Source organism: Prinia subflava, chromosome Z, assembly GCF_021018805.1.
Source record: "Prinia subflava isolate CZ2003 ecotype Zambia chromosome Z, Cam_Psub_1.2, whole genome shotgun sequence".
Lineage (NCBI taxonomy): Eukaryota > Metazoa > Chordata > Aves > Passeriformes > Cisticolidae > Prinia > Prinia subflava.
In genome coordinates this window covers 88287913-88576270 of record NC_086283.1, presented here as the reverse complement: position 1 = coordinate 88576270, position 288358 = coordinate 88287913, and the positions used below count along the sequence as shown (strand labels likewise).

Below are 288358 nucleotides of genomic sequence, written 5' to 3'. Positions count from 1 at the left end.
CACACAAAAATTGTTCAGTATTTAAAATATTGTCTTCATAAAATGTGTTTTCAAAAGCTGTGATTTAATTAAGGTATTCTATATTTATTAGATCCTTTCTAAAACCACGTAGCCTTCATCTGCTATTCATTTATATGGAGGAGAAGCAAGGACCTCATAGAAATTCTGAAGAAAACTTGTTGATGGTTGGAAGCTTGGCTGAAAAAGATTAATTCCAGAACTTTAACATGTACATCCTGCTTAAAAAACTCCTCTTCATTTGCACTTTCATGCACGTACTCCAAAATTTAGTAGGGAAGTGTTTGAGTCACCACTCCTAATGGTATTTAAATGTAAATCTGGCATGGAAATATGGCATTAGGAATGAGATTTAGTGCTGGGCTTGGCAGTCTTAAATTAAGAGTTGGAGTTGATATCTTAAAGGTCTTTTCCAGCCTATGATTCAGTGAATCCATGATAAACTACCTGAAGGAACAGTTCACTAATATAATGCATTAGAGAAAATCCTGAGAGTTGGCAGGATCAAAACTTGCTCTCTGGTGCATTTTGTTTCTTTATGCACAATTTGCAATTGTGTGCATAAAGAGGCACTGAGTCTTTAAAGGTACTTCACTCCTTCATCCCAGAAGTCTGATTTATTATGTACCATGCAAGAGCACAGAAAGGCAAGCAACAGGAAAGCAAACATTAGCCAAAATGTGGAGCCAGACAACCCCAGTGGCTTCCAGCTGTTCACATCCTGCAGAGCCTTCATGGAACCACAAATGTGATAATTATCTCCATCCCTGTGTTTGTTTTGTGCACCAACACATACTACCAAAAATAGTAATGTATATTCTCATGATTTATGATAGCACTTCGGTGACTAATAATGCTGTTTCCTCATTATTTATTTCAATAAAATTTATTTCAATAAATACCTACTTTATTCTCTAGCTCTGTCCAGTCTCTGTTTCAGGTCAGCCTTCTAAGGCATCAGGATATAAAATACTTCCTACAAGGTCCTTTGAAATTTCCAAGGTCTTTTATGAGGATGGCCTGAAAGCATGGCAAACTATTGCTGTGATGACAATGTCCATTAGCAACATTGGTTGCTGCAGTAATTTTTCAGCCTAAAACCCTGTTTGTGATATAGCAAGAGACACTTTATATCAAAAATCAAATCAAAACATTACAATTGCAAAAATTGAAAAAAAAAATTGCTAATCTCAGAGCCATTTGCAAGATGAATCTCTTTCTGAATTTGCCATTTACAACAGTAGGATGCAGAACTCGTGGACACAATGGGGAAAAAAAAGAAGAAAAAGTAGATTAAAATGACAGTTGTCAAAAATCTTTCTGTTCAGCCCCCCAAAATGGAGGGAAAACTAAGGTATTTGTATCATTTGGCTGTAGTGAGAGAAATTACCACCATGACATTTTTTCATGTGCTTACTGGTTTCCTAATTTGGGAGTTGTTCAGTTACTACAGGAGCTGCAGCACAAATCAAAACTGAGCTGGCAGGATTCACACAGCTCTACTCCAGCCTATCTGTAGCAGATGGGGGAATCAGCTATTTTGGGCAACCATGCAGTATTGATGTTTTTTCATTTTCTTTTCTGTTTTTTAAAGTTACAAAGCAGTGATACAGAATGTTTTATTCATGATACATTGAAGATGTGAACAAAGCTTAATTTCAGGGGTTGAAATACTCACTGTTTGTGCAGAATGTCTGTAGGACAGTCCTGTCTCTTAATATGATGTAACATATCCCCTGGGGATTTCCCTAACATCATAAAGTGTGATCAATGACTCTCAAATTTCTTTTGATACAGGAAAATTAATTCAGTGTGTGTACACTGTGGAGAAACTGAAGGTAAGCATTCCCAGTAACCATCTAAAAAAGCCTTTCACAGAAGCTTGAATGTAGATGTCTTTTACAGAGTACTTCATCTTGTTTTTAACAGGGACCCAGGAGAATTTTGTGAAAAATATGTAAATGAAAAACTGGATTCCCAAGAGATATGCTGGAGTCAAGAATAATTGTATCCAAACTGTAACTAATGAACAAATGATTCAGTGAAATACATTCTGTATTTCCATTCACCACCATCTGTTATTGGCAAGATACCATGTTCCCAGCTACCAAGTCTGAGCAAGCACATGAGCACCAAATTAAGGGACAATAGTGAATGTTCTGAATGCTGCAAGGAAGATGTATGACTGTTTTACATGGAAGCATGTGTATTGGCTCTTCAATGGCAAGCAGAAATTAACATTTACCAGAAACAGGAATGAGGTATTGGTATCTCGAAAAAAAATTCCAAGACAAGCAGATTTGCACTTTTTTTGGCATGAAATGCAGAGAGCAGGTTGTGCTATATGACCAAGCAGCTACATGTTGCAGCTACAGGTTGTGCTTGCATGACCACTTGTTGTCTAGACCATCTACACCTTCCAGCTGAAATCCTGTTTATTTCCATGCAGTGAAAGTCAAATGGGAACAATACTTCACTACAGTAAAAGGTGTTGCTGTGTTGGTAGCTAGCATCCTTCCCTTAAGGGTACCTCCAGTGTATTAACATGAGTCTGTACTCCCACATAATTCCTTTTGGACACATGTAGAGAAGAGATCTTGACTAGATTATGGCAACAGACACCAAGACGCTTAGTGGTGGACTTAAAAAGAGATATAGAGTTTCTTGTCAGTTTCATATAACTTCCTTTGAGGGGTACATTAAAACTATTTATACTAGTTAAGCAAAAGTATGGAAAAAATTCCAAAAAGTCACAGACTTGTTAAGATACATGGAAAAAGGGGAGGAAGACATGTGATTCACAATTTTGTGTTCAAAAACCTTTAATTCTACTGTGTAAACAATGACCATGGTTGCTTCAATATTAGCATCTATAAAGCTGATTTTACAAGCATACTTACTAAAGCAGGAAAATTACACGGTTAAATGCAGCCAGTCTTCAACTACTTTCATCCACTTAGTGAGCTGCAGCTCTACCTAGAGATATTAACATTTTATATATTTCCTAACAGCAGTGACTGCATATCTGGCTATTGTGGCAGTGTGAGAAATCAGACAAGTCCAGATGATTATATTTCATAGCAGAATTAAAGATTTTTTTGACCTTTCTGTCATTTAATGGAGACACCACGTAAGAATCAGAAAACCAATATTATTTAAAACATGACAGTTCCTGCAAGAAGTCGAACTTGAAAATGCTTCTTGAACCTGCCTCTATTAGGCTCAATAATTTAAAGCCTGCCTACCAGAGCCAGCATTGCATTTATGAGCAGTTTAAAATGCATACAAATAAGTACTGACTAGTTAAACCCTGCATTTATTAACTATCATATGCACTGTATTCTTTATGAACTGTACTCAAAGATAATATATTTTAATTTTTTTTTTTCTTAGAGTGCATGCAGGTTAACAGACCATATAATGTATATGGTGTAATACAGATGCAACAGTAAATGTCAGCTATATGTGCAATATCTGGAAATCAGTCAGGAAATGTTTCTACACCGTTAGGAATTAAATATTTTACAACTCAGTTTTGCCTTATGTTTATTTGACCTGAATCTCTCCTTTGTTTTCCTGTTACATTCTAGTATTTCATAACAATCTACAGAACTGAATGTTTAAGAACCTAGTTTAAAAATCTCATTAAAGATTTCTATTCTTTGAGAGGAATGAACTTTCTGAACCAGACTATAATTTAGATGGTGCCTTTAATAGGACACTAAAATCAAGGTCAACATTGCAGTTGTCTTTTCATTTAGTTTAATAAAGAAAAAGTACTGCATCCATAACTATTACTTTCTACTATAATTTTCCATGTGTGGAAACTGAGCTTTAACGAGAATATTCAATCTGACTGCAAAACCACAAAAGCATTTAGAATATCAATTATATTCCATCAAATTTCCAATGAGTTCAGTGTTTTATGGCTGATAATCAAACCTCATGTTCTTTTTTTTTATTTGCTAACATTTTGCACAGCAGTGCAAGGTCACACAGAAGCTCCATCTAGCTCAATATTTCATGTCTGACAGCAGGAAACATTTATGAAAAAAAATTAGAAAGAGGACAAGCACAGAGTGATACTGCCCAAAATACAGTCCATGTGAGATTCAATTTTTTTTATTAGTAGTCTACCTTCAGGAAAGAAGATCAAATCTTATCTAGATATAGAAGGCAAGTTTTATTAAGCTTGTATACACATTACTATTTTCAAAACTGAAAACCCAAACCATATGGGAATAAGCTCAGTTCTATGGAAGAAAAGTGGGGGTATTCCAGTTTTCTGGGACATCCAGAAAATATGGATGCATCTGGTATATCCAGATATGGATGCATCCATATCACAGCTATGATCCTAGCCTGGGGCTGGCAGGGAAGTCATCTGCTACTTCAGCCTTCAGGCCAGCAGCCATAGCAAACATGGTTAATTGGGGCTGCTGTTGACACTAGCAACTTGTGGGATGTCCTAACAAAGTGACTATAAAAAAATCATGTGTCTGCTTCTCTCTGAAGTCCCCCTGGAGCACGAGTAAGGTGACTGTATATCACAATCAGCTAGAGAATGGTAACAGCTCCAGCAACTACGTGAGAAAACTGGCAAGCAGACTTGCTGCTAACTGTTCCCACTCTTCTAATGAGACAAGTAACTTGTCCTCTTGACAGCCACTACTCCCAGGAAAATGGTGAGTAGAGCAACAAACTGTGAGCCAAGAGCCCCCATCTCCTCCGCTCCATATTCCACCCCAGTTCCTTAAGGATGGTAAGGGCAGGAGAGAGGGTTTGCTCTTATCTCTACTGTTAAGAAGCCTAGAAACACTTTGCATATCTAGTTTCCAGTATTTGCAGTAAGAGAGGTGGGGGAGAATGATTCCTGCCCAGCTCCAGTTAGGAGTTACATGGCAGAATTAGGAGTAGTTTGTCAGCGAGTCCGAGGGGTTTTACACAAAAAGCAAGTATCAATAGGACCAGAGACTCCTGAAGGTTGTTCCTTCTTGAAACATCTCTCATGGGTACTGCCAAGATTTCCAGCAGTAGGATTAGGGCCCTTCTTTTAGGAAAGCCACAGACAGTTTTAGTTCATTGCATTCTAATCTGTTGAAATAGCATTTGGCATTAAACTCATTCTAACACAGCAGGAAATCTAGCGAATTCTAATGGTCAGAATGACTTGATTCAGAACTAAGTTTATCTCCTTTATATTTCTTCTCTCAGTATTTGTCCATCTGTTTGGTAGAACTCTCTAAATATAGTAAGGAGACAGATTAAAAAAAACAAACAAACAAAAAACAAAACAAAACAAAACAAAACAAAACCCCTTTGAGTTTTCACTTAATATGGGAGTGATATTTGATCCACATTTTGTATTTTCACACCTTCCTTTATGAAAGCCAAAGGACTGAAAAAGTGAAAGATTTGTTTTGAAGCCCTGAATTGTTCCACAAACTAGTGTGACATTTGCGACTGGATATTTAGATAAATCAGCCCTAAAGAAGGCTAGCAAGCTTTTAATACATCACAGCATTTTTAAAGCATGTCATCCAAAGTGGCAATAATCCACAATTCTTCTCTCTAGGAATCAAGAGACAATACCTAAAAATAGAAGATAACACTACTTAAAACCTTTGGGATGATAGCCATAGGGCAAGGAAGAGGAATATTCCAATTTACTTTTCTTAGAGGGACCTGCAACCCCACTTGAAAAGATCTCAGCTTTTTGGTCTTGCCTCAGATACACTTAATGGAGTCATTAGGAGTACCTAATAATGATATCAACACCCTGTAGAGCAGATCAAATAATAGTCACAACCACAGTAGATATCAAAAAGCCTTAATATAATTCAAAACAGAACAGGACAAGTAATTCGGGCATTAGAAGGAAAAAGTCATAATCAGGAACCCATGTAAAGAATTTTTAAATTTGTCAACAAACCAAAATGGAAGGATCAGTCCCTCAGAGCAGATAAGGCAAGGGAAATGAGTAAAAACATATGCAGTTTTAAATGTCATTAGGCTCAGAAACAAAACAGCTCAAGAAGGTGTTCAGAAAACATTTAATACATAGACCACTTTCAGAGGCAGCACTCTGGCTACTTGACAGGGCTGTATGTCAGAGCAGGTTAAATGTAACTGGTTGAGGCAGCCTGAGAAGAAGTATAAGGATTTGATATTGGAAAGAATGTGTAACCAAAACCAGAAAACAACAGAATCCTGCTGGGATACCTGGAGAATTCAGCCTAATCTTAGAGAAACATGGGTAGAGGTCTACCTGGGAAAATAAGATTTTTCATGCACCTTGATCAAATGGAATTCTTTCTCCAGGTGCAAAATTGCATCTAGAAAAAGAACCAGGGGTAGATTAATACACCCTGCCATGATGTTGGCTACACATTGTTCTCTTTGCTAGCAGTACCCAGTTCCCCCCAGATGGAACAGGTTACATCTATCCTGTTGACTCATACTTTCAAACACAAAAGCCATGTACCCTTGAGAGAGCACAGATTTAGACTCAATCCCTACTCCATACGCATCAGAGTGTCATAGGTGGGTTTGCTCTAAAGGTTAGACACACACCCTCTCCCCAAACATCCCCCCAAAATTGATAACTATTTGCATGGAAAAAGGACTAACCAAAATAAGAATGTTAAATTTTTCAATAACTGTTCAAAGGGTGAGTATAACAATATTGAACAGAAAGTCAGTCTGGAAACATCAAATGAGGTGATGAATTTATTAAATTGAGGAATACATGGCTGACATATGGGTACAGCACTTCACAATTAAGGCATCTTGTGCTGCTGGCCAGACCATTTTCAGCATTTTTTCAGGTGGTGTAACTTAAAGGGTCTGCAGGTAATCAGCAGTGTGGAGAAGGCCTCTTATAAGTGTCTGAGTTTTTGATTATGACTTTTTTTTACCTGTTCAACTGTAACAGTTCACTGTTCCACAGCAATAATCCAGCAAACATTTTGCAGGTGACTGGCCCAAAGTCATGAGGCCTTTTAGCAATGAATTTTTATCTGAAAATATATTAAAGTGAGTTCTAGTGCTATTAATACCCTGAGAGTCTGAAATTGTGTTGCCAATAAAATAGTAATGCAACCTTGGTACCAGGGGACAAACTCAGTGATGGAAATGTAAATTCGCTGTAACTCACATTCAAGTCTCAGTCTGCTGAGTCAAGTAGTGGTGCTAAATTTTACATTAAAAATGTTCTGATTGGAAGTATCTGCTTTTTTCACAGTTGGCAATTTATCACTGTTCACATGAACTGAATGTGAATCAGTGTCACACAAGCAAGGGGAACTATATCCCCTTATTTTTTAATTGGATTGCTATAAACAAATCTGAACTTGTCCCTAGGTATGGGAGAAAGTACATAAAATTAAATAAATGCTAAGTTTATATCTATTCAATCCAAACAAGTATATAGCTCAGGCAATTAAAAAACATTAAAAAATAGATAAATAATGAAAGCAAGCACTAATATAGCCATTTATAGTCCACTTGAGGATGTGATGATAAAAAGAATTAAGTCAAGGAGTATTAAAAGAGAGAAACAAAACCAAATTAAACAAAGAAAATCCAAAAATAAAAAAGTACCACCACCAGAAAACACCAAACCTGACAAAACTCTAGATTTTTAACAGTACATTAAGCAACTTAGCTAGTAATATAAAATAAATCTGTAGTAGTAAGTGCTTAATATTGCATATAGCTATTTGTACTGCCAGTTTATATAAACTGGTATAAGAAGTCCTAAGTCTGACTTCTATCCTTCACAAAGAAAATCTCACAAGACCACTTTAAAGAATAAAACACATATTTACTTAAGAAACTCCTAGACTGTTTCAGGCTTCATGCCTCATTTCAGTTTCTCCCTTTGCTTGCAACAAAACCGGAAACCAAATCAAACCTAAAAATCTTGTGGCATGGTTACTTCTCACATTGTCTGGACTCACCCATTCCACTTTGCTGGATCTATTTTAATGTTTAATTGTTCTCACAGGGGAAAAAAAATCTTATATAGAGACAGAATTATCCCTGAAGCAACCCGTGCCTGCTGCCTCTTGTCCTGTCATGCTGTACTCTTGTGAAGAGAGTACCTCCATCTTCTCTGTCACCACCTTGTAGGTATTGTAAGACTGCAACTACATTCCACCCTTGTGGCCCTCCACTAGACTCACTCCAATTGTATCTCTACAGCTGGAAGGCACCAAAGCTGGACACAATTTTCTCTGGGGCATCCCAGGAAGGGCCAGGTGGAGGTGGAGCATCACATCCCTCGATCTCCTGCCTGTGCCCCTGCTGCTGAAGCACTGGATGGGAATGGCCCTTGCTGCTGCCAGCCTCAGGGTGGCTCTTGTGCATCGCACTGTCCCCAGGACCTTGGGGCTGCACAGCCCTTGCTGAGGCAGTCAGTGCCTACCTAGATCACAGCTCAGGATTATTTCATCCCCAGTAAATATACATCCTTACATTTATCTTTGTTAAACCTTATGCAAGTCCCGCGTTCAAAGTCTATGTCCTTTTTCTTAATACAAGATTAGATTTATTCATGTTAGAGATGTCCAAGCTGGTCATGAGAAATAAAGGTTGACATTATAGTAGAAGTGCTCCCTTGTTCCTCAAGTATCACAGAATTCTGTCTTTTCCCTGCTCTTCATGACAGGTCAGCCAAGTCACAGCAGGTTATGGGCAACACTTTCATGCCTCAGGCTGAGCACCTCTGAGGTGCAGCTTATTGAAACCTAGCATGTGGTAACAGAAAGCATTGCCCTTTGAAGGCATCCAGCACACACATGGTAGAGTTCAAACTTTCATCCATAGTCAGAAGCTAAGCAGGATTTTGCCTGAGAACAAAGGAACCTGGAGATTAACAAAAACAAGAATATTTTTTACTTTTTTCCCCTTTTATATTGTAAGAATAGAACAAGATGTCCTCCCTCCACACAATCCAAACATGAACCAGAACTATTGCTAAGTCTTCTTTTCTCACTTCTTCCTTGCAGATCAACTTTCCAACTTTCCATGAGTGATGAAATAAAACTAAAGCATCACAGCAGGGAACAGCTGCACTTTTCTGCCCATTTACTTCATGTCCCTTCCTGTCCCAGCCAAGTTTGAGATTGATTCCCTCAATTAGAGAAGCTACTGTCCTTGACAGAGTAAAAGTATTTTTACCAGTTTTCCATTTTTCCATTTGAAAGGCATAAGAAAGTAGTTTTCATAGAGTGTAGGTAAGTGGAGGAATTAGTTGTGGCAGGACACCATGGGTGCTGAAACTGCAGAAGAGAACTCTATAAAACACACAGACACTAAGCCTCTTGAAATGTTTTTATTTCAGGACTAGGAGACAAAGCAGTAAAACAAGTCCTTGTTCTTTTGTTCTGCTCTAGCAATTCTCATCTGTCCACTTTCAGAGATAAGGTTCTGAGCTGAATGATTGCTTGTCCTGGTTTATTGGTGGCCTCCCCTAAGTTTTTATAGTTTCATTTTGCTGACACAAAATTGAAACAGATAAGCTGCAGGTTACAAAGGTGTACCTACATACTTCCTGTAGTTGTATCTAAAAGGTTAAGGCCAGCTAGGGATTTCCTTCAATCAGGGTGTAAACCCTATAAGTGGAGGCCACATTTGCACAAATCCTCTATGTTTGCTCACTAAATTTAACAAAGTATTAAAATACAGGTTGAATTAAAATGTGGTTTTCAGGTTTGTAGTTTAGGACTTGGAAACAACATAATTAGTTATATTAATATCGTGCACTTTTGTTCAACTTCAGAAAGAGCTTGGTGTCAATATTATTGCCATTAAGGGCATCTTTTTCACTCTGACATGCTAGCCTTTGCAGTTTATACAGAATGCCAGAACTATACAACCCTAGTTCTTCAGCAAATTGCTAATTTCAGAATCAGGTCCTACAGAAATTGTGACAGTTAACTGATTATATTAACTCTTCCCAGATAAATTCTTTAGTCTGAATTGAAATGAGGCATTTGCATAAATTATCTAGGTACTTGGTGATTGTAGGACAGAATCCTAGCATTTTTATCTCTCCTGCTTGTAACAATTTGTTTTATGAATGCAACAATAGAGAAATTGAGACAATATCCCAAGTTCCTTTTATGATAGATGGAACTCCATAGAGATATTATTATTTTTTCAGTGTGATGTAAAATTAACAAAAGCCTCTCCCATTCAAGAAAAAAGTATAAAAGAATAGCATTGATTTGAAATTTTGCCTAGTGCAGATGGTGATCACACTGACATAACTGCTCCAGAGTTATGAAATAAATTGCAGTTTTAGGATATAAAGCTTGATCAAAATGAAATTGATCTTCAGAGACTAGATTTCACCGACAATTGTGACTCCCAAAATACTTTTTAGAATTTAAACATTATCTGAAAGACTTTCCTAACTGTTTTGAGACTTGTTTTGAACAAAGTAAAATCTCAAAAATATGAAACAGTCATAAATGCTTTTCATGGCAGGATACAAAACCTAGCATAATCTTCAATTGAACCTTGAAAAGTAGTTCAAATTCTAGAGAGTAAACTGACACATGACAGCATCTAGTTACTAAGTTTAAAAAATTAAATTTATCACATGATACTGCAACGTTAATTTATCATATTAAACACTTTGCAAATAAAAAGTCTAGGAGACTATACAAAGCACATGTGGAAAGTTTTGTGCTTTATTTTAGAATCTGTATTATCCTGTTCTAGATTTTAAAACTAGAAACACTGTTGATTCCCTCATTCAGTCAAAAGTCAAGAAGATGCAGAATTTTCCTTCAAATGATAGGATCATAGAACCATTTAGGTTGGAAAATACCTTTGGAGTCATCAAGTCTAACTATAAACTTAAAACTGCCAAGTCTACAACTAAATCATGTCCTTAGCACCACATCTTTATATCTTTTAAATATCCACAGGGATAGTAATCCACTACTTCCCTGGGCAGGCTGTTTCAGTGCTTGACGACCCTGTGCATGAAGGAAGTGTTCCTAATATAAACATTTCCTGGCATAACTTGAGGCCATTTCCTTTTGAAAGAGACTGACCTCAACATCAGTATAACCTCCTTCTGGTATTTCCAGAAAGCAATATGGTCCCTCCTGAGCCTCCTTTTCTCCAGGATGAACACCCCCAGCTCCCTCAGCTGCTGCTCCCAGCCCTGGTACTGCAGACCCTTCCCCACTGCCCTGCCCTTCTCTGGACTCACTGCAGCCCCTCAGGGTCTGTCCTGCACTGAGGGCCCAGCCCTGCACACAGCACTCGAGCTGTGGCCTCACCAGTGCCAGCACAGGGGACAATCCCTGCCCTGGCGCTGCTGGCCACACCACTGCTGATCCAGGCCACGATGCCCTTGGCCTTCTTGGCCCCCTGGGCACTGCTGCCTCATGTTCAGCTGCTGGCACAGCACCCCCAGGTCCTTTCCAGCCCCTCTGCCCCAGCCTGTGGCCCTGCCTGGGGCTGTTGTGAGCCAAGGGCAGGACCTGGCACTGGGCCGTGTTGAACCTCACCCCATTGGCCTCAGCCATGATCCAGCCTGTGCAGATCCCTCTGCAGAGCCTGCCTGACCCACAGCACATCAACACTCCCAGCAACTCAGTGTCATCTGCAAAGTGAGTGAGGGTGCACTTGATCCAGATGATTGAGATAAACATACAAGATTAAACATGACTGACTCCAATACTGAGCCATGAGTGGGAGCCCCACTCCTGCTGGCTGTAACTCCATTCCCTACCACTCCCTATGCCTGGCAATCCAGGCAGTAAAGACCACACCTGCCCAAGCCACAAGCAGCAGTTTTGTGTGGGTGAGTGCTGTGGGAGACAGCGTCAAAGGCTTTACTGAGGTTCAGGCAGACAACATCCTCTCCCTCACATGCTATAAGCCGGTCACCCTGTCATAGAGAGATCAGGTTGGCCAGGCAGGACCTGCCCCTCCTAAATCCATCTGTTCCCCTGCTTGCCCTGTACATGCCACGTGACAGCACTCAGGGTGATCTGCTACATACATTCTCATCCATTCAGCTTCTCCAGTAACATTATAGAAATGGGGTAACAGTGGAACAATTTCCTCTGCTATAATTCCCCTTTATTTTTTCCTCACCTCTGCTCATTCTATTTCCCCAGGAACCATATTTCTCCCTGTGAATAAGTTCTATTTCTTCAGTACAAAACAGCTATTTTAAAAATGATAATTGTTCAGCTATAAAAGATTCTACTTAATTCATATAAATTATATATGTAAATTTAAGCCTAAATAAAAGCCATATTCCTATGCTACATATATATTCTCTTTCTAAATACGATAATTGGTGTCATATATATAGGATAATAATAAAGTTTTATAGGTAATATACTTATTTAATATTTCATTCTAATCCTCATTACATAAAGGTTAAGGTAATTACAGGAATCCTTATTATCTCTCCTCCTTCCATCCTGATTTTCTTGTTTGCTTTCCTAGTGCACAACTATGTTTTAGGCAAGTAATTTCATGGACTTATGCACAGATCCTTTTTCCTGAAAGGTACAGCTAATTTAGAACATCTCCTCAAGGTATGTTTGTAGTTACAATTATCCCTTTTATTGTGCATTTGCTTGCACTGACAAAAGAGAGTCTCTTCTGTCATTCTGCCTCTCAGGCACCTAACTCTGTTATGCTCCTCCAGTTCTTCATAGCCTTCTCTCTCTAGTAATCACAAGTGATCATCTAATCAAATGAGCTTAATGTTATCAAAACATTCTGAGGAGGGGGAGAGAAACAGAGGTTTTTTGGGTTTTTTTCCAATTATAGAATTGGTTAGCATGAAGAAATATATTTTTTCCTATCACATGTTTGCATTGTAATGTAATACTACAGATAGCTGAATTAGTCTTTACAGTCCCATCTGATTTTGGATATTTTTCCCGAGTTCAGATATTAAAGATTAATGTTCATTTGAGTTTTAACAACAATGAAGTTTCCAGGCACCTTGGCTTTGTTCCACTGCCATCACCATCGTCTAGTTCTGAGCACCATAGGGTGTCAGGGATGAAACAGCTGCACCCCCTGTATACAGAAAAAGTATCAAGTAAAAATGACAATCAACTGCTTGTTTACTGTGATAGTTATCCACTCATAAATGGAGCCTGTCACTTTAGAAACATAGGGCAGAGTCACAAACAGTGAGCACCAATGAGAGAGAGAGCAGGCTGCACAAGGCTGGTGAAGGGAGCTTTGTTAGCAGTGACAGCTACAAGAACAACCACATGTCATTACTTCTCTTTCAGTTTGGTCTTTACAGCACAGGATTCAGGGACTGGTGTTACATTTCTGCAGTGAGTAACTTGTCAGACACACACTAACTTCTCAGAAGTAATTACTGATTTTGTTAAGCTGTGGGTATGTCTGTCCACAAAACAAGGGTAATGATTTGCTCAGATTGTCATGAACTGGTACAGAAAAATGGATCAGGTTATTAAAAAAAAAAATTTAAAAACTCAACAAAAATCCAACATTTTAAATAAATTCTAACAGATGAGAGAGACAACCAGGCTTATCTTTGTGCTACAACAAAAGAAACAACAGACACTCATTCCATGGTCCTGCTGGAAAACAGGGAAATTAGAACAAAAATTCATAGCTATCCAAAATGGTCATAAGCCTTAATGTACAAAAGACATAAGAAGCTTCCTGAATTTTTTAGGTGATTCTAACTTTTGTTGATATGGAACCCCTGATGAATGTCTATTTAGTCTTTATTCTTCATCTACTGTACTTTTGAGGATAATTGTATGAATTACAATAAAAGATGACTTCATATTAAAATCTTTACTTCTGCCACATTAACTACTAATACACAATTATGTTATCCTGAAAGCTCTACAACTGATGTTTTCAGCTTCCTTTTAAATTTTGAACATTTTATGAAATCTCATGTTTATCAGTTGCTAACAAGCAGCAGACAGTGGGCAGGACTTTCAGGCTTCATTTCAGGTGTCATTCTGCAAGTGAATCAGAATAAACTTTTTGGGCAATAAATCTTCTTCAACAGCTAAAATTCCATAGCTTGTTTTGCCATTAGGAATGCCTTCTTCTTCTTAAGACCTAATACAGTTCATGTACTCGGCACTGCTGAGGCCATACCTTGAGTGCTGTGTCCAGTTCTGGCCCCTCAGTTCAGGAAGGACATTGAGAAGCTTGAGCATTTCCAGAGGAGGCAACGAGGCTGGTGAGGGGCTGGGAACACAAACCCTGTAAGGAATGGCTGAGGGAGCTGGGGTTGTTTATCCTGGAGGAAAGGAGACTCAGAGGTGACCTCATTACTCTCTACAACCTCCTGAAAGGTGGCTGTGGTCAGGGGAGGTTTGGTCTCTCTCCAGGCAGCAACTGACAGAACGAGCAGTCTTAAGCTGCATCAGGGGAAGTTTAGGTTAGACATCAGGAAAAACTTCTTCACTGAAAGAGTGATTGGGTCGTCTGGAATCTGGAATTGTCTGCCCAGGGAGGTGGTGGAGTCATCATCCCTGGAAGTGTTTAAAAAAAGATTGGACATGACACTCAGTGCCATGGTTTAGTTGATGACTAGGTGTTAGGTCATAGGTTGGACTTAATGATCTCAAAGGTCTTTTCCAACTAGTTCATTCTGTGATGTGGTTTTTGTTGGTTGTTTTTCTCCTACTTACCATCTTCACAAATACTTGGTGTTTTACTTCATGTAAAAGAACATGGACTACATCCAGCATGAAAGATTTCTCTCTTCAGTCAAAAAGATATTATGCAAAAACTTCATCATTTCATTGGAGTCTGGTAGAGGGCAAATAAAACAAGTTTAGCAACACCGTAAATTACACTGGCTTATGCTGTAATACCATAAATATGGGTTGAATTACTCAGTCATGGGAAAGGATGTTTAATACAGATTCTCAAAAAGATCAAAGCACTTTTAGCCCATAAATCATAGCTTACTTAGAAGTTTCTTTGCAATGATTATAAAGATCTGCAAGGAAAGTCAACACAAAATTCCTAACTTTTACAGTAAGTAATTTACACGATTATATATATTTTTTAGAAGATTAATCCATTCATCACGCTGACTTCCAATTTATTGTATTTCTGGGACAGCTCTCTGCAGTAGGAGAGAAGATATATGGCTTAAATGTTTGGCAGCTAAAGTTACAGGAGAAAAGATGGCTCACTATCATTCACCAGTGCAGGAAAGCACAGACAGAGAGCAAGGAAGTGCACTATAAACCTACCGATTCCTACCCTGAATGCTGCATGCTGTATGGGCAATTAAATGTAAAAAATAGGCTTTGAAGTTTTCAATCTTTTTACCCTGAAGCATGGTGTTTTATCATAAAGAGCTGTTGCTGGAAAGCATGAGGGAGAGAAGAGCTGACTCAAAAAGATGCCCTCTTATCTACTGCTTGTCAACTGAGTGGATCTCATGAGTGGAGATTGCTGTCTGTCTTGACCTCAGTGACCACAACGTGATCAAGTTAAAGTCTCTTTGACAGGACAAAATGTGACAGCAAAACCTCAACTCTGGACATGAGGAGAACTGACTTCTCAGTTCAGGCTGCTCAGGAATTTAGTAAGTCCTTGGGAAAATGTTTTTGCAGGTGCTGGGGTCAATCAGGGCTGGTCAGTTTTTCAAAATCACCTCCTAAGGGCAGAGCAGCAGGCAATTCCCAAATGTTGGAAGCAAGGAGGGGAGGTAGAAGGCCAGAACAGGAATCTTGGAAAAAACGCAAGAAGGAGCATATCCAGTGGAAGCAAAGTTATGTGACATGAGAACAGCACAGAGATGCTGCTTTTCACTGTATGGAGAAAATTTGTGTGGCCAAAGCTGAACTGGAGTTGAAGCTGGCCAGAAATGCGGGGGAGAATAAAAAAAGAATAAAAAAAGTTTTAAAAAATATATTAATGGCAATAGGTAATGAAAAAATAACATCAGCAAATTAGAGGATAAGGACAGTCACCTCACAAACAGGGACATGAACAAGGCAGAGGTGTTTAACACACCTTTGTTTCTTTTCCTTTGTCTTCAGCACAGATGATGGAACAAATGGAACAAGGGGGTCTCAATGCCCTGAGCTGGAGGACCATGGCTGTGCAAAAACCATCAACTCCCATCAACCCTGAAACTGTGCAGTATCAGCTGCTGCAGCTGGATCCCTACAAATCTATGGGGTCTGATGGGATTCATCCAAGAATCCACAAAGAATTGGCTGATGTCATTGCAGAACCTCTCTCAATGATTTTTCAACAGTCTTGGAAATTCTGAGCAGTCACAGCTGACTGAATCCAGTGCTGGATTCTGCACCTGGGATAGGCAGCCCTGGATCTGCACACACAGACTGGGAAATGAGAGGCTGCAGAGCAGGGCCATGGAAAGGGCCCTGGGCTCCTGGTCCATGGCAAGTTGAACAGGAGCCAGCAGTGCCCTGGCAGCCAGGAGGGCCAAGTGTGTCCTGGGGACAGCAGGGACAGCATGGCTGGGCAAGGGAGGGGATTGTCCCCTCTGCTCTGAGCTGGGACAGCCTCACCTTGTTACCAGATATTCCAAATGTGAAATGTGCTATGAACACAGTGACTCCAGTTGTGATTCTGATGGTGACCAGAGTGGGGAAAATAGAAAAAAACTGTTGAAATTTCAAATGGGACTCTTCAAGTAATCAGATTTTGAAATGAAATGAAATAAAAAAAGACTAGTGCTTTTTGTAGACTATGTAAGACTATGTTTTCTGTAAGTTCTAGGAACTGAAGTTCTGTTGGCCAGACAATTCTACAGGGTGAGGTATTTCAGGAATAAGAAAGGTGATTAATCAATGATTAGATGATGACTAACATCACGTAACAGTAACATTATTTGCTGGAGAAGAAAAACCTAAAAAGTCCAGTCAACATAAGAAATGGCAACTTGATCTCAAATAGAGAAGACACTCCCATACAGTTGTTGGAATATACAGAAATAATATGCAAATTCTAAAGCTTATATAGAGTAGCAAAACCTAAGTCTTTTAGTTGTTCAATGACTTCTTCAGTATCTTATTTTTCCCTGCTGCATGACAACTGTAACATACACAACTCTAACATACACAAACTGAATATATTACAGGTTCATAAAATGAAAACAAGGCCAGACAAATTTTGTGGAAGTAACAGAATGTTAATATTTTCTGACATAATTTCTGATTTTATACATGTAGAGTCCTGGATGTTAAAGCTTAAAAAAAAAAAAAAGGTGCCTAATCTATTTAAAATTTTATCTAAGAGAGGACTTCACAAACGCAGAGCTTCTCAGAGGATTACGTATGCTTGTCAGAGAGCATCCTGAACTGTGCTGGAAGGAATCTGGGACAAACTGATTGCACTGCTCAGGCACTGCCTTACGGTTGAACTTAGAATTGCTGGAAGCCTTCATTCCTGTTAATGCAAGCTGCACCTAAGGGGTCATATTGAAGCACACTACACATATTTTGTATTTCTATATTAAGATAGCAATTTAAATTTATTTTTATTTAGGAAGAAAGCTGACATTTGTTCCAGAGGACTATTAATCAAATCAGATGATGTCTTAGCAAGCTATTCAAGTGGGATGCTTATGCTCTCCTTCAATTTAAACTACAGAATAGATTAAAACAAATTAATTACATCCTCAGAAAGTATTTTCCTTTTGCTAGCAGAAGATTTGTACATCAATATAAATAGCTCATAAAGAAGCTTAGAGTTAATTCAATCATATAAAAAGAACTGCCTCATAAACCCAATCTATTTTCTAACTGAAACAATATCCACTTACAGCCTAATTTTCAGAGACACCAATTAACCTAGTGCACCCCAGAAAACCTTGTGCTTATTTTCTCTTTCCTTCAGGAATGTCATCTTTTCCAGGACTAATCTTTGGGTTTCCTCTGGAGAGGGATTTGATACCACATATCTGATACTGGAAAACTGCTGAGGTGGAAGCAACACAAATAAACTAGAGGAAATGAAAAAGGATTTAAGGAAACACAACTTATATAGTTCTCATGATCAAGTTGTCCAGTAATTACAGGATGACTTAAGTTGCAGAGACAATACATAACGCTTGCATTTCTTGTGACATGGTCTCCATAAAACCCCTGAGAACCAAAATACTAAAAAAATCAGTAATAATGGCATAACCAAGACTTTATCATAAACATAATTTTCTTAACAAAATAAAGACATAAAACCACAAAGAAAGGGGGTTTTACATTTTTTATTTGAAATTATTATTTTACACCAGTCACATGTAATGATACATAATAATATATAAAATAGATTATATATATTAACTGTGCAATATATTACATATATAAATTCTATAATAATATATAAGAATAATATAATGCAATATACCTTGCACACTTATGTTATCTTCTTTAGCTGGACAAGTGTATTGGAATAAGTATATTATGCACACATACACACAAAAAAAAGACACACAGAATTTTCTCTTTTAATTTCTATGTAAAAATAAAATTACCAAAGTGAAAAGACCACAATCACTCTCTGAAATATACACAATATGTGCTTTACCCAGCAACAGTCAGACCTCCATTGTAATTTTCAAAAGTATAGATCAACTTTACAGAACAGCAGAAAAGTAGGAAGGGTGATCAGGGACCGATGCAGATCCTGCATCAAAGATTATTTCCTTCTTTATATGAGTTATCCCAGGCTATTCAAAGCTTACATCAGCCTCTTTTAGAATGTTTTTATGTATATAAAGACAGGAAGCAATCAGTTCATGATCACAGGACACAAAAAGTAATAATTGATTTTAGGTAAAAATTTTCAATCTAGATATTAGAAATGCTTCTTTCAAGATGGACTTCAGGCACAGACTGCCTGTGGATATCATGGAATATCCATAATAACTTAAATATTTCACATGTATTGACAGAGAATTATGAATTACTGCTGGCGTTGGGTATTGGAGTATTAGACAATTTTGTAGGATTCTTTTAGCCAATGATTGAAAATTAGGGTTTTTTTTATATTCTGATGGCATATTATATTTAAGTTCTGGAATAAATTTTAAGGTCTAAATAGTAATTTTTTGATATCACTTTGTTTAACATATTTGTCCCCTGTCAATGTCTGATTATACAATTAGCCAAATGAATAATGTTATAAACAACAATAAATACATAATAATGCAGTCTAATGAGTTAATTTATGCTAGTCAGATATGAGAATAAATGACCTTTAAAAGTTCATAGGCCATTTTGAAAGAAATTCTGCTTTGAACTGGATTATGAAAGATGCAATATCACCAAAGCCCTCAACCAATGGCACCAATCCCAGACTTCGTTAAATTATTTAGCAACACATTTTATTCAGAAGAAATAGAGAGCCACACTTTCTGGTTTTGGTGCACAGAGTAAGTTTAAGATGCAAAGTTAACTTGCCAAAGACCTTCTGAAAAAATTTGAAAGGTCACACAAAGCCCATTAGAAAAAAAAATAAATCAGTTTTTAAAGTTAGATTCATTTTATCATTCAATGTCAATTGAAAAATCTCCTTCTGAGAAGGCTGCTTTCTATAATTGATGAAGTTCTTAATGTGACAGATGTTGAGGACCATGATTGATTGTATGCCATATAATATATTGCAATATATTGGTGTCAATGATTGAATAAATCAGATTGCTAATCCAAGACACAATAAATAAATCTCCTTTACAAGGACACCACTGCTAACAGCTATTGAGAAGGCTCTGTCCAGTATCTAGCATTTTGGATTGAGATCCAAATGCAATGAGAAAAATGTTACATGTTCCACTCCGGTAACAAAAGAAGCGACTTCACTGTTGCAGAATTCCTTCTTTACCTTGGATTCTTCTGGAAAACTGGATTTTGATTAATGTTCTATATTTTTTTTCTTCATTCCTTTTTACTTGAAAGCTTGAAATGCAATAATTTGCTGTAGCTCTTTAAGTTTAGTGGAAATATTGATATATTTAATCCCTTCCAACACTCTCTGTATTGAACAACCATTTATCCAGCTTTTTTAGTTTCCTTTTTGTGTTTTAAGCTAGGTCATGCAAGAAACACAGAGAATATGAAGCATCAAATCAAGGCCTTATAACAAGGGACACACTCATTGAAAGAGGTGTGCTACTGCTGTTTATTCTGAAGACCTCAGTGCAGACACAACGTCTATTAGCAGGCAGACACATAGATCTTATGCCCAGACAAATCTGCTTCTGGAATAAGAGGGAAAACCCTTGCTGCAATAATGAGGCTGCAACTACTGGAGGTCTGTTATCTTCTGGAAGTACAGAGCCAGGTCTTGAGAGAATAGTCTGGATCAGGCTGCCCATCCAGATTACTCTTACCAAACATTTACTCTCCCCACCTTCTTGCATAAGGAGTAGAAAGGAGTCTGTGTAATAACTGATGCTGTTTGTGCCAGCTGAACCCTTAAAAAAGTATGACCACACAGCTGCTCTAAGTCATTGAGTTCCTTTGCTTTGGATGGTTTTGTGACGATTTATATCTGCTAAGAGTCTCCAAAATCATTTAAATCACAAAGTTGCATAGCTTTAAAGAGAAGATTGAGTAGGCAGTGATGATTATACTTATGGTTATTATTTTGTCACATGAAAATGCAAAAGCATTTCATGAATGAGTCATGGTGAATTATGTTTAAATTATAGATTGTGAGTCACTGATTTTCACATTGTTTTATCCTTCCAGCATTCTTCTATAAGAATCTAAGAGATAAGAAAGACCCTGGTCTGTCAGGCCTGGAACATAAGAAAAGGCCTATACATCTACACCCAGCTCATCAGAAAGGCTAAGAATAAGGAGCAGATCACCCTAACCAAGGAAAGAAATTGGCAAATATTTTTTTGCATCTTTGCATGTCACAGTTTGGGGGAGCTACATGCTGGAACATCTACACAAAGCCTTCTTGAGTAAGTGACAGAACAATCCTATATATGGCATCCCAACATCAGAAGTTGTATTTTTCTTGGTTGGTCTTGACTGCTTTCATCATTAGAATAAACCAATTGAAATCAATCCTCTCTTTGAAGGAAGAAACAAGAGTTTTGTTTAAATAAGATAAAATTTTCCTAACCATGGTATTTAACCCTTTATAAATTCCTGCCCTGTTTTTTCTCAAAGTCTTCAACTCTTTCCTTTGGACAACACAACTCATGCTGGTACTGGCTAGTGTCCCAGTAGCTCCATGTTAGCTTGTAGCTCTGAGACACTGAGAACATGCAGAAAGTAGACCTGCTGCAGAAAGCCCCAGTTAGAGCTAACACAGCTTTGGGCAGTGAATTCTCCCATTGCCTCCAGATGTCTGGTGATAAACATAGCTCATATGGCAGCATGTGTTTCTATGTGACACATTGTTAACTGAAAAGATCAATTTTATGGGGTCAAAAAAAAAATACACATGGAAAGCTATATACCTATTCATGTTTAGATAGTACTTTTATCTCTATATAGGTAAATATAAACAGAAAATACATAGATACATTGATACGTAAATATAGAGGTATCCACATATAAAGTTGATTATCAGTAGATATGTAGTAGAAATATAGGCAAATTAATATACTGGATATTTATTTTTCTAAATAAATATTTATAATTATATCTAGACATATCTATTTAAATATACATGTGTAATTTATATATACATTCACCTATGTAAAATATTTAAATATCTACACCTAAACATATGTAGAGAATATGTATCTATATCTATAAAATATATGTACCTATATATCTATAGATATACGATAGATTTAGAAAAATATATCTGAGACACATCATACTGATTTCAGAAAAAAAAAACTTCAATATGAGCTGTGACAAGTCAAAACACCTGTATTCAATAAAGAAAAACACATCGTATTTTGGATTTTAGTAGAACATTTCATCTCAATGGGAAGCTTGTTCCTAGTATTTAACAAGACATTCAGACTTTTAATTTAAAAATGAAGTATCTTTCAGATTACTAAACAACATATTGTATTTCTCTTTCAAGATCTGGTTTCACTGAGCATTCTGAAACCAACAGAATCATCTTGGGTTGATGCTAGTGTTTTTGATGTATATTCATCTAGTTATTGACAGTTATTGCACATTGATGAAAAAGAATCTGAGATATTTGATAAGCCAGAGGAAGGTTTCAACAGTAGATTTCAGATAGAGGCCAAGCCAACCACCACTAAAAAGCTTAAGGGATACAATACCTCAGTTCAGTACTAGAAAACTGGTAGGAATTCTCAGTGTTATACTTAATCTGTTATATCAGCCTGGAATTTCAGTTTACTGCCCACTGTGAACTTACAGAGATACTAAAAGTCTTTGTTTTAAAGAACATCTGTCATTTTATCACTTCTTTTCCTCAACTTCAATTCTCACTGTTTAAAAGACTAAAGGCTAGTAGTAGGCCACTATGGTATAAGGTACTTACTGGTTGAAGTTCTGCAGCTGCAGCAAATGTAACTGTGTAAAAAAAAAAAAAAACCAACAAAAAAACCCACACCAAAACAAAACAAAACAAAACAAAACAAAACAAAACAAAAAAAAAACCACAAAATTAAAAAATTAAAAAAAACCCCCACAAAACAAAACAAAACAAACAAACAAAACCAACCAAACAAAAAACAACAACAAAAAAACCACAAAAAACAACACGAGCAAGAGAGAGAGATAGAGAGAGAGAGAGAGAGAGAGAGAGAGAGAGAGAAAATCAACAGCAGGGGAACTTCAAGAAGCTTACCTAAAACACCCAGGAAGCCAGGTGGTTTTCCACAGGTGACCAAGAATCTGTTTGCTATGAAGTATCAGTCTGTTTCAGTTGTGTTTACTGTGCTCAAAACCATCACATGGCCTTGTGATCTGAAAGGGATGACCAGGCCCCAGGAACCAGGATGAAGAAACAGCTCTCTGAGGAGCATGCACACAAAATAAGGTATCCATGGCTACTCTTCTGGGAGGATAAGAGGTTTGGCTTACAGGGACTACCCTGCCTGCACAGGGCTGAAATCTAAGTTTTGCAGGATGCCAAGTATTCTCCCCACCTTTTATGCCCCTGCAGGCAGAACTTCCCTTTCAAGCTTTTCCAAGATTGACTCAGTAAGCATGTAGTAGGATACATTTCTCTGTCCTTTTCACACCTGGAGCATTCCTTCAGCCCTTTGCCTCTGAAGCCTGTCTGTTTGTTCCCTGCAGTCTCCCACCTCTGCACTGCAGTGACCTGCTAAGCTCCCTTACTCCATGAGTAAGCTTAGCTGTTCTCTGGACAGGAACACGTTCTCCTACTCACATTTCTTTGGGAAGACTTCCATTTATAGTCTATAATGCAACATCCATAAGCTTCACTTTAGGAATAAATTTAAGTACTGTTCTCAAAGAACAGAAAGGAAAAAACCCAACTAAACAAATGGGCTTTACAATATTAACTGCCTGACTGTGCCTACAGTAGCCATGAAGAAGACTGTAAGTAGTGAATGGGCAGAGGGATGAAGGTGTTGGGCAAATATGCAATGCTTTTATCAAAACCTAAATTTATATGGATCTAAGTCCTTAAATAGCTCTCGCTTAAGGCAACTAAGTCAAATTACCAACTTCTCGAGTCTTTCAAGACTTGAGGACTTTCTGAAAGGGTTGTTGCAATTCAGGAATTCACAGGCATAAGGTAGCATTTCACTACTGCCAAGCTGATATCCTGTCAGAGAGGCTCTGCCAGGATTACCTGCTCATTTCTAAATAGCATTAAAAAACCACAAAAGATAAATCCTGTTGATTTAACATCTCAAATCCTGTTGAGATAACAAACAAAAGGCATACCAAAAGTCTTAGAACCATTTGAAGCTTATAAGCAGCGGAAACAGTGACATGATATTTTCAGAAGCACCCTCCAGTTCATGTAAGACTGCTGTTGGGGGTTAGGACCTTAGGCTGAACAAAAATAGAACACACTTTTTCCAAAAGAATGCTGGTACTTAAGTTATATATATATATATCTCCTGGATCAATTCCCATACTTTCAGAGACTGTGCTGCCATCTTCAGCAGCTAAGGTTTAGAAAGATTTAAGACTTACTTTAATGTATTCAACAATCCTGGTCTAGAATTTGTCATTCTAAGCCTGAGTATTCTATAGAAATTGATGAATACATAAATAAAAATTATTAATTATAATTAAAAATGTTTCACATTACTCCTCTGCAAGAGATACAATTTGCTCTGGACATTTCAAGACCTGTACTGTATTTAATATATCAAGTTTCTCTGAAGTATTGAAGTAAAATTACCTCTTCTGTATGATAAAATAAGTGAGTGGCTATCATTCCTAATCAGAACAAAATATATAGGGGCAAAAAAAACAACAACAACAACAAAAAAATCTTAGAAGAGAAATATTTAAGCTCTCCATCTTCATGACAAAAAATAGAAAGACATTGAAATGTCTGAAATGAAGCATCATGTTTTATTACAGATACATTCAGCAAGGAAATTAATTATACAAAAAAGAAACAAAAGCGAAAAATGTATTTATTGTTCTGTATATGCATGTAGAGGGTTAGCAAGATAAGAGAACAAGACCTCTTCAGAAGGAAAAAAGTTACTCAAGATACATGATATGATTGTGAAAAAACAGATGACGTAAATGACAGTTAAGATCAGGTGTCTTAATTATCTGTATGGTTTATACTTGAATTTTGTGAGTAAAGTCAAATCATTATGCCCATGCTTCAAATTCTGTATATTAAACCAGCCTTTCCACAGAAAAATATTTTCAGAGAAAACATTTTTCTACCAGAAACCATGTAAGAAGTTTGAATAGAACACAGTTTATGTGCTTTTGTCTGCCAATAAAAGAAGATTTCTGCTTTTATCATGTACCGTCTTGATACTCAGTCACTTTAAACAAATAAAAAACCCCCAAGAACAGACCCACAAATGAAACAGCCCCACTGAATAAGAAAAAAATCAAACAACAATAAATATTTTTCCTAGCTATTAAGGTTCAATACTTCCAACTCTCATCAAATGAAAGAGGAAGCATAAGTGGGAATCTTCAGAGAATGGCTTCAAGAGAAAAGAATGTGTTCCATACAAAAAGGAGAACAGGCCTTTTCATTTTGCAAGAGGATGTGAAGGACAATGATAAAACTACATATAATCATGAAGAACTAGAAAGCACCAAACTGATTAGCTAGTTCATCAAGACACCCCGAGAGATTCCTTTTCACACAGATTTTATGTCATGAAATCAGCTAATGCAGTGTAGTTAGGATAACAGACTCAATATTAGATCATTGTATTTGCTTGAAAATGTTCAAATTGATGATTGGATAACCTACACAGCAGTTTTAATATCCCTCAAGAGAACAACTTGACTTTTTGCAAAACTGGATAATAACACAAACAGCAGCACTGTTGAAACCCCCATTTCATCCTGTGGGGCTTGTTACCCGGAATTGAGATGTACATATAACAGTTTATGGAAATACTTTTTTTAATAGAATTTGTACCAGCAGAAGAAAAATTTTATGAATCTAGATATACTTAAATTCTTCTCCATCAAATAGTTAAATTGACAAGGGAGGGTTTGCAACTATTCTAAGACAACAATTTGACATTAGGAAACATGAGATTTACTGATTAATAAAATGACAATTTCTTGTTTTTATTCTTATATTTGAATAGCCTTTCAAATACATCTGGGAAACATATTTTATCTCACTCCACACACCTCAAATACAATAAAATCATAGGCAATGGATCAAATTAAATAATTTCTCATAACTCCTAGGAACAATTTGCTCTGATCATACTGACAAAAGAAAAATGATCATTAGATCAATGTAGAGTCTCTTTATGTGAGATACTACAAGCTAAAAACTGAGATAACCAGAATTCAGAACAAAAAATACTACATTTTTTTCTCAAATGATTTAAAAGATGAGATGCTTCTATAACATTTACATAGATCAACTCCCATTTCAAAACAAGAACTTAAAAGCTGATCAGCTGGCCCGCAAATGTTCCACTCATCCTATTGTGGATATTCTTCTAACCATGTAAAGATTCTCATAACTGAAGCACTATGTGACAAGAAGTCTGAATTGATGTGGACTGGATGTCAAAAGTGTTTTGAATGTTTGCAGCCTGAATATTATAAAAGTATATAGAGAAACATAACATTTAATGTTCATAGACTTAGAGGAGGGTATCTTAGTCTATTATTCATTTCATGTGTTTACTTGGGACTAAAATATTTCTTTTAAATAGCCTTGAAGTATAATACATGAGCAAACAGAAATATCATGGATACAATGAACCTTTTTCTTGAGATTTTCGTTACCACTCAGTTTTGTCAAAATTACAATTAAGTTAACTACTTTACAGCTAAATACTGTTTTCTGTACATATGCAAAATCCTTGCGGTGGTGTGAGTTTTTACAAGTATTTTCATTGAGTATATGAAGTGAATGAGGACTGGGTGGTATTAAGAAACATCAAACAGTGATGGCAGTGTAAAGAGTCTAAAGAGATTTTCTCATCAAGTATTTTTTCAGGTTTTATCTGTGACCTCTTGCAGTGCACAGGCTGAAAGAGGACTGAACACACTGTTTAGGGAATTAACAGGCAAAACCTGACTTTTAGACATCTTAAATGCAAGACTATATTTGCAAACATCTATTCATAAAGGCAAAAAAGCTTCTGTGGAGTTTCACCACATTTGGCAAATACAAACATGAAGCAAGCACTACTAAGATTTACTCTGACAAGCGATAGAATATGGCCTCAAATCAACTTTGTAGGACAACTCCATGAAACTGCAGTGGTCTTTGAATCCACGGCAAAATCAAGTGTGACAGGAAACAACTGAGAAGGAAGCTTAGAAAGCAATTACATGATCTGATTTGACTCTGAAAAATGCAGAGAAGTTCAATTCAGATAATTCTGCTATTTTTGTGGCTACAAATATTTTCTGCTGCTACAGCAATCAATACAAGAATGAGAAAGACTAACAAGGTGAACCTTAGGAAAAAATATGAGGTTGAAGAAATGGCTTAACACAGTTGCTCATCTACATCTGCGTTTTCCAAATTTAAAATATGATTTAGGTGGACTGTTCAGGAAAGTACAGTCTTATCTGTAGCCAATATAAAATATATCAAAACACATATAAGTTAATGTTATTATGCTGACAAATGTGAAATTCAGACCTCACTTTTAATGCAGTTGGTAATTGATATTTAAATTATAGGAGCCGAATTTCAACATATTGCTTTCCTCCATAAAGTCTGTGTGTGTACTGAGATTTGTTAGACTGTTACGAGGAAAAAGTGTGTGGAAGGTGTTTTGAAAAAAAAAAAGTATTTGCTTCTACTGAGTGAAAGTAATTTCACTTAGAACTGCTAGAAAGTATTTTGGGTCAGGGATTTAAAGTTTGTTAGTCTGAAACTTTAGGTAACATTTTTTGAATGTATATGAAACAGGAAATACCAAAATTATGAAAAACATGAAGGTGAACATTAATATGAACATGAGTTAAGAATTTAAGAATTCAAACTCCTGCTTTAGTTTACAAGAGTTCTGGCTAGCTCTAGGCAATACTTTTAGTCAAGAATAGGAGTAGTGCATTGTAATGGCCTCTGGAATCACAATATTATTGAGTTGTTGATCGTTACTTGTAAGTTTCCGATCAGGGAGAGTCTGAGCCTATTATTTTTACAGGAGTGTTAAATCATTCATTCCTTCTTACAATCTAGCTTTTAGCATTTGACTGTATTGAACCACACAACTAGAGGCTGTGTCGTAAGCAAAATTCTCGAAATGACCTGAGACTGATTAATTCCAGACCTGCTTACATCCAAAGCCTCATGTATCTTGGTCTTGGTTTGAAAGACAGGTATCTGCTAGGGAGGGGCAGGACCTCCCTAGAGATGGAGAATTCAAATCCCTTCCCTCCAAATTATTATTATAATTTAGAAAATTAAAGGGGCTTTCAGGCAGAGATATGGGGATAGGAATAACAGTTCTTGACTGGTATGACAAAGCAAGCAAACAACAACAACTACAGCATTAATAATAAACAGAACCAGGAACCTCGAGGGCTTTCTTTCACAGAAAAGCCTGGGGCAGTTTGATCTCGGTGTCCCTGCAGGACTCCGAGAGCACCAAGCTGGAAGGGTGGAAAGTCCTGGGCTGGTGGATGAGATCAGATGCTTTGGGCTGGTAGCTGGAACGGCAGGGATGTCCCAGCAGGGCAGGGCAGGGCAGTGCCAGGGTAAGTAGCAGAAAGCCTCAACGCAGCGCCGAAGGAACAGCAGTGGGGCAGGGCCCGCCCAGCAGGGCAGGAGGAGGAGAGCTCAGAATTCCTGGGTACACGAGCAGATGATGGTAGATTTCCCAGGATGGGATGGGGTGGTGACAGTGAACTCTTCCGACAGCAAACAGCAGCCTGACCGTCCTCTCTCCACTGCTGAGAGCAAGAGAGATAACATGCCCCAAAACTAGCATTATCTCTCCCTCTGAGAGAAACTCCCAGAGATCCAAAAACAAAAGACGTAGCCTAGTTCTACCCTCTCCTTTGGCCCCTTCTTTGTTTTGGTCAAGCACTCACAAGTACCCAGTAGCCCGTCTCTTAGCAACTAATAGGGAAAAATTCTATATGTAAAAAAACCAACTCTAACCCCCAACAATCTTATGATCTTTTGGGTTTACCCAGTTATAATCTATAACTGATAAACTAGGAATCAACACACATTGAAAATCATTGGCACTCAAGTAATGTAAATAAATCTGAACCCCTAAAATTTACCTAAGTAAAATATTGTGGGATAAAACCTATTTTTACTGCTACAAGCTAATATTGAACCATTACTCATCTGAGAGCTTCATAATCATGCTACACACTCTACATTTCATTTATGTAGCTTTAGTTAAGTTTCTGAACTTAATGAAATTAAGTATGAGATTTGTGGAGAAAGTTAGGTCTGGCTGGAAGCATTAATATTCTGCATCATAACAAAGGAAGTTTCTCTGAGATGTACGACATGAAGGACCTCAAACACCAACTAAATCATTCTATTATGAGAAGAATATCCAAGCTACTAGAAAATGGTATGTTTTCATCTTATAAATTACTGACAGCCATAATTTAAATTACTCATTTTTAAAGCATCTCTTCTCAGAATGAAAATTACACACTTCATTCTGCATGGCATAAATTTTGTTTTGCAGGGTTTGTTTCAAATGATTGTTCTCAAGATTTGTGAACAAAATTTCACAGGTGCCAGATTAAATTGACTTCACAGCTCTCTTCTGGCCTGTCAGGCACATACTCCTCATGACTCAGGCTGAATCTGTAAAGCTGATCCAACTGCTTTATCTTCAAAGAGTCTTATCACATGAAAATGGACTTTCCCTTTTTCACAAAAAAGAAGTTCTCCCAACTCACAACTTTCTTCCTTGCAGGTGGCATGGCAGAAAGCCTGCACTTTACTGAGCAAATACCTGCAAGAAGTGAGGGACTTGTTGACCACAGGCCCACGGGAACCAACATATAATTCCCTTCTAAGAATCTTCCAACCTGAAATTAACATAGATAACAGGCTGCTGACTGTTTCTAGTCTACAGCTGATCTCAGAGATCCCCTAGAGATGCATACTCAGTTAACTGGGAATATATCCATCTTGAAACACGCTGTACTGTCCGTCGGTGTGCTCACAGAGAGCCAACGGGCTCTGTCGCTGCTGGCCCAGACACAGCGACAGGTGTCGTAGGGGGTCAGTCTGCGAGCAACGCAAGCTGTACTGACTCCTGTGGGTTCTTTGCCTGGTAGAGGCTTGTGCGAGCGATGGAGATTCGACAGGCAGTGGAAAGAAAGGAGGAAACAATTTCAGACGAACAGAGGGTTTATTGCAAACACCTCCTCAGCCCGAAACTGCTCGGGGGGAGAGGGGTGCGGGGGGGTTTTGTCCGAAGGATTTGGAGGGGGGGCAAAGGGGGTGGCCAGCCACTGCCAGCCAACTGGGGCAGGTTGCCAGGGGATACAGGTGTAATAGAACATCGCTTGGACTAATCAGGGGAAAAATAGGAGGGATTTACAAAGGCGGGAGAAATGACAGGCAGCTAACCGTGTGCCTCATGGCAGGTGCCGGAGTCATGTGAGTTAAACAAAGGAACAATCGAGGGGTGGGGAACAGAGAACCCAACAAGTACAAAAGTATACAAAGCATAACCGATTAAATTAACACACTGCCACAGTACTGAACTCTGAATATAAGCCTCCCATGTTATTTTTAACAAAACTGGAATGGGCAAAAATTATATGTTCTTGCATCTTGCTCTAGAGCCACCAATCTGGAAGGGAGAGGTATGGCATTTTAAGACTATTTTGTAATTTTAAGAGAAAACTAACAAAACTCCCCGTGCCACAGTTACATCTGTCATCTCCAGTGAATACAGGAAAACTGACCTGGATCTTCAAAGTTTAGCATTTCTTTCTGCAACTGACACCTTTTGGAGCACACTCACTGATGGTTTCAGTAGCAGCTCTGATGAACCCTTCTTCTGCATTTCAGCCACTTTTACATCCTGATCACATCCAGCATGCCTTGTGCCCCAGGTCAGTGCCCAGTCAGACCTGCTGCCTACAGAGGCAGCAAGTGTCAGAAGCTGTCCCCCATCAGCAAGTTTGAGATGTTGTCACATATAGGAGGATATTAAGCATTCACAGAAAAGGAATTACAGGCAGAAGCAGTTGCTGCTGAAGGAAACACAGCTTTTACTGTCTTTCCTTTGCCCTACCTTTGTGTTCTGTATCAGACATGACAAGTAATAAACCCTATCTTGTTATACAGAATACAGATCCTGAAGTGTTACATTTTCCAGCAGAATTTCTCAACATTGTCAAAGCCATATGAAGCAGGTTATTAATCTATGTAATCTGTAACAATATTTTAAAAGTCTGCAATTCAGTGCTTTTGAAGAAAAGACTTCAAAGCCCAGGCAAATTGAATACATCCAAATACCTTCTATGCTGATTTTGAACAGACACTGAAAAGCACTATGTATTTAAGGTGATCAAATGTGAGATGCCTCTCTCTTTCCTAGTCAACTATAGCAGACACTTGCAATAATCCAGAGGGAAATTGCAAGATACTCTTACCCAACTTGGCTGTACATTTTTACCTTCCTGTTCCTTAAACCTAGTCCTTTGTTGCTGCTTCATCTTTACCACTTTTGCAGTATAGGACTCCAACCATGTTAGCAGTAACAGTAAGGAGTGTCCCAGTGTGATTCAAATCTCTTTGTCCTTTTAGGTCCCAAGTTAAGAATACATAGACCACTTCTATTCAAAAAATCAAGATAAAGTTATCACAGCATTGTAATGATATTTGCTTATGTTTACTAAAATAACTCCCCAAATAATATCTAAAAAATAAAGATAAGCTTTTTTTTGCTATAGCAGTAACACTCTTAAGCTCACTCTTTGATCCCTCTTTTGCAATTAATTATTCCTTCTCATAGGCTAGAAGTTTGACTATGTTTCCCCATCTACCCCATTCTGGGATTAGCACAGGAATCAGCCTGTTTTACTCTTCTCAAATAATTAATTAGGTGCATGATTTGATTTGATTTAACAATTTCTCTCCTGTTAGAACTTTATTAGGAAAACCCCTGTACAATACATTTTTTTTCAGATTGCAGATATGGCACTAAACACCACTGATTTACTTTGGAAAACTGTCTTCAGGATAATTTAAGAGATTAAACCATTAAAGTAAATAAAATGACCACCATCACTACGAACCACCACCCAAGAACTCAAACAAATGAACCAAATAAAAAAACTCCAACCAACATGGAAGAACACATATGCAAGCCAACCCAATTCAGGTTCTAGTCAGACTTGCTGCCTAGACAGAAAAATTTGTTCATGAGCAATACCTATGACTAAAAGTTCTTGAATTGTTCTGTGTCAAACTGAGTTTTCCTAACACACAAAATCTGCTACAGTAATTGGAAACTACGCAGGTGGCATACTAAATCCACAACTGGGTTGTGAGATAACAAGATACTGCTACAGCTTGCATAGCAGCAGTATTCCAGCTTTAGAGTTACATGTTCGAGAAAAAGAACAGTGTCTTCTCATAGGGACCATTGAGATTTTCAATATATTAGCTCAACCGGATAGGACTAACTTAATTTCCTCCATGTGATCCTAAATCTCCAAGTTAAGATTTCTTATCATACCTAACCAAACAGGTCTTTATCTCATTAAAAACCAAACCACCTACTGTTCATCTCAGATGAATTCAGGCAGGTCCTGCTCCACTAAGACTATTCTCCAGCCCCAAGTTACAGTTCATCCTCTCATAGGCATTTATTCACCCTGAATGCAAGAGGATAATCTACTAAAATTCTGTTCTGTTTTGCTTTATATCTGTGTTTATGTGTGGTACACATAGTAAGAGCATCAGTTCTTTCCAGAAGGATTAGATTCCCTCTTGTTGCACTAAGAGGGTCCTCTGTGAGTCTGCAGGTGACAGAACTTTGAGCTTAAATGCTTTTGCAGGAGAAGGCAACAAGACAGGAGTGTTGTTTTCATTGTAGTTTTTACATCTTAAAGATGTGGCCTCATGTGTAGTGAGATATCTCATTACTTTGAGGTCACTTTTTCATTCTGTACTGCACTTACATACATTTAATTCCTTGGCTCTTGATACCTGGCTCTTGAAAATCAGTCAGTACAAAACGAACAAAATATAAACATTTTCAGTGGGTGATTTTGCTCTGATTTTCAGCTGGGCTTTCTTATAACTGGAAATGTAAGCTTTAAGCAACTTGTGCATTCTTTTCTATTTTCCCTCTTGTTTAAGCACTCTGCCTGAATGAGAGTTCTTGGATCTTATGACACCCAGTTTAAAGTATGCACAGATTTCATACTGTGATTTTAAGATAAATCATTGTAATGAAAGGAAGATGTAATCATAGCTGATAATTACTTTCATTATTGAAGCTGCAGATGTTACAGGACTGTAGGGCTTTTAGGAAAACATGGCATCTTATGTATCACTTTTAAGATTTGCAGCAGAGTACAAATGTAAATTCTAACTAAAATTTAAATAATTCCATTTGGGGGATTCAAATACATGGAAGATTGGCTCTACTAGCACTTTGTTGAAATATGTGCCAAAGGTAATACACAAAAAAAATCCCAATCAAAACCCAATAAAACAAATAATAACATTTTAGAGTTCAGGAAGTCCAAATTATTCATTCCATTCAAGCAAAACCTATAAAACAAAACTGTTTTAAAAAATCAAGTAAAGATCTTAGGCCTGGATGTATGTTCAAATGGCTTAATGCCATAATACTTTGTGGGTGTGTAGTCTGTGAATAGCAACAACCATTTTTTTAAACACTAATTTCTATGCTGTTATATATATTTAACTCACTGAGGTCATTCATCTGCCTTCCAAGGGCTGAGTATTTTTGTTCTTCATGAACAGCATTTACTTCATACTTTCCCTGAGGTGACTCTTCTCCATACATTCAGACAGTGAATTGCATACACAGCTGTACCCCACACCATTTAACAAGTATCTTTTCATTACAATTAGTATCAGCTGCCAAGAGTTTCACACCAATTCACTAGAGCACTCTAAAAATAGCATCCTCAGCACTCAGCAATCTGAAATGTTGAGCTGCCTTCATTTCTCTAAATTCCTTTAAATAGCATTCAGAGCAGTCACTTTCTTTTAACTTTGGCCTCAGATTTACACCTTAATCCCCTTTGCTCATGAACATGCCATTAGCTACAGTACACTCTGAAAATATTCCTTATGTTAGCTTTCATAATACAAGATTGCATGAATAAAATAAATACAATACCAACCTGCACTGAAAGCCAAAATTTAAGAAAAAACATTTCTCTATTTTAGCTGTAGTTATATAGCTCTAATTAGTTTTAATTCCATAAGACAAAGAGCTCTCTATATGCTGTTGCAGATACCGCTTTGAAAAAAATATTCATCAATGTAGTTATCTGTAAAAGTAATGGTGCATCTTTCCACACTCATCATTTGTCTTTTTTTCTTTCTCCAATTCTCTTTGGATGTGGAATTATATATAACTCCTTAGGATTTTGGCTTATTGTAAATGGTACATGTTCCTGAAACTATTTTAAAGATACTTTCAAAGATGTAAGAGACAATGTTTTTCTTGAAAATGCCAGATGAGATAAGGGGGAATGATGGGCACAAACTGTCCCTGGAAGGCTCAGTTTGGGTATCAGAAAAAAGTTTTTCACCAGGATGATAGCCTAGAATTTAGAAAAGTCTGCTCCAAGACTTCTGTATTTTCTGTCCCTTGGAGATTATTAAATCTCCCATGGACAAGGCTTTGAGCAAGGTGATCCAGCTCTGAAGATAGTCCTGCTTGGACAAGTAAGGTTCAATATCCCCCCTTGTAATTTTCAATCAAATTTTACATTGTTTTAGGGATCCCTATATAAACAAAAATGCTGCATCTTCAATTTTCACTAGCAAGTGTCAAACAGGCACAGTGGTCAGGTTAATACCTCAAAAAAATCCTTTTAGTTTAAATTGCAAGTGCTTCTCAGTGCATGGACCAGAAGGTTAAAAAAGCTGTGAAGAACATATTATCCATTACTGATATAATGTGAAATAAATTGAGATTTGTAATTCCAATGTGAAGAGTACGAAGGCCATGCCTGGAGGTCTGCAACCAAGACAGACAACCCGTTGGGAGTTGTATGGGGGGTATATGAGGTGTTTTTTATTCACTGTATATTCTATCTCAGTTGGCATGACTTTGACTTTTCCTCTGCCTGAAATCCGGGTCACCAGAAGTTACACTCACTGGATAAGTTGGGGATAAGGGGAAATCTCTCTGCTGATTATACTCTGGACCATGAGCAGCATTTATCTGCATAGTAGCAGAAGAAGAATTTATCTTGCTTTCTATAAGATGTGAATGGACTTCCTTGAAAGTACTTTAAAAAGCCTGTTGTCATAGTGTAAGAGGGAGAGACATGCAAAAGCTCTGCCAACTTTTGGTACTCAGTTTGACACTGTTTCTCATTTGAAAACAGCATCAAAAAGAAGTTGCAATAAAAAATGTGTTTTGCCAGAAGCCATGGAACAGTCAGTTACTTTAAACCACTGAATCCAGAAACAAATTTAGCAAAATTATTACTTCATTCTCTTATCTGTAGAGTGGTTGATGCTCCTTTAGTAACACCTCTGGTGATGTTCATCCTGGATTTCCCTTCAAATATGGTTCATATGCTAAAAAAAAAGTGAAAAGGAGATTTTTCTTATGTTTTTATTTTTTCATGGCATTTAAGTAATCTGAGGAGCTTTTAAACTCCCTCATTACAGCAAGAATTGTCTGCATCCACATATTCACTTTGGAAACAGAAGGTTTTACCTTTTTTTTCCCCTCATTGTTTCTCAAAGCTGGACACTGCATACATCAAATGAATAAAACATTCTCTCCCTCATTTCTTTTGTGCTGCTTAGAGGCTATCTAATACAGGAATCCAACAGGTTGATTTTATTTATACAGTATTTCTATAGCAGCTCATTTAAAGAACTTACTGTTACTGTGGAGCAGTTCCTTATCTACTGTTCATCTCTTTGAAATTGTTTTTCTATGAAAAAATTGTAATAAGAACATTAAACTGTATTAAGAATTTCAATTCTGCTTTTCATGGATTTATGAGTTTACAGTCCAGGCAGAGTTTGTACTCTATACTGGTGAGCAACTTGATGTAGTACTAAATATAATTTTGAAGCACTCCAGCATTTTGGAAATAAGAAAACCACCAGAGGCTATGCTATTCTCTTCTACAATAGCTGTGGGACAGCACCACAGGTCATTCAATAGGTCATATTAACTAAACATAGGTTTATGTGATAACTAGATATTGTGATTTTAGCTGAGGTGTTTTTTTATTTGCGTGATAACAGGTTTACATTGTAATTTATCTTCTTAGTAGAGGTGAGCCATTACAGTCTCATAGCAGCGCAAAAGCTGTTAAATTGTTTTGGGGTACTTCCAGCTGTGTCACTTATCTCACTCACATTGCAACAATGTCTGCAAGCCTTAGAAAAAGTCTTCAGAAATAGGTGGATTTGGAAGGAAGCTTTCATGTGGAATCTGAGTAATCACCAAGCAAAACAGACTATTATACCTCCTTGATATAAAAATCCAGAAAAGTAACACTGTGAACCAGTGGAGAGAGATGTTCAAAATCAAACTAATTATCCATTAGAAAGGAGATTTAGCTATAAATTTGAAGTGAGATTTAGCTATAAATTTGAAGTGAGGACTTCGTCTCCTTTCCTTTGCTGCCAACACAGTAGAGATGTAGAGTAAGCTTGTAACTTAGACTCTCTTCCTCTTTAGTCACTGGAAAAGGTAAATCCAGAGAGCAATTCTACCTGCTTTGGACTGTGAAGCATAACATCTCTAAGAGAGCCTAGACAAGCAAGAGATCCACTTCAGGGGTAAATGAAAGGAAGAAAAATTCCATGAAGTGAAAATAAAAAATAAAATGAGGAGGATTTGAGATGATGATAAAGATCATCATGTTGTGCTTTGCAGGTGCTCTCTTAAGAAGGTAAGCTGTAGCAGAGATTTCACAGGTGCATTGATTTGTTAAACTATGTGGACAGCTGGCAAGTATAACTCCATGAATAATCATGAATACAATAATTTGCAAATGCAACATAAGATCCCTGGAAAGAATTATTTTTTCAAGGTCAGACCTCTTAAGACAGCCTTGTACAACCTGCTGTGAGCAGAAGTGAACCAACCTCCACGAAGGGTGGTTAATGTGATGCCAAGCTAGAGAAAATATCTCTAGAGAAAATTTGGCAGAAGGTGAAAGTTGAAAAGTAAAATGAACCAAGTAGAAGTTGAATTAAGGACATTCTAACCACAGCCTTACTGACCTACATCCCAGCTACAGCTAAGCATAAAACTCTAGGGGAAAAATATCTTACTGAAAATGTGGAAAAAACCAACCAATCAGAGGTGAAGGGTTGGTTCAAAGCATCTTGAATAGGGACCTATTCAAGGACCCTAGGAGGCATATTTCAGCATCTGCTTTTATTTTTCTAGAAAGATGTAAAGATAATTCTAGATGCATCGAACTAGACCCATTGGTATTTATCCTTTTAGCAATACACAGTTACCATGTACATACAATATTTAAGTGATTTTTCCTTTTGGAATCTTCAGAAACTGTTCATTAACCCTTGATTATGTCTTTTATAGTGAGGTTTTAAGTACACAATTACTTTTCTAACAAAGCAGAAAAGATGCCTTTCTACCAATCACACACGCATGTCAAGGAGTTAAGTGCACCAAATAATCTGTCCATTTGGTTATTAATGAGAAACACTTTCAGCAAGCAAACAAACAAAAAAAATAGCTGTAAAGTTCATATTAGATTTTTGTTGGGTTTTTGTTTGTTTGTTTGTTTGTTTTTGTTTTTGGTTTTTTGGTGTTTTGTTGTTTGTTTGTTTTTTGTTTGTTGTTGTTGTTTGGTTTGCATTTGGTGGTGTTTTTTGGTTTGTTGTACTTTTAAGGTATTAGGTTATTATATTTGAGTCACTAGTAAATTCTTGGGACTTGGTATAATTTTCTAAATTCACAGAAAAATGAAGACTTTCTTACAAGTCAGTTAAGAAGTAGGAGTCTAATTCAGCTGCCTTGAAATAAAATTCAAAGATTTACTTTTAAGAAATTGAATTGCACTCCCAAGTATCAGTATAGAAACATAATAACATTACTTTTGAAAGTGTCTAGCAGCTGCTTTCAATATCCTTGGGATTGCCAGAATTTTTAATGATATTGCAAACAGCTGCTCTTCTAGTACACAGCATGCCTGTCATCTGTCTATCAAATGATTTAATTTCATCATAAACAAGGAACAGTTTGGTTTCAAAAATAGGACAACCAGCAGTCAGTAAGAGAGGATTCATGAAGCCTCTTCTCTGTAAAGAATGATTTGTTATTTCTGGCTCCTTTGTTTGTAAATTTCTTTCCTGCAATAACTGTGTTTTGTGTTTATATCTGGAGTTACCAATTCTCCATTGCAATTTGCAGCTGCAAATCATTGAGACCAAGCATTACATGTAAGGTGGGGCTTTGGGCTGGTGTGGGAGGAAATCTCCCCTCTCTAATCATGACTGACAGGCAGTTACCTGCTAAGGTATCATCACAGGGCAGTGCTGATTAAGGAAAGAGTTCTGAGCTTCTGCCACTGCCCCATCGATCAATACACAATTTACCATGATTGTACCACTTTCTTTGCCATTAATCTTTTTAGGGGTTGAGTTCTAACAGTCCCTCTTTTAGCAGCATGGCAAGGTAGTCCATCTAGTAAATACGCGTATCACCAGGGACATCATTTTTAAAAACTTATGTGTGTGCCATGGCAATGGCAATCTAGGGTATGACCCAGTGACAGGTTTATTAGATAGATAAAACCACTCACGAAAATAAATTCTTGAACAATTAAGGGCTTACTAAAGAAATCATTTAATGAAAAGTTCATAAAGAAATCAGTGTGCAGCTGAAGTAAAAAAGCAAATTAAATGTTATGACTAGTCAAGGAGGGAATAAAAAATAGAAGAGAAAACATTACGGTATGATATAAATCTGTATAGCACTTGCAAACAGTACCTGTGGGTTGGTTCTTCTGTCTGAAGAATATTACAGCAAAATAGAAAAACTAAGACAAAGAGGCAAAAAAGGATGATCAAAGACAAGAAAAAATCTACTATGTAAGGACTGACTAAATAAAAAAGGTCTCCATGACTTATACTAACAAGAAGAGGGAAAGATGACATGAGAAATCTATCAAATCTTCACTGGCAAAAGAGGAGGACAAAGCAAGATGGTTAGGAGAGTGAGCCTTTCTCTTAAAAGGAAAGACTGAGAGAGTTCAGGCTGTCCAGCCTTGAGGGGGCCTCACCAATGTCTATAAATAGGTAGTTCTGAGTAACAGGACAAGAGGCAACAGTCAGAGAGTGATGGACAGGAAGTTCCACCTGAATGTGATGAAGAACTTCTTTCTTGTGCAGTGGCCAAGCACTGGAACAGTTTGTCCAGTAAGGTTTGGAGTTTTCCTCATGGAAGATAGTCAAGAACTGTCTGGACACAATCCTGTGCCAAGTGCTCTGGGAGGAGCAAGGAGGTTGGACTGTGGTCCCTTCCAACCTGACCCATTCTGTGATTCTGTGAATTCAGCTTGACTCAGTGAGAGCACTGCATGGATGTCCCACCTGGCCACCATCATCACAGTGCTTGACTGGAAACCCTGAACAAGAATCCCAGTGAGCAGTCACCTAAGCGTAGAACTCCAACACACCAGAAAGGAAAATACAATAAAATACAAAAGAAGGATTGTGCTGGGGGCATGATCTGATTGTAGGCTGTATCTCTAAGCATAGTATAAATGCTTTACATCTTCTGCCAACTTCTGCGTCAGCAAAAAATAATCCCATCAGGTTTAATACCGTTCATCTTTATTGTTATGGTGTACTTCAGGGAAAGGTTGCCTCCAACTGTAATTTAATGCATTTCTTAAGAGATGTCTGCTGTTTGATACTATTCACTTTTACTTTTCAACACTTCAATATTTATTTTAGGTTCAAACAAAAATGTTTTCATTATTTAAAGATATGATGATCAATGTGATGGGAAGACATTGATATGAAACTTAAAAATTAAACACAATATATTACTTCAGGTAATTCATGTGTTTTTACCAGCTTTATGACTTGTATTTTCTTGTTTTTTCATTTATATTGTTGTGACCGTCAGCATGGTACATACACTAAAATAGAGATGAGAGTTTAATAAATATAAAGTAAATCCTTGTACATCATTCCCAATGTAAGGACAGCATGATAATAATCAATCACTTACGCCTTTTCCTTTACTCAAAAAGAAAAAAACAAAACAGGTAGAAAAGATTTGTATTTTTAACTTCACTTATTTTAACTAGTTTCATTATGCAAGAATGTTTGAGACAATTACACCACAGTATGAGGAATTTCTAGCCTTATATTTCAAGGCAGAAGAAAAATGGGGATATGTACTTGGGAAAATAGAAATGGCTTTAAAGTTATAGAAGTACTGAAGATACAACCCCCTTGCTCAACTTTTACAAAGTATAAGAATTTCAAACTTAGAATGATTTTACATAATTAGTAATTCAATTGAGTGGCAAAATATAGTACTAATAGTAAATGAATGAATCCTCTATTTAAATGCATGAATCCCAGCTGCATGTCTATACTCTGATTTAGAACTACAGAACTGAAAATCAATAGAAATACTTTTAAATTAAATTCCCAGCATCTAGAAGACAAAAAAAACCCTCTTAGGTTTTATCAAATATCCCAATTTGGACACTGACCTCTAAATCATATTTGCAGCTTTTTTTGGTATTTCATTTTGTTTTTTGTATTTTTTGGTATTTCACTGATTTTGACTTATGAGTTCCTCGTAAGGACCATGCCTGGCAACTTTGTTCTGATGGCACAATGAAATGTTAGAATGAAAGGCAGAACTTGTTTGTGTTTTCAGACGATAATGCACTCCCACAGACTGGCCCATGACTACACACGAGAGGACCATGGGAACTATTTACTGTCACAAACCTCTCAATTTCCTTTCCCAGCTGCAAAAATGTGCTCCCACAATCTGGCTTCCTATCAAATGGACTGACATATAGATCAATCATATTGATATCTCTATGCACATCAATAGTACATAAAAATACAGAAGACAGTTTCCAACTGCATGAGCTTCCCTCTCAGGGGAAAAAAAAATGAAAGGATAAGCATGTAAGAGATGGTAATCAATTTCCTTAATGCATTACTTGAAGGCACTCAAGCTTAAGTGATAAGAATAGCAAGAGTGCATGAAGTCTGTATTAACAGAGTAGGATATCAAAGCAAAAAATTTGTATGGATATTACTGTCTCACTAACACCTTCCCATAAGAATACTAATTTCTCTGAAACTGCCATTGTGTGCTCACGCAGTAAAAAATCTGTCCCTTGGTTTGTTCTTCAAGCATAAGTTGATTTGGATTTTTGTGCATTATTTTTCACTAATAGCATTTGCTTGATTAAGTGAAGTTTTGGATAACTGCTATACAAACAATTAAACATTCTCGTCAGTTCTAAGGTTCAGCGCTCTGGACCTTAATTTGCTTATTATTTTAGTCTACCATAATAGTTTCTGTGATTTGGATATGTTTTTATCCTCAAATTGTGAAATGTTGACGTGTCAGATACTCTTCCTGCATGTGTTTCAAGACTTTTTTCATTGTTAATTAACGATCTTTTAAGAATATTAATGTCATGCACAATGTGTTCCAAGCACAGAAGGCAGACAAGATTTTCCCTCTGGAAATTTGGATAAGCAAGTTCACAAATTATAAAAATCTGGGTGGTCGAAAGGGAAGAGGTATTATAACATAAATACTCAGCTCATGATATTATGTTGCATTTGAAGAATAATTATTTATTTAAAAGAGGCTGGCATTTACATATCTCACATACAGCTTCCAGCACAGAGAAAAGTGGCAGAAGTGAGCCAACCAAATGATTAATCCTCCGGTGTTTTCAAGAGTGCAGCTTGGGCCTCAAAAAAATAAGGAAATACTATGGTTTTTCTCTCATTTATGTAATGTTGTATTTTTTATGTTTATTCTTTTGAGTATAAGGCAGAGACCCACCACAAAATTATTGACTGCAAGCACTGTAACTATCATAGTCAGCACAAATAATTTGTTTTTTATTAGTTGTTAAGTTCCTTTTATTAATTGAGCCTGAAAAATAAAGAGTTAATTTTATTATTGAGCCTGAAAAACTATGTTCAGTTATCTTGCTTTTACAGAGGTAGCAAACTGAAGCTGCCTGTGACGGTTTTAAATTGTATCTTTTAATCTGAAACGCGTTTGTAGCTTTCTGGACAAAAAACTTCAGACAAATAAAATCCCCCAAAAACACAAAAAGAGGAAAAGAAAATACAACAAACTGGGGTGGCGGGTGGGGATGGGCAGGAAAACAAGCTCAAGTTGGGCCCAAACAGAACTCAACTAACCACAGTTAAATAGGCCCAAACCCTAACTCAAAACCACACTCAAAGTTGTCGTGTAGTCACTTTCTCATGCCAAAGGTGGAAATTAAAGGGACATTCAGAAGAAAGAATGGTACTAGAAGCAGTGCACAATAGAAGTAATTTATTGCTCCATCTCAAAGACTCATTTCAACTAAGCTAAATCCTGTATGTTTAGCATTCATAAAGTTGACAACAAAAGCAAAGTGGAATTTTGTTTATCCACAGTAACAACTGGTGCATTATTCCTTTGCTAAAATGATCAGCTGTGTGAAACAGGCTCATTTATGCAACATTACATGTTAATACTAGGAATTTACTTGATGCTAGGAAAACTTATTGAGCATCTAGCAATTGCATTTCAAGACCACTGAACACCTAAGTTTCAACAGCATCATGAAAATGTTGTTATGGCTATATCTGGATCTTTATGAGCTAAAAAAATTTACATTGAACATTTCTGTTTATTTATAAACCACTAACATTTTTTCATTCTGCATTTGGATACTCAGTTTCCACTGTGACAGTGTAAATGGCAAGCACACTTTGCTAAACATCCCAGTCCTCCTCTTAACATATTCTTTGTTTCTATCTTCAACGTGAATTATGGAACAAGGGCCTCTCAGTGCCCTGAGGTGGAGGATCGTGGCTGTGAGAGTGATCAACTCCCTGTTGACACTGAAATTGTGCAATATCAGCTGCTGCAGCTGGTTCCCTACAAATATATGGGGCCTGATGGGATTCATCCAAGAATCCTCAAAGTGCTGGCTGATGTAATTGCAAAACTTCTCTCATCTAATTTTTGAAAGGAACTGTTGACTCCCCCAAGGATAAGGAAGCCTTGCAGAGAAACCTCAACAAATCAGAGGAGTGGGCAATTGCCAGCTATGAAATTTGACAAGGGCAATGGCTGGATTCTGCACTTGGGATGGGGAAACCCTGAATGTACAGACTGGGGAATGAGAGGCTGCAGAGCAGGGCCATGGAAAGGGCCCTGGGCTCCTGGCCCAGGGCAAGTTGAACAGGAGCCAGCAGTGCCCTGGCAGCCAGGAGGGCCAAGCGTGTCCTGGGGACAGCAGGGACAGCATGGCTGGGCAAGGGAGGGGACTGTCCCCTCTGCTCTGAGCTGGGGCAGCCTCACCGCCAGGGCTGGGGGCTGGTTTGGGTGCCACAATATAAAAAAGGTATAAAACTGTTAGAGAGTGTTCAAAGGAGAGCAACAAAGAAGGTGAAGGGCATTGAAAGGAACCTGTATGAGAGTAACTGAGGTCACTTGGTCTGTTCAGCCTGTAGGACATTGAGAGGAGACCACACTGCAGGTACAATTTCCTTCTGAGGGAAAGAGGAGGGCCAGGCACTGATCTCTTCTCTGTGGTGACCACTGACAGCATTCAAGGAAATGGTCTGGAGTTGTGTCAGGGGAGGTTTAGGTGTTTAGGTTGTATAGCAGGAAAAGTTTCTTTCCCCAGAGGGTGGCTGGGCACTGGCACAGGATGCCCAGGGAAGTGGTCACAGCACCAAGCCTGAGAGAACCCAAGAAGTGTTTGTACAACAGTCAGGCACATGGTGTGACTCTTGGGGATGGTTCTTTGAAGGTCCAGGAGTTGGATTTGATTGTCCATGTGAGCCCCCACCAACTCAGCTTATTCTGTTATTCTTCAATTCAGTGAATACCTTCCAATCATTTTTGAGAAGAAAAAAAGAGAGGCGGGTGATCAAGCAGCTCCAAACCATTAAAAGAGCCACTGCTTTCAATACCTCTAGTTGCTTTCATGACCCTGGAGTCATTTGTGCCTTGAACTCTTCCATTTTTCATGAAAGGTTGAAGGGAAGGTGAGGACTGGAGACAGAGGGTAAAATATGATTGCTGAATTTGAAGGCATTTTCCATTAAGCAAGATAGATTGCCTTTAGATATTCGCATTTAAACAGACAGAAATATTAAATTTTTAGTGATATGTCTTGCAATAAAGAAGTATTCTCACCTCCATATCTTCAAGTCCTATTAACCACGGTAAAAATAAGAGTAGTGCTTTTATAAATATTATCAAGTTAGAATAATTTATTAGCCCTTGATTTTGAAACATACCTTCATGTCAATGCTTCATAAGTGAGACACTTCCCATTCCTAGCCACTGGGAGGTAGCAGATGTACTATGCATTCATTATTTAGTGGTCTCTAGAACAGTGCTTGGTACATCACCTAGTGTACTAATATATCCCTGTTGATTCATCCTGCTTAAGAATGTTTCTGTTCTCTGTATGTTTACTTAGTTTTGTTTGAAATGGTACATCAGATGCAGCACAATTTAAAAAAGACCCTCAAAAAAAAATCTTAGATGTGGTGGTCAATATTCCTACAATAAATCTTTGAACAGCTACTCTGAAAATGTTAGTAAACAGTTGCTTTTGAAATTTATTTACAATAACTTTTTTGCAAAATGATTCAATGGTTTGGATTCAACATAGGTTTATTTCTGCAATATAGTAGCTGCTCTCTTTTCTTGCTCTTGTTTTGTATGAACATCACTTTTCAGATGAGAAAGAACTCCTGGACAATACAGACTTTGTCATTTTCTTTAGTGGAATGTACACAAACAATTAAAAATAAACCCCGATTCAAATTGTATCCTGATAAGATATTTTTCATCATGTTTTGGTTTTCTAGACAACAAAAACCCAAGACTGCTGTAACATTAAATAGTTGTATTTACTGGGTGACTAAACACCTTAATCAGAGAAATCAGCCTAAACATATCACAAGAAAGGACTACTGTGCACATTTCAACACTTCTTTGTTGTTGTGCAAATGTCATGAGAATAGTTCTTTCTTTCATGTTGTTTATTAAAATGTAAAAAAGCCCACTTACACAAATGAATTATGGATAAGAATGGAAAAAATGTGTCATACCAAAAATGTAGCTGGATTTTGTTGTCCTTTGAATAAAGTCCTGTGAGCAGCTCCATTGATTTAATTCACTCTATTTGGTAAGCATGACAAGATGAACAAAAGATTGTACAACCAGAGAGTATTTTAGGGTTATACCTGAGATGGTAATGCCCAAGAGTGGAATTAACATTAATGTAAGGGAGTAAAGGAGAGTTACAAAAAAGAATGTGGAAGTGTCCCTCAGTATGCTAATTTTTAACAACTTAAAACAGCAACATATAAAACAGCAACTTATAAATTCTCCTTTCCCTTAAAAAATCTGTCATCAGTTTCCATACTCAGTGTGTTTATTAAATAAATCTATAGTTAATTGTAGATGTTACTATCCCTAATTAGTTCACAGTATGTATTGCTTCCTAAACAAAACAAAGCTAGGTAAAGTTAAAGTTTACAGTAAAATTTTAGAAGGACATTTCTTCCAGCTCAATTTTTATTCATATTCTGTATTTTCAAACTGAGCTTAAACCAAAGTGGGTTTTACTTTAAAAATATATTTTGAAGTTGTCCTCATTCTTCTAAGCTTTTAGTTTGCTTCACAATGCACTCTGAACTACCACTTACATTGTCAACAAGTAAGTGATATCACAATATGAAAGTAAGTGATATCACAATATTTTTATTGCCTGTAATTTTGACTTACAACAAAATAATTATTTTTAATTTAAATCTCTCTAGTTGTATGTTGATATTCAGTAATAAAGACTACAGTTCTCTGGACTCACTGCAGCCCCTCAGGGTCTGTCCTGCACTGAGGGCCCAGCCCTGCACACAGCACTCGAGCTGTGGCCTCACCAGTGCCAGCACAGGGGACAATCCCTGCCCTGGCCCTGCTGGCCACACCACTGCTGAGCCAGGCCAGGATGCCCTTGGCCTTCTTGGCCCCCTGGGCACTGCTGCCTCATGTTCAGCTGCTGGCACAGCACCCCCAGGTCCTTTCCAGCCCCTCTGCCCCAGCCTGTGGCCCTGCCTGGGGCTGTTGTGAGCCAAGGGCAGGACCTGGCACTGGGCCCTGTTGAACCTCACCCCATTGGCCTCAGCCATGATCCAGCCTGTGCAGATCCCTCTGCAGAGCCTGCCTGACCCACAGCACATCAACACTCCTGCCCAACTTGGAGGTCATTCATTAATTTGCTAATAGTAAACTCAATACTCATATCCAGATCATCAATAAAAATATTAAACAGGACTGGCCCCAGCACTGATCCCTGGCAGACACCACTGGTGACTGGCCACCAACTGGATGCAGCACCATTCACATCACTCTTTCAGCCTGGCCATCCAGCAGTTTTTAACCCAGCAAAGGGTGCATTTGTCCAAGCTTTGGGCTGACAGCTTTGCCAGGAGAATGCTGTGGGAGACAGTGTGAAAGGCTTTTCTGAAGTCCAGGTAGACAACATCCACAGCCTTCTCTGCATACACCAGGTGTGTTACCTGATCCCCCAGTTATCCTGCATGTGCTGTGTGGTTGCACTCAAGGTGATCTGTTTCATAATCTTCCCTAGCACTGAGGTCAAGCAGTTTCCTGGATCCTACTTCTGGCCCTTTTTGTGGATGGATGTCACACTGGGTAATCTCCAGTCAACTGGGGCCTCCTAGGTCAGCCAGGACTGATGACAAATTATGGAGGGTGTCTTGGCAAGTTATTGTGCTTATTGTGCCATTACCCTAGGATAATTCCTATCTGGTCCCACAGGCTTGTGAGCATCTAAGAAGTTCAGAAGGTCACTAGCTTCATTATGAAGTACAGGGTTCTGCTCCCTGTCCCTGTCTACCAGCTTGAGAGGCTAGTTGTCCTAAGGATCACCAGTCTTAAAATTGAAGACTAATGAAAGAAGGATTTAAATACCTCAGCCTTTTCCACCATCTTTGGTATATATTTCCCCCCACATCCAATGAAGAATGGAGATTTTCCTTGCCCCTCCTTTTGTTATTAATGTATTTATAAAAATACTTATAATCCTTTACAGATGTGGCCAGATTAAATTCTGAGCTTTTGCCTCTCCAATTTTCTTCCCACATGGCCAAATTACATCCTGAAAAACTTCCTGTTTTACCTGCCTCTTTTTCCAAAGGTGATACACCCTCTTTTTCTTACCTGTGTTCCTGTGTAGGGACTCTGTTCAGCCAGGCTGGTCTTCTCCCCTGGCTCATCTTTTGTCACTTAGGGACAGCCTGTTCCTGCACCATCAAGATTTCTTTCTTGAAATATGTCCAGCCTTCCTGACCCTTTTTGTTTTTAAAGGCTGCTTCCCAGGGTACTTTCTGAGTCAGTGTCCTGAATAGGCCTCTGACCCAGGTACCTTCCACACTAGCCTTCTCTCTTATCCTCGCCCATAAGCACTCAACCATATCATCACTATCTTCAAGCTCTATACTGCCAAAAGTTCTCCCCAATATATGGAACACTCACCACCTGTCCTTCCTTGCCTGTCTCTTCTGAGGAGCAAGCAGCCATCCATTGAAGCACTCCAGTGAAGTTATCCCACCATGTTTCTGTGATGGTGACTTGTCAGAGTCCAGGACATCCCTCTGGCCGCCCTGGAGGGTTTGGAGACTGGACAGGGGGGTCTGGGATCTGTACAAGGGGGTCAGCCAGCCTCACACAGAGCCCAGGAGGACACTGCCTCTGATCCCTGGCCATGGGAATGAATGCCCACATTGTATGAAGAATCACAAGCCGAGAGAATTCAAAATAAGTAGTAGTTAGTTAATCACAGAGTGTAAATGTAGAATCTATGACTTTTAGTATATGGGTTTGAAGAGGCAAGATGGAGGAACTGGGGAGTGGTCTGTCCTCTTTGTTCTTGTTCTCGTCCCCCATTTTCTGCTGAGTTGGATCACAAGGATTGGTTTATATATGTCATAACTCTCCTGCTCCCAATGGCTTCCAACTCCTCCTGTTTGTTTCCCACACTGCATGTTAATGTACATGCACTTTGGCTGGGCTGATGATTTCACCCCTGACTCTGGCATGCTACCCCTGAGCTTGGTCTCTTCTCCTTTCCCCTTCAAATACAATTTAAAAATCTCTCAAACAGCCCTGCCAACTCATGGGCTGGGATCCTTTTTCCTTTGTTAGATAAGTGAACCCCATCTTGATTCCAACAGGCCTGATAGCGTATAAACTGCCCCATGATCAGAATCCCCCAAATTCAATTTCTGGTACCAGCCTTTAAGCCACTTATTGATCACATGGATCTTCCTTCTCCCTTTGGGGTTTGTCCCTGCTATTGAAAGAATTGAGAATACCACCTGTACTCCTGTGCCTTTAACCAGGCAACCCAATGCCTTGAAGTCCTTTGTAATACCCTGATGCTTCTTTTATCAACCTGCTGACCTGGACAACCAGCCCTGAGAAGTAATCAGTGGGCCAGATTAGTCCAGGGAATCTGGTGGTAATATCCCTTACCCAGGACCCAGAAAGGCAGCAGACACCCCTGTGGGATGGGCCTGGTTGGCATATAAGGTCCTTTGTTCCCCTCAAAAGTCACCCACTAGAACTACCCTTCTTTCTATTTTAATACTTGAAATTATGTTCTGTCTGGTTGATGTGTTGATCTGGTGGACTCTACAGATATACCTCCTTCTTCACTGTCATCTGCCCGACCCTCAAGATACAGGGCTTCATACCTGTTCTGTAAGGGCACCTGGGAAGGAGAGAGAGGCTGGGAGGGAATTTTTCTACCTCCCTTAGCAGGGACCTGTTGCCATGAGGTTTTTTCCTGTGTGTCGAGTGCTCATATTGAAAGAGAATATGCAGAAAAAACCTCATGGCAACATCGACCCATTTCCATTCTCTGCCATCTTTCAGGTGTCCTTTTTCTGTCTGAGGGGTGGGATTCTTCCAGCTCCTGTTGATCTTCCATCCAATGAGGTTGTCTCAGGGATGGAAGAGTGTGACTCCAGCAGTTTACTTCCTTTTAGCACTCCATGATAGTCCTCAGCCTGTCCATCTCCTCTTTAAGCTCTGACACCAGACAGAGTAGATCATCAACCTGCTCACACTGCCCACAGGTGTCTTTTCTTCTGTCCTCTGGTACTAACATCAGGTTCAGGCACTCCACACAGCCAGAGACCAGAAAGCTGCACCCTTCCTAGAGAGCTTTGTCTGGGTCACCACGCTCCTACTAAAATGGCATTCAACTGTGGGCAGTTCAAGTTGGGCAAGTTAGGAAAAAACCAAACACCCCATTCAGGAGTTGGGAGGGTGCTTTTCCTGTTCCTCCTGCCTGTGTGAACTGCTGTGTACACTGGCATGTCATATTTTTCTGACACACCAAGTCCTATTTGCCAGCTCCTATTCCCCGTGCTCCCTGGAGCCATTTAGATATCCCATGCTGCTCCAGGCAATGCCCCCTCCACGCCTGATTGGCTGCAGAGGCCAGCCAGATTTTAAAAATCCAGATTTGTCAAATTGATTTTTAGAAGTTCTTCTTGAATTCTACTCAACTCAAGAGCTTCAACAGAATGTATTCATTCTTGAAAAACAATCACCTTTGATCTTTCATCAATTTTATTTCTAGGTATGACTGGTCAGCAAATGGGGCGATGTCCACTTTTTATAATATCATGAAATTTGAGTAAAAATATTTTATCAGTCTGATGAGGTGTTTAACTCTATTAGATCTACTCCCTGTCTACAAAGCTCCTATTTTCCAAAAAAGGTTTTTAAAGATTTATTAAGCTGGAGAGGAGGAAGCTGGCAGTCTCTGATTTGAGCTGTCATTCGTAAGGGAGAAAACTATATCTGTGTCCCACTATTAGTCACAGAATTAAGCCCTTATTTCATCCCCTGATATGACAGCTACAGCCAGTCTGAAGCTGCACAGATAGAGTTGGCCATAGCAGAACCCCAGTTGGGCTAGCCCAGTATGTTGAAGAATAGAAGTAAACAAGTCCCCCATGAGCCAGTGATGGGTTGGATTTGGACTCAAACCAGGGACCCCAGCCAATCCCGGTCAGCCCTGGATGTAGACATATCACTGCAGACAAGCTGGGCAGTCTTGGGACCCCAGGTGTGTAAGCAAGGGAATTTGGAACCCCTGTACAAGGGGGCATCCGTGAATAAATGTTGGCTGACCTTGGGTGTGTTCAGTCGTGTGCCTGTCTCCAAAACTGTGACAAAATGTAATACACTGACCTTCTAGTATTATACTTCCAAGAAGACATGGCTAATTTCCACTGAACTGAAGAAACTAAAGAATGGAAGCTCAAGCCTCTCTTTTAATTAATTTAATCTCCATATTCTCAATTGTTTTATTACTAGCTTTCCTGTGGATTTTTACAACTCAATTAATTTCATACCTAGGAAATCCAAAAAGCTTTCTTGACAGTAGTCCAAGATCTGCACAGAAATCACTTCTTCATCGAAGATCTCATCACAGAGTGGAGTCATCCTCAGTGAGATAGTTCTGAGGAAAAAAACTTACTTAGAGAATGATAAAGGAAGAGACTTTAATTTGAGAAAAAGGAAATCTTAGTTTTGTTGGTGAACATCTGTGATGGTGAATTCAACCCCTTATCAAGAGGCATTTCTGGTGGAATGCAGATGACACTGCAATTTTCTGATGTTTTAAAAATATTTTTTAATATTGCGATTTTTTAAAATTATGCAATCAATCTTGAATCTCTTGCCTTAAGAAGAGTGCACACATACTTCACTGAAAAATGGTATGTTATCTTTTTTTATACTTAGATTTTAGAAAGGTGCTGCTGTTCACTTCCTGTGAATTTTATAATTTGCATAGATTTAGAAAGTAGTTATGACAAAAAGCCTTTGAAAGCAACCATCAGCATTATTTCTTGATGGTAAAATTTTCAAGCAGGAGATACTGGCAAGGGAGGACAAAGCAAGTACATGAGTAATTACTGTTATGTGGTGGACATTTCTCACAGAGTTTTAGTGCTTAATTTGATTTATGATGTACTTTTTGTTTGGATCTGTGAGACACCAAACCCACTTACTTTGATCTATTGATTTTTCAAACAATATGTTATATTATTTAGCCTAATACACTGTGTTTGAGAGAATTTGTCTCTCAGTTGTCTATAGAATGTGACATGCTAATTTGAAATGTTTTCTGGCAGTTGATAAAACAGACTAGAAGATGTTAAAAAATGCCAGGTAGTGTTTTATTCATTTCAGAAACTCAATGCCAACTGGCACATCAGCTTCCATTTATCCTCCAGGAGACACTTTGCCAGAGAGGCCTGGGAAAAGCTAAATGATTTATTCAGGGTATAAGAGGCCTCAGCCACACAGTCCTGCTCAGTCCCTTCAGGAGTTCATTCTCAAGGCAATGCCCTCAGCTACATCCAGTTTCATTATATCGAAGAAAAAAAAAAGCTGTGAACGTACACACAGCTATGAACACTATACAACGAGCCCCTTACTGTTCCTGTAATAATGATACATATTCTGCTATCACTGATGTGAGGACAAGGCACCCACTGAACTGTGATTTGAGACTGATTGGATAAGACAGAAGAAAGATTTTAGGGGATTTTCTTCATATTTTGGCATAGCTTTACTCAAGTAGGATTGAAAGTTGTAGGCCTTTTTTTCAGAACAGAAGGCTTCTGTGTGGCACCCTTAAAAGGAAGATTTATTAATGCTACTACAACTGAATGCAATTGTTATTATTATCCATAACCCCGAAAATTCAGTGACACTTAAATAATCTTCTGTAAAACAAAGAAATAACAACACCAACAAAAAACCTCTTTCAATCTTATTAGTAAAGACTGAAACTTAAAGACTTCAGTATTTCTCCACAGAGTTTTTGAGAGGGTTATTCTGCCTAGATTGAATTCAATTTGCATGGAAGATTACTAGCTCAAATATTTTCATCCTCATAGTTTATTTATAGAATTTAGCACATAGAATTTATTAGCTATTTGAGTTTGACTCTCTTCTTTTCAAAATTTAAGTGAGATACAAACCTCAGAGAAAAAAATTTAAAAATGGAATTGAAATCACATGAAAATATCAGAATGAGATTCTGCTGCTACATGCATTAAAAATAGACATTAATTCTATTGATTTCAGTATAGTAATTCTTAATATATGTAGATATTTAAAAAAAAAAAATACTGCATGTTTAACTCTGACTCTGTTTCTAAGAGAAACTCTGGATTTGTGGTTGGTATCTTTAGCATAACCTTAAAATTGTACTATTTAGTACATAATCATATGAAGTTTTCAGATTAGCCACTTAGGTGCACCAAGTTAGTTGGGAAAAGTGAAAACATAAAATCTCAGCAGTGAATTCATCAATTGGTTGCTATCAGCAGCTTCGGCAGATTATTAGCTGCCTTTGATAAGGTTACATTAGACTAGATATGTAAACTACATGAGTAGCGCCATTCTGTAAAGGAAAATCCAGTCCTCATTTTCAAATATTTCCATCAATGCTCTTAAAAGTGGAATATTAATTTATATTAAAACTACAATTTAGCACACTCTGAATGAAATTTTGAAGGTTTTTTTAAGGAATTTTGGAAAATAGAAGATTGAAGAAAAGTCTACAGAATAGGTGTCAGGGTATACAGAGATGGGTTACTATGATGAGCAGGCAAAGCACTGTGTATTTATCTGAAACAACACTCGGACTAAACTCAGAAAAATGGCTCTTTTGTAGTACAAAGTAGCTCTGTGGAAAGTGGAATATTTTTCTGCCCATCACTGCATCTTTGAGGCTTTAGGAAAAATAATTTGGGAAACAGGAATGTCCAGGTGAAGCTTCTGAAAAAGAACTCACTAGCACTGAATGTCCTGCTTAAATTTCACTGTATATGGATGTGATTGTAATTTTCTGAAAAAAGGGTTCTTGGTTTGATTTTCTTTGTTTTGTTGAACAGAAATTCTTAAATTGCAACTTTTTGTCATATAAAGTTACCCTAGGACATCTTTCTAAGATTGATCCTGTGGGGAAAGCTATGCCAAGGTGTCTGTAACTCAAATCCAAGAGACATCGGCATGGGTGCAACCCAGTAAGACTAATATTTGGATCTCAGTTCCCCAAGGTAATGAGATGTGTATCAAGTCCTGAGAATGTGGATGATCACAGTGAAATCTACACAACTACATAAGCCTAACTATTTTGCTGAATCACACAGTAAAATACTGCAGGTAGGCAAAATTAAGTATGTGATAGTCACCTAAAAGTTTCAGGAAAGTGCCTACCAATGCAGATAGATTAGGCTTTAATCATTTATTAGGTTGCAAAAATTAGTTTTAAAATAACATGGTTAAAATGGGCTCTATTGCTTATTCTAAATGTTACAGAAATAATCCTGCAAGCTCTGCAGTGTTACATGCTCCTGCTAGACGCCAGTATAATATCTTTAAAAGTATGACCACAGGCAGTGACCTCCCTCTGAGGTTGGAATTGATTATCTTGTATAAGCAGGGTAAATAATCCTGAGCAGTATGAGATTTTTTTTTTTGTCACAGAATGCTTTGTTTGATTTATGACTGAAAGTGAAGTGACCTGCATGACTGCACTCTATTTCAGAGTTTCACCCCCAAAAAATCACTTTTTATCTCAATGACCTCGGATCAAGGCATCATATGATAAAAGCTGAAGAACATTTACAGTACAAAAAGCACTACCAAACAGGTCAGCAGTCAAACAGCTGCCTTGATGCCCCTCTCACCACATAAAGGTGATTTACTTCTGATGTTTCTGTTCTGTTAGACACTCGGGGGCAAGGAACCACACAGATTTTCTTAGGAAAGATTATCAGACCTATACAGAATTTAAATCTAGTCTATCCTATAGAACTGAACTAGTGGAATGTCACTTAAATACCAGAAATAAATGAAATTTATCAAAGCAGAATTCCTAAAGATGGTTTAAAATATTGCCATATTATTTTCTGCCCTCAGATGACATCCAAACCTGCTCCAGCTTTAGAGTCAACAATGTCTTTGCCTTGTTTCCAGGGATCACTGGATCATGTGAATAATACAGAACAATGTCATCTCTCAGTGCTTACACTACATTTTCTGCATGACTTCTAAATTAACCATGCATCCTTAAGGATTATCAACTGTATATCCATATTCACAACTTAAAATTATGAGTTTTTACTGTTTTCTGAGATACTATCTGCTCACTAAGCATTTCTATATATATAGTCTTAAATCACCGTCATATTTCAAAGTAAAAGCAGCATACGTGACTCCCAGTAAGCACAAATATTCAAGTTTCTATGCAAAGGGAATGAACCTACATTTTTAAAGACAGTCTGTTTTAAAGACAGGATTATATAAATCCTTCCGTAATTAAAAGTAGAATTTCTAATCTGTTAGATTGTTTCCATAAACTAAATTTAAAATTGTGTATATATCATTTGAACTCTAAAAGTCAGAGGAAAAGTGTAATGATTTTTTTTCCCCAGTGAAAGATTTATTTCCATAGTTCTATGGTCATTGCTGGAATTCCACCATTGCTATTTGTATATTCTCTTAGAGTCTCCATATAAAAGCATATGTTCCATGTGTTTCCTCCTGTTTCCGTGTGGTAGGCAAAGATATTCTATGACTCAAACAGCATTAGCAACTGAATAAGTCTTTGAGTGTACTGAGAAAAATGTAGAGATGTTAACAGCCACATTTCACAACAGTAGGAAAAATGCTTGAGTAGCATTCACTGTCATAGCCGAGCATATGCTCTCCATGGTTCTTTAATCATCTGCTTGGAGTGGGCTGCAGTGCTGAGGAAAAGACAATCTGTCTCTCTGTTAATGAAAAAGTATCTCCACAAAGTAGAGTTGATTAGTACAAAGGGGTAAACTCTTCAGTGACTTAGAAACTGAGAAACATGGGAAAAAATGCACGATCACTGTAAATAAATATTATTGTTTCTGCTTGCACAGCTCAGATATTTACGGCATATGAAACAAAAATACTGTAAAAATTTTAGCCCTTGAATACTTGAACACAGAAAGCAATAAATGCAAAATTTTTTTAAAAAAATCTGGAAAATTTAGTAAACTGTAAATTTAATTTGTCAGGTATAATAGCATCTCCTTTCAGTGTATGCCTGTAGTTTAGTACAGGAATGCACAAATCCCTTTTAAAAGAGATAGCAGAAACATTGGAAGACACCTAAAAGCATCAGTGCATAAGATAATCAACTCTCTTTTCTCATCTGAATACTTTGATTTATGTAGGGCTCCATGCTGCTGCTACCAGATTGCTGGATATAAACAAGCCCAACTGTAGATAGCTTGACAATCTCTGTACTTCTCTGCTGGCTGCAGGGCAGGTATATTCCTTATGTAGATCTGAAGTGGCACGTGGCTGAGCAAATAAAAGTGAAGGTCCAACTCAGCAATGTTGCTGTGTTCTTTTTTTCCTTTTCTCTCACCAGAAAACACGCTGATGGCCTTTTATCAGACGAGAGTAGTGACAACATAATCATGTTGTAAATGGGACTAAAACCTCTTTCTTTTAATAAGATTGTCTAACAGTGAAATTCACTTGAATTACTGAAAAATGGAGGAAGAAATTTTGCCAGCTGCACAAACCCACAGATTTTAAATTTTAAATTTTGCCTGTGCCAGAAATCTGCCTTAGGCTGAATTTTAACAGATGGACAAAACAGAAGAGATTTTTTTAAAAAGGGTTAGACAAAACAAAATATATTTCTCTTATATTCAGTTGGAGTAATTTTTAAAATAATTTCCAGAATAGCCAAGATTTTAAGAAAAAAAAAATCACACTTGCTGAAGTGCTCTTTGGCAAGAAAGAAGCCTGGGTCTTTCTTCCAAATGCACATGCAAAATCTTTTAGTTAAAGAGTCCAGAGTCAGGAATGGAATCCACTAGTTCTCCTGCCAGGAAATATTTTTTAAGTCCATCAACAAAATGCCTGTCCTCTTCGTCTAGCACCAGTTCTAAGGATAACATGGAGTTGGGTGGGAGTGTTGATGTGCTGTGGGGCAGGAGGGCTCTGCAGAGGGATCTGCACAGGCTGGATCATGGCTGAGGCCAATGGGGTGAGGTTCAACAAGGCCCAGTGCCAGGTCCTGCCCTTGGCTCACAACAGCCCCAGGCAGGGCCACAGGCTGGGGCAGAGGGGCTGGAAAGGACCTGGGGGTGCTGTGCCAGCAGCTGAACATGAGGCAGCAGTGCCCAGGGGGCCAAGAAGGCCAAGGGCATCCTGGCCTGGCTCAGCAGTGGTGTGGCCAGCAGGGCCAGGGCAGGGATTGTCCCCTGTGCTGGCACTGGTGAGGCCACAGCTCGAGTGCTGTGTGCAGGGCTGGGCCCTCAGTGCAGGACAGACCCTGAGGGGCTGCAGTGAGTCCAGAGAAGGGCAGGGCAGTGGGGAAGGGTCTGCAGCACCAGGGCTGGGAGCAGCAGCTGAGGGAGCTGGGGGTGTTCATCCTGGAGAAAAGGAGGCTCAGGGAGAGCTTGTCACTCCCTGCAGCTGCCTGAAAGGAACTCATGGCCAGGAGGGGGTGGGCTTCTTCTCCCAGGCAACCAGTGACAGAGCAAGAAGATGCATCCTAAAACAGTGCCATGAGGAGGCTTAGATTGGACATCAGGAAGTATTTCTTCAGTGTAGAAAGTGCTATCATGCACAGAAACAGGCTGCCTAGGAAAGTGTCAGAGTCATCATCTCTGGAGGTATTTAACAGATGTGTAGACACAGCACTTGGGAACATGGCCTAGTGGGACTTGCCAATGTAAGGTTAACAGCTGGAGTCAATGATCTTAAAGGACTTTTACAGTCTAAATGAGTCTTTGATTCCAAGTCTATGTGAGAGTTCCCTCCTTTCTGTTAGCTGAGGAGATTTGATGATTGACCAGGCCTTTTGGAGTTAGTTACAGATGTACAAAACTGGGAGACAAAAAAAGGAAAAGACATTTCACGGGAAATACTAGTGAAGAAAATGCACAACTACAAAATAAATGGCTTTATCATTCATTAATTTTAAAATTAAGGAGGCCTGATGCCTCCCATCATCCTGTGGTTTTTCTTAGCAGGATGTGTGCCACTGTTTTCAAAATACAGAGAAAAGGTCCAGAGAATATAACTCCATCACTCCCTAACAGATCCTCACTGACAAATCCCTAGTAGTAATTTACATGGTGTTAAGATATTATCTCATGTGTACTTTGATCACAGGCAATTTTTGAAACATATACATATGCATAACTCATGTCTACACTAACCACATCTCAAAATGCACAATGTTTAAAGATAACAAATCATGGAAAAGAATATTTTAAAGCATTTTAAACTGTTCATTGTGACTTTCAGAAGCCACAGTTCTGGCAAACTATGATGCTGTAGAAAGCCGCTCTCATGTAAGCATGGAAAAATATCTCAGTGACACATGGATTAGAAATTCAATTAACTTTATAATACATACAAGAATCAAACTCAGAACATAAAATATAAATTACCTCATGGTTTTCACTTCAGTGTTTCAATGCATAGGATTGATGAGGATTCATCTCAAACATCTAATAATTTTTAGACAGAGAACTTTTAGACGGGAGTAGCACTTTGGGGACACACATATTCCTGTTAAATAGGAAGTGCTCCAATACAGCAGTATTGGCAGTAGAGAACTAAAAGAATGAGTGAAGTTAGTGAATAGTCACTATAAATGAAAATAGATTATGAATCTATCCAGTATGGAAAAACAGGATTCAGGAATATAATCTATGAAAACACTAATTTACCAAACATTACATGGTAAGTGATTCTTCACAAAAGTGACATTCAGAGATTTTATTAAAAGATCATTTGTAAGATGGCAAAACTGGTTGGATTATAATTTGATTAGAAATATTTAACATTATCAGTTTTGTAATTCCACTAGAGTAAAAGCCTCTTACTTTTATGTATACAAAATAAGAACAGCAGAGGAATCTATTATAGTCTCTGCTCAGAGAGGCTGTACTTCTCAAAGACAAGAAAAATTGTGAGACAAAATCTTCTCAAGTTTAGAACATTACAGGTCATCACAAATCATTCATGCCCTTTGCAACTTTTCATCTAGTGTATAAAAAACATCATTCAAGCACTTCAGAAAAGCAAGTTTTAGATACAGAGCTTTCCTGATCTCTTTTCTATTGCTACCACTACCTGTTTCCAGTTGTATTACAGTCTTCTGCTCATCAGATTTGACTTTCTAGCTTGCCATATTACATTCTGAAATTCCAATCTTTCTTATGAAAGGAATTGAGATAACTTTCTAACATCTAATATCAACATCATCTACCACCTGTTGAGCATTACTGTCAGAGAAGGCTGTTGTGCTTTTGAATGCTGTTACAATCAAGTGAGATAGGAGAACTCCATTAATAAAATGCCAGATACCCATTTGCTCTGGTTATCAATGATTGGTCCACATGACATGTCTTTTCACACAACGTTTGAAAGTATTTGAGGATATTCTTTGCCTTCAATTCATGCTCCTTTTATATCAAGTAATATCTTGTTGTTAAAATTACTTTGAAAGCTTGCATTTTGTCCAGACTGCTATCTATTTTTCTGAAGACATTTACAATTTTTCATCCTTTCTATAATATCTTGCTTCCACTGATGCTTAAACGTATCTGTTTTTTAATTCCTAAGTAAGATCCAGAATTTTTCAGATAAGTTTTGGAGACAAATATGGATTCTTTCTTATTTTCTTTCTCTTGCATCACATTATTTTCAAATAGATATTGTTTGGTGCTGAAGACCCCTCATTTCCCTACAACCACTAAAAAAAAATATATATATCCTCTGAGTTTTGCTAAAATTAAATGCTTTAGAAAGACTGACCATATGCTGTGCTTTTTTTTCTGGTTAATCTTTTGAGTCCAGTTCTTCCATCAGTCAAAAAAATGAACAACAACCATCAGAAACGTACAATAATCTCCTGTTTTCTGTGTCAAACACCTTCTCCTGTCTCTGTGAAAACGTAGGTACAAAGATGAATGGTTGCATGTCAATTCCATCTGTGTTTGTGTTTATCCAGCTCCTATGCAAAGCAGTCTTTAGAAGTAATTGTAACTAAATTGAAAGTCACATGGAAGAATACAGTAATTTAAAGAAAATAATTCTTAAATAAAATAAAAATATATAAAAAGGCTATAGGAAATAAATCTTGAAAGTGCCATTGTTAACTGAAGTTTTAGGTATGCTTGCCTTACTTTACTGCTGAGGATACCTACTATGCATATACTTTCAAAAAAGTTAAAGCTTTTATGCATTTTTCCCCTTACTCTTGTTTTAAAATAACCAAGTCTTCGTATCTTTTTCTGCTATCAGTTAGAGGGAATGTTTGCAATTCTCTACAGTTGCCACTGCTAGTTCAGCAAACACTTTCATGAACATTGATAATTACTGCAAGCATTAAAGTTCAAACTCCTCTGAGGTGGCTTGGATGTTACTGGTGAAGGCCTCCTTATGCTTCATGTTCCTAATGCTTCCACTGTGACAGCCCCAGGCAGTGAATAACTTCAGTCAATAAAAGTTGGGTGTTTTCTAGTCAGTCTTACTTTTTCAGAAGACATAAACTTGCCACAGACACACAAGGTCCCTTACCGCATGTAAGGCTGTCACAGGCATGGAGCAGACATCTGACAATTCATTTACAGAGTTCTACAAAGACTATCCATGTCCCCTCTCCACTACATCTACCAGCCACACAGCCATCTCTTAGCACCTGCCATAGTCCAATTACCATCAGCAATCCAAATGTCTAATTTAAGGAAGTGTATCCAAGGTCATGTGTATTTGCATCCAGCAGTGGCCTAAAGAGAAAATCCATTTTTTATTTTCCATCCATTTTGCCAATGATTTTTTATTTTACATATTTCTCTTTAATAAAAGGACACTAAGCCTACAACAGGAATGTCTCCATTATGGCAGTTACCATTTCCTCAAGTATTGGTATCACAACTGGAAAGGGGAAAAATCATCTGAGAGGTCGAACTTCTTTATAATCACAAATTAATCTATAGTCTAAGTAAATGAAGGCAGACTCTGGGAACCTACTTTCAAACTTAAACAGCTAGTGTCTTGTCTTCTGTATCAGCTCTTGCCTCCAAGTATTCACGGCAATTTAGGATGCTACATTTGTTCAGCTGTGCATGTTGTACTGTTTGCCTCTGCCAGCTGTGATAGCTTATTCCCTTCCCCTAAAACAGAGATTTCTTTAGCTGCAAGAAATCTGCCCATGTGAACTGAAGAATGAAAGTCTGACAGCAAAAACTGGGACAATCCTTTTGGAGTCGTGTGTTCAATGTCACCACCTAGACATCATCTCTGAGGCAGTGCAATCAGCAGGGAATAGTGCTGTGTGTTCTTCTCATTATACATGCTAGTAATTGAAATGTGCCTGCTGCCAGCATGGCTAGATAGAAGTAATAAAAACTACCTTTGAACAATCAGAACACTTGTAGGTATCTTAAAGACATTAAGTGAGATACAGCTCTGGATTACTGATTGTACAATCTCTGGACTCCTCTGGGCCTCTTTTTATTTAGTGGTAAAACTGAATGTTTAGATAAACACTGAAAGGAGTTATACTTTCACACTGCTCTTCCAAAAGTACTTGTTAAAATACAAACACTTTTCCATATTTAGAATTTTAAAAAATTATTCAGGAAAGCTGCAAAAAGCTGTGTAGATTTAAAGAACTGTTTCAAAATCTTCAGTTTCAGTTTTTCTTCCTCATTGTTGGTTTAATGGGCGAAATTTCTTAATAATAGCTTTAAGATCTTTCTGTAATTTAGAAACAATTGGAACACTGAAGCAGTATACTCAATGAATGTTACATCAAAGACAGATATTAATCCTGCAAGACATGGCTCTGTATAAGGAACTGAATAGAAGACACAACTCAGGCATATTGCTTGTTGCTAGTATTTATATTCATTAAAATATGATTGTGAAGTAAGGGGTCTTAAGTATTTAAACTAAGTCAAGGAACACAGGAGAGCAGTTTGCTGGATTAAATCTGACAACTATTCAAACTTTAACTAATGAACTAAGTCGCCAATATGGCACTTTCCAGCTATCTCTAAAAGGATCCTACCAGTACGGATGACATCAGCAAAGCTGGGACGAGAAGATGAAAAAGATGGTTGAGCTATGGAAAATCAAGGCCATGGAAAGACAACAGTTTAAGAGGCAGTGTAGGATCTGTCAGAGAATCATACAATGGTTTGGGTTAAAAGGGATCTGGTTCCAATTTCCTTGACATGGGCAGGGACACCTTTCACTAGATCAGGCTGTTCAGAGCCCCATCCAAACTGTCCTTGAGCAATTCCCAGGGATGGGGTGTCCACAGCTTCTCTGGACAATCTGTTCCACTGCTTCACCACTCTCAAAGTAAAGAATTTTGTCCTAATATCTAATCTAAACCTACTTTCTTCCAGTTTGAAGCCATTTTCCCTCATCCTGTCACTCACTACATGCTCCTGTAAAAACTCCCTTTCCATCTCTCTTGTAGATTCCCTTTAGGTACTGGAAGGTAGCAATTAGGTCATTCAGTTCAATGTTGATATTCACACATTATTGAAACATAAAAGTTTTAAAGAGCACTTCTTTATTTGTTTCTGAAAGTTCCAGAACGGAGAGATTTTTAAATCACAAGTACTTGGTTTCGTGGATTGATTATGCAATTATGTAGGAACACTGTGTGCAACAGGAGAAAAAAAGCTGTTGTTAACACCAAGTTGCACTCCAGACCAACTAATGGTATTTCCATTTTTATAGAAACTATATTTTTCTTGTATTACAGAGAATGGATAGCAGCCTGAAAATACTTGAGCCCGGTACAGTATATAGCACTCTGATAATAGTAACATGTGACCTTTCACACGTCTATGCACTAATTTTAAGAATGTTAACAGGATTAGGCATTGTATGAAACAAGTATCTATCATATATCATACAAAAATTACTCATAAATGTTTACATCTTTGTAGTGTCAAATCATAGCTCTTTAAACCAACACAGTCATAAGATAGTTATTTTTAAGAAAACTGTTTTTTTAAAAAAAATTGTTGTACATTTGCATTTAAACTAAAAGAAAAAATATTTTAACATAGCAAAAATTTTAGGTGCCTTATCATAACCACTTATTCAGCTGAACATTTGTCAGAGAAAGCAATTTCTTAATAATTTCTAAAGCACTTCAGGTACCCAACAATGCAGACATTAGCAAAAAATAAAAAAAATAATACACATACAACAAAAAATATTAGAATTTGTTTTCATTTTTAACTTCTCTTTTGTGGCGATGGTATCTCGATAAGGATTAAAAAAAGATCTGGCAGGTTATTAAACAGATAATAAATACTGGCATTAAAATATTTTTCTTCAAGAAATATAGGCACTCAAAACACACAAATATTCCCTTAAATTTAGAAAACGATCTGCATAAATAAAAGACACTTCAGAGAGCAGGTAAAAACCAGTAGGAATATTCTGTGATTTAATTTTACCTTTCTGTTCCAGAACTGTACCCGTTCTGAAGAACTGCACTAAGATGTTGCAGTAGGACTTACAACACTCAGCACCAGGCCAGAACAGAAATCACCAAGATCATATTTACATATTTATCAGTACTCACTGAGAATATTTAGGCTGTACCACAGAGTAAAAAAACCCAAAATCAAATAACTGTATGGACAGCTGCCATGTAATATTCATACTTGAAGTTCCTATTGCTTTGTGATATATTTTCTTCAAAGGATGCTAATTATTGCAAAAGTAAGATTCTTCCTGCTACATAAACACTAGCTAATATAATATAAAATCTATTGGAAAACAGTTGTTTCCAGTAAATATGTGTGAGTAAATATGCAGGGAAAGTAACATAAGTAGGGTGGGATCAAATCAAAATTATTTTATTGCAAAATTCAAGCAAACAGGCATGAAAACCAGCACATATTATGAATCTGGATCAATCCTCAATTAAGCTGGCAGACATAGTTACATAATTGTAAATATAACTATTATTTTCTTTCCTTGCTAACCCTGGTTTGTCATTTGACTTGGTGGTGACCTTCAATTGAGAAATAATCTTAAAAATATCTCACAGGGCATGAAACTTTAACTTGAGAGACAACATCTTTGTTCTGCAGTCAGGTGTATCTTACTGGGTCGTCTCATAGAAGTCTTGTTACTTCTCTGTGCCCCAGTTTCTTCACTGAACAAATACATATGCCTCTATACACAGGCTGTTATTTTTTTTTTTATTTCTACATCTGAACTGTTCTGCATATGTTCAAGTTATATCAAAATGAAAAAAATAAAGATAAGGAGGTTTGTCTTTACTAAAGGTAAAAAAATTTACTCCGGCAAAGAAGAAAATTGATTTTCTTTACATTAATCTTAGTATACATTAGTATTACAGAGTCATATAAAGCACTGAAACTAATGATGTCACAGTACTTTGATGAAGTAGAGTGAATAATAAAAATAATGTCATACACTAATGTAAAACAGACTTCTAAATTTTAGTAGTGACTGAATAATCTAAGAGGTAGCAAAGAGATGCAAAATAATTTTTTGCTCCTTTTGTTCTGCTACTAAGCAATGATTTCTTAGAAATTTCATGTATAAATTTCATTTTTCTGTGTGTTTCTCCTAACATGGCCACAAAATCAAAATAAAACTTGACAGAGAACAAGCTATACCTTCAGCTAAAGTGAGTCCACAACTATTTTTAGCCCTGGTGCAGTCTTCAGGACTATTCAAACACACCATGTTCTATTATTTCTTCTTATGTGAACCAAAATTCTCTCTTATCTCATCTAAGCGAGCATGGTGGGCCTCAGGAGAGTTCAATTTCCTGGCTGAAAACATCAAGTTGTTTGGAAGAATCCATACTCCCAAAATAAAACTACGAATTTTGAAAATGCTTTCTTATCCTAACATATCAGGATTGCTACTAAAAAAATCAAGATGTTGAGTTGTTCAGATCAATTAGGCCATACAAATACTTAGGACAAATATCACTCAGACATGTAAAAACAAGTAAACCTTTCCTCTATGCAGATAAAAAAAACCTCACAAACCAGAAATCTAGTATTTCATCACAGGAAGCAGAAAATATCAAAATCTCAATTTTACCAACAGATATGTACCTGTGTCATTTATACATAAGCTGTGTTTGAAAAGCACTAGTAACATAAATTATATGTTACTAGTAATGCAGGATATTTTCTTTCATCAAGAACTTCTCCTAAGTTGTATGGCATTTTGATGGAATAAACTCCTGTCTTATCTATATAATGCCACCAAGGGAAATAGAATATTTCCAGATTCTTCTGTTGTAGAAGGAGGGGAATGTGGGCAGGGTCATTTTGGTAGGTCTGCAGTCCATGCTAAGTAAGAATAAATACTGGCAAATGAGACAATAAATGCAAGTGAAAGCAAGTTTAGTGGAAGAAGAATTGAAGGTTCTTGCTGTGCACGATTTTCCTCATCCATAAATGAAGGTCCATCACCATTAATCCAGTGCTCATTGCTTCTCCAATTAAAAAAATGTACATCAGAATCTGCTTACTGCAGCTGTAAATGTCTCCATTCCACTGTTCTGATTTACTCCACTACAAGCCTATTTTTGTCCTGTACATGACTAGTTGTTGCTTTCCTAGGTTATGCTGGGACAGAGCATTCAGGTCAAGGACTGAATGCAAAAGTCCTATGGAATAAGTTGTGAAGAAGTAGCAAAAATTCGAACCTTGCAATGTTTATTTGACTGACATGGAAATCATCATTTCCACTGCCCGTGGTACTGTTTGAGTGTGTGGAGAAGCACTGTGTTAGACTTTTCACCCTTTGCCTTTGCAGGATTCTGTCAAATACGATGCGAGTTAGTTCTTTTGGAAAGCTGCAAAACAGTAATAATTTCTTACTTTTTAATTATCATTTGGTGACAGACATTGGATGAGGGAAGGAGGCGGACATCATTTGGGGATAAAACACTAAGAGGTTTTTGTCTATCAGCAGCTGTGCATGAGCCATTAGCAGCTGTGCACACACTCTTCACTGTGTTAGGAAAAATCCTACAGAAAAGTCTCTCTCCAGATGGGGAAGGTTTATGTGTGTTTAGCCGTCAACCAATTGCTTTAAGAGCATATTCCTTCCTATGCTGGTCACTGCCCAGCCTTCAGCAATCCTTCCTGGTGCATCTGTACTCGCCATCTTCTTCCACTCTGGCATGATGTTAACATCTTCCACGCAAAAGACATTAACATCAATGGAACTGGGTGTGTTTGAGTGCACTAGGCATAAAAATTCTGTTAGAGCTGCAATTGCTGAGGAAAGCCCTCAGATCCCACTTTGAAATAGAGACCTCCAATGCACCAGACTGACAAACGGTGGTGAGCAGATTTGCACATCTGTTTCTCTCCTAGATGTAAGCATCTGTAGTGTAAAGGACAAAGTGTGTAAAAACGAAGTGGAAAATGCCATTGAAAATACCAGAGTTAAGCTTGTGAGGCTTTACTTTTTCTTACTCTACTTTTAATGTGCAAAATGAAAAATATGTTGAGAATGTATGAAAAACAAACCTATGTCAAACCTATTATTCTAAATGGAAGGCCGAGCCTTACATGTACATACTGTAATATGTTTTTGCACGCAGACATAATGCTACAGCTTCTGTAGTAGCATCTGCAGACATTGATTCTCCATCATTTTGCAACCCAGAAAAAACTCACTGCTTTTGGGACATGTATCAGGATCTTTCATATTCTGGAGCAGAGACCAAGGACCCCCTTCTTACTCACGGTTTGTAAACAGCTTCTTATCATTTGCTCTCTCAGCTCCTACCTCACGGCACAGATCCCCAGTTACAACCTGCAATGGCTAGGACAATGTGTGTATAGATACTGAAGGCAATATATACCCTATTTCCTTTGAGTGTATGTAGAGTACTAGGAGGTAGAAATACCCAGTTTCTCTTCTGTCAGAAAGCTTTTTCAGCTTTTTAGAGGCTTCTAAATTGTAATTTATGTACTTAAATGTCAAGTGGAGCAAATTAAATGTGGACTCCAGTTTCCTACTGACATGCAAACAAAGGCCAAATCATCCCGTGGCATATGTGAAAAGGTTGTCTACGCACTCGGGAACACCTGCTATTTCACCTCTTTCAGGGAGAAAAGGCAGGTGCCCGTGGCAGCGCAGCGCTCCCGATGGGAACGGCATCCCTGGGTGGTCCGGCCGTGCTCGCAGCACCTCTCACGTCGCATGCCCCTGCTCTCATGGGCTCGGCCCCGTTTTCAGTCCGCCGAAGGCTGAGGGACAAGGAAGAGCCGCTTGGCGGGAGTGTTCAACCGGACTGATGTGTTTCGTCTGTGAAAACGAATGCCACTTAACAGCTGGCCTTCCCTGCTCACCCACACACCACCGGTGTTACCCTGTGCCGGACACACACTGCACTCTGAGCAGGACGAGCCCAAAACCTCTCCGCGACTTCCAGTGCCGCCCCTCGACGGCACTGGAACGGCAGACCCCCGCGTCTTGCCGTTTCCCGGTCCGCCCGCTCCACGAGGAGCAACAGAGGCTTCCCGAGGGACGGGCGACCCCGTGGAAACGCCCCACTGCATCACTCCCAGCCACCGTTTCTCGCTGGGGCTGTGCAGGCACGCTACCACCCCACGGCTAGCCCCTTGCTCTGCCCGCGGTGACACCTCCACCCACGCGTGTCCTGCGCTCCAGCGGAGGCGCGGGCCCGGCGCCCGGGCCCCTCTCCCGCCGCTCCTCCCGCCCGCCGCGGCCCCTCAAGGACTCCGCGCTCAATGTCAGCGGAGCGGGGCCGCCGGCAGGGGGCGGGCGAGGGGCGGCGCTGCCCGCCCTGCGCGGAGCGCGCTCCGAGCCGGCGGCGCGGGTAATGCCGGGCGGCGCGGCGGCGCGGAGCTCAGCCCAGCCCAGCCTTGCCCAGCCCAGCCTTGCCCAGCCCAGCCCAGCCCAGGGCGGCACAGCCCAGCCGCGCCACTGAAGGGCACCGGCGGCGGCGAGGCTTCCCCGCGCTTTCCCGCGGCTGGGGTGCGCCCGCCCCGCAGCATGGAGGCTGGGAAGCGCAGCTCCTCCGCCGGCAGCCGGGACGATGGCAGCGCTAACTCCTTCCCAGCCAAGCCGGCGGCCTCGGCGGAGAAAGCCCAGAGCAGCCCCGGCAGCGGCGGCGTGAAGGAGCATGGCAACTCGGTGTGCTTCAAAGTGGACGGCGGCGGGGGCGAGGAGCCCGTGGTGGGCTTCGAGGATGCCGAGGGACCCCGGCGGCAGTACGGCTTCATGCAGCGGCAGTTCACCTCCATGCTGCAGCCGGGGGTCAACAAATTCTCCCTCCGCATGTTCGGCAGCCAGAAGGCGGTGGAGAAGGAGCAGGAAAGGGTTAAAACTGCGGGGTTCTGGATCATCCACCCCTACAGCGACTTCAGGTTAGCGCGGGGCTCGCGGCGGGCGGGAGAGGGGTGGCCCCGGCGCCTCGCACCTCGCCCGGCGCAAACTTCGGCGGGGCCGCGGCCGCCGCGGGCTCGGCCCGGCGCTCTCCAGCGTGCTGCACCCGGGACGGCCCCGCAGGCCCCGCGCCCGCCGGGGCGCCGCCCGCAGCCCCCGAGGCGGGATGCTGAGCTCCACGGCTCTCCATCCCGCCGTCCCGGGCTGTCTGCGCCGCGGGGCCGAGGGCCGTCGGGCACGACTGTGCGCCGGGGGGATGAGAGCTTGCCCGCGGGGTTACACAGCTGCATCAGCATCAGTCAGATCCCGGTGTCTGCACACGCCTGCCCTTCCCTGAGCACCCGGTGTAAACACTTGTTCCAGGCGTTGCGAGAAGGAAGTGCGTCTCTGTCAGAGTTACAGTAAAATAAGTTTATCCAGGTGATGTGTGCAAAACTCTGTTTTCGTAGAGAGACAGGTAAATGTGATGGCAAATTACCATTGCTTTCACAGTAAGCTGCGTGGATGCAGGTTTGGAATCTTCATACAGAAAGCAGTGCAAATAAATGCCCAAGTGGCTATAGTTTCCTTTAAAATCACATTTAAAGTGTAAGATTATTTCATTCCATACTCTGTGCCAGCTGGCTGTATGCCTTTATAAAGGCAACACTCTGTGATATTTTCTGAGGAACTGTCCATGTTGTTAAGCGTATTTAATCAACAGCTTGAATTGAACAACCTGCATCTATATGATAAATGAATTGCACCAGAGACGGTGTTTTAAAAAAAGAAAATCCAGAATGTTCAATTTTTAGATGAATCTTCTAAGAAAAAGCTTTCAGAAAATTCTTTCAGTGAGAACAGGAGGAAATACTTTCAAAGTCCAAGTTTCTGCGGGACTGTTTGGAGTGAGGTGTTTAACAATCAGCTGTGCTAGCACCTTGCAGCTGAGCCCGAGAGCAGTACAGCTAACAGGAGTGGAGGAGCTCAGCAGCAGCACTCAGTTATGACTTGAAATGATGCTTCAAATCCCTGTTTGTTTTCCTGGTTTCCTGAACTCAATAAACTGCACTCGTTCTTTTCCTGGAGTACCTTTTCGCCCCTTGCATGTCAGCTCAGCTGCATTAGCAAGTGTGTTAATGGGAAAGAAAGGTCCAAGCACCTACCCAGTCCTTTTCTATCAGCTAGAGAGGGACGTAGAGGGTCACATCCGATGCTGTGATAGCATGCATAAGGGATTGGGGGGGGTCAGATAGCCTCTTCCTTATCGGTGTGTGTGCATGAGTAACTTTATTCACGTGAGAATTCTCTTGAAATGAATGAGATTATTCTTGTGCGTAATTTTCCTTGTTTCTGTTTTAAGCTTGGTTTCTGGTAAGTGAGGGGCACTCAGAATGTTTTGGGCAATAGGAACTTATTTGTCATATTTTGCAGCATGTAACTTTTTAAGCAGTTCTGTGAAATAGGTGATGTGTTCCTTCTGTTTCATTACAGAAATATCTTCTAATTCTGTCCTAATTCTTCAAGTGGGAAGGTTTAGAGATTGTAGCGTGTTTCCCTTTCCTTTTCAATAGAAGTAAACAACACTGCATCCTTTTCAGGCCTATTGTCTGCATATTCTTAAATTAACTGGTATTTTCCGGTGGGTTTTTTAAAGTTTTTATTTTCTTAGAGTAAATGTTTCATTTTTAAATAAAGTTCATCATCTTTTATTAATATTGGCATGGTGTGGCCTGCTCCAGACCAAATTTTTTAGCCAGTAGGGACTGTTTCGGTGAGAAATGTGAGGTGTGTGTGTTGTTTTTCCCTAAACAATTGCAGCTGTGTAGTGGTACAACTCTTTTTGGGTGGCAGTGCAAACTGTGTGAAGAAGTTGTACTATACAGTATATTCACCTTATTTGGGAATTACAACAGCACTTTTAAGTGCCATCAAACAGTGTCTCTGTACCAGAATGAATTCATGTGTAAGGATGGAGTTGCCTTGATTTATTTTTGCATGTTATTTGTAACAATGTGATTCTTGTGTGTAGACAAGCCTTAAAGCATCCAAAGAGATATGGGTATTCCCAGCTGCTGTGTCGATGTTGACACCATCAGAGGAAAGAACTAAATTTTCTACCAAAATAACAAGAAAAAAAACCAAACCCGAGTATTTTATGGTATCCAAATGAGAAGATGTATAATGCGTTTGTAAATGCAGCTGTTATTAGGGCATTTGTGGCACATATGAAAATAGACATCTCAGTAAACTTTAAATGTAGACACAGCTAGGGAAGTATGTGGTTAACAGTGTAAAATGTGGGAAAATTCTGGTATAGGCTTCTGTGGGCTCTTTTATTTTTTTCCTAGGTCTGCATACCGGCATGCATTTCCTGGGATAGTTTGATGTATTTGGTTATATTTCTTGATTTCATTCTCATGTTTTTTTATAAAACAGTAAGCCAAATGGTATTTTGTTGGGACGTTTGGAGGAGTAGGCAGCATCCCAGTGCCCTCCTGCCTGTTGTTTTGGTATGAGAGAGTGGAAGCTGTGTCTCTGAACTCGGTGCTATGTAAATTGTTACTTGCAGCCTTTTGGGGCTTGGTCTTTGGTTTTGTGGCTCTCTATCCTGCGTGTGTTTCAGGGAAGAATTGTCTCTTCGTTGGGCAGATACACCCTTGGAGGATTAAATCCAATAAGTATTACATAATTTTTCCACAAGGGGACCATTTTGATCCTGGTTGTCTTTTCCAAGTCTTCTGAGGTTAATGTGTAATTTGGAAGCTGTTACATAAACCGAGCACCTAATGCACATCAAACCCAGCACAAGGCCTCTGTTTATCACTTTGCAGCTGTGATTACTGTATCTCTAAAGCTGGACAGCAAATTCTGTGTAATTGCATGAGTCACAAAAGTGAATTTATCAGTGAGTTTGCTGGAGTCCTGTGTGCATTCCGTGAGATACTGAGTGCCTCCAGCTGTCCATTCTCATATGTGGAAGAATGAGCCTTCAGGAGAGCATCACTGGTCCAGGCCTGTGGCCTTGCAGCCACTGGATAAGAGCAGGACAAAGCTGACAGGAGATGGGAGCAACTGCAGATGGTTCTGCTGCTGCCACACACATTTCATTTATTTCATAGGAGATTTTGTGGTGGATGCGGGCTTTGGATGACTCTTACATGTTTTGGCCTTCTAGTATTAATGGAAATGTACGTGACTGATTTTTAGATAATTAATTACTCCGTGTCCTTTGGCATATCAGAAGTTTCTTTTATGTTCAATAGGCTGGCTTGCATGTGCCTGGGCTGCTCATCCAACCCTGTAGCATCTCCCTCCCTTCCCACAAAGAAACTCAGGCTGTCAAGGAAGTCTTGCGTTTATTACCACATTGGCTAGGGCATCTGTAGTCAGCAATCTATAAAGAAAACAGAATTGCTACCGGAGCGGCATCTTTTGACCAGAAATAGCAATGTATGAGACAGACTGAGTGGAAATAATATGTGTATGCGTAAATGTAGCCTTCACACTCTGATGGTTACAGTCAGCTTGATGTTTGGGAGCAGCCTTTGTCTGAAGGTGGGGACAGGCATTTTAACTGGCTTCCAAATCAAGTAAGACTGTGATGTGGCATTGTCTGTGAGAGTAGCAGGTAAAGAGGTGCAGTGCAGGCAGTGCTGAGGGTCTTTTTCTCCTGTGTAAATAATACAAAGTATAAACTAATTTGCAACACTGGGGAAAAAAAATGACATTTTATCTCTCTGGGCAACTTCTCATTTATCCAAGAACTCAAAGCATTATTTTAATGATAACAGTAAAGTAAAAGCAGAACAACTTCTAATACTTGAACAGAAAATTTAAGAGTGTGGTGAATCCTAAAAGTTTGCCAGATTTTTTTTAGTTTGTATGCTGCTCCAGTTTCAAAACCTTTTTGTATACGCATTTAAGGTATTATGTGAATGCTTGAGATTCATCATAAAAATCTTTATAAATTATTGAATGCCCTATTGGTAGTACCTTGTAAGTAATTTAAAGCCACGTTTCAAAGGAGGAAATCAGGGTGAAAGACACAATATTTGCATGTGTATGTCTGGGTAGTTACAGAAGAATTTGCTTCTGTTGCTGTTAAAAAGCATTCTGTTATATTGTGCAGTTTTATGCAACCCATCCATGTTGTCATACACATGTACAGATTCAATTCAACTGTTTGCCAAACTGTAAGTCACAATTGCCATGGTTTAGCGTGCCTTATGTTTTTTTAATTATACTTTTTAACATTTGAACTTATATTTGCATTATGAATCAATTTTCTTTCTCATTTTCACCTATGTTTTGGACCTGTCTCTGACCACCAGCAGTCGCCTTAACATGATAGACTGTGCCTGTTGTATGTGGCTCACAATCACGTTTCTAAAATTCACGCATGCGTTGGTTTAAAACCTGCTTTTTGGAACCAGTCTTCACTCTATGTGTTATACCTATCTTAAGTTGTGTCTTAAGGAGCTTAGGGTAAGCACCTTGTGCTTCTCTTTTGTCACATGTTTTTAATGTCTCTCTTGAAGCTAATGAGATTTATGTTTTTGTGAGCTGTTACATACTTAGGTTTATATAGAGCAGTTGGAAGGTAAAGCTATATGCAATGAAGACAAAAGGTATCAGACTTACACGTAATTGATAGTAGTATATGTATTCAAAATGAAATACATAAACCATGTCTTTATTGGTCTATGTTAAATACTTCAGATACAAATTTGCATGGGTTTAATGAATACGTTATGGCACTGGTAGTGTAGGAATATGATATGGCCGTAGTTTAGTATCCTCAAGGTAGTAGTTTATTGTTGCTCAGGATTTGTCATGAGATTCTATTGCAGAATTGACACTTCTAAATTCACTAATAAAGTCATAATCATGGATTTATAATTGTATTATATAATGCACATTCCTTGTGCAAACAGTTTTTTAAAAATTATTTATGTTTTTATGAATGAAGCACAGATTCAGCTGGGGCTATCTTTCATATATAATTTTCAAATATTACTGTTGTCACTGTAATATTTAGTTCTAAAGAAAAACTTTGTACAGATAAACTAGTCCTATTGCTAATGTTCAGTCCTTACATTGGCTAAACATGGAGAACCATTAGTACCAGAAGATTATTAATAGTGCTTGGGTTTTTATTTGCTTCATTCCAACTGTTTTTGCCCTTTACTTCTGGAAATGCCCTAAAAAATAAAATGACAGAATTTTAGCATTAAAATAACACATTTATAATGTTTGAAAATTCTCTCTGACATCAAGTTATGTATTAGGCTTCATAATAGTTCCCCAGTTAAAATGCAACTCTCGTAAAGGCGGGCTGAAGAGAAATACAGTAATGGTCCTCAAATGCATAAACGGATGTTACAAAGAGGAAGGAAATTACATCGAAGTAATGGAGTGAAATTGCAGCAACAAATAGCTAAATTAGATGTTTAGGAGGCAGGACCAAAAATAAGCAACAAAATATTCTATTGGAAATGTTCTGATGTGAAATATAGGCCAGAAATACATTAGGTTGTTTTTCATTTCCAGTTCTTATTAGTTTTCATACTGAATAATGTCTCATCATTGGTTATCACAGATTCATTTGTTATGAAATCTAGCTGACTAAAGCTAGCTACTGACTTTTCCTTTTGTACCACTTGTAAGCAGGGATGCATGAGAGAAAACAGGTATAGAGGGTTGCATTTCGTGCTCTTGGACTCATGAGGGCCACGTACTCTTGTCTGCCTTGAGATTTTCTTCAAGACCTGCTGAGGTAAGGCTGTGGAGTCCACCCACAGGTTGGTGCAGCAGCCACCCGACTTCCAGGCCTCTAGGGCATATGGGAGGCTGGATGCCCTTGTTTGTTCAAGCAAAGTGATTCATTCTATTACTAAGACATCCTTCTGTCTCTGGACAGAGGAATGTAGAATACTAATGCATAGTTTGAGCTCACTTATGTGTTGAACATTTGCCAGTTTTCATTATGTTCATTCTGGTTTTGGAATAACAGTCTATTCACTGCCTTTTCTTTCACACTCTTGTCGTGTTACTTACTTGAACATTGAATACAGTTTAGGGGAGAGAAAGAGCTGAGCAAGTGTAGCTCAAATAATTCCTCAGATCTCTGAGTTACTTTTAATTTAACTTGGGACGTTTTGAAGATTGTTGGCAGCACCTATGAATAAGTACAAAAGTACGGTTTTTTTTCTGCGAGTTGCTTACTTTTACAATGTTCACTTTCTACTCAGTCTATGTAAATGTAAATATGTTCATCATGATTTTGAGGTAAAATTAGAAAGAAACCCTAACAAAACAAAACAAACCCCAAATGTTACAGAATTCCTGTGAGTAATTCTGTAGCATGTAAGTCAAACGACATTATAAGTGAGTCTTTAAAATTTAATCAGAGAAAGTCAGTATCACGAGACTTTATCTTCCGTTTTCTGATTTTTTTTGTTTTGACTGCAATGAGAAAAAAGTGCATGATAAATATGATCTATATCCATATCTTTGTATATACATATCAAATATTAGGTCTCATAAGATCGTCATTGTGCCTGGGCCTGTGGGGAAAATGCACTGATTCTGGTATTCGAGTTGATTGTTTTAGCACGTCTGCTCATTTTTAAATGTGTTCTGCACTTCATTCATTAGCACATCAAAATAAGCTATGCTTGTAATTGAGTCAATAAAAGTTTTTTCTTCATCTTGGGTTTCTCAGACTTGGGTAGATAAAGGGAACTGTGAATTGGAATGTTGTGTAAAAGCATCAAGTAATACACAAAGGTCTAGATTTATGATTTGATTGGGTGTTTGGGGACTACAACAGCTAATTGAAAGATGCATAGGATTTGATAAATTGCTTTAGGCTTTCTTGTGTGTGCAGGGGGAGGTTTATGTAATGAAGTCAAAGTTTGAGTGGCTCACTTTCTGATTGTTCAGCCTGGAGCAGCAGAAATAGAGATGTATGAATTCAGAGGTCACCTAAAAAGTATGAATCTAGTGCTGCATTTCTGCCTACCTATCTAAGATCAGTAGCACTGTAATATTTAATTAAACTTCATCAGCTTTTTTTGAGAGATTCAATTTCAGGCTATAACAAGGCAAAAAACTATTTTTAGAGATGAGTGTAGAATATGAAAAATTGAAAAAAATTTGCTTAGTTTGATCATAAATAAGAAGTAGCCTTTCTCACCTTTCCTTTCACTCAACAGCATGCCTGAGAACTGTTTTCTATGTCAATATACATTTTTTTGAGAGAGGAAACTTTTAACCTACTTTGCAACATTTAATTTTTAACCTGACAGTACAGTTCTTGTTAATTGCCTGAAAGTCCTTTAGCTGTCTATTTCCTGATTCTTTCCCAGAGGCATGATTTAATTTTAAAAATCATAGTGTATTCAGCTCTAATTATTGGAGAGCTTGTTCTAGACACATAGTAAGGTATGTTAATGACCAAAAACTGTATCAGCTGGAGTCAATGTCAGTACTACCTCAAGGACACTGTCATTTAGCTTCTATAAAATCTCTGCTAATATCTTTTAATCTGATGATAGTCAGATTCAGGCAAGCTGCATGGTATTTTTCAATAATCTTATCGCCTTGCAGTGTGATGCAACTGGAATAAGTCTGGAATAAACTTATGTTCAGAAAATGTTCATTTAATTACAAAAGAGCTGCATACTATTTCCATTACACATTTGAAAAAAAACCCCCAAACTACCCCAAAACCATTTGGATTTTTGCCAGTGAAGTACCTAAAACCTAAGTTACATTATATAGCTAAGAATAGGATTTTGTTTTTATCTGATTATCTTCAATGTGTATATATTATCTAATTAAGCATGTAATTTAATAAATATTTTGATACACTATTGGAATTTAGTGTGCTACTACCATTAAGTTTCTATATCTAGAAATGTTATATTTATTAAAAATTCATATTAAGATATGAATTAATGTGAATTAATATGAATTAAGATATTTTCAACTGGAAAAGCAGAGGTTGCATTATGCTCACAGTCAAAGCTATGTTGGTTCTGGTTTTTTTCAGGTTTTTTTGGGGGGTGAGTTTATTTTTTTAAAAATTACTTTAAAATAACCAATATACATAAAAATTGTTTTTTATACTGGTGTGTGTGTGTGTTAAGTGATACTACTCTTTTTCATCCAATTCTGTTTGAATGCCCCAATCTTACACTTGCACTAAAGCTCCAGTACATGAAGAGCCCCACAGAAATAAATTGTGCCCTCACAGTATCAGAACTTCTAATTCTATACATGTTGTACTCTGGTTGCCTCCAGTTTTTTTGTCCTCTTATATCCACAGACTAAGGAGTGGAAATATTGATGTTTTCTTAGTTGGTTCCATTGCATCTTACAGTAATTTATCAGATCCTCCAAGAAGCACCTCTCTTCATGGCATGACTGCAGCAATACACAGTGGGGTGATGAAATGATCTGGCCTTAATGCAAATATGTGTATTGCAGTACATTTACAGTAATATATCATCAGACCCCAATAATAAATAATTGGTCTATCTTTTTCTAGGAAAAGCTGTGGAAAATGCACAGAACTTTCATAAGATTTATAGAGTAGGGTCTATCCAGCTTGACCCAGGAGATGGAATGAAAGCATGGTTGCAAACCCACAGAAATGCAATCAGGCATTCACATGGCTAGTGAGAGGTTTTCCATCAGCCTCTTGAATGATTTCTGTCTAGTTGTTTATTCCAAGAGGACTTATTGTTTAGGTCTGGGAGGAAAATTGCTATGAAACCTGTAGCAGGTGATACTACTCCCTAAACATCTTACTACTGCCTGCCAGTGAACGCCTGCCAGCTCCTGGGTTCCCCAAACACATCAAGGGCTGCAGGATCCTTGGGATAGCTCCATATGGGCTTTTTTGCACTTGATTTTTCAGTGAAGGTAAGAGCCAAGCTTGTCTGTCACTCTGGTTCACCTTGTCTTTAGTGCCAGACAAGCCTGGTGGTAACACAAAGAATTGCCTTTCTAGCTCGGGATTAGTCTGATGAATTGAAACTTGGAAATAAAACAAAAGCAGCAAAATAAATCAAGCATATCCCTCAAACTTCAGTTGTTAATTGGGTACCTTTCTCATATAACCACTTTACCAAGTGTTCTTAAGAGCTGTTTTTCAGAGCTGTGTGTCCAGTGTTCATGGAAACTCATATCTAGATGACTGTCTGAGTACTGGATCCTGCTTTTTCTTTTATTTATAACATTTCTTATGGTCTAATTTTCAGTTAGTGAAATCATGCTATAGGCAACTTTCATTCAAAAGTTCATAGGAGCACATGGATGTAGTCCCTAAAAGAGTATTTTTTTTGGAAACAGCTTCCTTTTCCCCCTCATTCTGTCTTCTCTTTGTCTTTCTACATATGAAGATACAATGCATTCCTTTAAATAAATGGAAATAATGCATTGTTGTTGGGTTTTTTTGATTTTTTCATTCTGCTGTTTAGTTTTCCATTCTTACTTCCATTCAGTCTGTTAGCTGGAAGATACCAAGCTGTTTGTTCAAACTAGCAGGGAGAAGTCAGTTTGGGTATTCTTTATAGCCTCTTGCAGTGTGTAAAATGCCTTGTAGTAATTAAAAAAACCCTTCACGTATATTTTCCATTTCCCTTGACTTGGCCAGGTTAGCAGCTTTCTGTTGAGGATTGCAGCGTGATGCAGTTGAACATACTGTTACCATACACTGTTACGCAGGCACTTCGCTGAAATTGTCCCTTCAGCTTGTATATTGCCAGCATGGGAATTCAAGTCTTGCATTCATCTACCACATTAAAGATATAATTATCAGAAGCACAGTTTTGTAATGCAAAGGGAGTGTGGTACCAAGAGTAAGCACTGCCAGATGGTAGGCAATCTATCAGAGTGTTTAAAAAGGGTCAGAATTGAAAATGTCTGAAACCCGATGGCTTATTAAGCAGTAGACGTTGAATGTGTGGGAAAAGTGAGAGATGAGTAACCTAAGCATGAGGTACCCACATGACCAAGCAGGCTTATAATTGCATGCATTCTGTCAGTATTATGTGAAATACTTGTTTTTGCTAAATTAAATGTGGTTTTGAAATTTGGAATGGAATATTAAATCCAGTGATATACTGCTGAGTGTTGAAAAGTTCAGTAGGATTTGTACATGTTCTTACTGTTTATTTATTGAAGTAATGAATTTGTTATAATGGTTTATCTCTCTGTAATGGAAAAAGAAGTCCAAAAACAATTTTAAGGTTTTTGTGAGGAAAATAATTAAATCCAGTATGTAATAATTTTATTATTTCATTTACATATTATTTAGCTAGATGTGAACTAAGTACAACATAAATTGTGACTGAATCTAATTAAGTAACTCTGGTTTTACATTACTATTTAAAAGCTTTAAAATTGCTTGTTTCACTTTAAACTCTTCTCTATTCTTGGTTCGTAAAGTTAGATTTTTTCTCTAGTCTGCCTGTGTGTTGTGCTCTGACATTCACATGCACACTACTTTTCTTTTGTCAAGAGATAATTCTCATTAAGAGAGGTCTGAGGAATACTCTGTCAGTATTATAAATCAGTCAGTGTTATTCAGCAATTTCCACCACCATCCCCCTCATTCCCCAGGACTGTATGAGCACTGCTCGATGTAACTATGGTTGTTTCTGTAATTTCTAGGCTGCAGCCAACTTTTACATTCTCCACAGGCTAGACCAAATTTATCTTCCTGTGGAAGGGATGGGAGAGCTGCAGTGAACTTCCACTCCCACACTTGTTCCTCATAGCACGACAGAGTTCAGACTTGCTTCAGGGAAGGAGAGCTAGCTGTGTAGCCTGGGAATGCAGGTACCATGGATCTGCCTAAAATGGTGGCAGATGTTCCTGCTGGGGCTGCTGACTCGTGATTCCGTGAAGTGTCGCTGAATAGCAGTTCGTCTGCGTTGAATGTGCACGCTGATTTTGTGCCACTGGCAAAATGAGCAAATGGAATGTGGTATGTAACTTGGTTTCATGTTTCCAGTACAAATTTTTCCATTTCTGGAACGGCTTTGGAAGTGTCAGTTTCACCCAGTGCTCTGCACGGTGTGCAAATCTATAGGATGTTAGATGAAGATCTGAGATGGATGTCAGGGGCCCATCTATCTTTGGATTTCAGGACCTAGATACTTGTAAGCATCTGGGCACCATGCCTGAACATCTCTCAGAATTCCAGTCATAAGGAGCCCCAAATGGTAAACCTGATTTTTAAAAAACGTCACCCATGGGTGCTGTGCATTTTGCAGAACTAGTGTGTCAGGATAATGCAAATATGTTTCAGCTTCCATTTTTGTTGTATTTTATATTTTGATTTGCAATGTACAGATCAATGTATATTCTAAGATTATGAGGAAAAGCTCTGCTCATAATTTTTCACTCTCAATTTCTTGCTGTTCTCCTCCAATAAATTATTAATATCTATTTGGCAGTTCTAATTATTACACATCTTCAGTTTAAACACATTTGATTAGTCCATAACTCACTGTCCTCCAAAAAATGAAACATAAATATTTGGCTAAATTAGATTTTGTCTTTCTGAGGAATATTGGCTTGTGGCTAAAACCTCTTATGAGATCTCCAAAGTAAAATGTTTTCATTTGCTGAAAGGCAGAAACCTATTTATTATGTTTAGACAACTGCATTTTGAGTGACTATGGCTGGAAGATAAAGATGGACATCTGGTGTTTTATTCACCACAGAAAGGGCAGCTCATTTTGTTTTGCTGTGTCAAAACAGGAGTCATCTATCAGTATGGAAGTAAAGAGCTTCCTTGGTAGTTTTGCGGTTGTTTATAGTTCAGGTCATGGGTCCCTGACCAAAGTTTCTTTGAGTGCTTATTTTAAGCTACTTATCAGTAGCTGCAATTATAGGCAACTTTACTTGGGCGCAGACACTTCCCTCTGCAACCCCTAACCTGCAGTCGGTGTCTGATGTCAAGACCAGCCCATTGTTAAGAAATACAGACTGTTTTGTTTGAAGACACAAAAATTGGAGAAAGAATTTTTGCACGAAGAGACTTCAAAGTTATCTGTCAAAGTCACACTACCAAAATATGAAGTGGAGAAGCAGATTATTAAATAATTCCCTTTTATATTTTTTCTGATAAATATTTATAGGTGAGGCATATAACAAAGCCTGTAGTTAAGTTTGAATAAATTTTCAAATCTTAATATCTTTAGCAATCTTTCATTTTTCAGTCTAAAAACTGACATGTTATTCTGATGCATAAAATGACTTGCTCTCTTACAGAAATAAATAAAGGCAGCGTGGAGGAAAAAACTTTAACCTAGTGTACGTATTTTGTATAACAACTCCACTTTAGATGATTCTGTCTCAATGAAGAAAGAACAGAATTTTAAATTAATCTAGATCTTGGTAAAATGTATCTTCTGGTGTCTCAATAACCATTTCATATGACTAAATTAAAATGAAATACTTAACAAATTTATTTCAAGCAATTAACCTGCTGTAATTCAATAAATGCTTATTACACATAGTTTGTAAATTGAAAACATACTGGTTTTAGGATCTCAGTAATGTGTGTCATTATTGCATACACCTGTGATATACTGTAATAAATCCTCATGTTTAATTGCAACCAAGCAGTGGAAATAACCTCCTGTAATGCTGGCAAAGCTGTGCCGGAAGGAGAAAAAGCATCAATTCATGTAAGGGCGTCTCCTGATGCTTGATATTTGTGGGCAAATAACAAAACCATTCAAATATTAAATTCACATATGCTGGTTTGGGTTTTTTGGAAAGAATTTGTTTGTTTTCTTTTTAAAGGAGAACTGAAGTAATGTCATGGAAGAAAAACCCCTCTGTGTTTCTTTATATTGGATTAAACTGCAAAAGAGCCATTCAGCAGTTGTATTCCATTACACTGACCAATGTTCATAAATGTCAGAGAGGGGTTTTACATCCCCAGAAATTTGTTTAGTATTTGAAATTTTCCCCCTTGGCTGAGCTGCTCACAGCAGCAGCACATGAGGCGTTGCTGAGCTCGGCTTGCGCGGAGCTTTCCGGAGCGTCAGGGGGTGAACAACACCAAAAGCCAAGGAGAAGAGCAGAGACACAGCTGACAAGGTCTTGGTTACTTAGGCCAGTAACTAGAGCATCTCTGAGCATAACGTATGCTCTTCCTTGTTTACTTTGCTTGCTCTTCTGGGTTTTCCTTTTTCTTTAAACAAGTGAATATCAGGTCTATCTGATCACTGCTCTGTCTGGCTGCATGATGCGCTGATTTGTTTTGGCAATGCAGGCAGAGCGCTATGCTGTCAAAAGGATGGTAACACTGGGATGTGCAGTATGCAAATTGGGAGGTTTTAAAGAAATGTTAAAATTAACATTGTATCTGCCTAAATAGTGTGGAAAGCAAATAGCTAGCAGAGAGATATGAATACAAGCTGAGTAACTAGAAAAGTGGGGTACGTTCCCCTGTAAAAAGGTGTTAATAAATATATATGGGGAAAGGTATAATCAAGCTTGTGAAAGATTACTTCTTTCTTATGTGTTGTGCACACTGTACTTTTAATTAGTTTATGTTTTAGATAAATTGATATGATTAGTTAATAAAATTATTAAAATAACAATTTTATTATGTTACAATTTTCAGTGTATTTGAGTGCATACCTAAATGTCTCCTTTATCTGCTTAGGAATTAAAATTATTCAGCATGGCTGTTGAAACTGCAGAATAACTTTCTTCCTCTGCTGGAGAGGATTTGAACCAGTGCATTGACTTTGCATAGCACTTCTGGTATGGACACTTCCAATAACAATATCACCTCGCAGAGCTGTTGTGCTTTGGTGGAACGAAGAGCTGAGAACGCCTCTCCTGTCTTGTCATTGCCTTCCTTGCGAGCAAGATTTTGTTCCTGCTCTAGTTTATATTTGGTTAGGGAGAGAGAGAACATGTCAGCAGCGTATCTCACTTCAGGAGGCACGTATGGCTTGGGGAAAGTGTACTCCTCGAGGTATGGGAGACCCTGGGCTCAGCTGCCTACAGAGAGATGAGGAAATCCAATGGATGTTCACAGGTGTGATGAAAGCTCTAGGTGTTCAGTTGTTTTCTGAAAGGAGGATGCATGTGACATGACCCTAATTATTTCCCATGTTCCTTGCCACAAACCTGATCTTGCACTTTCCTTTGCTTCTCTAAAAACTGTCTGAAATGTATTTGAATCTTTTTTATCAAAGTATAAGTAAAAATTAATAAAATTATAATATAAATTTGATTTAAACATGGATTCATAATTTTCTGATGTTATTTTCAGAACAAACAAGTTCTGAATTACCTGTTAATAATATATTTTTAACAGATATAAATTAGATTTATTACTATTTGAAGCAAATTATTTACTGTAGTGTGACATTCATGAATTATAATAAAAGAACTTCATGCTTCTTAAGTGTAATTTCATTGATTTTAAAGGGCTGAAATATCAGTACTTATTTTTATATTCAAGGGAACATAGGCTTTATAGGCAAAAGTCAGCTATAAATAGTTGTAAAAGGGAATAATAATTAAACTTGAGATATATATATATGCAATCTTGATTACCCAGTCCTGCATTAGAATCTTGCACATCTGTGTAGATACATAGGATGACTGTAAATATTCAGTCATGTATATTTGTTTTTATTTATGATGTGGGAGTACATCAGCTTGTTTCATATCTATCTATAGTTCTTTCACGCTTCTTCACATCTCTAATTTTTCCCCTTCATGAAATTTGAAGACTGGCTCTTTTTTCCCTTCGGTTTGAAAATAGTACCCATTCTTGCCATCAGTGCACTTTGTCAAGAAATGATACACCAAATCCTACTTTGAAGCTGCTCTTCTGAACGTACTGTATCATTTTACAGCTACACACAAAGCCAGTTTTACCTCTGATTATCAGAATAAAATTGTCAGTAGCAGTATATATGTCAAATCTAAGTTGATGGTCCTAGCCTTGTTGTTTTGTCTTTAATCAGAAGTGTTATTCTGAAAAAATGAATTGTCCCACCTCCTTTGGTGGCCATGGCCAGTCTCCTCACCTCACCAAACATTATGCCTGAGATCCATCAATAGCTGCTGAATGACGCCTTCCCCGTCATCTTTCTCTGAAGCAGAGAAAATAGAATTTTCCCTGTCAGCAGAAACTTAAAGATTATACTGATAATTGAGAGTTGAAATTGGTTAAAAATAAATCTATTAAAGGAAAATATTGATTGGCTTTCTAATTTTTGGAAAGGTGTTAGGAAGCTACCTTCCTTTTCACTTGATTCTTTGTTGAAAAGAATTACAGAAGGCTTCTTCCATTTTAAGCCTCTGAATTTTTAGTATGGAGGCATCCTAAATGTCATGTTTCTAAATGGCACTCTTAAAATTACTGTCACTACAAAATTCTTAATTAATGCAAGTGTTCCAACATGAGATACAAGATTATTTTGCAGCTGACATATTTTTAGATCTGTCTCTTTCATACTTTTTTTCATGCCTTTAAAGTGGTCATTTCTAATTTGAGAATGTGAGTGTGTATTTTGCAGTGATCCAGTACAGAAATTTGCTGACACTTAGATAACCAATATGTGGCACTTTTCAGTTGGCTTAAGGGCTGATAATACCAAAATGAAACAAATCAGTTACAGCCCCTGCACAAAGTGTTGCCTGGTTCTAAGAGCAGTGGTCTAATAGCTTGAATGAGGTAGTGGATTGGAGGAAACTGTAGTGCTTCTGTTGTGACATGTGTTGATGCATGATGAATCATGATGATGTGAAATATATCCATTTGATCAGATAAGCAAGGCAGAATCAACACTTGCTATGAGAAAACAGATTAGTGAGCCCTGACTTCTCGTCAGCACCTTTTTTCCCATCTGGTGGCTACCTGGACAGGGGCACCACCCAGATTTTTAATGAGGAATGGGGCTGAAGAGTCTTAGAATCATAGAATGGCCTGGGTTGGAAGGGACCCTGAAGCTCATATTGTTCCCTGCCATGGGTGGGGATGCAACCCACTAGATCAAGTTTCTCAGAAAGGAGGAGTTAGGTAAAAATGAGGGAGACTAAGAGCATTGTCAGAGCTCCACTGACAGTGGTGCACTGTTCCTGTCCAAGGTTAAGTGGAAGTCAGGCTTTAATTCTTTCTATTGTAGTTTAATAAGTTTCTGTGGAGGAAAAGCAACTGCAAATACCAGTGATATTCAAGAAGTTGTGTTAGGGGATTATTGGCTAAAAACTAAGAGCCTAATTTTTAAATAATATGCCATATTATATAAATTTCTCTTTGTCCTCTCTGTCCTTTCGTCTTACACACAGTAAATGCAACCTTACTTCTCCTTACTGTACCTATATTTCTCAGAAATATGAGACTGAATTTGTTAATGCATGTAAAATACTATGAAAACTTCAGATGGAGCTGCTGATTGCGTAGCAAGAACCAATTATCTTTTGATGAAATGTCCACTGGTTAAATATTAATTGAACACACTCTGAAAATATACATAGATACATACATACATACATACATACATACATATATACGTACATACAAATAAATTAATAAAAGTTAATTAGTTTTGTAGTCCCCTTCCATGATCAGTACAATTCTTTCCTAGTATCCAAAGCTTTAAACCCAACCAAACTATCTAACCAAAGACTTCTGAAAGCAGTAAATTGCTGTTCATTGGCTTCCCTGGGCTCTGATCAGGTCCCCTGAGAGATGCATTTATCTAATCATCTGCCTTGTGCATAGAATCACAACTGAACAACAAATTGCAAATTGCCACTGCTAAGTGGGTTTAAAGAGATAAAAATCATGAAATCTTTTTGAATTTGTGGAAGTTTATAATTTTAAATACATTCTATGGTTGTATAAAAAAGAAGACTCAGTATCACTGAACGTTAGTAATATCTTTTTGAGGTAGGAAATTGTATCAGTATTTTTAAAAAAAGCCAGCAAGGGACATACATTGGATCTCTTAAGTATATGTATGGCTAACCTTGAAGTAATGGACTCCAGTATTATTCTGAAATCAAATTAAGATTTCTGGTGATCTGAAAATTTCATTATTAGGTTATTTTTTTAATCACTTTTAGTCTCCATCAGAATGAAACCATTAAGCTGGAAGATTCCCAAGTCCAGCACTGCTCATATTTCAACCAGGGAAATACAGTTTTCAGAACATCAGCTTGTGCCTTGTCCCAGACTGACCAGTCTCAGGTAGAGAAAGCCTTTCTGCTGCTCTAGCAGGATACCTCAGTCAATGAATGTTCATTAGGCTTCTGGTATGCTTTAAATTGAAAAAGAATAGCAAACGCTGATGAAATTTTCACCTGAGAAAGTGTCACTTAATCATATTTCTGCCCTTCAGCATCACCACTGAGTGTGTAGGATACAGTGTTAGAATTCTACTATAGTGTGCATTTTGCAATCAAAAGAGGTGAGCCACTAAAGAGATTTTACTTCAGCCTTGCATCATTTCCTTGGTTGTGTTTACTTAACATAAAGCTCTCAAGGTGGAAATAGAGTAGCATAAAAATGTAGAGTAGCATAAAACATGACAATTTCAGGAGAATAGTTTATTCTTCAAAAGCAAAATAAAATACCAACACTAAAGTTTTGTCTTCCTAAAGTTTTGCGAAATGAGGTACATTCAGATGAGGAAAGTTTTATCCATGCAGAAGGATGGCACAAGTCTAGAAGTGACCTGTTTGCTCATGCAAAATAGCCTATCATAAAATAGTGGCACTCCACTAGTAATTTTAATGCCTTTGTATTAATATGGTCACAGAGACAGATTACAGTAAATTGTAAATTTGGAAATTTGAAAATAAAAACCTGCTGCTGAGCCAAAATCACTGAGGCAATACACCATGGATTGGCAACATTTAAACAGAGTTTGCTCTACGGAGGGTATTGAATGCAATATTTCTTGCTAAAATAGAATGAATTTAGTATTTCATTTGTATGCTTTTTTTTTCCCAGAAGAAGCTTGTTTTCCTTTAGGTGTGTGTATTTGTAAGAGAGAAACAGATGGGCAGAATGAAAATGGATACCTGGGCAGAAGGGGATATCCTCATTTTAAGGTTGTAAAAAAAAAATCGTGATGATTTTTCAGTAAGTTTTCAGGCACAGACACCTGTGCAATCATTAAACGGGTTGGGTCCTCTGAAGAAAACATTCACTTCTTCATTCTCCTGTCCTGCAACACATCCCAGTAATTTATCTGTGTTTTGCAGATGTTTTCAGGGCATGTCTAGCTTTGTTTCTTCTTAGTAGAATAACACAGAAAGATAACATGTCCTATGAGAATGAAATTCTGATATGAATAATACCAAGTTTAGTGTTCTCTAATGTAATGAAATTAAATGAAATTTAAAACTGTAATTTCTGCTAAGATTGTTCTGTTTTATATAGGGCACTGATTTCTCTGTTAGGTAAAACAGCGATCTGTGAAAGCAAAGGAAAAGCTGTGTTTGAAGGTGAGATTAAAAAGAAAAAGTAAAGCGGAAAGGAAAGTCGGTGTTCATTTCACTGAGCATCTGCTAGTCAATCAAAATGTTTAGCTAAGGAAGAAGCAAATTTTCTAGGAAAGCTTGTGAAATTTTTTTACAGGTCTTGATTCTCTGAATGTGTCAAGTGAAATCATGTTGCATCTGAGATCAGAAAACCTAATCTGTGATGCATCTGCTTTTGCTTTAGAGGTATTTCACAAGCACTCTGAGTTAGTATCTCTTCCAATGGCCTTCCAGTTTATAATGTAGATTAGAGTATTTATCTCCAGTGTTTAGATTGAATTTCCTGAAGTTTTACTGATACAATTTGCTCCTTTTTAATAAAAGATCAGAATTTTTACAATCTTTCTTTAAATGGAGAAAATGTAAACTTTAGCAAAGCTCTGAGTACTCTGCAGCCTCCCTTCACAGCAGCCAGAGAGGTGCTGCTCACTCTGCTGTGAAGTTTGTGAGAGTTCTGACAACTTCTGCTGGTTCACTCTGGGTGTACTGTAACGACAGTCATATCTCAAACTATGCTGATATAAGGACACTGAGACTCCGCTGCTGATGGGCAGAAAAAGGAAATAATAAAAGCAAGCAAATCTGAATTTGTATGTGCAACAAATTATGCAGCGAATTAACTCAGAGATTAATTTCCTTCCTTAAGACTCAGTTTTCTCCGGTTTGGGGATATAAGGTAGAAAATAAAATGCCTCTTAGAATTCATAGCATCTTACATTATTAAGCCTAATAAAAACAGTGATTAATTACTACTAAGTAACTCTTTCGCTAACTGTCTCACTGCTTGGGTAGGCACTCATTTTGAACAGGCTGTTCATCCTATCCAGAACAGCCTGTGGCAGTGAATAAAACACTAATGCTTTAGCACCATATTCCAGAGCTGAAAAAACAGTTATTACTATAATTTTTTAAAAAAAATAGTATTAGTGAAATATGAGTAACTATGAGTGAAAACATCACTGAAAGAGGCCTATGAATCCATTATGAGAATTCCAAAGTAGTAATTTGTATGTTTTTTAAAAAATATATTTCTAAATTTAATAATTTCTTAAATTTTGAAAGAATGTGCCTCAGGACTGGGGTTTATACTTTAATACTTGAAGTTGTTTTATTTTTGTGGGTTTTTTGGGTTTGGGTTGTTGTTGTTGTGTGGGTTTTTTGTTTTTGGTTTTTTTTTCCCTACAGGTGTTATACCTCTGAGACATTTAGAAGCATTTAAAAAGCTTCAGAAATAGTTCAGTGCAGTGCAGTGATGACCTCTGCACCCTCTGTTAATGTCATCTAGTAGTAGCCTCACTGAGTTAGCTCCAGCTGAGCAATAAGCTCTATAGATGTTTGCTGTGGGGCTAAGGTCAGTTCTTGTTTCTGATTTTGAGCTTTGGAAGATCTCATTATCCTCAGACTCCTGCTTATTTTCCTCATTCTGAAAAATTTTGTGTCGTAAGTCTACCTCTTCCTTGTTCTTCATCGACATTTCATAATACCTTACATAAATCTGTAACTCTTGAGATTGGAAATTGCAGATTCATAACCATCCTCGCTGGGGTAGGGAGAAAAAAATAAAGAAATCATCCTAAAAGTAGTTTGAAACAAGGGGCTATCTTGGTGTGTCAGTGGCAGCTCCTTGCACTGTGAGGCTTTACAGCTTCCTCTTTGCTACATGAATAGTAGGATGTTCTGAACCACAGGCGGGGAACGCATTGTATTACTCTCTCTGCACAGGTCAAAGAAGGGCAATACAGGCAGTTGCATCTAGTTTTTCTTACCTGAAATAAAATAAAACATGGCCAACAGAATGGCAATTGGAAACATTTTCCTAAAAGAAAATGTCTGAGTCATTTCTAAATGAAAAATAATAAGGGTTTTTCTTACTAACTAATCAGCTTATACTATATTGTGGGCTAAAATACAAAAGTCCTTAGCAGTCAATATTGTTGTAGCTGTGATGCTACCACTTTTGCTGACATTCAGCATGAGGAACACCAGCGTGTTTTGCATAATCGCAGTGCGCAGTGATCCTCTAAACCTGGATTACTGCAGGTTAAAAACACCTGCTTCTCTGTTATCTCTCATGTTGGCTGGGTGGCTGGTTGTTGTGTGGCTTTGGTTAGCCTTTGTTGTATAACTCCTCTCTGTGCTAGAGAAATATAAAGGTCAAGATGAAATTAGCAATGCTTTGCTTAAGAGTGAGCCACAGATACAAGGACACCTCTCGTAATTATTCCCTATTTGTTTTCTCTAGTTTTAAGAATTCCTTGAAGATGTTTATTCTCCCAGAGCACTTTTGTGAAGTACTTTGGCTGACAGCATTTTACTTGTAGATCACAGTGGCAATGATGTAGGAATTTAGCGGTTCCTTGTGGTAATTCCGGATTACTTAAAAGGAATTCCAGATTACTGAAAAGAAATCTAGCACAGTGAGAAGTCTTACAGGAATTAAAAAAGACAGGAGAAATTGGGAAATTTTTGCCAGATATGATGAATACTATCATATGCTGAACAAAAATACATACAGCCTGAATGAAACGGAACATTTTTAGCAGTTTGTGTTCACATTTATTGCAAGACTGAAAATGTGTAAAACACAAATCAGATTGTGCTACACAGGGAATAATTTTTATAATATATTTCATGGATTTTCTGAGTACCACTTAGAGGTGTATTGCCAACTGCTCTCTTCTCTCAAGTGATAGTTAAATCTAATCTCTCCAGGTGTCTCTTGGAATAAATAATTTTGAAACTGGGAATTCTCATGCTGTTCTCAATCCTATGCTGCTTTTCCTTTGGCATGTTTTACAGTTACAGATAATAACTGACGTTCTCTGGTGAGCATTCTGTAAGCTTAGAATTATTTGCCTCCATGGTAGACTTGAAAAAAAGAGAATTTATAAAAGCCAGATCCTCGTGATTGTTCAGCCTGGAGAAGGAAAGGTTTCTTTGTGACTTAACTGTGTCCTTTTAGTACCTGAAGGGAGCCTACAAGAAAGATGGATAGACACTATTTTCAAGGGCATGCTGTGACAGGACAAGGTGGAATGGCTTCAAACTGAAAGAGGTTTAGATTAGATATTACAAAAATATTTTTATTGTGAAGGTGATGAGGCTCCTGCATTGTTTGCCCAGAGAAGCTGTGTGGATGCCCCATTCCTGGAAGTGGTTAAGCTGGGCTGGGAGGAGCTCTGAGGAGCCTGGTGTAATGGAAGATGTCCCCACGTATGGCACAGGAGATGGAAGTGGATGATTTTTAATGTCCCTTTCAGTCCAAAGCAGTTTATGATTTTATGATCATTTGGTAATACAAGAAGCAATCTGTGAAATCTAATGTAATCCACATTCTCTGTGCAAGTCTAGCAGAAACAAGGCTCCTGGTTCTGAAATGTTTTCTGGCCAATTAAACTATTATTGTTGCTGCTTGCCATGAACCTTTACCAGTATGAATTTGTGCTGCATGTCAGGAAGCTGGTGTTAGTATGATGGAAGTGGCCTGGAAGTCAGCGTTGAAGTGATGTGCTGGTGGTGTGTCCATGACATATCCCCTGCACCAGGCCCCATTGTGACAGAGGACAGAGCAGAGGGATAGTTGTGGAGCCACTGCTGCCCCTAGTCTTCTAGAAACTCTGATGAGTCCATGGGCAGCTGTTGTTAATTGGTTTCTGTACCTCTCCAAATCAATTTTAGTTGGCCAAATCATGTTCTTGAACAGAGCAAGAGATTATGCATTGGGTTCAGGATTTCTTGAGTTCCATTTCAGTTCTTTTACTGCGTAAGAATAGCTTTCTTTGACTATTTAACATTTAGGATTTATCATAATTTCCTTAAAATCTGGTATTTACTGCTGTCCCCTGGAAATCTTCCATCAGGGTACATGTTCTGTGTAATGGGTGCATTTACTCAGCATTTCCATCACAGATACCAGAGTTATGTCCGTCTCTCTAGCACATTGTATCAAGCATGGTTAGTATTCTAAGTGTTAGAGGGAAGCCTTTAGATCATTCCAGAGCAAAATGGTGAAATGCAGTACCCCTTTCTATTACTATGCAAATTGCAGCTATTTTTTCTAGCATTTCTGAAGTATCTCTGCAAGAAGATAGACTGTGAGGCTGTAAAAGTGCATGAAAGTTCAATTAAGGTTGTAAAAGTGGATGAAGGTTTTTATGTTATCTAATTATTGTTTCTATTTTTTGCTCCGGTGCTTTTTTCCTCTTCCTGTAATTTTATTCCAGCACTGTAATGGTATCAGTACATTTGAAAAGAGATACTGACATTTAATATATCTATTAGGTATTTGGCTTTCCATTTGGACAGAAATCTTAGGAAAACTTGCATTGCTAAAGCACTTCTGATTGGCACATGACATTGGTTTTAGCTATATGAAAGCACAGAGGTTTTGACAGGAGTCTGGATAACTCTGCTCAAGGCCACATGTGCTCACTTTTCAATATGTAATATACCATGGAGTGATAAGCCATAGCTGCCTTTATCCTACATGCACATTTTTGACAAGGAAGGCACATAATGAAATGTGTTAATTACATTGTCTTTACTGACCATGAATCTGCTGAATGAGTTAAAGCAATAAGAATTTCCCTGGCAGTAACAAAATCTGGTGGTGAAGTAGGTGGCATGATAGAGACCATTTTCTAATGTTTTGCCCCATTACATCAACCATTCTCTTTCTTCCTTTTTGCGTAGGTTTTACTGGGACTTAATCATGCTCATAATGATGGTTGGAAACCTTGTCATTATACCAGTCGGAATCACATTCTTCACAGAACAAACAACGACACCATGGATTATTTTCAATGTGGCATCAGACACTGTTTTTCTATTGGACTTGATAATGAATTTTAGAACTGGAACTGTAAATGAAGACAGCTCTGAAATAATACTGGACCCTAAAATCATTAAGATGAATTACTTAAAAAGCTGGTTTGTGGTTGACTTCATCTCATCAATACCAGTGGATTATATCTTTCTCATTGTAGAAAAAGGAATGGATTCAGAGGTTTACAAGACAGCAAGAGCACTTCGTATTGTGAGATTTACAAAAATCCTCAGCCTGTTACGTTTATTGCGCCTTTCAAGACTGATTAGATATATACACCAGTGGGAAGAGGTAAGATTTATATGGTTATAACATCATTCACTAAGATCTTATTCCTACCCAACATTAGTCAACTTCTGTGAGGAGCTACACCAGAACAAGAATGTAAAATAGCTTTTCCTTACTACTTGGTGTAATTAAAAACATGTGCTGGTGGCAAGGCCTTTTTGGAAAAAAACAGTACAGAGAAACCATCTTCTCTCTGCTGGTGGCCATCACATGTATGGACTCCTAATGATGTTACCAAATGTCCAAAATACCAGAGTAAGGCTCTAGAAAGGAATACTAGCAATTTTAGTGACCACCTGCACTAGAGTTTGATGACTAACACTTAAATTTATTAATACTCTTGTACACACAAAGAACCTAAACTTTTTTGCATTTTTCTATTTTAGGAGAAACTGAAGCCATTATCATTGCGTAGATTTCCTAGAATGCTCATTGTTTGAAGGCTGTATGTAGGCTAAATATCATAAATACTGTCCTTCTTTACGAAAAGTGGGCAGTTCAAATTTTGAGTCACTGCCCTCTAAATTGTCAACTCCACTGTTTCCAGACATGGTGTTATGCTGCCTGTCAATTTGGCATAGTGACTTTTCCAGGAAATTATGGCATTCACCAGATTGGCATACTCATGGCTAGGAAATGTTCAATGCATTGGCACATACCACCATTTTGATTCTTGCCTGTCCTCGTTTTTGTAGTTTTGAATATCATTATGTGTTTTAAACAGAACCATAGGAAAAATAACTGCTGTTTTCTAAACTTTTCTTGCAGTAAATATAAGGAGATTTATTTTGTAGAGCATTATCATGGAAGAAGTATTAAAATTGATTTGCATACATTTATTTACCTATTTGATAAAGATTTATTTAATGAAATGAATATTGAAGGATGATTTGATATTTTTTTGCTGGCTATCTCTACTATAATATGCACTTTCTGGTTTTAGAGAAGCCTAAAAGCAGAGCCATCTTAAATAAAGTCAGATTATAATTTAAAATGTCATGATGCTGGATGATGCTAAATATCAAAAGTCTAAAAAATTTATAGTAGTTTCTCAAAAAGTCCCTGAAATAGGTCATAATTTTTTGTTACTCTGTTTGGTAAAGCTTCTTCTTTTTGCTTCACTGTAAAGCTCTGCAAAGATGTTTTTTGCACAGAAATAGAGCACTGTAGTTTTGTACTCAATTCAACTAAGGCAAATGATTAAGCATATTTTGCAATTCTACCATAAAGCTGTGCTTTTGTCTCCTCTGTGCTTCACAGAGAGACAACCTTCTGAAATGAATTCAATGACATTATTTTCTGGCAGCTTGAGTTAGTCGCTTGCCACTGTAAAGGCCTACTAGGCAGAGAAATTACTTCTTTTTCTGCCTCTTCTGTTGGTTGTCAAACAGAAATCAGGTATTCTAAGTAAGTATAGTTGAATTGGCCACTAAGTGGGTCTAAAAGTGACCAGAGTGTGTGGTCCAAATCAGCAGCAGTTGCTGTTTGGTCTTCCTATCTTTTACCTAATGGCTGCTGGATTGCAGCTTCACCTTTACTTCCACTAGTAAAATTTGTGAAATATGTTCACAGGAAGGTAAAATATGATCTAAAGATAGGGTTTTTTTCCTTTATGGGGGTTATTTTGAGTCTGTAATAAAGCAGTAAAAATTTTGTTGACTGATTTTGAAAAAAATTCTCACATACAAGAGGAGAGAAAAATATATAGTCTGAATCAGGCTCTGATAAATCCCAAAATGAAATGTGTGAAAGAAGGTAGGTTTTTGTTTGTTTTGATTTTTGTTTAGTGTTTTACAGAGATCAGAAATGCCAAAAGTCACAGATTTTCGTACAAGGCTTCATGGAAAATGTGTGTTACAATATCTTGATATTTTAAACAGACAAAACAACTGGTTAGGGATAACATTTGCTTAATTACTGGGAAACAATAACTGGACGATCCTCTGGGGTAGTCAGTGAGACTGCTGCTGCTATTAATGTTCTCTGCATGTGTGTGTTTGCACATGGACAACAAGGAGCAACTCTTAACTAATATTATGGCACACAACTGGAGCCTGTGCCTGGCTGAAAAGATTTAAGAGTTTTTGTGTATGAGCTGACACGTTGGTTTTAACTATGGTGCAGATAAATCTGAAATATATGTATTTGGTTCCAAATAATGAGAAATATGTCAAAAATATTGAGAGGACAGCCAGCAAACTCAGTCTTTACAATGTGCCAAGAGACTACTTGGATAACTGCTATTCATGGATAACTGATGTATGAACAAACCAAACAGTATGATATGGCACTTATCCCTGTATTTCTACTTCCTCCCAAAAAAAAAAAAAAAAAAAAAAAGAAAAAAGGCAGGCTGACATTGTTTGAGATTTTCTTTTCAGATACCACAGACCTGGAATTCAGGTGGTTGATATCCTGAACTTCAGGATGAGCAGGCAAAAATTTAAAAAATTCTTACATGACACTGGTGAAACATGGTTCCTTCTCTTTGTTTATTTCTACATCATTTAAGTCACTTAAATTAAGATCAAGCTGCCAGCAGCCACCTAAAGTAATATTGAGGTAAATAATATATGCATTGCAGAAGCTTTCTCCTCATTAAGTGTTATGGAACAGCTATAGCCTGTGGTGGAATATACATGATTGATATATTCATATCAGTCTGATGTTAATTACTTACTCAAATGAATGGCTCAGTGGAAATGGGAAGAAACACTTCAAGAAAGGGACAGGAGATGTGTGGGCAGGAAATAATTTACTGAATATGCAAATTCACACTTCCCTGAAACTGCTTTTTAGCTACAAATTCTAATATTCCAGTCCTTTAGACTCAGATATTGACAACAGATATACTTAAACTAAATTGCATGCAAGAAAAAAAATTGGTATTTAAATTGGTGATTACAGAAATTATAATTTTGCAGTAATTTCTGGCAGGGCATTTGTTTTGGATTTTTTTAAAAAATTTACATGCCTAAAAGTACTGAACAGGAGTTCCTTGACCTATTTTTTTTTTTTCCTTAAGTTTTATGAGACTACCTAAGCTTCTGACTTTTGAGGGTTTTTTTTTTTTCCATAGGCTTACATGCAACTAGTAGATTATTCTTGGTTAAATATGCTCATAGATCAGTGAACAAGTAAAAGATACAAACAAAATAAATACATTGTTCTATGTCGAATGATATGCCTCTTTGCTTTACATTTGCCTATAATATTAGTTTAGTGCTTCTTTAAAATAACAATATTTTCCAAAAGCTGCATAAAACCCAGACTTCAGTAGCTTTGCTTACAGGTGTTCTAAACACAGACAAGACCTAGTAAATCTACAAGTAAAATAAAAGTGGTTCTTTCAAAAATGTGCCCTAAGTCTTTTTTATTCTAAGATGTCTGATTATGTAGATCTAGAACCATTTTTAAAGAGAATCAATGTCTATTGCAAGTTATGTCATAAAGGTTATGTTCTGCAAAAAAACACATGGCAAAATGTGCAAAAAATGTGAATTACAGCCATGTCGTATTTTGGTTTAACTTGTAATGAAATCTGGTTTTCAGTTTGCCAAAGCTTTTTATGTTTCATGAACCTATGTAAGTGTCAATATCCACTGTAGTTGATAAAGCTCTGGTGTTCAACAAAACGCACTCCTGAGCGTATCACACCGACAGACCGTATTCCAAATTTGCTGGTTTATTTCTTATAATCACAGTAATGCAGGTTCAGAAAAGTGCATAAATAAAGGCTTGCTGGAATGCTAAGTCTTACTAAAGTGATTAAAAATTGAGTGTGAGAGCTTTGCCGAGTCAGGTGCTGCGCTGAGGATTTCATCTCCTGCTCCCATGCTACCAACCCCGACTTTCACCGACCACCACTAGGTGTCCTCTCCTTGTTGTTCTGTTTGTTGCCAACGGTACGAAAACACACATTATGTGTCTCTGTGATGCTGAATCATTATTATTTCCTAAATAAAATTATCGTAAAAGAAGACTTATCCAGACAACAGAGGAAAACTCCTACTTCAGTAGCCTGCTGGTTCTATGGTAGGTACACAGATGACTTTTGTCCCCTACAAGAAAACCAAACAACTTTTTCTTTCACCTCAAGCCAAGTGAGAATGCAAAGTCTTTATCTCTCCATCGCTGACTGGGGAGTTGTGTGGGAAGGAAGAGACGATGAGTTAGGTGGGTACTTGGTAGTGTTGGATGAAAAAGTTTATCTTTCCTGATTAGATTATTATTTTAATTTAATTTTATTTTAACAGGACTCTGTCTACAAGACATGAGGTTTTCCTATAAATGATCATGTCTTACAGTTTAACTTTTTTAAATAGCCTTGTGAAAATGGGAAGTGGTATCTTTTGCTTCTTTTTATTCAATTTTAACTCCTGTCATCCAAGGAGATATTTTAAAATCCATTTTCTAGGCCCCACATAGTTGTGTCAATTAGTCAGTTACTGCAAATAAGTACACCAGTACAGATTGAGTGGCAATTTTGAATAAATTAGCTGAAAGTAGGACACTTTTTTATTGCCTTTTAGAGATACATGAACCGAATATGAGTTGTCTGTCTCTTAAGGAGTGAGGGGAGGATATTTGTTAAGTAACTTGAGGGGAAAGAAGACATAGGAAAGTCCACCTTCTTTTACTGCCACAAAGTCTCTGAATTCTGCAGTGAAGCCTCTGTATTGATGTCTTCTGCCTTCCTACCATTAAGAAGATGGAAGTAGGAGGTAGGACGAAATCCCCAGTTCTAGAGAAAGGGAAACAGAAACACAAGCATTGCCTTTTTTCTTTTTTCTTTTTTCTCTTTTTTCTTTCTTTTTTTCTCTTTTTATTCTGTTTTTTCCCTTTTTTTCCCCTTTTTTGGAATGTTATGCTTGGAAAATGCCACATGTATAAATTAGTGAATTTGTGTCCTCCCACATAAAGCCCATGGCTGGGTGACATACAGGTTTGCTTGAGGGTTCCCCTTTGTTCTGCAGTCTTCCCTATCAGATCGTGATGACGAGCTGTGGTCAATAAATACTTGCCATATGCTGACCAGCACCATCTCTATTTAATTTACAGGGGAAAAAACCCCAAACACGCTGCTTTTCTATTTTGAATTGAAGATTCTAGGAGTGCTCCTTGCTCAGCACTGCTGTATCAGATGCTGTATGATGAGCTCTCCAGCTGTATCAGAGCAGAGGGCTCCTCAGCCCTGTTCTGCTGAGGGAATGTGTTGAGCTAGCTGTCAGTTCGTCCCTGGGTGAGACTTGCAGTTCTCTATTCCTCCCTAATTCAATTGGGATGTTGGTTCATGGATAGCCTGTCTCTGTGACAGTGAGGAGTTTTATCTCTACAGAGCCAGTACCTGGACTACTAGCCCTTTTTTCCCCACTTAAAATTAGAGAGTGTAAAGGCAGTTTCTTTGAGACTGTTGAGGCTGATGATGCTATGTCTTGATAATGTAGTTCTGGTTTGCTAAATAGAATTGGCATATGTGGATAGAACTGAAGGTAAGTTACATAAATAAGAAGATAAGATACCTAAATTCTAACATAAAGTGTTATGCAATATAAATGAACACGTGAATCAAAAAATTTTTCATCAGTCTCACACATATATGTAAGCCACAATGCTGTCAATTTTTTCTTCTTTGGCATGTAACTTACAAGGCTATTGTCTATGTTTTGCTGAACAAAGCAGCTAATACAATCTTTACAAAAGTGGATGGATCTCATTTAATGTAAACCTTTTTGTTTACATGAAATTATGAATATTTTAACATTAGATGAATCAATTGTGTTCGGTTATGCAATATTTTTCAAGGAAAAATTTCAAGTTAAATTACTTGTTGCAGAAATGTATGAATCACTGCAGATAAACCATACTTCTGTAAACATCACTGACAAAATCTCAAGTTTATTGTTTTTCACTCTTTCAAATTCTGTACAACTGTAGGGAAATACAAATAATGGATAGAGACAATTAAAAGGCATTATTATCCATGGTGTCCTAATAATAGAATACTAACTGTTGAAAAAGATCAGCACATTTGTAGAGAAGGCAATTACTGAAATGCAAGCAAGACCCTGAGTATTCTGGTTTTTAATTTCCTAGTTTATGGTCTAGGCATAATCGCTTTCATAGAAAGAATAATCCATTCCCCTAGAGAGTAAATAGGAAGTGTAATGAGTGTAAAGTTTCTTGCTTCATCGTTCTACCCCCTTTTTAAGACTGTGCAAACTGAGCTGCCTTTCTTCTGTGCCTACGCCGGGAGAGTAATTGTGTGGTGGTGATGCTTTCCCTGGGAGATAAACCAGGGAAATGTAGAACATAGCCTGAGATAAATTTCCCTGAACTGGATGATAATGTTTTCTTCTTTATGTAAGTGTTTTCCTGGCTTCTATGGTAATGCTCCTGGGGGACTTGGCTGTAGACCCAAGAAGGTGGCTTCACCCTTGCAGTAACATTTATAGATAATGCCAGTCAATCAGTTCTGAAAATTATCAGAGCAGTGTCAGCATGTCTTTGACACTTAAGTATAACACAGGTTTTTAGCAGGCTGCTTTTCTTTAGGTCTAATTCATGGTTCACTATTTTTAAGCCACTCTGGGAATACTGCTTTTTTTTTGCACTTTGCTAGAGCTTGCACTTGCTGGAGCTTGCACACACTATCCGTGGCTGCAGATTTGTAAAAAAAAAAAAAAAAAAAAAAAGGAAAAAAAGCCTTGTTCTTCCATCTTAAGCTCCTAGCAGAAGCAGAAAATGGACTCAGCTTAACAGGGTAATGGCCTGCTGGATACACCCCATTTGAGGCAAGGGGAGAGGTCAGGAATGTTCAGTCCTCTTGCAAGACAGCGCTGCTGGCTGCTCCCCACGGCGTCCTGCTCCCTCCCGGAGCTGAGGAGGCGTCAGAGGAGGCGATGACAGCCAAAGAGCTGCTTGGGCAGCCCACAGTCTGGATCATGGTTCAGCACTCGGACACTGTGATACTGCAGGGTCCTTCCCACAGCGACTGCGGGGATTACAAGCTCCCTTTGATTCCTGCCCTGATGAGACAGAAAGGGAACATGCAAATGGGATTTTTCAGCTCTTTCCCAATGTTTCCCAATTTTTAAAAATGGCACAAATTCCACAGGAATGACAGCTGTAGTTTTGTTCCTTGCAGGCTAAACACAATTCATTCTGGTATCTCTGCATTTTCAATTTGTATTAATAGTGACCAATAGAGGATCACTGTTTAACTTAGATTATTCAGCAACAGTATTTGAACTAAAAGGTATTTCTACCTTGTCACTAATTCCTTGTAGAATCCTTTCCTTCTTTTTTTTTTGTAATACCTGCAGATCTTTGCGAGTACAGAAGTCATTCTCTTTATGCTAGCTGCTAGGGAAGAAATAGTTAGGGATATTTTATGGTCATTTTGTGCTGCGTTAAAAATGCTTAGTTTTAAAATAAATTTTTGAAACACACACTTAAAGCCAGGTTGCTAGTCTGAGTGGTAAAATATGGCCAGCTAACAGCTGAAATGGGAGACATATAATCCACTGTAATAATTCTTAATACAGTATTTATTGATATGTCTATTAAAGAAAGCAACAAGATGTCTTTACAGTGTATCATTACTATTTGAAAGCTGTAGAATACAGCTGTAGAATACAGTAAAAAAATTATTAGAAAAGTGTATGTGTAGAAAGTGGATGTGAAAAATTTTAACATTTTTTTAACATTTGCCTGCAAAGGGACATTTTAATTTTTAAATTAAGTAATCATTTATTAAAGGATGAAAAGATAATTCATTAGATTTCAATTTAATATAATTCTATGTTCTACTTTGAGAAGAAAATTGTCATTTTAAGTGAACAGCTTTTTTTAAAAAAAATCCCATGTCCACCATTGTATTCTCTTGGTTCTCTTATGTGCAGAACATTGTGCAGGTGAAATTTCGTGGGATTTTGTAGGAGAGCTCTTGTTACCTCAGAAACGTCTGAGAGGTAGAAAATGGATGTATCTGGAGAAATTGTTAGACCATCCATAAACTGTTGCTTTTATTTATTCTCCCAGTGAGTCATGTCCCTGAGCTCATATGGGCATTCTGTTGAATAAATCAGGACTGAAATTACACAGAATTTACTACATGTCAATAGGTCAAGATTCAGATTTTGTTCAGATTTTGATCAAATTTGTCAACCTTCTAATACAGTAAAATACCCATGCCACTACTCTTTTAAATAGGTTTCTGTTGTTGGCTTCCATTGAGGAAGTGGAATATATTTTAATTAGGAAAAAGGGTCTGTTTTAAATGGCTAAAATGGTCTGATTTTACCATTTAGAGAGGAAGATGCAACTGTATAAACCTGTTTAGGGAGCGTTGAGGAGCTGAGATGTCAGTGCAGAAATGGCTCTACCATTTGCATGTTACATTAAATGAGCTATTTCTAACCTGAATCTCATGGAGTTTATTCCAAATAATAGGTATTATTCCCCATGTGTATGATTGAAATTTAGTTTTGACCTGGAAAAAACAGGGAAATCACGTAATTCAGAGATTATCCTTGCTTCCAAGCAGAAGTGAAGGCTGTGGTTGAACTAATAATGTCTCCTCATCATGCTACTGGGAAGATGCTCTATTTCTCACAATTTTCTCCTTTCTTAACCCAAGCAAGTGTTTTGGTGTGATCTTTCCGTGTATTTAAGGTCATAGCATTTCCTGTGTTGCTTTTTATCTTAAAACGTCTTTTTTCCCCCCATCCTCTCTTTCAGAACCAATGGGCTTAACTATACATCTGCTTAACTTAGAATGGTGTCTTGTAGTTGCACTTCCTTTCTTTCCAGTAAATGTTCCAATTTGTTATTCCTTGTTATTACCTGGCAGAAGCTGCTGCCGTGTGATATATTTGGTGTCATTTCAGTCTTGGGGTTGTGCAACAAAAAATATTCCATACCTGAGATCCTGCTTTGAATCTTGCTTTGGGTTGTCCCAGGTGAGCAGCTGTGGGAGTGGAGCCCTGTATATACATGAGAGAAACTCATCTCTAAAAAAATGAAAGTGTCTGAAGGCTAATTATGATTACTGCTGTAATCTTTGCCAGAATCATGGACCTTGTTCAGCTGAACTGCTTATAGAACAGAGGAAAGATGTGATGATCAACCCTCCCCCTCAAAAAAAACCCAACTAAAACCAAACCAAACCCCCCACACCAAACAGAAACAAAAGAGAGAAAACCCCAAGAAACAACACAAATCCAGACTATGAGAGAACAATGGTAATGTGCAGACAAATGTGCATGTACATATTTCTGTAAATATGTCTTCAAGTGAGAAGGTTCACAACCTTCACTGTGCCTTTCAATAGAAACACTTCACTCTGTACCTCTGAAAACAAAATGAACCTATCTACAATTTTTATCTCTCTGGATTAATTCTCTGTGCATCATGTACTCAGTTTACCTGAAGTGACTGCCAGTATTCAAAAGATTCATGACAAACAGGAAGTCCTTTATCTCAACTAAAAATTGAAAGTTTCACTGTTGAGTTGATACATCTGTTCATACTGTAAAGATAGTGGCATACAAAATTTATGTCCAAAACAAACCTGGAGAGCAAATATTGCTGTGCATAATTTAAAATGAATCTTTTTTCAAGAGTACCTTCCTGTGGGATTTCCAAAGCACATTATTGAAAACCATATAGTAGTTCTCATCGGAATGATCGATTTTTCCCTTAACCAAAGACATGAATTACATCTTCATCTCTCTCAAAAATAGCTCGGCATCCCACATGAGAATTGTTTCCCAGCTGGGGAAATATAGTGTCAGGTATGTTTTAAAAAGGAAATGGAAAAAATGCATCAGAAATGTAGTTTGAACAGGCAAAAGGTAACTTCAGAGCTCTGCCTTGTTTTGATTACCAAGAAGTTTTAAAATACTGAACCCAAACATGTAAGTTGAATTTTTCTTGCAAGGACTTTCAGATGAATTAAGCAAAACATGGTTTTATCTCCAGCGTCAGTCATATGAACACTTTTTTTCCTGTCACTTATTAATTTTGCCCAGGGCAAAATCAACCTCTGCCATAAAGGTGTTTTTCTTTTTTTCCTTTTTCCTATGTGTCAATTTTGGTAACTTAATACACAGCTTATAACAGGACATCTATTTATGTTTCTGATAACACTTGCATATCGCAAATACCTATATTTCTTGGTCTTTTAAAAATAATTTGTAAAGAATCAGTCTTTTTGGGGACATTCTTGATATATGTATTAACTGCAAGGCATAAGAAATGAGGGTGTCAGAGGTTTGTATGACTAGAATTAATATTAACACTGTAACCTTTTTCATTGCAGTAAATCCATTAAGAGATATCTTATTAAAAAAAAATTGCGAAATAAATTCCAGTAGAACTTCATGTACTTTCTTTCTTTTCATTTTACTTTCCCATTGTTACTCCTGTGGAAGGTGTCTGCGGATACCTTTACACTTTGTATAAAGTGCAAGTGGTTCTGAAAAACAGCTGAAGACCTTTAAGTCTGCAGCTAAATTGTAATTTTAAAACTACACGTCAGTATTAACCTAGTTAGAACTAAGAATTTAAAATCATTGTAACGGTAGATTAGGTCATTATTTATTATAGACAAAATATTTTTATTTAAGCTCTCAGCCTTATGTAGTGAATCGGTTTCTTTTTCATAGATTTGAACAGACAATGAAAGAAAAATAGTTCAATTTTCTGAATTCTGCACTGAAATTCAGAAGGAAGCATATATAGTTAAAGTTTTTACTTCTTTGTGAATTATTTGAGTACAAGACTCTGTTTCTCTTCCCGTTTAAAAAGTTCTACATGAGTCACAAACATGGTCCCATGGGTTTCTTTCCTCTTTTTTTAAACATTTGGGGTTTTTTGTTGTTGTTTTCTTTGCTGTTGTTTTTCTCCTGATGTGATGAATATGATAATGGTCTCTAGAAGTAATGATTATCAGCTTATTTAGCACTAGAAAATTTAGCCCAGTGGTGGATTTTCATCTGAGAAGTGCAATATAATTCCCCACCAAGTAAAAAAACAGTAACTTTTTGCTGAGTCATAACAGAGGTATGGCTTGAGATATTTAAAGTTGGAATTGCAGGGTTATTATACATGAGTCTTCCTTCATCTTTTTGATCTTTTGACCTAAGGTTCTTGAAGCAGCCATGCAGTTCTAGCTTTGTGTTCTAGTGCTAAATATACTTCAAAATTTTATTACTATATTAACCCATATGCATCTTACAGCTAGGGAAAATGATGATAAGGAAAAGAGAAGAATCTGGCAAGAGACAGCAAACCATCTCATGCCCATTTTTTCTTTATAACTGGTCCTTTTTGTTACCCGGTGCTGTCTAGAAAACCAGTATAAAAAAGCTCATCTGTCATACCTTCCATGACTACCATCTTTTCTTTTAAGCTATGTGAAAATATGCAAGTGATGACTGGTGACTAGTGGTATCACAGACGTAATCGTATTTCTTCCACTGCTCTGATGCCCAGTTTGTCACTAGAAAGTGAATACTCCATTTGTTTTTCTCCTGGCTGTGTTCTTGTCATTGCAAGTACTCAGCAATCAGTGTGATGAGAAAGAAATAAGACTGGTGGCATCTCACAGAAAATACCTCTCTGAGTTTCAAAGAGAGAAAGTATGTTCAGTGTAATTTCTGCTCAATCTGTTGTATAGTGATTTTATTAATTTTATGTGCAAATATTTTTGACTATATTTTTATATTTGTTATTATGGAAACAATGGCAGATTTTTACAGAAATCTTGTCTATGTCTGGGCAGTTTGGGCAGTTTAATACACAACAGGAATTTTGACTGGAGATCACAATGTCTGATATTTTTTGTCATGACTTTTTGATGGCTTTGTCTCCACCTAGCCTTAGTTTTGTTTTCAGTTTGGTGGGTTTTTGTGTTTGGGTTTGTTTGTTTGTTTGTTTGTTTTACCTTAAGAGCCACCATCTTTTAATCTGTGTTTATGTTATGGAATTCCAGTTTTGACAGGCATCTCCAGGTTCTGGTGGTATTATCATGTAATAATTCAAAAATTAGTAATAATTAGTAAAAATGAGTATTCTCGCTGCTTATGAAGCCTGGTCGATTGCCTTATTCTAGTTCTTGAGTTTCATGAGTTTTTAGCTGTCTGGACTCCTTTGGGAAGTTTGGAACAGGAGTAGAAGCAGGTTTCTAGCTACCTAGAGGACATCAGTACGGTCAGATACACACAGACCCCACAAGGCAGAAGTAAGCAGCAGCTGAGGTGGGCTGTTGTGATCACTACACTTGGAACTGAAGTGTTACAAGTGCAATATTTGCACCATTCCCCCTCTCAATTTGTATGTATTTAACATTTTGCATGGGTAGTATTTAGTAGGTTAGCAGGGTAGGGCAATGAAATTTTAGAGCCTGACATTTTTCTTTTCACTGAATGACTTATACTTGAAAATACGCTTTAGGAATGCTGATATATCTGTTAAATATTTTTCAGAATTTTCGCATTTCTGATTTTTTACGTGGATAAAGTTTATTCAACTGTATTTTATTTTTAGACTGAGCTGCAGATGTACTTGAGTGACCTCCAGCTGAAAAATATGCCTTCAGGCATTTGTCCCACAGTATCTCTTCAGTCCCACACCTCCTCCGTTATGTTGTTGTCTTGGGAAGGCACAGAGCCTGTGCTCTGTGCTCACAGGCAGTGGCTCTGGAGCACAGAGCCTGCTGCTGGACTAGTAGCTCTGTGTCCCTCAAGTCAAACTGAAGATGCAACACATGGGAGGTTTTAGTGACCATTTTTACTTAGGCTAGTGCAAATAAGCATACCAAGAAGACTTATTCTCTGGATTTTTTCTTACGCTTGGAAACAAGAGAAAAAAGTGGTTTTCTAAACTTACCAGATTTACTAGCAGAGTTAAATGAGGGCTTTTGCAAGCTGTCAAAGATGAAAGCTACAGGATGTAGAATTGTCCCACTCATGAAGTTTATTCCTGGTTACAAATTTTCCCCTATAGTAGCAGTACTTTATGACAGGAAGCAAACCCAAGGAAGTCCACTGAATCATCCACTAATGTCTTGAGAAAGATAATCCCTTCCTTCCTTGGTCTGAAGGGCTTCAGGCAGGGTTGGCATGGGATGAAATTGGCACTGGCACACTGCCCTACCTGACCTGATTTGATTCCTTGTGCCAGACTGAGCACCTAATGGAGCGGGTGGGAGCACTCGTGCTGATGGAGAGGCAGCGAGGCTGCGTGTGGGTTTGGTGGAATGGCTGTTCCATGACATGGAGAAAGGGCAGCCCTGACATTTCCCATTGACTAGCTGTCAGCAGATACACATTTCCTGTTACATCTCTTAGCAGCACCATCTGAAGTGCCTGCCTCTTTCCAAACATTGGGCAGGGAGCACAAACACCCATTAATCACTGGAAAGCAAACACTTCAAAATCAGGACTTTCTTAGGCTTGGCTATTAGAGCTACTCTCAAGCTCCCGGCCAGTGATAGCATTGAATTTACTTGTCTACAAAAGAAATAAAGTGCATGACCTGGAGAGAATGGAAAGGTGGAGCTCATTTAGTTTTAATATTTTCAATTCCGTGATCCCTCTCTGAGTTCAGCTCAGCTGAATTCAGTGAGGTTGCACCGGAGAAAATTTGAGAATTTTCTATTTTACTGGTGGAAGCTCTGGAGTGTCCTTAAGACTTGGTTTGGTGACCCATTTCATGCACTTGCAAGTGGAAAAATATATAGGTCTACTGAAAATTTCTTTTAAATTTGCAACAGAAGAACAAATCTGACCTTTTTAAACATTTATTTTGAAGCTGCTGTTCAGTTCAAGTGTAGAACATGTTCCATGATTGTGCCAGAGCTTTGCAGGAATACTGCTACCATTGTTAAATAATATTCTCAGACTATTTCTAGAATAGCTGCAAAAGACTGATTCTAACTCTTCACAATGTTTCCCATTACAAATCAAGTATTTGTACATGAAAAACAGTTATATATGTGCTACACTTTTTGAAGGAATTCTCATATATTTGTTGAGCTTGGGGAGAAGTGTTCAGTTCACAAGTGTTGATGAAAACTACAATGTAGGTAGAATAAAAGAAATGATAGTAATTCTTAAATGGATAGAGGTACTTCAGAAGCATCATGTTATTTGGCCTATTACTAGACTCTCAATCTTCTACACATACTTAACTACTTAACTACACATTGTGAAGTTTTATTGTAATGCATAAAAGAGGAGTGTAGGAGCTTGGTGACCTAATCTACTTACTGATTGAATCTGTGATGAGATAAGCTATTGGTAGCTGAAAAATTGATAAAAGGTAATCTAACACTTACACAAATCTGCTGCCCTTATATCTAATCAGTACAAGAAGAAACAGCCAAAATGGCTCAGGAAAATGGAGCATGGCATTAAAAAAGCTAGAGTAAAAAAATCGGCATACCATCAGAGAAATGCTTGACATGACATACCTTTTATTTTGTACTATTCTTCAAAATGTATTTCTACCCTGAATAACACCTTTGTAATTCATAGTACTGTCTTTGCTGCCATGTAAAGGTACGGTACTCTAGCTTTTTGTCATGCTAAGTGCACCAGCATCAATAAAGGCTGCTATTCTATCTGTTGTAAGTTAATGTTTCTTTCAAAGTTTACAATTCCTTCAACTGAAATCCAGTTTCTAAGCCAGCATTGTGATTGTGCACTTCGCTTGTGACATGGGGTGTTTTTGCCTGTCCTGTGACACATCAACAACTTTTAAGGATTTTTTCCCCGAAGTGACATCTACTTAGAGTTCTTGATTTGCCACATTTTCCCCTCATTCCTTGAAGGAGTGGAGTATGAGTTCTCTGTGGAATTCCAAAGCTGAGATTTCTAAAATTAGTAGACAGCTGAAGATTCCCCTTTCGCTTGTTTGCTACAGTGTCCTTGGCACCTAAAAATGCATTGTAAGGTTTAAGGTTATGTTGTCCTGTCTCAGCTAATTTCTAGACAGCCAGCACTTTTTAAATTGGGAACCAGTTGGAGTTTGGCATATTCAAAGTAACACAGATTGGCTTATAACCTTGACATAGTTGACAGCAATTCAGAATTATATTAAATATATAACAGTGCTTACATTTAATTGTTGTCAGTGGTTCCCCTAATGCTATAGCACCATTCTTAACAAAGTATTACAAATTCACTTTGTACTATGCCTTTTTAGGTGTACCATTGATAAGAGGTTGTGAGACTCAGCAGTCGCCAAAAAGGATCACTGAAATGTTCTTTCTCTTTGTAGTGCAGATTAGCTATCACAGCTCCTGATCCACCAGTATTCATGTCTTTATCCTTTTATCCTGTTTATTTCTGTAAGATCGATGGGGTTACAGCAACCTCTGTACCTACCAGGGTGCAGGTTTTTAAAAATTTGAATAGGCTCCTAGAGACAAGCCCCTTTTGATGCTCTGCTGGTCTTGCTCTCTTGTGCCCACATCAAGCCCAATGTTAAATGTACCCCACATTTATATTGCTTTGAGACTGCTGCAGTTCTTAGGCAAGTAGATTTGTCCCCTGTTGCCTTTGCTTGCAGCTGTTAGGGAGCTGCTGTGTGCCTCAGATCATCTTTCTATTATGTTTCTGTGAGCACTGTCTAATGCAAGCTGAGTCAATATTGTTTCATAAGTCTTATTTCTGCAGCTCCTTAGAACTGATTAATTTGAATTTATTTCTTTTTCTTTCAGAGTAGTATGTAATATATTTTTTTAATTCATGGATGAGGTTTCCTATTATTTGTTAAAGATTTTTTAAGAAATGCAAGTTTTAATGAAGTTGTAAAATGTTCAGTTTTGCTGGGGAGCATCTTTGCCTTCTACGGTCTTCCTTTGGAGAATTTTACAGACTTTTAGGTTTCACAGCTGAAACATGGCATACTTTGAAGATAGTTAGAAGTCTTGAATCTGAATATATCAAATTCTAAATAGAAGACAGGCTTCAAGTCCTTTTAACAACCTGTATTTCTGAAATGATATATCACCTGCCATGTACTATTTCATAAAGAGCTTTCTCAGAGTTTCCAAAACAAGTTAAGTTTTGTTGGTTTGAGTATTTTTTCTTTTTTTATAATGTCTTAAATTAATTGACTCTGTGTATTTAAGATACAATTGTGAGGGAATCCCATGAATAAGTGTATTGGGAGCGAGAGGACACTGGGCAACTTCCAGAGGGTCCGAATGCTATTGATTTTCTTCATGAGATGAAGATGCTTCATGAGTAGAGCTTTTCTTTGCAATTCCACGATTGATACAAAAATATAAAAAATAATGATTTCAATTCTGCTGTGTAGTTGTATGGCCAGCAAGCTTCAGTTCTTGAAAAAACAAAATTAGTAATATTTTTTGTTTCTTGTGAATTTTATGTTCCATGTATGTAACTTGCTTAGGCTTGGATGTTATTCTGTCCACACATTTATTTTTTGGGGGAAAAGGTGGTAGGGTGGTAACCAATGAAGGGAAAATTCCACTGTTAGATGATTAAATATGCCTTATCTATTAGTAGGGATTCTCTTTTCTTGTTCTGCTATTTTTATGCACTGTAGATAATTCCGGTAACAGCAGTAGCAATGTCTGACCTTGTGTTGTAACACACCCAAGTGGCATGCCAATCCTGCCTTCATTTTGGCAGTGATAAGTTAAGGCTCTAGGATAATTAGAATTGGCATTTTCTGCAAATTGTGAGCTTTCACAGCCGATGCCAATTCATGTTGCCAAAAATAATAATAATAATTATAAAAAAAAGAAAGAGTGATGCTACCAATGACAGCTCCTTAGTGTGGAAAAACCTCAGATCTGAGTGTTTTTCTATAGATGTAAGGGGGGAAAGGGAAAGAGAGAGAGAGATGCCAAAAAGAATAATGTTCAGTAAATGAGATAACTCATCTTGAGCACAGGAAAATCAGATAAAGTCCATGCCTGTATATACTCCTATACCTCCTACTGAGTGGTCCCAATTATCAAATGACTACATACTCCCTTTTTGATCTACTGAAGTGGTTCCATTTTGTTCTTAGGAAATAATTAATCTATTTCTTATCTCATATAAGTGGTCTGGCCTTGAGGCTCCACAGGATAAATGCCTCTATATTTGTTTTTTATTACATTGCAGAAATGTCTTGGACCTGTTAACAGTGCACACAGAAATGTCTGTGTTTTGTTTGAAGCTTTAGAGGTTTTTGGGATGAGGACAACTTTATCATTCCTAAAGATAGGCAGATGGTATGTCTACATATAAATTTTCCAAAGTTTCAGTATCAAATTGAAGCTAATATGTACATTAACTCTTCTGCCTTTTTTTTATTTTATTTATTCTTATAGCCATTGAAAATTAACTTTTCTCTGTTTGCCTTCTTGAGCCTTGACAGTTGTCACATTACTCTAAGGTGTTTATAGCCACCGGTGACAGAATTGCTTTTAAAATGTCAGTGCTGGCAGCTCATGGAGAAGTTATTATTAACAGCTGCTCTTTGCTGAGAAAATGGTCAATGCCAGTACACTCTAATAATTCTGTTTCTGTCTATTATTATTCAACTCTATAAAGTGCTCAAGATTTTTGATATGTTTGCATGGAATGTTTGATTACTCCCCACTCTTCATCCCCTTTAAGAGGCAACGTTATTTTGTTATCTCAGAGCTCATTTTTGTCATTTGTAAACTCAAAGGTAAATTTAGTTTGGAAAAATAAATTAGTGGAATATATTTATCTTTAGTATCCACAGGTAGAAGACATATATGCACATTAGATTCAGAGTGCAATCTAATCATGAGGAAAGACAATATAGGAAGAAGTTGTTTATGGCATATTATAGTGATTGTTTTCTTAATGCAGGTTTTAATGCAGGTGTGATTATTTATTATTTCAGTACACTCTAAATGAAGGTTTGGGGTTTTAAATCATTTAGCGGATGATGTCAAAGACATCTCAGTGAATGAAGGAACACAATTCAGGATGTGACTTTACGAGACCCTTAAGCAGCTAGGGTTGTGTGACAGTGTCTTGTTCAGCATTTCTGTTTTGTAAAGGATTTTGTGATTTTGAAATCTTTCTTTCCTTCAATAAAGAACAAAATACAATCATGCCAGGTTTACAAAATGGAGGAAACAAGAATATTCTTCAGTTAAGATGAACTATTTTAGCATGACAAAATCAAAACATTTGATTTCACTTTTATTTTTCATTTACAGTATTATATAAACAGCTGTTACAATTTTGATTTTAATTGAGAGGTGGGATATTTCAACATTGTCAAGTCTTTAACTTCTTCCTTGCTCCTCCTCCTCAAAAAAATGTTGCAAGAAGTGGTGTTTTTTCATTTTGAAAGAAATGTGCTTTCCAATCCCAAATATATGTTTTTTTATATCAGATCCACTACTGAGTTACATAAAATCATACCAGATTTTTATGCAGACTAAGATTGGCGACCATGCATTTGCTGAAATAGAATGACTCATTTTCAGGAACAGATAAAGCCATTATACTGCCTGGAACACTCTTGATACTGTCTGGCTTTTACTTTTCAATTACAACATACATTATTTAACAGTTTTTCTCAAGGTCTTTATACCTTCTCTGCTTTTTTCAAGAATAAAATGCTATCATATAAAAATTACCATGAAGGTAATATTTGGGGAAAACTTGTGATATGTAATATTTATGCTGTTAATTGTGCCAAGGATTTTTTTTTTTCCAAAACTGGATTCAAAATCATTCTAAATGCTTTGCCCCCAAGTGTATACATTTGCCTTGAGCCGGATGTGGTTGGGTAGACAATATGAAACACAGAGGCCAGAGAAGTTTTGCTATTCAGCATGGTCTGTACCGTGGTGACTCAGGCATATGTCCTGTGGGACAGTCTGAAACTGGGGTCCCCCTCCGTCATCATCAAGTAAGCAATTTCCTAAATTATTATACAGGAGATAGTGGTATTGTTGTCAGAGATAGTACCACTAGTAGTCCCTCATATCATGGTGTGATTTTTTGAGGTTGTCCTGTGCAGAGCCAGGAGCTGGGACTGATGGTCGTTTCCAGCTCGTGGTGTTCTATGATCTGTGATTCTAAATCACTGAGACATTGGTTTGCATTAGTCTACTTTGAGAAGACCTATCAGAGTAGTTTTCAGACAATCAGGAGAAGGGGTAGATGGCATTTTTTAAAAATACTAAAACTTTCAAGTAGAAAATCAGAATAAAACTGTATGGGCTGTCACAAAAGCTTACATATCTTGATGTTTTGTTATAACATTCAAAGAACCTAAAGAGAAAGACAGCAGGTTTAAAAGGACTTCACCCCATGTAAATTAATCCTGCAGTTTAGGCTTTATATGATCTTCATAACCATACTGAATTTTATTTCATGCAAAGTGACAGTATCCCTACCACCAGGGGATGATGGTGTGGTATTTGTGGAGCATGCTTTCTACTCAGATTTTAGTTTTGACTTGATGGCAAGTAACACTGCAAATGACATAAATTTGAAAAACTAAATACAGTAATTTAGTTAAAGCTAAATGATGTATTTACTAATGTACCATGCTTCAAATTCAGTTGATTTCTACCTATGTTTTGCTTGACAGTGGATATCATCATCTTAATATTATTTTACATTGTCCTTTATATTGCATTTGAGTACAGGTTTTTTTTGCATGGAGGTCACACTATTGTGTAAGTGCAGTATGGTGGTATGGGAAATAAACAGTCTGGGAAAAGAAAAAAAAACTTTAGGAAATAAATAGTGCTTCAGACATAAATAACCAGAGGTATTCCACAAGATCCAGGTCAGGTAAATGCTGTAGGTGTAGGTAATCCTACCTTCAGACAGTCTGATCTCTTGGAGTTCTTCCAGACCATGCTTCCAGGGACATACTGAGAATTGTGTCCTCAACCTGAGCTTTCCTTTTATCTCTTTAACTCTCTTTGCTTGCTTGCTTTTAATGCAAGGTTGGTTTTGAGTCTTCATGCTCTTACTGTTTTAGATTTCTTTGTTTCAATATTATTGCAGGAATAAGACTTTTAGTGGTTTTGTACAATGCTGGTTTTTCCTCTTATTTTCTTTTGTTCTCTGTACTGCCTCATTCACTTTCACTGACGTCCTTTGCACTGGAGGATAGGAGCTACTGTTGGCTCATTCCTTGGCTGCCTTTTACCATGAGGCTATGGGTGGAAGTATATGATCTTGTGCCTTAAGCTGTTAAGTGAGAGAGGGTGAGCTTTTTTGACTGTGTCTATAAATAAATTTTTGTAAAATCGACCAGTTACAATTGATTGTAAGATTTTTTTTGGAAGGTCTATCTTCATTTTACCGTTGAGATCCAGTCACTTCTCTGTTAAGCTACAAAACTAGTCCTGAACCACAGTAAAAAATCTCTTCATGAAGATAGCAACATGAAAACTTTGAAAATATGCTGTCCTGATTTCTTCACAGTCAGCAGTTTTTTAGACATCTAATATTACAAGGTGAAATTTTGTCACGTGTTACTTGAGTTGTGAGCTTCACCATTCATCAGTTTTCCAATAAATGGAGTAAATCAATCTTGTGGAGGAGCAAGTGAAATGGATATGAATAAACTGAACATACTCATCAGTATTTTCATAGAAGTGACAAAAAAACCTCAATAAGAGACATTGGAGAGAATCAAATCTAGGTTTAGTACTGTCTGATTCAAATAGTTAAAGAAAATCTAAGACCCAGACGATGAATTCTAGTCTTATAATGGCTTTAAACACAGTATCACAAGACTGCAAGATGAAAAAAGCCAATATCACAAGCAAGACATTAAAATTGCTAGTGCAGGCAGCAAAGACTTGCTTCAGTTTTTGTATTATAGACGATAATGCATCCCTGCCCTTGTCTCCACTAAGTAGGACAAAGATATTTACTTCTTACGCAATCCATTGACAAGTTCTTAAAAAATCTTGCATCAAATGGTGTTCTCTATTCATAATTGCACTATAGTCCTACCTGAAATAAGTTTATTTGATGCTGAAGTGCTCCCTCTCCCCCTTTCTCTTTCCCTTCTATTTCTTCCTCTTTCTCTACCTCACAGTCATAGTTAAATAAAATCCATATTGTTTACTTGGGCATGTGGCCTTGTTGGCACCTTAATTCCTGTGGAGGCATGTCTCACTAATCGGATATCACAGAGTCACGTTGTTCCAGGTGCAGCCTGCCCAGGGCTGTTACCTGCTGGAGAGGCAAACCGAGGCTACCCTCGTTCATCTCTTCAGCTCGCTCTAAACAGGTTCCTCAGTATTTCCCTAATACACTTACTTCTATTTTTAATGGTATTACAAGCTAGACTGAATTAAACTCAGCCTGATAAAAATTACTAATTACAAGCAAATCTAAGTAAACCAAGCCTAATTATAAAGAAGTACAGAACAATTAACAGAAAACATATCCCTGTGCTCCCGCAGCTGAAATACATGCTTCCTAATAATTTTGCTTGTAGAGTCAATGGAATGGCACTGATAAGGTTTACAGCCTCTTAGTGAAAATAGGGAAACTATGTATGCACATTTTTAATAAGTTATAAGAAAAGCAAGGTTAGGTTCTGGCAACATCTTTGAAGGAGTAGTGCCAGTAATTTACACTGTATCAGAGTTATTTTTTTTTCACCAATATTTCTGACACTATCACGTCATAAATATGTAGACTTCTGTTTTTCTTGACTAACAGCAAAAGAAACATAAGGAGTATGACTGCAACTGTTCACTTATTTTTAAGCCAGGAACTGCTGTGATTTTCTTAGAAGGCAGAGGAAAAGGAAAACGTAGGTTTCACTCTGTAGGCAAAAGTTTTATTAAATAAGCCTGTCTAACACATATCTAATCTACAGAACATTTGAATTTACAAAATTAAGCTATTGTTATTTTGTTTAACTATTCAGATAGTATAGACTCCATCCAGACTGCATGAATACATACATTTTGTCTTGGAATATTGCTTAACACTTTCAATTTTTGTAATGTATGTGCTTTTTATGTATACTTTTATTTTTAAGTTCACAAGTGAACTTACAGTATTGTTTTTAAATTTTGCCACCTGAGTAACAAACACATGACTGAAATGTACACTGTTCTGTTCATAGAAAAGAATGGCATTCTTATGTTTTTGAAAGTAGGCATAGGTAATTTTCTAAATGATGCTGAGTTTATAATTATAAAAGATGAGGAATATCCTTGTTTATACCAGGGGAAAAAGCTGTGCAAGAAGTAGAGAGAACCCTGTGGGGTGTCCATCTGCTTTCCTCTGTCTGAGACAAGCCAAAACACCTCATCCAGCCATACTTAAGGATTCACATTGTCTTAGTAGCAGCAGCACAGATTTTGAAGCTCTAAAACCCTACAATAGTTTTCATGCCTACCATTGTGTTGTTACAGCGTATACTGTTATTATCTCAGATGCATTTTATTAGAAGCTCTCTCTTCACGTGGAATAATTCATGGGTTCTTTGTTGCTTCCTCAGCTAAATGTAGCTTGTTCTAGAAATACTAATTTCCCCATCTATAAATGATTCCAGAAATGCTGGTTTCCTTATTTAATGCCTGACTGGGCTTGGTTACACTGCAGTGCAAATTTGGAGTTAGCGAGATCCACGACTAGACAAAATGGGTCCTGCTGCTATTTGAAGAACAGTCTTGTTACAGTGTAAGCATGTCTGCTTGCTTAAAGATCCTGAAACACAGATTAGTCCATTTTTCCTCTAGATCAATATTAAGCAGTCAAAATTAGTCAAAACTAGTTTTCCATGTTCACTATTTATGGGACATTTTTTCCAAATTTATTGACTAGCAACTGTTTGCTGGATTATTTTGGAAAAAAAAATTCTACTGGAACAGAAAGTAAAGCTAGTCTTCAAATTTCAGCTGATTTTTACTGAATAAATGTGTCACGTGCTTTTTTGTTTCCTGGCCAGAAAAAATCAGTCATATTTCTGGTACAAGTACTCCCAGCTATAAATAACAATTCTGTTTTCTAGTGTTCTCTAGTATGAATTTAAAATGCCCTGTTCTGGCAAATTATTCCTGCAATGCAAAGAGATGGCTGTGAATAGAAGTTCAATGGATTTGACAGAAAAGCAAGGTTAATACTCCCTGGAATTATTTGTCAGTATCCTTAAATGCATAAGGTTCTTCCTGCAGCCATTCATGTGTACTTGTCTTTTTAGTCCCTGTGATACCACTTTAATGTGGTCACTTAACCAACCTTTTCAGAATCACTTCAGTGTTTGAAATCATGAATAAAAACATAAAAACTGGTTGCAAATCCCTACAGTGATGCCTCCTTCCTCGTTTGCCTTTGAGGAGGATATTTGAGGGATTCTATCATAATCCATACTTCTTTTGCTACATCATCGCACCCTGAAAACTTGCTGCAGTGCTGAGGAGCCTATTGCAAGCATGTCTTGAGGCAGCTGGGGCAAAATGAAGGCAAACTGTGTGTGGAAGGATACTGGCACTACTGAAGAGCACCCAGGGAGGGGTAATTCCCATCTTTTTTTTTGTTCTGACTCCAGTACACCAAAATTTTTTCTTGTAATTTCTTCATGGAGGTAGAAACATGAGTCTCCACACACTCTGCTAAACTTCATGTTTTATTGCTGACATCATTCTGGTTCACTCCTGGTTCAAGAAGTCCAGACTGACCATTTTTTCTGCTTTACCTAAATTTTCAATCTTGAAGTCTTCTAGAACAGGGACTGTTTTCTTTGTCTGTCTGTAATATGCCAGCACAGTGTAGTGGAGTTCAGCTAGATATTGCATTGACTATCATAATATAATTAATAACTGCTATTAATAACTTGGTCTGGTATTCCAATAGCTCACTCACTGAGATATCACTGTAACCTCCAAGGTCATTACTATTTGGTTTCTGTTTGTCTTAATGCCTAGAGATTCAAGACAATATCAAAATTGTATGGATGCATGCAATAAAATTCATCTGAAGAAATGTAGATGTTTAATTCTGGAAAACCCTCAGCCTCCTATAAAATTAATGTAGTAAAATGATTGAAATTTTGCTGTTTGTCCCTTGTCAAAATCAGTACTGCATCCACTGGGGTTTTTTCTTGTAACAGTAACTTCTATCTGCTTTTCATAGGAGCATTTATTTTAATTCAGTTATTTCTGAAAGAAAACAAATGAGAGTTGTTATGTGAAATGAGAAATGTAACTACTGTAATCACTGAGTGTTTAAGGTAAAGATACTAATTTTCAAAACGATTTTTCATTGAGACTAATTTTTACTTTTTTTCCTGTATTGCTAATAGCAGTCCAGTATTTTGTTTTGCAAGACTAGCTTTTCTGATTATGAATAATAGTGGACAGTGGATATTAGAAATCACCTCTTTTTGCATCCTGAACACTCTGTCTCCAATTTACGCAAAAATATCTAAGATACAAGAAACCACAGAACAGAAATCTTTGTTTTGGTCTGCATTTCCTTCTTAACAAAGTAAAACATACTATAGACTTTTTGTGATCAGAGCTGAGCATTAGGCTGTTCTTTTTGTTAGCAGAAAGTGATGTGGGGGTACTGGTTGGCAGTTGGCTGAACATGAGGCAGCAGTGCCCAGGGGGCCAAGAAGGCCAAGGGCATCCTGGCCTGGATCAGCAGTGGTGTGGCCAGCAGGGCCAGGGCAGGGATTGTCCCCTGTGCTGGCACTGGTAGGGTGCTCCTACAGTACTGCACTCACTTCTGGGCCACTCCCTTGCAGAAGGAGTTTGATGTGATGGACCTTGTCCAGAGCAGGGCAGCAGGACTGGTGAACAGCCCAGAAAACATGTCTGAGGAATGGCTGGGGGGGGCTGGGAGTGTTTAGTCTCAAAAGGAATCTTGAGGACTTCATCATTCTCAACAACTACCTGGAGGGAGAGTGTAGTGAGGAGGGGGATGGACTTTTCTACTGTGCCTAAAGTGAGAGGAAAAGAAGAAATGGCCTTAAGCTGAGACAGGAGATTCAGATCAGATCCCAGAAAAATATTTTCACTGTTCAGTTGATCAGGCATTGGAGTAGGTAGCCCAGGTTGGTGATGGAGTGGCCATCCCTGGAGGTGTTCAGGAGGCTTCCTGCTCTGTCCCTGGGTGATGTGGTTTAGTGATTTAGGGGTTACAGGGGCAGTGCTGGGTGGATGGGTGGACTGGATGGTCCTGAAGCTCTTTTTTTAGACCTTGATGATTCTGTGATTCAGTGACTACCATCACCAAGATCTTGCCTCTGTGCAATAGCTAGCTCAGTGTTGGATTTAAAGGTAAGGAATTTTTTTAAACCTTTGTGTCACTTTAGTTTGAAATAAAAATTATACCCTTATTTTCTAGCTCATTTCAACATCACTTTGCAGTTCTTCTAAGGTCCTTGTCCTTATTGTCCTAACTAATTATTGTCAGCTAACATTCTCACTCCCCTTCTGAACTGTTCACTGTGGGGACAAGCACAGTGCCAGCAGAGGTGGTGGCCTCTCTCCGCTATCAGAACTGAGCATTTCTCACAAGAAGGGGGTGGTGTTGGTGCTGGGCAACTCCCTCCTGAGCTCGGGACTATGCTTAAATTTATGCACATGAATTATTTCAATTCAGCTTCAAGATACTGAAGCAAAAGCTTCATGTTAAGCATATTAAGCACTGGGTTATTTAGATGTTAGATTTGGGCTTGATCTTGCGAGAAGCTGTGTTCTGTTGCAATAAGACCATGTAGCCCTTTGCACAACATAGCTAAATGTTTGAAGTGTGGCCTAAATTGTTTTCTTTTTGATATCATACCTGCACACTTTGTTTCCTGTTCAAAAATGTTAAACATGAAATCTGCAGACATAATCTGTGGTAGAATTTAGCAAGTGCATGTTGTTTTGCATAGGCAGATCTTGAGTATTGCTTAGTTTTGATCTTATCTGTTCAGAGCACATTTAGATTTAGCCTATAGCAGTTAGAATTAAGTCGCTGTTTATCTCCTTTCAACATTGCCTCAGGGTTTATGAAGAACTTAATACTATAGTTACATATGCCTTAATGTTTTAGAAGACAAGCCATTAATGGCGTACTTACGAAAGTGCATTTTAAACCACAACCAATATTTTTACAGGACAAGTAAAGAGATTTGTTTAATCTGCCCTATTTTTAAAGTGATATTGCCATGTGACATAGGGTATTACTGATAGAGAACTGGATAAACACATTAGAGTAATTAACCTTCCTGGAAGGAGGGAGCTTCTAAAACTTAAACATAATCTTCTAAAAAAGAGTCACTGTTGAATTATCTGCTGAATAAGACTAACGATATCATTGTAATTTCTTTTAAGAATATTGAGATTATTTCATTTAAAGACAAGTGAATTGAAATAGAATGAAATCAAGGGAGCTGAGTCTGTCTTTTCACACTAAGGCTGAATCTGGAACATCTTTTTCCCTCCTGTGCTTCTTATTAGCTCCATTACAAAACAATGAGCTTAAAACAACTGAGTATCAGAATTAAATCTTAGACCTCTTAATGAAAAGAGAACAGTGCAGTTGTTTAATTTCTGATCTTAAGCATGTGACAATTCTTCCTTTTTATTTACTACAATAATATAGCTCTTTATAGCGTTTTTGATTCAAGAATACCTTGACATGAAGTAGTTGACATTTCCAAAGGGCTTTCTGGTCAATTTTTTTTGACATAATCATACTGACATACTAGCAGGTCTTGCTTTAGCAGTTTGATGTATGATTGCAAGTATTTAAAAACACTTGTTTTTCTCCCTAACTCTATGCTTTCATTCATTTTCCCTTCTTCAAAGGCTGAAAATACTTCAGCTCTCTTGCTGCTTTTAAGACTGTTGCAGTATCAACTTTCCCTAAACTGATTGATTTGAAGCAATGTTTGTCTTGATGCCCTTACAAATATATATTTTTTCCTGCATATCAGTGTGTTTTATTTCTAATGTGAAACTCTAAGAAGTATATCAGTAATTAGATTGAAGCATTTTCCTGTGGTATTTTAAGCAGACAGTTTTTTGCAGGACAGGTACCAGTAAAGGTTTAAAGAATTTATCACATACTCCAGTTCCTTAGAAAGTTGCTCAGGTGCTCCAGAGATTTGCCAGCTTTACTGTCTCATTAACATACATCTCCATCAAGACTAAATAAAATTCTGATGCAAACTGAAGTTGAAACTTGCAAATGTGGTCATACTCCTGCTTGTCTGGCTGTGAGTGCCCTTCTTCTGTTAAAGCTCTTTCTGTAAAACTGGCTGAGTGGAAAGTAGCCCTCCAGTGAAGAGGGGAAAAGAACTCAACATGAGGTAGCATGTGACGGAGTGGGATAGACTTTAAAAAAAAAAAAAAAGTAAAGAAATTGTGTTAAATAATTCAGTTTTGGAAGGTTGTTTGGTAATATTTTTGTAAGATGAAAAATAATACAGTGACATTATCTGAAGCTTGAGAAGATGCTCTGGATTTCGTAAAGATGAAATACAATGTTGTGGACTATTGATAAGCCAGAAGAGCCTCTTTTAACCTGTCAGCACAGCAAGACAGCTAGGTAATGTTTGAAACACATTTATATTAATTGCTAAAATTGCTAATAATTAGTGTAGATATCCTGGAGATTTTTAGTCTTGGAAACACCTGGTAAAATGTGTCATCATTAACCTGAAAGTTACCCAAAGTATAAACAAACACAGTTTTTTCTTACTGCAAATTTAAATGGAAAATAAAGACTCAAAAGGAGTCAATTACAAAAAAGAAGAAATGGCAAATCTTCCTCCCAAATCACATGGCTAGATGTTTTGTTAATATTTTGCATATGGAAGGAGACTCAGATAGATGAATGAAAATTTTAATCATTGTTGGTCTGAATCTCTCAAATAAATGACACCACATGCAAAATGACTACAAGAGTGTAATTGAAATTATTTCAGTTTTGCCTAAATTACTTATGGTAATGACAAGCATGAGAAAGATCCTATCTAGGAGATCATGTATTTCTCAGCAATGTTAAGGATGCCACAGACTGACTTAAAGGACATTCAAGATGGTGTTTACAGTTGATTCTTTTTAGCAAAAAGCTGGTGTTAGACTCAGGCTTGACAGAAAAATATTTAAGACTTCTGACCTAACATGTACTACACTCTGTTCTGTCTACCTTAGCATGGAGAAAATAATTGCAGAAAGTAAACACTACTTCAGGCGGATTTAGAAGTAATTTTGCCATCCTTACTCAAAAAAATATTTTCAAAATGTTTTTTTCTGAGTAAAAGGAGGATGTGGCTGTGGATTCTTTAACATATGGTCAAGGGTAGTGCTTTAATACTTTCAGTTCAAAGTTAAAATTAAGTTTTGTACCCAGTCCAATCCCAGGTGTCACTGTAAATGTATGGTGAACCATTCCTCTCTGGCAGTTTGCCTCTGAACATGATCTTGGAGACACACAGCAAGCTCCAGAGGGTCATTTTCCTGCTGGGTCTCCTAACAGCTGGTACATTCTGAATAGTTAACACACAAGTGTTTTACAAATGTAAAAGTAAAGGATGCCAGGAATAAAAAATGAACTCAATGTGTTCATTGCAGCAAATAAACCTGAAAACAATAAACCCTTAGCCATTCTGTTGAGGCTCTTGCTGGTCAGGTTCTGCTCCCAGCCCACTGCTGAGGACCTCAGCTGGCAGTCATAGCTTCAAGAAGAGTGTTGTCTGCAAAAGGGGTTAATTGAGGACAAACGTTTGCTCTGTTTTACTCGTGGAACTTGCTTCATTGACTCATAGGAGTAAATATTTGCTCTCCAAATTTATTGATCTTTGCTTCACTTCTCTGCAAAAATATCTTCGTTTTCAGTTCATAAGCTGTTTATAAGCTGTGGTTTCACCTCTAGTATTGCCAGTGTTGATGCTGTTCTGATCTTTCAGCTGCTGTTAATTTTGAAATGTGGTGCTCTTCTGGTGACAGAGTCTTTATGCATTGCAAGACGTACTTAAACTTCTCCCTCAGCTGTTAAATCTTGCCATTTAGAGGACACGGGTGAATCCAATGATATCCAGGTGTTGTTAGGAGCAGGCCATGCCTGGCACTGCCTGCTTGGGCAGCAGCTCTGTGGAAGTGTGTGAGGTCCTCAGGTGAGCTGCACAGGAGCCGCCCTGGGGGAAACCAGCAGCATCTGCTGCTGTAGGGGCAAGGGAAGAGCAAGGAGATGGAGGGAAGGAATCCTTCTCCTCTGTTTGACACCACATCTAGGGTGCTTTGGGACCAAATATAACATGCTGGGCCTAACTTTGGGTTCCCCAGTACCAGACAAGGCAGATGTCATACTGGAGCAAAGGGCAGAGGATGGCCATCAAGATGCTTGAGGCTCTGGGGCAGAAGAGGTTAAAGAAGCAGCTGAGGCATCTTTTAAGGCTTGTTTAAGGCTTTGCAGGACCTGTTTACAGTCTACAACTGCCTAACTTCTATCATCAGGGGAAGATGAAATTAGGATTTTCTCAGGTGCCAAATAAGAAGACATTTAGTGGACACAAATTGCAGTAACAAACTTAGATTGCCTTTAATAGAATCACAGAATCCCCTAGGCTGGAAAAGATCAAATCCATCACTAAACCATAAACCTTTCTTTATGTGGAAGCTCAATTTCATATTTTTTTTTTCTCCAGGGAAAGAGAATACGATGCTTTCAAAGGTACAGGACAAATACTTGCATGAATTGTGGTATCCTGAGACCAAAAAAAACAAAGGAAAACTAGGTGCTCTTGTATTTGAAGATTGCAAAATACTAATGCTGACACTGTAGAGAGATTCATATGAAAAAGATCCATGGCAGAATGAAGATACTTCTCAGAAGTGAGTGATTTATCTCAGATAAATCTGTATTTTCACCATGAGACAGGTGAAATACTAGAGCAGGGTTCCAGCTTGTCGGCCTGCAGTGTCTCAGTTTCTGGAGATATTCAGAACTTCACTGAATGTGGACCTAAGCAACCTGATAAAAGGTGACCTTTCTTTGAGGAAGGAGTTGGACCAGAAGTACTTTCCAACTGATGTGATTTTATGAAGTTTTTTTTTCATGAATATGCTTTTAGAATATTCTCAGATCTTCACCTATGTCAAGTCTTAAAATTGAATTAAGTTTGTCCTGGCAAGAGACTTGCTTATGCATTTTTGTCCAATTTATTTATTTATTTGTTTGTTTTTCTGTCAGACTAATAGCAATCCATCTTCACTAATTCAACAGACAATATTATGGCAGATGATGAAATTTGGACTTCTCGTCCCTGCCTAGAAAATTCACAAAGTGATATTATTTGTTCCATTTTTGACATACTTTCATGTGAGATAAGCATCATTTTTATATTGCTATGGTCATCACAACTGTGTATGCAGTTGTGTGGTTTTGGACAGAATTCAATATTGGATTCCAGAGTCTTTTCTCTCTTATTCCTTTGGATTCTTTGAAATGTTATTTATGTCAGAACACTGCCCACATATCCGAAGCCTCCTCTCCCCTAGTCCTCCAAAAATATGCTGGACTTGTTCACCTTTTAACTAATCATAAAGTCCTTTATGTTCCCATTCCCTTTGCATTCTCTTTAAAGGAATGTATTGATCACATTTTGTATTTTATGCTGAGTGAAGTGTATTTCAAATGTCTCTTTAGCTCTGTCTCTGTACAGCTTTATTTTGGTCTCTCTTCCTGAGTGAATTTAAAATTATGAGAAGCACTATTTTGATCAGAAATGGCTACTGGCAGTTATTTTTCTGTATGTCTCACATTTTGCTGTTACTGTTGCAGTTGTAGTTTTAAAGAGAAATTGTTTTGATAGTTTTCTGAAGCCCCTGTTGAGGATGGATGCAGCTCGAAATGGCTGACCAACCCAGTGTCCATCACAGCACCCACTGTCCTGTAGGACTCTTGAGCTGCACAGAGTCTGGTTTCTTTATCATTCCAGGTATAAGACAGATAACTCTAGGATAATTAAATGTGTCCTCAATGTGCGATAGCATGAGAGAAGGACAGTGTATTAAAAACAAAGTATAATTAAATAGAGCTATAAAGGGAGGATGATAAAAACTTCGTTTGGTTTGCCAGTTCAGCTCAGAACCAACCTGTCAACTGACCTACCAACTGAATAAGCTATTATTGGGCATCTACTCTATCTGGTTTTATTTTCTTTTCTATATTTGTTATGATATTTTGTTGCTGTTTTTCTGTACAAGGTGTGCTTGCAATATAAAATCAAAGTGGTTTTTTCAGATCTCAGCATTTTCTATTAAGTGTAATATTCTGGTCACACCAGATCTTCAGCTTTCAATACATTTTCCTCACTTCTATTTATGAAGGTTCTGCATTTATGTACCTGTTCATGTCTAATGAATGATAAAGTTTTCATGTTTTCTTTTTGTTCATTGTGCTGTAGAAATGTTGCTTTTAGTAGTCTAAAAGAGCTTAACCATTTTATTTTTTGAAGTTTAGTTCTGTTAGGTAACAGAGTAGTGTTCCTTGAGATAAGTGATAGTTATGACACTGTTAGTATTTCAAAAGGCTTTTAAAAGCCCCTTCTAAGTGCATCAAGTCCATAAGCAAAGAAAAGGCCTTTACGACCTGTTTCTATTTCGTTTTTCCATATTTCAGACTCCTATTTGAAGGTGTTAAGATCATGACATAAAGCAAGCTTCCGACTCAGATGAAAGTTATTAATAAGCAGTCATGTGCATTAAGGAGAAGATTTTGTTTTTCCTCTGACCAAGATAAAAATTTTATTTGTGTCAGATTCAAGTTGCAATAATGGTTATACAGCTATAAATAACTAGTTATTTGAGACCAGAACATGTGTAGCAAAAAACAGGGTATATGGCATATGATATGTTCTTCTTTGCATATCTAGTGCTTGGATGCCTTCCTTATGTTTCATTTAAAACTATGGCAAAGATATGACCATTGTAAAGTGATACTTATAAGTTATTTCCACAACAGCAATTTAGCACTGGTATTCAGAACAGTCGGTACTGCCCTGAGCTCAGCTTTTGCACAAGTAGGACTTTGTTACCGTGGTGATGCCACAGCAGTGCTTTTGACTAAAACCAGAACTGATTAGACTGCATTATATTACCATTCATATTTTACCACTATTGTGCAATATATTACTTGAATTTCAGCTGCCACAGATCTTGTTATGTAAGAGCACAAGTTCTTTATCAAGGTTGGTCACAGAAAAAGAAAACCAATCTGTGTCTTTCTTTGCTCTTCAGTTTGTGCACATTTGGTATATTTTGAACTAATGCTTTTCTAAAATATTTCAACTTTGTGGTTCAGTTCTGCTCTTCAAGCAGATGTGCCATTGTCGCCCTTATTGGCGCCCTTTGTCTCAGATCCCCTGCTCTGTATTTCTCTTTTGCCTTACCCAAGGCACAGCAATAGGAATTATTTTGTGTTCACTGAGTGCATTAAAGTGCATACCCACTGCATGTCCTTTCTATACCAGGACACTCCTCATCAGGGAAAGGGACCCATATTCCATCAGTTCCTCATTGGATCAGCCTAGGGATCAGCATTTCTTACCTGTGGTGACATGGGGCTTTAGGGAAGGAAAGATCTACAGAATTTAGGTTTTCCCTTGCAAAATACAGACTTGCTTAAGCTATGTAGTATTTCTACACAGGTTTTATTTTTCAAGACAATTTCTAACCACTTTAAACAAGATAGAAATTCAGCTTAATTATGATAGCAGCTATGAGGTACTGGTTTACTGATGTAGTAAATTGGAGAATATAATAATGAAAAATTATCTCTTATCAAGATAATATTATTTTAATGGTTGATTAATGTGAAAAATATTTTAAAATCTGATTTTGAATGTTACTTCATTTTCATTCTTCACTCAATAATCCTTTGAGGATAAATAAGCATTAATTGTTTCAGAGACATTATGTCTACTGCATTTTCTCTGCTAATACTCAGCTGTATTCTTTTATGTTTTTTATTGCATTTCACCATTTCATTTTTTTTTATTTTTACATTGCATGCTTTTCTAAAATGAATTCCCTATTTTTTTTGTTATTGTACAAAAACTTTTGGAAAACTCCTGACACTACTTTGACCATTTCAAATGAAATTTATTAGAAATCTGAAATAGCCCTTCCAGCTTACAGTTGAAGTGAATATCTAAGCATCAAAGCAGTGCAGTTCTGAGATGGGGCTGCACTTAGAGAATCCTCTTTACATACCTCTAATACATACCTATACGATAATCACTAGAATACATTCAGTACTTTCTTCTCTGAGTCTGAAAAGGTCTGTTTATTTCATAATGAAAACATAAAATATAGAAGAATTGTGCTGAGAAATTGAGGATGATGATAGTCTTGTGGAGAAAAGATTAATTATTAAACAGCTATTCTTTCAGTTTTGATGCTATGAGAAAATGTTCTCATTCACATGAGTTAAGCTTTGAGAAGGATTTTAGGGCTTTCTTCTGATTTTGATGTTCCTACAAGTAACTGAATGCAAAAAAAGTGAGCAGAATTTCATATTTTCTCCTGGAAAGAAGAACACCTGTGTTTTCAAGCTATAAGCTTTATCTTTTGATTATCAGATGAGATAGGATTGGTGCCCAGCCTCACTTAGCTACACAAATTATGTGCATGGTTAAGAACAAGTGCCAAATGAGGTAACAAATAGAAATAACTGCCTTTAGCAGGATTTTTGAGAATAATGAAATTCCACTTCCCTTATCTGCTGTCCTATGGAATAAATAGCAGAGGACACAACTGTTCACAACTATTTCCTTGCCTCTGGTGTGTAACAGCTTTAGAGGTTTCTAAAGGATACCTTGCTCCCCTTTATTTTCCTCTGCATTTGGGGGGTACCTTAAACAGGACACCATGAAGAGTTAGGTAATACAACTTAGCAATGTGTTTGTATGAGATCAAAATATCCCTTTGAATATTCAAAAATGTTCCAGATGGGCTCTTACATGGGGGAGAAAGACTCATGGACCTATATGTTCCTCCACTTTTTCCTGCCTATTCAGATTGAAGGATGGGTCAATAAATTAGTATCATTTTTTCCCTTCCCTGCATCTCACTTCTTCTACACATCACAGAGTATAAAACTTGTGTAAAATATTGCTCAAGGGAAGGAAGGGTACCCTGTGTATGAACTGAAGCCTGAAGCGGTAGACTGTGCTATCACACTGCTGTTAAGATTCCAGTTTCAGAATCTTAGAACACCTACATATCTTATCAAGATGTGGGAATCACAATTTAAATATCAAATATGTACTATTATATGTAGTGCTACATTTTTATAATACAATTATTTAATGGTTTGCAGTCTGACTTATTGTTTTAGACTGTGTTTTTTACCTGAATTCTGAAAATGAAAAAAAAGTAATTTATTCAATAAAGACAAAATAACACAGAAAGATTAGATATAGTACAAAAAGATTAAACATCTTCCCTAATTTTCTGATGATTTTATGATCTTGAAGTTTGCATTTCAAGTAAAATTTCATGTAAAATCTCTTCTGACTGCAATGCAAAAAATAAAAGCTGAACAGTTGATTTTAATGGACCCAGAAGCAAATTGTATTGTTAACTGAAGGTTAATAAGAGCAGAAAATCATTGGTTAGTCTTGTCAGTAGACCTCCAGCTACTTCCTTTTTATTTAAATATTTTTCTGTCTAGATCAGATGTAGAATAAGCTAGTTTGGGAAATTAGAATAATTGAGGTGTGGAATGATCCGTTCTCAGTGTCTGAGACTACAGACAAGAGACAGGACGTGGATCAGCTCGCAGGCTGAATGGCGTATCCAGAGGGAATGTAGATGTGACTGTGCTGCTGGTGGTTGAGCAGTGGCCTAGTGGGGCTGGAGATCCCACATGGAATCAAGCAGACACTACCTAAGGTCTGGTGAGGGTCACGTTGATGACTGTCACTTCTCAGTGCAGCATCCTCCCAGCCTACCAAAGGACTGGGCATGAAGTACACTGTTACCACTTCTGCCTAACGCTCAGTTTGATTTGATTTTATTGTGTTGTTTAGCTTTGTGAATTCAAATCTGAAATCATGACCTTCACAATTTCTGTTCCTGCCCCGCATTGCTGGATATATATTTGTAGTATAGGAAAAAGTGTTACTTTTAATTACAAAAAAAATATTATGCAAGTTCTTTGAGACTGCATCTGGATTTTTATGTCATTATTGACACCAAAGTATGAAGATCTGTGTCTCCCTGTACAAACTTGGAAGTGACTAGGATTTGGTCTTTTTTTTTTTCCTCAGGCATCAGTTAATCCCTTCCACCACTGTTTTTGTTTTAAATACAGTAATTCAGCTTAATTAACTTTTTGTTTTGTGAATGTGTATGGCAGGACTGAGCATATGTCAAAATGCCATGAAATTTCTTCTTCATCCTCCCGTGAGTGTCACTCTTACATTTGGAACTGTTCCAGAATTGCAAAGCAGAAAAATTTCATATTTTCTCGATGCTTATACACTGTTTTCCAGCCACAAAATGTTGTGTTATTTATATATTGTGCTATTGAAATCCTCAGAGATGATGCAAAATTGATCCAGTTCTTAGGTTAGGCAGTATAAAAAGGTATGTATTTGGGATATCTGAGTCTTAAAAAGCTCAAAAAGCTTAAAAAGCTTAAAAATCCAGTATATGAAAGCTGCTTGAAATAAAGGATAAAGGTGGTAAGCAAAGTGGTTCTGAACTGGGAATAGGCAAAGTTATCAGGAAATAATGAGTGAACAGTAGAATGACTGTTAAAGTGCCTTTTTATGTCTGCTTTATTATTTGTACATGACCTAACGTTCGTGCTAATTAGGAGATCACATTTTTGTGAAAAGGAGGGGTGTCTGGTTAGGGTAATACCTTTCACCAGCTTCTGTCCCCATTGCCACAAAGTACCTCAAGCCGGTTGGTAATTACTTACTTCTTGCCGATACAGAGTATTAATTTAAGCTCTTCTTATAAAAAGCTTTAAAAAGCATCCTCTTTCGAAAATACATCGTAAATAAGTAAGATGGGATTGGAAGAGTAGCTGATCCTTGCTGATCCGATACAGATGTTGGAATATGTGAAAGCAGAGCTGACTTAAAACACTATTTGTTATAAAACACACACTAATTTGTCAGTTGTGTCCTTGCCAGCTGCCCTCTGTGATCTTCTGTTTCTGTACTTGCTCATCGCCCTTCGTGCCTCCTTGATACCAGCACTCAAAGGTTCTGTTAAAAATCCTGGTTTTTTCATTCATAATAATGTTTTTTCAAGTTTGTTTGTTGCAAGATAAATGCTTTACTGCTTTTTAGGCTTCTGAACTGCCTTTCCCGTCTCTGCACAGAGCCAGCTTCTCCCCAGCAGCCTTCAGAGCCTTGTCCCCAGCCCTTCTTTCTCATGCTGTTTCCTGTGGCTGGCATGACACATCTCTATCATAGAAAACAGCATGCAATTTCAGGTTTTTTTGGTGGGCAAGCACAGCTGTGCTCATAAATGCATTTCAGCCATATGCCAATGCCTGGTTCTTTATAGTTTGAATGCTACTTCTTTTCACGAGTAGAGCTGCCTTTTAAATAAAAATATCTTGTAGTTATTGCTTTTTTTTTGGGGGGGGGGGGGGGTTAGTGGGTTTTTTGGTGTGGGTTTGCAGCTTCTTTTTTTTTTTTTTTTTTAGCTGTGAAGGATGCCCTTAAAAATTTTGCAAACACAAAATGTCATTGGTTATTGAGAATCTTGCCTCCCAACCCTCTCCAGCTTGAGGACTGGTTACTGTTTTGTAAAAGGCAACAACCCTCCTCTGGTTTTTGAGAGCTTTACATGCAGTGTCATCTGATAGGTTTAACCTGAGCAGTTCCAAAATATAAATACGCTGAAAAATTATTTGTTTTCATATATTTATATTTACAGTGGTGAAAAAACATCTTTTTAAATATAATGTCTCTTTTTAGGTAATTTGACTGAGCATGGATATGCATGTGCATAGCACAGAAAAGATTGTACTTGGATAGCTTCACCTAATTACTTGCCTCACTGAGAATTTTGTTTCATTTTTTATCAGGTTGTCTACCTATATTATAGTATGCTGCTTAAAATGGAAAGCAGTACATGTATTTTGTTTTTAGAAACAAACACCTCAACAAACAAAACTAATTTTTACCACTACTTCCTTCCTTAACTCGAACCATTTCAAAATGAGAAGTATTCTAGGATATTATATTTTTTACCTTCAATGCTTATCTAAATGTGGTAGAATTGAGCTAAGACTGCAGTAGGTCATAACTCCTCTAAAGTTGTTATGCTAAGTGAATGTTTTTATATACTGGGCTCTGCTAAAGAGTAAACTTGAATAGGACTTCTGTTGCACATACCATTAAAGTGAGTGCATCTGAGAGAGTGAAAGCAGGAGCAGGCAAAAGTGATGACTTGCTGCACCAGAACTGAGATTGTTCTGTCAGAAACTCCTCCCTAGTCCCTCACTTATAACAGAAAGCATGTTCAAAATCAAAAGAACTTAAATACTTAAATTGTTGCAGTATTGTATGCATATATGATTCTACTGAAACTGTTCTTCCAGAAGACTGAGGAGAGCAGTTTTCAGGTGAAGTGATACAAAACCCCTGCATCTTTCAGATCATTGAGGAAATTCTACAGTTCTTCAGTATGATGGGAAGGGCTCATGTGACTGCTTCAGAACTCTTTTAGTGCTAACAATGCAAATTTGGAAGACCTAACTGAGGATATTTTAGCAAGCAGTCCAGCATAAATCAAAGATCATTCAGGACTGTAGTGGAAATGAGCAGTATTGCAGCAGTTATAGTATTTCGTAATGGCTAGAAAAATAACTTGAGATAAAAGCAAATATAATGTAGCCTGAATTGGAAAGTAAACTGATTTAAGCTTTCATTAAATTTAGCTTTGTATGAGAATCCTCATGGAAAAAAATACAAGACATCCCCAGTCTGCATTTAGGCTGACCCTCAAATGTATTTGGGAAATGAAACAGCACAACTAGGACAGGGAGACAGATGCTATGGAAGTTACTTTTTCAATATGATCATTTCTAAAGGAAGAAAGTTTTTATACTATGCATTATATCTTGATATAATCATTCAATTTGTCCTGGCAGCTCCAATGTCTAATATTCAGCTGCCTTTAGATATGCTATTTATATGCTGTTTCCTTCCCTTGTATTTTCAGTAGTGACTTCAAGGGGCAAGCTGGGGCTCTTTGATCAATGTCTTGGCCAGGGTAGAAAGCATATGACAGAAACAATACTCAGGGCCATAATGTAGGAGGTATTTGAGTAGTTTATTTTAAATAGGAGATAAAATGAAAGCCATTATAAAAGTACCCTAGATCCCACATATTCATACCCTTTTCTCCACTGTCCTTTATTTTCCAAAGACAGCCTAATAGCATCTTTAAGAAAACCTGCCCCATGTTTATTTGATAACAGACCATTCTTTATTTCTTCTCTTTCATTCCTTGCCCCAGACTAAATACATCTCATTTGTCTTATTTTAAAAGCAAGTTGGCTTTTTTATCCTTAGTACTTCCCAGGATTTTGAGAATGCACATTAATTTTTCCTTATGCTTTTTGCAGCGTACCATGCATATACTAATTTTATGAGATCTAAAAAAGATCAAATAATTTTGATGTATTTTTAGAATGTCATTCAGTCTTGAAGACTGTTGTTTTCTGATGTGTACAAAGCTTATCAGTATAATTTGATTAGAAAATGGTACATTTTATTTGAAACATTGCTTTTTGTTTAAATGGTTTTGTAATGGTTGTTTTAGATTTTTTGTTGTCCTGTGTTAAGGAGATGTGTGTCCACACACTCATGTAAAAAAGAATTGTGGTAACCGTTTACTTGAAACACACTCTGTTTAAAAATCTCTATAAAGACTTCATAGTAGAGGTACTGAATTCTTGAATATTTCTTCCTCAGTGCTGATAGAGTATAATTAACTACCTTAAGTAAAGATCAAGCACTGTGAATCACTTTACATTTTCTGTGTTTTGATTGGTTGATTGGTTAGTTTTGGGTGTTTTGGTTCTGTTCTGTTTTGTTTTTGTTGGTTTTAAGTGATATAGTTACAGTTGAAACTGAAAAACATTGGAATTTTATTCCCCACTTGAATGCCCTTGTTACACCTCTCGTTTCAAATTTAAATTTGTATTCCTATGGTTAATTCTGGTCATGTTGGAGTCAGTGGGTATTCTGCTAATTACGGGTGGAGTAACCATGCAAACTCTTTTCACCTTAGCTTCTCTTCAGAAACCCTCAGTCTCACGAAGCTACAAGATGACCTATTGTTAATTAATTTTTATATTTATTTACACAATGTTAGCATAAATCCAGTTGCTAAACATGCAACCATATAAAGATTTTTATAACTAGGCAACTAGTCATTAATTGAAAACATTTGTCAATTGATAAATGCATTTTCATTTCAAGCAATATTTATTGAAATGTCTTGAACAGGCATGGAAAAAATGCCTGTTTAATCTCAAACTCCATCATCTAGCAATACTATAATGAGTTTTTACAAAAAATAATATTCATACTTCTTCCTGATTTCAAGTATTTGTTTGGATTTATTTTGTGAGATCTGTCAAAATTAGATAATACAAGGAAATTTTGACAGCATAATATGTTTCATAGTTGGGACTGCCAGGATTTAAGGCCCTGATCCTGTCAGGCTGAGACATGTACAGCTTAAGCGTGCAATTGGTTTTGTTTAGGTCCAACCTTTTTAGCTACAATAGTGAAAATAAGAGCAGCAGCTTACTGCTGAAGATGTGAAATTGTCCCACAAATGAAACGTATGCTTTCTAGTGGATTTAATGGAGCTTAATATGCAAACAAACTCACTAATTTAGCAGTACAACTAAACATGAAGAATAAAATCACGGTTCCATAAGTGTTGCAAGTGACTTTGCTAATGATTTCAGTGAGGTCAGAATATGATTCAAGATTGAAAAGATGAGTTAAACAAGCAGCATTTGACAACATAAATTCAGACATAAAGAACTGACACAAGATTAAGAAACTTTTATATCCTAAATTACTCAGAAGCTCAAAGATAGGAAATCAACATACAAAAGATGCTGAAATAACTCAAATATTTTCTGACTGAGAAACTCCGTCACGAGCTCCCATATCTGCCCATTTGTTCTTGCGTGAATCATCTATAGTTTTAGCTTTCTTTAGAAATTAGAAAAGTGAGGGAGACATCTTGGTGCTAATGTCAGAAGAGAGAAACTGAAAACAGCACTTTCTCCTGCTCTACACTGGAACAGCAGTTGTATGGTGTAATGGAGTTTCTTCTCATTCTCATCTTTCATAGTTTGCTAATATAAAGTACACAAAAATTAGAAATTATGCATGCCCTGAAGAAATAAAATGAAGTAGTCCTTGTCACTCAAGTTCAAATCCTTGCTTTAGACTACCTAAAAATAATAAATTTTGAAGCAACAGGGGTCATGATGGATTTTTTTGATCCACCTGACCAATTTAAATCATATTTTAAGCTAGCATTCAAGATTGTCAAGCTGTAAGATGCCATATCTAGAATCTTTTTCGAGTGCAGTAGATATGTAGCAGTAAGATATTGGTTTGGTGATTTACAGGAAGGTAATTGAGAAGCATTTCCAAAACCTTAATTGATATCAAATAATAATCTTTAAAGAGAATTGTAGGAGTCAAGAATTACTAGTACATGTTTTCTATTACATGAGTACTTTTTGTGACTCAGTATTTTGATGATAGAGACTGTTTCATAACAGAATTATATACAATCTCAATTATTTTGGAATTCATTCCAAAACATATTACTATTAGAAAATGCTGGATCTGTTGGTAAAGTATCATGACAGATAACTTGCAGCTGAAATTTGCTGTAGACATATTATGATAGGTATCTTTTGGCTGAGAGTTTGGTTTTCATTTGGGGTTGTCGTTTGTTTGGTTTAAATTTTTTGGCTTCGATATAATTTAATTTATATATCCCCAACTGTTGAATTCTGGCTTCTTGTACTGTCTTCCTCCTGCCTCAAACAAACAAAATTCTGTGGTCTAAACTTTTTTTAGGTTTTTCAAATACAAATACTTCAAGATCAGAAATTTCCTGATCCCTTCTTTAATCTAAACTGAACCACATTATTTTTATCTCAAAGAACCTAAAAAATGAGCTGTCAGTGTAGCCACTTTGATAAAAAGTTTGAAAAATGCAATGGCCTCTTAACCACTCCACAAGTTATTTTGGCTAACTTTGAAACAAACCTAGTACTGGTAGAGAACAATGAAGTTAGCCAAATGAGGCTGTTACTGACAGAAGTTGAAAAGTGAGACTGAAAGAAATCTATACCAAAACTGAACAAAAAACGTGGATGTTAAAAGGGAGAAGGGAGTAGTAAGGGCAACAGAAGATTGTGTTTCAAGGGTCTGATTTGTAATTCATATTCCTGAGGTTGTGAACTTCTATATTAGACAAATTTTTCACTGTTGTGTATTACTGTTGATGGTTTTGTTTGTCATCACAGCAGTAATACCTAGCTACTCCAGGTCTAGAAATAATGTCACTGATTGACAAATTGGAAAACTCTTTAGGTCTATCCGACTGCAATATACAAATCAAAACTAGAAAAAGAGGATAAGGACAAATATTACTGAAGACTGAACAGCATCATAAATTTTGCTGAAAGTGCTACTAAAAAAATAATTCAGTCAGTTTGTTCTAACTGGATTTTTTCACTTCAAGGATACATGGCCTGCCTCCTGTTGTTGTGATATAGTTCAGCCAACTTCTGTAGGAAGGGATAAAGACAAAGAAAATAGAAGAAAAATGCAAGAAAGAGGCAAAGATTATCATTTTAGCCCAATGGTAGAGCAGTGAAGAGCAGAAGAGGTGCAGTTGGTAGAACAGGAGAAAGCTCCAAACCTTTTCACTGCCACAGAGGCCAGAAGTGTGGTTTTATGTCTGGCTGAGCTATGTGCTGACCTATACACTATAGTAAAGCCTTTTCAGACCTGGGATTCTAGGTCAGCCTGACTCCTGGAGAAGGTGAGCAACACAGACAATAAAACCATGGAAGATTAAAGGATGTTCAAAGTTTTAAACTTGAATTTCAGTCCAAAGCATCTGTTCACTCCAAAAAGGATCTGACCACTTAAGAAATCTGAAGCTTCTTTTTTTAATGCTATAGAAGAGTACAGTTACTTTTGTGTGTGTAAAGCTAGCATAATTATGTAAACATCTTTTTTTTCACTACTTTGTTCACAGAAAGGCAGACAGTATGTCAAGGTCAGTTTAAAAAGCAAGTCATTATTCCTTCAATACAAGATTATGTATCTAAAGCCACTTTTTTTTTTTCCTGTACGCACTGGTAACAATTTGGATGAACATTTTCTCAAAGTACTTGCATTTGTCAGTATAGGGAAGTACAGAAGAATTTTTTCAGTTTATGCTGTTGAAAAAGGAGTTCCTCCTAAAATCAGTTAGGGTTCTGAAATGATAAATTAACTGAACTATGCTCTATATAGTTTGTACATAAAGAGAGACCAGCTCAGCTACTTTAAGGGGAAGTGATTTCTGTATCTGTGCTTTGTCCTTTCTGCTGACATTTGTAAACTGTTAAAAGAAATCAATATAAACAATGCCATGGAGCACTGTTTGCATGAAATTCTGGTCTTGAAAAAATTGCACATCAGAGTTATTAACAGAGGCAAGTAGCAAAAAGATTGATGGCTTCTCCTTCTGCCTCTGTCTGGATAATATAATAGCAGTAAATGAAAAAACCAAGTTGAACCTATTTTACTTTCTAGAATGGTTATGGGGCCTATGGGGTAAAGAGACTGCTTGGTGGGAATACACAATTACTTACCTATCACTGAACGTCTTCTCCCTTGTGACTGGAGAAGGGGGGTGATGTGGATATTATCTCTGTTTTTAAATTTGTCGTAAATCCAAATAATCCAAAAGGATGTGTTGTTGGTAGAGCCCTCTTTGTGCTAGTGTTCCAAGTGGTCTCTTTGTGCTGTGTCTCTGAGGTGTGAGACATAAGACTCTTACTTCAGCTAGTAGACTTTTCCTGCAGAGAGACAAATAAGCTTCATGAATGAGGAGTCAAGCAAAATGGAAAGTCCTGTGAACAATTTAAGAGCAGATCCAGGGAAAAATAGCTAACTGGGTCATGACATAATGGAGTTCTAGGGAAATGCCTGAAGTCATAGGCTGTTTTCTTAGTAAACTGCTGTAAATGCCTGCAGCATTAGCATCCATGATAGATAAACATTCTAAGAGGAATGTGTAACTGTAACTGCAAGTATACTGTGCACTTTGAAAAGACTGGAGTAAGGGAGAGGTAGCTGATTTTTTTTTTTTTTTTTTTTTTGCTTGCTTACAGAACTAATGAACTGTTCAATGGAGAGGTTGTTACAAAATACTTGAAAGGTTTTTGATGCTTAGGACATAGCCATATGGAGAAGGAAAGTGGAGAGATCAATTACTGCTGCAGACTCTTTCATTACTAGTTTTTCATCCGATATAATAGTCTGTTCTTTTTTGGTCAGGAAAGAGAAAATTGAGTATTCCTCTTGTTCCTCTAAGTTCAACACAAAATAGAATATATTTCTGTTTTAGAATAAGTCCTTACTTGTTCACTGCTGTTTCTGCTTACTGTTTTGTTATACAACATGGAGGGAAAGCAGAAAGAAAGCAGCAGCATATTTCTAAGTATGGAGCACAGAAGAATCCATTACAAAAAAGACTGGTAACACAGCTACAGTTGTAAAATACTGAACAGAACTAAAATTACATTGAAAATATATTTCAGATAAAAGTGAACAGACAGGACATCTGAATATATTAATGTAAGCACAGCAGCATCCTGAATTTAGAAGCCGCAACAAAATTTTACATCTGGTTACTTGTGCAAAACGGAGAACATTCATGGCAGTAATAACTGGTTCATGCTTCTCTATCTCTGTTTTAGAAAAATGTTTTCAAAGGCTGAGTTTATAAATCCTTTTATAAATTATTGAAACATCTCATGAAAGTAAATATGACTGCATGGCTCAACATACAAAAACATTGCCAAAATCCAGAAGTTATGTCCCTCAGAGATCATAGTACTTTGCTTGAGAAAAAAAAACAAAAACAGTTGTGTTTAGATTTTTTTGATCAGTCTGTTGCTAGTATTCTTCAAGGTTTTTCTAATCTCTATAGAAATTGAGACACTAAGATTGAGACACTTCCCGGGTATCCTGTTGGGATATGAGAGTTAAAAATTCAGGTACTATTAGTGACTAACAGTGATTTTTTTTTTTGACTTGTAATGCAAGGGTTCTTCAGGAGCAGGTCTGCAGAATCAGGCCCTTAACAAGCTTGATAATCTTAACTAGTCTTCTCTTTTTCATCTTCTACTGACAAGTAGTAAGTTGCTGAAGTACCATGTAATTATTATTAATATATTTATATTTAGACTTTGACTTAAAAATTCTATGTTCTTCTAGAAACAGAGCTGATAATACGGACTTTTGGAATGGTTTAAGTTGGAAGAGATATGGAAGGTCATCTAGTTCCAATCCCCTGCCTTGAGCAGGAGCACCTTCAACTGCACCAGGTTGCTCAAAGCCTCTTTCAGCCTGGCCTTGCACACTTCCAAGGATGAGACATCCACAACTACTCTAGGCAGCTTGTTCCTGTACCAGCAAAGAATTTATCCCTAGTATCTAATCTAAATCTCTTCTACCTTTTAAAAAGTACTTCAGCTTTGTTTCAGGCCTGATTTAGGCACTGGGAGGTTCTGTAGGTTGTTGTAGGAGCCTTCTCCAGGCTGAGCACCCCCGCTCTCTCAGCCCGTTTCCACAGCAGAGGTGCTCCAGCCCTCTGTTCATCTCCATAGCCTCTTTTTCCTGAGCAGCTCTGTGTCCTTCCAGTGCTGAGGGCCCCGGAGGTGGATGCAGCGCTCCGGGTGCGATCTGGGGCAGGCAGAGCAGAATCCCTCCCCTGACCTGTGGTCACTCTGCTCTGCGTGCAGCCCAGGGTCCAGCAAAGCCAGGGCAGCTTCCTGGGGCTGAAGTGCACATTGCCAGGTTATACTGAGCTTCTCATCAACCTAATGTACCTTTAGGTCTCTTGTGGGGAACACTAGCTGTTCACAGTTACAGCTGTTCACAGCTTCTGCTGTCTGCAAGGTACAGTAGCAGATTTCAGAAGGAAGACAGGAATTGTGCCACAGCTGGATGTAATGGAGATGTCAGGCTTAATAATTTGACTTTGCAGGCTTAGAATGTGGTAGATTTTGTGAGGGTTATTTATAGAATCCACTCTCACTGAGGAAGAGTTGGGACAGTTTTGGACTTATTTTCCTTGGCAAGCAAGTTTTCTTTTGCATAGCAAGACCGCTAAGACTTTGAGCCTCAGGAGAGACTAATTAAATCGAGGAGGAAATGTCAAAGAAAGGGGAATTAAACTCATAATGAATGTCTCCTTATTTGATTTGGTAATCGCTCTTTTTCCCTGCAGTCTGCCTTCTAGCAGTGTCACCTGCTTTATGGTTTTGTACACTGTCACTTGAATAGTGTCAGATTTGGGAAAAAGCATAGGGAAAAGACAAATTAGCAACTCTCCACATTAAATATTGGCTGCTTTGGGATTTGTTTTCCATTTGAAATCTCCAAGACAAACAGCTGTTAGCAAGCTTTTCAGTGTAAGCCCGAAGAGACTTTTGTTACAGCTTAAATCTGTGGTGGCCAACTTTCCTAATAATCTTTGAGTTACTGAATGAAAATATAATTGTCAATAATGTACATTATGGCATTAGAGCAAAAGGAGTGTCCTTTAGCAATCAGTTTTAATGTTTCCTCATTTTGAAAGTACAACGATAAATTTTGATATTATTTTAACAAAGAAGAGTTAGGAGGCCTAGTCACACTTTTAAGGAAGGGGTTTTCAGTTTCTTGTTTTAATGAAAAATAAAAAGTTATATTTGAAACCTTGTAGGAAAGATATATTTGACTACTACCTGTTATAGGTGATTGAGAGTACAAAGTGTTAAACACCTTGGCAAAACAAATTCAACACTTAAATCTAGATCTTTAGTCTTAAAATGTCAGTAGCAGTTCTGTATTATGTGCCAAGGATTATCACCTGTTGAATTGAGTTGATATTTTTGAGTTATTGTTCACAGCTGTGGTTGTGAATGGCAGTTCATAAACTCAGAGAAGCAGCACCTTGCCTTTGAACTCCCTCTCAAACTTTTATTTTGGTTGTGATCCATCTTACCTGGGTTGCTGTTGGCTGGACTGAAATTCCATGCAAAGAATTAAGGGTCCACAGCACTAAAATTTTTTAATTCAATTTTTTTTTTTTCCCTGAGGACCTTTTTTATACTACTCTAATCAAAATACCAAATTAAACTGATCGGGGGAAAAACAAGTCAATCTCATTTTTAGGAAAAAACAAAACAAAACAAAAAACAGAAAAAAAAACCCCAAACCAGCTCCAAGCATTAGGGGCTGCAGAAATTCATAATGCAGTAAGCTGGCAATCCCAGCTTCTGTAATTAGTTAGTGACTGTTAGTATGTTTATCAGATTGCCCAGAAAGGCAATAGCCTTTTCATCCTTGAAGATACAAAAAGCCTGACTGAAAACATCCCTGAGCAACTTCGTGTAGGTGACTCAGCTCTGAGCAAGGGGTGAGCTCAGTGATCTCCAGAGGTGCCATCCCAACTCAGCAGTTCTCTGATGAATTCAGAACCAAAGAATACATTCTCTCAGCTTTTCAGAAGTTAGAATAACTTGTTTGAGACCAGAAAGTCCTGTGCAAAAAAGCTCAAATCCAGAGTTGGATGTTGTTCAGAACAGTGAATTATGGAAGCTGAAAACCATTCAGTAACTGTGCAGATTGCAGTGATTATCATTTAGCTATATTTTCCATATGCAAATGAGATATTCAGAATTTAGACCTGTGTGAGACTGGCATTCCAAAATGCTTTAACTATACTGAACAGGACTATGCATTGAAGTTAGACAGTCTTAAAATATAAAAGAAAAACTGCTCAAGGACATTCTTCTGATTGTGCAAAAACACATAGATTCATATTTATTCAGGCCTCAATTGATCAGAAATCACCCAAATGAAAAGGAGACACAAAATCAGTGAAACATACATGTTTCTACTAAGTATGGAAATAAAAACCCCAAAGTTATTGAGTAATAGTCAGGTAGCTAGGAACAGATGAAAAGGGCTAAAGAGACCAAGGTTAATAGGGCTAAACATGCTGACTACAAGCAGTAAATTAAGAAAAAAACAAACTAATGTAACTCAGAAATAGACATCTTATTGGAAGAATCTGCTCATTGTCCAGAGCTCTTTCATATATGAATTAAATCTTCACTTGTAAAACTTCATTGTGACATAAAACTGATCAGTCGTTTTGATCCAGCATTAAGGAATGTAACAGTCTTTACAACAGACAAAGAGCAGATGCTATACCTCTGCATTATGGAAGGACTTTTTTCTCAAAAGCTGTATCTCAGAGAGTAGTTCAGAGAGTATGCTTTGTTAGAAAAGCTGAAGTGCCTGTCTTGACCTCTTTTATCTGAATTCACCCCTTTGGTTACACCAGTGTGGGTGTTTGTCAGGTCTACTCTGTAAAGGAGATCAGAGAGAAGATCTAAGCCAAAACCAAAATAGACTTTTTATCTTTATTTTTGTAACCCAGTCACTACCCCAGTTCATTTTGTGGTAAGGCCTACTAGTTGTCTTGAAAGAAAAACAAACCAAAAGGAACACATAATTTTTGTAAAAAGCCCTCTACTTACAGTGTACAGCCCACTAGAGGAAAGAAAGGGAAACTCCTTGAGTATTGAGAAGTCTTTGGTTACTAGTTTATCTCTGCAATTGTGTATTTCTTCCCTCCAGTTTTTGCTTAAGTAAAAATCATCATGTTCAGGGCTCAATGCATTTGTAATATCTTTCTGGCTTTTTTTTTTTTTTTTTAATACTGGTCAGGAAACATTCACATCAAAAGAAGATATAAAATCAGTGATACCTGTATAATTATGGTAAATATGCACATGACAGAAAAAAAAAAAAAAGGCAAGCATTGAATAAAAATTTCAGATAGCTGGGAACTGGTAAGAACATCCAAAGAAATCAGTTTTGATAGATGGGTATCTTGTTGATATCAGCCTCAATTGTAGATAGTTGCATCATCTGCAATTTTTTTCTTATCCCATTATTTATGAACCACATTTCTTTCAGAGCATCAGGATCAGCATCTTGTTTAATTATTACATTTTTTCTCCTTAGACTTGAAAGTTTAGAATAATGTGATCAAGAGTTTCTCTGTATATATGCAATAACACAGAAATTATTTATAAGTAGAACAATCACAAAGGCAGCGATTTGTGCGAGTCAAAAGTGCAACAGAGCCTCAAAATAGAAACATGATGCCACAGCCCTTTTCTAGGAGTATGTGAAAGTGCTGTCAATTAGGTCTTACAAGGGAATATTTGTAAGTAAAAGGAGGTAAGAAAGAAAAACAGAATTTACATGAGCTATATGTTGTCCATAAAAAATAAAAAAAATTCTGACTTCCCTCCATCTCCCAACAGCTGTTAGCCTGAATGGATTCACTGTTTTGTCTCAAGCTTCTGAAATATACTTTTTTGTGTGTGTCACAATGCAAGGATATATATGTTTTGTACTCTTTTGGAGAGGTTTCTATATGTTCATGGACATTTAGTTCTGCTCTGGTGGAAGTCAACGAGCTGTCTCAGCAGTTTGTATTTCAGTCTCGCCTCAAAGTGGAACCAGGCTACAGCTTCCACAACACTCTTACTGCTTAAATTTTTTACACTTCAGCTTTTTGTGCTTATGTACAGCATGTTCTGCCTCTCAGTGAAATCTCTTTCCTTACAACAGAGAGAAAGTATCCCTGGCACACTTTAACTTAGAATAAGAAATTATAGCATTACAAGCAGCAGTAGGGTCTCAGGTTGCAGAATCTTCCTTGCCCTTTTTAGAAGTGCCCATTAGAGCATGAATTCAGTGAACAGAAGCAGATCAATTTACCATCACAGATGCCTGGTTTTTTCTTCCATTCATTCACAATGAAGCTCCATCCAGCTTTTAGCCACTTCTTTAATGTGTCATTGAGGTATAATACCTTTCTGTGTTCCTAATGTAAACTTCCAAATCAATGTTCCAGGGTCAGAAGACAAGTTCTTCCTGTTGCTGCTTCCCTGTCTCTGTCACCTCAGTGACGTGCATCCCAGAATACTCCCATAAAAGGGCTGCAGTGTCCATGCTAGCTGCCAGCTTGAAACAAAACAGCCTCATTCCTGAACCTTGTCCTTTTTCTGAATTTGTAAGGTTTGTTTATTGCAAAGACATTAAAATTAAGTGAGCTTGTGATAAAGAAAACAAATGTTTTTAAAAAAATAATTTAGCATATAAATATATAACTGTCAAAAAGAGAATGCACCAAAATATGAATGCCTTCTAGTCAGGGGGAAAGAAGAGATTCGGTGGAAGCACGTCTCTGAAGTGGGGAGGGAGCAATGATGAAGGATACCCATCCAGGTCTCTGAAGAGCAAAGGTGAGAATGCAGAGTGCTCCAGTGCTAGGGGTTAGAGGTGATCCCTTAGGAGCTAAAGGCAGTAGTTGGTCATTTCTGTGTTGAGAGGGTTTGTATTTGCAAACTTAGACATGAAAGTGCTTGCTGTGAGCTCATCACTGGCAGCTATTTTCATACCCATCTCACCTGTCCTGATTGCAAGGCTATCAAATTGCAGAGTCATGTTGGGATTAGATTTGCTGAGGACAGTGATGCAGAGGTTTCCAAGCTTGCTTTTCCTCTGCATCCCATGATGGGTCCCATGCCCCCTTGGCAGTCACCCCCCTCAGTCAAAAGCAGTGGTAGTGTTGACACAGCTTGATGGTTTTCATGCCTGGACATTGGGGCTGAGACTCTCCTGGGGGCAGCCCTGGGAGCAGTCTGATATTATTTCAGTTATTTGGATTTTCCACCCTTCCTCTCCTGCCTCCTCCCCCTCCAGCCCTTGTCTCTCTGTGCTGCTTTGAGGCTGTGCAGCTTTTATCAGGTATCCTGACAAGGAAGTATGAGGTTGGGTGCAGCATCAAAAACTTGTGTTGCTTCTGTATGTAAGCTTCTGTGTTTGCATAGCACAGCTCAGCATTCTGTGAATTCATTGAGCCTGAGTCAAGGCTGCTGTGGAGATCTTTGTACCTGTGCATTCATTGAGGCCTGTAAAAAGACACCTTTAAAGAAACAGAAACTTTAAGGAGAGCAGTTTGCATCACCCTATTTAATTTTTATGGTTTTTAAGGACAATCTGACCTTTTCTGTGAAATGATTAAGTTGCTCTTTTTGCTTCTCTGTCCCTGAAATTGCATATCAAATTTGTTTATGGTCTCTTAATATCCAACAAATACAAGGTTTAAAAATTAAGTTCATGCCTCTTGTTTATGCCATTTATAACCTTTTTTTTCTTGAAGCTGTCTCATTCTGTCAGATAAAGGAGCAAATGCCTTCCAGCTCAGCAAAGTGCATTTGCAACCTGCTGTCATTAAGCAGCTAAAGCTGAAATATCATGGGGACTTCGCTGTCCCAGTCTCTGTCACTATTCTCTTATTCTGCAGCTACAAAGAGCATGTTGTTACATAACTAACATAATTTTTAGTGTCACAGCAGGCAGCTAGTGAAATGGAAACTGAGAACTGGGTTATTTTAGTTGGGAAAGAAAATGAATATATGAGATTATTCAGATCCACTTTATTTACAAATAGGAAAGTTTTTTGAAGAGCTCTGAAGAATAGCTGTTCAGCAGCAAAATTCTCACCAGCTCCATTTGGGCAACAAGATTGAGTCACAGCTCAGATGCCTCTGTTTAAACTTCTGTGCTGTTGTGAGCTCATTTAGAGATTATGATGTTTATCTAAAAACTCTATGGTAGCATGGTTGGCTGTTGCTTTTAAATCAGATGCTCAAAGTGGTTCTGGTATTTTCGCATGCCCGGGCCTGAATAGAAGTGGCCTGATTTGCAGAGGTGTGATCAATTCTAGGTCCAGTTGAAATCAATGGGAACTGATGAGTGCTCAGTCCTTTTGAAAACCAGGCCATTTATATATAGGTGCCTAAATATGGCACCCAATTTTGAAAAATCTGGCTCTAAGACCATATACCATCTCCCTCCTTTTGATATCTGGGTCCCTGCTGTAAGAAAGGGTAAGAAGGGTAATGAAGAAACAATTGTAATGAAAAGAAGCCAGAAATATTTCTGAGTACTTATTACCCTGTAACTATAAAAATAGTTTTTAAAATCATTTAAGGCAAGTGTCCATTGGAGTAGAATTTCCTCTTCTGTGTTCATTCTGTTTTGTATTAAGAAGACAAAGCAAAGCAAATAGCTACTCCTGTGCATGTGCAAATGTAGTTAATGTCCGGGAATGAAAGTTGTAACAAAATTCAGATAGAAGATAAAGACACAAAAAAACCCCCACCCTTGATGCCATAAAAAGAAGATGTCTGTGCGGATTTGTTTTTTCCTTCTCATTTCCGACAGAAAAATATATGCTGAAATGCATTAATGGACAAATATTCACTCACCAACTCTCCTACTTTCTACAATATCATGAAAGCAACTTTCCTTAGAAAATATTTCCATTTTCCACCATTTTTTACAGAATATATAGTCGTTTTACATTTTTTACTCAGTATGCTGCAAAGCAGAAAAGAATTGTGATCTGTTATCATAAAAAATGCTCTGCCAGATAATATGGTTAGAGGCTTTTGCAAAGCTCACAGCATCCAGAGGAACTCATTTCAGCAGTGCCATTAGCATCCTCCCAAACATTTGGAGCCTTCAGAACAGATTTTATTTGTGGTTACACAACTGTGAAAACTGATATAATTGATTCTGGAAACTGAATACAAGCTAAAGCATTCAAAATTATTATTTTTCATGTTGTGATTGTAAGATTACAGGAAGAAAACATTTGGGCCCTATGTCAGGTTTGCAAGCCCCCGGGTTCTTTATTTGTAAGCTTTTGGGGGCAATCATGAGAGTTAGTGACTTGTATTTTTCAGGTTGTCTGAAATGGGTAATGGTGGTATTTCCAATCTGCTTTCCTATGGCTTTGTTCCATGTTGATCCTCCTACATCTAATAAGGTGTAATCTCTGAAGTGCTTTTGGGATGAGGATTTCTCCTTATGGATCTGCTAGTATCTAGTATTGTTTGAGCTTTGTGGCCTTACTCTTGGATGAGGGAGAGATATGGGAGGGAAAAGATGATCTGTCTTCTCTTTCCAGCTAGCTAATTTTCCTGAATATGGTAAAACATAGCCTTTTGTTCCCTGCTGTTGGATGTTTAGAAGTGTGGTGACAAAGGGGCACTATGAGATTCAGAGAGGAAAATACTTCTTTTTTGTTATTGCTGTTCAAGAAACCAAGCTGAGATGAAATTTGATTATTGTAGTGTAACACAGTTCTAGAGCTGATGTTTTGAGAAAAAATTTAAAACTGCTTCGGGTTTAGGGCAAGGATGGAAAATGATCCTTTTCTTTTTAATTTTTAGCTGGAGGCAAATTTTGAGACTGAATTGCAAATCTTTTCTGAGCATAATTGGTACTTTCACTTTAAAGTTGAGATTACCGATAAGTCAGGTTAATGTGGGTTTACCTGTAAGAATGATGTTGGATCATTTAATCTCTGTCTCTGAAGTGCATTCAGATTTGAAACAAAACAAAGCAACCCTTTGAAGTAGGGTGTAAAAGACAGCAGTGAGGTTCATCTTAGTTTAAGGTGATGAGTACTTTGCTTTTATCAGTGATTTTCTCATATTCAGCAATGTAAATGGATTTTAACCATGGCATCCCTCCTTTGACTGATATAAATTTGTGAGCTTCAAGGAAGTAAAGAGAAATTCACTAGTTTAGAAGAAGTTGAAGACATGGTTTATTGTACTTCAATATACTTCAGAGCTTAGAAATATTCAGGCACTCCTTTAGGTATACCTAATGGGTTACATGCTTTCATGGGCAAAATACAGAATAATTTCTGGAGAAAGTAAAACCAAGAGGGATAGTTATAATGTAAATTATGAATAATGAAACAATTAGATGATAAATTTCATACAACCCCCCTGAACTGTATTCAAAGACCTCAGCATCTCCAAGGACTCTGGTGTTCCCAATACCCCAGAGTATTTATGGAAGTTGGTGGGTTCTTACCCAGTAATGCGAGAAAGAACGTTAACTCTTTACTGTTTTGAGATTCATTTGCCTCGCCTTCTTCCTTGTGGAGAGCAACTGCTCCTGTCTTTGTCCAAGCAGCAAGTGTCCTTGTCATTTCTGTGACTAGATGCACTGGCAGTGGTACAGGCCCACTGAGCACATCTCCTTGTGTGCTGGAACGCTGCTACACAATGCCACTCTGGAAGGGGCATCCCGATGGACACTGCCCCTGGGGAGGCAGCAGTGGGCAGCCTGGGAAATAAAAGGATATAGAATCGGAAGAGAGACATGGGAACTTCTGTACTTTTCACTTATCTTCTGCAATACACCTTGGGATGCTAGTCATATAATATCAAAGTTAAATACTGGTGGCCCAAATCATTTTTTGTGGGCTTAACTGAGAAGGGGAGTATCTGCAAAGTTGAAAGACCCTGGCAGTTTAGATTAATCTTAGGACATGTAACCATTTTTAGATTTAGTGATTATTAATGAGGATTTATTGTCATTTCACAAAATGCTTCCAGACCACATGGATACTTGGTTTCTTTGGCTTTCCTGCAGAAAATCTGTTTTCTGTGCTTAGCCTTCCTAAGCCTCTCTTTTGCTGCTGTTGTCGTCAGCAGTAATACTGGTCCCCAAATGCAATTAGTTTCTGTGTCACATTGACAGCTTTATGTGTTTCTGGTATGTATTACCTGGAGAAACACGTTTTCTGCACAGATATCGTTTTGTCAAGAATTAAAAGGACTCATTATGACAGAACCACATGCCCCAAAGCTTGTGTCCATTTCCAGCTGTTTGTTACTCTGCAAGCCTTATAATTCTTGTATCATTGTATTGTAGCACAGTTACAGCTACAGATGTATGAAACTCTTTTTTTTTCCATTTGAGCAGTGTCTGATAGTGTTTTGAGTATCCGCATATGTGTCAGTCATGTTTGCTAGAAGTTGCCAGATATGGTAGCCCAAAAAAGTCCAGGCTGTTGCAGCTCCGTGTACCCAGGTCCAGCCAGCAGTGAGGCTGAACGTGAGTTACCAGCAGTTTATACATGCATACATTATATATACATACACATCTGCAAGCACAGCCACACTGATCAATCCAGGCAGAAAACATGGTGTTCACACAAAAACAACCAGCCCATTCCCATGTACTGCAGAACACAGATGTGTATAAGTAAATATGTACATATGGAATATGGATCCCCCCAGCAGCTGGGATCTGACACTCAGGAATTTTAGAGGAATTCCCAGCAGTAGTGGGAGAATTTTTACCCGTTTTCATGGTTGGCCTCTTGAGAATGTACAAGAATGAAACTGATTTCTCTAGCCCATTAATTTAACCTGGCAGTCACTAAAATGTGAGGAGGATGCTTCATTTCTTGTGCTTTACCCTTACAGATAACTTTTTTCACAAATACACAAATGTCAGCAAAATGTGCCTGTGTGTGTCCTCATTGTCAGGGTGTCCTCTGCAGCTTTACCAAGGATGGTAATGAATGGGTGTCAGGAGGAATCTTCTTATCCTCTGCTCTAATAATGGAAAAGAGGAAGCAGGAGGTTGTGTAACTGAACTGAAAAATGTCAAATAGCCGCACAGAAAAACACCCCTCAGAATATTCAATTAATAATAATGTAAATATATTCAAAATTTGATTTTAGTAAATAATACTTTATGGATTATTGCCGTATTATTCATGTTGTTTTTCTCAGAAATTGGACTCCATTAGTTAGTACCTTAATGCCAAACTTGAATAAATTACGGTCAAGTTTTAGTAAAAAATTATCTCTTCCATAGAGGAAGACGATAGTGGTGTAATAATTTTGGTCTCTTAACATGAGCTGTGGGTTCAGAATAATGAGACATCGAAAAAATTATCATTTTCAACTTTTGGAGGGCACTTAGAAGAAGGCAGAACAAAAAATATCAGAAAGTCATTGTTCAAGTGAAAGTAATGGTGTGTGTAATCTTGTATGCTAATAAAGAATAGCAGAATTTAGTATGTTAAGTATCTTAATTTTCCTAATAGTCTTAATTTCTGTGCGTTGGAATGCAGATTCTATCTTAGAAGTAAACTTTACCCTGTAACTTACAGCTTCTGCTGCATAAAATGTTAGAGATTCTAAAAAGTACAGCAGATGAACAGGACAGTCTTACCCAATCCCCTCTCAAATTGCTTTGCTCTGTCTTGTCTGGTGCCTGTGAGTTTGTTTAAAAGCCATTAGCCATTAATCTGTTTCACAGCATCACAGGTAGGAAAGGTAAGAAATAGGTCCAAAGCTTATTTTGTGCATCTGCCTGCCTGAGGAGCCTTTCCTGTTGTCTGGCAGTTGTAGTACCTTGTGTGGGAAGGCACAGGCATGCACAGGAAACTGCGTTGTGAGCCCTGCTGTGTCTCAGCCAGGGTGTCAGCAGAGCTGCACCCCGTGGCTGCAGCACATGCTGGGAGCAGGAGCTGCAGCGCTGCATGGAGGGCTCTGTGCTGCCTCCCCCAAGGCCCTCTGCTGCTCTCTGTGCCCCCCAAGGCCCTCTGCTGCTCTCTGTGCCCCCCAAGGCCCTCTGCTGCTCTCTGTGCCCCCCAAGGCCCTCTGCTGCTCTCCCTCCCCTGGTCTGGCTGCTCACGAGGCAGCAGTGAACAGCACCGCTGCTTGCATGACTTGGATGGGGATAATTTGAGGGATTCTCTTGCTGTTGCCTCTTCCTTTGCAGGATAAGAGAAGTTCTATATTTGTCTCTCTGCTCTACTCGAAAGATATTATTTGTATTGTCAAAGAGTAAAACCTTTTGGATCAGTTTATTCTGAGCAATGTATTGAAGTGGGGTTCTGTGATAATTCAGATTATAATAGCATACTGTGTCAGTGGAACAGACTGTTTGGTGTCTTGTTTTCCATACTACCAAAGGGAAAGGGAGGAGTGAAGAAGTACATGACGAGCAACTTAGTGAGGTAATTTAGGTACCTTTTAGTGTTCTGTGCCAAGTGATATATTTCCAAGTGTACACTAGAAGTCTGTTTGAAAGATTTGTACTGGGGTTACAGTTGAGAAATACTCTTTTCTTTCTAGCTGTGTGTCTTGCAGCTGGATTTTGAATTGCTTGGAGTCTACTAATCGGCTTTACTGGTAGACCTGCTGAGAAAGCATTGCAATTGTCCATGTGGAGTGCGAGAAAGAAATGTAGGGATTAGATTTCTGAATAATTTTTGGACACAGGCAGGATAAATTTGTGGCGAACACTTCATAAGTAAAGACAGGCCAATTTAACTGTAGCAGTAATGAGCTAAAAACCAAAAGAAGTCAATTATTTTTTCCTTTCACTTTTATTCTGAGATTTGTACTTTGTTAACATTCTTAGAGCTGAATACGAGGATTCAGTACCATTTTCGACCATCTGATCCCAAGGGTCAGTGTGTGAATTTAACTGATTTGTATTTTTTTCTGAAGACCTGCCAGAGTCTGCATAAATAGGCTCATCTCTCTATGTTCACATAAGTATGAAGTCTATGAAATATGAAGTGGATGAAGTTGATCCATTAAAACTGTCAGATGACCTTTGAGTCCAAATTCACATGTTAAAGCTGCAATTAAATATTTTATTTGAGAACAGTTGATCCCAAAGCATTTTCCCAGGCTATGAAAATGAAACTGAGAATTGCAGTTCACTTTGTATTCCGGATTTGTCTCTGTAGGGACATGGAGGTGAGATGCTGTTGTGCAGTCCTGTTTCCTCTCCATCTGAGACTGAGTGAACTGGTCAGAGAGGAGCTGGGCTCCAGTGCCTGGAACTGTGCAAAAAGGACTCCTTGTAACTGCCGAGAGTGTACTAAATACTTGTTTTGCCTCATGAGTGGCCAGGGACAGCCTGCATCTCTATGTGAGATGTAGAGAAGCAATATTTGGCTGAAACTTAGAGCTGTTATTTTAAACAGAGAGCACTAAAACTGTTATAGCTAAATTACTGAAATAGCAAAATAGGTATTTAGCCAGTGTCAAACATCAAATATCTTTACTTGCTGTGTATTGTGTCTCAGAAGATGTTTAGGTACCTCAGAAGGAGTACAAAGCAATCTAGATCTGAGGTCTTGGATGGTGTTCAGGTGGGATACCACACTCTTCCACGCTCACTAACTCTTCATGAGCTCTGCAGGAAGAATTAAGACAATCTGTTTTTACCTCTGTCCTCTGATACTCCATTTCGCAGTCAGAAAGTATACTGATATGGCTGAATGCCTCTGCCTACTATCACCAATCCTTTGAGGTCTTATTTGAATGAATTTTCTTGACTCCTCACCCATTTTACCCCATCCTGCCTTACTGAACTGGTTTTACTATGCTCTTTTGGATTGCCTTCTTTTGTTCTCAGTTTGGTCTGAGTGTGATTCCCCTTGAGAGACATAAAAGTTCATCTAAGTGAGCTCACCAAGCTTATAACAAAGCTTAGTGGGTTTTTTTCTATTTTTATGCAGAGGAATATATCCCAGTTTGAGTTTCTTGTGTGATCAGTGCTGTGTGATCTCAGAGTATAGGTGATGAAGAACTAAGCAAATAAATGCATAAGATATCTGAAACAAGCATCAGAAAGGAAGAGGAATTGGCTAGAAACACCACTTCAGAATCCATTCCTCAGTTTGTATGTCACCTCTAAAGAGCAGAAGGGGAAGACAGTATTAAGCAGATCTGTCACAGAACATAGATTTAACTGGGACCCTTGTAAAAGTTTCTCTGAAGAATGAAAAATGTAACAGGTTGGGAATGTGATGGAGATAAACTGGCCTAGGTTGTCCTTGACTCATAAAAATTTAACTTTGGGTAAATGAAGGCAGTGATTCATAAGGGAAAAAAACCCCAATAACCTCTAACCACTTCTTAGAGTAAAACAAGAAAGCTGATAATCTGTACATCAAGGAGAGGTTCTTGTTTGTTTTGTGATTTTAGGCCTTGTTGTAATGCAGAGACATCATATCAAAAAACAGTTATTGAACCTTATTTCACATTTCATAATTTCACTTTATAACTTATAGTAATTTTAATTGTCCATAACTGTTCTCCTTCCATGCAGCAGAACAGTAGCCTCAGAGAACACAGAAGAGAGGAGGGGTTATTTCCAAGTAGATGACTAGAGCATTGCACTAGAAAATCAGATTAGATTGCAATAAAATGCGGCTATAAAAATGCTATTACTTTGGTGAACTTTATGCAAAAACCCTCATAGAATGATGCAGTAGGATTTGCAGGATCTACATGCAGGAGCCCTAACTTGGGAGAAAAAAAATAATGTAATTGGGGAGGCTCTGTGGTCTGCAGGATGATGTAAAGCAGACTCTTCAAACAAAATAGAGTGATTTTAAACCAGAATGAATCTACGTTTAGTCAGGTGAAAAGATAACTTTCTAGTAATGCCAACCTTACAACATTAAAATGATGGACAGACTCTTGTTTGGTTGGTTTGTTTGCTGGGTTTTTTTTTTCTCATTGCATCAAGGCAACTGGTAATATGCTTAAAATAAGGTACTTGCTAATGCTTTCCTAGATTGGGACTATGGAATACACACAGCATTTTGCAGGATTGATCTCCCATATAATCTATGAAAAATTCTAGGGACTATCAGTTTACTATCCTTTATTTTTTCCCTTTCTCTCTTTTTATCACTATGGGGATTAGTAGAATCTTATTGCGTTTGTGTTATTGTGTCTCCTATCAACCAAGTGTTAACTAATATAGTATGAAGAGTTTTGCATTCAGCCCATACTTGCATTGACATTAGTACTTTTAGAGTTAAATCCTTTCTCTTGTGCTACTGTTGCTAGTTCTGTGGATTTCTAAGGGAAATGTTGAACAATTTCTATGGAAAAATCCATTATAATACAGTGTTTCTGAACAGTGCTTTCTAAATAATCCATACAATTTCACAGTTTTTTCAGACCTTACAGACATTCTGGTAACATCTTTGAATTACTTGAGTGTGGAGATGAGTGGGTGGGCTTGATAGAGAGGAGGAAGCTGTGAAAAAAGCCCTGCTATGTGGAACAGAGATTGTTTGTTAAATGACTTTTCTGGCTTTCTTATAGTTTGCACTGAATAGACTCTACCACTTCTGCAGTTATGTGGGGTTCTTTAGGCTGTATCCAATACAACAGAATTATTACTATGACAGCATGATTCAATAATCTCAAAAACCAGGTAGACTGAAAGTTAATCAAAAATCAGTTCAAAATAATAACACCAGCCCTTCTTGCTGCTGTGGTATTTTTGGAAATAGTATTGGGATAGAGGTGGAGGGAGACTGGATTGAGAGCAGTGCTCCTGTGTTTGGTGTCTGACAAAAGAGGCAGGGCAGACAGAGAGACAAATAGCTCTGCCTTCCAGTGATGCCAACCTTCCTACACAAAGTTAAAATGATGGACAATGTCCTGCTTGGCTGGTTGTTTTTTTTTTTTTCCCACTGAATCAAAGCACTTGCTCATGCCCTTAAAATAAAGTAGTTGCTAAGTGCTTTCCTGGGTTAGGCAGAAAATGCTTATGCTGCATCACCTGCAAATGCATATTTTTTATTGAACAAACTAATGTATAAAGTTCTTGTTTGGTCAGATGCTGGGATATGGTTGTAAGGGAGGTCCATACCATATAGATTGAAGGTGGTGAGAAATTTCTGTTGCTGAGGCAGCCTGAGTGAAATGTTTTCATGATTGTAGTCAGTTTGGTCATTCTGAGTTTGCCATGTAAAATAAAAAGGACTAGTTCTCTACCAATATGTTTTATATGTGCCGTAGTATTTTGTATAAAAAGTCTTGACAGGGGTAGCAGCCTGTATCGTAAGCAGTATGGTGCATTAAAGGCTTTTTTTGGAAGCAGTACAGTTTTATCAATGAACTGTGTCTGAAAGTAGCCTGTGGTAGATTAATCTATTTTTCTATCAATAATCTCTCCAAAATAACACCAATATATCCCTTAGACACAAACTATCAAGTAAGGGGGAAAACAAAACAAAGGAAAACAAATCAATGCAAGAAATAAAGACTAAAGTGAGTAAATAGATGCTGTGGCTGACATGGCATTTGGCTTCATGCTGGTGCTGAGGAATCCTCCCCCCAGCCCAGCTCATGCTGAACTGGAGGAAATCAAATGCAAACTCAAGCATATGAAATGGAGTTTCACACATCTGAGACAGCCAATTAATGTGATTTTTAGTTTTCTGCTGTTTTAGTAATGTGGGAGTTTTGAGTCACGAAAAGGGGTTTTTTTCCTCATTATTTCTTTCTTTCTAGTATAAGGATTATTTATTTTGCAATTTTCTGTGAGAGTTGTTTATTTTATTGCCACTGATAGAGAGAAAAAATTAATTACGAGAAGTTTTTAGAATTAGCATATGCTCTATTTTCAGGCTGGCAAAATAAAATTTTATATACCTCCTTTACTGCATATTTTTATTCCTAGGAATGCAGCCATGAAGAATGAATCTAATCCAAAGTATTTGAGATGTCAAAAATTCAAATTCATAAGCTTATGAATACCCCTAGGTGGCACTACATGCTTTTTTTGCTAAAAAATAATCAAATACTTTATTATACATAAATAAAAGCAAAATCACAATAGCTTAATATGCATGATGAATACATTCCATATTTTGTCCAATAAAGGTGGCTAGCAAGCTTTTTTTTTTAGCAGCTGTCATGGTTTATCCCCAGATAGGAAGTAAGTACCACAGAGCTGCTCTCTCACTTCCCCTTTCCCCTTCTCTCATCAGTGGGATAGGGAGAAGATAAAGGAAAGAAATGAAAATAGAACTCATGTGTTGACATAAGAATAGCTGAATAACTGAAACAATGTAAAAGATTATAATAATAACAACTACATTAATAATAGCAGCAACAACAATAGTAATCACAATAATCGTAATGCTAATACTACTAATAATAATTTTAATAAAAAGGAGAGGGAGAGGGGGAGATAAAACTCAAGAAAGACTAGTGATGCAGAACAAATTTCTCACCACCCATTGACAGATGCCAAATCCTGTCCTTGAACCCTTAGTGTGTCCTTTGAGGTAATTCCCAGTGTTTATGTGCTGGCCATGTCATCTGTGTGTGGAATATCCTCTGGCCAGGGCGGGTCAGCTCCCCTGGCCATGCTCCCCCAGCCCCTTGGGCACCTGATCACTGCACAGCACAGGACACTGAAGTGTGCTGGATTTAGGGTGAGCACGACTGAGCAACATCCCAAACATCTCTGAGTCTCCAGCATGATCCTCTTACTGCATCCAAAACACAGCACTGTACCAGCTACCAAGAAAAAAAATCATCCTGTCCCATCTGAAACCAGTACAATAGCTCATGGAATAAGGTTTTTCTTGTCTGAAGATTGAACGATATTCTACTAAAGTTTTTTTTAGAATTTTGTGAAAAATATGTACAAGGACTTGAATACAAATTTTTCTTTAAGAAGTTATAAAAATATCACTAAACTATGTTTGTGTTTTTATTTAGATTTTAACATGTTTGAGTACTTCCCTGGTAAAGCCGTGCCAACAGGGACAGAGGGGACAAACAGGAATGTACTGGGTCTGAGTGACTGACCTCTTTCATAAAACCAAAGACTCTCTTGTGTGTGTAAATTAAACCATTCTGGTGACCAGTAAGTGTTGTAGCATGTTAACTATTGTGTTCTTCTTTTACATCTGTTGGCTGCTACATCTGGAGACAGTTGTCCCCTGTGTGTGTGAGGAGAGGAGACCCCCATGAGACAGGGTCACACAGGACTGGGGCAGAGCTGCACCAGTGCCCAGGCTGGCTCATCACGCTCATCCTGGTGGTGTAGGGTTTGGGTGTCAAAAGAGTCTGTCAAAAGAGCAGAGGAGCTACAGCTGTTGCTTTCTACTCTCCTCCTTCCCCAAACCAGGAAGAAAAGCCCTGGCTTGTTCAGACCTCTATTAGAAAATGGGAAGCAAATGCCCTTGGAGAGAAGAGACCAAAACCCAAACTAGGTTGCAATAAAACAACCTAGAAAACCCTCTGAAAGGTTATTTAGGTGCTGAGGCTGATAACATAGGGTTAAAATGTTTCTAAAATCACGGGAATTGTATACAATAGATTCGGGGGAGGTGGAAAGAGAGGTTGGGCCTGGTAGGTCCTGGGAAAGGGAGCCAGGCCTGGGTACGAATAGTCTTTACTGGACATTGTGAAACTGCACCTGTGTAATCATTATGGGATAAATGATATGATTGTTAAATGTGATGATTGTTTGGTAATTGAATATTATTATTGTTTAATCACAACAGGAATCATGAGAAACGATGTTTGGGGGGGCTTAATGAAAATTATAAGAATTCATGCTTGGATAAGATCAGTGTATACAATAGAACAATATAAGTTTAATAATTAATATGTAGTTATATAACAAAAAGGGTATAAAAACGAGTCCATCTCGAATCCATGTTGGAGTCAGATTTGGGTCTGTGCCCCTGATTCCCATAGCTCTTCAGTAAAAGCACCTGCATATAATCATATTCCATGATTGTGTGTTTCTGAATGCTAACAAGACTAAGATGTGAGTCTTCCTAGGTGTCTTTTACATTTCCATCGTCCAGATTAACTGCTCAAGCAGCACTGGAGAATTTTTCAACCCTGTTGGCTCATTCATTGAGAAAGGCAAGAGGCTCTGATTTGATCTGCATGTGTTATAAAAGTTTTCTCTGTTTCTTGTCTGGCCTTTTTTACAGAAGTGTCCTCCATATGAATCACCATTATCACAGGGCTCTAACTGGTTAATTACATGCACATGTTAGGTCTGTATCAATTTATGTGTAGACTTCAGTGTGATCACAAATATCAACTGTATCAATAAGCTTCAAAAGGTAAAGCATGACAGCTGAGCTGCTACAAATACCAAAGAGGAAGATGTGTGAAACTTTTCTCAGCAGTCAGCACTTAGGGTAACATCCATGCCACTGCTGAAGTAGCAGTGGGGATGATGGCTTCAGTGCTGTTGGCTTTAGCACAACTGTTTCTGTGACATCTGATGTAGAGGAACTAAGTAACCAAAGCTGAAAAGCACAAGAGAACCTTAAACTGTGTCCTAAATTAGTATTAATCACAAGGCAGTTTTACAACTAACGAACTGTTAGACACCTAGAAGCCTATTGGATTAAAATGTAATAGACTGTGTGTTGGAGAAGAACAAGATGATAACATTGTACAGTAATAGAATCTCAAATTGGAAAGGACCCACAAGGATCATAAGGTACAACTCCCTTTTGATCACATGACCATTGAAAATAAACCGCAGGATCAAAAGCATCCTTCAGATATTCCTTGAACTCTGAGAGGCTTCGTGCTGTAAGAAGCCTGTTCCAGGGACTGGCTACCTTCTCAGTAAAGAACCTTTTGCTAATGTCAAACCTGAACATCCCCAGTGCAGCTTCATTCCCCTTCCTTGTGTCCTGTGACTGGTCACCAGGCAGGAGAGATCAGCACCTCCCCTTCTCTGCCCCCAGGAGGAAAGGCTACCTTGCTGCCAGGTCCCCCCTCAGCCTTCTCTTCTTCAAGATGAATGGGCCAGTTGACCTCAGATGCTCAGTCTTGCCTTTGAGACTTTTCACCTTCTTCCCTCTCTTCTGGACACACTCTAATATTGATGCCCTTTTTCTATTGAGACACCCAAAACTGCAGATAGTACTTGAGATCCTCACCAGTGCAGTGTAGAGTGGGACCATGATCAGATATCCCGGGTTTCATCATATGCATTAAACTGCATGGTATTTTTTCTGAATCCTAAACCAGGATTAGCCTTGTCCAGCTGATGTTGCTTAGCAGAACAGGTTTTTTAACTTTTTTAAACCTGGTTTAAAATAAGTAATAGAAATAGCAAGGGAACTATATGGATTGTGCATGTTCTCTGTCTTGGACTTCAGTGCTTGATGACTTGGGCTAGAGTTTATGTTTATGTATCCAGGTTTAACACAGAGTGAGGACTCCTTCCTGACAGCTTCCTTCTAAATAGTGTTTGGGGCTACAAAACATATAAAACAATATCAGAATGTTTTCTCACAGGTCATCAGAGAAAGATGCAAGAATAGTAAATGCCCACATGACATTCTTTCTTTCGGTCTTCATGTGAGTACTGTGTAAACTTCAAAATATGCAGAATCTACAAATTGCTTGCATTTCAGAAAAGAGCATGTATATCAGCAAGGCAAATTTTACTGTTACATATAGAAAAAATTCAACAACATTTAATGCAGACTGTTGCAACATTGATGTTTGTTGATAAAAGAGATATGCATGTTCTCAGTGCCAGGAGTATAGACACACAAAAACCCCTTGAACTTAAATACATTTTTATGTAGAGACGTGTAAGGAAACATGAATGGATCTTTTTGTTATTTTGGCATAAAATCAAAATGTGCAGTATCTGATAAAACAGGGATTAATACTGGAAATTAACTAAAATCTATATGAACAGCTGTTCTGTCTAGCTATTGTTGCCAAACAGCCGTCTCTCTCTCTTGAAGACATGCCACCCCAAACCTTTCTACTCTTGTGGTTGGGACAGGCTGCCATTAAATTTAAGTCATCCACAAAAGGACAGAGAAAATCAAGTGAAATGCTGCATCCATTGAAGACAATACCTAACTCCTACTGACTTTTGGGAAAAAAGATTCCCCTGGGGTACCTGAATGTATGTGCATCCCTGAAAAGAACTGTTACATTCTTAAGAGAAGATTTTTTGAAATCAAAGAAGAGATGGAGCAGGAAATTCTGTGTTGAGTGTAGCCTTTACACACAGAAATGATGCTTTTTGTAGTGAAACACTGTTGAGGGGTGTAGCTAAGGTAGATTATATCCTTTCCATGTTAGTACATTATTATATCCATTGTTAGAAAACAAATTGTACACTGTTTTCCATTTTAATAGTTGTGCTTTAATGAAGAGAAAAGAACTAGCAGTACACTAATGGAATAACATTCTGCTTGTACCTAAGAGGGAAATACTAAGAGAGCAAATAATTGTTTTAGAATTGTGCTCCTTCAGAAATGAGGAATCAATAATCACTGAAGTGGAAAGGCAAGACCAATTGAAAGGAAAAATAAAAAGTTTGAAAGGAAGATGTTTAAGAGAGCTGACTGTGATTTAGAGAGGTTTTAGTCTGTGATTACATAATCTTTTCCATCTTTTGAACATAATGATGTACTTTCTTGAGTTGTTTTGACTTTCAGAGATAATGCTTTATTGTTACCATGGTGCAATGAACCCTTTTTTTTTTTAATAAAAAAATAATTAATTATTTAGGGTTTCTTAACATGAATAATGTTTATCATTGTTTCCTCTCATGTGAAGAAACTGACTACTCCCTCTCCACAATCCAAAAGGTGTACAAGGGATGAGCATTATTTGTTGAAACTATATTTGAGAAATATATTACCTCCATGTGCTGGATGCACAAGATACAGGGTGCCAACCCCAGAAGAGTCCACTGTCTTCTGTTGCTTTTTGTCCAGACTGCCAGTAGAGAGTCAAGGATGAGCCATAGCATCCATGTCTCCTGCTTCTCAGCAAGGAGCTCTTCTGCAGCTCATGTTGTAAAGGAGTACCAGTGAGCAGAGTAAGTGCAGGACTTGTGCAGAACACAGTTTGAATATTTAACATGAGGCATGTTAAAAAAAGTAAGACAACTTCTTTATTTATTTTTAATGTGTTTATTTCAGAAATAGAAGTCAGATGGTAGCCAGTCAAACCACAAAGGATTTCCCAGAACAATCGTGACTGTGGGTTGGGATTTTTTTTTTTCAATTTTATTTAGCAATGAAAACTATGACATTTTAAGGTATAGAAATTGTGGATGACCTGGGAATGAATATTATTTTGTTTTTCTGGGCATTGGAGGAGAAAGAACTGTATTTGGCAGGTTGAGTTATTAGAAAAAAAAAAAGAAAAAAAGATAGTTGTTTATTGCTGCTTCTGGGGTGGAAATATTAGTGCGAATTCCATGCAGATGGACTCACCAGTGACTGGGTCATTTGGGTAGGTGATAAATTGTCCAGGGTCATTTCAAAATCGTGCTTCAGGGAATACTGCCTGAGTAAGTGCTACTCCACGTCCAGCAGTCTTTCAGAAAACTACCTTTAGCCTGTTTTCATTGTTTATAGAGCATCTCTACAGGACAAGAACTGTATAGACAAATATTTTTTGTAGCTTTGTAAAACCATGACTTCTCTTGCTCTGTTTCCTTCCTAGCGTGATGCTACATACATGCATACCCCAGAGGCACACAGCAGTTATGCAGCTGGAAAAGCATTTGGAGATAAAACATTATCTGTCTTGTGGGATGGGTTGCTTGAAATATCTCTTTTTTTTTCACCATCTCATTAGAAAAAAGAGGGGCTCACAAATATGTGAGTCTGCCACCATCCCCACAAAATAATTCAAGACACCCTGAGTCTCTTAATGAAGGATTCAGCTTACATGCTTGATCATGGCACGTGGGCAAACCTAGTCAATTGAAAAAAAAAAAGAGCCAACCCAAATCTCCTGGCATTATTACAACATTAGACAATGTCAGGAGAGGACAGCCTCACTGGCAGCAGGCCAGTGCTCCTCCTGGCACTCACCACTTCTGTTGCTCTGGAATGTGCTTCAGTGCTGCTTTTTCCATCCTTGTCAGCCACACGTGAGGTGCTGTCACCCCGTGCTCCTGATGGCGCTGCCCGAGCAGTGCACAGTCTTAGCCCATTCCTGTGCATGGTGAGTTAGTTTTTACATGTATTGGTCCTCCTCCCTCCTGCCACCTCTCTCTTCTCTTCCTGGGCTATTAGCTGTACCATGGCCTTTGGAAACACTTGGAGCACCTAGTGCTGGTGCTGCCAAATGCAATGATATAAATACCTCTCCATCCCACTGTCACTGCAGTAATTGCGTAGATGCTGTTCTTGCTATTCAGTCTCCGTCACACTACAGTCACAGAGATGTAATCTGCAGGACAGGGGGCACACAGGATAAACAGCTCCAAGATTTAGCCTTCTGGAAACAAAGGATTTCTGTAATTTAGGATTAAGTTAGTAAGAGGAAGATGACAAAAATATCATTGAAAACTTGCAAACTCTTACATTTTATTGTAGGCCTTAAAATAATGCTTTTCTTTCTCTGTCCCATTTCCTGGAGTTGAGTGATTTTGCAAATAACTCAGACTTACTACTATTTTCTCTTGTTTTTTAAATAGCTGTTTTTAGTCACAACTTGTGAGAGAAGCTTGATAGGCATGCAAATATGAACAACCTAAAGGATATTTTTAAGTGAATTCCAGGTTTTGCAGGGTCACCTTAGTCGCAGTAATACTGCCTTGGAGCTGGCAATATTGCTACAACTTGGTAGTTGAACTACTGACCTTTTCATGGCAGCCATTAGATACAGTTGTTGGAAAAAAAAGGATGAAAGAGTTACTTATTCTGAATCAGAGAATCTTTTATGAATATTTTTAATATAATATTTATGTTCTCCATTGGAGTGTATAAAAGGAAAAAGAGGGTATGGCACAGGGACAGGATATATAAAAAGTAGAATGTGGAATAGATGAACTGAAATTGTACTGCATGGATGCTCTGGGGAACAAGAATAAGAGAAAGCACAGAAATCAGGGGGAAATTTTCATCTACTTCATGCAAGTAAATCCTTTCCCTCCAGATGTTTAGTAACAGAAGTGTCTGCCTTTAAAAATACAAAGTGAGCCAAATTCTCAGCACTAATGTGGAATTGCTTATGTTTGACGAAAAGAAAGTAAGGATACTCTTTTCTTTAAAATAATCACATTCTACTTTTTTAGCAATCTTTCTTTTCTTTTAAATATAAACAATATAGAGAAACCAGAAAATGAGAACATCAGGATGCTTAAAGCTCTAAAATAGAAGAACTAGACAGAAATGGACTGATGGAGAAGGAAAAAACTTAATTGCAGCCTGTATTGTAGAGAGGAGTGCATTCAACTGGCAATAAAAAAGTTCTTGTAACAGAAATGTAAATGGAATCAAAGATAAAACTATCAAACATCCCAAAGGAAATGTTCCAAAGTTTTCCTTCTGTTCAAGGAAGAATTAAAAAAGTAGGGGTACACGGGATAATTCAAAGAAGAAGAGCATGTTTACTTCAGGTTCTGAGTCCGTAGTTTTGCTTCACTACATCTCTGTTGGCTGCCAGACTCTCTTGTATGAGCTATGATGTTGCTCATGAGCCAGTTTGATTCCAGCTGGACTTTGGAGACAGCAGAGAAAGCAGAAGCAGGCCACTGTAAAAAGACTGTGCAGGGGTTAACATACTAATCCCCCTCAGAAACCAGAAAGTGAGATGCATTTGGTTCAGAAGAAGTGTGAAATGAGAGATGTTTTTGCTTTGTGTTGTGCTGGGTGTTGCAGTATTTCAGCACAGCATTGAACCGTGGCCTGTGATGGCAAGGAAGAGCTAACACGAGCACCAATCTGCACTGACCATCCTGATGTGAGGGTGCTGTAATTGCTGGTGTGCTTGTAAGAGGTTGGAACTGGAGGTGAGGGTCAGAGAGTTAAAGGCTGCATGAATTGCTCCTGAAAGCAGATGAAATTCTGTCGCTTTTATAAACAACAAGCTGTAAAAAAGCAGCCTAAATTACTGAGCCTTAAGCATTGCGGTCTGGGTAGGATATTTACCAAAAAAACTCACTGTTGGTTGCTAAAGCTGTAAAGGATGGAGCATGTAGTTCTGTGGAGCAACACACAGCTGATTTTTTCTGATGCCTGTATGGATCCTGTATGGAAGGGCTGCAGAAAATCCCACGGACAATCCCTGGGAGCAGTGCAAGAGTGCAAGGAATGAGCACATAAAAGGTTGTTCCTGTTACCAAGTGCAGGCTTCACTTAAATACTGCTCTGAAGGAGATCTGGCAATAACAACTAAAAATGTTTGGCAGAAATGTTAATACTCAAAATCAAAATAGTTGATAGGGCAGAGGTTTTCCTGGGAGAAACAATGGTGTGTATGGTCTACTACAACAGGAAAGCATACTGAAAGCATACATTGAAGTAGCCTTAATTGTGCAAAAGATGTTTATTTGTGTAAAAGCAGATCTCTCAAGATTCAGTGGTCACATAAAATCTGACTGGAATGATGAAATGTTCAGGGCAAAATCTCTGAAGAGAGCCCCCCAGGTCACCTGGGGTGACCCAGTGTCAGCAAGAGCTCTGGGAGGGAACCAGAGTCAGCTTTTGGGAAGTGCAGTCTAGTGGATCTATCCTTTTCCATTATTCCTATTAGACATTGTGTTTAATGAGGTTAACTAGTTAAAAAATAAAAAAACAAAAAAACTTAGTAAATGTAAACTTTTCTTTGAGAGACTATCTTATAGTAAATACTGTGAGAGGAACTTACACATTAGGCTTGCTGCATGCCAACAGTTTTCTTTTTCAAACAGTTTTCTTTTTCAAAATACCTTAGCATAATAAATAACCATGTTAAAATTTTTAATTATTTAATATTAATTTGTCAAAAAACAATGGAAAATGTCTAGACACAATGGCCCCTCATCAGCCCTTCATTGTTAAAACCGATAGCATTAAAAATGTAAAATCTAAGTTGATACTGTAATGAATGCAGAAAGCCATCAAAGACAAGTGTCAATTTAAAATAGATAGAAAATAGATAAAAATCAAAGAACCCCAATAAGGCCATGAAAGAACACTTCTTTCTTGTTACTATATTTTGTCTTTTCTAATACTACCTGTATGTCTATTTTGTCCTTTTTTTTTCTCAAACTCTCACTTTTTTAAGTTCACAGGCTATCTGCAGAGACTTTTTGAGTATTAAGGACTATGAGCAAATCATGTTTGTGTGCATGCAAGCATACTCTCACTTCTTTTAATAATGATGGCCATGTATTTATCAGTTGTTGAACACAGAAAAATAGAATAATTCAGTATATGAATAATTCAGATCAAGGTAGTTTTATGTACTAAACCAAATAAAATAAACATAATATTTTTGAAGAGAGACTATTGCATGCAAATTTCCAATGTTACTTCTAGAAAATGTTGGAGTTTGGGGGTTTTTGCTGTATGTTACTTTTTATCAGGCAACTGAATTCCTAAATTCTGGTGATTTTTGAAGCAAGTTATTAAGATTATGATTATGGTGTGTTCTTTGTACCTGCCCAGGAATGTTTTTTTTATTATTATTATTATTACACCTTTAAAACTCTAAAAGCTGTCCTCTATGTGATTTTGAGTGGCAGTTAGATTTGAACTATAGACTTAATTTGCACTTCCCACAGAAAAGGCTCTCTATAATTTCATTCAATTAGCCATATAACTTTTAGAATCATTTGTCAATACTATGAAGCACTGACTTAGACCACAAATCACTAATTCCTTACGGGAAGAATAATTTATTCACGTATGTACATTTAGATGTTATTTCCTGGATTTTTATGCCTCTGTGTTGTTATGATATAAAGGTGACTGAAATGTATTTGCAATACGAGATAAGAACAAATGGATTTCATGTTTTTCAGGCCTTAAGCATTCAACTGATGACAGTTCCAAATTTCACACAGTATCGTGCACTAATCAACTACCTGGAATTGTACTGGTACAATTGTGTTGGGGGTTTTTGTAACTATTGGCCTATGAACTCTTCAATTAAATGACTATCAAAAGCAAAATACAGATTCCAATATGGTACGGAATTTCACGTATTTTACTCACAGCTTAAATCTATTCTTAACAACCCAAATCTGTAAACAATGAAAGAATGAAAGAATTGTGCCTCATAAAGCAACATTTATTGGGCTTTTTAAAAGGAAGCTATTGCATGCTATTAAAAAAAAGCATTTAGAACCAGTCTCATCTCAGAACTTTTATTCCACAGGAAATTTAACATAATTACTTTAATTTTCAATTCCTTGCCCATTATTTCCATGTTTGGAAGATTAACCTCATCAGTTTCAGAAAGACATCATCTTAAATTCCCCAGAAGAAATATTCTTGATTATTTCTATTGTTTTCACTGAGATCATTACACTGCCATATTATAATTACAATTGATTTGAAGCTCAGCTATGTGGCACTGTGATTTGGGGAGAAGTCATCACGTTAGAAGAGCTGTGGTTAATTAACCATCCACTGAAATCTCAAAGTGGTACTTCCAGGAGGAGTTACAATCATGCAAGAGAAAACTTTCTTTGGCTTTTCTACACACACTTTCCTTTGCTTCCCAAACCTGCCTCTGCTGAGACATGTGACACACTGATCTAGTGAAAAATAAGTTTGACAACAAAATATCAGATACACTTTTTGTAAATGTGAAAAATTCCAAGGTTTTGTGTACATCCAATGTTTTGGTACTTCATCTACTACAAAAAAGTATCTGATTGTATTTTGTCTTCACAGAGATGGAAGATAAAAATATAACTACCTTAAGAAAAGCATTTAAAAGGTCAGGAAAATACTGAAATTGAAAGAAGTTGGTTACATATGTCCCTTTTGTACCATGATGATTGTAAAAATATTTGTAAATGCATAGAAAGCATTGTGGCTGCTTTTTGTTTATTCCTTTTGATTGAGTTACGCTGTTTGATCCAGGGGCCTGGGGACTGCATCATTTCCTACCCATTCCAAGATAGGATTCAGTCAGGGCACTGCTCTGTTCTGTCTCCTAAATATCTTTCTGTGAGGAAAAGACCTAGTATGCTGAAGGTAGAGTGTAATTGCCCCCAAAGTTATGCCTTAAAAATGAATTAAAAATCGGTTCAGGGTTTGAGAGACTTGAATGATTCAAAATTATTGTAGAATTATTTTATTAGGCACGCATTTTTTTTAATACTTTGGTACTTCCTAAGGTTATCCCAGCATTGTCTTGGCATTTAGATATATCTTATTGTAGATTTCTTGGTAAATGTAACTCTGGTATTTATTGTTTGTTTCAGATTCCCTGAGCATGAAAACTGTTTGTGTGTGTTAAAACCAGGGAATATAGACTTCAGAATCTGATACTAATTTCTAAAAGTGCCGTCAGGTGTCTGATATGTGGAAAGTTGTGGGCAGTGATGTTTTTTAGGATTCACATTGGTTGTTCAGCTGCCTTTTTAGTATAGTGGGAATCCCTGCCTTGGCAAAGACTGAAGGGGAATAACTTATTCCTCTTCTCTTGTTGCTGCCAAAGTACATCTTCCCATTAATAAAAGAAACAGTTCCTCTTGCTCAGCTAGTAAGAAAAATCTTAAATAATATTTTGTGCCATTTAGAGACTGACTGTATCTCCTATCTGCCTTCTTTTTAAGATATAAATAATTATGAAAGATAATAAATGTCCCTTCTAGCTCAGCTCCACATTCAGAGGTCTCCAACTTGAGTTCAGTGTTGCTGGCAGTGGAAATATTTGACCCATCAAAAAGCTTGAGCTGAAGTTCAGGTGATGCTGATGCTTGAAATAATGCTGAAGTGGGAATGGACCTACACTTCAAGCTGCCAAAACTCTCAGCATCTATGCTCATGTACAGTTCCGATGATATTTGCTGTATGGTCACACTCAGTTTAGTACTAAGACTTAAGGAGAAGAGTTATAGCTGAGCTTCAGGCAGGATGTTTGTATTCCGTGTTTATGTCTTTCTGACATCTGGGAAGTGTTTTTGGTTTCTTTTTACTTTGCTTCACTTAAGGTAAATGCTTAGTCTAATGAAGTACTTTTTGTCATCAATATAAATGATGAATGAGACCTTCATAGAAACAAGTGGGAATTAGCACTGGTGATTTTATTTCATAATCCTAAATCCTTTGTCATCTGCTTGCTTTTCATTTTGCATTTCATTGTAGGGATAAAGTGACTGCTCCTCTCTATTTAGATGTCAAGACAGGTCCCACACATTTATCAGATGAGGCTAACAAAACCGCACATTCTGAGAGTGAAGTCATGCCCTCTGTGTGAGAGTTAATATTTAGTATGGCATTGGCCAATTTACAGAATTTAGATATGATATTTGCAGGATTTATTGTAGGATTTATATATGGTAAATAAATATTGCAGAATTTAGGTGTGGTAAATAAATATTGCTTCCTGGTTATATGTGACCTTTTCAAGTCTTGCCTAAATAGTCCTTCAGCAAAGTAGATATATTAATGCTTTCAGGTATAAACTGTCACATTTCTATTTTGTTGTGCTGTTCTTTTTGATCAGCAGAAGCTGGCTTGTATTTGTACATTTCCTTGAATTGGAATAAATGGGACCTCTGTTATAAAACCTAATGTCAGACTGACTCCATCTAGAAAGTAACAAATTTTAAAGGTCACATAAAATAGGCCATTCTCATTTCTTTTTTTTTCTGAATATGTTTGATTAAAAATAGTTTGCTCTGTTTATTAAATCACTGGTGTTTTCCCTTCAGGGCCAACTAAAGCAAAAGCAGATCTTTGCATTTGTCGTCAGCTTAAGGTCACAAATACAATTGGATTAGATAATGCTATATACCTTTTCCCACTACTGGATTATCAATGATGAATTATTTATCATAAAATTAAGCAACATACCAGGAGTCAGTTGAGTGTAAAATGTTATCCTGAGGACATAGCCAAGCATTTCAATCAATGCGTGTTTACAATGGCTTGTGCAGATGTATTTCCAGTTTAAAGTGTGATAACCTGCAGTTCTCAAAGAAGCTGGCTTTCGGAGGAGCTGAATCAGACCCATGGTATCCCAAGTGATATTTATGAAGAATATATTTTGAAGTCGATTCACTGAATATGAAATACATAAATCAAAAAATGCCTTTCATTGTTTAAAGATGATGGAGGGATGGATGCTTGAAAAGAGCCATTGTGCTCTCCCTTTTATATAATTTTGTTTCCAGGGGAGTTTTGTTGCAACTATTATCTTAAAAGTAAACACACAGCTCAGGAGAATTCAAATCCTATGGTTTATAATCTCTGTTTAATTGGTGCTCTGAGGGATAAACCTAAATCATTTTGGGCTGACCCAGAGACTGAATCAAAAAAACCCTTGTCACTTTTATGACTGTTATTTTGCCCCGCAGTCTTGCTTGGAGTTTCACTGCTGTAAGTACAGCTTTCAGCATGCTTTACAGAGCTGCACACCTGCAGGTCTCCCTTTTTCCCCACTGTGGCTGTTTAACATTCCAGACTCCACACAGCTCACTTGGTGCAAGTGCCATTTCGTGTTGCCCAAGGCGTGTTGCTGATCTCCGTCTGAAGACTAAACCGATAGCTTTGTGATGCTAAGCACCTTCAGTACTTCTGAGAAGTGGAAGACTTGTCTGCATGAACTCAATGACCTGAGATTTGAAAAATTTTTTCTAGGAAATTCCAAAGTTTTTTTCCTGCATTTAATCAGAATTAAATTCTGATATTTCTATAAATTATTTTTATATAAACTGAACCTAAAAATCAAAACCATCCCTGGAAGTGTTCAAGAAATGACTGGGTGTGGCACTTAGTGCCATGGACTAGTTGGCAAAGTAGTGTTCAGTCAAAAGTTAGACATGCTGATCTTGGAGATCTTTTCCATCTTTTTAGTGGTTCTATGATTGTATGATTCTGAACTGAACTAAAAATCACAGGTGAACAAATATTACATAGCAATTGTCAGAAGGCAGACAAAATAACCTGTGCGTTCCACGACAGCAGTTCAGCAGTGTTTGTGCTCACTTGGTTAAGCTATACGTGTGCTATTAATTTAATATGACAGCCCTCAAATGCAATTAAGCATGTGGGCTGGTAAGACTGGAACAGTTTTTCCATCTCAGGCTCGGAAATCAAAGTGAACAGAACCAGTTTGATGTATGCACTCCATTATAAATATGAAGAAGGAGGTAGTCTGCTTTCTGCTTCTTATGTGGGAATAAAAAGAGTCATTAATAAGGTGTGAGTGAAAACTGAGATAAAATTTGTGAAGTCTGACTTCTTCAACAATTTCTTATTCTCTCTTAGCAATACTGTATCAAAACACTGGGAACTGTTAATCTGTGGTTCCATTTTTGCCATTGTCGGAGGCATTGTCAGTTATTCAGGAAAAAATTTAAAGTTTCCAGGCTATTGATAAAAGCCTGTAAAATTAATAAAGGAAGAAATTATGAGTCCTTAGAAGTGAGTTCACAGGCTACATTTTTTTATTAAACATTTTCCAAGTATATGGAAACTATGAAAAAGGGCAGTACTGTAGCCAAACACAAACAGACAAACATAACAAAAACTATGATGTGTAATTGAAATGAAGCCAAGTAGTAATAAAAAAGGAGAAATATTTATTAAATCTTTCCTATTATATAAAACAACTGTGGGAAGAGTTAGTTCTCAGGAGAATTTTAATTTTTTCTCATGTGCAGTAATCTTAAGTAATTCTAGTAATTTATTTAGAAATGTGTTGTCCAAAATTTACACTTTTTTTGGTTAAATTGAATATTTAGGTATGAAATTAGGAATCTAAATAAAGTGGCCAGATTTTCAAATGTATTTTGCAGATGTAATTTCCTCTTATTTGTGCGGCAATTTTGCATAGTAAATGTTTAATTATAACCAAGCATTTATATTTAACTACATGCTTGAAGGGCTTAGGAGCTTAACCTTAGTTGTGTGCAAATGTTTAAATTATTTTGTTATGAATAGTATCTTGTTAAAAAACTTGTTGAAACAGAGAGATTTGAACACACATCTGTTCTGCAGAATCAAGGTAAATTGATTTGTAGTCTTACATTTCTTTCTGTCCCACTGGAGGACCAGCTGATAGGCAAGCTACCATTTCCTCAAATAAATGACATTAGTTTCCTCTTCTCCAGTCTCTGAGAAGACTACACTTCACATATCTCCCAGAATTTTGATGAGATTTAGCTCATTAATACAGGCATTCTAATTTGTGATTACAAAAAAAACCTATAAAAATATGGCTTCTTTTACTACTCTTGTTTCATTGTATCACAATCAATTCTTTCATGGAAGAACATTCAATATGCAATATATTACTTCAGTCCACAGGGCATTTTGGCTATTAGTTTAAAAAAATCAGCACATCCCACCCCTCCTAGCCCCCAAGTGTAAATATGTCAATACAATACTATGGGCAATTATTGTTTACATTGTACAACGTATGTTTGCAGTATTTATTTTTTTTTTCTGAGCAAACACACATTTCCATAACTTCCTTCTCAAAGAAAAATAACATATTATTTGCTGGAGAGTGGATATGCAAAGATTTTTCAAATGTTTTTCCAACACTTGCTTAAGATTTTTCTGTTGCAGTTATCTTCTTTAACACAGAGGCATCACATTTATTAGGAGGGACGACACAAATATTACACTATATAGGCAAACGATAAATGGTAAAAGAATGGTATGTTTGAAATGGTGATAAAATGTTATGCAATCTAGATAATATCCTGGATATGTTTAAGCACTTTTAACATTGAACACTAAGCTTCATAGAAGCTGCTTCAGGAGAAAACAGTTTCAGAAATGATGGAAGTTTGCAGCGTTTTACACAGACTGCTGGCAGTCACTTCCTATTATGGATTTGGTTTCATACAAAATTTCCAACCTTTTATCATTCTTGCAGTATGTGAGCATTTTGGCAGAGGCACACTAATAATGCAAAGGCTTCGAAGAAAACAGTGACAAAATGAAATGGTCCTTGAGAAGCCCAAACCCAAAAGCACAGTGCCTAAGCCCATAGTTGCAGAGGCAGGATGAGGATTGGGGAGCCTTGGGTATATGAAGCTGCTGAATTTTGGACTCTGGAAAATTTTGACAGTCAGGTCCTTCCCTGGGTCTCTTACAGTAAAGCCTAATGGGAAAATTGAGGGAGAACTTCTGACACTTTTCATGTGATCAGGAATTATCTACTCTTTGCGGTTGTAGTATAGGAACCATGTCAATGAAGTACAACCTAAATGAGAGCTAGTGTTCCAAACCAGTAGTAATCTTTTCTATTTTTTCCAGTTCTTACAAATAAAATAATTTTAGTGCACACATGCACTATTTTGGTTCATAACATCTACTGAAACTGAATCTGTTGAAATAGCTGTAATATAAATACATCTCTTAGCAAGAAAAATGTGGTTTTGCGTTTTATTTCCACTTTATTTCCATTTACAGTATCTCCTAAATATCAGTGTTCTCTTCTCATTTTTTACAGAAGCTAGATGATATTTGGGTAGGATTTATGTTACAAGCCTCTATTTCCAATGGCTGTTGAACTGGAATTTGGAATACATTCTCTTTAAATCCCCTAGACTGAAAAGCATGTTTTGTACATAGTGCTAGTGTCTGAGGTATGTTTCTAACATGCAGGGTTTGCATTTTGGGACACAGAATATACACTGCTGTTTTCAAACAACAACCAACTCCCATGAACAGAAAGTTTAGGACACCACAATGTGTTCTCCATATTTGTACTCATTTCCAATGTGGGTACTTCATATCTGCATTTAGTTTAGATACATAAAAGTTAGGACACAAACATTCCCTCTATTATGTGTGTTTTTTTAATTTAAAAATGCAAAATATCAGGTACCAGTATGCCAATACATCTCTAACAATCTAATTTTTTAAGTCCTAAATCCTCTGGTTTCTATGTCTAGCCAGACTATTAAATAGTATTTTATACTTAAAATTCCATGAAATACCAACTAGACATTCTTCAGCTTCTAAATATAACTCCTGCATAGTGGTAATTATGCATATTACAATGTTATATATTTATCTTTAGTTGAATGAATAGAATCAATTTAGTTAATTGTAAGAAGTGTGGAGTATGCCTGTATTTATAGATTGGATGTACATTAAAACCAATATAGCAGAGAAGTGCTAAATGCTTTTTGTACTATATTGGCAGCTGTTCCTCATGAAAATCCTGTCCAGCAAATTTGCCCATAACAAACCTGAAAATGTCTCTGTTGTTTTTGAGAATTTTATGTGTGATTTACTGTAAGACAGTTCTCAGATGCAAATGTTTTGTGTCTTAGGAATGGAGCAATACATTGAAATCCAACTTACTGTATTAGTTTGATATGAATTTACCTACTACAGTAGTAGCCACAAAATTATTAGTATTTGAGGAAAATACTAATGATTAAGAGCTATAAACTACCTTTCTGTCATTTTTGAACTGGTATATGGAAATTTGATTAAAAATATAGACGTAGAAACCAAAAGACATAACACTTGTATTGTGTCTTCACTCGTATTTTTGTGCATTTGAGAAGGTAATAAATGCAAAAGTGAATCTTCTGAAGGGGTCGTTAAATCTCCCACAACTTTTGAGTATTTAAGTACCAAACTCATAGGCAAGTAATGGTATCACTAGCTTTAGCAGGTATTTTTTGATTTGTGAGTCTTGCTTCAATTGAAAAGAGCTGGAGGCTTTAAGAAAACACTTCAGTGGGTAACTATATCCAATATATGCCTTTTTCAGCAGCTTACATAACACAGGCATGCAACCAAGAGTCAGGTGTGTTGGTATGGTTCTCTGAAATTAATGTGCTCAAATTAATGATCCTGCCTTAAAAACCTCAGGTTTATTAGAAGTTCAAGATGGCACTTCTTTTTCTTTAACCTGCCTGATTTGCAGAATTAAGTGAGTTTAATTTCTGATTTGCAACATGTACATCACCTGTAATTTTTGTCTGCAGATTTTCCACATGACATACGATCTGGCCAGTGCAGTGGTGAGAATCTTTAATCTGATTGGAATGATGCTCCTGCTGTGCCACTGGGATGGTTGTCTACAGTTTTTAGTACCATTACTCCAGGATTTCCCACCAGATTGCTGGGTGTCCCTAAACGGTATGGTTGTAAGTATTGTTCATTTTTCATTGTGCTTTCTAAACATTATTTTTCTAAATAGTTAGCTTCAGAACGTAGTGTAAAAACACATGCACAGTAATATGCTGCCCTGCAATTTATTCAAGGTTACTGTCATATTTTGTTGGCTCATTTGCTAATGCACTAAAGTTTGTTTTGTAGTCCTTATGGTCAGTAAAATGATATTGACTTTTTGTCAGTAAATGAGCCAGAAAATATTTCAAGTTTTACAGTAATTCTAGTTTAATAACCCTTATTCCTAAAAAAACCCACCAAAAGAAATATAGAAACACTCAGTTCACCACTGCTTTCAGTTTAGGTTGTAGTTTCAGAATGCTACTAAGGGTAGATACAGTTTCATGTAATGTTATCCTCAGTTTGTAAACTTCTGAGTCATGTAATGATCCATTGTTTCCAACACACACATCAAAAATTTTATAAGTAAAATAAGATAAATAGACTCAGTTGTATGATAGTTTCCTGTGTGGGAACAAAATGTTCAAGGACAGAATGTGACTGTTTTATTTATAAGGACAGGTAATGACTTTCTATTTAAAGGACGATGGATATGAGAAATACTTTTTTTTATCAAGTCAGATAATGTGGCAGTATATGGGACATTTTTATAGGAAATACAGTGTAATTGTTGGAATGGGCCTATAGCCAAAAGAAAAAGCCCCAAGCAGCTCTCTCATTGGTAATCTGAAAATATGTGTCTCTCCAGTTTTTGTAATCTTAGGATCCATAAACCATTACCTTTACTGTAGATGGGCATCTTGCTCAATGTCACAAATTCCTACTGTAGAACCATAAGAGAATTTGTTCCTTTAGGAACATGATACTGCACGTTAATGTGGGAGCTCCTTGACTAAGACTGTCAGTCATACAGACAAGTATTTGCAGTCATCAGGCAACTTCTTTAATGATAACCAGCGTGTTTGCTGACACCTCATTGTGCCTGCTTTTCTAAAAAAAAAAAAATACTGACATATCTTCAAAAATGGGATTGCTACGAGGAAAGTAGGTCACCGCAGTGCTGACTGGCACTTCCTTCCATTCTGCTGTATTCTGTGTTCTGCTTTCTAACATCTTCCATTCACGTTTACAAAGTGTGAATTTTCTACCAGCTTTTTAAAGATCTGGATGAAAATCATGCTAGCGAATGAAAGGAAGCCTTGGATTACACTTAATTGACGTATTTAACTTTTAGAAAACACTAAACTATTAAATTCTCTCTGCTCCTTAAGACCTACATTCAATCTTAAGAAAGCTGTACACACTACGCACGTGCTCAGACCTTGGAGAGTCTTCTTTCTGCCTACCCACATTCAGGATTTTTTTATGGAAACAATTTTCTCTCTCTACTGTCCACATAATATTGGAAATATCCTTTCTGAAAGTTGTAGCATTATTTTTTTTTTATCATCAACTGAATTGTTTATGCTGCATGAACACTGGGGAGAAATTTGAATATAAAGTTGACAGCACAGGCAGTCTTGTAGGCCAGTGGCAAAAGAGGGAGTGTTGGGGTGCCAGCCTGGAATCAGGAGCATATGTAAGACCGTTGCTTGGGAAAATGTCTAGACCTTTCTAGATGTGTTGTGCTGGTACAAGGCATTTCCGAGTTGTTTTCCAGGCTGTGGGAATGAATTCTTTAACACTAAAAAAGGACAGGGAAGCTGTCATGGAATATCAGTTCTCTAAAATGATAGCGGAAACAGATGGAGGTTGATGATGATGATGATGGTGGTTATCTGCTTCTCTGGTGCATTCAGGGTCTGACAGATGACTTTGGAGTTTGAAAGGGTTTTTCACGTTCCTGATACTGCAAGAGCTTTGGCAAGAGGGAAACCTTACTCTCCTGGTCTACTGTAGCATATAACAGTCTGAATTTTGACTTTTGTTACTGAAATGACTGCATCTGGTACCGGGGTTTGGATGCAAAGTAAAATTTTAATCTGATTAATTGTGATCACTGGCTTGAAGACTTATTCAAGCCAATGTGTGCTCAGCCAGAAAAAGTCAGTTTTTCCAAAATGTAAGTCAGCAGTGAGTAAAAGCTTTTGCAGATAATCTGTTAATAAAGGAAGCAAGGAACTCAGAAGGATCACATGGTGTCTTCTCAACTGACAAAGCCCAACCTACTCTTCCATAGTTCCATTGTGTCTTGCACATTACTTTCTTCAGGCTGCAGGGTGCAAGAACTTTTAAAAGTCTTGGAAGCTGTTTCTGAATTGATAAATGAAAGAGTCAGGCATGCTCATGGTTTTAATTTATAAATACTGTAAAGGAAAATAACATAGGTTAAATTTTTTGTCACAGAGGAATAGGAAAATGAACCCAGGTTGCAGGTTGCTTACTGCATCTTTGAACAATATGATTAAATGCAATTAAAATGAAACAAATTAGGTCTTTGAAAAGTTAATAGAAACCTCATAGTGCAACATGAAGGAGACTATAAAGTGGAAAACCCTCTCTGTTAAAGGGGATAAGATCACCACTGGTTAATACTGTACCAACCTACAGCCTACGTAGTTCAAAAAATTGTTCAGATTCCATTGATATACTCTCTGCCACAATAATAATTATGAGCCCATATTGTTTCTGTACTGTTGGCTTGAACCTCTTGGCAATTCCTAACAAAGGCCCTCATCTTGCAATGAGATGACTAGCAGAGCTGACATCTTCCAGAATATCTGTTACTGGTCATTAAAAATAAGAACACTGTAAATATAATATGAAAGTAAGTTGCAGCTGTTTTTCCCCATCCATCACATTCCAGCCTATCTGTTACAGACAAAATAAGTCTATTACTTATAGGAGGGACTATTGCTCTTTATGCCGTTTTAGTTTTTTCAACACTAGGATTTTTAAATTCCTAAAGAAGGTCTTTTCTGAAGAAGTTTCACAGACTGTCTTAATGATGCTGCCTAATTTCTCCTTGGCTCCGAAAGCCTATTGTCTGAAGCTCCCTGTGTGATTTATCCTCAGCTTTCTGATCTGCATTGCTTTAGACTAGTGTACTTCCATAATGACTCATAGACTAAACATTTTTGTCATGCCTCAGAGTTTGAGCCAGTAGTTCCTTAGAAAATTAAGAGTAAAACTTGCAGATAAAACTAGGTACACACAGAACCAGAAAATCACAGTGGTCCTCTGCTATAGTCAGTCTATGCAAACCAAGATTCTGTGTTCAGTTTCAGGTGCAGTAATTGCAAAACCAGTGCGTGGGTCCGAACTGATGAACTCATCTAGTCATGTCTTATATGGGGAGGGTTTCTGGGCAAGTACAGATGAGAAGTGACACTTTTGCCACTGATTCCGTCTGGCCATCTAAACATCACAGCCTGCGACAAAGCATACCTTACAGCAGATCATTGCTAACAGTATCTGAAGATTCCCAACCTATATTTTCCTGCCCGTATTTGCAATAATTAGTTGTATGGTTAGGAAAACATATGGTCCCATAAGCAAGGTATTTACCTGGGCTTTACAGATTTTTTATTTATAAATGTTCCCTTTGTGATATAAAAGTGTAGTGGAGAGGTATAGAATTTAACTTGAATGTTGAGTTTAAAAGCCAAAAGAGATAGTAAAGCATTTGGAAAGACATTACTTTTCTGGCATTTCCCCTGGCAGTCAGCCGATGTTCGCTCAGCCAGAGCCCTTCAGGTACTCTGATTTATTTTGTTTTGTCTTTTCCTTTCTGTCCTTGCAGTGGGATTGTTTGCAGCTCTCGGGGTGTTCAAGGATGGATTTAGTAGCCTGGGATTTTGCATTGTATTGATGCCCATTTGTGTCTCATAATTCCCTCAGGGGCAAAAGAAATCAGACCTTCATCTCTGATGGTATCAGCATTACTAGTAAAAGAATGTGGGATTTCTGCTGTAGAATCTGGAAGTCTGTCTCATTATAAAATGAATTACTTAAATGAATATTTGATAGGGAAATTCAGAAAGGCAGGAGATGGTTAGGATTTATAATACCCTAAGAACTATGCTAACATATATGTAATATATAAAAAAGCTATTTAGTATACCACCCAAAACTATAATTTTAATTCTCAGCACCATTTTCAATTACACAATCACTTTTTTTTTTTTCTTCCAGTAAGATCTCTGTTTTACTTAGTGGAGCTCAGGGGTTTCATTACAGTCATTTTGATGTGTTATTCTGCCTTGGGTTTTTGTCCTTTTTGATAATGCATCAGCTTAGCACCTTCTTCCTTATAGTTGGCAATTAGGGAAGCTGATTTTCTCAAGATTCTTCTGCATTTGATCATTACGTGATAGTTATCATTTAGAGCTTCACAAATGTTTCTGAGTACATTTTTATTATTATAAAATATTATAGAGCCACATTTAAAGCATTAGATTCCTCTGATTTCATTTGCAACGCTAAGCAATAAATGCTTATGTAAATCAAATCCTACTGTTCTATATTGGGTGCTTAAGAAGTATGGACCATATGGGAGTCATCTGATTCCTAGAGGCACATAGGATCTGATAAGGTATATTTCTATTCGAATGTATTTTGTACTCATATATTTATATTAATGTGTGTCTATTTAGTTAGTGCAGTGCGTCTTGAAACAGATAAAAGTGTGAAATTATGAATCAGAGATGGACTGGGATCAAAATTACTAGAATTGCTCAAGTCAAATACTCTGTTTACAACACAATTTGGAAATAGAGTAATATTAGTAAAAACAATATGTAACTGACATTATTAGGACTAAGATACACATATTTTTAAATCTACAGTGAGTAATTGTATTGCTTCTGTTAAGTGCAGCTGTTCAGAATTCAGTTGCTGGTGTCTCCTGCCCTCAGCACTGACCTAGTCACTAAGGTCAGTCTGCTTCCTCCTGCATTAAGATGATGAAGTAATGACCTGTTTCACTTGTCTGGCATGCAGTGATAGGCCTAAAAATATATTAGCTCAGGAAAATATATTAAATTGTGTGATTTGACAGTAAACGAAGCTGTGGAGGAAAATTTTGTGGATGTGCAGAGCTAAAAGACAAGGTAGGTGTAATGCAGACTGAGGACATGCATTGAGTGTGATACCAAAATTCTATACCAAGCTAGTGGGGACTGGAGAAGTGGGGTATCTGAGGACACTCTTGATTTAATTCAGTGTGTCATGATCAATGAAGAGGAAAACAAATCAGGTTCTCATTTTTACCACAATGGCTGAGGATCTAGGAAGCCCGCACAGGTTTTGACTTACACGTTGTTCTGTTCTCTGACAGGTTAGCAGGTAGTCTGCTTTTGCAGGCCTAGGATGGGAAGTAGTAATAATTTTAATAATTTTTCTTCCCAAACTCCTTCTTTCCTTCCAACCTCTTTGGTGTAATATTCTATACATTTTTTGATGTCTCATGTACTTTGGGTTGTATTTTTGACAGTAGATTTCTGATAAGCTTAGATAAAACCAATTTTCCCCAGCCTCACAGTTATTGAGATTTCTTTTTATAAATATAAAAATATATAATTTCTGCCATTAATATCTTCTCAGGTTATAGATTTTATTCTATTGTCTTAATGCCATGAGCTAATTCAGATGTAGAACCTTAAGAACTGAAAAATAAAGGTGCAAAATCAATTACAGGGAGGTTTAAAACGTTCCAAAAGTTTAAAAATAGGGAAATTTATGCTTTGATATCTGGATTATAACTGCCTCAAAAGGGAAAATAGTCTTTCAGAGAAGGTATTCCCAGTTAATCACACAACTCCACCAACTCTGAAAATTGTTTAGCATTGCAAACTCAGCTATTGTCATAAGCCCTGCCACCTTTCCTTGCTCCTACTAAAACACTTAAAACTAATGTTATTGTCTTGATGTAATTATTTGATGCTGCTGGTGATAGTTGTTTCAGTGGATATTGGCGCCTAATACAAGCAAGAGGAAGGATCTAAATTGGGACACATGATTGTAATTGTTGATTGTAGCACTGTGTTGCTGATGTGATAATAGGTGCTAAAGAGGATGACTCCTCTAATGAATTAGTTGGCTGCCTTGCATGCTTCTGTTTCCTTCAGGTTGAAAGCTGGTCTTCCCTATATGGGATAAGAATAATGAAGCAATTTTTTAGAGGGAGCACACAAAATCAAGTTGATGCGCTTAGAAGATTCTAACTTATTTCCATGCTTTTTCTGTGTTTTCAAAAGAGCTAGTAGAAATATGTCAAGAAGCAGATGCCAGGAAGAACTTGCTTATTTGTCATCAAAATTTAGTTTCCGTGTTTCTCCCTCAAGAATCAACACAATTCATAAATGCTTATGCTGCAGTATATTGTGATGGGATTGCTGGTAACTGTAAACTACAAAATATTTCATGTAAGCTTTAAACTGAAAAGAATAGAAGAAATTGCAGATAATATTGTAAAGCCTGATGTTGTGTTTGATAGACATTCAAGGGAAAAATAAAGACTTCATAAAGTGTGCCCTAAGCCATTTCTTTAGTTTAAAAAAAATGAACTAAAGTAAAAGCATAAAATGGACCTGTCATGTTTTAGGGCCTTGTATCCCACATTTGCCCTGGAGTAAATTTTCAGGAGGTGTTATAAGCAGCACATGGCTAAAATCAGATTCTCTGTTATAGAAGAGATTATTCCCTTTCTTCTGTGGGTAGCTGGATCAGTCTACTTTGCTCTGTAAATGTAAAATGCTTATCTGCATGTAGTGGTATTCTGGATTGAACTGGAACATAAATGTGAAAAAATTACTTTGAAGTAGCTCTCCATGGGTGGCCTTTTCTCTTGTGATTGGAGTATCCAAAAACTGAACTCTTGGAATATTTATGCCAGACCAGGTTTCCCAGAATAAACCCAGTGTAGATATATCCAGATGAATACCATTCATATACAGCTGCTCTTCAGCAAATCTTCCCCTTTTTCATTGCAAACCTTAATTAAAATGCACAGCCTAATTCTTAATCTGTATGATTTAAGACTGCACAAAGTGTGGTTTGCACAAGGTGCATGTTTTTTATCAAGGGGTCATTATCACAATCAGATTTTCTCAAGAGCACTGGTTTTATACCTGATGGGTTTTGCCGTACCAAATTTGAATTTTCTACACACAGCTATTCAACATCTGACTCATTTTAATATTTAAAGTGCATCTGGAGAGAAGTCTCTTCTGGGATGCAATTAGACATGAAAAAATAGCCATCTGAAATTGCACATTTAGAATGCTTACATTTCACATTAAAAAAAAAAGTCAAAGCAATATACTTTGTTCTGGCTCGTGTAATTCTAAACCAAGTCACTCTCGTACATGAAAAACTTGAGATATAGGTCTGTGTCTATCAGACCTATGTCAGTAGTCTGTCAGGTCTGTGATCTGGATTCCAAAAATCCCAGATGAAGAAAAGAGGGTTTTATAATATTGCTTTTTAAAATCTGGTTATTTATGAACCTCTCTCTCCATGGAAATTTTAACATTTCATATTTTCACTTTAATTTGAATTTGAACGAAGCTAAAATCCTCCATGTGAAACTAGAAGTCTCAATTTGCATTCACTTCTGGTTACAAAACATAAGAAAAAGAGGAAATTATATAGCATTATATTTTCTTCCATTTGTTTTAATCTACTAATTTTCCTTCATGTCTGAAATGGTTTTGCCCCAGGGATGTACACAATTCATTTGGGTGTTGGCTGCATGTATTTTGCCCCTTTTAAAGATACAGATTCTGTAAGATTGCTCTCGTCCCTCTGCTTTCCTGCTCCTCCTGCTTTCTGCACGTATAGTCATTTAAGCAAACTCAACCTGAAGTGATTCGGATAAAGATCTAAAACTTTTGGAAAATTGGATATAAGAGAAATTATGGAAAAGATTTTTTATAGGAAAATCTTAATATTCTCTGAAACATGTTGTTCTCTGAAACAACATTATTTAATGTTGTTGCTAATGAGTAAATTTTTAATATCTTATAGATGTGTGTATAGATGTTTACATATCAATTGTAGCAGCAAGCAATGGATATTTTAGTATCAATAGCTTAAACTACTGAATGCCCTTTAAATGTATCTTGCCTTCTTTCTGCTATCTGGATTTTTATATTTGTTCATTTATGCTTTATGAGATACTATTGACAACATAAGGAAAAGAACCAAGCCCTATGGTGAGACTTTCTCTGACCATATGCCACATTTAATAATTTGCACTGAGTCTCTTTTCCTCGTGTTAGGGGAAAAAACAACATTATTACTAAAAAATTATTAGTATTCCTCAAAAAAAACCTGTTATAAATAATGTAGTGATCTATCCAATTTAGCTGTAAAACCATTTCCCCCAAAATTAAAAAAAAAACCAAAAACCACATTATTGACATTACCTTAATTTTTTCTCTTTGTTTTGAATTGCTGGTGTTTATTACAAAATGTTCATGACAGCCTCCTGTGAAGTGGATCGAAGCAGAGAGAGCTATACACTGTGAGGGAGGCCTTGTTTAATTATGCAATATTCCCTGTATTTTGGGGTACTGCTAACATGAGAGAGTTGCTTTGAAACAATCTCTTTGAAAGCCAGAAGTTGGCATTTGAATGAGATAAGAGAATAGTACCCATATTCTTCACAAATGGCTCATATTCCCTTTCTAACCCATCACATTCATCATTTTAGTCACTGCATTTGATCTTTTGTGTTCAGAAGACCATGAAGTTAGCTTGCAGCTGAGGGTAGCCTAGCACTTTGACAAGAGTGCATATAATCAAAACAGGATTATCTACATTGATATAGATAGGGAGGGAATTAACATGACTGGTTTTGAACAACTGTCTACTTAGTACTGACGTTTTCAAGTGGAGTGCACTCAGACTGCTAGTTCAGTTTTACAAAGAGTAATTGAGTACTGGTCAGGAATAAAGGCAATGTACCACTCATTTGTCACTCTGCAGTAATATGTAACATCCCTCTGCTTTTCTCTAATAGTACAAGACTTAAAATTTTTCTCTTAGATTCAACTAGAAGAGTTTTGGCAAACTAAAACTCAGCTAAATGTTGATAGAATGATGTTGACAGAAGAGTTTTCTGTCTGTTTTAATAGCTTTTTCCAGGTGTTCAGAAATTAAGTTTATCATCCATGATAAAAAATTTGCTGGCAGCAAAATAAAACTAAGATTTGTGTGATAAGAAAGTGCAAGAGCTCACCCTGGAAATGTACACTCAAGAGCAATGGGTAGGCATGCTACATGTCCAGTAGGTTAGGACAGATTTGACCCTGGAATTTTTTGGGCCTATGCAGATGTCTCTGTATGAGCTCTCATAGCTCATGCCATTCACCATCTCTCTACACCAAACACAGATGCAGTACCAAATATTTAAATGTGCTTTTACCTTGTTGTTACTCTCTCTGGTTGTCGTGGCTTTACTCTTGCAGCCAGTCCCTCCTGCTGCTGCATACATTTTTGTGCATATAAAACTTGAGATAAATGAATTCATTTCTGTGTTGTATGAATAAGAGAGGGTGAGGTTTCCTTCCATTTTTGCAGTCTGTATCTTGTCAAAGAAGCTGTTTATGGAAACATATAAATACTGAGAGGAAGTGCCCTTAGATTTAATGATGTATTGCTCCTAAGTAAACATGTTTTGCAGATCAATAAAATATACTAAACCTAAGCCACTCTTGTTGAATTTTTGTGAAGGAAACCCTCCCACACACACACAGAGTGACATGGGGTGGAGAAAGAAGGAATGTGACAGTTTAAATAGAAATAGAACATCTGAGATAGAAGTTGGGCTTTTTCTAAGCATGAGCCAGTGCACTCAACCACTGCAACATGATTTGAGGAAACATAAAGTTGGCATGTGTACAGATAAATAAAATCTGAAGGGTTTCTAGGCTGTAAGAAAAGCTTGTTGTTTTTACTCTTTTGCTTTTAAAATCTTTCAGACTTGGTATAAGAAAAGTCCCACTGCTTACCCAATACATCAAATACATAGACATCTGGCCAGAGACTATCTAGAACATACTCTTATTTTCTCATATAAAATTTTCTCCTTAATAATGTTAAAGACAAAAAAAATGCCATTTAAATTACTTACTTACAGTGACACTGAATGCAAAATCTGAATTAGAAATTAAATATGCATAGTATCAGTTAAAACACTCTCAAATGCTATATAATGTGTATTTGCAATCAATAATGACTCTCAATTTTATTTTAATATTTAGTAAAAATTAAATTTTTATTTAGTAAAAAATTATTTAGTATTTATTTAGTAAAAAGCTGATATTTTTTCTGTTTTGAAGAATAAAAGCTGGCTTGATATATAACCTCTGGTGACCTTCCTTCCACTGAGTGACCTTGTTCTTTTTCACATTTTTGACTGTAAAAGTTGGATTCGAAAAATACTTTGGTATATTTATGTTTTTTAACACAAGTTTTGACATTTTTGATGTAAACTTCAGAAGGAAAAATAGCCACACGATCTGAAATTAGATTTAGAGATTAGATTCAAGACCATTTTAAACCTAATTTAAATGAAACAAAAAACCTCTCTCCGTAATGTTTGTGAGGGAGTTATTAAACTTTTTTTATCTGTAACGCAGCTTGAATTTGTCAGACCTATGTGCTTGGAGGATGCAAATCATGGTTGCAATAAAAACAAATGATTGTTGTTTGTCACTGTTCCAAAGGAGTGCCATAAATGTGTGAAGTGTCATGTTTTGCTAGATTTATTTAAAAATTCAGTCATTGCTTGGGTACTGGTTTCAAGATAAGCTTAACTGACCCTGTCTGAAGTGAGTGGTTCTATCACCTTGTTTTGACAAACTAATTTTAAAAAACCTTAAAAAAAAAAGCTATTATTTTGATTCTACTTAACATTAAGTAGATACACTATGATCTGATTTTTAAAATAAATCTTGAAATGTAGCAGGTTCCCATTAACATGAAGGTTCCAGCTAAGAAAGGTTTCCAACCATTTGCATATTACATAATGCAAATTTTACATAATGCTGTTTTCCTTAGAATCTGTGTCCGTTTAAATGTTTCCAGTTTAACATCCTTTCTAACCTTTTAGAAGCAAAAGGATAATAACTTTCAATAAATGGATATACAAATATGTGCCCTGAATCCAAAAACTCTTTCTCTCGCTGCAGCCTCTCAGCTATATAACTTTGTGCATATAAGTAAATAATTATGATGTTTGCATTCTAAGCATTCCTCTGTTCTCATTTGGAATCTTTTTTTGTCTCTCACCTGCTCCTATCTGTGGTTTATGATACCATCTCACTGTAGTATGCTTGCATTAAATCCAGTGTGCTGGAACAGAGTCAAACCAGGAGCACCTCTTACAGAGCCCCTCTGACTTCTGTCAGACTTGCAAGGGCAAATTCATCTCCTGATCTGACTGCAAAGTTCAATTGCAAGAGAAAAAACATGGATCATAACATAAAACTAGAGCTTCAAAGAAGAGGCTGTTCTAGGGAATTTTATTTTCTCCACTGGATTTGAGCTAGGAAGAAATGGAGTGTCAATCTATCCATGAAAACAGAGGTATGCCCAGTAGGGAAGCGCAGGAAGATAATGGATGCAGCTTTAGCTGAATAGGATCCTGGGCAGCTTATGGGAAGAGAAATTCTCCCCTGGAGGTGATAAAGAACACCTGCATTAACATTCTACTCTGAATCACCATCTGCAGAAGTCTGATTTTTACTGACTGTGTAGGGAGCCTAGGGAGACCTGCCAGCTCACTTAGCTATCAAAGTGAAGTACCTGAAGTCAGCTGAAGTGAAATTTTGGGATGCCTTTCTCTCTTAGTGCTGGTTCTCACAAACAAAACTCAGAACAAATGGGGCCACTGGTCACTGCAGATATGCATGTGTAAGCAATGAAAACGTGCAGTGCACTTTTACTCTTCCTGTTCATTGTCCATCGCTGAGGATTGTGGTGTTCCTGCTGTGCCTCGCTCCCTCCAGCAGCAGTTCTAGACATCCCATGTCTGGCCTCTCCCCAGGGTTTGTCCTCTGCCCTGGGCCATCTGCCTCAGCATTACCCATTTCTGTCAGAGCGTTTTATCCTCAGTATGCACACGGAAGAACCTGGGTTCCTGTGAACATCCACCTGGTGGATGTTTTAGTAGCTCTGCAGGATAATTTTGTGGGTCTTCCTGTAATCAAAGCATATAGATTAACTTTTAATAATTGCAGCAAGATACTTTCTTACTTTTTGTGTTGTAGCTATGAAAATCACTTCAAGGGCTGGGGAGACATCTACAACTTCTCTGGGCAACCTTTTCCTATGTCTCACTATCGTCACAGTAAAGAATTTCTGTATATATCTAATACCTAATCTAAAACTACTGTCTTTCAGTTTAAAACCATTTCTCCTTGTCGTATCACTACACACCCTTGTAAAAAGTTGCTCTACCTCTTTTTCATAAGCCTGGAACTGGTAGGGTAAAAGGTCTTCTCAGAGCTGCTCCAGGCTGAACAATCTCAACTCGCTCAGCCTGTTTTTATAGGAGAGGTGCTTAATCCCTTTAATCATCTTTGTGGGCCTCCTCTGGACTTGCAGATAGAAAGCTGGACAGAGAAACAAGAATAATATAAAGACAAACTGAATGTGTCCCAGTTAATGGTTGAGCTATTGGGAGTGCATTCAGGTGGCACCAGCAGAATGTCTGCTTGTAGTTTCCCTTTTCCTTTTGTAAGTATGTCAAGGGAAGATGCCCAGGAAAGATCAAACCACAGCAAGCATGGGGAGATGTTTCCTTCAGTCTTCAGAAATTTCCCACTGAGGGACTGAGCTGGTATCCAGGTGTTTCACAAGTATCACTATGTGTTTCCTCTAGTAGTCTGCCCAGTCATTTTTTGACTGTATGTTCGTGATTGTCCAGAAGCACAGGTGTGGTGTCACAGGATCGTGACTCTGACACGCTGTCACACACTGCCAGTGTCAGGCTGGCCTTGATGGCTGTCCTTGACACACTGCACCCTGCACTGGGGTGACTGTACCCGAGGAGGCTCAGAGTGACCAAGTGAGCATTGACTGATGGCTGTACAAGGGTATCCGTGTCTTTACAGCTGGAACTGGGACCTGTGTGCTCATCATGAGACACATCTTGGGTGAATGCTACAGGGTCACTCAAGGGCTTTGTTAAATCTCTCAAGGATGACAGAAGAGGAGCATGTTCCCCTTCCTTCCCCTCAGAGTGTGAAGTTCATACCCCCAAGGTCACAATATTCTTCTAGGATTTAACCTCCCTCTGCTTGAGGAGGGAAATGAAATTTTAGTGAGTCACTAAGTCTGTCCTTTTTTTTTTTTTTTTAATGCCTAGACATCATTTTGTGGGTGGCGTTTAGGCTGCTAAATAATTTTTCTTTATATTATATTACCTTGAAAGTCTTGCAGACTCTAGTAAGCACCTGCAGTTTTAAGGCATCTGAGTTTAAGAAAAGGTCATCAGGAAACTCAGATGTGTTCTCAGAAAAAAAAGCCTCTGACCTAGATTCAGCCTACTTGCTTTGACACCGAGGTTTGTTCTTTTCATAGAGCCAAAATAGGTTTTCAGCTGCAGAACTATTTTGCTTCCTGCTGTCATTGCTTAATAAAATAATGCACAGCTTTTTGTAGGACGTAGTATTTGATGAAGGATTGAGATTTACCAAAAATGCAGATCAGCCTCTTGAGGGCTCAGATATTTAGTAAGGTAATTTTCTGAAGAACTGTAAACTAACCAGATGCAACCTAGAGTCTCAAAGGCATCAAGTTAGGAAATTTATCAAAAAACTGACAAGAGAAGTAACAGCTAAGTGGGGAAAAAAAAAAAAAAAAAAAAAAAAAAAAAAGGCAGCTTAAAACCAGCACTTTACTAGAGGAAAAACCCTGGGTTTTAAAGCACTGGATTCAGTAACTCACAAATCCCAATCTTACCCTTATGCTGATTCTCTGTGTCGAAGTAGCATTGTTCACCTTGGTTCATTTCTAAGGAGATTAAAACATATTCAGGCTCTTCTTGAGTAGATCATATTAGACCATTTTAATGTACTGTAATCCACTATTTTTCCCTAAGTATAGATTCTTAAAAATATTTACAAAGGAGATGTATTTAACCAGAGTATGCCTATAAATAGAATGAGGAAAATGTGTCTTGGAAAATGTTTGAATGTTTTCAAATATTGTTAGTGAGAAATCATTTGGATACTATTGTTTTGTGCATATCTTCTAAGTACTTTCACAATCATGTATCAAGTTTGCCTAAATATTTCCTAATGAGAGCTTTTTCTGCCACTTGATAGGTTTGTTGTTTCCTGCCTTTTTAAATGTAGCTTCAAAGTCCCTTTGATTCAAAGAGAATGGTGACAGCATTCCAAAAGCTCAATGCCCACTTCGAAAACCATAAAAATTTCCATTTGAGATGGGATACTTCATATAATTTGCTGTCCAGTATGAGTTGTTCATATAGTGGAGAGGTTGAGGTCCTTCTCCCAAGTTCCCTTTCCTAAATTGGTTGCAAATATTGTCTGTGATGGTGTAGATTCTTCCAACAGTTTTCAGTAAAGCAGTACACGATGGAGTCATGAGTCAGGTTTATGTCACTTCACTCCTTCAACTGTTTCCCAGAACTGCTCTATATTAAGCCCACATTATCATCTGCCTATTCCTGACTATTTAGATAGCTACTGTTAAAAATGCAAAGCTTTTCTTGGTGATTGCATAGTAAAAATATTTCATAAATGGTTTGATTCAATATTTCAGACTTGTTTTACATTATATCCCGCTCCTTTCACCAAATGAAAGGAGCAGAACAAAGAGATATGTTGGTTTTAATGCACACTGAATTTTTACCTCTCCTGAACAGAGCTATTTCATGAACAAAGTTGCTGATCAAAAATACTTCCTTGCAGGATTTATGTACTCTGTTATTATATATGCCACTGTATTGGGTTTTTCTTTCTTCTTTTCCTGTAAGAAAGTAGTTTTTTACAATGCAGTTTGCCCACTAGAAACCTGTAGATACACTTGTAATCAGTTATTGTGACCACACAATTCTTACTGTGTGTTTTCCCATTTGCAGGCCATGTATATCTGTTCCATTCAATCCCTTGTAAACAGTTGCACTTAAGTTTATTTTGGGATTAAAAAATCAGAGTGGTTTGAACATAATGAAAATTTGAGTGCATTATGACAAAGCAAAACAGAAGCCAACTGCCTTGATCATATTTTTAATTTATTTGATAAATTTCAGTGGGGAATGTTTCTCACTGGAGAAGTGTATTAGTAGATAAATCAATATTTTCTGCATCAGAAAAAATAATCAAAATAAAAGGAAAAATCTACCATGCTACATTGTTTTTGTTTGATGGCTGGTGCCAAAGACACAGCACCAAAAAATGATAACTAATGGTAACTAATCTGCCGTTTCAATGGAAAAAAATGGTAAAAAATGGTAAAAAATGGTAAAAACTATTTTTTACAATATTTTATATAATAATTAAATTGATTTCAAATCAGGGGAGAAGGAATGCTCTCCAGAAACAGTATTTTTGCTAAAGATGATTCCTTCTGATCAGTTTGAAAACAGGCATATAAAAAAGAAGTCATTACTGATTGGCTAGGAGCTCCCTGACACCCCTCTTGTCGGAGCAGTTCACATCTAACATCCTGTTAGAGTTCTTTAAAGAACTGAAATACAAATCCTTTAAAAATGTCTGTCCGCTTCCCTGCACTCTGATTTTGCTTTTCCAGAAGATGGGAAAGAGATGAAGTAACAGGTACAATCTGGAAGAATTCTTTCACCAGTATTCATCCCTTGGTTTGTTGCTGACTGGTTGACAAGGGGGCTATATGATATGTAGATTAAATAGGTCTGGTTTTTCTCCTGGAAGTCAGTTTTTTCCACAACCTGCTTCCATGCAAATGGATTTCCTAGTTAACAAGGCAAAGGGGCCTCAGGTAAACCTCTGCTATCTCTCAGGCTATTTCAGGAGCTGTTGTGGAGGGTATTAATTGGCTTGAGCCAAACCCATAGCTTTCTGAAAAAGTGTTTTGTATAGACAGTCAAATTCCATAATAGGGGAATGTTTTCTAGCTCTGTTACATTGTCATGTTGGAAAAACGTAATTTTTACTTTTAATAAAAGATTTTTACTTTTGTAAAAGCTTTCTAACATCTTTGTAAGCTGAAATTCCCTTAAAATTCCTATTAAAACAATCTTTTGCAATGGAATGTTATTTCTTCAGTCATCTGGGTTCAGTTAAGGGAGCACAATGACCAGATAAAAGGATGAGTCATAGTGAGCTGATTCACAGGCAAAAGAACAGAAGAAGTATTTTTCACATAGCTTTAATGTATTATTTTGTAACTTTATATTTACACCTGTAAAAAAACTCACTACTGTATCTCTTAACAATGCACAAAGAATGAAAAACAGTACTGAGCAAGGTATAGGGAATCCTCCCCTATAAAACTGTGATCATATCTTCTCCCTTTGAATGCAATGAGCCTATTTGTTTGAAAGCATAACTCAAATAAATGTGAAAGGCCAGGCTGTGTGCATAAAACAAATATCTACCCATGTGCTGCTGTTTGTGAATTTTCCCACTTACTCTGCAATGAAAATTATTCATCCTTACCTTAGAAAGGTGATCACAAGTAGACACTCTGGCTACTTGCTTTTAATGGGGGAGTGTATTAGCAGATAAATGTTCAGTGTTTTCTGCATTGGGAAGAATAATCTAAATGAAAGATCTGCCATGCTACATATTGTTTTTGTTTGATGGCTAGTGCCAAAGACATTGTGCCAAAAAATGAACAAGCTGTGATGACAGCAAAGTCATGTAACTACTCTGAACACAGGAAATATATAATATTTAGTCATTGCTTCTCCAGTCAAACTTATTTTCCTTTGGAATGCAATGCCAAACAATTTCTAATTTTTTTCCTGCTAGTACTGCTCTTGAAAGTATATGCTGAGTCACTTACACCATCTGTTATCTGAGCACGTATCAGCTGAGAGAAATGTTCAGAAGTTTCTGAAGACATCTGCTTATTTCACTGAGCTCACCGATCCAGGGTTTTTCTGTTTTAAATCATACCTACTTGCACACTTCCTAAAACAGGGTCTTCTTTCTTGCACTTCTTAAGAATTTTAGAACGCTGGGATTTTTGTCTTCCAAGTCTGATCTCACCTTCCCTTTGTTTACTGGTTTTAGAAAATAAAATATTCATAGTAGTAACAGCTAGTTCATAGTAGTGATAGGAACTAGAGGTTTTACATGGTAGTGCGTTCACCATTGCATGAGCTTTGAAACAGTAAATATTGGACACCTTTCCCATTGGCCGACTTGGTTATTCATTGTGAATTCAAACAACTTTAAAAGCTGAAATGTGAGATGATATTGTGCTCCAGTTTCCTGTCTGATATTTTAAGTGATGTATAATTCTAAGGTACTGTATGATACCAGAGGCAGAAAACTATGCAGCTTCCTGATGGAAAAGCATGTAAGCTCTAATATACATATATATATATACATATATATATATATGGATTACTGAGGAAATCATAGATTCAATACAGAGGTCCAGTTCTCCTATCACGTTATGTGCACATAACTAGTTGACACAGGGAAAGAATCACATGGCCTCTTTTCTAGCTGTGTCAGACATACCTGGTAAAAATTTTGCTAACATTCATCTATAGCCTTTTATAAGCATGTCTTTTTGATTAGTTAAATTGTAAGTAACTCTGCAGTTTAAGAAGTCTTCTAGAAACTGTTGATAATAATGACTTGCAATTAAGTATATAGCTATAATTTATATAACCATATATGCCTATATAAGTCATAAACACCGTTTCATTGAATTCCTGATGGAAAAGACTAATTTTTACAGTAGATTTCACCAGCAGTTGCTCATATTTCTGAGATTTTAGGCAGATATTTCCTCAGGGCCACTCTTGTGTTACAGTCTCTGCCGCCATGCAGGCTTTGTGCTTTGTGCTTTCTTCAACCTCTTAAACCCTAACTTTCCATTCATTTTATGCAATGTCTTCCTGTGACAATGCTAAAACCAGAGGGCTTATTCATGGACTGTCTAGCTGCCTCCATGGTCATAAATAAATTTAAAGTGCCCAATTTTGCTGGGCTCTGGGGTAGGACTGGTTTAGGAGCTACCTACTATGTCCATAGAAGAAGTATTTTCTGGGTTTCATCACAGGACAAGCTCATGCCAGCAGCCTGGAAGGAAGGGTTTCTCACCTATACCAGCCCCAAAGTGCAACAGCTGTTGCTTGGGAGAGTGCTGTGGGCATTCCCTGCGTGGGGCATTTCTAAAAGTGAAACCGTGTGAACCAAATTCCAGAGCCTGGAAGGGCTTTCTGACACTTTTTAATTTACTAGGGTAGACACTGACTGTCTATGTCCTGTCAAGATCTTCCTTCAGATACTACTTCCAGAAGAACATGAAGACAATCGTGAGCATAGAGGACTGGGGTTTGAGGGATAAGACAAATTCTTTCAGAGGGGACAAGCTCTACTTCTCCACTTCCATTACAGTTTTGAAGAAAGAATGAGGATCAGTTCAAAATCCTTGCAGGAATCATTTCTCTTAATTATTAAGCCAGTCTTTGCTCCATGATTGCTAAGCATGCCCTTGCAAACTGACAGACCCATTTCTGTGACACCTGCAGTAATTGTGACGTGAAAGAAAAAAAGGGGACTGAGGCAAAAATGAGGAAATCATTACTGTCTGTGCAATAGTCTCCTTGGTACGAGATTTCTAAATCAATTTATATCTCAGTGCAAGGATATGGCTGAGGGAAGATAAGCTGTGCCTGAGGGAATGACTGCAATATGGGAGTGGAATTGATTTATCTTATGACAACAAAATTTCCTGATGAAAACCTCCATAGATTATATAGTAAAATACAAGCCCTTTTTTAATCCACTTAGAAAAATAATTTGCCTTTTATTGTTGTCCCTTAGTAGGTGCCATGTGGCCTATCTGTGATTTACTCCTTTTGAGGTGAAAAGTTAATATTACAAAAAGATATTTTTAGCAGTCTTATGTGAAATTATGAGACAAACTATAACATCCTTCAGTGAAGCAAAAAGGCTTGGATGCAGATTTTTAAGGATCAGAAGTGCCCTGGAATTAATGTATTCTTCAGAATAACTGTGAAGTTAATGTATGTAGTTACAGAACTAATTGAAAATGATCAGTGACCATTCCTGTCACAAATGTGAGGATTTCTTAATGTCATCAAGCTAGATTATGTAATCAATCCTTGGATAAACAGCTTTGATGTTTCTCACAATTACAGTCTTTAATAGTTTTTCCAAATTAATGTCATTTAATTTAAACTTTTTAAACCGATTACTGCTAATCTGGAAACAGTGATCAACCCATTGTCAACTAAGAAATTAAATGCCCTTTTTATTAATTGGTAGGAGATTTTTTTCAGCTTGTTTTTTGCTGTTTTGTTGTTGATGGTGTTTTTTAATCTATACGTTAAAAACAGAATATGGCCATTTGGGAAACATTTATTGTGTAATTATATAAATACTAATGTTTAAGATTGTATGAAAGAAAATACCTGTATAAAATCAGGATTTTCTGTTTCATAGAATGGTCTTTTATTAGCTCAGGGATATTATCTGTAAATGTGTTATGCAAAAAATTTCATGATGCAGGTGCAAAATTACTTTGTATTAAAAAAAAAAATACCACTGTAGGCCAGCAGAGAAATGGTCACACCTTGCTTTTGAACAGCAAAGAGCAGCATGTTGGAACAAGGTTGTGGAAAATTCCAACCCCTCACAATGAAACAAAATTAGCGTTATTCCTGCCAAACCCTCAGGTTATACAACACTAATAGGAAAATAATTAAATAATTACTAATTCATTTAGTAACATTGGTTGTAGCATGCATGATGTATAGGATTTGACATTAGAATCAATGTTCTTTTAAAGTGATTTCTATATGGAATAAATCATTGAACAACGCAAGTAACTACTCAAATCTGCACCCTTCACAGTAGTATTTGTTGACCAATATTTTGAAAAGATATTCCCATGCAAACTAAAAAGACCAGTTTTTGTACCTGATTTTACAAGAACCCACCATTATTAAAGAAAAGAAACAAAAACACATGGGGAAGTTATTTTTGGCAACAAAATCCTGAATTTAGATGCTTTGTTAGTGTTTTTTTTTCTTTTTTTGTCTCCCCCTGCTAAAGCCTTTCTACCTGAGAACCTGCTGCTCAGGACCATTCATTCACAAATGGCTGAAATTTTCCTAGCCTGTGGCATGGTCTACAATAAGCTACAAAGTAAAAGCTGATGCTGTTTGTATTAAAAAATGGCCATTTGAGATGGCCATGACCTCCACTCTTCATTCAGGTGCAGTTGTGACTGTCTGAGGTGTTGGATCACACTTTGGTGCATATATATCTGTATATATCTATATATATATCTATATATATCTAAAAGGCAGATATGTAGCTAAATGTATGCTTGTTTATTTTGTTGTAAATTTTTAGTTATTTCTCTCTGTTACAACTCTCTTATTCCCACTTATTCCCTTCTGGCAGTACTTCTTTTGTAATATTTAATTTATTTTTTACTCACCCTGTTACTCTGTTAGTAGGAAAAATTCTTTGTATTTTGTTTCTTATTGCTGCTCCTCACTTCCATTTTCTTATTCGTTCTTTTTTTAATGGTATTTTACTTAAAACTGTGATTCACAGACCTGGAAAATATCTCAGTAAAAAAATAAAATCCATTAGTGTTCATATTAACTCAGAGACTTTGGTGTAAATCTATAACTTTATAGAAAGTATTTTAATTGAGATTTGAGTATGATAGAAATATTCATAGGCAGGATCAGGATTAGCTTTTATTTTTGTTTAATAGTTATAATAGTTATGGGTAATACATTGTGATAATAATGTATAAAAATGTATAATATGTTTATGAGCAATATCCACTTTACAGAGCCCTAACAGAACTGAAGGTTTGCTCTTACAGCCTTGTGAATACTTGTGGCTTTAATAACACTACTTGTAGCCTTGAAAGACCCTAGATATATTTCATCGAGCATGCAGTTTATTGTTTTTCCCAATATAAACTATATAAAGCACCACTGCTAAAGAATATGATATGGGTTTCTAAAAATTCCTCATTAGTTATTTCTGCACAAGGAGTTTGATGCCAGCTAGAGGGAAAGGTCTTCAAAATAAACGGTGACTTATTTTTTTTAAGAGAAACCATGAGAAATAGAGAATTTGCATTAGAATATCTGCAGTGACCCCAACGGCAAGGAGCTTCTGTGCTCAAACTGGATAGTTGCATCCTGAATTGGAGGCTTTTGAGGGAAGGTTCTTCAATCCTTTCCTTTTTTGAGTATTTTTTAAAGGCCTGAAACAACAGGAAAATTACTTCTTTATTAGTCACTGAAACTTATCTGGCTTCCAGCTATCTAAGATGTTTTTTCTTTTTCCTTCCTTTTCCTTTTTAAGTGTTGACACTCAAAACCTATTCCTGAGCTATTTTTAGGACACAAGATTTTAATTTGTGAAAAAGCAATAGCTAACAAATGTGAAAAGATTTGACTTACAACATGAAACAAGTGTTAAGTATAGAGAAACCGTTAATTTTTAAATTACTGCGTTAGTGAATAAGTACTAACTATGTCATCTGCAATACAACAATTGGCAGCTTATTTTCTGTTACCACTTATTTAGGCTAATAAGAGGTCTAGAAAAAGATTTTAACAGATGTGAAGCACAAGGATAGTTAGTAACCTTGGCATTTAAATGGCAAGAGAGCAAGCTTGCAGGTCTTTCAGAAATCAGAGCATTTGAGTACAGCTTGTATCAGTAGAAGAGAGGAACAAATATTGTTATGTCATACATAAACTTTATATATAAATGCTACTGCTGATTTGGAGGTCTGTATTAACAAGTTTATTACTTTTGGTCCTCTATAGTAGACCTGTACTATATAATTGACTAATCTTTCTCCTGTCATCCCAGTTCCTCCTTCTTTACTTCTCCATTTTTGAATTTGTTCTCTGTTCTTTTTGTGATAAATACTGTGTTTTCTCATGTGTGCTGCATCCCTGCAAGCACTGTTTGTCTCCTTGTTCTTGTTTCATTCTTTTGGCTTGGAAAACAGAAAAATCTGACAAGGAGTCCCAGGGCTTTCTGGGGTGTGTTAAGGTGTTTGCTTTTTGCTGGGAACAGCCCCTTTGACTGTCTTTCTGTAAAGCTAAAGGGAGGATGCTGCCAACATCTTTGCAATTTTAAAAGCTTATGAGCAAGAAGTCATGTCCTTCTAATCTACCAGAGAGGCTGGGAGGGGGTAGCTGCACATCAGAAATGCAGGACCTAGGCATCATCTGTTTTTTGAGCTGACTTTCACAGACTGTGACTATGAACATGGGTTTGTTGTGATGCAGAATAAACATACTTCTTTTCAATTGAGATTATTCCAGTATAAACACAATATTACAAAAACAAACAAAAAAGGATAAGCAGGTATTGCAATAAATAATACTTTTTTTTCTGTCCTTGAAAAGTGAAAGGAAGCTACTGAGGTAATGTGGTTGTGTGTTAAAACTGAATTCCAAAAAGAAAGACTAGAGCCACAGGAGTATGTACATGCATATTAAAACAAAATTCCACCCTATTGTGCTTGTTAAGCCTGAGTACTCAGCTTTTTCTAATCCATCTGCCATGGGCCGTAAAATAAAATTGACCTTTAGTCTCCTTGTAATTAGTATAGCACCCACATTTAAGAATATAATCACATATAAAAAATAGTTTTATTTCATCTCATTGTGATAAGTATTATCTGTCAGAATCTCTGACACTTTCCCCATCTAGTTAATTTAGAAGGCATGTCTCTTCCCCAACACAGAGGATACATTACCAGATACCAGAGCCAGCAATCTATGATGCCACTAAGCAGGTACAAACGCAGTTTTCTCTCCGGCTGCTCGCAGGCTCAGTCACTTGTCTCTTTCCTTGCAGAACGACTCCTGGGGAAAGCAGTACTCGTACGCGCTGTTCAAAGCCATGAGCCACATGCTGTGCATCGGGTACGGCGCCCGCGCGCCCGTCAGCATGTCCGACCTCTGGATCACCATGCTGAGCATGATCGTGGGCGCCACGTGCTATGCCATGTTCGTGGGGCACGCCACGGCCCTCATCCAGTCCCTGGACTCGTCACGACGACAGTATCAGGAAAAGGTAACTCGTGTCCTCGGGACCCCTTACGTCCTGAAAGGGATTAACGGGATGTTTTAGCTCCGGAAAAGGCGGTATGACTTTACATGCAGTAACCTAGTAGTGTGTGGATCCTGTGGCAGATGTCATTGAGCACAAAGGAGTTCAGAACACTCCATGGGTTCAGTATATTTTTGCAGGAACCTACTTTGCTTAGAGAGCAGCCGGTTCTTGATGTTCAGCTTCCTTTAAACTCTTCTGTGAAGCTTCTATCCCTTGCTTCAGACTTGCTTTGTATCCCTTTGCTCCATTCTGTCAGTATTTGATCTACGCAGCTTGAACAAGGGCCTTGAGCTTGGCGACTTGGGAATGTCTTTACAATTTCCTGTCATTCCTTTGGAGTACAGTTCAGGGATCACCCTTGAACATGTCAAAAGAATAGCCTTTAAATGAGAACCACACCAAATCAATTAGTTTTGTTTTTAACTTCTTCAGAGAAGTGCTTAGAAGAGGTCTTCATTTGCTTAGTATCAGCATTGTTTACATGTGAATCCACGACCTGTAAGGTCCTCTCCAAGGTCAAAAAGGATTGTGGCCAAAGGTAGAAAAGTAGAGAGGAGTTAGTGGAAGAGAGAACCAGGAAGTAAAAGGTTGTTTTATTCTGTGTAAGATTGGGATTAAAAAGACATGAATGGGTTGTTTTATTCTGTGTAAGATTGGGATTAAAAAGACATGAATGGGTACAGAGTTGGATCTTTCTGAAGGAAGTACTAATTAAAACTGTCAGTTGTGTAATAAAAATCAGAGACAAGTGTGGATTAAGGTATGAAACTGGAAGATACAGCTAGGAATGATGGCATAAGAAAGAAAGGATCAGAATGAACCTCAGGAAGGGACAAAAAGGATGTGCTGAATTACTGAGGAGCACAAAAGATGACAAAATTCATTACTGTAGTAAATGGGGAACTGGAGGAGTCATGCCCGGGGAGGGGTCAGCTGAGCGAAGAAGTGAAATCAAAGTTCACATCAGCAAATAAGAAACACGGCCTGAGCAATAGTATTTGGCATGTGTCCATAAAGGTCCAGAAAGGCAAACTGGGCAGAAATTGGTGTATGATGTAACACAAACCTGAGGGAGAAACCTGGCAGAGGCTAAAGAGCTGAGAGGGTGACCCTAGCATCTGCTGAGTATGAGGGGGAATGACCTGAATTTGCTGGGCAAGAAAGAGGGAGAAAAAAAGACAGGAAGAGATATGGGATGAGGTGTAAGTTCAGTGACAGAAAAATTAGCTTGTGACTGACAAAACAGCTGTACAAAACAAGTTTGCAAGCAAGAAATTTCACACACTGTAGTGTCATAAAATATGAGTGAGAATAAAAGGTTTAGGAAAAGAGTAGAGATGATTATTAAAACCAAATGAGTTCTGTCAGTGAGCATGTGAAACCCCCTTATTCATCTCAGTATAATGTCAAAGGGGTAATCCAGGTAGGTTACCTAACTCAACTGGCTCATTGGGTCTGTTCTGTGCACAGAAAGGAAAGCAATTTTATCCAAATCGTACATTTCTGGGAATCTGTGGAACAGAAACATCATAACCATGGACATGAAGTATGACTGCAGTTTCATAAGAGGTTAGGGTCGACATATATTCACACATATACACAGATTTAAGAAATCAGAAAAAACCATTCACCTGAAATCTCGTAGTAATCATTATCCTCAGATCTTGCTGGCTGCAATATTTTGAGCACCAGAAATATGGTACATGTGTAAAGATATCCATGTATTTTAAACTGTGCTGAATAAAGCCAGTCTCATTTGCACTTGTTTTGTAAACTAAAAGTCAGCAGCAGTCTAGCAGTATTGCATTTCTCATCTTTTTGCAAAACAGCAAACAAAACTTTTTGTTTATTCATTTGTTCTCTGGTTTTATGCCCACACAAACCAAACTCTTTGTTTATTTTTTTCTCTGATTTTATGCACACACTTTATTAAACATTAGCATAGACATATCTGGTGTTTTTCAGCTCCTGCAATTCTCAACACATTAATTTTTCCTTTTGTTTTTATGTCTTGCTTTCTGACTTCAGAGGTAAAGAATAGCATGGCATTGACAATAAGAAATTTAAGAAATGAGCCAGAAATTTCATATTTCTATGCTTTAGAAAAAATGTTTTTTAATTTCTGGAAGCTATTCATATGCTGGTTATTAAGGGCCAGAGATAAAGAATGTCTTGAAAAAAAATTTTTCTGAGACCCTGGACCCTGATATATATATATTATCAACTATAACAACTGTACTGACTTGTCTGCACATTCTTATCTGTACTTTATTACATTTCTTTATAATAGTTTAATCATATTTTAAAATAAACCTTTGATTATAGCATAAGAATTATAAGTCATTACTAGAAATTCTTACAGAATATTCTATATTTTACTTTTCTCTGTGGACTAAGATAAATGGGCATTTCAAACGCCATTTTGTAGTACCCATTTTGTCATCATATTTTCTAAAATATTGGCAGATAAAAATTATTAGTATTTCACATATCTGACTTGAGAAAAAGATAGATGAAATTCCAGCTACAGATTTCAGAGTTTTAGTATACTCCATTATCCATTTTTGTATAGTGCATTGTTGGGTTTTTTTTCTTCTGAAATTAAAAATCAGGAGACTTCTTTGGGTTTTTTTGGACTTAAGGGCTAGGATCTTCTAGCTAGAAAAACTTTTTTTAGACATATATATCTAGGGTTGTGTATTTATTGGCACCATTATTTCCTTGCAAGAAATATGTAAAATAATGAAATCAGCATGAATTGCTAGGCAACACAGAATGACAGTGGAGTTAAGAAAGAGGTTGTTATTTGATTTTTGTTTGAATAACATAATAAATGTATCTGTGGAATACAGCTAATTAAAAGAAAGTTTGGTCCTTCTCACACTGAAAGCAGCCAGAAATAAAATATTTGCTGAAATCTCCCCCATTTGGATCCTTCCAAAGCTCAAAGTATGCAAAACTAGAGCAAACATAGTTCAAAATCGAAGAACTGTACACAGGAAGAAAGAACGATATTTCATTAGGCCAAATGTCAAACACCATCTAAGAATTTGGCCTGTGCCAAGCATTGCATGCTGAGAGAAATCAAAATATGGTAAGGAAGCAAATACTGCTCCACAGGTTTACTCTTATGGGCCAAAACCAAAATGCATCAGGGAAAATTAAGAGCGATTATAAGCCACCAAATGTAGGAAATAAACAGTAAACTTGTACACATATTCTCTTTACATTAATAAAGTTTGATGGACCATTCTACCTTAGAAAAGGACTGAATAAATCAACAAATCATTGTCATCTTAGCACTCTCCTTCCTGACTTTGGTGTTAGTCAAAGAGGAATGCAGTAATAACTAAAAGCAATATTCTAAGTGACAACACTTTTGACATTTTCTAATGTCTAGGAAGTCAGCACATCTCAGAGATTTTTGCCTTTGCAAAGACAATTTTTATTTGAAAGAACCAGAAATGCATATGATAAACTTGTTAGCAATTTAGTGTGAAAGAAAGAAGGCATAATGAACAGTCACTTGACAGGGAGGTGAAGATCATTAGTTAAATATTTCTTCCTTTAGATGTTGGCAGTTCCTAGTAGGAAGATGTTTGCCTAATGCTGTGAATGTCAAAGAATTTTCACGATTGAAGATAGTTTAATATTTTCTCTGTTATATTTTGTCAGAGGCATAGAGTGTCCAGGAACAACAAGCTAATAGAGGCAAGATTTCTAGTAGCATACAGATTGTCTCAGAACATAAAGATTTTTAAATTGGTTTGATAAAAATACCAGGTTATTAGCTGAGGAGGTTATTGAATTTTATTTTAGTGAACCATTTTTCTTATGCTATCATTTTGTATATTTTGCTTATTCTCTAATAGAACTCAAACCACACAAGGTATTGAAAAAAGAAAAAAATAATCAGGCCAGTTTTGCCAATTGCAATTAATATGAGAGACATAAAAATATTGAATTCTATTATATACATACAGGAAATGGAAAAAATTACAACTGTCTCTAGAATCCCAAAGGACATCTTAACTCCATGTTTTGCTTTTAATTTATCTCTTAATTTATGATCTTTTAGCATGTCTTCAGTTAAATCAATCTTGTTCAAAAGAGGAAAAGAATTGAAATACATTTTTTTTCAGAGAAAAGCAAGAACTGTATATAAAGTTAATATAAAAGCAACCAGTAAGTTGTAAGTAATCAGCAACTACTATGCAATTATGTGATATTGCGCATTTTTATATAGATAGCATGAGATTTGACTCAATCCCAATCTCTCAGAATGCCCATTTTTCATTTCTTAAGCATCAGAAGAAATATTTAAAAAAGAGTAACACAATTAGGGCAGAATGTATACTTTGCCCCAGCTTTTGAAGCCTGCTCCTCACATCTCCCATTTGGCTATCGAAATTGCCCACACAGTCTGTGGGGAGATACTCTGTAAGCACAGCAAGAGGTTGCGGTGCCTTGGGTGCTTTGGGGGGCTGTGGGTGGAACACCTTCCCACTTCCCACCCCTCCAGGAGGCTCCATCACCTTGGACAGTGACACACCTGAGGGCCTCCCTTCCAGAACTGGGGGCCGCCTATTGGAGCTTCCTTCTCCGAGCAGTTGTTTTAGGGGGCAGTGGAGGGGCTCTGCCAGAGTAAAGCAAACCTTGGTAGCCGCTCATTCAGCCCGTGATGCCTCTGCATTTCCTTAAAAAGGAATGGGAGACAGCATTCCATCTTTCACTGGGTTTCAAGGAATTGATGGTTGAACTGAAAGTGGAACAAGGCAGATACCAAGTTACTGGCATGTTCATTAGAACTACTTCAGTTGTTAGGAAATATTGCTGGAAAATTTTAGGTATTTATAACTACGTCATCTGTAAGTGTCAGGGATTTGTGTATATCCACATTAAGTCTGGGAAACGGCTGTTCTGGTCATGATGGAAATCCATAGCAAAGGAAGAGCTATGGTAAACTCAAGACCACATCACTATTTAACTAGGCCTACACCAGCTTGTGGTATATATGTATAAAATTAAACTAAATACAAATATCCATGCTGGGCTGGAGTCAGATGAAATAGAGTGAAACCGATAAAGAACTTTCCATTGCCTACATATTACATGCCATTCACAAAAATCTTTGAAAATTTAGTTTTATGGATTTCTTTTTTGTCTTAAATTGAAGAGATGTTCAAACAGCCAATTGCAGAACGTGAATTTTAGACATACAGCTGAACTTGTAATAGTGGAGTTATAGAATGTTATTCCTGGATCTGGTCTGATCTGAGTACTCATTAAGTACTGATTTCTAAGTTCAGTAGATATTCACGGTTTACACATGGTTTTAGAAACGGAGGTCATGCTTTTCTGGTGCTGATAGTAGTTTTTAGAAAGTCTGACAATACTGTAACACAAAAATGTTCTGCGATTCTTTACTTAGAAATAGCCTGATTTCATTTATAAAGCATAATTTTAGCAATAAGTCCTGTCATGTCACTGCTGAAGAAGGTGAGCCTCTTGGAAGATAAATCTTGTATATTCTATGCAGCACTGCTACAATATACTTGCCACCCCAAAAGAATTACTCATTTTGGAAAATGAGCAGTGGTTTAATTTATCCTGGAGTTATACCTACTTGGAAAAAAAAATAAAAGAAAAACAAAAAGAAAACCCAAAAAATGAAACCATGAAAATAAGACAAAACCTTTTCTCAGCCTCTAGTTTTGCAGGTTTTTAAAAAATTCTTATCGCTTACATAGATTATATCTTACCTTTGCCACAGTGCAGTATTTTAAATAGTAAAGAATTTTTGAAGTGTTTTATGAATTATAAAACAACAAGAGTTGCTATGTTTTGTACAGTGTCAGGACCTCAGGACTAAGTATTGATTTTATCAAAAGCCATACAGTCATTGCAGTATTGTGAATGAGAAAATTCACTATTCCCTAAATATTTAGTCATGACTGAGAGTCATTGCATACCACAGTATTTGTGGATTGTTTCTAGTAGTTATAATTCCTGGATTTGTGATTTTATTTGGAAGTCCAGGGTGCCTTATAGTTGGAAAGGGGTTTGTAAGTGTTGCTTTTAGGATTATTTGTGAATCAGTTTGTGCTGTTTTGGCATACATCAGGTCACAGACTGCTGAATGGATAGATGTAGTATTCCTGGCTTCTGTGAGTCTTATTGGTCCTTGCAGAAAGCAATGAGATTTATTAGAACAAAGCAAGCTATTTAAAGATAATTTGTATCACTCAATAGCAAAACATTCCGAAAGGGAAAAAACAGCTGCATCTCAGAAAAATCTTTTCAGGTACTTCCTTTCACAGGGTGCATCCTGTTATTTGATAGAATGAGCACATAATAGAAGTTGTAGGTACATTAGTTCCTTTATTTCTATGTGTCTTTTAACTTGATGCATAATTAAGGCCATCATGAAATCAACCCACTGACATATAAATGAATATGTAAATGCTCAGCCATGAGAACAAGTGTGGGCTGTGCAGGAACGCGCTTATTCACTGAGCATGAAAATATTTGTTGTACCATGATAAGGCCTTCACTGCCATCAGTTGCTTTCTTTTTGTCATCTTTATCAGTTTTTTGTTTATAAAGATTACCTGGATTTTTGCTGCACATACTTGTGATATTGACAATTTTGAAATGGGAAAGAATGATAAGATAGCATTGCAAAAAGTAGCGAAAAAAATTATTTTCCCTCTCCCAATCAAAAATCAGAAGTTACTCTTAATGATGCAAAATTAAAAAAACAAACATTTTTTTCCTCTACTAGTTGAACTGAATATTATTGTTAGTTTGAGCGCAAGACTTTGGAGAGAAATGTAAATGAGTCATAACATTCTCACTGGACTGCTCTCCTCTTTTGTCCTGATACTTCATTACTGTGTTTCAGCTTTTCATTACAGCCAGTCCTGCTGTAGTGGGGATGGTGATTTTTGCCTTTCCTCTCTGAGGAGGTGGCTGGTCCCTCCCGGCAGCAGGTACCGCGCACGCCGAGCGCTCTCCGCCGCCTGCGTCCTACCTGTGCCAAACTGTAATAGACTCCCACTGCTTCTGAAATGACAGATGGGACTCTCTTTGATTTATTGCTGTGTTGTGGGTAATTTACCTATAAAGTGTTCTGCTGTCTTGCATTATGGATTAGGTCTCTAGCAGTTTTCCATATGAAACTGCAGAGCAAGCTCATTACAATTGCAACCATGTTCATGATGACTATATAAAATTAGCTGTGAAGGCATGAAGTTATTCCAGAGTCAGATTTTACACACAATCTGCTTTCTTTCCACAGTAATTACCATAGGTTCCCACATTAAATACATAGCCAAAAGGAAAAAAAAAAAAAAAAAAAAAGGGAGAAATAAAAAAACAAGTAACTAAGTTTTGGACATCAAACTTTCTGTTCAAATACAACACAAGTTACAAACTTAGCAAGAGAAAACTCTGATTCACACCAGATAGGTACAGCAGGTAGCAATTATCCAGGTTGCGCTAGAATTACTGTGGGTTTGTCCTGTAGGTGACTACAAGGAAACAACAGTCAATATCATCTAATATAATATTAGGAGTGAGAAAATTATCCTTTCTGTGAAAGATTAGGGTTTTTTTTTTCCTTTACCTTGTTAGGGAAGAAGGGAAGAAAGAAGGATTGATTATTTTTATATTGACTCGTAAATAGTAGTTCTTTCCCAACCTTATTCTATTTCTCAATATTTGAGTTATCACATGTTTACTTTGCAAACATAATAATTTGTATAAACAACTCATGCAATATTTATACATGCTTTGGAGTGCACAGGAAAGTGGAATGACCAAAATATTTTCTCTGCAAATGAATATTTTAAAAGCCCTTTTATATTGTTTTGTGTGCTAAATTAACAGTTTAATCCAAATGGTTACTAACCTTGAAAAAATATGGCAACACTAATTCAAGAAACCTTTATTAGAAAGGAAAAGCGGTAATAAATATAGAAGTAGAAGGCTTCTATCTCCATTTGTTTTCATAAAATGCTCTAGACCTACCTTTTACATCTTCTTCTACCAGAGGGAAAAAAAGAGAAAAAAACCCTTCAGAATACATTTTTCTAAACAGTCATTACTTAAGCATAATAAAAGGACTTTTAAAATAAAAATTCACACTGCTAGGTTTTCACAGGTTGGGTTTAGGAACATGTAATTTTCAGATAAGTATCTATACAATCTTCTTCCAGACAAAATATTTGTTAGTCAGATGTTTGGTATGGGCAGCACTGGATGCCTACTTCAGGCAAAGCTTCACTACAGAATTTAATGCATATGTATAAGTAATTCTATGAAATTTTGAGGACACATTTTTTACATGAGAAGTGAAGACTGGGTGTTTCTTACTAGGCGTATGAAGGAGCTGGTAACTAGAATTTATGGATTTAATACCCCTATATAGGATGCCTCCCAATCCTCTTTAATTTTTCAGCATTGTTTTAGGCATAGGCCTTTGTTTCCCCTGCTTTTGTAGAGAATGTAAGTGAGAGGAGTGATCACCTGGCTGAAGAGTCCATCTGTCTTTATTCCTGCACAGCATTAGATGTTGTTCAGCCTATGTTGGGGCAGCATCAGAAGATGGATGTGACCCCACCTCAGCCAGGAATACCACTGACACCAGAGGCAACCCATAAGGCTATCTCAAAGGAAAATTGAGGCAGAGAGCCACAGAAAATGACTGGTCAGTGTAACAGAGGTAGTGGGAAGGCATCCCTGGCTTTTTCCTATGGTATGCCTGCAAAGAACAACCAGTTTGAAATGGCAGGAGCCAAAGAATATGTGAGGAAGTGAGGATGGAGGAAACAACAGGGATTGCACCAGGGGGCAGAGGATGTTGACTTCTTGTAGGGAAGAACTGTGACCTACAGAGGAGCTTGTGTTGAGGGATTTCTTCTTGTCTTTCTAAGCAAGAACCTCTCATTAGGCAATGCATGACCTTACCTGAAATAAATTAGGAAGTCATTTGACACACACTGCATTTTTGGCAAAGATATAGAGATGAGCCTTCTATTTCCACCTGCATATCCCCTCAATTTGAACAGCAGTTTCTATGTGTGGACAGTGCAAATAGAATAATGGAAGAGAACTGAAGTAAGGATGATCAATGGAATGATTACCTGGATTACTGTATTGCATTACCCACTTCAGCCAGGCAGGACATTTTGGGTTGCATGGGCAGAGACAAGATAGCATCTGATAATCCCTGCTCCATCAGGTGCAGCTGTAAGGCAAGTAACAGTGTTTATTCTTCAAGTAGTGTTCCTAGGAAAAAAGCCTGAAAGGCAGTAAATGGACTGGTATAAAAAGGGAAAAAAGAGATTTAAAACTCTAATGAACTATGGTCCATTGATTTCAAAACAAAGCTATAACAGTAAGAGAGTAACTCTGAATGAAAAGCAATAGCACAATAAAATCCAATAGTATATGGAACTCAGAAAATGGAAAGATACTTTATTTATTGCTGAAAGATTAAGGTTTAGATTTGTTTGCCAAATATTTAAGAAACAAACTCTTGCTCTGCAAAAGTTTATGATTTATGTAAGATGGTTGAGAACAGTATAGCCTTGAAAAATACTGCAAAAACCAGAAATTATTTGGGACAGATGTAAACCTTAACTCTTCCTTGTTTTTACGTCAGCTTTATTTTATTTCATACTTTCTCAGTCTACCAGTACTCCCCCCCAATCCCCAAGTCTCTTTCTAAGGCAGTCTCAGCATCTGGCAGAGATCATTTGTCCTCTTCTGCCTCAAAACCCTCCACAGAAACAGGCTACTTTGTGTGGTTTAGAGAAGACAGGACCCTGATCTAAACCTTGCACCATTCTTGCCATGGCAGGAAAAGGTTTCATTTTCCAAACAATTCAGTATCACTTAATGTCAAGAAAGTTAGACCTTCCCGGGGAGGGTGCAGTGTTGTAATTACGTAGAATAATGTGAAAAAGGAGAAAAAAGGGGAGGAAAAGTGAAAAATGAAAGCACTGTTCTGTGGCATATCCATTAATATTAGGTGTAAGCCCCATTGCATGTGGTTTTTAAAAGTGCAGTACAGTTCTGAGCGGAGGATGGATCAATCAGGCAGGCTGAGAAAATGAGCCATCTCTGTCTGCAGCAGCTGAAGGCAATTCCTCAGAGTGTTAGCCTGGATTTCTGCAACACACCAGGGCTAAGGGCAGAAGATTGCTCAAAACAAAGTTTGACATTTTAACTTACATTATATGCTAGTTTTATTACATTATATACTCTTCCTAGGTGGCAGAGAGAGCTTCTGTTTTAGCCATCAATTTGTGCTGTGAAACACAGAGGTGCCAGCTTGTACTTGAAGTAGTTGCTGCTTTAGCGTTTAAAATCGTTAGGTTACCACCTAATTGTTAGGTAGTTATTATTTATAGTGAGGTTCTTACAGAACACTGAAGTTTTACTGGAAGCAATATTCTGTTTCTGTAGTTCTCAGGAATTAGCATTGCAGAGGCCTTATGCTATATCTGATTATGACTACTCAAAATTTCACTGTCTGTACAGCTTCAAAATATATTCATTTATTAGGAAGACATTCTGAATTCTTCCAGGTCTTTTTCAGATTCAGTTTAAAAATAAAATACAAATGAAAACGCTTTTCTTGCCTCAGCACCTCATTACCTGTGTTTTTCACATAGACCAGGTGTTGCTTTCTCTATTGGGGCTACACTGCTTTTCTCTTTGCAAGGTTTCCCTTGTGGTCAAGACCAAATATCTCTGGAAGAATCAAAAGGGACCTGGTGATCTTTTATTTATCTATTGCATGCTTTAAAAATTGAAGAAAAAAAAAGGCCCCTTTCAAAAACTTTTTCTTTTAAACAAAACCAAGTGTTTTGCATTGCCTACCAGGAAGAACCCTCTATGCAGGTGTCTCCTCAGCTTCAGCAAGGGTCCTGCACTGCAGCCTTTCTGTGCAACACCCTTGTCAGTGCTGGTAATGGTGTTTGGGAGACTAGTTCAGAATAAAAGTGAATTATCAACTGGAGCTGAAAAAACAGTCTTCATGGCAGACTATCATACTCACAGCCAGTGGTACTTGAGTGTAAATTGTTTCTCTTGCCCTGGAAATAAAGGATCTGATTCTACAACTGAAGTAAATTTTGCTAAAATTTCAGATGCTGAGCAGAGTGGTCCTAAAATACTTAAGATGGGAAGAAATAAATGTTCACTTTACAAACCATATTCTTTTAAGTGAAACAAACTATGAGGATTCCTTAAGTCTTTAGAATTGTTTCTAGAATTGTTTAAGAACCTGCTTATTACCCTTTTAATCCTTTCATGGTTTTTCCATAGCATCTTAGCAGTGTTTTGCCCACTTCTTCAAAGCTCTCTTTATTTTTCCTTCTTGTTCTGAAAGAAGGGGAAAAAGAATATAAAGATATTATTTCACAGGAGCTCCATTCTTTAACAGTTAAGCTCTGTAACTTCACTTTTGAATAAACCCACTATACTGAATAAAAGACTTGCCCTAATGTTTCTGCAGAAATGTTCAGCACAGAAATACAGTAACAACATAAATTTGAGAGTTAAATCTCCATGGAGATGTGGGAAGCAATCCACTATTACTAAGAGCTTTTTGCATCGTTTTGGAGAATAAAAAATAAGACCTACTGTTTATGTAAGATTTGATGCATTTGGATGATCGAATGGTTGATGCATTGAGCTATATCTTCATAACCAGAACTATTACATTAGTCTATTTCTTTGAAGAAAGCTATAAATTGCCTTAAAATTTGTTCTTTTCAGAATTTTTCATTGGCTTTTCCATCCCTGATAGAGCCTGTAGTTCTCATATATACCTCACTTCCATTATAATTAAAAAAAAAATATCTTTTAAGTCATTAAAAATTGAAGGAGTTTTTTCCTGTACCTAATGAATAAATTCCATAATTCTGGAAAGTAAGATAATACATTCTGTTGCTCAGTCATTCCTCTGGAACCATCAAGTCTATAGTGATGCTCTTCAGGAGAGTACAAAAGGTTGCTTGGAGTATTACATTCCTGCCATGACTGTCATTCATCAGAGAAGCCTTCAGGTGCCATAAATTTATTTCTCTAAGGATGTCTCTGAAGTGTGTATATTTCAAAACGATAAAAAAGTAAGGTAAGAAAAAGAAGATTACGGATAGTTTAGAAGAACAAATGAAACAATACAGCTGTGAACATGAAGATGAAGAGCAGTTTGTCAAGGCTGTTACAGTCATTGGTAAAGAATGCATGAATGTTGTGTGATACTGTGTGTTAAACTCAGTCTTTTAGATGAAGCTGGAGACCTGAACAGTTTGACAAAGAGTCTGAGATTATCTAAAAAGTAAACTAAAGTCCTCAAGTCTCATTTATAAGTGGAAGGGCTCTTTGTGTCATGCTAGAGTCTCTAGCTGTATGCTCAAATTAAATATGCAAGGTTTCACACTGCAGATATTAAACAATAGTTCATAAAGTAATAATAGTATTAATGGGGTTACCTGTTCAGACCAGAGGTTGTCTGGTGTCCTTTAAGTTCCTATGAGTCTTAAAAATCTTAGTACTGCATTTGTCTGACATTGCCTCAGGTGTTTCCATGTGAAATGCTTGCAGGGACATGGATGAGTTGCAGCCAATGGCCCTGTGTAGGCTTTCTTCCCCACGACTAGCATCTGCATAGGATGACTCTGTGTTTCCCACCACCTTAATTCTATGTAACTGATTATGTATTCTTGGAAAAACGAGGTGAAATGTAATCATCTACATCACTATTTTTGTCCTTATGAGGAACAACAGAACTTTCTGTCTTTATCGTGATACACATGCAACAGACAAGTAGAAAAGGCACTGCGAGGTGCCTAGAGGAATAATTTCCTCATCTTTAAGACACTGCTCTGAAATGAGGGAAGGCCAGTTTTGGGTCCCTGATCAGAAGTCAAGAAAAGTAATACATCCTTTAACTAGCAATTTTACTTACTGAGACATCTCCCTTTAGCTTTGAACAGACCTTCCCATGCATTATAAACTTATTGCCATGCAAGTATCTTCACATTGAACTGAAAAAAGTGAAAATGGGTGCATTAAAAAAGCAAGTTCTCTTTGATGAATTGATGTTTTTCACTAATTAACACAAAAGGAACTGGGAAGCCATAATTAGGTTTTATCAGAGATAAAATTACCAGGATCAGCAGCTGTATTGTGCCTGTGTTCCTGTCTTGTATGTGCTGGTGCTGCTGGAGACATAGCTGTTGGCACAACACCAAGGAGATGTAACAATTACACTGTTAATAAAACTTTTTTCTTCTTCTTTTCTTTGCAATTAACAATAGATACAAAGTTACATAATTTCAACCTAATTACACAATTTTCTATATTACTTTTCTAAATTGCTACTTCATTTTGCTTCTTGAAATAAGTGGATTTCCTGTGGGTGAGATGCTCACAACTAAGCATGCCAGTTTAGCTAAAGGCATTGTGGGACACACAGAATTTAGCATTATGCAGTGTTTCTTTGTGGCAGGATCAGTGGGTTGAGTTGAAGCCCATGCCAGAGAAACCAGTGCTTCTGATAAGCAGACTTTACACACATCTCCAAAAAACTTACATTGGAATGGAAATAGGTGATTGACAGGGGTGTGTTCAGTTCCGAGGTCCAGAAGCCCCCTTTGTGGATTTTGGAGCTGCACAAACTGCGGTCTGTGCCCAGAACTAAACTGAAGAAGTGAACTAGCAGAGACAAACTGATCCGTTCTGCTTCACTAGACTGCTTGTCTGAGGAGCAACTCCTTTTGTCTCCTGATCCTCCCCTCTAGGCACTTACTTTAATGTATATTCTTTCCTACTGGCACAGTGAATTGAAAAAAGGGGAAGAAAAAAAAGAGAAAGGAATTCAAGTTGTTTAAAAGATAAGAAAAACTGTACAAGATGACAGGATAGGTATTAAATTTCACTTCAAAACTGGCAAGTCTAAGGAGGCTATTACAGCATATCTGATATTTTTTAAATAAGTTGTCATCTTTACAGTATCTTTCTCATTAAGAAAGAAAATCATCTCTCCTTAGACTTGATGCAATTTCACCAAGAGTTGCATGGAGATGTTTTCCTTCTCAAGCCTTGGGGCTCCGATTGTTGTTTCATTAAATCAGGGTCCTGTCATTGCCTCTGTGAAAAAAGGAACCGATCCTGGTTTTCATGCTGCTTCACTCCCTTTTTTAAAGCAGTAAAAAGCAAATTTGTAAAAGATAAAGAACAGTCTAAGAAAACAAATCCTATTCAGAAATCTCCCTATAACTTAATTAATTTCTCAATTACACTAATTGAAAGGAACAATAATAGGAGATTGTGTATTTTGTGGCAATTGAAAGGAAGTGTTTAATTACTGCTTGTAAGTAAAATGACAGTTTAAAGCATTCTTGTAAGCAACAGTACTCTTTGGGGGGTAATTAGTGAAAAATAGATGGTAAACAGATGATAGCTTTTAGGCTAAACAAATCGCTTCAGTTCCATCTCATGATAAAGAACTATAAAAATTAACTTACCATTAACATACCATTCAGTAGGAATACTTAAGTTTTATTTTGATCTGTGTTTGATTATAAACTGTTTCTTCTTTATGTGCAAATATCTGTATGTTAAGTAAAGCAGCAGTAAAGAAAGCAGATTGTAGAAATATCTCTTGAGCCCTAATAAATCCAGCTTTCAGTGACTGTGGGATGCACAGGTGAGCTTATTAATTTGTTGCTTCTGAGATAAGATAACCAAATCTTTGAGTGGCTTGTGCACTGCTTGGTGTATTTTCTGAACACAGCCAGATCTCTGTCATTGAAGAGCCATCTGGGCTTACTCATTTCTGAGGTATTGTCACAGGTAATTATCCTGTGAATTAAAGTTAGTGCTAACTTCATGTCTGAGCAAGTATTTGGTTAGAGTGTCTTTTGGTGCCTCGATAGTCAGGTAAAAAATTCAGCTGGCTCATGAAATAGCCATTGTATGCCAGAGAACCACACATAAACAAGGTGTTTCTGAAATGGCAATAGCTTGTTTTTCCAGTGTGGTTGGGGAAACATGCAAGAGAGGAACAGGAATTGGAGTCTCCATTTGAAGCATGGAGACATTTCATGGAGTCAAAGAAAGATGAAAAGGAATGTAAAAGGATGAACTATACAAACAGCAGATTTAAAGTAGCACTTGCACAGGGGACACAGCAGTGTTTCCTGATTCCTGATAGAATTTCCATTGGAGAGCAAGAACCTCTGTGGCCAAATGCCTGAAAACTGGCTGAAGCCCTCTAGCACATACTACTTTAGCAGTAAAGAGACTAATATTAGGACAGAATGAGCAAGTCCACTCCAGTACAGGTGAAAAAACTGTTCTGTGGAAGAGAATGAGCACTCCACATAGGAAATGCATATTAGCAGCTACTGAAGATCATGCTTTTAAATGGCAGGTGAAATTGAACAGACATTGAGCTTAAACATTTTAGGAATATTTGTCCAGAAATATTTCTAGCTTGGGAAGGTGTTCTTGGCCTTTCTCTCCTTTCTATCCTGCAGTAATTAAAAACCATTCACATCCTAACCCAAGGGCAGTAAGTCCTTGTGCTTACATAACATGAGGTCCTTGCAGTAATAAGGAATCCTCATTGGTGAGGCAGGATTCCCTCATGGTAGAAGAGAGATGATCAGTGATTATGTTCTCCACTTTATTCTGGCTGCTGGTGGCTGAGCTCCAGGCTAGAGACATCAGCACAGCTGATAGAGAGCAGCAGACCCAGTCTGTTACTGTGTGGCTCTTTAACTGCAAGTCAGGGCACACCAACAGTTTGGACTGTCAGGCTGACAATGACTGCAGAGAACAGGTAATAACTCTGGAGATCTTATATCATCCCGCTGACAGGCTCATCAAATAGCATGGTTTGCAGTATCAGACAGAGAGGAAGCATGTAACAGTATCTTGCAGTGGCTACATGCCCTGCCCAGTTTCCCAGAGTCACACAATGGCAGGGCTGGAGATATGCGTTGCTCATCTTTTTTGAGCAGCAATACTAGTTTTACCTCATTTACACCACTATGTGTCAGGAGCAATGCTTGTAGCTGATGACACATTAAGGAGTTAAAGAAGAGAAAAATACCAGGTTCTCAGAATAAATGTGACAAGAAAAATTTAAAATTTGTTAAATAGCCTTTAATAAATATAAGCTATAGAATTCTCATTCCTCTCCCATTAATCTGTGACTTAATGTCTTTTATTATTATTTTAACACAGAATCCGCTTATGATGTTAGATTGGAAGTTCCTGCAAGCGGAGAAAAGTATAGTCTGGTGTCTGTGATTGTCTAATATTACTCAAATTCTTCCTGGGAGAAGCCTCGGGGATTTTTTTTCTAGACATTATTTTTACTTACACAGATTAGATTATTCATTTATCAAACTGAAGCAGTATCATGTGATATTCAGACATCCAACTGCACACTCAGCTAGGGAGTTGACACTATTGAATACTGGGTTGAGATCATTTTAAAAGACTGTAAACAACCTAATATCTAATTTTTCAAATGATTGAGTGAAAAAGCAAATTAATTCACTGTTTTATATGAGAAAGAGGAAGATACCATACAAAGAGGGATATGTGTCATATGAAATGACACATTCTTTTTGGGGGGAATAATGTAATTGGAATTTACCATTTTAATAGCATTGCATAATAGAATAGAGTTTAATTCAAACACCTAATAAAGTATTTAGCAAAGTAGCTGTTCTTAAAGGGCACAGTGTTTTTTTGCAAAATAGTATCTTTAAATGCTTATTTCATTCTGGGATCTTTGTATAGTGTTTTGCAAACCTTACACCTTTATTCCTAAAAAGAATATTTTGCTGAAAGATGGTTGTTAAAAAGTGATATTACTTTATTTTCATATGGAGAAAAACTGTACTCCTTTATAATTTTCAGTAGTAATTCATGCACTTGGAGTTATCCTTCTGTGCAGAAGGAAATTTCAACAAATGAAATATAGATATGATGCTTAAAAATTAATTGCCTGTGAATTTTTGGTCAGATGAAACTTTAGTGTGTATTTTTTAAAAATTTCTTCCTCAATGTAATTTGAGTGAAAAGTCGACATTCAGCTGAATGCCATATGTAAATGTAGTAGATGTTACTGTCAATTGTACACCAGAATATTATTTTTATATGTTTAATGTTTAACTAGAAGCTGAAGTTTCCTGAATATTTATTAGTTTGCATAATTCTCTGATTGTTCACTTTACAAGTCCATCATGCATTTAAAAAACTCTGAGAAAGAGTCAGAAAACCTCTCACGTCTTCAATATGGCAAAGCTTCTCCCCTTCTGCAATTTGCAAATGTGTGATCATCGTTCAGACCTGTCCCTGTCCATACAGCTCGTGCTATCTCCAGAGCTGAGAATTTGTGCTGCTTGAGAGGGAGGCAGATATTTTTAATAACAAGCACACTTTCCACAATGCAAAATTTTCCATGAAAAGCATTAACTGAAAGTTATTTTTCCATTTAAAAAAACAAACAAACAAAAACAACAACAACAACAAAAAACACCACAAAAACAAAGCAAACAAACAAAAAACCCCACCAAAACCAAACAAACAATGCCCCCCCCCCCCAAAAAAAAAATCCCACCCCAACTGCAACAATACCCCGTCATAATGTTATTTTACCTTATAACATTTAGCATTTTGTTTTGGGTAGCTTCAGTATTACACCGTATTTGGCTAGAGTTGTTGCAAATGCCATCCCTCCTGTTCTGTATCACGGGATCCCTGTTGAACCTTCCCTCTTTCCCTCAAAATTCATCTGTCTGGTACCTCCTGCAGAGAAATGAGAGGCCTAAAACTCTGTGAATATGCAAAGTGTTAAACTGAGTGTTTATATGCTTTGAAACAATTCCCTGGGCCTCTTCCCCCATCCTCCCCCCAGTCCTTCTGAACTACTTCAGAAAGATTTTCTACATTTTCTTCACTGGAAAATAAATATCTCTAATCAGAAAATAAAACCTTGAGCTCAGCAAAGTGAAGGACAAGACAAGTCAAAGCTCCTCAGTTTCTTCAGTTTGTTTCAAGGCCTTATAGCACAATAGCACAGAGAAGAAGGATTTCAGTATCAATAATTTCTTAGGTGTAAAGCTGTCATAGGGATTAAAAAATACTGGATTTTTTTTTAATGTTTTAACTGTGTTTGTAGAAACAATCTACCATTAAAAAGCTATTCAAATACTATAAAAATACTTGGGCTGTCCCTTTTATTCAATGCTTGTTTGAAAACCTATTAAGATCAGCTGTTTTTTTAAATGCTTGGTAACTGTCAGTCATCTGAATCCTGGGTTTAATCAGTACTAAAAGCTTTTAAAGCCAGAAATTTTATAATCATTTTTCTTTTAAAGTGCAGTCCCTCATACATCAGACCATTCTGTAATTTGGTGCATTTTGTCAGTTGTTATTCATTGATGTGTTGGAATACAAATTACCTTTCCCATACTTCAACCTAGGGACAGCCTCATTTATTGCCCATAAATACAGAGACCCACGTGCTTTTTTTCCATTAGAAATCTCAAATATGTGGCAGAAGGGGTTGGAACTAGACAATCTTTAAGGTCCCTTCCAACCCAAACCATTCCATGAGGCTATGAATATCCTCACCTGGCATTTGGTAACTAAAGATTCATCAGTGCATTCCTGCAACATTCACTTTCTTTTTTGATAGCCAAATTTATTAGCTTTCTTCTTTTAAGGCTCAAATTCTTGTAGGGGTGATAATGCAATCTGAAAGTTCAGTTGGATCGATTGGACCATTTACATGTAAAGCTACAGAAAAATTCATTTAAATAAATGAATTTTTGAATGAGGTTAATAACCCCTTGGTAATCTCCCTTTGTTTATTAGAGACAATCAGGATAACTGGTTTAAATTAGGGACTCAGAAAAAACTTAAATAAGATATCCAGTTTTTGTTGCCAGTCAGAGTTTTCAAGACTGTTTAGTAAAGAAAGAGAACAGTCTTAATTTTATCATTCTAAAAGATTCTGTTCAAAGTCCAGTTTTGGTGATAGTCCAGTTTGCTGCTTTTAGATTTGCTTGATTTTTTGAATGTATTAGTTGATGAAAATTTACAAATATGGAAATAATTTATGTATTAGGACGTACAAGATGTTTCTGGGATCTTTTCTGTGTACATATTTGCCATGTAGATCATAACAGGTCACCTACACAAAACTGATTTCCTTTAGGTTATATGGACTTCATTCTTCTCTCACAAGCAAATCTGGTGATGGACAGCAATTTTCTTTGGTATCATATGTACTACTGCCAGTCTACACACCAGTTTGGTTATTTTGGCCCAACTGCAAGTTTTTGAGATACCAAACTGGAGTGAGAGGATATAGTCTCAACCTTTGCCAGGAGAGTGTCAGGTTGGACTTCAGGAGAAATTTCCTCATAGAAAAGGTGACTAAACATTGGAATGGGCTGGTGCCCGAGGAGGTGGTGGAGTCACTGTCTCTGGAGGAGTTTAAGGATGTGGCACTCAGTACCATGGTCTGGTTGACTTTGTGGTGTTCAGTCTTAGACTGGACTTGATGATCCCAGAGGTCTTTTCCAACCTAACCTGGTTTGTCATTGTGTGGTAGAAAAATACCTAAAGGCATGATATTGCCTTTAGGTTTGTGCCAAACAATGATTTAGGATGGTATAAAGCTTCAGACGCTAATATTATAGAAAGATGAAAATAGAATGAATTGAGATTTAGGAGATGAAGTCATAGTAGTAAGATGAAATTCAGAAACTCAAAGTTCAAGGACTCAGGTACTAGTACAAGCTGCTGTTACAAACTGGGAGATGAAAAGCATGGCAACTGTAAATGGCAAGGAGAAAATGAGAAGTGTGAGTGCTGAAGCCACTCATAAAAAGCCTGCAAACAACATTTTCAATGTGTCTTGGTTTTCCAATAGACAGGAAAATGGTATGAACTACAAATTGATGACACTTTCTCTAAAATATTATGTGCTATTCTAGTAATTGCAGTTGGATAAAAATGAACTCAAACTAGAACAGATGAAAGAGGGCTAGTTTTGAACACAAATGCTGTGATCTGAACAAAAAGCAAAATCTACTACCTCCATAAGGGTAGGAAGTGACACAATTCACTATAAACCCTCCAGAGAGATATACCAAGAGACAGAATCTTTTGAAACTAGATGATTTTGTACTAACATTAGTCAATTTAAACTGCCTCTGAATATATTTAGATCAAAATTTAAAATAGGGTTCAGTACTATATATAAGACTTCTCAACTTCTTGAAACAGTATGTTTGTTACTTAGAAAGGCTCCATCTTGATCACATTCCCCTCATCTTTCTACTCCTTCTCAGTAAATCTGCATATTTTCATGCGGCGTAGATTCTTCCTTCGTACATGATACACAAGTATTTTCAAACCATTTAAAGAGTACTAATGGATTTGTTGTATCTGAATTGTAGGACAGAAATTCCTTGATTCAGAAGAAGGATTTCACAAATGGTCTTTGCTTTCTGTTAAATTTGCAATCAGTATATAGGCCATGTGTGCAACATACATTCCAAAAACAAGAGGAAATTAATTTTGCATGGGGCTATTTAACAATGTATGATGAATATGTTAGAGTGATTAAACCTCATTTTTTTCTACATTTCAATGAATTTTGTATCTGTAAAGATACAACTTTGACTGGCTATAAATCTCAATAAAATGCTATTTATGGTTGCTTAGTTTTTTGGGTGAAACTTTCTTAGAAGTGAGGATCTATTTCCAAGGACAAAATTATTGTATGAGGTGCAAAAGGCCTATTGCTCGAGCTGGACTTTGAACTGATGGTACAGGGACCTAAGTGCTTTGAAAAACTAGCCAGTTGTGGAAGTTGTTGAGTGTTGACATTTTGGAAAAATCCAACTTCAGCATTTGTGCTTGAAAAGTATTCAGGCAGTTTAGGTGGGAACAGTTCCAGCCCATGAAGGTAATTAGTTTTGTGCTTTTTAACTGATACTATTCATGCCTTTCAAATCTTTATATCATGTATTACATCAAGGACAGAATGCTGAGCTGTAAAGATTATTAGGACTCCAAGAAATTTTTCAGCTTAAAAGGTCAACTAGTTAGTTATGAAATTTTATGAAGAAAGGATCTGGTTGGTTCAACATATATACTAAAATATCTTGTGAAAAGTCAACATTCAGGTTTCTGTTTTACCGGTTTCATTGGGATTTTTTTCTGTATTGTGATTTAATATTATATTAATGTTGAGATATTTTCCCTGCCTCAGTTGCAAATTTTTATGCACAATACATCCTTCCTCTCCTTTGCCTTTTTCAATACCTATTTTTTTTAAGGATAACTGTACTTTCCTTACCACTTCAAATACAGACCTCATATAATTGATGTCATACTCTTCACCTTTTGCTGGAGGATCCTATTAGCAGAAGTTTGCTATATATAAAGAGCCCATGAATAAGATTATGTCTGAAACAACAAGGTTCAATTATTACTGGCTAGTGTTTTGCATTAGATATATGAAATGTTACATTGAGACTTTGAAATACACTTAGCTGTTATGTATTTCAGCAATTTTGTAGCATGTGTGGGAATTTTCATTTCAGTGATGAATATAAAACAGATATAAATTACTGAAATTATAGCAGTGCAATATATAAATCACATTAATATATGTATTCATTTTAGAGCAAACAATTCAATATTCATTAAAAAACATAGTTCTTGAGTGATCAGCAACACAGTATTCACTCCATTCAATGGTATTGAAAAGATCAGGAATACATATTTGTAACTGTTACAGCACATCCCTTTAGATGTGCACATGTGGAGTCCCTCACTAAATAGTCCTTCCTGGAAAATCAGTGTTAGCTGCAGGAGCAAGGATGGAAAGGCAATTATAAATCAAAAAGCAGGGTAAGGTTAGCAGAGTCTTTTCTTTTTGAATATAGTCTGGTGCTTCTCATATGACATACAAAAACCAGAAATAAAATTAAAAAAAAAAAAAAGTAAGTCAGTTGTGAGGGGAATTACTGTGGCTGTGAAAGTTTCCCAAATGTAACAAATACCAGAGGTGTTTTTTATGAAAGTGGGATTAACACACCTATTTTCTGAATAAACCAAAGCAAACAAGGAAAAAAACCAAAACAAATAAAATAGCAAAAATCCCATCCCAAAACAAAACCAAGTAAACCCAAATCAAGTAAACCCAAATTTTAAGTCTAGAGGGGAAAAGATACAGGATCCAGTGTAATGAGAAGAGTTGTTAGAAATAAATTATTTTTCTCACTTATAAAATACAGGTTCAAATGTGAGTATCTCAGGATTGCTTACAGCCATTTTAAATATGATTAAAAGATCATTTTAAAGCAAAATTTAACTTTACTGATAATTTTATCCTCTTCCAATCTAAAATTATACTTACAAAAATCAAGAAACTACTGAATTATCATATTTGTAAGGGATTCAAAACACTAATGAAAATTTTTAAATCTTTTTTACATATTTATTCTTTCCAGAAAATTCTTCGGTTCACTTAAGCTATTTGCATTTTTTGTGATACATAAAAAAAGCCCCAGGAATAAAACCCAGTATAATTACATAAAAGTGAAAAATACCTTTATCTCTAACAATATTGATATCTGTGGTATCCACAATGACAATACTCTTCAAAATTAATTTAGACAAATTCCTGGTTTATTACATAAAATTAACAAGACCATATTAGTCTTGTTCTCTTTGTATCTTCCTTTCAGCACATGTTTTTTTGTAACTGGCATGGGACACAATACAGTGGCAACTAATCTGGAATATCCACATTATTGCCAGTAACATGTAGCAGACTGACAATACGAACTTGCTTTTCTGAGGAATTGAAAAAGTAATTATTTCTTGTGCTGAGTTAATGAAAGATGTCAGTTGCTGAACAAGAGGGCAAGATAAAACTTCTGAGGTAACTGGAGTGTGAACAGAACATCAAGAAGGGAGTACTAGAACAGTGAATGATACAGAAAATGAGCCAAAATCACACACTGAGAAATATTAGGGAAAGATTATTAAAGAGCTAGTGATAGTCTACTACCCACACAGAAGCTCAGATATTTAGTTATGGAAAGAGACCTTGATATTATGTTAGATGATTAAAAACTTCTGGGAATTGTGGAAGATTTTTAACTTCTTCATAGATTTTTAAAGAAACGGATGCTAATATTCAGCTGTGCCTATTATTCTATGTATTACTAATCTGAAAAAACTATGAGACGCACCAGTCATAAGCAGTAAATTCCTACTAGTTTTATTTTTTTATTTTTCCCTAAAAATCTCATGTGTAAGCATAAATCTTGTTAAAGAAAAGAGCTTGCTGTTGCAGGAGAAAGCCCCCATTCAAATAACAGCACTAATGAAAGGCAGCAGTGGAAATTGCTGCCCAAGCAATTTCCCTCTAGCTCGAATTTTCTCTATTTCAAGGTCATTCTGGTATGAAAGTCCTTTGCAGCTTGCTTGCAATATACATCAGAATGAATGTATTTCTTTGATTACCAAGGATTATTCGTTATTAGTGTTACTTATGCACATTTGTGTGTGAATTAGATTGTGATGAGCCTCTGTCCTAGGGGCCACGGTGATATCTGATTCTAACCCACAATATCTGGATAAATTTCTTCATATCAGAACAGAAAACAAGGATGCAAATTTAAATCATACATTTGCAGGCTGTGGGTGAATAATTGCTACTGCAGAGGGGCAAAATGACTGTGCAGAGGTTAAATCACTCTAACATATTCATTGTACATTGTTAAATAGTCCCATGCAAATTTACTTTCCTCTTGTTTTTGGAATGTATGTTGTACAATGGCCTCATCTAATCTTTGTCACTTTGCAAAGCAAATGCTAATTTCAGTTCCAGAAGATAGAACAGTCTTCAACTATATAAGTTAAAGGATATGTGCTACAGTTCACAAAGAGAACATGTACATTATTCATTTGCTTAATTAATACAGAGGTGCCAATCCTAATTAGGACTTCATTGGCTTTTCCATTGAAAACAGTTTAAAATCCCTAATTGAGCATGAAATAACTAATAAAAAAATAAACTTAGACTGTTTACATATGTGAATCAAGTTTCTGCCAAGTTTCAACTCACCTTTCAGCCTGAGATGGGATTTCTCTTTCTCTGCCTCAGTGCCTTATCCTTTTCAGCTGAGGGGACAAGGATGGGGGCTCTAATGGGCAAAAATCTTTTTCTGGTGGATTAGTCCATTTGCACTTTAGATAGCTTGTCACTTTTGTGGGTCTCAGATTATCATGTAGTTTAGTACAATACAACTTTGAGTATGTTGATTCGGAACTTTATTTTCTAAAAATTATGCTATCGAAAAAGGCTTCTGAAAAAGGGAAGCAAAAACCAAAAAAAAGGAACCAACCCCCCAGAATATAGGACAGAGGACTAGTAAAAACAAAGAAACCAAATGTACAGGGTAAATGAAGTGAGGTCTTCTTAGTCTCCTGGGTCCTGGTATCTTTTTCTTCTCTCAGTTTCTATTTCCTGATCCCACACCTATTTTTCTAGTTTACCTCTCCCTTTTCTTCATCCCTCCTGAGGAATGTTTTCTATTTCATTATCTCCACAGGTTTTAACTTCACAAGCATACACAACATTAATACATTGCTTAGCCAGTTTCTAAAATGCCACACCTTCATCTCTCCCCAATTCAGTGCTACAGACTAAATACTGTGTACAGCTTTCCTGTCTACTGCATGAGCTAAAAATTGTGTTGCTGTATATTTGCAGCTCCTGTACAGCTGGACATTTAGGAAACAACAAGTATGAGGGTTTGGCTTCTAAAACTTATATATTCATATGGATATTAGCATTGCTGCTAAAGGTAGTTTCTGTAATTTATAGATATACTGTCATGTGAGTTTTTTTAATATTAATTAATATTTGTGTGAAGGTTTTCCGACGTGCAAAAAAATGTTATCTTTATAAAATATGGGAAATTTAAGTGGACACATGAATGAATTTATATTTTGTAGGTGCTTTCAGATAGCAAAAATTTGAAGCTTTTTTCTGATTCTTCCTTTTTTTTTTTATCCTGACAGTACAAACAAGTGGAACAGTACATGTCATTCCACAAGTTACCTGCTGAAATGCGCCAGAAGATCCATGATTATTATGAGCATCGCTACCAAGGCAAGATCTTTGATGAAGAAAATATTTTGAATGAGCTCAATGATCCTCTCAGAGAGGTAAGATTAAAGTATTTGAATAGCTCTTCATGCTATGGAAAAAATTCTTGTCTTTGCCATTTCTGTGTTGAAATGTTCTTTCCATTCTATGACATTTCATCTTCTTTACCATAGTCAATGAATGACCAGGATAATTAAATTTATACTAGTTTGACACAAAGAAATAAGCAGATCTACGCTCAAGTCAGGACCAGTCTGTCAATCACTGCAACACAAGGATGTCAAAGGGTAAAATCCTGTCAAAGAATAAAAGCCCACCCTTATTGTTGAATAAAATTCCTGGTTTTCTTCCACTATTTAAAACAGAGAGTGCCTGGACTAAAATGTTCCTGGGTGAAATTCTTTTTCTATTCTCCCTACTTGCTAGCCACTTATCTATACAAATTAAATTACTGAAAGTCCCACATAAAGGGAGAGTTGCTTTGTTTCGTTTTGTAAAGTAGCATAGTTAGTAATCTCTCATAGTTGAGATGAGGAAGCTGGAATATTATATATACAAGCCATTAAAAAATCTCTTTTGTTGAAATTGTAATCTGTATTCCAGTTCTAGGGAACTGGAATCTGTGCTATGTTATGTGATATGATGTGGGGAAGCAGTTGGAATTTTCTTGGCTAGTGTGGGAAGAGGGTGGTGTTCATCTTGCAGTATCAGAAGTAGCTGCTTAATGGGAATATACATCAGACTGTCTTCTGTTGGGTTGTGCTCATGCCTGACCTGCTCAAGGATGTTGGCTAATATCCTCTACTTAAAAGACAAGGAAAAAACCCAGAGAAGAAGCAAGTTGAAAAACTCAGAGAGAAGAGAGCATTAACAGGGAAAAGAGAAAAGAAACAAGAAAAGTAAGAGAGGAGCAGTTTAGTATGCGATGAAATCTGTGTAATTTTCAGTGCTACCAAGTAATGGTCTTTATTATCCTGTTTTTCTGAGGAGTGGTGCTGATTTTGTGTCCATATGTGTGTATATATATGGCTATGTATATTGTATATATAACATCCAACAGAGCACAGAGTGACATCTGTACTTTTGGAAAGGTAGGTTGGTCAGGTTTCTTTCAAGTTTTGAGGCATAAAGAGAGAATAGGTCTGTGATGGATTGTCTGTACTACTGCATCGTGCACTTTGCTGAGAAGGGAATATATGTCATAGAATCCATTGCCAAAATCAATCCAGTTCCATATTTAAAATAGTCATAAAGAAACAAAGCCTTGCCAAGTCAGAGTTTGTCCACGTCTCTGTTGTGAGAGTCCCACAGTAGCATCGCTCGTATAAACTGACAAGTGCCAATGGTGAGTGCTGCCCAAAATTACTGGGTCTTTGCTAGATGCTTCAAGTCAAAATCAGGCCAAACCATGATTGTTCTAACAATTTAATAACCCATTACTGAGTTCCAGATCCTGGACCTGCTTAATTCTCTCACCTAGGTGTAGTCTGGGGCCTTCTTTTGTATTTTGAGTTTGTGTTTTGGAATGCAGGTAGGGGGCCCTGGCTTCTGCATTGCCACTGCCTGTTTACACTGTGGCTCCCCTCAGTAGCTTTTGAAATGTCAAGAGGAAAATGTACTACAAAAATCTGCCTTGTGGGATGGGAAAAGTGTGGGAATTATTCCTAGACTACAGTGACAGTCAAAACATGAATCTTGGCCAGTAGGGAGCTTGTGTTTTGTTAAGAGAACAAAAGCATATACAGACACATCAGTCACTGACACCAGAAACAGTTTTGTCTGTTTCCACTTCTAAGGAAAGCATTTCTCCAAAAGTAAAGCCTAATATCCTTCCATTGCAAAATAATATTTCATTAACAGGAATTTGCAATTGTGGCACCCTAATTACATGTGCTTTTTGCTTTTCCTGCCTCCCTTTTTGTTTCATTCCTTCCACCCTTCCTCCCCTAGGCCTGTCCCCTTCCCCTCCTTCTTTTCTTAGACCTTAGAAGCAGAAAGGCAAATTTGGTCAACCATAAAAAACAAAAAGCACTTCTGGTGAGAGATCAAGCATGGAAATTTTCAAAAATTAATGAGCCCCTAAAAACATGAAAGAAGAATACAATTTCATGGAAGGAGTGGCTTCTGATTTTGCAATGGTTATGCTGTACTTAGCAGCTCTTTTTTGTTCTATTACATAACAAAAAAATTAGCTATAATCAGGTTTCACACTGCCCTGCTGACAACACAGTAGTGTTCCAGAGAAAGGTCAAAAACAGAAAAAGTAAGAACTGGCCACTGGCAGTGCCAGAACAGATTTCTTAATGAATCTGTCCAAATTTTCATGGCAGCTTATGCACTGTGGCCTGAAAACATCACTTAGGTAGCTTGCTTAGTTAAAAGTTTCAGATTCTGTTTTAGCTACCACTTCAGTACATGCAGTTTAGTAGTGAAGGTAGTGGCTTTTTGATGTAAATAATGGATAATAAATTGGAGCCTTTTAACGTTGGAACACAGGTGTTTGTATATTAGATGGGCTTTACTATCTTGCATGCCAATAACTGCACAAGACTATAATAGGTAATAGCACAGATGCCCTGGCTGCCTCTCTGAAGAATAAATATTTACTGCATTTCTTAAGTTTTTAATTAATCCTACATTGGATTGTACTTGGAATTTAGCATAGAGTAAACATTTAGAGTCTCCACAGGACAGACTTAGCTTTATGAAAGTAGCTTCTCACAAAGATATTAATCTGAATCCATTATTTCCTCACTTGGAGTAAGCAGAACAAAAGAAACAATACTAACTGCTGCGTAATTATGGCATCATGTAATGTTATGAAAAAAAATTGCAGAGTTTTCACTACTTCTTATTCTCAGCCATTCAAATTTTCTGCATGGGCTGAAATTTTCCACAGCTATGCTTTCTTTAAGAGCAATGACCTTCTATTTGGTCCATGTTTTAAAATTTTGGGGATTTTTTTTTAGCAGAAATGTAATTATGCATGATATAAATATGATCAACCATTAAAAATAGCTAAAGTACATAGAATTAGCAGCAAAAATCTGGTGTAAACGTAATTCTTACACGATCAATTCTAGTAATAAACCTGTATATGCTTATAGACTCATAGAATCACAGGATATGCTGAGTTGGAAGGGACCCATCAGGGTCATGGAGTCCAACCCCTGGCCCTGCACAGCATCATCCCCAAGAGTCACACTCTGTGCCTGAGAGCATTGTCCGAATGCTTCTCAAACTCAGTCAGGCTGGTGCTTGACCACTGCCCTGGGGAACCTGTGCCAGTGCCCAACCACCCTCTGGGTGAAAAACTTTTTTCTAATAGCCAACCTTTTTCTAACCCTGCCCTGACAGAACTCTAAGCCATTCCCTCAGCTCCTGTCAGTGGTCCCATAGAGCAAGGATCAGTGCCTGCCCCTCCTCTTACCCTCACAAGGAAGATGTAACTGCAGTGAGGTCTCCTCTCAGTCTGCTCTTGTCCAGGCTGAACAGAGCAAGTGACTTCAGCTGCTCTTCATTCAGCTTCCCCTCAAGGCTCTTCATCCTCCTTGTGACCCTCCCTCTAATAGTTTAATAGTTTAATGTCTTTTTTATACTGTGGCACCCAAAGCTGCACACAGGACTCAAGGTGAGGTTACACCAGTGCAGAGCAAGACAATCATCTGCCTTGATAGCAGAGTTTAAGACTTCCTTTGTAAAAGAGGATGGATGTTCATTTTAATGAGCTTCTGAACATTATGTATCAAACATTCATAGTAGATTGGATGATTAAAATCTGAGAAAATCTGAGAAAAGATCTGATGCATGTGGGTGAGTGCCTAGCTTGCTTGGATAGTGTTTCAAAGCTGAGTAAAGGAACTAGATACAGGCTTGGCTGACCTGTATCCTTCAAGGATAATCTGGTATTAGAAAGAGATTGCATCTGATGACTGGGCACTAAGGCAACATTTATGAAACTGAAAATTTCTATATTCTCCCATGTTTGGTTAATTGAACAGTTTGGCCACTAGGAGTGCAACTAATTGGATACTCTTAGCTCTATGCACTCAAACTGAATTAATCATAAATTGCAACATGTTATGTGCATAACTGCTTGTAAGGTCACATGCTCACTGACAAAATAAAGGGTAAGGGTTTCTTTTCATCAAATTCAGAAATTTCACTTGAACTGAAAGCATATCCCGTTTTTCACAGTTAGACTTATCTGATAATAAGTGTCCAGTCTTCTCAAGAACAAGATAATCAGGAGACTCCTAGCAGTTACAGTTTTGGTAGAGATGAAAGATTTTAAATTGCTTCTTACACGTCATGCAGAGCTGGATTCATCAAACCTATCTGTAGCTCCATACAAGTTCTGCAACAAGTCTGAGATAATCATCAGGCTCTCTGCACACACCACCCACACACACATGCTCTCACGGTAAAGAAAACCTAGCTGACTATCTTAGAAAAAAGGCTGCATCTTCTAACAGCAGTTGACATGAAATAAATTCTGTCTTTAATAGCATTTGCAATTAACTGTCTCTCTCCCTCATTTCTTGAGGTAGTGATTAGAAACAAATAGCATGTTTCCCTTACATGAATATCATCAGTAGTTCTTCAGTAGGCAGAGATATTAAACTTCACACTCTTTAACGTCTAGCTCTTACCGCCTACAAGGATTGAATATCCTTTGGCCTCAGAAGGCCTTAACCCCAGAAGTGGTTATTGTAACTGTCACAACATGAAATGGAGACAGACAAGATAAAAAAAAACCAAAAATAAACACAACAAAACCCACATGCACCTAAGACAAATACATTCCAAAGGAATACCTGAATTATACAAGTCAAAATACGTATACATAGCTAGTTCCATCTTGTAACTGAGTATAAGTCAAAGTGACTCAGCTCTGGCCTTTGTCTAAGCCATCACTCTTGCCAGCAGTGGCTGTGGGTGGATACCCATGGAAGAACAAGAACAGGGAAAGTATGGTTTGTCCCTAGATGACTCTCCTAGACTCACAGTATTCTCAGGTCGAGGGATGCTCTGAGACTGATGTGATTTGTGTACTGGGTAATCCTTAATACACATCTCTTCCAATTACTTATTTGCATTCTTTATTCGAGGCACACTCTGCAACCACACCATCCTTTGTCAAAGGGTGCAGACCTGACCCCTCCTGCATGAGAAACTATCACCTTCTTTTGGGATTGAACACGGCTCCAAATGTTTTTTTGTTTTGATGGCCATTAATTCTTGTAGTGAAAATGACATAGTACACTAAATTTTTACTGACTCTCTGCATGCCAGTTACGATTTTATAGAGCTATATGATAACATCCTTAAACTGTATTTTTTGATGGTAAATAGATATATTCTAGTTAATTCTTTCTTGCATGGAAGCTAGATCATTCTTCTTGTCATTTTCAGGTTTTTTTCCCCCTGGGTCTAATATAGCCTTTTAGAGGTGAAAGGACCAGGTCTGCAGCAAGAATACTGATACTATAATAATGCAAATAATTCATAAGGTTAATTTGCTTTCCAATCACTGCCAACCATTGAGTTTACTTTTTGTTTTAAATTGTAATGGTAAAAACTAACTCTAAGTTGTAACGAATACATTATTTCATGTATTTATTTAGACTTATCACTTAATACTGCTCCCCACCAGTAGCTTCCAACCAGACCATAAGAAGCTTTTTGTAGTTTCTCTTTAATAAGCTTCTTCACCTTTACATGGTGCTGTTTTTGGAACTGAGCAGGCCTGTGTGAAGTCCTTGACCTTTGCTGCTCCCATGGGGATAATGAATGTGGGTACATTGTGGTACCTCTTACAGCCTAATGAGTCAAGTGTAAGGTTCCGAGAAGCATCTTGCTCTGTACTTAGTGTTGCATCAAGAGTGGCATTTTGTGACATTCTTGTAAGGAAAGTACTCTCACAATAAAGTGAAGGAAAGCTTCCATTACTGGATTTATAATTTATATTGTATCTGAGTGAAAACTGGACCCAAACCATCTGGTCTGGTATTTGTAGACAAATAAGTTATTTTTTGAGAACAATTATTTTGTGTGTTTAAAGTCAGTTTTAAAATTATCGATTTGGTAACCTTAGTGTTCTTTCCTAATTTTTGACCTTTTCCCTATTAAAATTTATGTCCTTTTTGTCTTTCTTTTTATTTAGTATTTATCTTTAGAAATCACAAATGAATGTATTCTTACTTAGACTATACTACAGTCCTGTGCAGGAAAGACGAAGCTTCTCCAGAGTAATAATATAAGGCCAAAATGGGGTGTGATTAGATTAAAAAATGCTTTGATCTTTTTAATAGAATAGTCATTATGATGTTGGACTATGGAGTTTCAAATGTTAAAATAATGATAGGATTTTTTTTAAATAAAAATACAATAAAGTATCATAGAAATATTTGAATTTGGAGATTCTGAATCCATAACAACTTACGTCCATAAATTTATCTCATAAAGGACAGGTAACTAGTTCATTGCAATCCACTGTACTTTTCTGCATTTTAATCCTTAGTATAAAGCTTAAAGAGAGGGACTAAGAAAAATATATCCTTATTATAGATGTAGTCACATTGCAAGTCACTTAATTATCCCCTTATCTTTAACTAGTGAATTAAAGTGGGTTTTATTTGTTTGTTTGTTAGCTTGTCTCAGAGGCACAGATAAAGTAGAACTGTAGTTCGTATTCTGGAGTAGTGAATCATGAGTGAATTGTGTCAGTCTTGCAGAATAAATGCTGGTATACCACAGTATGATTTATTTGACTAATGCTGAAAAAGAAAATTGGTGGTTTTCAAATATCTGTGTAAATTATGTCTAAATTGCAGTCCAAACATGCAAGGCTGAAAGAAAAGTTCTCAGAAGGAACTATAATGAGGTTTTTAAAATTGAAAATAGTAGCAAATAGTAGCAAATGACCATTTTAATGTGGAAATGGGCAGACAATCACCAGGTGATTGATTATTGTGTTTTAAGATGATTTTCCACTGCAGGTGTGACATGGTAACAAACGGAGTGCACACTCAAGACTGTTTCCCAGGGACCTAAGACAATGTGGTTTGATTTGCTGAGCTCTGGGGAGTGTGTTTGCCCTTTGATGTATGCACATTCACAGTGTACATGCTGCGGAGGGATTGTCAGCCACTTCCATTGCTGTTCCACATGTTCAGGATACTTTGATCACCGTCCTTTCTGTGCTTGACATGCTTTATTAGCAAATCCATCCTGAGCTGAGACGTGCTTTGACAAGTTCCAGATCTAACTGCTTCTGATAATACAGATAATAATACACCAGTACTTCTCAGTAGTTATGATTTTGAATAGTCGTGTTACTGCACCTACAAGATTCCTTTGTTGTAATTGTTTAATAAATGTTTCAGACATGACAGTTCTTTCATGAACTCTTCAAATATACTAATCCAACTAAATACTCAATTCTTAGTGCAGTAGTTGTCTGTTGTATAAAGAAAGGCAAGTAGTTTCATAAAAGTTCCAAACTATTTAGATGCAAACTGCATACTATGAGAGAGGTAAAATCCTGTTACAGAAAAGTAAAGCCAGTCTGTGTCTGCTCGTGTTGGGAGTGTTGTTCAGGCATCTGAAGAGCAGAATCAGAAAGAGCAGAATCACCAGGTCCAAGGCCCAGAAAATATGAGAGAATAGCTGCTGCCCTGCAGAGACAAAATCCACCCTTTGCCTTATTCTGCCCAAGATCATGCTTCCAAGTGTCTGTCATGTCTCAGTTTTTAACAGACCAAAGAATTGCTCAGCTGCTTGGTACCGGGCGTGTGCTTGGGTCAGTGGATGGAAAGAGTCAAGCACGTTTTTTTAATCTTCGTGTAGTTTCTGGTGAAAGCTAAGAGAGTTTGCTATAAATTGGTGCCTACCACAACATGTTCATATCTATCAGACTGGAATATGCTATTGCAATTAGAGATAGCATCGCTGATTTCTAGGAGGTTCAAAATAATAATAGTAATATACTTCTGATAACTCCTGAGTTAGTTCTTCTTATGTAAACACATTCTTTTAATACCATGTTTGCTTTGGCTTTACAGGTGTCCTTTTTGGTAGGATGTGGAAAATTTTGGGTTATTTAGCTAAAAATTAACAATCTTTGGCCCTAATCCCTCAACTGTGACTATGAATCCATTACAATAAAACAGCAGAATTTAAAATATTTTCCTCTGAACCCTTGAAGATAATGAAAAATAAGTAAATTAAAATTCTTGATGCAGAGCTGGAAATTACGTTGTCTCTCTTAAGTCAAGATTAGAAGATGCAGGATCTGGCACCCTGATACCTACCAGGGTTCTCCATTTCTTCTTCATGGACTTCTGCAATAAAAAGTCATGAAAAAGTCATTCCATAATGAGAGCACAGGAAGGGGAAAGGGAAAAGCAGAAGGAGGATGCACCTGGGACTCCAGCAGAAAACATATTTCAGACAAGACAGGGATGCACAGTATAGACATGCCCACATCCCTTTCCTGTGAATCTCATTAGTGGAGGTGGGTGAGAGTGACCATCTTTTCCTTGAGTTTTCACTGTGGAATTGAAATTCAGAAAGCAGACTAAAGGCTTTTGAAGCACATTTGTTTGGAACCAGTAAAAATGCTGGGGGGTACATGTAATACAAAAGGTTCTGTGTTGAGGGGGCACCCTTTAAATGTGCCACTGTCCATGAAAGTCAGCACAAATAGACTGGAGTTGTGACTCACCTCCAGCAAGAGGAGATAAATATGCCATGAACTGTTTGATGCAGAAGCAAATGCGTGTGCCTATTTTTATGCACTCAGTTGCACATTATGGTAGTAACGGCATAGAGAAGGCTACACAGCACTTTCCATGCATAAATCTGTAGTTGCCTTTTAAAAGCATGTGATCTCAAAGGCAAATACAAGGAGAGCAAAAAGCAAAAAAGCACAAGATCTGTTCTGGATGCACATTTATGAACTTAATTTCCCATTGATACACCAATGATTTAGGAAGGTTAACCTAGTTAAAGCTGTGGGAGATAATCCAAGCTAAATTTTGCACCTCAAGGTAACACTAAATCATTGGTTTACTTCCATCCTAGTGCTACTTGAGCAAAAAAAAAAGTTGTACATTACTTTGAAACTGGCACAAAACTCTGCCTAATCTAGTGGTACCTAGAAGATGCAATAAGCAAATACCTAAAATCTTTTCTCCAGACATCTTATTGCCAGTAAGTCAAATTTGAAGTACTACATTTTTTTTGGTACCTGAAAAATCTGAAGTCTCCTCTACAGCTCCAAAAGAATCTTTTGAAAATCTAATCTCTTTTGATGAATAATTTTTATGTAAGAGATTAAATGGAAATGGATTTAAAATTTTTGAAATTATTAAAAATTGACAGATAAAGATATATAGCATAGATATGGATGCACAAGGAGTTGAATTACACTTGTTTCATTTAAAGATAACTGCCTAACGCTGAAAGAACTTAGTATGTGTTACTTCTAGTGATTAATGAGAGTCTCAGAGATGAGTGAAATTAAAAGCTGGAGCAGAATGTGGAGTCTGACACTGTGAGTACAGGTACAGACTTCCTGGTAGCTCCTGGACTGAGTTCAAGGCAATATTTTTATCTGTCCCCACTGCCTCTTTCACAATACCTGTGCACAGCCCTCGCTCAGTAGTAGCACTGGATCCTTAGCCAGCCTTGGTAGCAGTAGAGCACTGACAGGCAAGGAGTTCCCTGAAAAGGATTTTAACCTTCTAGCTTGTTCTGTGGAGTCGACGTTAATTTTCTTCTCAATAAATCCATTTTTCTTTTCCCTCACTTGGGAAAAGCAAAAAAATGCTGTGGTTGGTTGAAAGGATGCAAATGACATGCCCTAAAACATGAACAGTTGCAAGGTTATGAACTGATCATTGCATGTTTGTACACTCACTGAAGCAAAGCATGATGCTTTGCTAGGTGACTAAAATATTTTGTGGATAAAATGAATACCTGTGTGGTAAATATATCAATTTAAAGAAAAGCCACATTCTTTGTAATTAGCCGTTTTCACTTTAGCCTGTATGGCCATCATTAGATCACTGTGCAACTGAAAACTATTATATTTGTGATCTCATGAGTATCCCTTACATGTATTAAAAATTTAAGTTTACTTCATACTGAGGATTTTTCTTTTATTAAATTGAAAATCAGGAAGCAACAGTGTATCTGTGTCTGCTAAAAAAAGTAAGAAAACAGCAGAATTATTGAGAAACATTTGAGAAATTTCCATTATGCTATGGGAGTTGTAACAGATGATTTTGGAAATGCAGCTAATACAGATATCCACAGTTCCCAAATCAAAAATCCAGCAACTCAAGGTACCAGTCATAGCCACACATGGAATAAACCCGTGTGTATTTATGAAAATACGAGTTTTAACAATCATCCATATTTCACCAAGAGTAGAACTTCTCCCACCCTGCAGGGCTGGAAATGAAATAGTTCATGCTTTCTAACACCTGGCATAAAACAGACTCACTACTTACAGGAAGAGAAATGCTGTCACTATTGTGTTTGGACAGCTTAATTTGTATAGCAGACCTTGAAGAGAATTAAGAGGCAAAGACATCTGTAAAGAAGCAGAAATGGAGTATCTGCAGCTTGCTTTGTCATTCTCTAACACCAGATACATTCTTCATATTATTGATACTTACAGCAAAGGGACAAACTTAGAATGTGAGAAAGAGGTTAATACCCTTCCTCAGCCATTATTTAAAGTTCATGGCTGGCCTATTTTTAGGCCACCATGTGGGAAGATGTTCACTGAAAATAGATACAGATCATGTGTCCTTGCAGAATATAGAACATCAGGACATTTCATTTCCAAAGAACGTAATTGGGACTTGGAGCAGAATCTTCTTTCCTCTCACCTCTTCGCTTGGAGATTATAACTTGGGTTATACAAGCCCACACTCTTACATGAGTTGAATCAGCCTCTAAATAAGAGAACTAAATCTACTTTGAAATATAGTTCTAATGGGACACATTAATTAGTTACACTCTGATCTTTTTTGATTTAATGTACAAATATGTGCATCTGTAGACATACAGGTATCTCCATGTATAGGTATAAATATATGTGGGGGAGAGCAGATATATATGTGTGTATGCGTATATATGTATATACACATATATGTACATATATATTTGTGTATATATATGTATATATACACACACACATACACACATATATACTAATTTCTGACACATAAATGCAAACACATGTCCTGGATGTCTGTGTGAGAAGAATGCTGTGTAAAACTCTTGATATCTTTGCAAAGCACTAAGTGCATATATTGCATTAGGTACTCTGATATGGTCTCTCTTTTTCTACTGTTGCCATATATATCAGCACATATTTCCTATGCCACCAGACTATATTTATAAGATATTACCTTAAAATGAATTGTAGCTACAAGGAGTTTAGGGGTCCTCCTATGATATAAAATCAATATATATAAATTTATTCATAAAGGTAGAAATTAAGATACAGTCTAAAAATAATTTGAAGAACTTTCTGAATAAATTATAGGAATATATATATATTTATAGAAATAAACCTCAGCCTAAGTTTAATACACTAAGTGAGCAATTAAATTATATTAATTTAATTAAGTGCTGCTAATAGTAAAATAAATTTTAAACTAGGCAAGCAGATTAACTGAAATTGTTTTGAAAAAGAATATTAAAATTATGTAAAGAACTGCATCCTGTGGCTGACTGGGCTCATGCACAGATGCTAATGCAGTTCCTGTGCAGTTCCTGCTGTCATCAGGCCCCTTTGCTTTTAACTCATGCCCAGTCCTCGGCTGGAAGTACAAGCATAAGTATTTAAGGCCTCAGTGATGGCATTCAGAGATGAAATAGAGCAACAGTAGTAAATGTGGACAGTAGAAGGCTGTAGTATCTCTCCTGGTTTCTTGCTTCTTACTTACATAGCTGCTTCTTCTCCATGTTTCTTATTCTACAGAATAAGAGTTTTCAGGATGTGAAAATGCTGAGGATGTCCTGGTGGATCCCTGATCTATCAAGCATTGGCCATGATTTGGCTCCTAACTGTAAAGTGACTCTTTGTTACTCCAATGCCATGGCATTATTTAGTGTGTCTGCCTACTGGATGTTTAAAGCCTGATACATTACTTTTACTCTGGCTCTTATTACTAATACACATTGTCTACTCCTGCCAGATTGCCTTCTCTTTGTTCCACATGATTTGCTATTGAGGCTGTTTTTGCTGTCACCATTTGCCCTCCTCAGAATTTTTTCCACTCTTTACAACTCCCTTGCCATTTATTCATTTCTTTTCCCTGCAGCTACCAATATTAGCCAAAGTGGTACTCTCAAGCAAATTCTGTCTTAAGGGCTGTCTGGCTGACACTCCACTAAATTATTTCCAGAAACTTTATCTTCATTTTTATGACCTGCTGATAACTTTCCTGGAGCCAGCTCTCTATGTCTCACCCTTACAACTGAGCATCGTTCTCGTGTTTCACTGTGAACCAGGGCTCTAAAATCAGCACTTGCAGTATTTTTCTACTCCTGCACGCCTGGGCTCTGGTGCAGTGGCCTGAATGTGGGTCATGGGCTACTTACACCTGTATTACAAGTTGCTACTCACAACATAAGATCACTGAGCCGTTGCACCTGATCCCACTCCAGCATCCTTGTCAGTACTTTCCTTTAGAAGGCCAATCCAAATGGTATTACAATTAGCTTGTCCCAGTTCACATTGCAAAGCAGTGACGAAGGCAGAGTTCAGAATTAGAAAGGGATTGTGCATCCTCCTTATCTTTCTTTTTATATCCTTCTGTTATATATAGATGTGTACCTCTATAGCTGGCATTGTAAATATTCTAGCACATACACATACAGGCATTCAGGGTCCTGTCACACATTTACCTAAGAAATCTAAATAATTCTCGTTGATTATAAAAGCTCTGTTTTACCACTTTAAAATGGGGAATATACATTGTCTAACAATATCTAAATTTAGTGTGTTAGGTAGAGTTGAGAGTTTGATGTTTCTTGCACATAATATAGAGTAGACCTCTGAATAGTTACAAATCAAATTAGATGCAAACTGAAATGTACTTAAAAACACTAAACATAATTTCAGGGTGGATATTTCAAGTTCAGCTAACTGGGAATTATCCGGTATAATCAGTAACATTTCATTTAAGCCACTTAATAGATTTTTAGAGAGAGCGTTTGAACCAATGGGGTTTTAACTCACTACAAGAAGAGTAAGTGTTAACCTAGCAATTAACAAGATTCTCATTCAGAGCTGTACAAGAGCTGTAAAATAACTCAGTGAACAAATCACTGATTTTTAAATAACTATTTTCCTGGTTGTTGTTGGTACTGTGTCAACTAAACCAAACACATAGGGTGTAGATAATGCACATTCTCTTGAGAACTTTGTTCTTGCTCACTTTGGGCCATTTGGGTTGCAGTACATGGGGGACAGAGGAAGGGAGGAGAGGACAAAGAGGGGGAGTTGGAATGGCAGAAGGAATTCCTTGCCTGTCTCAGAGAACACAATAAACTTTTCACAGAAGCATTCACAGCTTCAGTTTCTGATCTTGATCAAACAAATGCAAATCAGAAATACCATAAAAAATTTGGATCCAAACCATAGCTTTCCATTTCTTCTAAGGCATGTTCATGTTTTCCCACCACCTAGTTCTTTGCCTTAAAGTTTGTTTTAGCTCCTGTCACCCACGATAGCTTCACACACAGATTTCTTCCTCCCTGCTTTCATCCACAAGTTATTTTACTCATGGCCTTCCCTTTCTCAAGTGAGAGAAACTCTTCAGGCTTTCCTGCATCCTAACTGTGTGCTTTAAACAATAAAGCGATCAATATATTCTACCTCATAATTCACACAAATGTAACTCAGGATGCCTTTGTGAAACGCTTCTCCTCTTTTTCTTTCTCTCAAGCACAGTTACTATCCCTTGCTACCAGGTGAATCAAGCACTGTCCTGAGAAGGGCAGCACTCTTTCCAGCACTATTCTGAAACAAACCCCTTTTTGTTTTGGTGATCAGGTGAAGTCTTACTGACTTTGGTGGATATAAAGGGGTAGCCTTCATTGAGCATAGCTGTAAGTAGCAATTGAATTGGGTTTTTTGGGCGATATAGCATTAAAAAATAGTAGCTGCCACACAGATAACATACAAGGTCAACCACATATTGATTGGTGATGGCTAGTGGAGTTCAGTACAAATGCATAGTAGTGAAAATAGTTTCCAGAACCAGCAGATCACCAGCTGGAGGAGGTGACTGGAGACTCCAAAGACAGTGGAAAAGCAGGGCTGCAGTAGAGACAAACCTGTGAGCAAGCAGACTGGACAAAGTTTTGTGATTATTAGTACAAACTTAATCACTGAAAGTGATTTAGAAAAATATGAGAGGTGCTTCACTCGTTGAAAAGCAAACATGAAACTTATGCCAGTTTTCCATGCACTAACACAAAGTATGGATAATCATATAGATACCAATAGGATATCAGTGCTGATAGGATTTTTTCAACTTCACATATCTTAGAATTCATTTTCTGCTGCCTTTTTAAAGTATGTGTTTAAATCTGTATTCTCATTGGCATAATGGGCAAATTCAATATTTAAAATGCCAACTAAACAAAGATTTCAGCCTTAATTATACCCCCTCCCCAAGATATTATTTTTTCAATACTGTATATAAAACAAATATAAAACTCCAGAGTACACACACACAAATGGGAATGAATATATTTAGTTACTCCGGGGCAGAAAACTGAAATAGTGACTGTTAAATACTTTTGCAAATTGCAGTTTATTTATTCAGTTAATAAGACAGAACAGTCTCTAAGCAACTGCTGTTATGTATGGTACAGCACTAATTCCACATTGCCTCCTGTAATAAGGTATGGGTGTTCTTTCCAAAAAGCATATATAGAGAAAATTTGTTCAGCAGAACAGTTCAAAGGGTTAAACCTTCAAGAAGTAGAGACTGATCAAGTGGCCTAGACTTTCAGTACTTACCTGAATTATCAGGACTTCTCAGGGTGTTGAAATTAGACTGGCTATCTCTGTTTTACAGACTGCCTTAAAACACTGGCTATATTGCTGCTACCATTTTAAAGCCTCTTGTCCTCTTTCCAGCTGGAAAACAAACTTAAGCAGCATTTAACATTTCAGAACATTGAAGAAGACGAAAGCTAAGTTCCTTTTTGAAATAGTTAGAAAGTGGAAAAGCAGTTGGATGAATGAAAGAGAGGATAGATAGTGAATTTTTTCTTTCTTTTTCTCTATTTTAATCTTCTAAATATAATGGACAATTCAAAGAGGAGCTTGAGATGCACAGAACTGCTTTCTCTTAAGCTCCATTAAATCAATTACCAAGCTGGGAAAAAGATGGATATCTTTAATCAGGATGCCTTTGGAGGTTTGGATTGAACCATATTGCCTCAAAAGGATTATTTTGTCTGCATTTGAACTTAATGCAATAATAATACTGAAGTGTAAAAAAATGCATATAAGGAGTTGAATAAAAATTCTAATCAAGAAAGGAAGAACAGAAAAATATGCAGAAGGCCAACATTTAATCAACTAAGCCAAGAAAATATAATTGGTCAAATCTTTATCCCTCCTGATTGCAAATGCATGAAAAAGATTGCTTTCTCTTAGAAGACTGCAATACCAGCTACCATATGCTCTGTTTAGGGTTGACTTGTCTTAATCTGAGTTGAACAGAGCTGGAGAGAAAAAAACCCTGCTTTAACTCAGTCCTGTCAGTCCTGGTAGAGTTGGAGTTTCATTCACTGTTTTGCTGCAAAGCCTGTGTATTCCTTCCTTCATTTTGCCTAAGTTTATCTCTCAGCTGGATGGCAAATTTTCTTCCTGTGGATACACTTTATCCAGGTATACTGGGGATCTTGGGAACTGGAGGGCTTTGAAAATGTAAATAGGCTGGTCCCTGGTTTTCAAGGCAATTAAGATCCCGTGGACTCTCTTTGCCTTAGAGATCAGAGGTTTTTTCCAGGTTTTCTGCTTTGTCTGTAGATCAGATATGTTGGCTACCTCAGACCAGAACATTCTTGGGCTTTAAAGTACATAACCAAAGAAGCTAAACAGGGACCTTTTCTAAAACAGACAGAGGGAATATCCAGTTATAGTGACAAAATGACAAAATCCCAAGTCCTGCAGGAAAAAGAATAGTGTTTATTGACACAGTTCTAGACATACTATGGATGAGTTAACATATTTTAAGTAAAATTTAAGTAGAGTCTCTATGTTGACACTGATCAATGTAATTGAAAAATGGAAAATTTTGGCAATCCCATTCAAAGAGAAAAATTGTACATAGTTGTTGTTACTTACATGAAAGGCCTCTGAGCAAAATTTATTTTTAAGACATACACTCTGTAGAGATGATTAAACAGAATGTGTCAAAGCAATTTGAGCAATTTCAGGTGCACCAGAAATGAAGAATATTGCATCCCATTGCCACATGTAGATTTTCTGGCATTTAACAAGTTGTTAGATAATGATGTAGTCATTCCCTCAGTGGGGTGCTAATCCTAGTCCTCCTGACTGCCTGCTGTCATAAAACCTGTGAGAACTTAGTATCAGTGAGATGCCTCCTTTCTGCCAAACTTGACTATAATTGACCAATGGGTTAAAAAATTACAGGAAATCATGAACACATACAGAATATAGCTCCTTAAAACCAGGTTAAAATATATCTACCCTGCTCAAACAACCCCAAATCCCTAAATATAATGCCTTTTCCTATAGTCTTTCCTATAGTCTTTCCTATAGTCTTTCCCATGCCTTTAAGTTCTCTCATAATGATGTGTCAATAATTTTTCATTTGTGAGTTATTTCTACGAGAAAAAATAGTTTTCTCGGTGAAGTTATTTCTTCCTTTTAACAATCAGGAAACTAAGACTGATTTAGTTCACATCCTTTGAAAGCAAAATGTGAAGGAATAGTCAGAAAATAAGTGCACTGTTACAGTTATACACTAGTTTTTCGCAATAGTATCTAAAAGCCTCCTAACAAAGCTAAGCTATATTTATAAATGGTCCACCCATAAGGAAAACGTAGTTTGTAGATGGAAGTAGTACCTTTTATTAGCTCAACTGGATTACTGAGAAAAAGTAAACAACTTTTCAGGCAAGCAGATTTTTCAAGAATTTTGCCTTTTTTATGGCAACAGGATTTTCCAGCCAGTCTAGCTAAAAGCACTATAATCCATCTAAAAATCCTCTAGAAAAGAGGTCCTAAACATTTTAGAGGTACCATCGGAGAACTCCAGTCACAGCTGGGACAGTGTTGTGACTGCTTCTGTAACATCTTGAGATGCTTCAGAGAAGCCATCAAGAAATATTGAACCCATACAAAATGATAATATCTGATGCTTTAACATCAGTTTGGAAAAAAATCCAGGAAGGTCAAGATAAGTAATAAATTCAATATACTACAAAGGAGCAGAATCCAGTGTAATTATCTAACCAGTCTCTTATATAAAGCAGACTATTGCATCTCTGACATAATTCTTGTGTAAGAGACCAGCAAATGGAATAGATCAACACTTGCTCCATCTAGGTCTGATTCATTCTTGCTCTTTAACCATTTCAGCTACATAATGCACTTCTAATCCATTCTTCAAGCTTCATTTGGTATTTTCTTATCTAATCCTTTCCTCAGGCTTCATTTAGTATTTTCTTCAAGTAGAGGTGAGACAAAATCTCATTTAATGAAGATATCATATGGGGCAGCATAGTCTGGTTCCAGTCTAGCTTCAAAAAATTAAAAGAAAAGTTTGAGTGAAAGATGTTTCTCTGTGCAAAATGTCAGCTCTTAATTTGTCAGTTTGTTCTTTTGTTGCCTCTCTTTTAAAACACAGAACTTCTCCTAGTACTTTCTGAGTTATATAAAACACTTTCATAATCTTTACTGTTTCTTTCTCCCCAGGATGATATTTAAAGTAATACACAAGAACCTGAAATTGCAGAACTGCCTGTGATTAAGACTCAGGGAAATGTATTTTACTTGCCCTGAATGATCTCATATTTAAATAAAAGAACACTTTAAAGAAAAACAAAGCACTTAAAAATGACACATTTCTTTCTCCCTCAGTAATTTTCCACCTTCTAACATCTTAAATAAGGGAAGTTTGTACTTAGCACAAACTTTCACAGAAAACTAATCAACAAAATGAATGCATTACTAGGAATAACAGCTGAAATTACCTCAGCAGGGTGGTTTTGTAGCTATGTTGGTACCTTCATTAGGCAACTCAGGCTGAGCAGCATAATGTGTGTGTATACATGGGTATATCCAGATAGAGATTACATAATGCAAGGGAAAACTGGGCAGAAGATTGAGCCAGAAGAGGACACAAGATTCCAAGGGTGAAAATCTTCTTCCAAGGGTGTGTTTTGTTGGGATTCCCAAGATGGGATGGATTCCTTTCTGGCTGGGTAGGACTGGGTCTGCACAAAGGAGTTATCCAGGTCTGAATTCTCCCCTCTCTATATATCATAATCTCTCTTATCACGCTTTTAAAGATACGTTATGGAAAACTTCTCTTTTTTTTTCCAATTTCCCTTTTGTTTAATAAAACACACACTGCCCTGCTTCTTGGCTTTCACTCCAGACACCTGTTCCCCAGGTTTTGTGTTCCTGTGTTTTCACTTTCCACCAGTTTCCATTCTCAACCTGTTTTTAAAGTCAGGCTTTCTGCCTTCCTTTTTTTTTTTTTTTTTTTTCTGTTTTCTGTTTATTTTTTTCAAGGTCTTTGTGTTCCTTCTTTTTGTTTTCCTCCCATTCTCCCTTTCGTAGTACTACTCTGCCTAAGTCTATTTTACTGTTTCTTCCTAATCTTGACTGGAGCTGAACTTTCCACTCTCCCAGCCTTTTCTGTGCTCACCCACCAGCTTCTATATAATTTCCAGTCAATTTTTGCTTTCTTTAGTAATTTCTTTTCTCTGCCTCCTGGGCATGGGAGACAAGCTGTTCACTTCCAGAAGCAGAAAACAAGCAGCAAGCCTACTGAAAAGTCCCTAAGCAAGACAAGACAAGTAATACTTGTTGCCAGCACCAGTGGAGACAGCAGCAAGGCAGTCTCCCAGGGAATGGAGATGTAGTCTGGGGCTCCTCATGGGATGCCACCACACTACTAGCAGTGGGAGAAGCAAATAACTTTCCATTGGGAGGCAGGTGATGGCTAGAGCTTTTCTAAGAAATGTAGAGTTTAAACAATAAGGAAAGCAAGCTTCTCATGCTTTATAAAGACAGGTAGTCGGAATCCCATTATGATACTTATTCCCTCATAAAGAGGCAATATACTTAGAGAGTATCTTGGCAATATCCCTCTTGACCTACTGACTCAGCAGTATTCACCGATTTGAATGTCACCTATCTGGCAGTCACATGCTGTTACTTGAGATAATTTTTGAATTCAGACAAACAGAATATATCTTGCATCAAATTTACCATGTTTTTTTTACGTGGGACACTAGTCTGTAGGGTGCCTGGTGAGACATTTTGTTCCAATTTACTTATTCAAGTCCTACTAGATTATTTGGAAAGGATGTGATTTCTCAGGGAAAGGTGGTTGTTTCTTCCCTCTCCTCACTGTTAATGCACTTGCCTGTTAGTTGCTTCAGTAGCAAATGGCTTTCCTTCAGAGGGGGATTCCCATGTCTTTCCCAGATGCAAGGGAACTGATTTTAAAAATATGAGACAGCAGATACATGGGAAGTTGAAAAAGCCACTTCCAGCAGGAATGCAGTTATAGGAGTGAGAGCACTTGTAGGTGGAATGTCTCCTTTACATCAATCTTGAAGCCTCAGATTAGTGTAAGAAATGCTAGGGATGCTCCACTGACAATAAAGACATATTTAGTTTTGCAAAGCAGTTAAGTGAATGCTGACTGTAATTTTCTTTTATTTGCTCTGTTTGTATTTATATACAGATGATTATATTTGCTCTTCCTGTCATGTTGGGCTTGCCACCTCAGTAGATTTTGCCTGCCTGAGCCCCTCTCCGTCTGTAATACTGATTAGTCTCAGTTTTTCAATACAGTGTTCAATCTGTAATGTCAACTGACCATGTTAATTTCCCAAGACTATGTAGGGTCTGCAAGAATGAGCTTGAAAATATTTCATAAATTGTTCATAGGCTTATGTTTCGGTTTTATTTATTTAAAACAGGTACGACATTTACAACTTTTTTTGGTACTAATCTTTTCATGAAATTGAAGTCAGACCGCACTTTTGTTTCAATCACTTCACTAGAAGCAGATGAAAATATGTTATAAAGTAAGCACAGAGACACAGAAAAGTCCAATATGAGCATAAAGAAATTGTTAATTAAGGAAGCAGAACATCTTTTTTTCAGTGCCCATCATATTGAACCCCATTATAATTATGATGTTTCCTTCCCATTTAGGAGATTGTCAACTTCAACTGTCGGAAGCTGGTGGCTACAATGCCTCTTTTTGCTAATGCAGACCCAAATTTTGTGACTGCCATGCTAAGCAAACTGAGATTTGAAGTGTTCCAACCTGGAGATTATATTATCCGAGAAGGGGCTGTGGGTAAGAAGATGTATTTCATTCAACATGGTGTTGCTGGTGTCATCACCAAGTCCAACAAGGAGCTGAAGCTGACAGATGGCTCTTACTTTGGAGGTGAGTAGGAAAAAAAACAAACACTGGAGTGAATGCACTAGAACCAAACGTACAGATAACAGACAAAGACTTCTGAATAAGTTAACTAAGAGTCACTTGCTGAGACAATTCAAACTGCTGTGAAGAGTGTGCAAAATATTTCTGAATAAAACATTCAGAGTCTGCTTCCTCTTGTGAGGACAGCTATTACAAATGCAGAATGACTTTCCAGAATTTTGAAGTTAGTTTGAATTAAGATCACTGTTATTTAACAGAAAATGTTTAAATAAAAATATAATCATTTACATACTAATTTTATAGCTTTTTAATTGACAGGATTAATCTTTAAGAAAGAATACTATTTTTTGAGTCATAAATCTAGAGGTAAAAATCATATTAAGAATTGTAAAACTAGCAATGAATAGAAGAGCATTATTTACATGGGATATTTTGTAATTCATTATTATTTCAAGATCTTATTAGTGCTTTTTCACTGAATTTTAGTACACATCTATGTTTATCCTTCCAATATATATGGTGAGAAACTGGACTTCCTATCTGACTAGGTAGCTCTCCAACCGATGTATGTTAATAAAGATCAGGCATTAATTTTAATCCTAATCAAATTAATCTGGTAATCATAATGAAAAATAGTTATTTGCTAAGATGAAGGCATCTGAATATGTGTATTTTGATTAAAGCAATTGCTTTTCTTACATATAATAACTGATGATATAAAATAGTTGTTCCCTGTGACTGTAAATTATCGTTGTGCAATAGAATAGCAGAAAGGCTGGTTTTCAGAAGGTGCTTGAGTATTTGTGTGTGTACCACTGCTGCCTATGAGAGTTACAGTTAGCTGGTCATTGTATTAATTTGCTGTTGAATTCCAGGAATGATCCCATAACTGACCTGAACGCCTTTCAGAAAATGCTCAATTGAAAGCCTAATCAGGGCCATTTGGTTGGTATACAGAAGGGGGGAGCTAAGAGAAGTGAATTGGGCTCAGCGTTTCAATTGGGCTATAGAGTTACTTAACTAATCCCATTTTAGAATAATTCGCTAAAGCAACTCCCACTGATCTGGCCAGAAGACCTTGTCACTCCGAGGTAGCCTCTGCAAGGTGATTTGTATCGCCAGTATTTGTAGAAGCACTTTGGTAAACAGGCCTTGTGCTTATCCCACAGGATTAAATTGTAGATGCTGAAGACAGGAGATTAAGCAGAAAGAAAAGGTAAATGCTGAGGATGAAGAAACAGAGCAACCTTGGTCTTGGTCTCCTCTATGCGTAGCAGTGCCCTAGTTTATGAAAATGAGTTTGCAAGAGCCTGTGTGCTGAATCTGGCCATAATACTCCTCTGAACCAGCAGAGGATCAGAGGAGATTGCACATGAAAGTATTTTACATAACTGTCAGCCTGTTGTTGCAGTGCAAACAACTATTTAGCTCATCCTGTTCAACTTCTACCCTTCTTAACAGGAGTGCAGACAAAAAAGAAAAAGCACTACTTGCAATATCAGACACTACAGGAACTTACTACCCTGCATACTAAAGCACTTTTACTCATCCAAACTGCAGCTGGGATGAGACAGGTGTTTCAAAAATGGGTGATAATGCATCCAAAGCCTGCTGGGGCAAACAGAAAGTAATAGCTGCTGCTGTAGCTTGGAGGGGTAAGGAGAGGTGATAAAAGGCAAGTGCACAGGGAGAGAGAATGTGAGAGAGGAAATGCCCCAAGATCCAAAGTGGTGTGGCTACACCATATATTGTGAATTTCCAGAAGTGTATTTCCAGCTGGGGAGAAGAAAGACCTATCTGGATCAGAGAAGCTGTGGGTGCCCTATCCACAAACACATCTGAGGCCAGTCTGGATTGGGCTCAGAGCAACCTGACCTAGTCAATGGTATCCCAGGCCATGGCAAGTGTCAGAACTAGACAGTCCTTAAGGTCCCTTATAATTCAAACCATTCTGTCATTTTATAAATCTGTGACTGCAGCTGAAAAGAGAGAAAACAAGCTGCAGAAATCAGATATCTGTGAATTGAAAAGGTTTGGATTGTCAAAGCAGAAAATAAAAAACAGTTATAAAATTCCCATCTCTTTGGAGAACACCTGCTTTCCCTGAAGCGTGTATCAGAAGCTGAGTAAAGCTTCCTGACCAAAGCAGACACAAGGAATATTGCATAGTGATAAAATAATAACCTGGAAGATCAAGGATGCATTCAAATCATAAAACAAATAACCCCTTTTTTGCTTAATGGACACACAAGAAATCTAAGGCTGACACTATGCTTAAGATGCTACTTGTAACATGAGGTCTGTATAGCTCCCAGGTCTGACACAATACATCAGTATTAACACCTGAGGGCACACAGGTGACAGGGTGCCATGCCTAAACAGATCCTTCTTCAATTTTTAAATGTCTTATGTTTTGAAAGTTCCTCATCCCAGCTCAGGGATGCCAACTTCTTCCTGACAGATGTGTCCCAGAACTGAGTTACTTGGGGACCTTGCCTCTGGAGAGATTTGTAGACTTACCTCCAGAACAGTGGAGGGTTTCACCAGCATGCTGCCTTGGATTTGGGAAGCCAAAGCCTCCTAATATGTAGAATATTTTTGTGCTATAACATTACATCAGAAAAAAAAAAGTAAAAGAAAAACTTACCAATAAAAATCAGCAATCCTTAAGTTATGGGAGAACTGGAGATTGGTGTGAAAGCCAAGATTTAAGAGGAACCAAAGTAGAATCACGAATATTTGGGAGTGACTTGAATGGAGACTGTTGGGAGAACGAAAGCCTGGAAAACCAAAAGTTGCAGTAAAGGAGGGGAAGTGTTTTGATGTTTGAGGACTGATGTTGAACATTTAAATTCTTTTGCCTGATCTTTGTTTTTAATTAAAAATGGGCTTAGTTCTGGTCTAATAGGAAACTAGATAAACCTTACAATTGGTTGATAATTCTTCTCAAAAAGAATATGTCTGGATAACCACCAGTGGAATAGATGAGTCAGACTACACCTCTGCTGTACACTTTCTGTTTATTTTTGAGGGACATGCAAACTGGTGACAATAGAAAGATCTGGGCTTCACTACTCTCTGCCTTTTTCCTCATCTGCATTCACTGGTTTCTCCTTTTGGGGAGGAAGGAGTAAATACAACACTGTAACCACAGAGACTTTGTGGTTTATTCCTTGGTATTTCTGTGGGAAGAGCATTCAGTCCGTTGACCTTAATGTGTGTTCATAAATGTAATCTTCTTAAACTTTGTGTGCAGAAGCAGCAGCAGTGTGTAGGATTCTGATTTTCATCCCACTAAGTGGGTTTTTTTCAGACTGCTGTTTGAAGGACACTATCATCCTACATATCACCTCCAAGTGCTAGTAGGAATTTGAAAGCAGTTTCTGGTACTACCCTTTCCAATAGGCCATATTCAATATGGCCTTTCAGTAGACCTACCATTTTGCTGGCATTTGTAGGAAACAGTAACTTTTTACTGCTTCACCTTAGAATCCTTGTCCTCACATGGTATGCTCATGTGAATTTTTTATAAAAGGGACGGGAACTAGACAAGGAAGAATACATGAAAATAATTTTTACTATATTGTGCAGTTATATAGTCATTTCTACATCACTGAAATTATGTAAGCCACGCTTACCAGTGAAGAATCATAGGATTTTCATACTCTATAGCTTCTTTTATTTGATTTATTTTTAGTGTAACTATCTGTTATTTTTTTGAAACATCAGCGGATATTTTTGTATCCTCCTCCATTTTTTACTCTCTGTTTGCTAATAGTTGCCCATTATTAGAAATTTTACTCCTAATTTCCTATTATTAGAAATGGGATTGCTGCCATTGTAGCCATGGCTGTAGATACATCTTTTTCTTTTACAAGTACAAGAGAAACTTCTCACTCTGAAACTGACACAGTTTTCACATGGGAGGAAATAAGGTTGCCCTCAATAGGAATTACCATAGAATGATAGAAACATAAAATGGCTTGTGTTGAAAGAGATGTTTAACACCATCTAGTTCTGTTCCCCCCACCATGATCAGGGACACCTTTCAGTAGACCAGGTCGCTAAGAGCTCCATCCAAGTGTTCATCCTTGAACACTTCCAGGGATTGGGCATCCATAGCCTCTCTGGGCAGCCTGTGCCAGTGCCTGACCACTCTCTTCTGTTTCAGTTTGAAGCCGGTTCCCCTTGTCCTTTCATCACATGCTCTTGTAAAAAGTCTCTCTTTCTTGGAGACTCCCTTCAGGTACCAGAGGATCTCAATTAGGTGACCTCTAAGCCTTTTCTTTCCCAGGCTGAAAAAAACAGTTCTCTCAGCCTTGCCTTCTAGGAGAGGTGCTCCAGCCTTCAATCATCTTGGCTTCTGGGATTTGTTCCAATAGGTCCAAGTCCTTCCTACCTTGGAGACCCCAGCTCTGGATGCAGAGCTCCAGCTGGGTCTCAGCAGAGCAGAGCAGAGCAGAGGGGCAGAATCCCCTCCCTCCCCTGCTGCCCACGGGGCTCTGGATGCAGCCCAGGACACGTTTGGCTCTCTGGGCTGTGAGTGCCATGGCCGGGGCATGTCCAGCCCCTCACCCAGCAGCACCCCCAAGTCCTTCTGGGCAGGGCTGCTCTGGGTCTGCTCATGCCCAGCCTGGGCTGATACCAGAGGTTGTTCCTGCCCAGCCGCAGCACCAGCACTTGGCCTTGTTAAACCACATCAGATTCCCAAGGGTCACTTCTTGAGCTTGTCCAGGTCCCTCTGGATGGCATCCCATCCTTCAGGAGTGTCAACCACACTGCTGGGTTTGGATTCATCAGCAAATTTGCTGAGGGTGCACTCAATTCCTTCATTTATTTAATTAATGAAGACACTACACAAGACTGGTGCCAGTATGGATCCCTGACATACACCACTTGTCACCGATGTCCATTGACTAGTACCCTCTGGATGTGACCAGACAACCTTTATCCAAGGAATTATGATCTTCTAGCCTATGTAGGGTTAGTGACATGTGAATGAAGGTCAGGAGAGAATGAATGGATGGTAGAGACTATATTAACACATAGGACAAAACTGTAGGGAAGAATGTGAGGGACAAGATAGATGTCAACAGAGTATGGTATGTTGAACATGAAGAAATGGATGCGATTTTTTTAAAAATAACTATGATGTATATATATGAGAGGAGTCAATTTGTGAGTGGTGCAAATAAATGGGAGACAGAACAGCTGCAGTGGAACATCATGGGCATGAGACTGATGGGAAAGGGAGGAAAACACAAGTGGCAAGCACAGATCTGAGCAGCCTCCAGAAGGAACGGAGAGGGAAGGTGCTTACACCTATCCCTTTTGGATAACGAGTTGGAAAACCCTACTGCATATGTGCTTGCAGTTAAGCTGACTTGAAAGCTTGAGACTGACACACTTGAACTCAGCTTCCTGGGATGGAAAATAAGAATCAGGATGCAGGTGAAAAATGTAAGCAATTGTATTTTGAGGATGTCATGATTATGAAGTGGTTTAATTTTTTTGTCTTCTTGTCCCTGGTCCTGAGTATCTACAGTTTACAATACTGAAAATACAAAATACACAGCAGTGGATAATGAGAGCTCCCACATTTTTGCTTTCTCTGTCTCAGTGCATATTTGTCTTTCTCTTCAGTATCTTGGTAGTTCAAACACATTTATGATATAATCCCAGTAATAAATGGTAGGAAGGAAATTTCCAGGTTTTAATCCTATAGAACTTTTTCCTCAGAAGCCAGGTGATTGGATTAGAAATTGCTCTTCTTGTGACAGAAGGAATTACTGAACAGATTGTGTATTAATTCTTCACTATACATACAAAATCAGCAAAATGCAAAGATTTTGACATCTTTAGAGATGAAGCACAAGACTATAAGTCTTTTGCTTATAGAAGAGATTAGTTCATTAGTTACTGGGGCTTTACAGAGCAGAATTACTGACGTATATAATGAGTCTAATTTAATCTAATTTACCTATACCAATACATACTGATAGAGACTGAGGTACTACAGTGCTGCATCTGTATTCTGATTTTTGCCATGGTAAATTGTTTCAGAATCGCTCCATAATAATATTATATAAGTTGGTAATTCAAAATCTCTGATAATTAATCACATCAAACATGGCAGTAGTGTTATAAACTAAAGAAACATTTGCTTTAATAAAATAAATCCATTCCAATTATCTCCTTCCTCTTACTCAGATGTGTGGGTCCTAGGGCTACTTCAGTCACCAAAGTAAGGCCAGGCTCTGCAGCTTCTCCTTCCCTTCTGGAAAGGTCTTTTGCTCCCTGACTCTTGTGACCCTCCACTTCTCTGCATATCCCTCACCCCAGACTCCGTCAGATGGTGCTCCCATGCACTCAACTACAGCCAGCAGGCCCCTGCTTGAAGACCAAAGTGGAAAAGCAGCTTTCAGCCCCTGATGACTTGCCTGAGATTGTTACCCCTGCAAACATATGTTTTAAGCTGTCTCAAATCTAGTTCATAGGACTTTGATGAGCAGGAGGGTTTTGTGAGGTCCTGTGCCCCTCCAGCCCTGTGGAATCAGAGGAGAGACTCAGGACAGGCAGTCCTGGTTCCGACAGGCGTGTGCTGAGCTGCCTCCGTGAACTGGCGTGTCAGAGTGGGGCTGACATGCCTACAGAGGAGAAGAAAGGAATAAATCCCGCCCAAACAGCAAGGCTCAGCACGGCTCACTCAAAGGAGGATTTCTGGGAACATGTTCAGGACTCTGCTGTTACTTCATTTGCTTTCTCACCGGTGGACAGAGGCCTGATTGTTCACTGTGGTCTCATCCTGCTCTTCTCTGTAGTCACTGGCAAAATTCCTCTCAACCACAAAGGACACAAGATAAGACTGGTCTCCCTGCTATCTTTTCCTTTCTCCATCTGTTTTCCCACCTGTGTTTACACAGGCTTTCCTTCATGCAGCAGCCCAGACATATGTTCTGGGAAATTTAACCCCTTTTTTCCTGTTTTTAACAGATAGTGTGCTAGAGCTGAAGGAATGCCGATATTGCTAGGGAAATCCAAATTTAGTGTTTGGGAAGTGCAGACATATTTTTATTAATTAGGTCTGGGGGCCCCATGGGGGTTTTGTTAGTTGAAAGGGTTTCCAAATTCCAATAGATAAGTCTGCAGTAATTCATGCTGCCCAATTTTTGATGTATCTGTTGCAGATCCTGCGCCCCATTGTTTTTTCCCCACTGAAAATCCCAGTGATATCATGTCACTGGAGTCAGTAGATAAATCAGTTTTTAGACTATCTAAAACTCATACTGCTAGTTTTCTCTTTTTCAATCAACTACCAGGTATGTTAAACATGAAGAAATGAATGTGATTTTTTTTTTTAATTATGATGTCTATATATATGAGAGTCACTGTGTGTGAATATGAAACTGTATTGGCCTATCTCTTGCACTGTCATAAGAGACAAATACATGCTTTATTTTACTTACTCAAAGGCAGATATCACTGTCTGTGCTTCATGTCATCATTCATTTAGCAAATCTATCTAGAAACCAGATTCTCATTGCCATCTTCCCAGATAATGTCCCAGAGACATATTATAGCATCTTTTCTTTTTTGGTTTATTTTTCATAACATGTAGTTCATGGAGTACTTTCAATTTTAAATGTTTTATTTTGCTTAAATTATTTAATGCAGTTTTAACATTTACCCTTCTGCACTTGAAATTCTAATAAACTGTCTTGCATTTGCTTCAGTTTGCAGAAGGCCAATTAGACAGAACTTCTTTGACCTACCTATTATTTATGGAACTTTTCCCCCTTTCGGAACAGTAACTGTCAGTATATTTTAGACCAGTGCAGTGGAAAATAATACCATGGGAAATGTTGAGTCACTTTAAATTACATTTTGCCACTTATTTTTTTTCTGGTTACACTCTAGGTGCTTCCTTTTGATAGAATACTTTAAAAGATTTGCAGTATAGTACTGATTATAAATAGAAAAAATTCTGTTTAAGTGCTTTACATATGGACACTATGATATGATATGATATATAATTTTACATTTTGCAAAAGCACTGCATATACTATTTTTTATTCAAGGTAGTGGTGGATTGAGCCTTTCAATATTCATACTATAATCCAGATAGTTAATTATAAGTAGCCCCACTGAGGTGTGATTATTCGTATTCTTAATGGCAAGGACATAATTAAATGCTTTGAGGGAGCAGGATCTCCACATCTCCATGCCAACTCTGTTAAACATTTTTCAGCTGAAGAGTATAGAACATTTTTCTAAAAATATTGTCTGCAAGAGGCCCTAAAAATTAAATGTCTTCTTGGCACAGACTAATCTGCCATTTTGAGGCTACATAATATGCAATAGTCCCATAATATTGCATAATTTCTTGTTGACAAAGAATTGTGTTGTTCTTTTGACATATTTTATATGGAAAATAATAACCAGAAGGACTTCTTGTTATTCAAACTCAATATTTTTTTTAAAGTTCAGGAGAATTTTTAGGAAGATAGAATGAAAATAACTTACTCTTTTATGCTAAAAGGTAAATTTGATTTGGATTTAGGAGTTTTATTAATTAGCAAACATAAATTTAACAGTGTTCATAACAATGACAAAAGTAATGTCTTGCAATCTAATTATAATGCTGCTAATTCATTAGCAGTATACCTTTTTAATTAAACTTTATATAACTAGACACAAGTAAAATACCACTTAGCATGCTGTGGAAATCAAGTGTGGTCAACACAGATAAAGCAGAAGATTTTCCAAGCACCTTCAATTTCACACAGTAGAATTTTAACTAAATATTTGAGTTTAGATTAAATATTTAATCTAAATATTTCATTTAGAACTGAATGTCTGATTTTTTAAATAATTTAAGGAAAAGAAGTACAATATTTTTATAGTCAACTTTAATTCAAGTTGAATCATTTAATATGTAACTGTTATTGTTTGCCAAACTCAAGATTACAATAGCATACCACTATATACATAAGGAACTAAGTGGGTTTTTTCAATAGGTAATAAGCATCCATCTGAATAAGAGTAGGAGTAAATGAATTACATAAAATCACTTTTGGCCTTTGACACAGCAAGTATGAAAACTCTTCCCTAAAAAAATCTCTACTTAGGCATGTTATCTTAGAAACTATGCTTAATTGTTATTTTTTTAAGGTATATGAAATAATTATCAGTAAAGTTGTGAGCTTTTATAAGATAATAAATAGACTGTCTTAGTCATTTTTTGTAGAAAGAACACTTTAATAAATTAGAAGAAAAATGTATGGATGCTCAGTTGTAAATAGCATTAAAGATAAAATATGCACTTTTATTTCTATTTTATAAAATTATCCTAAGCTTCTGTTCTTTCTTAAAGAGCTTTCTTAGAAGAATTTGATTGAACACTGGAAAATAGTCAGGCTATAAGAAATGTTCATATGTGTAGCTATGGCACTCAGTGCCAGGGTCTGCTGACAGGGTGGTGTCTGGTTAAAGGCCTGACTGGATCTCAGAGGTCTTTTCCAACCTCAGTGATTCTGTGTTTCTGTTGATGGCTTTTATCTGCTGTAGTCATGAAAGGTTGGCCACAGCTATTTTCAGTACCTGCACATGGAAGAAACAATGAGAGGTCAGGATGAAAAATAAAATGTCCCTGCTCAGATAACTTGCCACTTATTAATACAAGAAACTGGTTTCTCCTAGCTAAGTAGCATAAAAGACACATTTGGGGCTAGATAAAGAAAGGAACATACTCTCAGGGTTGTTGGCAAACCCTAAATAATTTTTTTAAAATAAGTATTTGTCTGTAAATTCTATCAAAGTTTGGGTCAATTAAATGTAGGCAGTTCTTTTCAAATTAATACTTTTTCCCCAAGTAAATTTTTGCAATTTCTTTTGTTATCGTTACAAAATTTTGTTATGAAATTAACTAAAATAGCATAAATTAAACAATTAACATATGGAGAGCTCAGGTGTCGGTCTTCAAAGACAGAATTTCAAATTACTACAAACAGGCAATAAAAATGTCAGCTCAACTAACCTATGTCATTTTTGTTTGGGAGGTTTTGGGGTTTTTTTGTTATTTGTTTGGTTGGATTTTTTAATAGGGTGACTAATAAGGGCAACAGCAATCACAAATTACAAATAGATATATTTAAAATAGCTTCAGTAAATAGTTTTAAAAGTGATAAAAGGCTGGAGATTGGATATTAAAGAAGTTGCTTTTAATTCTAATCAGCCATTTTCAGTCCCTCCTCAAAACAGTAACTACTCAGTAATGTACCCAGGCTACTGTATGAACCATCTCTCCAACTAATGAACCCAGATATCTGAAAGCAACTCAACAGTCTATTATTACTGTCTTATTTTAAATAAGGTCATGCAGGCAGTATGTCTAACTCAAACTGACTTGTCTGCAATTCCATATTTAGTGTAAACATGATGGCAAAAGCTGCAGGTTTTGCATAGCTTCCTTTTAGACACTTCAGACTACAAATCTGGCAGTAAAAGGCAGGAATTATCTTCCTTTTCCTTTCTCCTTAAGTTCTCTCCCTTGCTCCAGAAATGTTCCTTTCAAGCAGTGACTATATTTTAGGATTTCTTAATTGTAGGACTGAATTTTTTAGAACACAGGTTACTGAAATTCATTTAATTGCATCAAGCTACATTCTGAGTAATTGTAAGACCTGGTGGTAGTTATTTTAGCAACTATAAAAAAAAAAAGCAGCATATGTCTGAGTTTACCATTGTGTACACTAGCAATAATATACTGAAAGATAAAAAGAACATATTAAGAATGAAGAAAAAATATAGATAAATTTAATGTTTTACAGAGTTTAATAAAAATAAGAAACACACGTGCAGATGCTTATGTTAAAGTAACATGTTATCAGAAGAAACAGCTTCTCCCTGTTTTCTGTATTGGAGATGCTTAAGTCAACATGGAACTGGAAAATCACTCCATTTCTGGAAGAATGGGATGCCTATAAGCCTATTGATTTTTTTTTAATTGCTTGAAGTTTATAGTCCTTTCCTAAAGGGAAAAAGAACCCAACCATACTCATACCATGTTTTGTAAAGCTGGGAACAGAGTGCCCCATGCTGGATGTCCCTTGCTGTGACTGGCACACCAATAAAGTGCCCATTAGCTAGTTTCTGCTCAGTGGACAACTTCAGCTGCTTGAAAGAAGAACTATCGATCTTTGTAGTGTGCCAAGGAGTTGCTGTTATGAAGAGCTATTAGAAAATAAGAATAGCCTAAACATGGTGGTTCTGGGAAGCTTACTCTGAAGTCTTACAAGGTGGGTGGATGGAAAGAGCACTTGGACATTCAAGTTTTGTCTATGGTAAAAAGTTTAGTAAATCATTGCTCTCTATAAAATAAACAGTATTCTAATCCACTATCCTGTTGTCAAAAAACATTCCTAAGTCTGTTAGGCTGACTGACCCAAGCTTTTGAATTGCTTTGATTTTCCAACTTTCTTCTGCTGGAAGTAATCAGCCTGAACAGCAGACAACACGTGCATCAACCAATATGCCCGTGACAAGAGCAAGTTTCCTGCTGAGGAACTGAAGTAGTAGTCAGCTGTCCTCAGCTGGAAAGACATCTCACTAGATCCTGTAATGTTTAATCTGACAGATGATGGGAAATCACACAGTTTTGGAAGGGGACAGAAATGCGTAAAAACTGCTAGCTGCTTTTAGTTGCTTTTAATGTAGACACTATATAGCTAAAATACTGTTCAACTCATAAATTCATTACTACAAATTTGATTTCTGCACCTAGTAAAGTGAACTTGTGTCCTTGCACATATAATAATTAATTGTATTATGTATATATGTATATATATATATACATTATATATGTATATATAAATTGTATATACATATAATTGTATATGTGCAAAGATGCACATATAATAATTAATTGTATTAATTTTTAAGTTTATACAATATAATGTCCTTAGCTAAGAAATATGGTCCTGGAGACAGGACTGGTTTGGTGTCCTTCAGTGAACTTGCTAATTACTGGACTCATAACTTACCTTTATCAACACAGTTTACTGTTGGTGAGCACATTTTGTCTGCAAGACAACTTTATATTGATATTTGAATTTCTGCAGGTTTTAATCTCTAGTCAAATGTTAATGTGACATATGAGGTTGAGAAATTACATCTGGAATTTAATTTATATGTAAAATGAATAGATGATGTAAAATAATGATGAATGGACAAGTATACACTCACATAAACTGTACTGCTTCTCAGAATAAAAAAGGAATTTTCCTATATAAAAATTTTCTGTATAAAATGGAAACCAGAAATTATTGCTAGGATGGCCAGTAGATACATACCCATTCAGAAAAGACTAAAGAAGAGATCAGTGTCATACATGCACATCCATCAACAGCACTTATTTTCTCAAAGAAAACAGTGTTTAGGCATCATCTAGCAACAGACGAGGGGAAAATGATCACCTACAGTGGCATATCAGTACAGTCCATAAGAATAATGAACCTGGTCTCAGTTGGGATCAAAACTTGATCCTTACAAAAGGCCTATTAAGCCTCTTCTTTAAAATTCATCCTGTGGGCTATGTCACTCACCTTACCTCATTCAGATTTTCCTGAAGTCCCCCTTCCTTATTGCTGTCTTTCAGATATGTAGAATTTGTTATGCAGAGTGTTCTGTCATATTAATGCAATAGTAAAATACAATCTATGCATTTCCTGTTTTATGAGAAACTGATACGGGCAAGCTCCTTTAGAAATTCATTATGTTCCAAAAATTGAACCTGATCCAGCTTTTGCTGAAATCCTGCCATGGAATCATAGAACCATTTGGATTGAAAAGATCTTGGGATCATTGTGTCTGACTGTTAAACCAGCACTAGCAACTCCATCACTCAGCCACATCCCATCTGTGTGTGCAAATGATATGTTGGTCATCAGTTTTGATTGTTGTAACTTTCAGAACAAGGTTAGTTTAAACTTTTATCAGTGCCCGTTTTAGTTAGAGTCTTCACAGCAGAAACTACATTATATTTGAGCCCACACTCTTTTGAGGGCTCTATTTTTTTTTGTAGGAAAGACCTGATCCTAGCAGACTACAAACTATGATTTTCACAAATGAATTCATTACATTTGCATTAAACATAGACTGTAAGAACAAGTGAATGTTTTTAGCATCATTCAGTGCTTTCAAACAGTCACTTTTCATTAGGGCAGTGATTGACATTTGTTTCATATTGTTTTAGGTAACAGTTGTCCACAGAGATTAAATAATTAAAGTAAAATTTGCATTCAGAATTGAATTACAGGTTCATTGTAGCCTAATACATAATTTTTAATTGGAATTGAAGACATTCTTTTGTTTGGAAAGGAATGATAGTAGTATTTAACACACTGAAAGTGTCAGCATGAAGGCAATGCACCATGCCAAATGCACATGGTAATATTAGTGAGTAATATGCTGCCAACATTTCATTTTTATGCTAATAGAGAACCTTGTTTATCCAAGCTGTTTAAAAATAGTCTATGCCTTTTGTGTTTCACTACACACTTCTCTGCTATTATTGTATTTCCTAGTCTATTTAAATCAATTGAACATCAAGGAGAGCGTAATAGTTAAGGGCACCTGGTGCACTTCATGCCACTAAGGCTCATTTTAAACGTCATGGCTATTTTCATTGCTTTATTCTTTTCATGAAAAACAAACACTTTGGTTTATTTAAATGAATACAAGTGTTTAATGGGAACAAATTTCAATATTCTGTGTTCTTCCTCTCTGGTCCAGGTAAGGAAGATTTCATATATCATTTCTTATTATGCTTGAGGGTCTGTCCAAACAAATAGCTGATAGATTAACACATACAATTAGCAATTGTTTTAGTTTTATGAACAGACTACAAATGATGCTATTGATATATCTAACAAGGTAATATAGATGATGTGCCAGTGACTACAACATCGTTCTCATCAGTCCAGAAACACCACTGGAAATGCAGTATGTGGGTATTCATTCAGAGTATTTTTCCTGTAAGGAAACTGTAGTTCGTCTTTTGAATGAGGCCATTCAACTGGAGTTGAGAACACAAAGGTATCCTTGCTTACTGAGCAGACAGGCTCCACAGCAGTACTCCCTGACCAGTTTCTGGGTACTGGGACATTTGTCAAATCTTTTCTGATCCATTGTTCATTATATTATCTAACTGGTAGATATTAAAAGCCTTCCAGACATATATTCTTCAACCAGAAGTTGTGGGTTGACACAGTCTGCATACCATAATTTTCACTGATTTTTTTTCTCTTCACCTTACTTGACAAAAATAATATAAGATGAAAGAAGAAGAAAAAAATTAATTCTATTTGTTGCAGTAATATCCATGAATTCTACACTCCCATTGTCCTGTGATGAAACCTAGCATTGTTTCTTATGGTTTCTTCCTATCTTTCTTGTTTAAGTAATTTACAATACAGTGGTCAAGATTATTAATGATGAAAACTGGCTTTCTCTAATTTTTTTGGCACTCTTCAGAATGATAGGGATTTAGGAGATGCTTGTTTTTGGATGGAAATTTGATGCTTTTTAAACTCAAGAATTTGTGGAGAGTAGCAGAAGACACTGTTTATGTGTCTTGTATTGTTTGCAGCAGTTTTAATTGAAGAAAGCTGAAAATCAAGAGGTGATCATTAATCACACAGATTTTCCTGACAGTTTCTCTAAATTCAACCATGCATTGTAAAACTCTATTCTTTGTGAGACCTAAAGAATATCTTAGGAAATGGAACAGGTATTGACTGCATTTAACTACTCCCTTTGGGCAAAATGTCGTTTTCTTGTAACTAAAATGCAGTGGGTTCAATCTAAGGAGAAGAGGTCAGGCTAAGCTAGGAGTGAGAAAAGGAAAGGACTGACTTCTGTTATACCTGACTGGTTCTTTGCAGTAAACTGTCATTATTTCATGGGCATCAAGTTTTGTGAGGCTCTTTAGGTCAAGTCTCTTACTAGTATTCTCTGTAAATTCTCTACTCTGCTCTCCCAGAAGTCTTTATAAATTCTCCCCAAAGCTGTTGGGGTTTAAGTACATTCTGTGCTAGTACTGGTCCAATGTTAATTGACTTCGATTTATCCACTGTAATTTAAGCATCTTATCCCTGAAGCCTTCAGGGTTAGGTAGCATGTTGAAATTCCACAACAAGAAGTATAAGACAAAAAACATCAAGGCTCTTCATATTCTAGATTAATAAAAGATACAGTTCTTAAAGACATACAGCAAAAAAAAAAAAAAAAACCAAATCAAGAACTAGGTTGGTACTTTGTAGAACTGAAGTCTGCAGAATTATTTATTGTTTGGTTTTCCACACTTGAAAATGATAGTTTGATTGAAATTGAGCATGTAATGGGCAAAAAAGCAAGGTAGGAGACAGTTTCCTACTTTTGTATCTAAATCTGAAGTACAAACTCGCAGCCCTTGACTGCTGGAACTGAGCAGCAAAACTATCTCTCATTATGCTTGAGATCAAGAATTCTTGATATTTCTAAGTGTGGTCTTAGCCTCTGGTTTGAAAATTGTATCAACTCAAACATTACTTTTTGTGAATTACTTTCTAACTTTCTGTATTGTAATCTAAATACATAAATATTCTACCCCACATGTTTTGCTGTTACAAGCCTCAGACACTGATTTTGCCCTCTATGCAGTCACCTGGATACTGTAGGTTGGAGAATTAGAAGTCAAAAGTTTGCACAGTTTCAGTTTCCTCTGTTCCAGAATGAATTCATGTTGGGGGAACTTGCAGAGAAAGGCTACTGGACTAATCATATGAATTCCATTTTTTAATCTAATGAGAAAAAAGGGCAAAAGTTTTAAGTTTTCTCTCCCAAATACCTAGGACATAAACACCAAGGAAATAGAAGGCATGTTTATGCTTCAAGTATTTTTTTTCTCAGAACAGCTCTTATATTCAAATATTACATCATGATATCATGTATTGCATTCATTTAGTAAATCTAGTGAATGATTAAAGGGATAGGTGCTCTATGGCAGCTGTATATTTAAAAGAAAATCAATGGAATCACTTGGGTTAATTCAGAACTGGGATTCATCAAAGTCATCAAGCTGTGTTTGACAGCTGATGGATCATTTCTTAGAACTTGAAGCACTCTTTTAAAAAGGCTTAAAATCAGAGTTCATACAGAGAAAACCTATAGGCAGGGCTCTTAAAGGACATGAATTTTTTTTTAAGAGTAGCAAAAATAGAATCAAATACCTTCAAAATTGTCCCTGCAACCTTATATGTAAGCAGAAATAGAAAAATTGCTGTTGAGTACTAAATTACTACTTGTTAGCACAGAGGCGATTTCTAACCCTAAAGTTTCGCGTGGTTCAGTGCCTTCTTTGTTTTCAGTGTGTGCTGAATTTTTCTGTCCGCAGAGATCTGCCTCCTGACCAAGGGCCGCCGCACGGCCAGCGTGCGAGCAGACACGTACTGTCGCCTGTACTCCCTCTCGGTGGACAACTTCAACGAGGTCCTGGAAGAGTACCCCATGATGAGAAGGGCCTTCGAAACAGTGGCAATTGACAGACTCGACAGGATAGGTATTCATTTCATTTGTTTTTGCTTATCATTAATTCTTAAAATCCTTCCGCATTTCCCTTCCTTTGAGCTGCATGATAAAATACCCCTCTTTAAAAGTTTTTTTCTGTTATGCTGCAGTAAATGTTTTCTTGATCTATAAATAACACATGTGTGCAGACAAGAATTTTGCAATCTCATTTTTAAATAATAAAACCACCAAGTTTTAGAAAGCTCTTGTACTCCTCTGAGGATTATTTTTCATACTTTAATTATCATTAGTATTATTTATTAATCCTCTAGATTTCTTTTGCTGCCTTCAGCACTTGATAGGATTTATGCTGTGTCACGAGCAGTAGATGACATTTTCCTAAATAAATTGCTTACAAATGACATCTATAATGCTGGAAAGAGCTGAAGCCTCTCAGCACTCACAAACCCGTTGTTTGTTGAAGTGAATTAATCCTTTGCAGCGGGGCTCTCATTTTGCTCACAACATGGGCACTGCTAACCTTGATGACTGCACACTGGCACTGATCAGATTTTCTCCCTGCAATCAGAAAAGCAGTCCAACAACATGCAACTGAAAGGCGGAAGGGTAGGGCAGATTATCAAAACAAGAGGTGTAAACTTGCTGTTCCAGTATTTGGGACCTCCCAGCAGGACATACTGGGCAAAGCATAAAGTCTTTGGTCAGGAGAATAGCACTCTGATCATCATTGCCAACACTGATTTTAAAACACAGCCGTAAAAAAAAATCACTTATCTTGTTTGGTGGTGTTTCCTCAAGTTCACAAGAAAATTTCAGTCTGAGGATTTCTCCACATCAACTCAATGCATTAAACTCCTACAAATTGTCTCACAAGACTCTCTGGAAATGCAGTCAGTCCAACTGTTAAGTAACATGTGTTTGAAAAGTATTAGCAGTAAAGCTCCAGTCTGTTCTTGGAGTAGCAATCCCATCTGAAGTGCAGTGGTTTATCGGAAAAAAAAATAATAAAAGATCAGTTGAGTGCCACTGTGTTCTTGAGCATCCGATGACTCAGAAAGAATAGTGTCTACATCTTACAGACACTGTGAGCCATCCAGCAGACATCAGGTCACAGTGTACAGCACTCCTCACTATGCAAGCAGGTGTCCCCTTTTCCATGAGTTCATATTAGTTCACAACCGCTTCAAAACAATGGTTACTGATGTCTAGTAACTAGTTCCCAGAAATGTGCTAGATGGCAGGTGTACTTTTAAAATATGTAACTGTTCAGTGGAAATTCAGACAGTTTTGCAATGAGAGAGAAGGATGATGTTGATGCAGAGCACGATGGCTTTTTCTCACAGTTATTCAGGAAGTTACAGTTCTAAGATGTAATTGCAGCAGTAACAGTAAACTGCAAGTGAGGAGGCAGAGGAAGGGCGGGTGTCGGAGCGCGGCGCTGCGAGGGCCCGCGGTGCGGGCGGGTCTCTGTGCCGGCCGCATGCGAGCCAGCCCTGGGGAGCTGCGGCACGGCCCCTCCTGCCGGGGGCTGGCGGCCGGGCGGTGCCCGCTCAGACACCCCGACCCGCTGAGGCGTTTACAACAGACCGTCCTCAGCGATGGGTGCTGAAACACAGAGCCCGAGCGGGGCTTGCCCGTGCGCCTCGCTCTCACTAACTCTTCTGCCTCTCCGTAGGGAAGAAGAACTCGATCCTGCTGCAGAAGTTCCAGAAGGACCTCAACACCGGCGTTTTCAACAACCAGGAGAATGAGATCTTGAAGCAGATCGTGAAGCACGACAGGGAGATGGTGCAGACCATCGCCCCGGTGAGCCTGCAGCAGATGCCGGCCCTCAACTCCAGCACCTCGGGCTCGGCGTCGCGCGGCAGGACGCAGTCCCCTCCCGTGTACACCAGCAGCAGCCTCTCGCACACCAACCTGCACTCGCCCTCGCCCAGCACGCAGCCGCCGCAGCAGGCTGTCATCCTGTCGCCCTGCTCCTACACCACGGCCGTCTGCAGCCCGCCGGTACAGAGCCCGCTGGCCGGCCGAACTTTCCAGTACGCCTCGCCGACCGCCTCGCAGCTCTCCCTCATGCAGCAGCAGCAGCAGCAGCAGCAGCCGCAGGCGGCACAGCAGCCGCCGGGAGCCGCGCAGAAGAACGAGGTGCACAAGAGCACCCAGGCCCTCCACAACACCAACCTGACGCGGGAGGTGCGGCCGCTCTCGGCCTCGCAGCCCTCCCTGCCCCACGAGATCTCCACCCTGATCGCCAGGCCTCACCCCACCGTGGGGGAGTCCCTGGCCTCCCTCCCGCAGCCCGCCCCGGGCCCCGGCGTGCCCCCGGCCGGCCGGGCCTCCGTGCCGCAGCGGGTCTCGCTGTTCCGGCAGATGTCCTCGGGAGCCATCCCCCCGAACCGCGGCGCCGCGCCGCCCGCGGCCCCGCTGCAAAGGGATTCTTCCACAGTCTTAAGCACAGAGCCCGAGGGAGACAAACCGCGGTTCGCCTCAAACTTATGATCCCTGGTGACTGTGAGCAACAGACTTGCGACAAACCGAGCACCATCCCCCGAACTGTTTTAGCCTGTTTCCTAATGTGCCCCAGCAGTCTACTATGAGAAAAATAATTTAGACAGCTTTGCCCTATGTAACGAATGTAAAAGTTTTATATATATATATATCTAAATATATATATATATATGAAAGCAATTAAACTTGTTTGAGTTCATGTCTTCCTTTTTCACAACCATTACAGAAGATTAAATTTAGCTCTAATATTACTTATTTTTAATGTGTTGACTTTAAAATCAGCCTAACAGATTTCTCTGTTTATGAGATTGGCTGTTTTCATGGGGAAATTGTCAACACAATGACAAACTTCAAACAAGTATATTTAAAAAAAGAAAAAAAAAAAAAAAAAAGAAAAAAAAAATACCCATCATTTTATCTAACACATAGCACTGACTTGAGTGATATTCTGAAACCTTTGTTACTTCATTTATTGTGTATACGTTGTTAATTTCTCATGAAGAATTCAGTTGTTATTTCACATTGCATTTCATATGTTAGCACCATCCATTGGATTTAGATTGGAAAAGAATTATATTGCAAACACCTGCAGTGTAAAGGGAGGCACTAGCACTCCTCTGGGTAGGTTGTAACCTCATGGCATGTCAACCCCTCTGTTGTCTAAGAGAATTGGGTGGACTTTGATCTTCACACTGCTAAAGACTTTTCAAAGACTAAATATTGCCACTGTAAATAACTTTTTAGACCCAAGCAAAAATAGCTGCTGTGTGGTGTACCATTGCAAGGTCTTTGTTTAGGAATTTAGGTTCCGCTTTTCACTTCAAAATTTACGGTTTTAAAATTTGTTAAAAGCTAAGTGCAACACAACTGTTAAATTGTAATGCAATGGCTTAAAACCTACAGTGTTACTTTTACATGCAATGTTTTATGCAAAATTGTACGCTTGATCCTGCAAACCGCTTGTACTTCACCAATACCATCACTTTTCTTCTTCTTGCCCTCAATAGCATCTGAGAATATTCCATGCATGCTTTGGAAAAAAAAGACAATAAAAATAGGTTTGGTCAGTAGGAAAAGGCTTTACGGTATCTTAGAAAATAATAACCATTCATTAATTGTGTCTACCTTAAAATTCCTATAATGCTGACTTTAAATCTCTGGTTTAAGTCTAGAAGTGAGGTTTTTCATTTAAAGGATTATTTGTAAACCACAGCTTGATTTAGAATTTCAGGTGCTTTCTGTGTCTTCACTGTAGTTTTGTAGTTGACTGTGGTGTTAATTTACAAAAATAAATATAATATAGCATCAAGTCTGTCTGGAAATGCACGATTTGCTCTGTGTATATTGTAATTAAATGGTTAGTATATCCTAAGGCATGTAGTGTCAAACATAGCCCATAGGTATGAGGTTTATTATTTTTTATGTCTTCAAAACAGAAAGGAAATGGTGACAGAAAGCAGGGTTAAAGCATACTGTTTTGTGAACATTTTGTTTTGTTTGCTCAAACCTTCACATTATCTTATCGAAAAAAAAAAGAAAAAAAATTTCGTAATCGTTTGTGCCTGATTTGTCACATTAAATAGAGATTGAAACTAAATGTGTCATAATTTAACTCACTGAAGAATCAGCATTATGGATATGATACAAGCATATATTCTGTTCCTTAAAACCCAGCTGACTCTGTTAAGGAAGTGGATGCAAAGGAGTTTTTCTCTTCCCTTCAATGCTGAGTTTAACGATGCATGGAAAAATTAAATTACATCACAAACTACGTAATGCAGTGAATCCAGATGTACTTGAGAGCCAAGTAAATACTCTAAAGCTAACAGAGCTTGAACCCATGCTGCCTGTTATACCTTTTACTAAAGTGGTACATCAAATAAAATTTTTAAAAATCTTCTTTTTTTTTTTTTTTCTTTTCTTTTTTTTTTTTTTTTTTTTTTTTTTTTGCTGACTCACATTCACCAGTAAAGATCGATGTAATTAACCCACTAACATGCTGCTGCCATTAATTTAAGTGACCTGGAGTGGAAATGGGGAAATGATTGTTTAAAAAAGTGTCTCAAACATTATGGATACGCTGCAAGACCATTTATTTATGAGTACAATACCCCTTATATTATTTTAATGCTAACAAATTCTGTCAGTTAATTAAGATCATATACTGATCTTGAGAACTGTTTAAGGTTTACATTTAATAGGAGAAATGGGGTTAGTAGCAAAATATTTTTATATATATTTTTATTTTATTTTAAGCACTATGAAGAAATATTAATTCACATGGTCTTTCAGTGAAACCATAAATAATTTTTAATGACTTTGTAATAGAGTGGACAATATCTAGGATTTGTATGTTAATTAAAAAAAAATGGTACAGGGTATAAAATTATATACGTATATATATGTATGTATGAATGTATATATACTTAGATTAAGAAACAAATGACTCACATTCCTGTAATATAAAGGTCCATTGCTAGTTTCAGAAGTGACCTATTTTCTCTGTACATAAGTAGGCCCATAAGTATGAAATCTCACATCTGTACAAGATGAAATGTATTAATGAAAAAGGTTGGATCTTACTGCTGCTGGGAAGACTATAGATCTGGTTCTTATAATAATTGTATGATCAGGGATGAGTTAGATTTTTTTTGTCTTTGCTCAAAGCCATAAATAAACAAATATAAAAGATTATTAATAAATTGAAGAAAATATATAAAAAAATAAAACCATGATTTTTTTTTCCTTCCAATATCTGTGTTGCTGAGCAAGTTTTGCTGTGCCATAAAAGAACTGTTTGCTTATCTCTTTTCTTTATTCTGAGCCCAGAAGTGATATGCACTAAGTATGGGGAGGTGGAAAAAAAGCTGCCCAAGTAATTCTGTTAATAAGAACACTTAGAAATTCAAGGAAGCTACCTGATTTACACAAGCAGTTCCTAAGATGTGTTTTCTCTGCAGATGAGAGAAATTCATTTCCCCAAAAAACTCTCATGTAAGCTGTTACCATTTATCAGCAATACATTATGACTGCAAATATTTGAAAGTTAAGTTTGTTTTTATGTATCCTGGGGGAGAATTACAAATAGCTGTTAGTGTAACTTAAGGAGAGTGCATTCTATAGTATATTCATTTTATCTTACCGTGTGTGCCAATCCCAAAAGATGTACCTCTGAACTTGTGTGTGAGAGTTGAGATTTCAAGGCACCATTGACATGGAAGTAATGTTCATTAATCACATTTTAGGTCATTGTAAATTAAAAAGCACAGTCTGTTCAAATCAGTAACATACTGTGTGTTTTATATTGCCTTCCATGAGATCAATAGAATCCTAAATTGATGAACAAACTAAATTGATTTTAAGCAAGCATGAGTAGTTGTATTTTAAATTTGTGCTGTAAAGTTTATTGTGAGTTCCTATTCTCTAGTATTTCTTCTTTTTTTACTTTGTATTGCTAAGATATAGCTCTATTCCAATGGTAAACAATTAAGTGATTTTCAAAAATACCAGCATTGAAGAATTTTGTTAAGCAGCAAAATCCAGTTCCTCCTGTCTGCATTTGACCACTTCACAGAGCTGTCTGGTCCAGTCTTATTATTTCATATATGTTTGTATCCAAAACCAAACAAGACAAAGGATTGTTTTTAAGTGGTTTAAATACCTTTCAGGGTATTTCATATCATTACACTACATGATATTGATGTTTATTATACGCTAGTTTATATATTTTTAGAATCTCTCAATTTCTAATATCTCTATCTACCTCAGCCTACTTCCTTACCTTGGACTGAAACCAAAGTAAATTTTATTCTAAAGAGCAAACTTCCATGCCTTGATGCATGTCATTAAGCTTAATATTTCTATTTTCAAAATTTGAATTCTCACACTGACTTGAGTATTCTATACATGTGAATTCTTTTCTACTATATGTGGCATGTTTCAGTGAAGAAAAAAGCTTATTTTAATTTAAAAATAAGATGTAAAACTTTTAAATTAATCTGAAATTCAACTGCTCTGGGAGTACTCAATGAAAGTAATTTCTGCTGTTCAAAAGTCCTCTGTTCACACAAAAAATTGATACAATATAGCAACAGAAAGTGTTTCTTTACAAACCATAGGTCTGAGATAGAAGCATTATTTGAACACTCTGTTAGAATTGGGTGCGCCAGTTTATTTCTTCATTGATTTGGCCTTTCCTTCCTTTTTTTTTTAATCAGGTAACTGTAAGTGCATTAATATCGCCATTGACTATATCCTAAGAGAAATACATGCTGTGAATTTTGAATTTATAATTTTTTTCCCCAGGAGTCACTACCCAGTGCTTGCATCCTTGGCACTGTGAATCAACTTCTTGATCATCTTACTGTCACAAAATCTGAGATGTTCTGTGGGTGATACATTGAGTATGACCAGTATTCATGCTTAAACACCTTTTCTTCAGAAAGCCAAATATGTGAAGTCTATTTCTTGTTTTGTTACTGCAGTGTAGGGGGTTTAAGTAGAGATCTGGTTTTGAAGTTAAAAAGTTCCAGTGTATCAGAGGACAATAACTGCAGATCTCAGTTTTCATGTGGGCAAGTTAGGCATTTTGCATTCCTAGGCCAGGCTGTTCCTGAATTGCATTTTTTATTTCTCTACAAAGTCAACATTAATAATGGGTTTGATGTGTTTATTACACGAAATGTGCAGTCTGTATTTTTGAGTAGAGGCCTGCAGTGTTTTATAGCATTTAATTTTTTCTAAGTGCTGGAAGATTTACATCTAACCATATTCATTCCTCTAGTTCAGCCAAGAGGCAATGTGAGCAGTAACTGTTGTCAGGTCATTGTCCTCTACAACAGGAGCTCTAGGTAAAGCAAGAAGATGGACAGCAGTATTAGATGTGGTCTTACAAAGAACCAGAAATATTCCTAAATATGAACCAGACCGATCAATTCACAGCTGAACCTTCTATGATAAAGTAGATTATATTGCAGTTGCAGACTTTGCTTTTTTAAAAGCTGCTAGTCAATACCCATTCTGTCTGTAATTTTTCTTCATCCTCTGCTATGTCTTCTTGGCAACAGAAGTATGTACAAATATTTGTAGACAGTGCAACTCAACTGTTACTTCAGCTTAGCTTATACCTGCATGTTAAGTATCAAAAAATATTAGGAGATCTGGGATTTTTTAAAAAACGCAAACAAAAAAATGCTGAAAAACAACCCAACATGATAAAGGAAATGCATGTGTGCATTTTACCAACTCGTAGTACGTTAATGCCCTCCATCAGGAAGGACTCAAGTATGTTCACTGCTTCACTTGGACCTTTGATATTATATCACAGTTAATGGTGCTCTTGGCAGAAATGGTGAATGCCATGGAAAGATCCTAGAGGGTTGTTTTGACATCTCCTTTGTTTTCTCCAGCAGCAAGAAGTTGTTAGTCAGATCCACCAGACAAATAAGAATACAGATGGTGTAGTTCAAGATGTTTCTTTTGTTCATGTCTTTTTTGCAAGACAGAAAGATGTGGACACAGTTCAGAGCTGCTGGTGAAAATCTCGAGTGAATTAATGCACATAGAGCATATGGTAATCTTGGCACATAGTACCAGAAAACAAGCTTTTGACCATTAAAAAAACTGCATTTGTTCATTACTGCATACATGACTTAAGGAAATGTATGTCCCTAAACACTGTGTAATCTATGTGTAGGTTAGATAAAAAATAACCTCTGAGCCATAAAGTGAGAAAGTGCATCTTTAGGCTTTTAATCTCCCATTTTGTTTGTACAAATTTAAATGTCCCAGAATAACAAATCCAAACACAACAACAACAACAAAAGGACATTACAAATCCCTAAGGTTTTGATCCTCTATAAATAAGCATTCCAACTGGTTTTCTGTGAAAGCTGCAATAATCATAATGAAAGTATCTCGCATATGTCATCTCCTAGATTTGGAGTTTGAGAAGATGAATACTGTATATTTGTTGGTTTTTTCTCAGGTCTATGGCAGTGAAGTTCTGTGAGAGGAGTCATGTTTCTAACTGGTCTTCTGTCATGGTTTTAACAGCTTGCTAAGAAAAAGAACACTGGCATTGTTAATAAGTGGCAAAAACTGACATATCTGGGGTAAACTTCCATCGTGTAGGCAGTGTTATTACAGAAGACAACGCTGAGCACAGAGCACCATATGTCATGGTCCTGGTTACACTGGCTATTTCAAGTCCATGATTTTTAATGAGGTCACATATTGTTTATTGCTGCACTCTGCTTGGGTCACTTTTTTCTGTCTTATCCTATCCCTGATACTCCCGTGAAAGACAGACATGCATGTATCTGGAACATACACAAATTGTTCTCTCTTCTAGAACAGTTTTTTCATCATTTCAGCTGTGATAGGTGAAAAAAAATCATTGCATCAAGTGGAATAATTGTTCTCGAGGGGTTTTTTTCCCCTTTTTTTCTCATGTGTTTGCAGAAGGTTCTCAGTAGTAATGTAAAATACTGATGTCATTGCCTAAGCACAATGAAAAGAGCAAAAGTGACAATAACAATGAGTAGATGAAAGGCAAAGAGAATTGCCAGAGGCAGAAAAAAATTATTTCCTTGAAATAAGGCATTTGTGTTGAGATTCCCTCAAGGTCCTGAAAGGGATAGGGGAGGAAAGATGACAACATGTCATGTCCTATTTAAGGCTGCCAAGCAGCTCTGTCATGAGGGTAGCGATAAAGCAGAAGGAGCAGGAGAAGTCAATCTCTCGTTTCTGTCACAAATACTGGATTTTTTAGGTAATTTATTTTGTTTATTTTGATTACTGAAAGTTTATAGACCCACTTGGCTGGTTGCTTCTGTTGTATCAGAGATGGGCCTGCTGTAAGAGAGATGGTCAAGAACATCACAAAACTCATGGGTATTCTAGGCATTTTATGTCACTGTTATCCTGAATCCTTGTAGCACCTTTCCTACACAGAAAAATGTGTTAGTGTTGGTTGTTGTTTTTTTTTTCTTTTTACAACAGCATTGCATTCTGTGTCTAACAATTATTTTTGTAGTTATTGGAAAATGTGCACAAGATTTGTCAACATTGCTAATTAAACTTTAGTATAGGCTGAAACAAATTTAGTGTGAATCAGTCCAAATATCTGAGATGAGAACCCCAATAAAATACTACTGTTCAGGGCTTGGTGGAGGCTGGGACACAGCATAAGTAGCATATGAGATTTCCAATGAAGTTTTCTCCAAAAATTTATCCTAACTTAGATCATACTCATCACCCAATTTTTTTTTCTCTTTTTCTTTTTCTTTTTTTTCTTTTTTTTCCTTTCACATGCTGTAAGTCATTTGTTGGCTTCTGGGAGTGAAGCCAGCACATCACTGTACTGATTATGAAAGTCAACAAATCATGACAGTACCCCAGAAAACTGTGATAAAACTGTCTTTGGCAGCCAGACACTATGATCAGGAAAGGCTATTTGTTTGCATCATAGGATGTCTTGCAAATATTAAAGAGAGACAGTCTTTGTTTTGAAATCCATCAAGAATAAAATAACTAGAATATGATTGAATTCTATTTATTTATACATTAAGTTTTAACACTATAGTTGGGGAAAAACAAGCTCATCACAGATAATAACATCAAATCTAGGATAAATAAAAATATTAGGTGACTACACCTAACACCCCGTAACAAATGAGTTTTGGGATGAAAAGAGACATCACTCACTTAACCACTAACATCTAAGAACACTCATACAAACTGGATTTTGTAATGGAACATCTTTTTTCAATAGGCTTCATGTATATTAGTTGAAATTTTATTTGTACTAGCACCTTGTATATATGCCCTAACAGCAAAACGATGGAAAGCTACTCAGTAATGTATAAATATATAATAAATCATAATGAATAGAAAAAAACCTGAAACAATTATCTACATATATCTAAATCTTGTGTATGGGCTTTTATGCAGAAGTACAACCCAACCTTCTGTACCTTGAATCCAAAGGCTCCACTTTGGATATTGAGTTGTTTACAGCCATCTGTAGTCTTCCCTAGTCCAGCTTGAATTTTTATTCTTTTTTTTCAGGGCAAACACAGGTAATTACTACCATTCCCTGTGTTTTAAGGCAGTTCAAACATTTGCATGGTTGTGGGATGCGTGCACCATCCAGCTGACAGGTCAGTAACTATCAGCATTGCTCTGGGATCACTGTTCAGGCCAATATCATGTAATGTCTTTATAACTCTGATGGTGGGACTAAGTGCACTTTCTGCAAATCTGCCAGCACCCCACATCTGGCAGGGGTACAGGGCAGGCAAGCAATCAATATGACAGAGGGTAAGGGCATTCAATGGGTCCTCAACAGGCTGGAAAAGTGGGCTGACATCTGATGAAGATCAACAAAGCCAGTGCAAAGTCTTGCAAATGGTATGGAATGATGCTCTTCCACATTACAGCCTGAGGGATGTTTGTGTAGAAAACAATTTTACAGAAGAGCTGGGTACATGACAGGTCCTGTGGATGACAAGAGGAGCTTGAGCCAAAGTTGTGCTCTGGCAGCAAAGGCAGCACTTTATATGCACAGCTGTATTGGCAAGGCAGCAGCCAGCAGGCTGAGGGAAGTGATCTTTTCACTCAATGCAGCACTTGTGGGACTAAACCAGGAGTTCTGTGTCCTGTTTGGGGCTCCCCAATGCAAGAAAAAACATGGAACAATGGAGCAAGTCCAGCAAAGGATACTCAAGATATCCAGGGTGATGGACAAGGAAAGGTTGAACAAGCTGAGCTTGTTTAGCCTAAAGATGAAGTGGGTGGGCCTTGGGGAGGCCTTATTCCTGTCTGTGAATACCTGATCAGAGGATAAAGATGTGCTGGAGCCAGACACTTCTTGCTGATGTAAGCAGTAGGTTGAAAGGTGATGAACATAAGTTGGAAGAGATGAAGTTCAAAATAGATGTAAAAGAAAAATGTTTTTTACTAATGGAACACATGATTACTGGAAAACAAGCTGAATGAGGCTGTTGCATCACCATCCTTGTCGTATACAAGACTAAGCTGCGCACTGCACCAAGGAACCTGATCTTACTAGACCTGTCTTGAACAGGGTGTTGTACTGGATAGACTCCAGAGGTCATTTCCAACTTAAATTTTTCTATGATTTTGTGATTGTAATGCCAACATCTGTGCCCACCCCTCCTGCTTTCTCAGCACCAGGCAGTTTGTCTGAACAGGCCTGCATCCTTATGTCACAAAGTCAAAGCCACTGCTGCTTTGTTATTAATATGGAGACCTTTTCTGGACTGAACATTGTAGAGCAGCCCTTGTACTAGATGATATATGAGAAGTGGTGTTCCCTGGAATTACTCCTCAAGTTGAAAGTGAGGGAGAAAGAGAAGGACACAGAGGAGTGAGGGAAAAGTAGTGAAACGTCCAAGGTAATTCAGTGTCCTTCCTGCTGGAAAATTCTGAAGTAAAACTGCCAGTTTTTCCTCCAGCAGTGTTATTTTGCATGCACTCAAGCCTCTTCTGTTCATCAGCTGACAAGCATTTTTACTCTCTCTCACACTTAACACTATGATGCCAGCAGGCTGGGCTGCATTCCCTTCTGTCTCCTGCTCGAAACCAGAATGAAAACTGTCAGCAAACTTGTAGTTATACAGACAAAACTCAGTCTTCACTTGTGGCAGAGGGGCAACAGGTAACACTAATCCTGATAGAAGCATGTTACTTATGTTTCTGTGTGGATTATAGCCCAGCATCCTCATCTGTAGCACAGAAACCAGGGTATATTTGTTTTGTATGTATTTTCTCTACACACAAGCTGAAAATAGACTTACACATTCACTCTGTATTGAAAGAAATTAAATATTCTATTCAACCTCAAATCAAACTGATTTTGTGTATAGTGATTTTTATGCATGAATAAAAAGAAAATTGAAGTAGGAAGGACAACTCGTACCTGTAAAAGCTGGTATATGAGGAGACCACTGTTCGTGTTCTTCTTCTAGATGTGCTTGGATTGTGTGACAACCATTGTTGCCATTCAAGGAATGGTTTCAATTAGGCTTCAAAAAGATGGTTATCAACTTTGTTTCATTTTTGAGGTTAAAAGGTGCTTTCCAGTTAAATCTGAGCAGTAGAGGGGTTTCTCTGGCTTTTTTTGGCTGAGTGAGATTCTAAAGGTTTCTACAAACCAAAGTTGCCTAGTGAGATTGTTTTATTATTTCAGGTCACAGACTCGAGGCATTTTGAAGCAGTCCCTTCCAGTTGTCAGACCCTACATCTAGGAGTAAGCTAAGAGCCCGAGAGAGGAGTTGCTGCTGGGAGTTAATAGTATCTTATTTAATTTGGATTTTAAATGTTAGCCTGAAGCAGTGGTATATTGCATATTACTGCTAGTTACTTATTACTTCTTTCAAAGTTGAGGTAGGCTCTATATGTGCAAACAAAGTTTTAGTCATTTTCGGGTACATGCTGCAAAATTCAAACCTTTGTGTTCTGTTAGTTGCTGAGCAGATAACCATGGAAACCATTTTAACTCTGCTCATCAGTTAATCTAAGTAGCCAAGTGAGGTGCTCTACTACCATTCAGTGTCAGTTCTGAATCATTATGTTGTAAGTAAAGGTTTCTGCAAGTAGTCAGTATTAAAAGAAGCTTCTAGTTTCTTTTTGGCTTACCTGTCATACTCAGAAATATGTATTCAAATAAAGCATCTCCCTGAGGATGATGCATAAGCCAAAAGGAACACAGAAAAATATTCTTATCCTAAAGGAAGCCTTCTGGCCATATTTATGAGAAAAAAACCCCAAAAACACAAGTTGTGCTTTGAACAAGTGTGATATACAGCCTTTAAGACACATAAGAGGCAGTGCCTTAAACAGCTGAGTTTTTATGGTCGCTTTTGCAAGAATGATATTTGTTCCCAGTCTGTTACATCTTAGATTGTGTGGAACCTGTATTTTTCATATAGCATAAAATACCTGCTAAATACTGCATTGCATTCTGTGGCCCCACATAGACATCCCTTGTTTTGTAGAGTAGACAGTGGTCAGCTTCCTTTATTCCTTGCAGCAAAACATGTAAGGAAATCTGAAAGCTCAAATAGCAATATATGCATTTGCCACTTCCACTCCCTTCTTTAAAATTTCTTTTCCATGCTTCCTTGGCCTCTCATCCTTGCTTTCATTTCTGTCTCCATTATAAAAATTTCCTCTTTTATTAATTTTAATTATTTTTTGCAAATCTATTTTTTTATCGACTTCTTTTAATGTTAATGGTGATTTACTTTACTTAATGCTAGCCTTACATCTAAAAGATGTAAGGATAATTTGCAAGCCCTTCTAATTAATTAAGGTGTAAAGTCAATCTGACAATTTTGTTTATTGTCATAAGGTCTACTGATGCTACTTAGCCTTAAATGCTTTGCCAAATGACTGTTGCTGAAACAGAAACATCTTAATAGCTCTGCTGGCCTCTGTGGAGATGAGCAGTGTCTATACCCAAATTCCAGAATAAAATCCAATTGTATTAACTGATGAGGTACAGGAAGCATTTTTTCCTATGATGTGAGAGCTGTCTTGCAGCTTTTGCTTCTCTAGTTTCTATCATGTGCAATGGGATGAAAGAAAGTCCTATGGAACGTACTGAAGTAGGGACTGAGACTGTTGTCTGAAATGTAAATGTTGTTTCCCAGATAAGGGCTCTAAATGGGAAAGGTACAGTTTCAATCTATACAGTCTGCAAAGTGCTCATCCAATGGATGAAATTAGCAAATCTGCTAACAGTAGAGTTTTGCTGATCAATGTTTTTGTCCAGGAGGGATCCTGCAGCTCAGGGACTCCATGTATCTTTGTTGCAGCTGTGTCAGCAGAACACTAGAGTGCAAGCTCAAGGAACAAGTTGTTATAGGCAACTTTAGTGACTTCATTAGAATTCACAGAGTCAACTGTTTGAACAAACTTTTCCTGAGCTAATCTGTGGTCTGAAGATGGGCTCAGTCTGTTTCCAAGACAAGTCAAGCTTTACTTTTCTTGGGCCTGGAAATCTTTCTTTTAAAAATCATATACTGCTTTGTAAAGAAAGAAAAGTAATTATATAAACCCATCTTACAGTGTTTGTGGTAGTGGCTGTGTTCATTCTAGGTGAAATAGAAGTCAGGCCACGTTAATTACGTATCAGGCACAGTTCATATCAGTGACAGAATAGTTCTGTGTTGAAAAGGTGGCGTCAGCAAAGACCTGTTAGTGCAATGGAAACTGAGAAGTTGTGTGTGATTAGCCCAGAAAAGATTGCTGTCCTTTCTCTTAGCTGCACTCTCTGTGAATTACAGATGGATTATATCTTCAAAGTTTTTTGTGGCTTCATTAAAGTCTTGTTAGAGGAGCAAGTATGGGCGTGGGTTTAAGTGATATGTCAGGCAGCATTTAGATTTAGGGTTTCTGAAATTGAAAAGACCTGAGCTTAAGTAAGATACATAAACTTCTTTTCAGTTCTTAGTATTTCTTTTTCTCCTCAAAATAGTAACATAAAAACAAAGTTGATTAAGATCTCTGTATGAATAAAATGTATATCTTCTGATATAATTTTCAATTTCCTTTACCCAAGGAAACTCGAGGAAGTGATACAGATTTTCTTTTATTCATACCAGAGCCAGTCCTTTTTCACAGCACACGTAACTGCTGCTTTAGGGAGCTTACAATAGTACCAAAACCATGCACTGTGATTTCTGACAAACATTTCCTTATGCTGAGAAAATTTAATCCTAAAATTATTCAGAATTATTTTCAGCAATGTAGAATCAGCTACCTTGAAATAAGTTGTCCTTAATTTGCAGTAAAGTATAGTGTTTAAACAGCCCTAGAAATTGAAGGTACTTATATTTTTGAGATACTTACAATTTTTAAACCCTAAGAAGGAATTGAAAGTTATCTTCCTTACCCTTCAGATTTATTTTCTCCTGACTCTTTACTGCTTAGCAAATTTATCCTTAAGTCATCCTATTGAAAGAACATTGTACAACATCATATATCTGATGATTAAAAGAAACAACTCCATCATACAATTGTTCTTTCTATATAGCTTATATTTTGCTAACATCCTCTTTTGCCTTACAGTCACCATATTTGCTGACTAGTCACCATATTTTCCTGTTTAGTCAACATAACAAAGATACTAGCAATTTCTGAACAGTTGTTTGAATAACCTGGGAAACAAGGAAAAGTCTTTATCCTGAGTTTACAGACAAGGAACAGAGAAGCAGGACTAGAAATCATTGCCAGAGTCAAGAGTCAAACAAGATCTGCTTTTAAGAGGGCCTGAATTTCACTCTGCCTCAGAGAGTACATGCACTTGTAATGTTAGTGTCTCTAACCGTACATGCACCTTGTACTGTCAGTCTCTCTAAACCGTGTCATCACACATGTCTTCTCATGGACAGGCTGTTCTTCAGAACAGAGTAAGTCCAAGTCATGTAGGTCTGAATATTTTACTGTCTATTGCAGTGGAGATATATGAAGCTCCAGAGATGCAAAATAAGAATAAGGTTGGAGTCTTTAACAAAGAAGGAATTCCTTTGAAGAGTGAAGTAACAGCTTTTTAAGCCACTTGAATTTGAAGTCACCAAGTTCTAATACAGCACACTACAAGGGAAAATAACTCACTGCATGTGCAAATAATTTCCAGTGCCTGTTATAACGTGTCTGCTTAAATGCAGAAAGAATTATCTTCATGGATGTGTCTGTACACACCTATTAAATTGAGATTCGGTAACTGGGCAGGTTACATAAGAAAACTCAAGAGGTTGATATCAGTTAGGTATAGCTCATGCCCTGTATTTCATGGTAGGTGAATTGACAGCTACAAGTAGCCACCAAGCCACAGCCAAAATGCAGAGTAGATTTTCATCATTACCTTTCTAACAACACCAGGCAGCAGAGACACATGGGGCACAGGCTCCTTCAGGCTCAGGCCATCCTAACGGGCAAAGATACACAGGAGCACAGGCTCTGGTAGGCTCAGCTCATCCTGGTGAGCAAAGCCAGACGGGACACGGGCTCCTTCAGGCTCAGGTCGTCCTAGAGGGCAGAGGCACAGAGGGACACAGGCTCTGTCGGGCTCAGTTCATTCTTGCAGACAGTGAGGGCCCCGCTGCCTGCCTCAGTATAAGAAAAGGCTTTGCCACACGTAATTTACTGCAAGGCTGGGCTTTTATGTTTTCTGTCCCCCAACAGGAGGCTCAAGCATGTCTGTGAGAGTGTCTCTACACAGGAATTCTGCTGTTCAGAACAGGCAAGGCATGAAGGCTAGGCATAATAAGTGGAGTTTTCCCACACTTATATTACTAGTATTCCCAGCTGCAAGGTGACTTTGAGTGAAATTATTCACACCTCACCAAATATTTTGGTTCTAACACTTTCCTCCCAACTCATGGTGTAATGCTTAATGGAAGGAATATCTTTTAATGTTCTTGCAGAATATGCAGGCCTTCTAGAACAGTAAAATAAGCCTCCTCAGGCACACTCAAAATTTAGACACGAGTCCAGTCAAAATCAGCTCAAAAGACAAAAGAAGTAAAGAACTAGGAGACAGTATTTTCTTTTCTTTGATATTAGTTTGGTCGCTTGAACACCAAGATCCATTTTCAGAGATCCCGTGTTAACGAAATAATTTATCAGCCTTTAAAATTAAGATTTCACAACATAAAAGGAAATCGTGTGAGCAAAGCATACAGAAAAGTTACCTTGGCTTTCAGCTGCTTGTGTCACTTCACACCAATGCTCTGTTGTGTCACTTGTCAGCTGTGTGCCTCTGCCATGGTGTTGGGCTGTCTACTGAGAGTGCAGACTAAATACTCCCTCATAGCTTTAAACCAATATGTAAAAAATATCAACAGCAGCCAGGCATATGTTGCTTCACTTCCAGGTCTTGGCTTTACAGTTCCTATTTTAGGTCACAAGACTTTTAGGTAAGGAGTAAGGTAAAATGGGGTAGTTCAGCAAGAGAGTAAATAGTTGCTCAGAGAGTAGTTATGTAATTACTTAAAAAGCCCTTCAATAGCCAACAAACTTTTATTCTGAGTCAAAGCCTTTTTCTGTCTTGAATCTTCCTAGAGAATTAGTGCCAACTGACTATGCCATGATTTTATATCTTGGTGGATCCCTTTTTGATTCAAACAATCTGAGAATGTAAAGTACATAGTTAATGGAAGTTCTTATAAAAATTTTATGCAAACAGCAATGCCCAGTGGTGGTAGCTACCGTCATCTTATTATGGTACAGTGTTACCAAGCCTCATTCATTTACTATGACTCTTCATAATTTTCATAGCAGCCCTAAAACTAGAATAATGAACACATCAGCATGTCAGCTTCACTAAAAGAAAATCAAAGTAAATCTACCCAAGCTGAAAATATGTTTAAGATGTAAAGTAAACAAAAAAAGGAGCAGAGTTTCACTATTATTTAGTTTTAATGCATGGGTTTTGAAAGCTTAAGTTTGTCAGTGTCAGTCTTTTTTGAATGCAACAAAAGGAAAGCCGGACAGACTGACACCCACTCATTCCCTGGTGGCACTGCAACCAGTGCAAGCATGAGTGGAGGGACAAAAGGCATCTTGTTTTTCACTTTGCTGCCTCAGTTTTGCACTGGGGGCAGCAGCCTGTCCCTAACCTTGTGCATCCTAAGAATCATTGCAGTGGATTATTTTGCAATACTTCGAAGTGTTAAAACTGATTAATTAATTACACTCTGGTCATGGAATACAAAAAGTAGGTCAAATTTTTATGTTCCCTTGGGCTCAACATTCAACTAAGTGCTACTTTTGCACTAATTTTATTAAATGTGAATTGTTACAGTGACAGAAAATTCAATATTCTTGATGGATGACACAAAACTCCTTAATTGCTTACTGTAACAAATCTGCAGCTGATAAGGATGCAAGTATCCCATTTTATACTGAAATCATTTTAACAGTCTAAGGAAACATTTGTGAAAAGTAAAAATGGCTTTTAAAAACATTCAGTACATTAATTTGATTTCTATTTGCTTTTCAATGAGGTAAATTTGATCTTTATTACCACTGGGGATTTTAATATAAACCTAGTTTTCGGTGCTTGTTATACACATATTTGTATACATAATGAAACAATTAGTTTGTAAGTGTGACTTATTATTTTCAGATTCTCTCTGTGATTTTTTTGAGGAAAAAATCAATAATGTACAAAGCAATATTAAATATCTGTGTTCTCAGCTTTTCATGCAAAGTTTTCGGAGGCCAGGCCTCTGAATGCTGTGTTTTGTTGTAATACATGGTCATATCAGGTGTTTACTAAACTGACAAAGCTCCCTCTCCATTAATTCAGAGAATTCTAAACTGAGTCCAAAAAAAAGCAAGATGTGTTTCTTAACAATATAGAAAAAACAAGGACTTACACAAACTAAATTTTATGAGCTTTGGGAAAAGATTAAAATTATGCATTTGGACTTATACACATATATGTGCACGTACACACACACACACACATATATAGGTAGCCTCTACTTGTCAGTTTCTCTAGGCTCTTACCTTGCTTCCCCTCAGAAATTACTTCTTTATTCCTAGAGACAAATGAGGTAAAGGAAAAAGATACTTGTTCCCTTGCATATTTCAGACTAACTTTGTTACTGCATCTTCTTGGAGATAGAGCAAATTCTGTCTATGTTTTAGGCTGAGCCTATATTAGTGTTTTGGTTCAGAGCAGTTGTGGTTTTGAAGCGATTTCCCTGATCATTGCCCACCTTGGTTATGACTGCAGAAGGGCTCAGTTACCTTTGTAGCCTTTGAGTTTGCAACCTTTTGGCCTCAGCACCAGCTTTCTCAACCTTGAGAAACTGACCTCAAACTTTATTGATTTGTTGATAATATAGCAAATTACTTGTTATTTTGCCCTCCAAAGGGTTGTGTGAGGAAAGGGTTGAGTAGGATACAATCCAAAAGTAGAAAGGTTTTAAGAGCAAGTCACAGTCACAGAACATCAGACTACAGAAATGATAATTTACATTGAAAGATGGTTTGTTGTCACAAACCAGTTGCATTAATGAGTATGTATAAAGATTGATTATACAGCAGAAGACTTGGTCAAAAGCTAGATTTTTGCCACTCTCCCAAATTCATTTTGTACTTTGCCCCTCCTTGAACATGAGCTACCTCTTCCCTCCAATACAGGGACAAAGCCCATTTAACATCTTCATTAATGACCTGGGTGATGAGACAGAGTTTTCAGCAAGCTTTTGATACAAAATTGGAAAGAATACCTGATACAACAGTTGTTTCTGCCACCAGTTGTTTCTGCCACTATTCAAAATAAATGGGTCAACAGGAAACCCATTGAGTTAAACAAATGTGAAATCCTACCATGGGAGGAATAACCCCTGACGTGAATAAGTGCTAGCTTAGAAAGCAGATTTCCTGAGAAGAATCTAGGGGTAGTGGTAAATGATGAGATGGCCATTAGCCAGCAGTAGGCCCTTGTGTCAAAGAAGGCTGAAAACATCCTGGTCTGCATTAGGACTGTTGGCAGCAGGTTGTGCAAGGTCTCCAATCCCTCTAGTCAGTACTGGTAAGACACAGCTGGAGTTACTTTCCCAGTGCAATAAAGGTGTGGGCATACTAGAGAGAGTCTAACAAAGGGTCACTAAGATGATTGAGGCTTGGCTTTAAGCATCAGGCATATTGTGAAAGACTGAGAGCTGAGAGCATTTATCACGGAGAAGGGAAAGCTCAGAGGAAATCTTATCAATCTGTAACTGCCTGATGATGGGAGGAAATAAAGACAATGAAGTCATACCCTTCCAAGTGGTACCCAGAGAAAGGACAAGAAGAAATAAGCACAAATTTCATTTCCACTTGGAATTATGAAGGACCTTTTTTTGTTTCTGTGATGGTGATCAAACACTGGATCAGACTGCCCAGAAAGGAGTCTTTGAGTTTGCATCCTTGGGGATATTCAAAACTTACTGGAGCAATCTTTGAGCAATCTGCCGTACGTGACCCTTCTCTGAGCAAAGGAGACAGAAAAGTTGGTCTTTATAGGTGCCATCCACTCTCAGGTATTCTGTGAGTCTGCAGTTTTGGTGTGGAAAAGGTACTCCAGGCTTCCTCTCCTAGCTGTGGGGCAGAGATGATATCCATCTATGGTCACCTGGGCTAATACTTTAATGAGTACTTCATCGAGCAGACATTCTAAATCTGTGTTCCCTTTCAGATGTTGCTCTGGTATTGCAACTATGAAAGAAAATACATCTCTGCCTGTACCTAACTTACAATAAATTGAAATTTTTCATCAGCTTTTAATTTCAAAATGTCCAGGTGGCAGCCATTTTCTGACTCAGAGCATCCCTTTTGAGTTACATGCTGTGAAATATTTTTACCTCTAGATAACTTCTCTGTGTGTTTACACTCTTCCTGTGATCTCTTGAGATTCACAAAAGCTTTTCTGCTCATCCATTTCTGAGGAGCTGAAGGGGAGTACTGTGAGAGCTGCCTTCAGTTTTTGCAGATGACAAGGTGGAGGCAGACATGAGAGATGCTATTCTTGCAGCGATGGAGTAGGCTGTGTCCATTTAAAAAGACAGCTGGTCACATTGCAAATAACTGCCTTAATACTGGAGCACAGGCTGCTGCGGTGATCAAACCTTTATGAGCCCTTTCTCTGAAACATAATAGATTTTTCTTGATGGATTTTAAAAGCACTGTCTAGTAAATAAGTTATAGGATTACATTGACAAGCTGAGATCCTGCAAGGTGACCACTGTTCCTTGAAAGATAGACCAGCACCTCAGGGAGCCAGGTCCTGTCACTGGTCACCAGGGAGAAGAGATCAGTGCCTCCCCCACCATGAGGAAGCTGTAGACAGCAGTGAGATCTTCCCTCAGTCTTCTCCAGGATGAACAGACCAAGTGACCTCAGCTGCTCCGTGCACAGCTTCCCCTTCAGACCCTGCACTATCCTTGTGACCCTCATTTGGATTCTCTCTAACAGCTTAACATCTTTTTTTATATTGTGGCACCTAACTGGGTTGAGAATTGACTGGCAGAGCTCAGAGGGTTGTGATCAGAGCCATGCAGAGTGCAGCTGGAGGCCTGTAGTCAGTGGCTCCCCAGGGGTCAGTACTGGGTCCAGCCTTGTTCCGCTTATTGATCAGTGACCTGCATGAAGGGACAAGCTGGCGGGTGGCCCAGGACTGGCAGGAGTTGTTTATACACCAGGAGGCTGTGTGAGACCTGAACAGGCTGGAGAGTTGAGTGGAGAGGAGCCTAATGAAGTTCAACAAAGGCAAATGCAGGGTCCTGCAGCTGGAGAACAATAAACCCATGCACCAGTACAGGCTGGGGATCCTGGTGTGCCCTTGTAGCCAGGAAGGCCAATGGGTATCCTGGAATGCATTACAAAGGGGGTTTACAGCCAGTAAAGGGAAGTGATCCTGCCCCCTCTGCTTTACCCTGCTCCATGTCTGGAGCAGTCTGTCCAGCCACAGTTCAAGAAAGACAGGGAACTACTGGAGACAATTCAGTAAAGGGCTAGGAAGATCATTGGAGGACTGCCTCATCCCTTTATGAGGAGGATGGCCCCTTCAAACCCCTTCCCTTTGACCAGAAGGACTGATGAGCCCACTTCCAGGGCTCTATAATCCTTGGTACACGTAGGACTGCCTGGCTGTATCACTGCCACCCATGTGAAACTACAGCACTGAGTAGTAAGGGGTCCATAGGAGTCTTAGTAGTCTCCAGGTGGAATCCCTGACATGATCTCCAAATAAACAGCACATCTGTCTAGAGAGTACATCAAATGAGCACATGGGTGCCTCTGCTCTTCCCAGGAGAGAGCCCCCAGTACTATCACCCGTCAGCTTTTCCAGGCTGCCCTGGGTGTTACATGGGCAGATCAGGCTGATTTCCTAGTGGTTATACAGCAAGCAGACCTTGCTGCAAGCTGTCTTGCCCAGCCCCAGCATCTCTCCTGATGTGATGGTTCTTCCTTCTGCAGAGCAGTGAAAGGGCACCTCATGCAGTGGGTGAAGCCCCTTCCTCCTGCTTGTCCTTGCATTGCTGTCTTCTGTAACTCTGCACTATTGGCCCACCACCTTCTCTGTGTGCTGGTGAGGGAGTTCTGGGCTGTCTGGATATGGACTGTGGGCACACTGCAGACTGCATTCAAAGCCAGGTATCTAATTCCATCTCAGCTTCCCTGATGTTACACCAATGCTGCTTCCAGACACGATTATATCCTCCTCTCACTAACATTTGGAGACACCAACTGACTATGCTTGGCAGAGGGCTTCTATAATTAATTTACATTCATTCCAGACATTTTCAGGTTAAAAATGCTTAATACATGATTTTTTTTTCCTCAGAAATATTTACATTTTAAGAAATTGTTTGCTTCAAGTCCACACTGTTTCTCCTAAGCGTGTTGTCTTGCCTCAGGCAGTTCCATACTCCTCAATTTGCTAGCAGCATTCAGTTCTGAGGTGGAAGCTGTTCCCGAGGGCAGTTTTGAGAAGCAGAACACATTTCCCACAAGTTCAGTAGATGGAAGTCTGCAGTAAAGGCATCAGTAAACTGTGAGTTGCCTCTGTAGACACAATTTAGCCTGTTTACAGACCCTAGTCTGTGCTTGGGCTCTGTCACACACAGCAGTGCATCCTCATGGTGTAGGACCATCAGCACTGCTGTGGCACAGGCGCGGCTACAAGCCACTGCTGTGGGGTCGGGGCCTGAACTTGCAGTGTCAGCAGCTCCTGCTGATTTAATCTCACCCTTGGTGAAGTCAAAGGATTCCTCTGTGAAAAATGGGGCACTCTGTGTCCCCATAGAGCAGGAGTGTGCTAAAAGGCATCACTGAGGCAGTGCTATTTCACATTTGCTGTCCACTCACGACATCACATTTGTGTGTCTCTTTTTCATGTTTGGAAATAACATGGAAATGCATGTTTGCAATGTACAGGAGCACAGCCCAGAGTATCCTGTTTGTTTCTATCATCTGGTCCGTTTCTGTATGTTCATGCTGGGATTCTGTATAATTTTATCCAAAGAAACACTTTCTAATATTTTAGTTACATATAGTTTCACATGACAACACTCTCTGCCAGTTCAACCAGGTCTTTGCTATCAGCATGCCTCAGTAGCTTTGGGAGTCCCAGGAAAGGGAATAAAAAGGAATTGGAGGCAGGCATTTCAGTGTCTCTGTTTCTGTAATTCATATCTAAATGCATATATGGTGGTGCTATAATGAAATTAATATCGATTCAAATTTCATCTTTGTTTATGACTGTCATATTAATAAGTAGTTTGGGAACTGTAAACCTGCTGCATACTTAGCAGCATTTCCTAAAAATTCAGCACGTTGAACTCTGAATTACTGAAGAAAAACTAAGTCAAAAAGGTTTTTAAAACATAAAAAAAATGCAAAAGTTCTTTCTTCGTGGTGAAATAAAATTCTTTGAAAGTAAGCCAGAAATGTTCTTAAAATCTGATTCTTACCATAAAGAGGGCTGTGGGATCTTATTCTGCTATGGTGAATTTATGTATTTAAGTTAAAACATTAAAGGATATATGTCTACACTGGGATCTTAAGTAAGACTCCCGTGACTTTGACAGATACTGGTTGTATAATATATTTATTACATGTGTCTCCATTTTTTGCAAGAGAGGTTCACTTTTCACTGCAGTAACAATGACTCTTTGATATCACTGTCTTTTGACATCAATGTGTTTTATAAGAAAGTGGAATATAAATATTGATTATATGGAGAAAAGTTGATTAGAGGTCAAGAAAATATTCTAAGTGTTGGCAAGAATTAGATCCTTCTAATCCGCTTAGAAGTTTTCTGGGCAAAAATATATTGTTAATGAATATTGTAAAATAAAACATCACTCTTTTAAAATAGTCGAAATTATAAATAAACCAACAAAAAAAAGTGGCCTTCTTTAATAGCAATATTGCAAAACAGCAGCAAACAACAGTGGGGACAGACAAGGAACTGCTTTCAGTTCACTGCTGGAGGGAGGCAGTGGGAAGGTAGTGAGTTACCAGCATTCCTGGTGGCTGAGGTGCTGCTTCCCTTGAGCTTAGTCCACAGTCAGGGAAATTTCCACTTATTTCAATAGACTGCACATCCAGTCCCCTTTTAACAAGCTATTGGGTTTTTTAATTCACCATATGTCTCTTAATAACCAGATCACTACTAATAGAGCTTAGAAATTATATTAGGAATTCAACCATGAAATTAGATGCAACCAGCTAAGTCAGAAGTAGCAACAATTAACAAAATGTTAGTAAATGTAAATCTCAGAGAATCTCGTAATACCTTTATGCACTGCCAAGAGCACAGGATTTCATTTCTTTTCATTAAATGCCTCTTGTGGTAAACAATTAAACAGCACCAGCAATTCCTTTACTCCAGCTGTCATTATGATGATAAGAATGCTTGGGCAACTGACATGTAATTTCAGTGCCATCCAACTGTAAATAAATTGTGAAGCCTTTCTGCATGTCTGGTAATATATAGTCATCTCTATGTAGGCACATATGCAGATTGTGCAAGCTTTGCCCTTAATGTAATATAGTTTCAGCCAGACAAAGAAGAGTATGGGGAAAAAATAGTTTGTGAGAAGTTTGCAATTGTATTTCAGGGTTTCTTTTGGGGGCAGTAATAACTCTTAAAGTTCTGAGTGTCAGAGTGAGAATAAAAAAGCTGATTCCCAGCATCAGGGCAGGATGTTTTGCCTTTCCCCACCGCCATTTCCTTGAACTCCCACTTCACTGAACAAGGAGGACAGATTGAAAGCTTTGTCATACACAGGTGCAAAACTATAGGTATAAGCAAAAATTTTTTGTATTAATTTCAAATGTTCATTCAAAGTTGCCTATTAATTTTGCATGAGGATTTGTTGAAGCTTTCATTTCCTTTGTTCCTTCCTCAGTCATTAACATTCTGTATGTCAGTTAGAATTACAGGGTTTGAAACAAATGTTTGATTTCTATCACATATGATTGTTACACAGCTACAACTCCAGGCTTTTCTCATCTCCAAGTAGTTGCCCACTTAGGAGATTCTGGTTGGTTGGGAATGACCTTCCCCCTAGAAGTCTAGAAGTTAAATTTAAGATCCCAAATAAATGGAAGTCTAGGGAATGAAAGGTTATTTACAGGAAGTGAAGCAGTCACATTCAGATATTGTGTTCCTATTAGAAATATTTCAAGTACACTTTTTAAATATGTGTTAGCCTTATATACGCTTGAAAACCATGCCTTGGATAGGCTGAAAAAATGGGATATTCATTGGCATTCATTCCATTAGCAATGTAAATCACTTTAAATGGCATATTTTGGCAGTGTACGTTGAAAAATGCTGCTCATTAGCTGAGAAAGAGGCAAGCATTCTAGGACATACTGCACACTATCTAGTTTTTAGGCTATCCTTCACAGTATTCACCTTGACAGGGCTCCCTGGTACAACATGTGACAAGTTAGGTGCCCACAAAAAGACTTGTGACTAAGTAGGGGAAGGAAAATTTTGCTCAGAAGCAAAATTTCAAGGAGAAGTGGGAGCCCAAAGAGCCAAAGCTGTCCTTGGAGGAAGCGATGCTGAGCCACGTGCCTTTTTCTAGGCCAGAGAGAAGCATTTCCTCCACGGGGGCTTCAGGGCCAAGAACCTCATCTGGTGCCTAAACAAATCCAGGCCTTCATTTCTGGCTGGGAGCCAGATAAATTAATAAATAATCATCTGGGATTTAAAGGACTGAACCTCAAATACCCACTTAAACTAGGCAGAGATGTGACACAGATGTTCTGAGTATCTCTTTCACCAGAATATTGCATAGGGAGACTTTTTTTTTACACTTCCAGGTAGAAGTGTTCCGATGTGTTTTTCTCACAGCCTGCTGGACAAGACATCTTCCAAGCAGGGGGAATTAAGCACAGCCTGGATTAAAATTTCAGTGCAATAGAGTCTTCACATGTCCCAAGTGTGCAGCCACATTGCAGACCTTCCAGGTCTTTAGACTGAATTAGACACAGCCCAGCTGTTTAGTCACAGTTTATATTAGATATGGACTTTTCCATCACTAGGAATTCCTTCCTTCATAATATAGGTGAAGGAGCAACGTATACTAGGCACCTGCTTAATAGGTGATGGGCTCATGGTTTAATAGCAGGGCTGCTGGAAATATCATCCAATTCTGTGTAGGACCTGTGCACCTCCTGTAATCCCCTAGGGCACCTAGCTGCATCTTCTTCACAGCTCAGAAGTCAAAACTAACTTTATTGGCACATAAATTAACAAAATTAACATATTCTTTTTCTTCTGCTTAAATCATTGCCAGCTGATTACATTTTATCCATGTGCTTTTTTTTTTGTATGATCTCTGATCAACCATTTCCATCTATGTGTGCTATAGCCTCTTTGTGGATGCCAGACTCTTAAACACTGAGATGTTTTTTAGTTTTACATTTTTCATGTCCTATTTTCTGTGTCAAGAATACTTTTTTGTTATAATGATGCTGGAAATCCTAAATTCAAAATGACAGTTGTCAAAAAAAAGGTCTTTTTTTCTGTTTAGGGTGCTTTAATTAACCATATAAATGGAAAAGAATTACTTCATCAGGCATTCAAATATTTTACCCTCCTTGGCAATGTAAGACAATACTCTGATCAAGGCCTGTAGTCTGTGTTTGATTGTCAGATACCTGAGCCAACCATTTTTGGTCACTTTTTATTCACGACAATTTACAGACTTCAATGATGAATAAGGTGCATCCTCACTGTTTTGCTGTCTTGTTTTTTGTGGGTTTTTTTAATCTTTTTAGGACTAGTCCTTGGCAATTTCCTGATCATTTATGATTTGCTGGACTTCTATCACCCCTTTATGTTTTTTGGCCAGGTACTGTGTGTGCTGCATGAACAGGCTTTCTGCAGAGGGTTTTAATAACTCTAAATTTGCAGTGTTAAAGTTTGATTGCTGTGTGTTATCACACTGTTTGCATTTGAGACCCCTGAAACTTTAAACCCCAACATTTTCTGTAAGATGTATCTATTTCAAACTCAGGTACAGAGTTTGTTTCTCTTCAGTTGCTATTTTGCTGAGTGCCTCTGGATGAAAGTATTTCTTTCTATAGCTCTCATTTAACTAGTCATCAAAATAAAGCAAACTGCAGGGGAGAAGAAAGAAGGCACCTTTAATTTCTGTCCTTGACTGGTTTGGTTCTTTATTTTCACTGTGTGACTAGCAAGTGTATGGCTATCTCACGAGTTTGCAGTGCTCAGTTCATCAGTGTCCACTTCCCAAAATTTTTGGGGACCAAAACCTGGGGTGGTGTGTTGCTAATAAAGCTCTAAATTCTTTAGGGACAGGTTATTTTGAAAATGAAAGAGTGCATGCTCCCTTATGCATGTGAGCAGTAGCTATTTATCTTCCAGGAGCATTTTCCAAGTCTTGAGAAAAAATTAGCACTTACATGATGCTTTATGATGTTGATTCTTAAATAACATGTTTTAATTCCCATCTATTTTCTGCAGCCTCGATTTTTGTCTTATCATTCCTGCATAAACATATATCAGCTTTCCTCTCTCACATACCTGAAGCGATTTTTCTTCAAGTTTTTTCCACCATCATAACAGAGCAATTTGTTCAGTAAAGAATATGTTGTGATATATAAACACAATATTCCTACTGATAGTATTTATGACTCATTTTATTCGGTTCCTCCTGATGTTTTATAAAAACATCTTTTCTACAAATATTCAGTTCTGTAGAAATTTCTGCTCATTATGCACCCATAGAAAATTGGCATTTGCACTTTTTAATATGTATGTATAAGGTTGTGCAAATCTTTCTTGAAATCTGTTTCCTCATTGCACATGTATTGTCTCCCATCATCACACCAGAGAAACAAAAAAAGCCTAGCAAAGTTAGACGGCAAGTGTTACTAGAAAACAAAAATAGTTAAAAAGTGGCATTTCTTCTCTTTTTGTGAAGTTACTTTTGAATTTCCTTGATTTTGCCTTGTGTCTTTCTCCAGAATTTTACTGGTTTACTACCAGGGAACTGATTTCATCAAGCCATCTAACACAGCTTTAACTTTCTGATAGTTGGTGCCTGCTTTCAGCCCACTTGAATTAAAAGGACCACGGCAGGCCAAAACACAGTTTTAAAGTTGACTGAGGAAGTTCACATGAAGAATCAAAGAGCTACACTTATTTATTCTTCAGATAAAATCTTAGGAATATAACTTTTATTTTTTACATGAATTGAGTGAGAATTGTGTACCTTAAGATGGACAGCATCCAAACAATTCCAATTGAGACGCTTGTCCTGGGAATATTAAAAAAAGTCATCATCCATTTTTTCTTATACAGTAATTTGTCATGTCATGAAACCATTTACAGCTAATGACAACAAGATTAATTGAATAGTGAAAGGAGAACTAGAAAAGTTACTTCTACCATGAAAAGGGCAAGGAGGAGCATCCTGGGAACTTCAGGTGCCCCAGTCTCACCCTGATACCTAGGGATGGTGATGGAGCAGCTAATCCTGACAATGACTGCCAGGCACAGGTAGGTAATAAAGTTTTCAGGAGTAATTAACAAGGAATCACAAATGGGACCTCATGCTTGACCAACCCCACAACCTACAATGAAATGAGTGACTTGGGGAGAGCAGTGGCTGCTGCCTACCTGGATGCCCAGAGCAGCAGCACGGGGTGAACACATACATTTTCACAATGGTTTATCACAATACACTCTTAACAGTGGCTTCAACATTTATAAAACCAAGTTACAGTTCTTTATAGTCAGATTAAAAAAAGGTATGCAATTCAGATTTTTTTTCCAGAGGAAAAAGACACCTAACTTTTCAATTCCATCTCTGAACATGTTGTGATGGTTCACATACAGTCCTAAAAAACCACATAGGATTAGTAGTTTTCAGGAAAATTTGAAGTCAAGAAAAAACCACTATCTTTATTTCAAACTATTCACCAGAATTTTAATTATTAATTGAATATGGTATCTCAGTAAAAATTGCATCTCTGTCTTACCCAGCAAGAGGCTCAAGATAAAATTGAACCCAAAGTAGGGTCTAAGTGAAGTTAAAACATAATTTCAGCATCAGAAGTAAAATGCCTGAAAACTATCTGAGAAGTTATTTCCTTACCATTAATCCAGTTACCTGGATTAATGAAGAGTTATGGTATAGATATTGTACATTTTTATTTGTAGTTAACTTATTCTTCTTCTAAGAGAAGAGAAAAAAGACTAGGAAATGGGGAAACTGTGCTTTCACAATCATTTTTGGGGCCTTTGCTATTTTTCTTTCTGTGTTTTTCTACTCACGATTGTTTTTTACTGAACATAAACTAGAGTTTTGCAAGCTCTGCACTTTTCTTGTGTGTATTCTTTACATACAACATATATAGGACAATGCAATCTATCACTCTGACAGAAAATAAAGAAGATACATTTTCTTCAATGTGTGTGATATTTTTTCTTTTGTTCATGTCCTTGTCTATCAGCTAAACTACAATAAAATCATGTACAACGCAGTCTTGATAATAGAAGGGTTGCATTCATGTTAGGATTGTCCTGTCTGTTGAAATGTCTACTTCTGTTTAGGAATATACATAAGAAACCCAAAGCTCCTCTCCTGATACAATCTAAAAATACAATTTGCTTTTAATGATTTGATGGTTTTAGTGATACAAATAGTATTTTGTATATGTCTCTTTACCTGATACTAAATGCAATTAAAAGATTCCAAAACTGACAAGCAGTGAAAAAAATGTGGGTTTATGCTTTAATTACATCCTATTTTATTTCTATCACATTTCATGCGTGTCTATTTCTGTCTTTCCAGGATCTCCAGGATATTTCCAAAGATCTTCTGGTCATGTTTTTGTGGTGTTTGTTTGTTTGTTTGTTTAGCTGGATGTGTTTGAGGTTTTTCAGTTGGTGGTTTTGGGGTTTTTTGTTCAGGGACTGCAAATTCTTTTCACTTCTTTGAGTGTAATTTACCTTTGAACCTACTCAGGCAAGATAATTATTAGTGTTTGTGCATATCCCTTCATGTGAACCCGTGTTTGCTGTGTGTTTCAGTGCACACTGGTCCCCTGCAATGCTGGGCAAGGCAGCCTGGAACTGCAGAGTGCAGCACTGCAGGGTGGGTGCTGCACCAGGGACCTGCTGCCTCCAGGCACACACAGGTCTCAAAGAAAACACAGCACAACCTGGAAACTCTTGGGCTCATCAGTACAGGAGGGATTACAGGAGGGATTTCACATGAAGGTGGGATGGATGTGCGCCCACAAACCTTGTTTGCTAGCTAGATCAGCATAGAGGTAGGCTAATGGGGTAATGGTGTTCTTCCCTGTTTATGCTCTGTTTACTAGATTTGTGTTTGTGCCCCTGCTTGCTCTCACTCTGGGTCCCATTGTGGAGCTGAACCGTGGGCAGGGGGAGGCAGCCTGGTGGACTCCTCCTTGGGAACATGTTTACAGCTCTGGTGGAAGTCATTTGGTGTCAGTGTTATTATAAGTACTAATGCCCTCTCCCTCCTGTTGTTTTTATTACATCTCTCCCTGCCAACAGCTTCGAGAGGCTTTAGGAATTTATCATATAAGAGAATTAGGATGAATCGGAGCCAAACATGTGTCGGGGGGGAATGGAAAGGAGGGACAAGGAAAGTTACTGCAAAGGTTGATATAACATAAAGAGTTATTCAATTTGTTCTCATTATTACAGAGATGAGATTTTTAGTGACCAGGGACTTTTTTAGAAGAATGATGTAAAAATGCCTACAACAAAAATCTATTCTCTGTCTTTATATTTTGGTATTGCCAAATACTTTTCTAAAAATCGTACAAACTGTGGTGAAGTCATGAGCAGCTCAGCTGATCTTAAGCTTTTCTGAAGACATTCCTATAACTATGATTTGGCCACATTTAGGGTTTTTTGCTTAAAGCAGAACAAAAATTAATAATTTAATAACTAGTTGTTCTTATCCGGAAATGCTCAGAAACAGGAACAATTTTAGTGCAAGTGCTTAGAGAGATTCAGGCTAAACCCACATTTTTTTACATATCAGATGATCTGGCTCAAGAAAGATGAGCTAAAATAGTAACAGTATTGAGGACTAGGTCTGGCTTGGTAATTACTTCTATTTTCCTCTAAGAATTTACAAGTCATGTATCCTCCCCATCCGCTGCAGTGATGGGCATTAATAAAAAAGCTCCAGAGAACATGTGGCAGCTTTCACAATACAATCCAGCCCTCAAATCTGCCACCCAAATAGTCTTTTCCTGAGCATCTGGTTCATCTGTAAGATTAACAAAATAGTAAAATATGTTTGAACTAGTGACTCCCTGGAATTTTACTAAAACAGCTCCAATGTTGAGCCTTTGCATTTTTCACCCCTGCAGCCTATGAAGTATTTAAATTGTTTGTATATTTAAAAAAAATATTGTTAAAAAGGCTATGGAGTAGTTAACAATTTTTAATCCAAATCCTGTATGCACCTGCCTTTGATATTGTACTAAGAGTCAGCAGAACAAAACCTGCAACACTGCAAATATATTTTAGCATGTAGAACGACACATCTGGGACAGCACACACCACTGTAAAGTATCAAATGCTGTGAGACTCCCAAAAAGCAGTACTTGCAAAACTAGAAATAGAAATAGGCTAAGATCATTAAGCAGCAAAATTCTCCTAGAATAGTTATGCA

At 37.4% G+C, this 288358-nt stretch overlaps 1 protein-coding gene across 1 annotated transcript; it reads left to right on the top strand.

The window, feature by feature from the left end:
* Window positions 1–67204: 67204 nt before the first annotated feature.
* On the top strand, window positions 67205–261223 carry HCN1 (hyperpolarization activated cyclic nucleotide gated potassium channel 1). Its single transcript, XM_063422197.1, has 8 exons — window positions 67205–67578; window positions 90821–91244; window positions 170166–170327; window positions 193329–193547; window positions 218745–218891; window positions 239309–239549; window positions 255979–256143; window positions 257788–261223. The coding sequence occupies exons 1-8, from the start codon at window positions 67205–67207 to the stop codon at window positions 258609–258611; spliced, it is 2556 nt and encodes an 851-aa protein (XP_063278267.1). The 3' UTR covers window positions 258612–261223.
* Window positions 261224–288358: the final 27135 nt, after the last annotated feature.

Coding starts and splice junctions, on each gene's coding strand:
- HCN1 (XM_063422197.1), top strand. CDS start 67,205: ATGGAGGCTGGGAAGCGCAGCTCCTCCGCCGGCAGCCGGGACGATGGC. Junction 91,245..170,165: donor ATATACACCAGTGGGAAGAG/GTAAGATTTATA, acceptor TTTTGTCTGCAG/ATTTTCCACATGACATACGA. Junction 193,548..218,744: donor GACGACAGTATCAGGAAAAG/GTAACTCGTGTC, acceptor TTATCCTGACAG/TACAAACAAGTGGAACAGTA.